The 288,358-nt window shown below is 44.0% G+C and overlaps 5 protein-coding genes and 1 non-coding gene across 16 annotated transcripts; 2 read left to right on the top strand and 4 right to left on the bottom strand.

Annotated features, from left to right (window-relative positions):
- Positions 1 to 8,530: 8,530 nt before the first annotated feature.
- Positions 8,531 to 51,554, bottom strand: CCDC50 (coiled-coil domain containing 50). 3 transcript variants are annotated; one of them, XM_065844211.2, is made up of 12 exons: positions 51,354 to 51,551; positions 34,449 to 34,511; positions 33,009 to 33,135; positions 28,406 to 28,496; positions 25,300 to 25,417; positions 21,011 to 21,715; positions 18,168 to 18,274; positions 17,531 to 17,575; positions 16,926 to 17,030; positions 15,997 to 16,076; positions 14,888 to 14,985; positions 8,531 to 13,840 (listed from the first exon to the last, which is right to left on the bottom strand). In XM_065844211.2, the coding sequence occupies exons 1-12, from the start codon at positions 51,400 to 51,402 to the stop codon at positions 13,821 to 13,823; spliced, it is 1,608 nt and encodes a 535-aa protein (XP_065700283.1). In that variant the 5' UTR covers positions 51,403 to 51,551; the 3' UTR covers positions 8,531 to 13,820. The 3 variants fall into 3 exon arrangements, 2 of the variants coding, with proteins under 2 accessions (XP_065700283.1, XP_065700282.1); XM_065844210.2 differs by lacking the exon at positions 21,011 to 21,715 and having other exon boundaries at positions 51,354 to 51,545; XR_011740546.1 differs by lacking the exons at positions 8,531 to 13,840; positions 14,888 to 14,985; positions 15,997 to 16,076; positions 16,926 to 17,030 and adding an exon at positions 20,027 to 20,168 and having other exon boundaries at positions 17,556 to 17,575; positions 51,354 to 51,554.
- Positions 51,555 to 62,803: 11,249 nt separating this feature from the next.
- On the top strand, positions 62,804 to 72,011 carry UTS2B (urotensin 2B). The gene is made up of 5 exons (XM_065845069.2): positions 62,804 to 62,952; positions 65,207 to 65,308; positions 68,249 to 68,286; positions 69,603 to 69,696; positions 71,416 to 72,011. The coding sequence occupies exons 1-5, from the start codon at positions 62,829 to 62,831 to the stop codon at positions 71,439 to 71,441; spliced, it is 384 nt and encodes a 127-aa protein (XP_065701141.1). The 5' UTR covers positions 62,804 to 62,828; the 3' UTR covers positions 71,442 to 72,011.
- A 3,437-nt stretch (positions 72,012 to 75,448) lies between these two features.
- Positions 75,449 to 176,480, bottom strand: OSTN (osteocrin). 4 transcript variants are annotated; one of them, XM_065844974.2, is made up of 6 exons: positions 126,000 to 126,184; positions 124,398 to 124,455; positions 82,348 to 82,446; positions 79,314 to 79,531; positions 76,602 to 76,698; positions 75,449 to 76,299 (listed from the first exon to the last, which is right to left on the bottom strand). In XM_065844974.2, the coding sequence occupies exons 3-5, from the start codon at positions 82,444 to 82,446 to the stop codon at positions 76,614 to 76,616; spliced, it is 402 nt and encodes a 133-aa protein (XP_065701046.1). In that variant the 5' UTR covers positions 124,398 to 124,455; positions 126,000 to 126,184; the 3' UTR covers positions 75,449 to 76,299; positions 76,602 to 76,613. The 4 variants fall into 4 exon arrangements, with proteins under 4 accessions (XP_065701046.1, XP_071668747.1, XP_065701045.1 ...); XM_071812646.1 differs by lacking the exons at positions 124,398 to 124,455; positions 126,000 to 126,184 and adding an exon at positions 176,372 to 176,480; XM_065844973.2 differs by lacking the exon at positions 124,398 to 124,455.
- Positions 100,645 to 100,718, bottom strand: TRNAN-GUU (transfer RNA asparagine (anticodon GUU)). The gene has a single exon. It is a non-coding gene; the product is annotated as a tRNA-Asn (tRNA).
- Positions 176,481 to 176,514: 34 nt separating the features above from the next.
- GMNC (geminin coiled-coil domain containing) lies at positions 176,515 to 186,332 on the top strand. The gene is made up of 5 exons (XM_071812645.1): positions 176,515 to 176,787; positions 177,710 to 177,863; positions 177,970 to 178,055; positions 179,574 to 179,690; positions 181,208 to 186,332. Exons 1-5 carry the CDS (start codon positions 176,785 to 176,787, stop codon positions 181,847 to 181,849), a joined length of 1,002 nt encoding a protein of 333 aa, XP_071668746.1. The 5' UTR covers positions 176,515 to 176,784; the 3' UTR covers positions 181,850 to 186,332.
- A 44,299-nt stretch (positions 186,333 to 230,631) lies between these two features.
- IL1RAP (interleukin 1 receptor accessory protein) lies at positions 230,632 to 278,784 on the bottom strand. Of its 6 annotated transcripts, none has more exons than XM_071812649.1 (11): positions 278,710 to 278,784; positions 262,459 to 262,526; positions 250,313 to 250,598; positions 249,371 to 249,563; positions 247,426 to 247,591; positions 246,571 to 246,642; positions 245,343 to 245,472; positions 244,243 to 244,391; positions 241,758 to 241,907; positions 240,902 to 241,045; positions 230,632 to 231,930 (listed from the first exon to the last, which is right to left on the bottom strand). In XM_071812649.1, the coding sequence occupies exons 2-11, from the start codon at positions 262,523 to 262,525 to the stop codon at positions 231,206 to 231,208; spliced, it is 2,082 nt and encodes a 693-aa protein (XP_071668750.1). In that variant the 5' UTR covers position 262,526; positions 278,710 to 278,784; the 3' UTR covers positions 230,632 to 231,205. The 6 variants fall into 6 exon arrangements, with proteins under 6 accessions (XP_071668750.1, XP_071668751.1, XP_065700940.1 ...); XM_071812650.1 differs by having other exon boundaries at positions 262,459 to 262,529; positions 278,710 to 278,773; XM_065844868.2 differs by lacking the exon at positions 278,710 to 278,784 and adding an exon at positions 278,363 to 278,598.
- Positions 278,785 to 288,358: the final 9,574 nt, after the last annotated feature.

A 288,358-nucleotide genomic window follows, 5' to 3' on the forward strand; every position in this document is an offset into this window, starting at 1 on the left:
ACTGTGTGCTTGACCCTGGGAGGTCATCTCACAGCAGCTGGAACAGTAGGGAGAGGAGAGCAGAGTCTCATCAGACTAAACTTGTGTAGCCAGCGCACTCTCCTGGCACAGCAAGGACATGGCTTTGAATCTCTCTGAACAGACAGAATAAACCACAGGTTTTCAGCTTGTTAACCACAAGAAAACTGATATGTTGCAGAAAACTGATATGTTAGTGTTGTGGATGCTGCCCAGGCAGTATCTAAGTTTCCTCAAGACAAGAAAGCAAATCTCAGTCTGAACCAGGCACACCCCCACCATGCATTTCCTGGTAAATAGCCCAAAGTGTGGCAATATACTGATCTTAAAAACCATACTTCCAAAATACCAGATTTCCGCAGGAGAGGTCTGGTGTTGGCAAGGCTTTTCATGTCCTTGCTGAGCACCAGACACCTGCTTCTGCAGAGCTTAAGTCCTCAACCCTGCCAGCATCGCACTGAGCGTTCACATTGAACTGGAAGATGGGCCCAGCTCTCCTGACTGTCAGTCTTGCATTTTCTGCCACAAATGTCCCTTGCAGTGAAGGAATCCCCAGTGTTTCAGGAGATCAGGCTGTGCAGGAACTACTTTTTACTAGCAAACGATTCTCTGAATTGATTCTCCTTTGAGTTCCTGAGTGCTCTTTATTTTCCTGTTTACACAGCTAAAGCTCATTTGATTGTAAGGATAATCCAATAAGCATCAATTAATAAAATTAACTTTGCAAGGGTTGGATTTCCCTCGTGCATGAAACAGTGAGATTCAGGGACAGGCCAAAAGGGAAACAGAGCTGACTTTTCTGTTATAAAAAGGCATTTCTGCTAAATCCTGGACATTTCCTTTTGTGAAAATGAAGGTTCAAAGAACTCCTGCTGTGCAGAGGGCCAAGTCAACACTGTACATAAGTGACTAAATCCCTCGTAGGCATGAAAACACACACTGTGAAGGTCTTGGAAAGCAAACTTTTTCCAGGCTGGTCCTGCAAGCCATGAGAAACAAGAATCTTGCTGCAAGAGTGTTTGAAGCAACACAGACATGCAAGGTCTCACTATTGCAGGCTCTGCTGTTCCCAGATTCACCTGAGACCTGTCCTGTCTGCACAGGCTGGAGCTTCTCCAGTCCAGGAACAGATAGTGATTTTCCCAGGGAATTAAAAAAGTTAAAAAATAAATAGATTGAAGACATACTCCAGAAGAAAAAGGAATAGGCATGACATGCTTGGAAGTGAGGGCAACAGTGTCTAAAAGACCTGTTGGGGTGCTTCCATACATCCTGTAATGTTTGTATTAATATTTGCATTAGCTGGCCACAGCTGGAAGAATTCATTCTCCATTACTGAAACCCAGATTAAGCTTGCTAACAGCCCTGAAAACAAAATAATGTTTAGTAAAAGCTCTCTGCTGTCTAAATATTCTGTTGAGTGGTTAGCACCAAATTATGCTCTTTCAGTCTTAACCACGGAACCATTCTCTTACCGCAGGCTGATATGCTTGTAAGAAAATTTATGTCTACATGACTAAAGCCAAAACACATCACAAGGACCTTCCTGAGCTGCAGGTTTGTTTTCTTCCTGGCATTGGAATGGGAGCGATCCATTTAGTGACCTCAATTACATTCTCAAGCACAAAACTTTCACACCTCAGCTCCTGTATCATGAAAACACCACATACGTCAAGATAAAAAAAAAAAAAAAAGAAAAATAATAATACTGTTTGTTACAAGGAAATGCCATTAACCAACAGGCTGGGGTTGCTGCAAGACACACGGCACCCCATGAAAAATTAAAGGCAACATATTCCTCTAATGCATCATGTATCAGGAGAACCATTAAGTAATCAGTCAGCATCTAGTTTTGTAGGGCATTTTGGGCATAATTCAATCCCCATTCATTTTAGATCATCTCCTTAATGAAGTAATGCACTGGACATAAATATTTCAATGCAACTCTCTAATAGCCTTTAAGCAGCAAGTAGCCTTCAGTAACACAGAACCCAATTAAGCTGTAAAACATAAATACCACAAAAAGGAAGGAGGCCAGATACAGGAATAGTGATGTGCTTAAGTCCATGGGATTCAGGCAAATAGATACAGCTGTGCTTTTGAAGCCAAGAAACTGAAAAGACAGGAACAGCAGAAAGATTGCAGTCTAAGGAGAAGAGTCCAGGGGGGAAGGTGATGTGGGGAGTCACCGTGCCTGGGGGCTGGATGTGATTGTGGGCACCGACCATGGTTGGTAGTGAGGACAGGCACCACGGGGCACAAGAGGTGGTGAAGATCCATCAACTGGCCCTACTGAAAGCTACAAACCCCATGGGACAAGAGGAAAGTATGTGCAACTGCTGCATTTGTCGAGAAACACAACACCCCATTCTTTGAGGAGTTTTGGTTTTATTTAATGATTTAATACTTTAAAATTTGTTTGGGTGGGTTTTGTGTGTGTGTGGTTGGTTGGTTTGGTTTTTTTTGTTTGTGTGTGGGGTTTTGTTTGTTTGTTTTTAACGGCCTTGTAGCTGGTGTGTTGTATTGCTAGTGAACAGCATTCCTGTGGCTGCTACCCAAAGTTTAAGATGATGGCAGCAAGCAGCACTAACCACAGCTCATCACCCAGTGAGCTTGCCCAGGGAAAAATACAGACCCTGATCTTATCTGACTTACACTGTGTAACGGCAAAGGGGCTAACTTAAATTATATCTATTACACTTCTATTATTTCCTAATTTTGGAGTGTTTGGCTTTGCCACGTAATTGACATTATTTAAATCCATGGTTTTGGTACACGATTTCTATAACGAAATTAATACAAAACACACAGTGCTATCAATAGGAAAACTGCCCAAATATTACCCTGCAAGTGGCAAACTGTTTAGATACCAGCCATGCTGACAAATGATGAAATAAAAAGAGGTGTCCAAAGACTGCTGGCCAGCCTAGAAGAGGAATCCTCTGTGCTGTTAGTTCTCACCTGCACTGTGCTGACAGCAGCAAGGCAAGGGCACAGCTCTCAAACTGTGAGATCTGCCTGTAACCAACATGATACAGCTATATTGCGAATAACTGATCCCCTCATCTAGTTGTGTAAAGTGATGCTCAGTCCATCGGGAGTTCTGACTTCTGGAGGGCTTCAAATGGCTTCACCCAGTACAGGTCCCTCGCACTGCTTCACCCTGAGGGCTTTGCAAGGCTGAAGCACCATCAATACATCTGTCTCAGATTCGATTCCTCCACTGGCACACCTCACAGGTAGGATTACAAACTGCATTTACCTGTTACTCCTGTGGCCTCATCAGTCCATGCAGGAGGCACATTTGCAAGAGAGGAGCTTCACTCCTCTCTGCTGTGGGGTGCCAGCACCCCAAAACCCAGCTCCCCTGGTGCAGTTACACGTGTCTCAAGATGCAGCTGCAGCTCACTCACCGAGCAGTCTTCTCTTTTCTATGGTTTGGCCACTAGAGGGAAGCAATGGTATAAAATGTGCTGCTCCGGTGCATCCCTGAGCCCAGGACACAGCACTGCAATTGTCATTGGGGCAAAAAAACCTCACTTATAAGGAAAACAAAGCCTTTTTTTCCACCTTTCAAGCACCCACCCCAAGATTATGATAATCTATCTTTATTAATCCAAGTTTATTTTCAAGCCTTTGTTTTTAGTTTTCTCTTCATTTCTCAAGGGAGAGCTGGGTTGGGAGGAGGAGGAGGGGTAAGCAAACTGACAAGTATTTCTCCCATCCCTTCTTAAGGATATTTGGGGGAAAAGATTTCTCACCAGAATGGACTGGATTGCACACCACAGCTGGTACCAAAACTGAGTTAACTTCACTAATGTAAGTGATGTGAAAGTTGATAATATACACACAAAGTATGGGGAAGAGGAATCGAAACACTCCCATGAGAGCTGGGGGCCCTTTTTCATAGTGCAGAGGTATCAGTGTTAGCTGTGATGGAGTTCTATCTGGAAGTAAAAGCAATTTAGCACAACACAATATTTGCATTACTCCAGCCCTGAGCCATACTTGTGCAGCTGAACTTCTTTGGGGACTAATTCGAAATCCTCATGAGCGATGCTTTGCGCATGTTAAGGTCAGAGGGTGATCAGCACTAACTTCAGTATTTGTGCTGTGTGGTACCCAGGGAATGAGATTTAAGGAATAAGCCCCCTCTGATGCTCCACCCCTTGCTCAGTCTTCATAAAAATCCCAATAATCAACTAAAAAGGTGACAATTTCTATTTAAATTATTTGTTGCTTTATTTCTTCAAGAACCTTCAGTCTTCTGATTTTTAGGGTTAGCAGCTCATTTTGAGTGTTTTCTGTTCAAAATGCAGGGGGCTTGGACTGGGTCAGAGGGTTTGGTAGCCCAGATGGTGAAATCTTTTCTTGTTCCTGGGGATTCTATCTCATTCGCTTCCAGAGAATGTGGTCTATTTGCACGCCTGCAAATCAGCAAATTGGAGGAATATTTAAAGAAAACAAAAAGCTGAGCAGAAAGTGACTTCCAAATTACAGTGATTCATCCTGGGGTCTTGTCAAGCAGCACATCCTGATTTCAAGCAGACTTCTCCCTAAGACCAGCTACTAGTGTCTGTCACACAGAGAAGAAAAGCCATCCCTTCTTGGCTTACCTGCTTCTGATGCTGTCAGCCAGGACCCACAAGAACACTGGTCTCTTCCCACCTAAAAACATAGACGAATGAGAAGAGTAGGACTAGGAGGGATCAGCTTTCATCAGCTGTTTCAGCATCCTTAGGGATGAGGTAAGCTGGCATTAACTTGCACCTTTGCACAGCTGAACTGACTCCTGGCATCAGGAGAGCTGGCTGAGATTCCCAGAGAAGCAAGCACCAGCCATCTGCTGCTCTTAGGACATTACAGTCCTCCCTGCCAAACAGACCTGCCCATCCCAGTTGCTTGTACTGCTGCTCTTGGTCCTTTTTATTATGTGGGGATGTCAAGAGGACACAGGTGATATCAGATCAGCAGTCATGGTCATACTCAGAGCAGCTGTGGGTCCTCTCTGCCTCAGGTGCTGCAATGATGGATCCCCTTCTCCTGTGGGATGCTCTGCACTGACCCTCCCAGGTTCCTTGTGGCAACAGGGGCGGTCCTGTCTCTACACAGGACTTTTTTTTCTCCAGCTGAGGACTTTTCCAGTAGGATGAGCTAGCTGGGTTTGCTAGCAAGCCAGAAAATTCACTGAGAAACCCTTGTTCTTGGTGCCTGGCTTTGTCTTTGGACAGGAGCAATCTCTCCTCCAGAGCTGCCTGTGTAGTCTATGGTTGGGATGTTCCTGGACATCAACATGCACCCTCAGGCTGGCCTTCAGTGGTTCATCAGTTGTGAGCAATTAACAAGTAAACACAGATACACAAGTGAAGTGGGGTTTGTGTGTCCCTTGAGAGGATCCTCACAACTTCTCGGGGCAGTGTGTGGTGCGGCAGGTGGCAGCCAGTGCCAGTGGTGGGAATAAAGCTTGTGTGGCCAGACATCTCATCCTCTCCCCTGACATCACCTTCCCTAAACCTTCATCTGTCATATCGGTCTCTGTTAAAACTACAAATCAACTCTCTCCCAGCCTTGCTGGGACAAAGTTCACGCTCCCCAAGTATGCTCTAGTGACACACACATGTACGGCCATGTCATGCCGCTCTGAGTGCTGCCTGTACCTGGGGAGGATGAAGAGGGGAGGAAGAGAGGATCACACTTTGGGTAAGCGCCTGTCCCAATGCCATGCTCAGCCCAGGGAAGGGGATGCTGATGTGCTTCTGCACTGCTCACATGGGCATAAACCCCATTAGTGAGACACACACACGTTCCTCTGGCTCATAATTAGGCACTGTATATGTCAACCATGTTTTAATAAAAATGAAACGCCATCCAAATCTAAAATAGCCAGGAAAAAAAACTGTCCTGTGTGTGGCATCACGCTGTTAATACATAAATAGATATCATGTGGTGGCCTGGGAGGCCCAGCACAAGCCAGGGGCTAGTTGTGTCTGTATTTGAAGCCTGGCCTCAAAAGGCCACGAGGTTTCACCGAGCTGGAGTTAGGATGCCCATTTTGGGGGAAAAGGGCAGGACAGGGGAGCTATTACTAAGCAAAAGCAGTGCCAGGGGTAAGGTGACTTTGTGAAAATGGAGATGCCCATGCTCAGAGCTGCTGCACACCATCAACAACATGAAACAGGAGCAGGTTTTGGCACAGGTGCTTGGCTTGGGCTCTCTAGGGTCAGAGAAACTCAGACATTCAACAAATACTCAGCTGCCAGACTCAAGGTCTGTGCTTATTTTAAACTTGGTTTGCAGACTGATCCTAGGTCTCATGTACTAGATCTCTGTTTTGTCATTAACTGTGTCAGGAATTCCAGCCAGGGTGAAGCAGGATAAACAGCTGGACTCAGGATAGTATTCAAGGATCACTACCTCTGAAAGAACAAATCCTGGTGATGGACAGGTGTACCTCTGACATGAGACAACTGACTGGTGCCAGGAGCTGTCACTTGTTTTCTAGCAGGATGGTGCAAAGGACTGGGATGAAGGGGCTGGTTTTGCTCAATATTGAGAAGGAATACTCAGGGCCTCACATGGCAGAGGGGATGCTCTCAACCTCCAGTCATTCTGCAACCCGTCAGGTCTCCAGAAAACTAACTGTTAATGGTACATACATACATACCACATGTGCTACATCGAGTCATTTGTATCTCAGATTCCCGAGCTTGTTTAGCCTTTGGATTGCTCCGCAGTCACAGTTTGCCTTGTGAACACTGTGAGCATCAGTCCCAGATAAGAGAATCGTATTTCCACATCAGCATCTGTTCCCAATGCAAAGCATGAGCCAGCACACAACAGCTCAGGTTAGCCCTGTCTGTCCACCTGAACATGAAGTCATTTACCTGCTGTGTGTGAGCACCCCCAGCACTGCAGGTCCTTCCACAGGCAGCCTGTAAGCACAGCTCAGCCCTCACAAGCCACGAGCTGCACACAACCAAGTCTTTGTGGGCAAGAGCCCCCAGTTACACAGCACAGACCTGGGCAGCAGATGAGCATCTGGACTTGTGCAGCTCCATCTCCTATATTCCAGCACAGAATGGAGCAACCAAGGGGGCAGTTACACTGCCAAGTACCCAATGACAGTGACTTTAAGCAGTGTCCACTGGTTTACCTTCTCTGACAGGCAGAAGATACCTGGGGAACCTCAATCCATCAGCAATGGCACAATGGATCACCACTCACATCCATCCAGTTTGAGAGCTGCATATGACTTGGAAGCCCAGAGATGAATTATTCCTCTGACAGAAAGAAAAAATTCCCCAGGGTCTCTTCAGTGTTTTTTGTGGTTGCCACATACAGTCCTCTGTGTGCACATCCCTGCAGCAGGTGAAAGATGCTACTCAGGGCTCCAGCTGGCTCCCCTCCCACCACAGCCTAATGCTTCAACAAGGGCCAAGGCTGGCAATGAATGAAGCCTTTCAGAGAAAACAGACCAACCCAGTCACTTCAGACAGGAGGCTGCAATAAATCGTAACTCAGCAGAGCTCTTGGCGCTTCCAAATGCCCTGTTTTTACAACCAGACTCTTCCACTGCTAGCCATGTCCTAGTATTTTTAATTTTCTGTTTTGCTGGTCCCTATCTCCACTCACTTATAATACCTGAGATGGAATCGGTAGGTGATGAAAACGACGTAAAGATATTTGAAAGCACTGGGGTAGTGCTGTGAGACAGTCCCTCATCAAGCCCAAAACTGAATGAGGTTGGAGTCAGAGCACTCACTCCTGCACAGACCAAAGCCCCTGGGGGAAGGAAAGTCCCCCACCCATGGAGGAACAGCCTGGTGCACCCTGTGGTGGGTGGGAAAGGGCTCTCTGCTCCCCTGTGCAATGGTTACACTTGGCAAGCAGAGGGAAATGAGTAAACAAACATTCAAGAAAGGCTTACAGTTTGGACTCAAGACCCAGAGTTTATATTTAGTATCCTCCCCTTTATTTTAGCATGTTCAGACACAAACTGAATTCATGACATGTAAATGGCTTCACGTCCCCTTGTGTTTGAGCTGCATGTGGCTGCATCCTCAGCTGATGCCTTTGAAGGCATCAGTCAGTCCCAGGGCATGGGTCATGTTTCCTTCTTGCCTTCTGTCCCACCACTGTAGGTGTGAGTTCTTCGGAAGCTTCAAGTAGGTTTTTAGCAAATGAAAAAGCTAAGTTAACCAAAGAAATAATTAACCTACCTTTGCAAATAATTACACTGCTTTATTTTTCAGTATCAGAGCCTCGGGAAATGAAACAGTCCAGATCGTTTCTAAGATATTACATGGCTTTTTTTTTCTGTCTCTCTGGCCACAAAATAATCAAATTTAACATAAATTTGTTGCTTTGCTACATCTATTACATTGGAAGAACATAATTATTGGCAGAAGCAGACGAGCTCCAGGGCCTAGGGATGTAACAAAGTGTTGTTTCCTCCTGCACTTGTATAACCCACTTCAGTGTTTCCAGAAAAGCAGAGAGAGAGAGAAGGATGTGGTGGGTAACAAAATACAGCGGTTTATTGAACAGAACGGGGCAAGGCAATGTTCCCTTTACATTCAATGAGAATTCAGGAGCATGAAGCAAAACATGCTATACACACACAGACATGATACTTTGGTTAAATGTCATTCAGAAGTTCTATAACAAACCTGGTAAAATTAGAGAGTGAACAGTCAAAAAGAAGAAAAAATATAGGCTTGCATAGACGGATTATTGTCAGTGCGCGATTTATACGTAAGGATTAGCTGTTGCAACACAGGGTACACTTCCAGCTCTGAAGAATTTAAGCCTTTTGACTAATCCATCTCATTGCACGGCTAATATTTAGATTCAACAGGCTGAAAGTTTACCCTGAAGAGCTAAACAACACAACTGCAGTTATTTCTCCGAGGCAATTAACGATATTGCAGTGCACAGATGCAGCTGGAGACACACTGTGGAGTCTACTTAAGAGTGAACACTGATACAGTGGAACTTGTTTACCGTGAAGTAGAAAAATACCTATTTGTATGTGCCACTGTCCTATCTTGGACTCTCCTGGAAGAGCCCAAACTGCAGCTTCTCAACACAAAACCTGTGTCCTGCAGCCTGTCCTGGACGTTGCAGGACACACGGCACTTGTGTGCAGCACAGCCCACGGCAGTAATTGCACTGCGGCATGTGTTTTAGAGTACAGCAAACTGGGATCTCTGCAGCTTTATGCCCTGCAGTGCCAGTGCTGCCTGGAGGGACGGCAGAAGTCTGCTCAGGGTGACAGACACCCGGGAGATCGTTCTGTGTAAGAGGCGATGCGTTTCATGGACTGGCTGTGATGGATGTCAAGAGTGTAAACTAAGTAGGGGAATCCTCACACTGTCTCCAAGTGCTCCCCTTTATATATAAATTAGCAATCCACAGTTAGTTTGCATACAGGTTAGTATGAATTAAAATAAAAACCTCGATAATAAAAATATATATAATATACACATTGATCAATAGCAATAAACGGAATGAAAACACTAGAATGTAACAGAGGCTGTAATTTGGCACAAAATAAAAATGCACAAAGGTCTAGCACTGTAAAAATAAAAATCCATTTTTTTCCCCTAAGTAAATGTTATTAATCCCAATTCAAATCCTGACAGGTGGGAATGCAGAGATATAAAAATACTGTACATACAAGATCCCTTTTACAGAGTGAAGCAGACTGCAGCATTTGTAACTTCTTCCTCCCCAAGAGGAGAAATTCAATGAGACTTCACCTATCCCCTAACAGCTGATATTTTCACACCCCACTAAGTTAAAAACCACAAAGTTCTTTAAAAAACAATATGATATTAACCTGTTGGATCTACCCGTGAGATGACAACTGCTCCTCGCTGCAGGAAGCTCTACAGTCCACGTTAAGACAGCGTTTCATAGCAAGGTGACTCAATCAGCCTGCTGCAGACATCAAGTATCCCTGCACGTAAGGCACAACCACTCCAGCTCACCCGACCTCTCTTCTGCAGATCATTGTGCTTTGGACGGAGGTGAGGATGTGGCAACAGCTCTTGCTGGTGAGATGTGCCTACTGTGGAGATTCGGAAGTGCCAGGATTTCATGGTGATGAGTTTTCCACATAGCGCCTGTTGCCTTGTTAATGCAGAGGCAGAAAGGGATGCAAGACCTGAATGACCTGGGCAGGTGACTCAGCAAGGGCTCCAACATGCTATTAAATCCAGAGCAAAACCATATGCAAAGCTACTACTTGGCAAGAGAAGACAAGGAAAAAAATAAAGTTACTTAAACATTTTTCCATGTCATAGAAAGGAAATATTGCTCTGATGGTTTCTTTTTAAGAGATCACCTTCATTATGCCTCTTCCCAGGGACACACACACAAGGTGCTGATTTTGCATCTCACCTACACAGCTGCATCTTTTTGACTCTCTGAAGAACTGTGGCTGCTGAGCCTCAAGATGAACTGGCTCCTTGTTCATCCATGATCTTAACTCCTGTTGACTTCAATGGGACTGTGAAATCTCCTTTCAAAAGTGGTTAGCAACCATGCAAGTCTGGTTACAACCTTCGCCTCAGGAAGTCTAACCTGCTGACTGCATGAAGCCCATATGGGATATCAGAAGAACTATTGTTCTGTTTATACCCCATTTATTACATGCTTTCCTCAGCTACTATTAGTAAGTAGCATTTCCAACTCTCTGGGGACAGGTGTCAGCCCTTCTAACAAAACCTCTGGGCCCTCCTTTTGACAAGGGCTACAGAAAAACAAAACAGGAGAAGAAACACCTTCAAGGGACAGCAAATGAATAAAGGCAGGGTGTAAGAATAAAAAGGTAAGCACTACAGGAGGATAAGAGGGCAAAGCAGCCCATAAAGCAATCAAAACTCCCTGAAGGCATCAAAGGAAGCAGCAGATGCTCCTGGGATCCTTCCATTGGGCTCTTGTGCCATGAATGGAGAGCTTGGCTGGCCCAAGGTGGGCATCAAAGAGATCCTGCAGTCCCACAGTAGGCACTGAGGTGTTCTTCACACTGTACACAGCTTCCAAACAAAATCAACCAAAGTTTCTGCTCACGTAATTTCCACTCACTCCCATTGAAGTCAACAACTTGAATACCCCCAAGCATCCCTCCTGAATTAACAGGTTCTTCAAATGTCAGCTGGCTCAGGACCCTCAGGACTTTTCTGATTAGAATAAGACACAAGTTACAACAGCCAACTGCAGTGCAACAAAGCCCATCACAGCCAGCTGCAGAGGCCCAGGCAGGGCTGAATTTCTGGGTGGAGATTCCCCCTTGCCTTGTGCAAAAGGTCACCATTTTCCCCCATGCACAGTGAGTACAAAGCATAACCACTTTTTGATTTGGCAGGATTTTTCCCCATTAGATTTCACAAGTGCACCAGATGATATAAGCAGCAGGGCCTGGACAGGGGTATTTGTAGAAAATATCAGTTCATAAAACCCCACTAAGCCTACATTTCCCAACAATAAATACTCTGATGGCAATGGAGGGGAAAAACCCACAGGAAAAAAAAATGGCATCTTCAGCAGTAGAAATTTTGACTGTTACATGAAATACAAAAATAAATTTTTACAAAATAAAAATCATTGCAGATGAGGTTGCCACATTGGCCCAAGTTATCAAATAAAAAGAAAAAAACCCACGGTCTATGTTGTTCCTTTTCTGGATCATTTAAAATAACGTTAACACTTCTGAATGGACAGAGATGGAACTAGAAGAGGGAACAAGGCAAGGACAGTAAAATCTAGCCACTGGCTGGGATATTTCCTGAGAAGAAGCAGGAAGCAAGGGAGAGCTTGCAAATCACTTAGGGGTTCATGCAGGTAAGGAAGCCCATGGGCTGGAACCAAGCGTATGCAGCTTACAGGATGCTGCCCATGTACAAATTCCTATGTTACATTTTTGGCCAGTGTATGCCTGGAGCAGAGGTCTACTGGGAATTAACTGGCTCTTCCCAGGTAAATAACTGCTGCCAACACACCTGTAGGGGTAGGAGATGGGTTTCTTGAGTTGTTGGTCAAGGCAAGGGCTCGTGCTGTGGTATTAAACATGCCCCTGCAACTTCAGCGAAGAAGGAGCTGCCTTGTCTTCCTAGTGATTTCCCTCAGTAACTATCCTGATCAAGTACAACAGCCAAAGGTGAAGCCTTACAGCTGCCTTGAGTCGTGCACTAGTGCAAGAGCAGAGAGCCGTGATCTTTTCCCATTTCCTATCGGTGCTCCACACAGAGCTCTACAGAGCTGCCCGACTCCTTCCCAGGCAGATCGGTGATGAAGGTGAGCACAGTCATGGCTCTGCCTTCCACCTCAGAAAAACAAAAAGCAGAATTGCAGCTGCCAGCAGAAGACGAAGAGCATGGCAGGACAGGCTCAGCGCTATGCAATAAGGAAGCCGGGCTGCAGGGGCAACACAGTCAGGCTTTGCTGCCGTGAACTAACCTGCCAAATGAATAACTAGCCTGTACTGGATGAACAGACTCCAAGCCAGTGTCCAGATGCCTGGTTTTGCAGTTTAAAAATGCACTTGAAAAAAAGAAAGAAAAAAATATTAAAAAGACAAGAGAATTGAAGTGAGAGGAGGCCAAGGGAAAAGGCTACTTGTTTGTGCAAGAGAAGAATGATTTTGCACATTTAACTTATTCTTGCAGATCCTGTTCTGTCTTAGAAATAGTTTTATCCTGAGCGGAGTTTGCCCGGGGTGCTGGACAGTGGAGGGGGGGAGTCCTAACAGTCCACAGCACAGATGTGTGGACCGTTCAGCACTCTGTCTAGCTCAAAGTTGCCCGTAACTGTCAATTTTAGGTTCAATGCTCAGTGCCCATATGGTCCACCTTCAGCCCCGTGTTTCCAAGACACAAGTTACTGTACTGAAGTGCATCAGCAACTGAGCTAGGAGTTGCAGTAGCTCCTACTCAGCTTCAGTGAAATTCCTTGGCTCCTACCACACCAAAGGTCAAAGAAGGTGACCAGAGGTCCCTTCAGACCTTTAACTCTCTTCATGTGATTCTTCCCAACTCACAGCTTCATCAGCTCCCTAGCATGTCTTGAACGTCATGCACAAAAGGTCTATTTTCAGTTGAAATTATATTTCCTCATAACTCTTTCATCCTGTATCCTGGAGGTAAATGCCTGGTTATATGCTCTACACAAATTTCTAGAAACCCTAGAAAAAAATACAACAGTTAACAAATTTTGTTCTATAGGCAATTTCCTCCTTGCTAGTCGCAGGTTCCTGCTTTTGCTGGTGTATGTTATGAAGACGCTCCCTCCTTTCTGCAAGCCAGCATGATGCTGTCAGGTTGGCTCATCTGCCTTACCCAGCACAGGAAGATACACATTTCCTCTTATAACTCCCTTTGCTAAGTCATCCTAATACAGAAAGGACTTGCACTTCTGATGTTCCGCTGCACTGCCGTAACCCAAATAGTTTCTTGGATTTTCCTCCCTGTTGTACGTGAATCTCTATATGTGAAAGCTCCAGCCAAAGCTTAAAAATAAAAGTAAAGCTTCAAAACAACATAAGAGGGAGCTGTTAAAACAGCTAGTTGATTCACACAGCTCAGTGGTGGCTAGATTATACTGCACTGCTTATGTGATCACATATGAGTAAGAAACTGATAGGAACACATGTTCCTTATTAATATGATGACACTTAAAGAGGAGATCCTGGAAGTGGAGGCTGTACCTCCTCCATTGGGTAAGGAATCGAGAAAGTTGCTTGGCAATTCCAGTAATGTTTGCTACAGAAGAGTCAGTACCAAAGCAAAGGCTAGCACAGTTTACTGCTTCCTATGGGAACCTGGAAAGCAAAACAGAAAGAAAAAATTAAGTGTAAGGATAGATCCTGGTGAAGAAAATAACTACTTGCAGTCATCTGTTACTTGTCCTGCCCTCTTGGATGTTCGTGTGACTTCCACGGTCCTGGCAAACTCAAATGCCAAAATGGGAACCACCTGTTACTTTATGCAAGCAGAAGGAAGGACAGGTCCACAAGACAAGCAGACATTGGCATTTCTTCTAGGCTGTGAATGGTACTGCAGCCACATTTCACAGTCTGATTGAAGAAAATTGAATAAATGCTGGGCTTGGAGACTATATGAAGTTCTATCAACTTTCCAGCTTGTCTGATGAAGACAGAATGCCAAAGCTTCCCAAACTTTAAAGTTTGGAAAGTAAACTGTCTACATTCAAGTCACAATCAGTGGAGCTGGAAGAAATCTGAGGAACTGAGTCAAACTCTGGCTGCCCCACTCCTCCCCCAGAGACTGTACAGATAACTCAGACAGTTGGCATTCGGATTTAAAAAACTGGGGAGGGAGATTCTTAACCACACTGCTCTTGTGCCTAGTGATTTCAGGAAACAAGCCAAAAAAGCAGTGCTAAGATGCTACAGGAACAAAACAAGCCTGTCTGCAGGACAAGCTTCTGTCTGATCATCCCATTTGCCCACCAGACAGGTGATACCGTGAGGTGTTGTCTTGTTTTGGATTATTTGAGACTAGTGAGTCACCTAAAATCCATCATGTCATTGTCTTCATGTTATTTCTCCTTCATTTGCTGCCTGGATTTACAGCCATTCATCATTAAGAGATGACAGAGGACAAGCAGAGAGCAGTTTGACAAAGTTAAGGCAAATTCATTCAGCTTTTTAGTCGCTCAGTCTGCAATGTCCTCCACAAGTACAACTCAAACAGTGAACAGTATCACCTGCCTGCTGGGGCAATAATATCCATTACTCCTCTCTATTAGCATCCCTCTTCAAAACATCCTGTCCTGCAGGCCAGTTATCTGAGGAAATCCTCCCACAATAACCCCAGTGCTGGGGCAACCAAGGGCTTGATCCTACCTCTAGGAGAGTGCTCAAGTCTAGGGGTATGGCGCAAGGGGCTGGGCTGGCTTGTGTAATACCGAGAGTGTTCAAAGTCATCGAGGAGAGGCTGCGACCTGCAAAGCACAGTGGAAAAAAAAGTGTTGGAAAATACTCAAAAGCATAACAATGTGGCAAAAGCAGCATCTCAGCTGCCTGGTCTGTCCCTGTCAGTTTGATGCAAACTGTGTCTGGCCCAGACTTCCCACATATGGTCCAGCGCCTCTGCACATAGCTTATTACTGTTTCCACGGTGAGAAATGAACAGAATTTACTGCTTCCCATGGATCATTTTCATTTAATAATGCTTTCAAGTTGTCAGAAAACAAAGAATTTCCATTACGAAGTCTGATGCAAACCTCGCTCAGAAAAGCAATATTTTCAAGTGTTCAATGCTTGTCTGGTTTTAACTCCGGAGTTTTTTAAAAAAGATCTCTCTCAGTCTCCACCTGCACACCTCATTTATTGTTTCTTTTGCAAATTCAACAAGGAATTCTAGGCTCCTATCTGGACTGGAAATCAAAGCCACCAGACTCAGTTCCAGCATTCGGTCCCTCATGAGTAGCATCAGCGATGCAGACACGGCACTGGATTACAGCACATTCCCGTCAGCTCTGGGGTGAGGAACTCCAAAGCACAACGTCCTTGCTTGCAGGGGGTTGTCCACACACAGCAGCAGGAGCAGTGTACAGGGCTTAACTGGGGCAAGAACCCAAGGGAGCAGCTGTGCAAATGATACATGATTACTCCTTCCTTCCCAGAGATGACATTTCATTTCACATCCCCAGAAGCTCCTTAACCCTCTCAGTGCTTCTCTGCCATTTAACAAATGTCACTGCACAAGCTCATCAATCTCTGTCAGAGCCAGGCAAGGAGACAGATATGGACAAATGCCACAAGCCCAGTGAGTGACGCATGTCACCAAACACCTCACGAGCTCTGTGCCCTCCATTTCTTTTCAGCGCCAAAACCTCTGATCTCTACCTTGTGGGAGGGTCAGGCTGGTCACCCCACAACTCCTCCCCAGGACTCAACTTCTGAGCAGCTTCTCAGCTGCATTTCCCCATTTTTAGCTAGTTCAATCTCACCTTGAAGACCTGTCACCTCTGTGTCGCTGAGTTTCAGGCCCTTCTCTCGACCTTGAGCGCGTGGACTCACTTGCATCATACTGATGGGAAAGAGAAAGTGAAGGAGCTCATCTACATGCCTTGCAAGGCAGCAGCCAGACATGTGCAAACAGCGGTGTCAGTAAACGAAACAGCCTTGCTGAGCCAAACAACTTTTCCTCTAAACATGAGACAGCGTTGAGGAACCTGTCCTGAAGCCGGTGTTGAACACGGTGTGTAATGACTGTGCACATGGCTGGGCTGAGCACAAGGGAACAGCTGCACGCAGCTGTGCTCCTGCAACCAGTCAAATACAGTGAGGAAGCTGAAAACATCACAGATACCTCCAACTGGCCCCAAGATTAATACACCTTTAGCACCTTACCAGTGCAGATCATTAAATCCGTTTCCTATTGCATCAGCTAGCCAAGCCTCTGTAGTATTACTCATACAAAAACCTAGGCTTGATACATTCAATACTTTCATCATAGAGCCAATTTCATTATGAACCAGAGTGACAAATGGAACAGTTGCAATGTCCTTGTACCAGCAGTGCACAAACAGAACCAAATGCTGCTTTTATTGCTACACTGAGGATTGCAGCTGAGGGAAGGTCCTGCACCAGGAGGACTGGTAGTGTCTGAGGGACGTCACAAGGTGCTGTGACACCCAGCACCGACCTTCAAGGACAAAGCCAAAAGCTTGTCTTGCTTGAGGCTGAAGCCAAAGAGCATCTCATCAAGGAGGTGGCTCCAAAAGGCTAAGGAAGCAACTGAGTAACAGGCAGCAAAACCCTTTGGACAAAAGAGTGCATAATTCCTTTTACTCTCACTGTACACCCTTGCCTCCCTCTGAAAGCAGGAATAACAATACAGCACTTCATTTCTGGCACCTCCTGAAGCCTGACATACCTTCCAGTCTTGATCATGCCTCCTCCTTTCAAAGGAAGACTTTTCTCTTTCCTTCTCTTTCCTGAGAGCCTTTTTCTCCTCAGCCATCAAGAGTCGGGCAATTTCCTAGAAGGGAAAATACAGAAAGTGTGTCAGACAGTTTTAGTGCTCGTGTGCTTCACTTATTTAAACACTCTCCTATGATCAGCTGCCAAATGGGAAGGATGAAAAGCCAGGATTCCACCCATCTGCAATCAGAAATCAAGTGACAGGGCAAAATTAAGACTGACTTCATGTAGCATGCCCAGCAGATCCCCAATTTGCCAGAACTGTGTTTGCAGAGCCTTTCTGCCTTTTATCCCTTCTCCCTTGGGGCTCAGTTACAAGAGATGCTCTTACACAGCCATGGTTTTCCTTCTTCTGCTATGGCTGCAACAGGCAGCACAACTCCCTGCTTGGCCAGCCTGAGCAGATACATGAAAACCAGCTCGGAGCAAACCCCACTGGAACCCTGAGCTTCCCCAACATGGAGGAAAAGGAACAACTAGAGGGTCAGTGCGAAGAAGTGGGGCTTCAGGAGTTTCCACAAGTAAAAGAATACCACAAAGATTTGATTTCTTTCTCACCTCATCTTGGGCTACTTGAGCTGCCTTCTGATCTGCCTCGTTATCCTGAAAGAAAAAAAAAAAAGAGGGGTGGTAAGAAAGAACAAAAGAGTAACACTTTCGAATTATTCATACTCATTAACCTACTGGGCATGGCAAGTAGATGCTCATAAAAACACAATACCACCCTCTCCAAATATACTTAGCTACCTCAATACTTACCTCACAACTCAACACCAAACTGTCATTTTAGCTTTTCAGCTGAGTTTTGCCCTCATCTGTCCACAAGGCCACACCACAAAGCATTGCTCACCCTGCTGCCCTCTCTCTCAAAGATGGGCACTGGCCTCTCACACTTCTGGGCTGACCACACTGACTTCAGGCCACCTTTAGCTGCCTTTTAGCATTCATTTAATATCACTCTGCTTCGATCATTTAATTTTAGGGTGTTTATTTCAGAAAATATGGCTCTACTGGCTGGATGCCAGCTGTCACTCCATATGTGCGTATACAGGAGACAAAGGTAATTATCAGAATGCACAGAAGCAAGACCTTAGGTCTTCAAGTCACTATCATAAATAAAAAGTTTACAAATTAAAGTTGTCATCCCTGGCTACCTTAGTTGCTTTGAGTTGACTAATGCATGTTCTCTACTTACCACGAGCTCTTCCTCCTGCAGCTTCCGAGCAATCTCTGCATCAGACAACTCCTGTTCTGTTCGGGGTGTATCATACATGGGTTGCTTCATCCCCCTCAATTTAGTGCCTACAGAATTAAGAAAGGAAACAATCAACTCAACTGTTTTTCAAATGCTTTGGTAAGGAAATCCCCACCACCTCTTCAGTCACCTGAAAAAGCCCAACTCAGGGGAACCAGAGACCACCACAGTGTACCCACCAAACAGCTGGTTTGAGAGCACCTGGAGCTGAGGTGCAGCACACACCTTAGAGAGGTTTCTCTACGCATACAGAAATATCTGATACACCACGTCTTGACAAATGACAAACGCAGCTATACAGCAGAAGAAGCCAGGTCCCTTGAAGCAGTCTTTGCTGACACAGCGATGCTAGCAAAGGAATTGTCATTTTTCACACTCTGCATTGACACAGATACACTGGCAAAATGAAGCCGCAGAGAGCAGCCCAACATCTGTTACAAGCACAGCAGAGTCTGTGAACACAACACTGGAGGAGAATGGGCTGTAAAAGTTGCCTGGGACCGACTAACATGAAGTTTCAGACAATTTCTTCCTTGGGCTGGCCCATTAATTTTACAATCCACAGTGAAAAAACAGCCAAGTAAACATTTTTGAAGTTCATACTAAGTTCAGCTCTTGCTTTGAGTACAGAGTTCTATTTGTTTATTTAAACTACCTTCAAGCGATTTAAAATGTTGCAATTTCAGTGTCTCCATAGTCTATTTGCACCAAACCAACAAGAGTCTCACTGTATCCCTCTTATAAGCTGCATGATTTCACTCACATACAACAAATGCCTTCTCCTTCCATCTGTAGTCTGAACTGTATTGTTCAGATATCTAAATGAGCTTCCTGCCTTATGTCTGCAGTATGCAAACATTCCAGATGTTTGTCTCTCTTCCACTGCAAACCCAGAAAGTTCCACCCAAAACTTCCATGCCTCCAACTACACCATTTATACATTTACTATAGATACCTGCTACACCTTACTGGGTCACCTATCAGTTTCCTTTGTATCTTGTAAGACCAGGGGATAAACATGAAATAACCAACCAACCTCAAAAAACTTCCTGTGCCTTTAACAGCAAACCACCATCACGCTCCACCAAGCATCCCGAGGAGTTGAACCTGCAGAGGGCCAGAGACCCCTTGCATCACCCCAGGATAAAACTATGGCATAGGAAATAACATCTTCCAGAGGTATTAGAGAAAGCATGTGGGGTTTTCCATTTTTGTTTTGTTTGAATCAACTGATCAATGACCCTAAACAATTAACACCGCTCTTACAAACCATCTCAGCATAATAAGAGAAGTTCAGCTCCGGCATGTTATGGCTAAACATATGATCTGGCCTTTCCCAGCAAACTTTGGTCAATCCAAACTGTGATGAGCTACATCTCCGGTCAGAACAGAAATAAAAAGCACCAGTTTGGTCACAGTTAAATTATTCAGAGTGCTTCCAATGTCAAGATAAATGCGGTTTACCATGCTGGAATGAACAACAGCATGGCCAACAGGCTCCTGTACAGCATTATCTCTATGAAGAACAAATGCAAATTTCCAGGAATTGTTTGCTGACCAGCCCGAGGTTGAGCTTTCTTCACAAACTGATTGGTGCCAGGCTTCATTTGCTCAGAAGACAACAATAAACATTACTTCCACACCACTTCTGCCCACACTCAGGGAAGCATGAAGCCCACAGGAAGAGGATATGACCTTCTGGCTATTTTGACTCAGTGTGATGGGATACTGAGTCACTCGGATACAGATCATACCAGGGCAAATCACAACCTATTGACTACATATAAAGACCAGATTACCTTCCACTTCTCTGAAGAACACTTTGGCATGAAGAAGACAAAGAATAATTCTCCCAACATCTCCAGAGACAGACAGGAATCATCATCCCCACCTTATCCAAGTGAAGACCAGTTAGACAGCTTAAAGCACACGTTTCCCACGCTGTGACAGAAATAGATCCAAGTCTACAAACAACTTTCACTAAGAGACAGGTCACCCCCACCCCCCGTGTGGTTTTAAAAGCAGAAAGATAGATCTGGATCTTTCAAGCCCAATAGTCCCCAAGTATTATTGAAACACAAGAACTACACAGGTAAACGTTTCCAAGAAAAATCCACTTTTACAGAATTTGACAAGAACCTCATTTATATATAGAGCCCAGCCAGACACCTAGTGCCACGTTTGAACTTTGCCCAAAGTGAATTATGTTGCCAGCAGAGTTTTCAGTAAGAGGTGGATGAAAATTGCTGGCTTGTTAGTGCTTAAGCAAACTTTCCTCACAGCCCTGCATCCCAAATCAACAAAATACAAGCGTAATCATAACATCTGGGCTTTTTGTTGGCAGGGGGGGGACACAGGGATGGGTGGGGGTGGTGTTTGGTTGGTTGCTTTTTTGTTCTGTTTTTTCGTCCTGTGCAAGGAGACCACAGCACAGAAGATACCGTGGAAACAAACGCTAATGGCTGGTTGGTTGGGTTTTTTGGGTATTTGTTTGTTTTCTCAAACACAGGATATCAAGGGCATCATTTCCAACAATATCTTCTTACTCATCCTCTCTGATACCATGGAACATGTCAGGAAAGGAACACAGCAGGAATATGAACAGATAAGAAGAATCTCACTAAATAAGGGAGAGACCTGAGCAGGATTGACCGTGTACACACAGTAGGTGGATACTAGAGACGAGCATCTTCAAAGGAAATAAGACAGACTTGAGACACCAGGATGGGGCACACAAAGGTCCATCCCCACACATGCATACACCTTCCCCATCGCTTGGTTACCTGCGTCTCGCTGGCAGCTTCCAGTCTTCCCTTGGGTCACAGTGTGCGGGGAGGGGGAACATCTCCCATGTCCTGCCCTTTTACAGTCTCTCTCCTCACCCCTCCTACAATCATCTCTAGACGCAGCTTCATGGAGCTTCTCATCTTGCCCCACCCTGTGTGACGAGTGACCCTGATGCCGAGATTTGTGTTTTTCAGGGCGCGCCAGCCGGCTGTCGCCGCGACGCCAGGTCTCCTGCTCAGCCTCCAGTTCCACCTCCAGAAGAGGAAGGTGTTTGTCTCTGTCTTGCCTTGTTGGTTTTCTGCTGTGCCACATCTGGTCTGGGAGTTCACGCTCTGACTCCAGGTCAAGACTGAGAGGTCTCCAAGCCTTCTCCCTGTCAGCTTCTCTCCTCTCCTGCAGCTCCCAGCTGTTGTTGCGGTCGTGGGCACCACGCTCAGCCTCTCTTTCCAGGTCAAGGCTGGGATGTCTCCTGGACCTTCCCTGGCTGGCCGATTTGCACTCCTTACGATGTCCATTGCTGGCCTCACTCAGCTGAGAAGACCTCTGATGACCTTTCGAGCTGGAATGTCCATGTTCGGAGGCAGGATCGGACAAAGGCGAGGGTGTTTCTCGGTGCTCTCTGTGCCGGTGCCTGGGCCTGTCACCACCACGTGCCCTGCCAGGCTCAGAAACCTGCTCTCGGGGGTCACCCCGGGGGTGCTCTGAACAACGGGGGGACAAACACGGAGTGGGTTAGTGGCACAGGGGTTAATGGTGGCTCAGCGAGGCCAGACTCACAGCAGGCAGGTGAGGGAGCTTGATGTAAGGAGCAGCTAGAGATGCAGGCATGGATGAGGGGATTTGAAAGACGAGGAATGCGGATACAATGCTTGCAGGATGTAATGGGGACAGAATGAAGCAGCAGACTGTCCAGCAGCAGGACAGCACAGGAGGCAATGGGGTCGGAGCACAAAACACAGGTCCAACCTGAAAGTGCATCTGAGCACCTCCTAGAACAAGGACAAGCCAACATGGAGATGAAGGACTTTTAATGATGTCATTGGGGGTGAAAAACAGCCATCAGAGTAGTTCATCTCCTGGTGACATGTCACTGCTGCAACCACCAGAGAAAGGTTTGCAAAGGAGGGTGCAAGATGCAGGTGAGATAGGAGGCAACAGGGGGGGCAGCGTAAGGCCAGGAGGGGACACGCAGAGGGTCAAGGTTGGATCCCGGTTTGTGAGCACCAATGCCTTGCTCTGGCTTCAGGCACAAGGTTTTTCATCAGAATAAACAGCCTCACCTAACGGGGAAAAGACCCACACAAAGAGAAGAGAAAGAGACAAGGGGGGGGTAGGATTTTTGTTTTTCTTTAAAGCAAGAATGAGATGATGGATCCCTGCAGCACCCAAATATCTTCCACCACAGACTGTCACGTATCTCTTGCAGACCCAGAAGTTTCAGACCCCGCACTTCTTCACTGCCTAAATAAAAGTTTAGGTTCTGACTGCAGGGAGGACTATACAAATTTAAGGGCAGGATAAAACTTTACAAAACCCAGGCTCCTGACCTCAGCAATATAGCTGGGAAAGTCGCTTACTCGGCAGCCTGGTGGGGTTGTTTCCTCTGCGCTTTCCAGAAAGCAGGTGGAAATTTTCTTTGCTTTTAGTTTCACTAATAAACCTGACACAGCTATGAGGATGCAGCAGTCTGCCTGTACACAATCTGCTGATCAATTTAGTTTCTAGTCAACCTATTGAACTTAGTCAATGATTATCTCTATAGCAGCTTTTTCAGATTGAAGGTGTATTTCTGATGAAAAAAAATTCCTGGAATCAGACGCTGATGTAAAACAGAAATATACAAAAAAAAAAAGGCAGCAGTGTTAAGACTTCCCTTCTCCACTGTTGAGCTCTTTATAGTATCTAAAAATATTTGAAATAGATTTTAGTGCACATGAACTGCATTCTGTTTTAATAAATAGCTCTGCCTTCCTTACAGTCATCCAGATTTCAGAAACAAAAACCACTCAAACTGAATGCTGCCTTCAAGTCATTTTATTCAGAAAAAACTTTTTAAGAGCCAGGAAAAATATACCCTACAGAAAATCCACCCTGAAAACAAGTCTGTGTTACTTTTATCCAGAATAGGAATATTTTTAAAAATCCAACAACTGTAAGAGTAACCACAGCAGTTCCTGTTAACTGGTAGGTTTTCTGTTCAGTTTTAGATCGTTCACATGTCTTACAGAAAACAAACATCCAATAAAACAATCTAAGTGACTTACTGAAAAACTGAGACCAGAGCCTGAAAGCAAGAATCAGCTCTTGAATGACACTAACAAGAGTGTTAGAATTAATTCAATTTTGTCATTAAGGAAAGCTCAATAAATACAGCGGCAGAGAGCAGGAGATCATGAAAGAGCAAAGTGTGGCTGCGGTGGAAAAGGATCATTGCAGGTAATGTAACCATGGCAGAGAGCCCGGGCAGCAGTTTTGCTTTTGGGGTATCTCAGGGCAATTAACTCCTCAGCAGGCACCGGTTCCTGCAGCACCTGCCGCAGGGGCTGTGTAAACACTCTTTAGGTCCTGGTGTTTCTCTCTCAAGCAACAAGTGACTGAGTGAATAAAGAAACGTTTTTGATGGCACAGACACTTCTGGGAGGAACTTGGCCTTTTTTCAGGTTTATTTTTCCACTTTTTAAGAACACAGGTTGCTCTGGACCAATAGCCCTGATCCACACTCCTCCTAGATATGGATCAACTTTTATTCAGTCTCCAGATCGACTAAAGCCCAAAAAAAGCCAGGGTTTTTTTGTTTAAGTTCACAGGTCATGAGGATGTTAGAAACTGAAGATGCCAAAGCCTAATTAAATGGTGCCCAAGTATTTAAGAGGTTCCAGACCAATGGACTAGGTGATCCCAGCATCAAAATCCACTCCAGTCCTTTCTTTTTTTTAAGGAGTGAGGACCAAGAACAGCACTACTATGGAGGGTCACGCTGTACCTCACCTCCGAGACCACAAATTATCACAGGGAGAAAAATTAGACCCACAAGATATCCTGCTCTCCAAATCCACACCAGAGTTTCAGGTTCAGAGAGTGACAGGCTTTTGTCAGCTGATTTCTGTTATAAAGATCCATGCTGTCCTACCATCTCTGCACAGTAACACTATTACCTGTATTGTATTTTTTCCAAGGACTTGTCCCATTTAAGTCTGAAAAACTGAAGTGTGGGTTGGCCATAAGACTCCATGATCAAAGTCTTTCCCGGCTCTGTACAGGTAACAGGATTTGTGGTTATAAAGTTTCCACTTTGTTACTGGTTTGCACTTTGTGTTTTGTGTTTTCTTGGCCATCCTTCACTAAAATACTTTGTGTAAGTTCAAATAAAAGACATTCAAAATCGCCAATGGCATTGATGTTAAAATGAGAAAGAGGTTTGATCCTCATCTTTACAATCTGTTAATCAAAAGCAACCCATCTCTTCCCCACCACATTCTTTTTTTGAAGAAAGAACACAAGAACCACCACCAGCACACAGCAAAGCCATCCCCAGATTGCTCCATAATTAAACACACCCCGATTCTCTCCTCCCAATTTAAAGAGGATCTGTATTCAATCACAGAAGCCAACCGAGAGAAAGCAATACAGCACCGTGGGTCATATCTTTTCCACAATGTACAGTCCCAGATGATAATCACAGCAGAGATATTCTGTGGAGATGACCTTGTTATTCAGTAAGTCATTCAAAGCGTTTGTGCTAATTTTAATGTTTGGATACATACCTGCAAGGAGTTATTTTTGAAAGGCTGTTCCATGAATCAGCATTTATTCCTTCATACACGTAGCTGTGCCAGCATCGCAGATGAGCACGTGGAACTGTTTCTCTTTGAATGCAAGCGTGGAACTGCATCTGAATTCCCCCCCGCACACTTGCGGTGTTACACAGAACTGTGGCTTATCAGTAACATCAGCTACTGCCTTTTTCCACAAACCCTTTCAAAACATGCACGCATGGGTGTGCTTACATGTGCACACCACATACCCCATATCTCTGTCCTTTAGGCCATGTTACAGGACACCATCTTACACGACATCAAAAATCATAAAATTGTTTTTCTCCACTTTTTAATTTAGTATTTCCTGATTCTAGAATAAAGTCTGATCCCGATGCTGCAAACTGATGCAATGCTACAGTGCTGAATGCAGGACTGTAGGATAAAGACAATCTCCTAAACAGTGTTGCCAGATCAATAGGTTCACCTATATTGCCATGATCTTGATCCTTTATCTAGGAGAAACGCACCTTCATTTTCTGCATAATAGTTGTCTTCAGGGGCTGTGTGTCCCTGGGATTCTGGGTACTGTTTCTTGCGCTTTTTTTCTTCCTGCAGTTCTTTCTGTTGTAGGAGACGGGCAATGTCCTGCAGAGATGGAAGAAAATAGACATTACCTTCCCCCTAAAAAAAATAATCTCCAGATCCTTTTATTCAAATTCTTTGTTCAATTATAAAACTTGATAGTGTAATTTTCCAGACAAGGCAACAACAGGGTTACTTTTGGACCCCTGGGCTGGATGGGGCTCCAAAATTAGCAGTTCACACAAGGGAACACCTCAGCAACCAGTATCCATCCTCACCCAGGTGCATCGCTGAGCTTCCAACCCCACGGCAGACTCACAGGTTCCTGTTCCATCTGTACACAAGCCTGCAAAACCCTCAAGGCCAAAGCATGGCAGAAGGGACTGAGTGTGCAACCTTGGCCTTTCAGTAAGGATTTGGAAGTCACAAAAGCACACACCCACTCGTGCAAGTGGGTTGGACTTCCCCCCTGAGCCCCGCCAAGGAAAGAAAAAACACAGAGACAAAGCCTGTCTCCAGCTGAAGGCACTTCGGACTGGAAGGACTTCCCAAAGCAAATAATGAACTCGCTTCAAACTGGATGTAATTTACAGAGACTGTAGGATGCCAGGCAGGGAAATGCATCAATTTGATAGACAGAGACTGGAAGAAAAGAAAATCGAAAGGGACATTAGGAAGAAAGGGCTACGCACAAGGCAGGAGCGCTGCAGGGACTGCAGCCGTTTATCTTCTGTCGCAGTTTTGGTAGATATGCCATCAAAGGGAACAGCACTCCACTTTCCTAATTGGTTTACCTTCAATATGACTAATGGATCAACAGGGCCTAGCAACAGCAAACAGCTCCCTGGGGCTTGCTCATTTGGGGCCCAGATGCTTGTGGTTAGTCTGAAGCTTGGAAGAGAAGCTGGAAGATACCAGCAGGGAATGCTAGCCCTTTGGACGCTATTCATTTAAGCCTCCCTAATCCTCAGGACCTTTACAGAGCCATGCATGTAAAGTGTACACTGCAGGCAGGAAAGGCATCACTGAAATGCAAACCAAGAGCCAACACCCTCCGGAGCAAAGCCAGAACTGGAGGACACTGGATGGGTGTTCAAGTACAAACTGTTATTTCAGGATTCAGATCAGATCTGCTCAGTAACCAGCTTTGTGGAGGACCTGGGGATGCCATGGGTTCTTTACAAACACACACACACAAAACCCAAAACAAACAAACAAACAACAACAACAAAAAAGTTCCTTCCTCTGACAAGGTTGACCTCTTGTAGCAAGTACAGTAAGTCTATAAATATATGGGCTTAAGCATATTATCTCCAGGACTGAGATGGCTCAGGACTTGCAAATCCACACAAACCACTTCTTGGAAACTGGACTTGTAAGCAGGTAGGCTTAGCACTTCATTTAAAAACCCTGCACACCAGACTGGATCTGCTTCAAGCACAGCACTGGTGCAACACTGATGGCCACTGGCGAACCAGAGAGCCACCATGAACACGGGACAGTTACTGCACCCTGACGTGTGACAAGTACAAGACCAGTGTGTGGCCAGTGAAATACAGAATGTCCTGCAGGGTACCTGTACAGGTGCTGTGCTGAGGGCTACAGAAGCGGCTCTGACGTTTGTCACTCTGCCAGCTGACAAACCCCACAGCACTGCGCAGGTCACTCACTTTGCTCAGGTTGGGCCTCAGCACAGGAGCCCACGTAAAAGTAGTAACACTGTGGGGAACTCTTGAAGGGAAATAGGATCAACCCAAGCTCTCCAGAACTCAAGGATGGGTGGTGCTGTCACACCCTGGTACCCAACTGCAGCCCAACAATCCACACTTACATTTCAGCCACACTTGGGAACTTCCCATGTACCAGAAAGAATAAAAAGAGTATTTACGACTTCTCCTCATTGCTTTGAGCCACTTTAATTTGAAGATTGTTCCCAGCAGCACAAGATGGTCAGCACGCTGGTGTGACAGGTTGCAGGGATCTGCTGTCAGACTGCTGACATCCCAGCAGCTCTCAACGTAAAGCAGGGAGGAAAGATGCAAATCCCACAGCCAACATGAGCTGTATTGCATCCCTTTCACCTTCCCAATAATAATGAGACAGATGATCACATTTAAAGCATAAATCCTTTGGCCAGAGTGTTCCTCCCACCCCTGTTGACACAAGCTCCACTTGGAAGCCCTTCCATGTCTGCCTGAGCAGCCTTTCAGTATTTGCTGGGATTTAATGGTATAAGAAGCAAATTGATGCATCTGTCAGGTAAGGACTGATTTTTATTTCAGGCTCTTCCAGGAAACACAGAGGAAAATGCCACCAGGTCCCTCTTGAGCATCTTAAGACTGCTCAGACTCCTCAGGAAACTATTTGCAATCAAAAATGGGGCTACAGTCCAGGCTCACACAGGTGTTCCTCCACACTGTGGCTTTCTTGAGTACCCAATCTGAAAGGCTCACACAATAAAGTGATCAACAAGCCAAGTCCTCTGGATACCATGGACAAGTCACACTGCCCACTCTCATGCAACAGTAGCAGAGCAATATTCTGAAATCAAAAAAGGCATCTGCTAGCAAGAAACTGCAACAGTGTTTAGGCTGTGAAAGACTTAAACTGATGATGAAGGAAGAGAAGCCAGAGGTGGATTGCTGGGCTGAGGGTCCTGCTGAAGTTTTTGCACCAAAGACCAAGAAATCATGACGCAGGATTTTCCCCAAAGCAGTACCTATCTTCTTGCATTTGAGAAAGTACATCTTGAACAGCAAAAGCAGCTTCACTTTCCCACACCAGGGAAATGAACACAAGACCCACCTATTGCTTGCCCTCCTCATCAGCAAGGCCACTGGCACCAACAACCCTTGTGAGCCTTCGGCATGACGACAATGACTTTATCTTACCCCTGTAACAGGACTCCCCAAAATCTCTGTGCCTACCAAGACCTGTGAGGACCAGGACTGACACCACACAAGCCAATTCACGTGGCTAATGATCCAGAAACACCTGCTCTGAAAGGGCTGCCCCAAATACCCCTGCCATCCCTGCAGCTTTAAAGGTTACCTCATCATTTTCCTCTTGCCTGCGGCGCTGCTCCGCTTCAAACACCAGTTTCACTTGGATTTCCTGAGCGATTTCGCAGTCCTGTCGTTCTCTAGAAGGCAAGGAAACAAGGATTATAGGTAGCCAAAGTCATGGGCATCAGTCAGCCTGGAGAAAGATAAAAGAGCTAAAGAACCATTTGATTTACACAGAATAATTATTACTCAGTATTAATGCAGAACCCATGAATCCTCACCAGGACCAGGACTCCCTGTACTTACTGCTGGCCAAGTTTAGAAAACGGGTCCAAAAACATGCACAGAGTATCAAGCAAGAGAAAACAGATTCACAGGCAGTTTGGTAAGAAGGGAGGTGCCATAGGACAGGACTGGTCAAAATAGAGCAGCAGAATCTCTGCAAACAGCCTAATTCTGCTGAGGAATTTTTGTACCTGTGGTGCCGAAGGAGGGGTTTAGGGGTCAGGCTAATGCAGGCATTTCAGGGCAGTGGTTTTCACATGAAAGCCAAGGACAAAGCACAGAAGTGCTGAGAGCAAAATGTGGTAGAAATGCCAAGCTGAGGCTGGACGTGACAGTTCAGTAATGAATAAAAAAATTGCTGCTGAGGTGGGATGAGATGCACAAGTAGAACTGGTGCCAAGAGGCAAGAAAGTGACAAGTATCAAAACCAGGGGTGAGGGAGTCACTGTCACCATGTCAGTGTGGATGTGGGAATAACACAAGGTTGCCTTAACTGTGGAGAGATAGATACTGGAGTAATTGAGACATGAAGTGAGAGTTTTGTCTATGTGGATAGACTGGGAAGGCTGTATTTCAGGGACATCATACAGAAATGATCTGCAAGAATTGTGGCCATACTCAGACGTGTGCTCTGATGCCCAGCAAACAGGCTGGAACGATGGCCAGAGAGGTTTCTTAGGGCAACCCAGAAAAGCACTGGGGGATTTAAGAATATAGATTCAGAGCTCTCTCTTTCAGCACTGTTGAAATGGAGCCAAAGATTAGCTCTAAAGAGGTCAGGAAAATCAATCTAAGCTATCTCTGCAACTGAGACTACTGAAAGGCAAAGCATGGAAGAAGATAAGAATGGGACCAGCAACAGGCAGAGCTGGCTTCATTAGAATGCAATCTTTTGAAGAATACACTGGCAATGATCAGATAGGTGATGAGAGGACTATCAAGAACATATCATGAAGTCAAGCAAATATTTCAAGAGAAGCAGGTTCTGCTATGTCAAAGTTGTGCCATGTGGGCTGGAGCAACTAGTTCTAGGCTTGAGCAAGGATCTGGGCATAAATGACTTAGTGAACTCGGAGGCAAAGGACTGGAGGAATGTCTAGGACATGAGCAGAGGAAACTAAAATAGTAAGTGCTGACAAACACTTTTGGTAGCAAAACAGAGAAAATTGGCATGGCTGGAGCAGTCAGTGGCACCACAGAGCCTTGGTTCATAGAAAGTGAAGAATGAGAGAAGTGGGAAGAATGGATATGTGGCTTAGGGTTGGGAGGAAGGACACTGCAATAAAAAGAGGGTTTAGACGACAAATGACACCAAGTAACAACTGATCTATCACAGGCAATGAAAAGGAACATGCAGTGGGAGGGAAAAGAAGTTTCTTTATTTCTGTCAACTCTTCCTTGGAAGCAGACCTGAAATTGGGTACTGCATGTTATTTATATCCCCTTCCCCAAACACATATGCATGCCAAGTCGGCATCACAACATGACATTTCCTTCTCTTTCCTAGACTGCCACACTTGCAAACACCTGTGCATAGCCACAAACTGATCACGTCTAGAGACAAGACACCCTGGAAAGCACTCCTGAATGACAGTGTTTGTAGGACTGGAGTTATCAATAGATCAAACATCTTCAGACATCAGTTTCTTTTATCCATGTAATAAAACTTGGCATTTTGTGTGTATGTTGTGTGCATTTCATTTGACTCCAGGGAGAGACCTGTTCAAAAGCACACGAGCTCACGTAGTAGCAAATCTAGTTCTTGAACCTGCCATATAAAATGGAACTTGGCAAACCTGGTACCAGCAGAGAACCACAGTCCCCAGCAAAACAATAGCTGAATATACAAATCCTGGGGAGCAGGGTCTAAGATAGTGGATCCCTTGTGACCCCAGTCTTGCAGGACATGAATGCAGGTAGAAAATAAAGTTAGAAAGGTCAGACATATCAAGGCATAGCACGTCTCCAGTTCCCCCAGCACCTGTGAACAGAGACAACGTGCCAAGTTCATCAGCACCAACTGACTTGCTAAATGCTTAAAATACATCTTATTGCAGACAAACAGGAGACATAAACAGCTAATCGTCTTTCAGAGCCACGGCAACAAGGTCATTGCCTCTCCATTTGCAAAGAACACTTGAAGTAACGCAACAGCAGAAGCATCTTCTTGTTCCTGATGACATGCATCTTCGAATATATCGTATCAATCTAAGAACTACTGAACAGGAAAGCATTAGATTTTAGGTTTTATTACTCAGTGGTAATTAAACACTGAGACTTGATCAGTCAAACAACATAAGATAGCGTTTCAACTTGACTGAGCATAAGAAAATAGGTTAAAGAACTTTGACAGCTCTTCTTGTCTTCAGTTTCTTTAGCATGAGTTCAAGTGCCCATCGGTCCTCAGAAATCAGCCAGAGAAACATAAAACATCACCACCCCTGAACATCACACCTATGTGCCCTATGTTCCTGGGCAGCCAGGAGGGTTAAGAGTGCCAGGGAAACTCTACATCAGTTTAGGTAAGAGGCAAAGAAAAAGGTCCGTGATCAGAAGGCTCTCACTCCTGTTGGCTGTAACAAGTATTATAATTGTTGCCACATGAGGAGTAAAAAAAAAGGGTTTAAGGGAACCATTCAAAGGAACTGTTCACATTAGTGTAACAGAACTGTCACAGTACTGGGAACAAAATGAGGAAACAGCATATTTTCATGGTTTTTCCAACAGTTATTTTAGCAACCTTGCTACTATGCTTGGCAGTTTGCAGGCTGCTCAGCTAAATGTGAGAGATGCTTTTAAAGCAGCGTGATAATAAGGCTTGATGCTTCCCTGAATTCTTAAAAACTGTTATTCCTATTCTTTATCTTCACAAATTCTTCCTGAGAGAATCTAGGATTTGAAAGACAGAAGAAAGCCCATAAATCTGAAGAGCTTTTTTATATTCCTTGCTCCTCAAGACCACCCAGTTCTGTCCCCTTGCTCCTCCATCACCTTGCAGTGTCAAACCACCCTATACAGTACAGAGAGCAACAACAGCAAAGGATCATTTTGCTGCCAGAACATGCTGATCTTGCACAAGGAAGAGACAGGGGGAACGTACATGGAATTAAGGAAGAAAAAGATCAAATTACAAAAGGATGTATCCAACTTTTTTTACTATTCTTAGAGATCTCATGCTTTCAGGAGCAGAACTGCTGCTGACACAACTCTTTGCATCAGCAGTTTTGCCTGTAACTTGGCTCACAAAGTTTGTAAATCCCATTTTACAGAGTCCTACAACAAGAAAACTGTTTGCATTTCCCAGCGAGTAACAAAAAGGAATAGTCTCTGCCATACAAAATTAATTTTTATGTTGTCATTTACATGCTCACATCTGTAATTGGTAATGAAGACCAAGCTATTGAAAGAAAGAACAGACTTGAGAGAGACACATGTAACCATCCAGTGGTGCCTGAGTATGTTTGGAACATTGAAAACAGTGGCTGATCTGTCACGCCCCAACTTCAGATCTTTTATGAGCAGCTCCTTTGAAGCCAGTCCTGTATCTCACACATCTGCAACACAGAGCTCTTCTACTCCATCGCTGTCTCTGCCAGATGAGCCACCCAGGGCTTGTGATCCACCACCAACCGTACCTGGTGGGTGGCATCACAGAACAAGACAGAAGCCTTGCAGACCCTGCATTTGCAGCGAGCCCCATCAGAAAGCCAGCTGCTGACCCTCATCATTGGGATCTGACTGAGACCTCTCACATAACCCATTTGTTACATCTCATGGACTACATCAGTTCCACAGTCTAAAAGCCACAGCATGCAGAAACCCAAATCACAGGCCAGGGGTTAGATCTGGTGTGTGGGGGCTGAGCACACCTGCAGAGCAAACTGCATCACCCCCAAAACATCCTCCCACAGCTGCTGCAGAAGTCAGTGACTGCAAGAGAAGGTGTAACCCCCAGCACCCATCTCCACCAAATGCCCCTGGGACAGCAGCTCCTCTTCACAGGTCACTTCACACTGGAGCCTCTTAGGGACATGGCTCAGTGATAGAGTTAGGTGATGGTTGGACTCGATGATCTTAAGGGTCTCTTCCAAACAAAATGATTCCATGATTCTATGGTCAGGCAACAGAATCTAAGCCAGGATGGGTCCCAGAACCACCAGCTCCCACCCTGTTCTCATTACTCTGTGCTATAGTCTAGTATCAACACTTTTACAGCAACGGATAGCCAAAGGAAAAAGGAAACAAAAGCAAAAGGCTGATCAACCTGAGTCCCATGCACTGTCAATCAACTCAAATCAAAGCAGCTGATTTCAGTGCTCTGAGCAAATGGGACTAACATTTCAACAGCTCCATCCCAAACTTACAAGTCTTTTCGGTGTTTCTGGATTTGAGCACATGCTTTCAGATCCTCTTCTTGCAGTTGCTTGGCCACCCGCAAGTCATGTTGCACCAGACGATTACGCTGAACGTTTGTTGCCAAGTGATGCTCAACTAGAAATAAGCACAGACAAGAAGCCCCAAATCAGCCTGCAGAACTTCATGGTGTGAACAAGACAAAGCAAGTGGGAGGGAGATTCCAGGCCAGAAAGGAAGACAGCTCTTGGCAGGGAAACATCATGTAATCTCTCTAAAGGTGGGGAAGTCCTGAGCTGAAATTACACTGGCAGTTTGAGATCTTGATGGAGATTGCCTTGTTTCAGCACTGAGGGGGTTGGATATGTGTGTCTGTTACCAAAACAAGATCTACACATCTTAATCGCAGCCAGATTAACAGGGAATGCTTTTTAGGCTTTGAATTTCATTTTCTGGCCATGGGAAATTACTCTAGATTAATAAAGTGTGTCTGGAAGGGACCACCAGAGGCAAGTGAGGATGAGTTGAACACTTCTGATGGACATCCCCCTAATTTGTTATCAAGAACCTCCAGAAGAAGAAACTCCGCTCACTCTCAACATAATCGGTTCCAGACTCCCACTACCTTTATATTTAGCACTGAATACGACAGTGAGTCCTTTACCATACATGGATACTGTCTGCTAAAACGATGGATACATGAGCCGCAACTGGGAGTCAGCTTTAATTTAGTGGTCTCAGGTTCCAGCCGCAAGGACACAACTACAGCACAAGCTGCATGCTTGGCGGAGTGGTTGGAATGGTATTAGCACCTAGTACTGGTAGATACCAATGGTCTTGGCACTCAGCAAAGCAGATTAGAGTGAGGCCATCACACCTGAAACTGCAAACTAACCCCAAGTAATAGATAAGAACGTAAAACAAAATCACCACTCACTTTGAAGTTCCTGGCTGTACTTTTTTCCTCCTTTTTAAACCCTACAGTGTACAACTGTCCTACCCCAAAATGTCTCAAAAGGAAGCCTCCTTTCAAAAGGCAGGTGCTAGCAATTCTGAAATAAGTAAATAAACAGACCTCTTCAGGTCAGCCTATAAAACCTGAAGCTTCCAAAATTGCTACTCATTCATAAAAACCTCGCACAGCAACCAAACCTCATGTGCAGTCCCACATGCGGTTTTATCATAAAGGGCATAAAAAAGCTCAACTCTAAAGGAAAGCACAAAATTGAAACATGAAATGGAACTTTCTCTAGGGTGACATTTAAGCTGCGGCAGAACGCAAAATAGCGTTACAGGACAGTGAAAACAGTAGTAATAATCCACATTCCATAAAAAGAATAAAAATAAAATAAAAGCAGAGAGGATTTTCCTTAGCAAATCCAAAAAAAAAAAACCCAGATGTCTGTTGGGATAAATTTGCTTCAGTTTGTTCAGAGATCATTGCTACTTACTTTCTTGCTCCTGTAAGTTATAGGCCAAGGTATGATCTTCCAGAACAGCGAAGTCTCGACACACTGGACAGAGAAACAAAGCCGAGAGAATTAGCATCACAAGGAGGGGAAAAAAAAAGCATCAAAAGAGCTATGGGGGTCGGGGAGCACACATACACAGAGACCTCTGACACTTTCTACCAGTCAAGGCCTGGACTTGTGGGTTTTTTTCCCCTCCTGCACTTGTAGCTATTTTTGCATGCACACACTTCTTTGTCCCTGTTTGCACAACAAGCCTTGTCCACCTCTGCTTCTTTATTTTAAGACCAGAATTGCCCACACTACCGCCAGATCAGACCTTGTGTACAAAACCCTGTATTCCATCCAGATTTATACAAATGCCAACTAAAACCAAGGGCAAACATCTGTGCCTATTATGACTTTCTTTACTGGGTTGAAGAGTCTGAGAACAGTACTGTCTCTGCGCAAAGGCACCGCACGCTGTCACCTTAGCAGAGCTGAGCAGACAGAGCTCCACGGCTCTTGCTGCACGGCATTGCTACCCGCTCGGGCATCACTTTACACCTGTCTCCTGTAAGCTTCATTGACTTTTTCTATTGTGAATGCTGCATTTGTATCTAGATCACAGATATGGGATCAGCCAGAGCATTACAGGCAGGGATAAGCACAGCTACCTACAAAGATGCTGAAAATGACCCAGAGGCAAGCTAAACGGGAAGGGGATGAGCTCCCTTTGGCACCAGTCTGAAAGCAGCAGATTTTTGCCAATGCCTATCGCTTTCGCACTTGAACTTTGAAAGGAATGCTCTATCCACACTGTAGAAACACACCAAGGTTTATTTTTAACTTGTAATGATAGGCAGCGGGGCATCAAAACACAAGTCGCATACATATTGGGACAGGGACATACACACAGCACCAGGTTCAGTCTTCTGGCGGTAGGTACACCTCAGCTTCTCAGAATCAAGAACAAACTGACTTGTGTCCCCAAACTGCAGGATGAGGTCCTGCTTCGCACATATGCCATGCACCAGGTTCCCATCTGCTTCAAGGGGAGTTTAAGGCATGGACACTGAAAAAATTACACTGGAGAGGTCTGTCACTTGTTTTTCCCCTCAGTGTCACAAGCTAAGCAGCTTAACAGGACCCAAAAGGGGAATTCCTCCCATTTGAAGTGTATGGCACAAAGCCAAGAACTACAAGGTCCTTCTGAAGCTGCAGAGGGGAGGTAGGAACCTCAGCTGTTGCGCTCCACAGGTGAAACCTCTGGGGAAGACCAAGGTTTCTCTTTAGCAGAGCACAGCAACAGCCTACAAGAGAAAGCGAAAATCACCCCAAAACCCCCAGAATATACCAAAACTACAAGAGGAATTTATGAGGAACCCATTCATGAAAGTGTTCAGAGTCAGAGAAGATAAAACATTTCCACCACTGCAAAGGATGGAAAATACTTCAAGGCAACAACTGCATGTTCCCAAGCCACAGTCCCACGAGCCTTCTCTCTTCTCACAGTGACACATGTGCTCTGCTGGAGATGCATGAAGATGTTCCTTCACACCCAGGTATCTTCAGAAAACATCTAGAAGAGTTTCTAGTTGTATGTGCTAAAAGGTCAGATAAATACATTATCCTTGATCTCATGCAACAGAATTTTTGGTCCAGTCTTGCTGCATGGGAGGATGTTCTACAGATGACAGAAGTTCCCAACAGCTAGAGCAGCACTTCGGGGAAGCAGAGTGACAAGCAGCAGGGTGGAGATGAGGACAAAGATTACAGTTATATGATACCATAGTGACTCATTTTAAGCATGTACAATTCTGGATGGTGCAATTAAGGTTTTGTTGTTGCTTTTTTTATTGCAACTTCTTTTAAAAAATGGAAGATGACACAAAACACTAAATAGCACTGAAACACTTCCAGTGGACATCTGTGTATAAATAAAGAAATGCTGCCTTCAGCCACAGATATGGAAAAGCTACAGCTGAGCAGGCAGCAGTGCTATTCACAGGTGACAGGTTCAGGGTATCTGCTGGTCACGATACATCTTTATGGGATTGGGCAAGGGGACCTTGCCCCCCAGAGACTTTATTTCTGTGGTCCCTAATAATACTTTGGCTTCACAGCACAATTGTGGACCACGTTCTGCTTACAACAGGCATCATCTGGCCTGCTGGAAGGGCATATCCAACTCTGAGGTTTGAACCCAACTATCAGCGCTAAGCAAAAACACTAATACAGAGCCACAAACAGCTTAACCAAATCTAGCATTATGCTTTTATCACCACGTAGTCAAGAAGCAGCACTTTCTCCTGACAGTTTAAAAAAAATAAATAGATAAATAAAAAGAAGGGGAGGGAAGTGTTATTTTTAACTGCAATAGGTCTCTGAGCAAGTGCACTGCACAGCTGCCTGAACAGCTGTACTGGCAGGACAAGACGCGCAGCACAGGAGCAAGGATGAACATTTCAGAGCTACGTATGTTTTACATAAAAATTGCTGCTGTAAGAAACGTTTATGAAATGGCATCCCAGCTCCTTTCTGCACAGGTTTATACACTGCTCCGATCCTTGTATTCGAGAGCTCTGTCTCATCGGTTATGGTGGTGATAGATCTTTGCTCCATCCTCCACAGAGGCACACGTGCAGAGGAGGACTAAGTTTTTCTTACTCCATTCTACCCACACTCAGACAAACTTCTCTGTTTTGGAAAAAAGATACTGACAGAAACACGTTTGGCATACAGTTGAGAAAGTGGGAGGGCTGTGATAGAACATTGCTGCTCTTCTATTGACAGTCTTGCGCCAGCACAAAAAAGTTTCATGTCCTCCAGTTAAGCTTCATTCCTACAATGTTTAACCCTTTTTGATTGATGAGTCATTGAAAACTTCCCAAAGAAAGCATACGCTCCTTAAAAAGGCCAAGTGCATATACTGTTGTGTTGTATAGATGGGCCTGCTTCTTCTAGCTGCTCCTCCAGAGATGTACTGGAAGTATTTAACGGGTCTCCAAAGTTAAACAGGGACAAAGCAAGTGGGGAGAATGCTCTGCGATGAACCACAAAGTTGCAGGGTCCAGACATGAATACAGGGGCTGTGACTTAAAACTGTGATGATTATCCCATCAAGATCCAGTACAGAGAGAGGGAAACTGCATGGGTATTCATAATACACTCCCAAGTGTCTGCACTCCATGGTGTTACCAGCTCACAGAGGACACAGCAGAGCAGGCTGGCAGGGCAGCAGCAAGCCTTGGGTTTGCTCACACATTTGGATTCTTTCACGCACTGCTGAAGAAGCCACTTGGCTGTGTATACACTGCATTAAGTCGCTCTTACAAACCCGCAAATGGACGGCTTGAGCACACAGCCCTTACTTTGTGCTGCTGAAGCTGCTGGCAGGGCAGATGGCACAAGACGACCTTTCGTCACCGTCAGAAACTTGGACGGGCTGGCTGCCTCTAACTCATCTGAGCACATTATTCCCAAGACCCATCAGCCTGAGAATAACAAGCAAAGAAGATGAGAACATCCCCATTATGAACACAATGAAGCACTGTCAGCCAGCCAGGTGGCAACAGACAGGGACACCTTCAACTACTTAGCAAGTCTGCGGGCAATGGCAAGTGCAGAGCACTCCCTCAAGACTAGACCCAGCACCCACGGCACTGAGTCAAACATGACCACAGCAGCAAATGAGGCCAAGGAAACCAACCCTCTGTCAAGGACATGCATCCAACAGTGAGGCAACTACAAAAAAAACCAGAATATGAACCAGCCAGGCATGGTCTGAAATTAAGCTTCATCAGCACTAGTCCTCATCCCCTGCCCAGTCTCAGCATGGCCCCAGCATGCTCGTTATGAGGCATTACATCCCCTGGGTTTGAGAAACAGAATGGCCTCAATGACAACGGAGAGACCCACAATTCCTCCTCACCAAGAGGCTTCATATTTAAGGGGGAAAGAAATCTACTTCCTTATTCCCTAACTGCATGCCTAAAAATGAAAGGTAAGATTAATGTTATGTTCACTGCTGCAAATTAACGTGACTTCCCATCTCCAGGCCCTGGCTGCGAGCCATCAGACAGTCAAACAAGCAGTATGGGTGCAATCACAGCAGCTACAACCGGCAAGTTCAGTGAGGCGTGAAACATTAACAACAGGTTTACCATAGTCTGATTAAGCCAATCTGCCTTGGCACAGCAGGGAGTGGGCCTGTGATACACGCTCCTGGCACAGCTGTCAATGAAAGAAATGCCAGCTCAGGAATCCCAGCCGCTGCCGCAGCCAGCAGCGGTGCCCACAGGGAAGGATGAGGGCAGAAACACGGCTGGGAGCATCAACCTTTGCAGCATCAGTGGGCTGCAAAATCCATGCAGCACCATGAAAGAGGGAGTTTGCTTGAAGGAGCCTCTCCGCAAGCTCCAAGCATAGGTCTTCTCCACTGACAGGAGCTCACCCCCTAAAAATGCCTTTCTAAGCATCAGTGCATCTGAGGCTCTTGCAAGCATGGTTGCAAGCCCTGCCTTTATGGCCAAGATAATAAAGTCTCTAGATACAATAATTTCACAAAATTTCACAAAATACTCTTTTCTTTTTCATATTCTGCCATCTGCCTCACCAGCTTTCTCCAGCATTATCTCAGCTTCATAGCTCAGCATTTCTAACACCACACTGCTTCAAAGCAAGTGAGGTAACCCCAGAGGAACAAAGGCAGCCTCGGATGTTGCTAGAGATACTTAGGTGTGTGACAAAGGGGTAGGTATTGTCCAGGAATGGGCAGCATGAATTTACACCAGCTCTACAAGACATCAATCCCCACAGCTACCAAAGCAAGGCTTAGAGCAAAACACACCCCACACTTCTGCCTGAAATCTTAGACTGTGTTTTGACATCTGCTGGAGAGCCCAAGGGCCCCCTTGGTTCATGTGGCCCATATGATGTGCTCCAGGATACCGGCCAGTTCAATGACCCTTGGACCACACACGCATGCTCCAAGCATTTCCTTTTGGGTCTTAAAAAACATCTCTTGCTCCTCACCCCCTTCACTCCCAACATTTTCCCCGTCAGCATCATGTGCTGGATAATTCACAAAATAAACTAGAAGGTGTGAGTCACACTTCGTTTAGAGCATCTGCAGTTTTCGAATCCTGAACTGAAGGACAGGAGGGAAAGACAAAAATGACACAGGAAAAAACAGTTTCATCAGCCAAAAATCACTTTTTGGGGCCTATAGAGTGACAAATTAAGTGGCAAGCAGCAAGCACAGCCTGTCACAAACCAGCAGTCTCCGGAAGATGCTGAGCTATGAAGATCCCTGTAGATCAGAAAGCAAGCTGGGACCTCACAGTCTCCTATCAGCAGAGACTGGCCAGGCCACTCCAAGCAGGTAAGCCCTCCAAAATCTGCAGATAGTTTGCTTGAAACAAAGCCAACATGACAGAGCAGCCACTCAGCTGGAGTCAAGAGGCTGCCCAGCAGGCAGTTCCCAGAGGAAACATGCAATTGCGATGTTCCCTTCTCACCCCTAGAAGAGCTGCTCTGCAAGGTATGTGGCCTGACCTCAGCATTTCCCATTTCCATCCTGCCTCTCCCATAGCACCAGGAGATTCCCGAGCCACTGGTGTCGGAGGCGGCCGGCCGGGACACGCCTCGGCTGCTCCAGCTGCAGTTACACACACCGCATTCCTAGGACCTTGTTCACCAGGCACTGTCAGCGCCAAGGACATCAGAAAATTCGCAAGGGAGAAGGTGGCTCCCAGGAGGAGCGCAGGGCAGCCTGGGGAAGGGAACAATTTCTGCTTCTCAGCCACAGCACCAGAGCATCTCATGTAGCTGGGACCTACAAGGAGACTTGGTAGCTGCACGGGGAACCAAGCTGAGAGGTTTTGGACTAATTCTTTAAAGCATAAACACACAATAAAAGAAAACTGCCAAAGAACCATGTCCTTTTTTTATTGGCAGTCTTGTCCTGGCAGCTAAGAACAGCTTGGGATTTGGGAAGGAGTTTATCCTCTCTGCTCTGAGCTAATGCTTTGAGGTCAAGGTCACGAGAGGTTTGTATTCTGTCTGCACCGCTCTCCAACAATAAGCTCTCACCTGCCCAACAATGCTTGAAAAAGGAAGACTACATATATTTTGGAACCAAACCCTCTAAACACTAGTCTATTTTTTTAAGCTGCCTGGAAATAGAAACGAGCAGCATTCACAAATTGCTTTCTCTGAGGCTACAAGCTTGGCATTCTCACTTCTGTAAAAGTGCCTGTAAACTGTACCATGAAGTAGTCCTCAAGCTGAGAGCACATCTGCTGAACACCTCAAAGCAGAAGGTGATGTGCTTGCACAGAAGAAAAAGGAAGCTGGAGATACCCAAGACTGCAAAAAGCAGCACCAGAACAGACCTCAAAAGGTCAGCTCCGAGCATGCCCCAGCCACTAAATGTGATAAAATTTATCATTCTGCCTTTATGACAGAAGGCTGACATCTTTTTCATCATTGGATAATTGCACCCTATCTTGCTTCATCTGCAATCTTGCTAAATAAGAACAACCCTTCTGTTCGCCCAAGCTTAAAATACAACCCGTAGGTCAAGAGCGTTAAGGACTATGTTTTTGACTTCCAGAAGAAAATATTTAGTTGAAGGACTTCAAGCTTGGACATAAAGACATACTTGAAAACAGTATTGAGCCTTAAGGAGCACTGGCACCCATGCTCTGAATATCCAGCCTTTTCAGCAAGGTCCAGCTGGTTTCCCAGATATTAAGTACTCCAAGTCGCAAGAACTTTCCAAAACCCCTCAGTCCTATAGCCAACATCACTGCCTGCTATTACAGAAATGTCTGTGCATTGAAGGGACAAATACATACAGTATTTTGCCGTTTTCAGGCAGAGAACAGATATATAAGCCACGATACGTTAATGTCTGTGAGCCATTACCTGTGAGCCTATTACCGCCATAGCTCCTTCTTGAGTGCCCATGTCCATCAGCCTACATAGGAGTGCCTAGACCCTAAAGATCACCAGCAAGCTTAGCCATCGCACTGTGGACCCATCAGTAACATCCAGGTGCACAGGTATTAAAACTTCAAGGTAGATATATTGCTCAGGGATGGCTTGGCTAGTTTGACACCACACACAAGTCAGCCAAACACATTTCACTCACAATATCTGAGACATAACCAGGTCTGTGTGTGGAGGAAGTTCATCTTAATCATCAATGAGAACAGAAGTTGCTTGCGTAGTGCATCCTCTCCAGCATCTGACACAGCTTCAGTTGACTCAGCTAACACGTGTGCAAAATGAACAACCAACAATAAAGATGGGGAGATCTAGCAGTCAACACTGCCTCCCAGCCATGGATCACAGCAAAACAAACAACATTGCCTCCAACAGCTGTGTTTTACACTCACTTTGCCCAAGGGCAAACCACCACACACATCATTGGAGAGCAGAGTAGAAGTTACTTTCACCAGGAGAAATCAAAGTCCCTGCCTCACACAGACATCCCTACGAGCACTACTGTAGCTGTAAAACATGCTTTCAGCAGTGTCCCATGGTTCATATGACATTGTCCTTTTCTGAAGGGTTTTTTGTTGCTTTTGCAGACGGGATGTCATGGCAGTTTTAGTTTTAAGCCCAACACCACTCATTTAAACTGGTATAAGGGAGTAGGAAAAGAAAAACAGTTTCCTTTCATGCACAACTCAAAACAGCCACCCACTCGGAAAATCACTCAGGCATGGAGTTTGCATCTCAAGAGGTTTGCACTATATATACTCCCTTCCCCACAAACATTTCAACAGTGATCACCATATTTTGCTTTGATCTGTTTATTTCAGCTTTTATTTCAGCATTTTAGACAATTTTACACTACACAAAACTCTTAGAAGGCCAAACTGAATTTCCCAAATATGCAAAACTTCTGCTGTCTGCTAAATGCAAGGCTAAATCCCTTGCTCACTTCAGCAGTTTCTCTGCAGAACTGGCAGGTCCACTTTGTGGTTCAGGGTGGCTTTCAGGAGCCCTGAATGGCACTCTGATCTCAGATGCTTCACTAGCATTTCTAAGCCCTCAGTTTCAGGTTGTGGTGAATAAGCTCACAAAGCAGCTCCAGAAAGGCAGGCAGGCAGTAGAGATAATTCAAAGCGTCAGCTGTCCAAGGCTTCTCCTCCAGCTTAATCCTAAAATATAATGTAGCAAAATACAAGGGAGACAGGATTCATCGGCAAGGGAGCTCTCGATGCCCCTCTGGTACAAGTTCACGCACTGACTCAGTTTGGCCGCTGTTTACGCAAGGCTGACTGCTGGAAGCCTGACACCCACACAAGAAGATGCCAAGTCCCAAAAAAAGGTTGCAGTTCCTCTCAGAACCCTGCAGTGTGGTTTTACACCACAGGGACCCAGAGTCTTTTGGAGGAACAAGCAGAAGACAAACTCCCTTACAGATGACACTTTCTCTTCAGCCTTCAGGCAACCAGCCCCAAGCCTGAGTCTGCTGAGGCTCGTAGCTAAACCAGAGCTGCAGCTGGAAGGACAGATCGCAGCATCAGCGCGCACACGAACAAACCAGGTTTTATTCATCCAGATCAGACACCAAGAGAAGCAAAGCTCCACCAGGATGGGCCCTAGGGCAGTGCCGCAGCTTTGCTGGAAACGTGGCCAGCTGCTGCACTCAAAGCTGGAGGTATCTGAACTGATCCTGCAATCAGCTTCGATTCTTGCACAGATTCCTATCAGCTTCCTTTTTCCTCAAAAGGCGGCTGTGAGGGCTCCTGTTTGCCACCCGTTCAGCTGCTGCCAGCACTGCAAATCTGCTCCGTGAGAACAACCTTCCTCTACCTAACCAACCGAGGATGCCTTGCTTTCTTTCAAGCCCCCTTTTCTTTGCTCCCTCAGCTCCTCATGGGTACTTTCTCCTCTCCCTTGCTGCTTCCTGCAATTTAAGTCCTCCAGGTTTATTAGTCAGCTTTGGGGAACACAAAGTACCAAAGCTGGCCCCAGATCAGTCAAACCTTCACATCCATCTACAAAAGAGTCACAAGTCAGTAAAGCTGCAGCACTAACAATACACGTCCCCCTTCCTGTCACGGCCTTGCATCGGCACGCTGCCCTTAAAGCGACTACAGATTAAAGACAGCGGCATAAGAGGGTAAGAACAAGTCCCTGGCCCCTGGGGCCAGATGGGCTGGGAAGCAGAACTCCCAGCATCAACCCAGAGCAAACTGCTTTGTGGCATCTGTGCCCGCAGTTCATGTACATTGCAAAGGATGAGGAAGAAGAAGGTTGGCAGCCTCTTAAATGCCTGCTCTCCGAGAGTACAAAATGAGCTCTGAGTCAGTCAGAAATAAAAATTTTTGCTTTGGGAACTAAATCACCTTTAGGTGATACTGTATCCTCACAGCTGATTAAAAAAAAAAAAAAAACAAAAAACAAAAAAACAAAATTAAGACCTAACAAGTTTGCCTGTTATGCAGCCAGAGCTGAGTGTCTATGCAATGCCAACCACCTGGAGTACCAGGTAACTGAGCACTGTAATCAGAGCAGGAGGCAAATCCGCCTTTTCCACCCTGTATCAGGGATGTGAGGAATGCAGGCAGGGCTGCGTGGCCCTAGCTAAGGAGTCAGTCCCTCCAGCGCTGCAAATAAGATCAGACAAGCCCAGCCTCCTCCCAACACCGGCTTCCTTCGGAAACCTGGCGCCGAGCGAACGGCCTGTGAACAGCACCGCTCTCTGCGTGCCACAAACACAGCCAACACCCTGGCAGTTGGGAAAATTCCCAGGTCTTTCCTTGCTGTCCTCCATTGCTTCACTCCAGCCCCGAGAAGCACTGCTGAGGGCTCTAGGCACTGGTGAATTTAGGACATAAATCCTCCCTGTCCCATCAGCTGCCACCCCAATAATAAAACTAACTTTAGAACGGAGGAAGAATTTTTTTCTTCTCACCAGAATCCCACAAGTAACATTTGACATATATATAACAGACATATATGATAAGCTTGGATGCTTTTGCACTGCAAAGCCATTCTGCCCTGCAACCATGCAGAGGGGGAGAAGCTTTCCATCCATGTCAGGGAAGGCTCCTCCACGCCAGGCCAGCGGTGACAGTCCCTCTACAAGGAACACTTCCCGCCAGGGCACACTGCAGCCTCTCATCCCGTCTCGTTACAAAGGGCCAAAGCTACATGCACTGTGTCTTTTGGAGAGGATTCTGCAGAAAGAAGAAAAATACACCTCTCACTGCCAGGAAATATTCCTGCTTGCATAAACTTCCTTCCTCCCTTTTGTCCCATTACTTCTCAGGTCAGTCCTGTTGGTGTCCTGAAGGTACACCTGTCTCTCCATGCCTTCGAATATTTGCTCATTTATGTCCTCTTCCCCTTTGTCATCAAATACTGAACACCACATATTGAGTCCACATAACATTTCCTCTTAAGCCAGTTCCTGCAGCCACCAAGTCCTGGTTCAGCAGAAGGTCTGGGAAGAGAACAAACCATACCCGTATGCACACAGGAACTTGAAGTTTTACTGCACACAGCTTTTTACACCTCCTTTGAAAAGGGAAGTGAAGAAGAGTGACTCACTTGTAAACCCACTTCAACTTTCTGTCCTGAACAGCACTCACCACAGGCAGGGCTGTCAAGAGTGCAGGGACCAAACCGCTACCAACCCAGGCCTGACTCAAAAAGATCTCACTATTTTTATTTGGCTGCCAGAGCATCACGGCAGTGGCAGCGTGGGTTGGTGTGTAATTAAAATAATCATCAGTTGAGCTTCTGGAGCCTGACACAAATTGCTTGCGCAGGGGCAGAAGGGTTGTGCCAGGCTTGTGGGCAGGCTTTCGTCCACACCTTTCTTCCTAGGGAACATTAACACTTCTGGCAAGCTTAATTCACAAAGTGCCTGGAGTTATGGGGTAGATTTGTATGAGTATCCAGGCCTAACTGATCTCCTTTGCTCAATGCAAGGTTCACAACAGCCCTGCCTTGCATCTCTTAAACATGCAGTGTGATGCTACGTTGTCCTGCTCTCTTCTCAGCCCTGCCAAAAGTCTCTCCCAGCTGCCATACAGTGCCAAGGACATATAGCACTCACTCAATGAGCTGTGTGCTATCTTTTCACGTACTGAGAAACAAACAGTGGAAAGGCTCCAATTCCTACTTTAAAAGGAAGTATAAATAAAGTGTCAAGGGACTTCCACAAGGTCCCATCACGTGTCCTGTGGAGATCCCAACACTCTAAGGTGAATGTGGAGCATCCTCAACACACCAGAGCCTCCAGGGAGACAGCAGCCCTGCTTTCCTGGTGGAAATGCCCAGCAAATGCTCTTTGCTCTCTGTAACACAACCCACCAGCAGCAGAATGGCAATATCGTTACCACTTATTTTGAAGAAAGGCAAAAGGTTAAGTCAACAGTGAGTGCCACACCAGAAACCGGACTTAAACTTCTTGAGTTTTAAGGCAGTTCCACCAACAGATCAGGCTCCTTCCGCAGCCCTTCAGCCTTCAAGCCAGCACTCCACAGAGGAGCAGCAGCGAGCGGGCAGCCAGCCAGCCGGGGACATGCTGGGAAGAGGACAAGGAAGCAGTGAGGGAAACATGTCACTTTGTCCTATATCACCACATTCACGTTTCTGAGCAAGAAAGAGAACGCTTACTCCAGCAAAACAGAGAAGTTTCACACAGCCCAAGGCATGTCCCATTGCTTCTCCAAGTGGGGTTTTCCTTGTGCCCAGAGAGAGCACAACTGGCCTCTTCTGCTCCTTGCAGCAGCCATCTCTAGCTCCCGCCTGGTGTGCACATACCCTCTGACATTAATCTTTAATTTCCTGTGGCCATGAGCAAACAGAGGCCCAGGGTGACAGCAAACACAACGCCATCTGCAACACAGCCCTCGGCTGGGATCATGACTTGGAGATCAGTGATGGGTGACAGCCAGCATCTTAGTATTAAAAACAGGGGAAAGCATCCCCCATGCCTCCCTAGGAATCAGGGCAAAATAGACTGTGCCTCCTCTTATCCCAGCCCCAAAACTTGCAAGTAACTAAGGAAACATATCTGCAGAAGGCATCAACATGAATCTGGAAGCTCTTCTCTGCCACAAACTGGTTTTTGAGCAATATTTTTACCTTAGTACAACCTCCATGGCAGCTCGCAGAGGACAGTGCTAAGGATTTAAGGATGGAAGGAGGCAGACCTGCTTCCTCAGTTGTGTTTTGGAGCCAAGGGCATGAAATATGCTAATGCTGCCCATCTCTTCTGCCAAGCGCTGCAGACCCAGAAAAACTGAATGCATAATAAAACTTTCACCCAGCTTTAACCAGAAGTGAAACGAGCACCACAGCCTCAGCTACTGATTTCATGCATGCTGGAAAAACAGACCTCCTATTACTCAGAAGAGCTGGACATGAACCAGTGACCTAGAAAGAAAAGCCTGCATCTACATCCCATCACTCTCCACCATCGCTGCCTCCAAGCCATCCAGCTTGCCTGAATTCATCAGTCCTTCTCCAAGGATGTCACAAAGCAGAAAATCATGACACCGCACATTGTGCTTCAAGGAAAAATTTCAGCTGGAGCCAAAGGGCATAGTGCAGGTGGCTCCACAGTGACCTGGCTGACCCTCAGCTGCTCTCAAAATTGTTGCCCTGATTATACTAATCCAGTTAGAAGCCAGCCCTTCCTTCACATGAGTGCAGCTGACACCTCATCCCTCAACATCAGCCCCCTGAAAAATCCCAAAGCAGAATCCCTACTCATCAGACACCATGCCAGCCATCAACACTTCTGAACGCACTTCCACCTGTGGCAGACATCGCATTTCTCTTGTCCACTGTCGTGTTGCTGGGCACACATAGGCACCAAAAGCCACAATATAAGCCAGCAACATCACTGTTCCATGAGAGCCTGAAACACCGCACCTCAGAGCTGAGACCCTTTCCTGGTCACCTAGAAAATCAGCAGCCAGGAGGTTTTTATTGCAGGAGTCTCAGTAAAGGCCACATTAAGTTGCAGAGGTTAGAGGGAAGGTGCTGTGGTTGGAAGAGGAAGACTGATGCTTACAGCAAACTTTAATTCAATTTACATTAAGGTAAAATAGAGACAGCTGGGCTGCCTGGCCCAGAGAAAACCTTGCCAAGATGGAAAATAAAGATTCAAGCCCTTCCTGTTTCCCTGAGGCCACAGTCAGGGGTGTATCTTTTCCTACCACATTCGGGAAATTGGCCTCTCTGGCAGCAGACTACAAATAGCGGCATTTGAATGTACAGCTCAGGAGCTTCAGAAAGTCAAATCAGATGCTTAATGAAGAGTAGAAACCACTGTTGCCATGTTTCTCTGAGCACAGGTGGCACAATCAGCCTTTGTCACAGCTGGAACTCAAGAGACATGGCAGGGTTGGTTCTAATGACTGGCACAGACATACAGCCCTTATACTTCTTTATAGCACTACCAGAAATAAAATTAAATAAAACCATTTAAGCCACCGCAACTTTCCACAGCTCCAAAGAGCCATACGCAGAGTTCAGGGTCCCCCTTTTCCCCCCACCTTACCCTTTTCTCTCCTCACAGAGGATTCAAACTGGCAGGAAGATCAGGAGCCTCTGCAGAGGAAGCTTGTACCTGGGTTTCATCTGCCACCGCTCACAACAGATGGCTCTCAGAGACTGCACTGGATAAGGGACTAAGCCCCAGCCTTAGCAGAGCGGCATCCCCTTTGCAAAACTGTTGCTGCAGACCTCGGCCCTTTGGCAAAGGCAGCAACAGCAGCTGGGACCACAGGTACAACCTGCAGAGAGGGACAAGGTCTGCACAGCCCCAAAACACCTCTCCAGGAACGACGCTGTGCACGTCCAAGAGGCAAAACACAGCACTTTGAGATGGCACAGGGAACTGCACCAAAGAGTTCATTTAAAACAGGCAGCCAAGGAGAGGGAGTAACCCCTTCCCAATTTCAGCTGCTAGTAATGCATCAGATCACAAGAGATGAAAGACAAAGTTAGAAATCAAGCAGAGGCCATGCCAGTTTCTTTGCTTAATAAATAACTAATTTAAATGATATTTCCAGGATGCTTTTGTCCCCAAAAACCTCACAGATGAGGCCTCTAGCAAAAAAGGTCTACATGCTATAGAGCTCAGCAAAGAAACTATCACAGACACTTGAGAGTGAAAGAGAAATACAAGCAGAGAAACTCAGCCCACAGATTGGAACTAACACCAAAACCTTCAGCAAATAACTTACAAGAGCTTTACTGACCACAGTGGTCAGAACTTCCACTTTACTGCCCATGGAAAAATGACTCTGTGACTCCAGGCTACAGCACTGAGGTCTAGTTTATACCCTAAAGAGTGTTTTGAGGGTGTATTTTACACCAGTAAACAAACCCCTGTCCACAAAATAAACTGGACCAGCTGAAGCAGTTTTCATCGGCAAAATGCCATCTATATCAGGCCTTCAGCTAATCTAAGTGCTTCTAAAGATAAAAAAAGAAAGTAAACACAAGGAGCCAAGCCTCCTGCAGCACCTAGCCACAGTTATGAGATCTTCGCATTGCACAGAAATGATCTCTCTCATAGAACATTTTTGGGACCACACCAGAAGAAGAGCGTGACGTCTCGTAGCAGCCCCAGCTACCTGTTGTCAGGGAGAACCTGGACACAACACCTCCGCTCCCAAAGGAGCGCTGGAGAAGAACGAAGTATTCAAACCAAAACAATATTCCTCATTGTTAATGACTGACTAAGCTGACCTTTACCCGGAATGAAAAAAGGGAATGTCTTTCCAGAAGGATCAACAGTGATTTCTGTATCAGGAACAATAAATATTTCCCTAGGTATGGAAGGTGATGTATTTCTTTCCTTGGTTGGCATTAACACCGAGCATGAAAAGATCTAATCCAAGGCCTAGCTCAGTTTCAACACCCTCCACAAGAAAAACAAATGATGTCACCAAAAGCATGAAACATACCCGAGGCTTTGCAGACATGGCTCAGGCCTCATCTACTTTGTAGGTAGCGGCTGCTCTGGAGCACTACTTTAATCCAATTGCTGTCAGGTAACAACAGATATTCATACCAGGGCACTCTTGAAACTTAATCCATGCTAACCGTAGGTGCAAATTTACCAAGGACTCCTTGAGCCACATTGCAACCCTTTATGTTCAGCACCTAAGCGACCTTAATTCGGTCCAGTTAGCTCACTTCAAAAATTAACCAAGCTAAATCAAATCAAGGCTACTTAAATTCTGAACAAGAGCGTCTACACAGGCATTTAATTCCCTTTAATCAACCCACCAGAAAGGTTAATTGGATTATTTTTCTTGAGTAACCATGTGTAGACAGACTCTAAGGATGAGATCTTGGCCACCCTAAAATGACCAATAACAATTTTGCTAATGACTTGATAGGACCAATGTTAACCCCTAAAACTTCAGCCCATGGATATTATTTTTTTTCTGGTAGCAATAAGAAGTGAAGCATTAAAGGTTGACAAGAGGTCAAAAGGAACCTCCAGTTCCCTGCACAGACATATGCTTTCTGCTTTTCACTAGCTGAATCATCAAATTCACCATTGTTATTTTGTAAGAATTGAAAGTAAAAAGAAAAAAAAAAATATATATATAAATAGAAAAGAAATGGCCAGTGGTAAAGAAAATAAGTGTAAGGAATTTTGGTTGTATTTAGACAAGCACAGAGTGTACAGTGTAAATCTAACATACTCTGATTTTGACAGAACTTTTACAGATCTACATCAGTGCCTGAAAGATGAGGCTCCACCTCGTACAAAGCTTTTCAAACCCAAAGCAGCTCCAGGGCACCTTTAATTAAGCTCAGAGGCACTCATGTGCAGCAGATACCCCCTGCTATGGGGGAAGCCGCGGCCAATCTGGCCCAACCGAAGGTGATTCCGTGTAGTTTGAGGCTAAACGGGCCACCACAGGCAGCCGCTGCAGCTGGACACGCAGAGAGTGGGGTCGCTTACAGCCCATCCTCCCCCAGCACTCTTGGGGTGCACAGGGATTTTACAGGGTGGAGGGGGCTGCTGGGTGCTTTGAAGCTCAACACGGGGCAAAGTCTTCACAAAACCCTCGTAGGATTAAGTAATTTTTAACCGGGACCTCAACCTCGCCGGGCCGCCTGAAACCACCAAATCTGTGGGTATTCCCAGTTCCGCTCCCATTTTTCAATGCCCCGGGCGGAGCCTCCAACCCCAGCAGAGCCACAGCCGCGAGGAACATAATTTCTTGCCTGTATCCCGCAGGGTCTCCCGGCTGTTTCACGGCAAGGTTTATCACCCGTGGGAGCGCACTCGGCCACTCTCGCAGCCCGGCCCCCTCTGCCCCGCCGAGGGCAGCGCAGAAGCGCCAGCAGCGGCCTCGGCGCAGACAAAGGGCTGCCCCCTCCCCCAGCGCCGCTCCTCGCCTTCTCCCGGGGAGAAGCGGCACCTCCCGCCGCCTCACGCCCCGGGGAACGGAGCCGTGAGCTGGGCTGCGAGAGCAGCCACGGGTCTCCGTCAAGCTAAAGAAGCTGCTTCCCCGCCAGCCCCCAGCCTGCCCTCCGCTCCCTCCGAGCCGCACAACCGCCGAAGAGAACGCAGGGGAAAGCGGGACGGCTCCCGCACACCCCGAGGAGCCCCACGCAGTCCGCCCACGCAGTCCGCCCACCCCGCGCGTCCGTGTCGCGGCCGGAGCACGGCGCCATCTCCGCCTTAACCCCCAGCTCCACGGGGAGCGCCGAGAACCGCCCCCGCAGCCAAAAAAATTTAAATGATAATATTTATTTTAAAAAAGAAGAGTTTCTCCCCTTTCTTCCCCCCAATTTCCCCCAAACCGCCACGTCCCGTCCAGCTCTCCCCACCCAGGGCTGGGCTCCGCACCCCTACACACACCCCCTCCGCACCCCCAGGGTGACCCCGACCTTCTTTGACTCCGGGCAGCTTGGAGTGGTCGATGCCGATGCCGGCCATGGTGGGGTGAGCCCGGCGGGCCGGGAGGGGTCGGCCCTCGCCCCCCGGGTCAGGGCAGAGCCGCGGCGCCCCGCGCTACAAAGTTGCCAGCGGATGGAGCCGGAGCGCCCGGCCGTACGGCGCGGGAGAGGGGACAGAAAGCGCCGGGCGGGGCGGGGCTGCCGCTTACCCCCCCGCCGAGGTGGGCGGAGGGGGCTCGGGCTTTTTCTCCCCCTCCCCTTCTCTGGCGGCGTCCAGCGGGACAGGCAGCGTGTTTATTTATAGGCAATTTTGCTTTTTTTTTTTTCTTCCCCTGCTGCTGCCGAAGCGGCGTTTCAAACCGTCGGGACAGCTCTGAACCCTCGGCGCTTTCCTGTGCTGGGTCGGGGTGCCTCTGCTTCCCCCTTCCCAAGCCATCCGACCTCAGTGCTCGCAAGTGTCTCGCCGGCCTGGGAAATGGAAACATGCCCAGGTCGAGCCTCAAACGACTCAGCTGCTCAGCGGCTCCTCCGCGGGCTGTACCGTGTGCACCTTGTCTTTCTGGGTGGGGAAGCAAGCACGATGTGACGAGTTTCTCAGTTGGGATGATCACATCTCGGGGAGAGCAGCACGAACAAGAGATCTCTGGCCAAGGAGCAACTTGAGAGGCCTTTGAACCCCAGCAATGTGCTGCCACGTACGGGTTAAAACCAGCCTTCAGCATGGGGAGGACTGCCAGCTGGGGTCCACCTTTGCCAGCAGCAAAGAACTACCATGAGATGATGCCCTCTGGGAAAAGGCAAGGAGATATAAGAAAGAGGATTTGGGATTTAGGGATGTCTCAGATCCTCCAAGCTGTGCTTGGAACAGCCAGTCACTCATGTAGACTGTCAGTGTTTTGATCAAAAAGCAGTGTGTATCTCAGGAGTATACAAGAAGCGGATGAAATCAGTATTATAATGTTTGAAATGAGTGGCCTCCAGCCTCTATGCTAATGTCCCATGGCCCCTGCATTGCTGGTGAGTATGGGGAAGCAGGTGTGAGAGGGGACCTGAGCCCCTCTCCTCCTCCCACACCCCCACAGGCTCCAGGGTGCTCTGTGCCCCAGGTAACTGGGATAGGAGCTCAGAGGGAGACACAGTGAGATGTGAGATCTCAGAAAAAAAAAACGGCAAAAGGAATAATACCTCAGTTTTATTAAAAAGTAAAAACGTTAAGAAGCTGACTATGAAAGAAGAATCTATTTCCAGAGAGTTAGCCATGTACTACTCCAGAATTTTCCAGTCCTGCTTTCTGAAATGCAGAAACTGTCTGTCCTTAATTCTCCCCCTTCCAAATGATGCTTCATCATCCCCAAAGCGTAGACTTTGTCTCTAGTCTGACTGCCTTTACCTTTCCTTCAACTGCTCAGCCTCCTTCAGAGAAAAAGTCACTGCATTGTCTGTATGATTCCTTCTCACTTCCACGCACCTGGCACACCTCTTGTGTGCTAACACATGCAGAAAGCTGAGGAGCCTTCTGACCAGAAGGCTGTTGTACTCTTCTACTGAGAGGCAAGGTGCACAGGATGACCCCCAGCTACACAGGTGCTGCATATGATCATACAGATGGAGATCAGTCAGAGAGCCTCATCCCTCCAAGGGGCAGCTCACACAGATTATCTCCTGCCACGGCCCCACCTCTAATCCTGCTGCCATTCACATGAGAAATACAACTGAACTGCTCACATAATCCTGGTGATTACAGCCAACTCCATGCTAAAGAAGGGTCTAAAGGTTTGTTTCCAGTTTCTCCTATTTTGAGTTTTTCTGGTGTCAGTATATTCCTCTAGACACCCTTCACCCTTTACTAATCAAACTTTTCCATTGTTGAATAAGCATTTATTATTGGACAAAAGGGAGGACAAAAGAAGAGGACAAGCAACCAGGAAGATACACAAGTGGCACAGAATGTACCAATCAGACTTTCCAAAACCAGAATATGTTTTTTTCCTGCCCTTCTCTCAGTATAAGGTATTCAATACAAAGCAGTAGAAGTTGAAAGCCTGAAGCATTCACATTTACACAGCAGCTTTAATGCAACAGAGCCAAATTTATGAAACAACTTTTAATGTGTCTGTCCCAGTGGTCCTGCATTTTACTCTGCACATACAGCTTTTTGCTCTAGTCTTCAGTAATGAATTTGCATCATAATATGTTGTCTGCCTTGGGCCAAAACCAGCAACATAAATTAATCATAATCTGCACTGTATTCAAGAGATACTATGTTGGACTGGTGTGACTTCTGCTGCTGTTGTATCTTCACTAAAGCAAGACTTGGTACCTGATGCTCAGAGTTACAGCAGAGTAGTCCCTGAAGTGCTTGGATTTTGGTTTCTACTACATAAATTACAGGCTCCACCTTCCTGTGGCTCCATCATGCAAATTTATTTGTTCTTGCAAGATCTACTGAAGCTCAGTGGTAGCAGTTGGATGGTGAGCTCTCCTAGGACCCAAGGAAATTTCAGGCAGTGTTAAGTGCTGCAAGCGAGAGGAACATCTCTAGGTGTCAAAAATCAGAAAGGTTGGAACAGGCTTTTGGGAGGAGTGAACAGCATTTGTCAACACCGTTCCTTAAGGCAGGGTCCTACACAACAAACAAGGAATTTTCTTTGCATTCTTGGCATTGTCCTTCCCTCCTATCTTAGCTTGATTTTTGAGGTATATTCAGATGTAATCTCTGAGACTGGAACATGGCATAAACACTTGAATACTACAGAAAGTTTCAAAGACAGCTACAAAACCATGAGACTAACTACAAAGGGACTGGAAATGAAAGGGAAATGACCTAGGAAATGAGTTACTGCAGCAGCATCACATCTTATAGTTGCAAAGGGCTTCTTGTTGTGGTGGATCTTAAATCACTCCCTGACTCTCACTTGTGTCTAAGAGCTGCTGCTTCTAGGTAAAAATTATGGAAGGTGTCAGTTCTGCTAGGCTGACCTCAGCTTTTCTTCTGCAGATTGTACGGCATCTAGCTTGACAAATGGTAAATGCTGTAGTGGGTGGATTAATCCCAGTAAAGCTGGGAAGACTAACCACTTTCTTTTATTTAAGATAATAAGAAGACACTTCAATCTTTTATAAAAGCAGGTACTTAATCTCACAGGAGCTTCTCTTGGTAGACAGCCCCATCTCACTTCCCAGGTCAAAAGCAACTGGGAAGCTGATGCAGAACTTGAGCTGAAGTGCACGGCACACACCTTTAACTCCTCTTTCATGGAGTAACTTCACACAGGACAAGTCCCACTTAAAGCAGGACTGGCTTCAAAATCTGATGAGGTTGCTCAGGGCCTTGTCCAGGTGAATTTTGATTATTTCCAAGACTGGAGATTACAGCACCTCTCTGAGCACCTGTTCCATTCTTTGCTCACTGTGATTTTTCTCCTTTTATCCAGGTGGACTTATCCTTGCAACCTGCAGCCCCAGCCCCTTGTCCTTGCGCTGTCACCTTGTTTGGCTCTGCACTTTCCAGCAGCCACTCTCCACGCAGACCCCAGGTACCAGGCACACCTTGATCAGTGAGGAGTGTGCTCCAGCAGACAGCTGTGGGCAAGGACTCAGAGATGGCATCACAGCTGGGACCATGCCACTACACAGGTCTTAACACCCCAGTGAGCACTTTCCCCACCTGCACCCAGGCATCTAATCCTGCTCCCAAAAACATCACTCCTGGGGTATACCCAGCACTGAAAAAATTCCTGAGGGGTTGTGCAAAACAGAGGCTGGAACTGTTAAAAACAGATAAAACCAACACAATATAGACTGGCCCTCAGAAAAGCCACAGTCAGGTTTTAGGGCAGGAGTTGCCAGGCAGAGCATTGGGACCAGGAGTGCCTTATGTTGCTAAGTTCTTCCTGCAGGCAGGGAGAGACAACATTATGCTTGCTCCTTAAATAAACCAGGCACATCTCCAAGTGTCCTGCTGTCATTTTAGGTCAACAGGATAACAACAACTGTGAAATAAATTAGGCCTCATCAAGATGTTCACTCTGAACAGCACAGTCTTTGTTAAAGTTTCCTTAATGATGGCAAGGCTAACTTCCAACTGATGAGGCTGCTGTGGGAATAGACTCAGAGGATAATGATTCTGCAAGAAGGAATGTGTGCATCAGATAATGGACAATGCAAAGGGATGGGAAAAAAATGGTTCTAGGTGTCTTATGATATCAGGTGCCACGCAAAACCATGTCCAAAACCTGTGGATCAGCAGTGATGGATGCCAAGGGACTGACCTTCCTATTCACCTGAGCTGGGGACATGCACTTTTCTTTTTCTCCTCTTTGACTTGCTTCAGTCATTAACCTCCCTGCATTTCTTAGCAAAGATGCACTTTAAGAGAGTCCTGTGCCAGGAGGGGCCAACGAGAGGAAGCAAACATTACAGTGTTGGCAAGGAGCACCAAGGCACAGGTGTGCAATTTCCGTAGGTAGGTGAATGGTGCCTGTGGGAATACAGGCTCCCTGAAGGATAAGGAGAGCTGAAGCCTGCAAGGATTAAGGTATTATAAAGCACACCGAGCATAATGAATGGGGTGATTGCAAAGAATGAACAAAGAGGAAACTAAACTTGTGCTGAAGTGTAATATAATGAGGGGCACCAGGAAAACAATGAGCTGTGCATTTAGGCAAGAGCTTTTACTGTCTTTCAAGTTGGAGAGATAACCCATGTAATTTGAAGTCAGGTATGGTGCTGCTCACAGCTCAGTTACACGCACAGATCAGGTGTTTGTATGAACTGCCCTGGAAACTGCAAGGTGCAAATTAGCTCTGCACCTCTGCCCACGATTTTACATACACATTTGCAAGGGTTGTAGTTTCAGTGTTAAGTTTCACATCAACAAAAGAGACTACCTTCCAAAAAGCCTCCTTTACCATTGAAAGTGAGAAGTAATACTTAAAGTAGTACATTTGCTACTTTCTTCTTCCCTCATCCACTGCACATGTTTCCTTTATTGTCAGAAGAACAGATCCACCAGAACAGGTATTTGCTGTTAATGTAGTGCTCTGCAGGGAGGTACCTGCAAGCCCACACAACAGAGACATAACAATAATAACAGTAATAATAATAATATGAAGTGGCACGTAGTGGTGAAGCACCTTATCTGGTTCTGTTATTCAGTCATTACTACCTGGATGAAGCTTCAACACACTGATGTTGCTAGAGGGAGTTTTGTAGGGGCTGAAGTTGGTGCAGTTCTCACCTAATAGTGAGTTTGCTATATTCCACTCAGAGAAAATTCTAGATCTACCTAAATATCACTTATTTTGATTTCCACCTGCCCATCCTGTGTTGTTATTTCTGTTATCAGTCTTGTTTCCCAAGCTGCAGGGCGGCCAGCAGGCCAAAAGGTGAAGGGTTGATATGTCCTATAATCTCAATTGGATCCTTCATTTCTACTCACAATCTTGTAATATGCAAGTTTACATCTACAAAGCACTGGTGTTTACTCAACAAAACACTACTTTGCATGTGCAGAAGCTATCATAGTCTCAGCAGCCCTGCGTGCAAATGAAAACCTAGGCAAGAATATAGGGTCTCAAATGTGAGAATTATGGTTGTCTGCAAATTTCCTCAAAGCAAAACAGATCTGTTTATCCTCTAAGGCCTCCCTCGGGTGACCTGTAGTGAGAGTTTTCAAAAAGATGGGTAACATTTCTCAATAAATCAAAAGCCCAGATGGTGGGAACTGAGAGGAGAAAGAGGAAGAAAGTGGAATGACAGCATGAAAGTTGGCACTGTTAGCTAAAGATTGACCTGCACAACTTTAAAAGTGCCCCAGCCAGCATTTTGAGCAGGAAATCACCCAGCCTTGTCTATATGGCCATGTTGCCCAAAGCAGTACTTAAAAAAGCTACATTCAATTTTGAATTACTGAGAGTGGCTGATTGAAAAAGGGAGTGTGCAAAATCCAGAGGAAACATTCAGAGACAGATGGATACAAACACTCATTCCCATACAATGATCATTGACCACACCAAATGATCCTTGCAGAGATCCTTGATGCAGGTAGCATTGAGCATCTTCAGCCCAACATCTGCAAGAGGAAAAAAATAAGAGGCATCTCACTCCTCTGCGGTCACACTGGATGCTGCCAAGTCCATGCCAGCCTGCACAGCAGCCAGCAAAGCTTAACAGCTGGTGGCTGCATCATGGGCAGGAGGACATGGTGCCTCACCACCAGCAGCCTTGGAAGTGCTGAGGGGCTGCAGCTTTCTGAAGACACAACACATGCAGGTAGGCAGTGCCCTGTGGAGATGTGCTAGCCCTGCAGAAACTCCGCCTAGCTGCACTTCTTACCCTCTGCTGCCTTAACCAAGAGAAACTGCTTCTCTTTAGTACAGTGCCCATCTGATGGGAGCTGGTGATGCCTCTCTCTGAGTGCTCCCTTGGTTGCTTGCAGTGAGGTGACAACTTGAGCTGCTTTATACTCTGCCTTGGACCTTTTCTCTCTCTAATCAAGGAGACAGTTAAACCATAGCAACTAATTTTATGGCAGTAACAGGCCAAGTAACAGCTGAGTCCCAAAGACAAGCACGTAGAAGGGGGAACAAATTGCATGAGTCAGACTAAAAGCTTCATAAATATTGACTGGTTTTAACATTCCCCTAAGGAACAGAGAATCTCATTTTATAACTGTATCTCCATCCCCATTATGCACTCTCCTCTCAGAGAGCTGCTCTCCTGGCTCATGTACACATTATTTTAATTCCTTTCTGCAGCCAGGCTTTGCACTACACATCAGCAGAGTATCTGAGCACCTTCCAGTGGTGCTTTAAATAACAGGACTGGAGTGGGTTTTGTTCTCTCAAGTTCACCACAGGGTAGAAGTGACACAGGTAGAGAAGAAATTACATAGTAAATGTGTAAGCAAAGAAAGCTGAAGAAGATAAGGTAGTTTTCAGTACCTTCTACTCTGACCCCCACCAGGTGAAACACAGTTGGAGTGAGGGGCAGAGAGACTCAAGAGGAATGTAGACTGAAAAGGCAAATGGTGCCAGGTCTACAATGGCAATACAGGCAAGAAAGGCAGACACTATGGAAGAGAGAGAGGGGGCATGGCTGCAGAAGATGGAGACAAGTTGGCAGGTGAATAGACAGAGGTGATATAGGCATATGGTGGAATGAAGGAAGTGCATTGCCCAGGCTGGGGAGGACAACAATTCCTGTCTTTCTGAAATTGTGTCTGAATCTCACTCCACCCCTGCTTTGAAGGGCAGCTCCCCTTTCTTGCCTGCTAAAAGTTCACCCACTCCACTCCTCTTGTTGGGGCTGTGAAACCCCCACTCTGCCTTTCCCACTAAAAAGCATGTCCCCTTCTCATTTCCAAATTTGTTTGTCATTCTCCACTCTCATTTTATTCTTAGAAACACTCTAAGCTAACAGTGAGAAACAGGTTCCCCATATGTACTACAAAGTGAAAAGATCCTGTCTCTGCCAGCTGAGACTACCTGGTCACAGCCAAGTCCCATCCTTGGTGCAGAGGCTGCAGGACAGTTCATATGCCCTTAATCCCAACCTTAAATAAAGGCTCTTCCCTGACAGGTCCACCACAGCAGGTTGTTTGCTTTGGAACCAAGCAAACCATGGTTAAGTGTAGACCATAAGACCACGGCAAAGCATGTGGATGCTGTTGAGGCTCACCTGAAATACAGGATACATGCGATGTTTCCATGTGTTCTCAGGAAGATCTGGAAAAGAAAACCATATCCTCCCTTTCCAAACCCCAAATGTACAGCATACAAAGTGGTCTGGAATCCTGCCACTCCAAGCTGGCTCCAGAAAGCAGTCCTTTCACGTTCTCCTGCTTTCAGCAGCTCAACAGTGCCTCCTGCATCTTAAAAGTTGCTCCAAACCCACACTGAATCCTAGTCTGAGGTTTTGTCTGAAACAGCAAAGGTTCCTGCTTCAGGGTTAAACTACGGTTAGGTTATTTGGGGATGGCATGTCTTCTGGAGGCAGTCCTAGCTTCATTAGAGCTAAAAGCAAAACCCAAGGAGAAAATGGGAATTTATATAACGTAACTGAAAGCCTTTACCACTCAAAGATCTACTAGTTTACTTGGCAGAGAAGAGTGAGTCAGTGCACAGAAAGAAGCTGAATATTTCGAGGAAGATGATGTCCCAGAGCAGCAAGGGCCAGCTGCTCCCTAGGGAACAGGGAGCCGAGCTGCAGTGACGCTGCCAGCAGGACACGGACCCATCCCAAGGTGTGCAAGCAGGGCGGGCCCAGAGACAGCAGCCAGGTTCAGTCAAGAGTCCCAACAATGAGCAAAGTCCACGATGATGAGGAGGATCCAGGGTCAAGCTGGATGTCAGTCCACTAGTCAGAATGAGGCTCGGTGTCAGCAACCAGGGTCAAACATCCCAGTGAACACTAGACAGGTCCACACTGCCCTGTTTTCCCAAAAATAAGCTCTACCCTGAAAATAAGCCCTAACATGATTTTTCAGGATGCTCAAAATATAAGCACTTCTCAAAAAATAAGCCCTAGTTACAGTTCATTAAAAAACAATCAATTTAAATAATACCCAGGCAGCTATACATGTAAAAAAGTAAACATCTTTTGGAGCAAAAATCAATATAAGACCCTGTCTTATTTGCGGGGAAACAGGATAATGGAACATGTCTGAGGACAAGCCAGGAAGTCAATCTGCATGTCTGGATCCAGATCGGTAAGGACCGTGGCCAGGCAAAGATACAGCTGAGCTGCAGACCAGCATTCCTCCAACTTAGCTCAGGTCAAAACAGAAGGGTTCCAAGGCTGAGCTTAAATGGGGCTCCTCAGCCTATGGACAGAGAGGGTGGGTAGATGCCCCAGCTGAGGCTGCTCAAAAGCATTAACAACCTAAAGAGCCCTGACACACGTACTCAGCTCTCACACTCAGAGCTGGTGCAGCTGAGTTTAGTGAGGTCTGCTTAGGCCAAGTCTTCTCCATTCTTGTCCACTGAACTGGTTGGCTTTGTCCTCCCTTGTCGATTTTCCAGTTTGATCATGTTTGGTTACCTGAAGTCTGCATAGCTTTACGAGGAGACTAACTTCTACATGAAGAGGCTTAGACAGACTAGGACTGTGGGAGGTAGAGATGGAGCTCCCAACTTCATCTTTTCCCTGTATTTGAGCTCTTGACACAAGTGTTCAGTGGATGATGTACATGATGTTATTACTGGGTGAAGTAACACGGAGACTGTGTTGTTTTTCTACTTAGAATAAAATATGTAAGGACAATAAAATTTAGTACTATTTCCAGCACCTAGACAAATGGGCTAAGAGCAAAGGAATTTTCCAGGTGGATGTCTTGCAGAAGCCCAGCACTGCAAATCAACTATCTCATAACTGCAACAAATGCATTAAGTCCACTAGCATCTGGCAGCAGCTGTCAGGCATCTATTCACACACACACTGAGAGTGTCCATCCCCTCACAGCATCCAGCAAACTCCCTTCTACTATGGAAATATAGAATGGCAGTCCTTCACCTTCAGTAAGGCCCTCAGCTGAAAGGACTCGCACACTCTTATATCTACCTGAGTTGCTTTCAGTTGCTGTCACCCAGAACTGCAGTTTCTCCACAGTGAAAGAGGAAATCCCAGGGAAAAGCTCATCTTCTTGAGAGAGGCTGCCAATAGCCCATGATGCCTCAAAGCCAAGGGTAGGAAAAAACAGTTCGAGATTTATAGATTCTGCACAGGCTTAGATGAGGTGGGAAAAAACACCACCTATATCAAGGCAAACATGATTCCGCAATGCATCTCAGGGCAGACTAGTAAGGAGCTGGAAAGTCCTTTAATACCAAGTAAAACCAGACCTGATCTTCCCTTAAGAATATGGTTTTCAGTCAGAGCTACTATTGTCCACCCTGGACACTTGTGCAAGGTGGTGCTCATCAAGTTATTGCCTCTCCTTCCTGAGGGCTGCTCATGACTGACCAGTTTGAAATGGGCAGCTTAGGGAAACAGAGGTGGCTGGAAAAGTTTCTTCAGCCCAAACAGAACTTTTTGAAGAAGGAAAGGTAAGTACTTCAGCTGGCTGATCACTGGTTCACAAGACTGATAGAAAAGACAAGTTTAGTTTATTTGTACATATTATGTCTGCAGGGAAAATTTTGGCATATTTCCTCAGTAGAAAAGTATTCCTTAATGGAAGTATCACATTCATTTTCATAGGCACTTTTTGCAAAAAATCTGAGCTTCTCCCACCTCAGTTTTTAGTAAATAGTAAATGTTAGAAGGGATATTAAAAGGCCAAGCTATCCAAGGTGCCCAGCAAGTTGTAGGGAGAGCTGGGGACCAGAAGCCAAAAGCCCAAACATGGAAATCTTTCAGTAAAGATGAAGTGCAAGTACCATCAGATGAAGCTGTGTCTGGCAATTGGGCATGATGTAGTGTCAAAAAAGTACACGAGGTGAGTCACTAGGAGTGTATGTACAAGTCAGAGCTTGGCCAAAGCTTAGCACAGATGATTCAGTTCTGCAGAAGCAGCAGAAGTGAAGAACAAAGTTTAGTGCGGTAACTATCACATTTTCTATTGCAAAGTTGCAATAGGAAACTAGTAGCAGGCCCCTGATCAATAGTAACGGACAGGCAATGAATAGAAGCCAAATCAAGATGTAGTCATGATCTGAGACAACATGGAATATGTGCAATGTGCCTCAGTACTTTGCTCTATACTAATTAAATATGGCTGTGCAGCCAGAACCAGCATCTGACCTTCCACTTCTTTCCTTTCCCAAGAAAAAACTGAAGACAGTTGTCCATCCTTGATGTATTCCGTATCTGCTGCCAAATCTGCACTCCCCCACTCAGACTCAATCCCAAAATAGGGTGTGATGCCTTTCCCGTTGACAAAGCCGTAAGTCACAGCGAGTGAGACACATTCAACATCCTCTGATCAGTTAAATGAAAATAACTCTCCCCGTCTGTTTTCCACCACTTCAGCACTCATTATGTCCGACATTAATTAATATAGGCACTAGGAAGTGAGATGATAAATTACAAAAACCCATTAACCTGATTCTGTCCAAACTGGTGACATACGGTAACTTGTACGTTAGGCAAATCTTCTTTGCTGATGTGGGAGTCCTCATGTCTGAACTCCATTAAAGCAGCAGCCCTGAAAAAAATATATTTATGTATGTACCTATAGAATGTACATTGACATGCATGGACAGTACATGCCTGTGGGAACATCAGAATTCATTAGATCAGTCTGATACGAGATATATTGAACAGGTTCCATCTGACGTCTGTTACTGGGTTGTTCTGTCCACTCCCAAAGGAGTGAATCATATTGACAGGTTGAATTATATCTCGAGATATTTTTCTCCCCTCCTCCAAAGGCCATTTGCAATCACGGCACATCCACTCCCTCTTAAAAGTGAGCTCATCTGACTCTGGGTTGCATTGAAGTCCTCCACTGTGCCTGAAGGAAGAATGCTTTTGGGTGGTGGGAACCTGGAGAAGATGTGGTCTGTCCAGCTGTCCCTTGGAGTGCTAACCATCTTGACCATGATTGTGTATGTCCCATCTACACATGGAGAGCCTTTTCTACTACAAGGTAAGCTGGAATACAGACTACAAGACACAGGTAGGTGGTTATCTTTTTGCTTTGCTTTGCTACTTGTCATGGCCATGCAACACTTGCTCATCCATGAAAAGAAAAAGAACCTTGAGCTATACTAAACCATCAATTAACATGGGTGTTACCTAAAGATTTGCTCATATTAGCATAAGCTAAAGCTGTTTGTCTGGTCTGCAGCTGGTTGTATGACGCATTCTGATAATCAGTAAAAATACCAGATCTGGTGAAATCTGGTAAGGGTGGCTCTTTTTCTCCCAGAAGAAAATTTCCAAGGAAAAACATTAAAATATCAGAGAGTAGCAATTCCAGTATGCACCATATGAGATGTGACAGCTCATAAATGTCAGTAGTAGGGTGCTGCTCAACTTTTTTTTCCACAAAACTTCTTTTTATATGTTCTTCTCCTATAATTTAAATTAGTCTTAGCTTGAACTTATTCTGCAAGGAAATGTCAATCATTAATCTTCTTTCTTAAAGAGACTTGGCAGTAGGAAAGAAAAAACTAAATATAGGCTTGAAAATAACATTGCTTTTCATATTATTTTTCTTCTTATATCACCTATTTATTTTTGTAATGACAACCAAAACATTCCTGAGGCCACTTTATCTAAATACTGCTTCTGTTTAGTTTTTACTAGAGTGTTTATAGGGTTTTTTTTTTCTGTAGCAAATCCCCCAAATGACTAAAAGTAGCTATTTTAAAATCATAACTGTCTTTCAGACTGAGGAACGAGGTTTATAGCACTCCACGCTAACTGCAAGTTTTACACAGCGTGTAGCTCTGCTAAGTCCCTCGAGTTTATTTCTATTATTGAGATGACAATCAGGACCAGCAGCTTCAGCCACAGCGGGAAGCAGGGTTGAGTCGCTCCAAATACTTGGAGCATCTTTTTGGCCAGGGCTCATTTGCTTCTGCAGATATACATGAATTTGGCTAATGGAGCTGGTTCCCACATACTGTTGAGCATCCTTGAGGCTCATCTGGTACAATGTTTTGTCTCCTGTGTATCAAAAATAATTGCATTCATCCCATCACAGCTATGTAGGGTTGATGGCTATACAGGACCATTTTCTCCTTTCTAAATTTCTTGAGCAGATGTCCTAAAGATACTGGAAGAAGAGAAAATAAGCCTTTCTGCATAATTTCTTCACATTTTCCATGGATTCTGTAGGCATCTTCTAGGGCTTTTTAGGGTCTGAGTTTGGGGCAGGGATGTTCGGACCAAAGATTTTGGAGAATGGCCATTCTCCCTGTAAAGTTTGGTTCCCATTCTGTCATTCTCAAAAATAGATGCAACATTAAAGTTTCAGATGATCCTGGAAATGTGTTCAGCAGAGCTGCAAGGGTCTCAGAGCCTTCAGGGCTCTGATCAGTCCCAGCCCATGTGTCCATTGGTTTCTGCTGAAGCTTTGACCTTCACAACCATTCATTTGAGGTCATAGCCACAACCACTAAAGCAAAACCACTGAGAAAGTTCCCTAAAGGGGCCTCATAGAGAGGCACAACTGCTTTAGGACAACAGCTTGGGGAGGTTTTTCCTGGAAAAAGAAATTCTGTGTGGTTTACAGCTACTCTAAGAGGCTTCCTCGGGGATAAAGAGGCTCTGCTTTAAACTCCTCCACACTTTGGCTCTGTTCAGGAAGAATCCTCTAATACCACTGACAATTAGACAGAGGAGCCCCAAGGCTGAATGAGCACAAGAATAGGCTGTGGGGCTGCAGGACTTTTCATCGATAGTATCCACACATCAGCCCTCAGGAGGAGCAAGTTCCCACCTCTGTTGGCCCTGGGAACATGGATGGGGTGGGGTGCGGAGGGAAGCAACTGCGATTTTGACAAGAGGGGGTCTCGTGCGTTGCTGTCTGCGTTTGCAGAGGCACCTGACACATCCACCTTGCAGAAGAGGTCGGGACTGTCTAAATCAAGGTGGTGTCTCCAGCTCCCTGCAACCAGCCATGCTGATGAGGCTGCAGTGAGACCGGCCAGCAGCCGGAGCTGGCAGGAAAGGCTCCTCCATCCTGCACCCTTTCACTGAGCAGCCCTCACTGTCTGGACATTTTATCTGGTGCTTATACACCTTCCTCTTCCCTGAGCTCCTTTCACTGTGACAAGGTGCTGACAAGGAGACATTTTCCTTCCACTTCTTAATTTTTGTTTTAACGTTGGGGGCTGGATGGTCCATCCTTTTTGTCATTAGAAATCAAGAGAGTTGTGTTTTATGTGCTACAGAGAACCGAGTGCTTCCAGAGAGAGGAGACACAAATCATGAGGACACCCTGCTGACTCTGCTGCTTAATAAGAAGCTTGCATGGCGGAGACCAGAAAATATCGGTAAGTGAAGGGAATAGGCAATCTCAGCTTCTTGAATCTGTGTTTGCACAGGAGCCTGCTCCTCATGTTCCTCGGAAATACCGACTGTTCAGAAAGTGGAAGTACCTGGTATGGTGCTTACACGTGATTAGTGCCAGGTGTCCTGCATCAAGGGGCTCCTGGACCTGCTTTTGCAATGTGACATAAAGCTGCTCAAAGCCATGCACCCTAGATCCTCACTTAACACTGAGCTGCCAAGGGAGCGTGTGTGTGTATATAACTGATAAGAAGAAGAGATGCTGCTAAGTCTCTGTGCCCCTGCTATCCCTGAGATGTTGTATGGGCATGGGCCAGCCTTGGGAGTCCCCTCTCCACCCACACCCCATACAGCCCCACAGGCTTTTCAGATACAGCTCAGTGTCTTGCTGGCATGCTAAAAACAGCAGCATCTTGTGAGCACAAAGGGCAGTGGGGTGGCATCGAGCTTTTGCAGAGAGCACAGGGCTGAGATTCTTTGGGGTCAGGTGTAGGTTGGGACAACAGAACTGGGAGCTCCTGAGCCTGAGCCCCTGATGTGGCTGTAAGAGGGTGAGACAATGGGCTTTTCTCACACAGCAGAGAGGCCAAAAACAGGCATCTGTGAACAGGCACCAAATTTATAGCCACCCACATGTAGCAACAGCCTCTAAACTCAGACCTGCTGAAGAGAAACGTGGGCTTTCCATGACACTACACACAGGGATCACAAGCCGTATGGATTACAGGGGTCAGCTATTCCCACGGCCATTGCAGGGGAGGGTTTGAGCCATGAGTGGTGGTCTTGGAGCAGGAAGCTGCTTTTCACTGTGAAAACAGCCAAGAACAGGGCCCAGCAACAATGTTGTCATGAAAATCCATTTGTCAAAATCACTCAGTGCTCTTCCCCAGCCACTTGTTAATGCAGTGAGGCAGTGGCTAAACAGTCCTGAGACAAATAAACAAACACAAATAAATCAAGTCCTTATTCTAACAAAGGCATTCTTCCTGCAAAGGGGATGTATTCAAGAAATAACATATTTATGATCGGTTTATGGATTATTGCACTTATTCCTCCTAGAGGAAAGGCTGCATTTTATGCCAGACAATTGAATATAATGAATCTCTGAGCAGAGCACAGACAGAGGATTTACAGCAGGCAGTTTCTCAAGGCTTCATCCATAAATTAACTTCCTCCCCCCTGCTTGAGATAATCTGTTCCAAATTTCAACCGTTGTTCATTTTCTATTCATAGCAGTCATTGGCCAAGCTTACGGTTTGCAGAAAGTCAAGCCAAAATAGGCACTTGAAACTATGAAAGAAGTAAAAATGTGAATAATAATAATAATAATCTCTTAAGTGGCACTTTTCACTTGTAGATATGCAGGTCTGGCTGCCTCTACCTTATAGATATGTAAAGACCTGCTGAAGAGGAATCTGTCTGAGGTCATTGCAGGCAGTGCCAGGAACAGATCCCCGATCTCCTGACTCCCAGCACATCCCCATCCCCAGATTGTCTCTCAAACTGAGACGTGATACAATGGATTTGCTTAGAAACTGCTGAGTTTTATGTTGGATAAATATCTGTCAGAAAATATTCAGGATTTTTCAACCAAATTGTTTTCTCCTCAAAGAAGAAACTGAGAAGGCAGTCGGCTCCTTCTTGGCACACTCCTGCTCAGCTTCAAACGTTAAAAAAAAAAAAAAGAGAGAAAAGAGAAAAAGTCCAAGTCTGGGGATGTGTCTGTGAGCTGAAGTCTCATCTGAAATCAGAGGGAATTATGTCTTAAATCCCCTTGGAGATGCAGACCAACGCCTGCTGCCACATTAGCAGCAGACAAAGGAGACAGCTCCAGGGCTGTTTTTTGGCTTTCTTGTGGGGCTCAGCAGAGAAATTCTTTAGCTCTTTCCTGGCTCTTCTGCCTTTTTTTAGTGCACTTTTCTCAAGCTGTCCCTTAAAACCAGCTGATCACTTTGCATGTCCCTTCCAGGAGAACTGCTGTAGTCCAGATACTCAGTTTTGACTGAGCTCATTTTGTCATGGTGCTTTCCTTTGTTTCAGCTATTTTATTTTTAAAAAAAATCAACTGTTTTTACATCAGTTCGAGTCTGAAATAAGGCACCTGAGTCCTCAAGAGGAGTGAGATTGAAATCTCACATCTCTTCCTGCAGCTTTTCCTGTTGCTACTTCCCTTCCCAGTTCAGCTGGATGTTTTAGGTCTTGTTCATAGGAACCTAAGTCTCCCCATCCTCTGGATGGGGTATCTCAGGGCAGATAATTCGCCCGTCTGCATAGTTTATTGACTAGTACAGTACTGCTCAGCCTTGGGATCTCTAAGTCTGATCTATGAAGCTGGTCCCCAGGTCCCTGTGCTCCCCCAACATTTAGAAGTGCAAAACCCATGCGCTCACTGTTGTTACTTTTCCTGTTGCTCCAGTCTTCCAGCCCTTATGTTTGCTGAATTATAAGTAACATAAATTATGCTAGGCTAAATCTATGTCTTCTGACTTCTGCCCACATGGGTGATGTGAGAATAAACAAGACTTACAGGAGGCAATAGGAGTTCATATGAAAGGACAGTGGCAGAAAAGCCAGTATTAGAGAATTGCTGTTATCGGGATGAAAATTAAACATCAGCAAAGAGGTTCACTTGAGCTGGGATTGCACAGCATGTGACCTTGTTGGGCCAATTCCCCTAGAGCCTGGTGAATGATAAAGAAGCCTCCCTCATAATGGAGAATTAGGATAAAGTCCCATAGAATTCAGCAGAGAAAGTCAGCTTTCCTGTCTCTGTTCCTGCTACCATGGAGTTCCTGCTAACAGGAACTAAATGATAACTAGGTCTTTTCTTGTCAGCCATTGGGGAGATTAAATAAAGAAACTGATCTGGATTTGAGCTTTGGGAAGCAATTCAAGTACTGATGTTTCTCTCTCCTTTCTTGCAGACTGGGAGCTGGCAAAAAAATTTGAAGAGCTTGAACAGGTGAGAGGAGCAAATGCACAGACACATATATGCATATTGCTGCATGAATAAACAACTGTGCATACTGTCTTTATACCCTATTCTTCCATCTTTGCATCCTGATACTCTACATTCTGCTGCTATAATATAAGCATATATTGCACAAAGAGAAAAGCAGAACCTGGGCTAAATAGCTGCACAAGCTGGAAAAGACAAAAAGAGAGCAAGGTTACAGAGTAGTGCAATAAAAGCGGAGGCAGCTCTTGCCTCTGCCACCAATGAAAGGCCAGCGAAGGCCAGGCCAGGAAAAAAAAATAAACACCAGAGGAAATCTCCATGGAAGAAAAAGGAGGGAGAAGAGGAGGTCACACTGCCTTCCTAGGCACTGTGTCAGCTGGCTGTATTAGAAAACAGGTTGAGGTTAGAGGGGTAGTCACCGCACACATCATCCAGAACGATTTACTGTTTACTAGTAAGGGAGGCTCTACCCAGGGACAGAGCCCTGCTCTGCTGAGCAATGCGCACACACCGATAGCAAGAGGACCCCCCATCCTGCACCCAGTGCCCCGGAACAGGGAAAGGTGTCCAGCAACCCTGACATGGCCCCTCTGTGCCCCAAACCCCGCAGGCAGTGGAAGCCCTTCTTCCCATTTCTCAGGCCAGGTCCAGCTGTTTGCGTGGATCCTGGAGGTCCTGCCAAGTTCCACCTGGCACTTTTCACTTCAGACTGACAAACCACAGTGCAGCATGTCAGACAGGAGACTGCCAGCTCTAACCCTAGCCTCTCACTCCAGTGCTGAGCAACATCAAGCTCTGGCTTCCTGGGAGCAACGCTGCCAGAGCAGAAGTTTAGATGATGACCATAGATGTTCTCAGTCTACCAGAAAAGAGTAGCTACAGATGGAGAAGAAATACTGTGGGCTTTCCACATTATAATAAAGGGAAGTTAGCGACAGCTGGCGTGAAAAGAGCAGAGAGACAGCTCAGAGCAATGCAGAAGCAATGCTCGCTACTGCAGTGAGTGGATGACCTGGAGACCTCCTGACCCAGCACTGAGTTGGCACTTAGTCATGCAATATCCTTCTACACAGCCTCCTCTCCACTGGGGTTTGCACCCTGGGGGGCAAACAAGCAGCTTAACAGAGGAGAACTTGAAGAGATCTGAGTGCTCCAAAGGCAAATCCTCCTGGAATGGTCCTGCTCCAGGAGGACTGCCAGCGATGTTACCAGTCGGGCTGTCTGTACCTCCTGCCTCTGAGCTGCCATGTGCTCGCCAGCACACTGCAGAGCTCCTCATGATGGGGCAACTGTTTACTGCTGTGTTTGTTCTTAAACAGCTGGAGAAGTTGAAGGATCAGCTCTCAACTGAGGAAGGGTCAGAGGTCGCCTATGCCCTGGAAAGTCTTTCAGCAACGCAGCCCAAAAAACGCGGTAGGTATTGGATTAAAGCCGTGCAGCCATCCTGTCCAGCTTTCATCTCCCGGGCTTCCTTTGTGCAACAAAGACAGTGACAGTAAACATGCCCCAAATATGCTGAAAAACAGGTTGGCAGCATTTCCAGTAGTCCTGTCTCTCTTTTGTTAGTGGCTGGCTGGTTTAGCAGCTTCTGAGAAGGACTGTGTGTCCAACACTCTCTGCTGTCAGGGTAGATACCCCAGGTCTGCACACCTAGGACCCCACTGGAGGCAGTCAGTGTTGCACCCTCTTTTCAGAGAGGAATGTGGGGTTATGTGAGCAATGAGTGCCTGTCCTGGAGGGGGTGACCTCTGTATGAACACGTCTCTGCAGTGCACCCCTCACTTTGCTCTGGGCACAAAGCTATATCTGAAGGCATAATGAGGCATGTGGACCTCATGCATTCCCTCCTGCCAAGGTCAATGCCTGCCTACTGAGAAAAAAGGAGCATTTGTCTGTGCTGTTGAAAAGCAGCTATAAAGGATGTGGAAATCAACCAAGAATGCAGGGAGCTAAGATCCAGTAGGTCCCCAAGCTTTGTCCAGTCTGTATCCATTGACTCAGGAGCATATTGCACCAGTGCTCCTGCAAGGCTGCCCCTGGCAAGCACATGGGCAATGCCATTCACTCTGGCCTTCAGTAGATTCCTCCACAAAGCAGTGGCAGCTGTAAACCAGAAGTCACTGATGACAAATGTGGCCTAAAACCAAGAGAGCTAGTTCTGCCCTTACCCCACATGCTCTGGGCATGTGCAAGCTGACAACCTGCCAGACAGCCTGAAGGAAATCCCTTTGTGCAAAGCTTGCTTAAGTGCTCAGGTGATCCTTAGACAATCTGCAATTTATAAGCAACCCTGGAGGCTGTAATTAATTTGGCTAATCAAATTCATGCCCCCACCAGTCTGGAAAGTTCAAATGTAGATAAAACTGCTTCCTCCTGCCAGGTTTAAATCAGATTCTGCCAGAAATTAAAGCAGAGAATCTTGCTTTCATCTAAAGTCCTTCCAGTCTGCAAGGAACTCATGTCTCAGCATGAGCACTGCAGATTCAATAGGAGCTTTCTCCTAAGATCCTGCTTTCAAAAACTAGGTAGAAACCCATTTTCATACTTGACAATAGGAGACTCACACAGGATTCAAAGAACAGGGCATGCTGGTGAAACAGCTGTTTTTTCCAACACCAAAATTCACATCCTTCGCTTATCCTTATTGGAAGATCCCAAAGCAATCAATGTTATTTGGAGGACGGTTACCAGCAGTGACAGAGTGACTGGGTTTTAAAAAAAAATTGTAAGGACCAGATCCAGTCTTTCCAAGTGAGTATCTTGCTCTTCTAGTCACCCACAAGTGAAAAACCCTCCACACACCTCTGAGGCAGCAAAACTGCTGGCCACTAAACAGTGAAGATTCCTGATATTGCTGAAGTAGAGTAAAAGGAAAAGGAAATCCTTATAAATCAAGTATCCTGGAAAAAACTTTTAGATCCCTTATTTACATTATAAGCATCTAAAGAAACACCTGCTAAAAGTGTTATATGAAGTCAAAGCTGGTTATTGAGATATGACCGGAAGCCACAATGCTGGCTTCGCACCCAAAGTCTCTCAAGACATGGGGCTTTTGAAACCCACTCCAGGGTTAGAGTGGGAGGCTGCAAAAGTCCCTTGAATGCTAACATCCTTTCTTATATTCCTTCTCAGCTTGCTTTTGGAAATACTGCATCTGAAGGCTTGCCAGAACTGGAGGATGAAGATGGGCCCTTCCCCAAACTGCCTTGCTGGGTATTAATGTGTTAAGAGTTTGTTCTGTTCTCTCATCGTGCTGCTAGCTCAGATGCCATCCTCCATGACCGCACCACAGCCACGTCTAACAGGGATCACGACAGGAGCTGGTAGACCACTACCGCTATCCCCTGTGCCTTCCTTCCAGGTTTAACCTACCATGACCTTCTACTTGGAAGATGCTTCCCAACTTGCCTTGCTGTCCTGTGTGCCATTCAGCCTGCTGCCACTGTACACTCTTCCCCTTCTCACCATCCTCAAAGACACCAAACGCTAACTCAACTCCCCTCAGCTTGGGCCTCTGCCCATATCTACAGACATCGCTCACAGTGGTGTCTGGGCTTCCCATCACCTCCTACGAGCAGGTCTGTGATGACCAAACACTCGCTGCTGGGACAGGAGGGCAGACTGGCTGTAATGTGAAGGGCTCAGGGATGTCTGCCTCAGCTTGCTGAGCCAGAGCTGTTCCTCCTTGTGTCCCATCAGCATACACAGTAGGTTTGGGGGAGGGCAAGCATGGAAGTCTGGATCCTTTGGATATCGTTCCAATAAAGATTTTCTGTTGCACAGAAGCACATGCTGTTTTCTTTCTCACCTCTTGCAGAGGTCCAAGGGGCAGGACATTTACCATGATGTAGGTTCCTGTTACCTTAATAGTTCATGTGAAGTATACAAGAGAAAAAAGGCTCCCATTAAATACCTAGCTGTGGCAACACAGCCCTGTTTTAATGTGCCTGAGGAAGAGGCTCTTCCTTTTAATCCCAACTGGGAATGAGAGTTGGGTCTTCCTTATGGATGTGTGTAGGCTGCTATCCCCATAGGACTGGACCAGACCCACTGATTTCTGCCTGCTCACCGCAAAGAGATGTTTTGAGAAGAGATTTGTGGCTTATCTGGCTGCTCAGTGCAGATGCTAGCTGGCTTTTTCTACTTCAAAATTATGTCTGCACCCATCCAAAATGAAGAGATCACAGTCTCTCAGTGGCTCCTATGCATATTCATCTTAAGTCACATTATCTACATTTATTAATATTTGCAAAAACAATGGATCATGCTCCCAAAGGTGTAAATTCAGAATAAATCTTAGAGCCACTGATGTTAACTTTCAGGTTTCCAGTGGTGTAAACGAGAGCAGAATCTGGTAGCCACTGTGAGCGTGTGGACTGTTTCTGGCTAGAATTAAAGTCTCTCCAGCCCTGCCGAGCCATGTTGTTTAACTGTAGCTTGCATACTACATATTCTTCAAAACTTTACCTCTCCCAAAGCTGTAATTAGCATGTTACATTCATTGCCTTGGGCTCTGGCAAGATATGCACACTTACCACAGCAGTACCTTGCATGTATTTCATTAATGGGAGATCTATTAATCTTATTGCAGGCCAAAGCATCTATGGAATAAAACCAGCTTGATTATATCAGTGAGGTCTAATAACATGCAAAATACAGTTTACCGTTAGTATTAATTTTTTTGTTATTGCCTTGGTAGTGATTCAGATCACATGTAATATTTTCTGTTGCTTTTCTGCAAGTGAAAAGGTAGGTGGGAACGTACTTTCACATACCCTCTCAACATCACCCAGTCCAGGAAAAATTCTAGCCTATTGCCCAGAGTCTCTCTTCCTTTGAGAGCTAGGTGCTCTAGCTGAAAGGCAGATGTATTACAAGAGCTGGCCTGAGTGCCCCAAGCTAGTCTTGCACTCAGATGCTTTCAGATCGCAGGAAATCCCAGTGCAAAGAAAGGCTGGAACAGCAGGCTCCATCTGTTACCTGTGAGCTGTAGCTATGCTTTCCCCACCTGGTGTGACAACTCATCAGCAAGTCACCAAAAGGAATACAGGGACCGTGGCTATTTAACAGCTTGCTGTCATTCTAGACACAGGAATTCCCTGGAGTGCTATGCACCACGCTGCCAGCAGTGATTTTTAGGCCACATGGTGTGCTACATCCTATCTGCTAAATGTGCAGAACAGAAACTCTCCTCTTACTCAGGTGTCACCTCCACATCATGGCTGCTCACACCTTGCCCGTGCTTGGGCAATCACTCTTGCTGAAGTTAATGATCCACAGGCAATAATTAAAGGGCTTTCCCTTAGACATTCTAATATGGCAGATTGATTTATTAGCAGAAAATCCTCACAGGCATCTGAATGGATTTGCAAATAGGAAGCATGGGGCAAATCTAGCATGCAACGGATGCTGTAGTAAATCTTCATTTCATATTTGTTGACCTCCATGCTATGCATGCTGACTGAGGCTATCTAATAGTGCCTATGAAAACATATTGTGGTGTTCAGCCTGTCAGACATCATCATATTTTAAAGAGTACCTGCCAATTTATGAATTTGAAAGAGTGCTTTTTGAGCCACAGGAGGACTGAATGTGCTCTGTGGTGGACGGGGCAGAGGAACAGAAAGACTGCTGCATTCTCCAAAGTAACCTACACAGTGAGGTGGGAGCTAAGAGCAGGACTAAGGCTTCCAGCTCCCTGTTCCAAACAACATGACCACAGACACCTCCGGCCTGCTTTGCCTTCATATAACCCTCCAAATGGAGGACATTCCTGCACACAACTACAGGCTTTAAAATCCCTCTTTATTTGGAAGCTCAGGCGAATACCTGCCAACTATTAAATAGTTTCCTGATCAGCAGCGCCTTTTTGAAGCCACTGTGTTAGCACGGGATTCCTCTGATCAGAGTCTCCCAAAATATGTCATACAATGACTGTCCATGCAGCATTTGACAGACAGCTGCATGAGCAGTCAGGTGTATATCACTTCCATAATTTGCCCATGCCACATATGTACGGCTGCCTTGCAAGCAGATTATCTGCAGACTGTCTGGATGAGCTCAGTGAAATAAGATCATTGTTTACAAAACTGCAGAGCAGGCTCAGGATGGGTGGTGGCAGTGCACGGCAGAGGACAGGGTCTGGGCTTGTCCGGGACTGCGTTTGCAAATTTGCTCTTAGACAGGAAATCTTGTCTCAAGTCAGCCAGTCTACATGCACACCGTGAATGCAGCTCTCAGAGCCCTCAGGTGCAAGTTTAGAAGCAGAAAAGGAGCAGCAGGACGAGGGGACAAGCAGGGAACAAAAACCCAAGATGACCACACATGGACTTCCTATGGCTTTTGAGAGATTGGTCTGGAAAGCATCTGCAGTGCTTCACTTCACACACAGGCACTGACAGCTCACCCACCACAGGAGGAATGATCACTTAACTCAGCAGAGGGGGCTCTGCTTGATGGGAAAGATGGGACCACCTCTTGATGTGTTTGTGCAGCTGCTCTCAGCAGCATCGGTCTATACTGGAGATGTCAAGAAAAGCAAACTTTCTTTCAAACTTTCTGTGGCTGGGCCAGCCCTTGTCTCAGGGCACGGCTGTCAGCAAGAGGAAAATTGGAAAGGCCCCTGCATGGCTGAGCACTGCCCCCCTCAGACATGAACTGGGTGATACCTGTGCTTCTCAGTGGGAGCCCATCTCCCACCATGGACTGAACTGGGGCAATTGCCCCAATATCCCAATCCTTGAAACAGCTTTAACTTCAAAGACTCATTGACTTCTGATTCCTTCCCTGTAGCTGACTGTATTTTTCCTCAGTTTTCTAAGTGATGGCGAAGTGCTTTGTGCCCCACATAAGATCAGGAAATTAACACTTAATTCATATCTCCGGCCTTACTCTCTGCCTAACACAGGGTGTATTGGGCAAGAATATTTTGTTTTCTTAGTCCTGCACAATCCCTTTCTCAATGGATCTTCGTTGGCAATTCTGAGGATGATTTATACCCAAGAATAACAATCCAAATAATTTAGCTGACATTGACCAAAGTCCAAGAAGGAGCATGCGAGGTTTAGAAAACGTCAGCTAAGAATCCGAGCGTTGAGATGTCAGCAAACAGCTCTTTTCAACTATATTTTATAACCTGGAAAAAAGTGAAAAGCATGAAACAGGATTTAAGATAACCTGTTTTACTCTGGAACGAAGCAAGAGGACATGTTTACATTTTGCCAGAGTGAGAAATTCTTGAACTTTTAGAGTTGGATGCCTGATTTTGCTCATCAAGAGGCTAAAATAAGGCATATTATGCAGATGGCCTAGGAAGTAGATGACTTCATATTTGGATGCCATCCTATGTTATGCAGAGGAAGGAGTGAAATGTATCCATCAGCTTAAGGAGGAAACTAGAAGTCTCACCACATTTCAGGATCTGCCATATGAAAAAAAACCAACAACATGGTGCAGAGATAAGAGAAAGACTACTAAAAACATCAGGACAAATACTAAGATTTTGTCGTAGTTCTTGATCAGACTAACTCCTGGTGAAGTCAGTAGGCATCTGCTCCCAAACAGCAGTTCAAATAAATTCTAGGTTTGTCCCATAACTGTTAAATCCTCCCTTCATCTACCAAACAAACACCCTCTTTAAAGAAATGTGCAAAGCAAACTGACTGCTTTTCATAGACTGCTGTTGGCATCTCTGGAAGTTTTATTTTCAATCCAAAAAAATCTAACAGTCCTCTGCAAGTTTAAGAAATAAATGCCATGCAATTAAACTATATACATATATTCCATTCCCTCCTCTGAGTGACACTGTGCATGACTGTGACAGCATTCTGACCCGCTAAACTAAATTTGTTATTATTTGGAAAAACAACGTTTGTAAAACACAATGTGAAACAGATTTTGCCGGAGGTCAATTCCTTGAGTGTTGAATCATTAGTCAATGACAAGACATGCTGTGATGCAGTTTCTCTAATTCTGTAATGTTCCCAAGACAGCATCAGTCATTCAGAACAGAAGCACCTGTAGGAAGAAAAGCAGTAAAGATTAGATTTTCCTGCGTCAGAAATGCAAAGAGTGGACAAACACTGCCAGGTGATCTACAGGAGGTGGAAAATATTAGAAATACTTGTTTGCTTGTAGGGGAGTACAAAGTTCTGATTTAAGGCATTCAAGCTAAACTGACAATCACAATCCATGTTATAAGAAGCCGTAACTCCCCAAGTGGCCCTTTCTAAGCCTACTTGCATGACTTGAGTACCTCTATACAACTGAGAGTAGGGGGGTTCTCTGAGCCTGCCCACCCCCAGGGTGCTTTGGCTTACTTGCAGGAACCGCTAACCCTTGGTGTTGCCGAGGCGGCTCCCTCCAATCCGATCGAGAGGAACTCCAAACCGTCTCTTAGGCAGCTCAACCACTTTCCTGCGTGGGAGAAAAAGAGCAAAGGAGGAGGGAAAGAATTGTGGAAAGACATCATAGGAATAATAAAAGTTACTACGTCTGTGATCCCTCCATTCATCCAACTAACAACTTTATTGTTGAGGCAGAACAGCTGTGCAGGAGCAGCCAGAGATGTGAGTGTCTAAAAATAAGATGCTTCACTTGTCTTACAAAAGAACAGACAAAAGTTGCACCTGTTTTACAGAACGGCTGACGTTGATCTACTATCCCTGCTTTTATTTGGTAGCAAACAAGTAATTCTCAGGTTAACTGCTATTCATAAAAGGAAGGAGACTCTCTGTCCCTTCCTCAAACACCTACGTATTGAGCACTGTTGCATGAAGCCGCAGGGAAAGAAAGCCAAGGGCAACACTCCTTCCTCCCTGGGTGTAGGCACAAGCTGGTGGGAGGCAAGCCTTGGGCTGCTGGAGTTGTACTGAGCCTGACTTGATAAAAAGGTGAATTAATTTCCCAGACTGGATTACGGAGGGGGTTCTGCATTGTTAGTTGTAACACCACCATCGTCTGTAGTTAAAAAAAGAGGGAAATCGTAACCTCATGCCCACGGGAGCAGGAGACAGGCAGAGCAGCTTCCCCTCTTGCGGCCATCCCAAGCCACAACAGCTTGGTCACCGCTCCCTCTCCAGCCACTTCCACCTTCCAAACCAGACTGTGCCTATTTCAGCATTTACTAGGGACAAAGTGATGTTGTCTATTTAAAATAGACTTCTCTAAGACTCCCAGAGCCTCTTTTTCTCTGTTTGTCTATGGATCTACCTCTTCTGAAGACTCATGTCTTCTTGCATGCTCTTCCCCTGCATTGTAAACTGATGTTGATGAGCAAGATCAGGATCTGGATCCCCCTCTAACTGGTGGGTACCACAACAATGTGTTAAGTGGACTTATATTTCAACTGCAGTTTCTCAAAAGTTTCTGTTGTGTTGCCAGGCACTACACACACTGTATTATTTCAGGTGACTGAATCTCTTTAACAGCTTTCACACTTCAAAAGTCATTATCTGGCCTCTAAAGGTCACCCTCTCAGCTGGTACAGGAATGGGCTGTTATGCTTTGTGTACAGGACAGTGACAGGGTGCTCAGTCCTCGCCTTTATTCCTCTAAGTGTAGCAGACTGCTCATTTCCACCTGAACACCCAGCCTTTCTGCTGTTTGGTAGCACTCATCTGCCCTATAGCCCATGTAGTATCTGACTATCAATGCAGCAATCAAGAGAGCTGAGATGGCTCTAATAAATGAGTCCATCCTAAACTCAAAAGCTAATCAGCTCCCCCAAAGTGATAAAGTCAACACAAAACTGAAAACTATGCTGATGATGCTGGCAAAGGAGGAATTTTGTGCAGCACATCATTCATTTGCAAGAGCTCATTATTCAGAGACAAGCTGTTAGAAAACTTGGACAATTTTCACCACAATTTCCCTTTTTCATGTGGTTTCTTTTTTTTTTTCCTTCTTCCCCCTTCCGTCCCCCCTTGTATTGCACATAGAATGAAAGCAAGATTTCCACCTAAAAAGTAAGAGGCAAATTGGGAATAGCATGTACTTCTGCAAAAAAGGCACTGCAGCTTCAAAAATGACCTTGTATTTCTTCCCCTGAAAAGGGAAAACATGCAAAAAGGCAAACAAAGAATGAGCTGATCTCTTGAGGAGATATACAGAACAGAATAGTTTTACAGGTTTTAAGAATTTTGTCTTTAATCACTTTTGGCTGCAGTCAAAAAGTCCTCGCAGCAGACTGGGTGGATAAATGGAAAAACAAGAAAATATTGCAAAACGCTGTTTGAAGAAAAATACTTGTAATGTTGACTGGTTCTTGTGAATACTTTCCACTTCCAGATTAAGCTTTAAGCATGTTATTAAATACTTTGTGGCACTGGGGATTCCATCCAAAAGAAGACAGTTACCAGAAAAAGGGAACAAGACAGTTAAGCTCTTTCAGATATAGCAAATAGCCCCTTGAGCTTTGCCCCCAACTCCCTGGCTCTCCCCAGCCATATCAAGCGTCATTGCTTAGCTCCCTTTTAAACACACTTTTCTTCAAATGCATACTGTGAAGGTATTGCTGTACCGCTGTATTGATTAAACCCCTGTTTACCATAAGTTGGCTGAGTTCTTGAAGCCCATTCTATTAACTGTCTGCCCATTTACATGGTATGTTCTTCATCTTCCAGATATGCACAGCACCATACCTTCTCTTCACCCCAGGAGTAGCTAGCCCTGCTCCTCTGCTTTTGAACCTCGGGCATATTTTTGCTTTAAATAATCTCATGATTTAAAAGGCAGTTTTAAACTGCATGTTGCTTCACAACAGTGGAAAGAAATGTGCTAAAATGCATATGGTTGAATGATCTTTGTTAGCTGCATGGCACTATGGAGGTGAATGAACTAGTGCAGCATCACAGCTGAAGGATTAGACACCATGCAACCGAGATGGTTTCTATACAGATTCTGGTCCCCTGATCAGAGGCACCTCACAACAGTAAACCTGCTGGTGGTTAAAGCTAACCCATCTGTATCCAGAACACCTACCAACAGCCTTCTTCCAACTTTATCACTGGTAGAAGCATCTAAGAATCTACCTCTTTTTGCTTTTAGCATCCACGGAGCTCGAAGAAATCCTGTCGATTGGGGAACCAAATCCTGGGAAACTTCTTTTCTTCTTCGTCTCAGTCACTTCATTCTCCAGAGACACCAGCTCATCAAGAAGGAACAGTTTGGCTGCCAGGTTGGTGGCTGACTTCTCTTCACTGGCAGTGGGATGTGCTCCCATGCCCAAAGCAGCAGAAGGCTCCAAAGGCTGCAAAAGAAAGGGAGATGTTTACTTGCTGCTCAAGTTCCAGAAAAACAAACAAACAAAAAAACCATTTGAACCAGTGTCACAGCAGCAGTCCTACAAATACATAAGCACTAGGAAACTAAACCTGGGCCAATGTTTTAAAACAAAGTTCTTTCTGTGAAACACGGCCACTTTCCACTCGGAGAAATTTGCCATAAAAGGTTGAGATTTCTTTTTTAATAGGATTGAACTTGCCTTCAGCGTTATTGCAGGAATTATAAAAATGTATTACTTCACAAAGCCTGGTTTTTGTAGGCCAGCTCACTATCCCTATCTCAGCAGTGTGATTAGCATCACTTATAGCATGAGCTGAGTAATTTCATCCTGTTTAAAAAAGCGACCACCATTGCCAGACTCTAATATCCATCCTGCTATTTTTCAGCAAACCAATTTTCATTTTTTTAAATGCATGCTAATAAATAGTAATGAAACCTTATACAGATTTTTTCATCTAAAGCTGACAAATTAATTGTTATGCAAAAATTATCCCCAGATAAACTTGCTCAGCACTGACGTTCAAATAATTTATGCAGTAGCACTATGTGGGGAAGAGGAAAGAACAGTGTTGACTCAACATAGAATTTTGAACCTTAGTTATGACATTAGGCTTAATACCTTTTCAAAACTAAACTCTACTTCGCTATCCAGAACACCTGAAAATATTGGAGTCTATCAAGAGAGAAATGAAACAAATCAAAGTGAAGTATTTGCTTTGCAAATAGCAGAAAAAAACTAGGGCAGCAGCTATTCTATGAAAGCTCAAAGGTGTCAAGCTCAAATCATTTTCTCTTTGGATGAAACGTTTGACTTCTTGTTCCACTTGATCTTCACAAAATTAGATCAGAATTTCTAACCAAAACATTAATTTTATGCATTGAAGCAGGTTTTCCTCTATGTTCAGAAGCATCCATCTTCATACACAGTGAGTTTAGTACAAATGTAAAGGAAGCCATCATATGGATGATGTAATATGCTGGTATCTGCTGCAGTCTCCACCATAGTTGTGGTGGTGACATTTCCCACTACCAATAGGTGGCCTAATCACTGATGGAGTGTATGAAACTATGATCTTTTTACACGGAGGAGCACATGACCACAATAATAACACAAACGATGTAGCACTGTTAATGCTTTTATAAAGGATTCTTTTTTTTTTTAAACTTTATTTTTTATGAGCCTCAAGTGCACTGAGGCTCATAAGAAGCATCCGTGAGGCTGAGGCTCTGTTCCTTTTCGGTGTTATACAACTTCCATAAAGGTTTGCAACAAAATTATGCCTTTAAAAAATGAACTCTCCCCTCTGGTTAGTAGGGAGAAATGTCTACAATAATGCTTGAAACTGGAAGATAAAAAACAGCCTCTGCTCTTGAGTACTTTGTACAGCCCTGCTTATTTTGTCTTAAAATTGATACAATAGAATTACAAAAAGGAAAGAAATGTCTACTTGTGATCATCATTTTAGATAACAGTTTTTCTATGGTGAACCACTGAAAAAAGCACAACTTCTCAGATAAGCAAAGGGATGAGTGTGGGGGCAGTGATACAGTGGATGGTTTATAAACTTATGAACAACAAAGAGGTGAATAAAGACTGGTAATTTTTTCCTCAAGAAAAAGAGCTCTCCAGTCCAGCCAGTGAAGTCACCAGATGGTGGATTTAAAATAAAAATAGGAAGCTACTTTTTAACCACAGCACAGAGATGGAGTAGAATGCATTGCCAGAGGACATAGCAGGTACCAAAATTTTAAACTCTTTCACAAATTAAAACTCATCAGCCTGGTGCAACACAAGTCTGTGGATCAGGAAGTCTCTGAAGATGTCCCGTTCTTATGCACTTTTCACAAAAATCTGTCATTGATAGAGACAGAATACCAGGTCTCTGTGTCATCAGAACAGCAGCTGCTGCAGCACTGGTGTGGGGAGTGGTTTCCCGAAGCCCTATTTTCTATAACAAATATTATTTTGTATAATTAGGGCATGCTTGCTTCAAGACAGAGAACAAGGTGAAGGACGCATCAGTATTCTTCAGTATGCATCAAACTTCTCAGCTGATCTTAAAAACCTGTGTAAAGACCCTACAGCCTAACAGTGCTACTTTGATTAAACTTTTAGAGCCTTGATTTTTTTACAGCATGAAACCGTTACATAAATACCTTTCCTGCCAAGTCTGTTTCATGTCAAGATGACATTAAAAAAAGAGACCGCACTGAAAGTATTTTCAGGTGCAACCTCTGCATATCGCACTGGATGAAATGTGAGACAATTCTCCCATTTCATCCTCTGCTTTCCTTCACAAGCTTAGGCAAGTTACTTTGCTCCTTCAGTCTCCTGGACTCTTCTGTGTCCTTTAATTTGTAACTTTTGTGCAGGTGGTCTTCTCTCATGGATCTCCTTTTGGCTTCTGAAAGCTGTAGACTTTTCATGCTATTATTTGTCTTTAAGAAGAAGAGTGAAACCTTCCCTTCAGTGTTAGAGGAGTTTACTCCCTGCACATCACTGGACAATGTTTTAACGCACAGAAAATCCCATGGTGTTTCAGGAGAGGTTGCACGAATCTGGATGAGACTTTCTTCTGTCTGTTCTTCCAGAACCATGCAACTTGCATTCTTCTCTTTGCTGGGGAAGTTGTCCTGCTTCTCCTTTGCCCTTGGAGAATCAATATCTATCATTCGCCTTTCAACACTGTTTGGATACTGTGGTGTCTCCCACATTCTGTGGCCAAGAACAACCCAAGGAGGAGCTGGGTTATGTGACAAGCACCAGAAACATTCACCTACCTCTGGAGCTGCTTCTGCAAGGAGCACTGAGCTAGAGTGCCACTGCAGCAGGGTAATCACAAGGGCCAAATGCACCACAACAAGCTGGAACTGCAGCATCTGTAAAGGAGAACAATCTGTTAATGGCTTCACAGCTGCATTCCTAGAGGAACCTCACTCCAAAGGTCTTTAAGAAGTGAAAGCAAAGGAAGATTCTGTTCCCATGGCTGTTAATATGTTTTCTCTTACAAAGTGACTGCATAAAATCCAGCAACCAGACAGTGCCACCTGAGTGCCCCTCCACCTTTGGGTGCAGAATCAGCTCCCTCCTTTCTGCTCCTTCTCAGCCCTGTAAATCTTGTAATTCCTTTCTGCACAATGGGCCAGTGCTTGCAGTGGCAGGAGTAATGAATGCAAATGTGTTAAAACCAGATGAACCAGACACTCATTTGTAAGCAGGGAGACTTTGGCTCATAGTCACCCAGGTTGACCCTGACCTCTCCACATACTGGATAGGTGCCTACAGCTGCTAACAGAAACCACATACATCCCCAGCAGCATTTTGAAAGCAAGGATGCATTTCACCAGTTCTCAGCATGACTTAACGGTAGCTACAAATTACAAGATTCTATTGGGATCCTTGAATAAATTAATCCAGCTCCCAGAATAAAGTTATCCAGCTCCCACACCTGGGAAAAGCTTACAAGGGAACGCATTGCTCAGACTGCTGGTGTTCTGACCACGAGCCACGGCTGCAGAGCCTTTAAGTAATGCAGGGAGGGTTAAGCATTGGGAGGCTCAGGACTGGGAAGCTGCTTGCTGCAGGAGTTTCTTTAGCCATTTCTTAGGCTGCATTGTTTAAGCCCTTGTTTGGATCTAACTCTTAAAACCTGATGTGCCTCCAACTCACCCAGGTGGGAATATTTCATCTGATGTTAATAAGAACTAGGCTGGGGCCTCTAGTGCCAAAGGTATCTGCTAATTTGCTGATTACTCTGTCTCCAGGTCCTGCCCATGAGTATAATTCAAGCCTGATTCTGCCATGCTTTGCTGACTCTCTACTTGGCAAAAGCAGGAATAGAAAGGATGTCTAAAAACATTTCTGTGATGTATGATAGTTGTTTTATCCTCTGCATAGAAAATTTGCCATTAGATCAGGCAGAAGATACATGGTAAAAATCATTTGACTTTGTACTTTTTCCCACACTACAAAAAAGAGAAGCCACAAAAGTCTTTGGGGTCCAATTTTAGAAAGTAAAGATAGAGCATTTGTACCATTGTTTTGTGAAACTATTTCTTCCTTTGTCTTTTCAATATATTTTGTGTGTGCTTCTGTTACCTGGTTACTCCATTATATATCCTTTTTTTTTATATACTGCCCCTGAGGGGTCAGTAGTGAGGAAGAAATCTGCCAGTTAATCTGTAGGGGTGAAGCAGATGGAGTTCATTGGAATCAAAGGACAAGGACAAAGCAAGAAGCCAGGTGGTACTGCTGTCTCTCAGGCCAATGACAACAACCATTAAAGTCAGACAAGGGCCTGTCTTGGGGTGTTTAAAGCTGCAGGCCTCTACAATGTATATTTTTGTATGTGGGTGTGCATTGAAATTTGAAGTACTAGTATACTACCTTCACAGGTAACCACATCCTTGTTATTTGGATACAGAGTCATAAAAATAAATGGCAAGGTTAAAAACACATGTTTATTATGGTTTAATGTCTGCTCTGGTATTCATTCAACCCAAAGACCAAAGAGCTAAAAAAAGCAACTGGTACACTAATCAAAATAAACATTAAGGCACCTGCAACACAGAAGACATTTGATTAACTGGTCAGAAGTCGATGCCAGTGAAATTAGAAGCAGAGGAAATTGTAAGGACTTAAAGCTTGGCTCTAGTTCCCATTGAAATGAGTAGCTAAGAAGCAATGTCACTGGTCTAAAAGGAGAAAAACTAGGTCCAGCAAGATCCTGTTGCGCCAGTTTTCATACAGTGTTGTGACCAAGGTGAAAGATGCAGGTTTGTTCCAGCAGAGCAGTTTAGCTCTAGAAAACCATTTGCAAAACCAAGGGTGCAATGAGGATTATGTAAACATAATTAAAATCCCACTGTCTTCTGCCAGTCTGAGACTTAGCTTTCCACCTTCAGCCATGTCATAGAATCTTATCTGTTAAAAGCAGCTGTTGCTTTTTTTCCCTTGAGCTCATCTGTTGCAACTGGGTAAGCAGAGCCCTCCTGCCAAAAGGGCCTTTCCCAGCCGTGCATGGGTTATTTCTTCACCCCACCCGTATTTCACCTTGACCTGTTCCAAGAGAGGCCTAAAGTGAGCCTGGACAGTATTTGTTACTGAAGGGGAACAACCAAAGCTCTGACAAACACAGGGACCTTTGCAAGATGCACACCCACTGGTATTGAATTTCCATCCTTCTTCTGGAAAACTCTTTACCACCAATTTCACAGAGACAGGTCAAAGGACTGGGGTATAATTCCATGTATTTCATATCTCAGGGTCTGGTCTAATCTAACATAAAATATAGTTTACCCTTCACTAAGTATAATCACAAGTCTGAAATTCAGACATATTTACGTGTTTTAGTGATATTTTAGCTTCAAATGTGTCAGGATTAAAATTCCTCATATAATTAGGTATCTTTGTTGCAGCTCCAATTAAAATAAAATTAAAGATAAAAAAGAGAACATTATTCTACCTTATCAAAGCAAGATAAACATTCAAAACTTTTTCTTAGGAATCAGTGCAGAGCCATTTTCCAAGAAAAGATCACAAAAAAAGCAAAATTCTTTACCAAACAGAAACTGTTAAGTCTCCGACATCAAACCAAAGGACTTAAAAGATGTTTTTCTTTCAAAAAAAAAAAAAAAAAACAAAAAAACAAAAAACAAAATGACATCCTGAAGATAAGTGGGCTGAACAAACCCCAGACGGCACGCAATTCATCACCAAGCTCCAAACCCATTGCCTGTCAAAAACGGTAACAGCTGTCATTGTTCTTATCCATTTGAACTATCATATTTCACATTGCTGCGGAGATTACTCCACAAGTATAAATCACAAGAGCTTTATTTTTCTTGCTGGCCTGTTAGTAAGAGAACTGAGGCAAGACATCATGCCTTGCACTGTAATATTTCACTGCGGCTGCCACTATGTATTGATGACTCTGCTGCTTGTTGTAACCCCAACAGGGGACATGATGGAGCTCACCTGCAAGTGACAGCTTTGCTCTTCCAATGAGGACATTGTTGTTGAGCCCAGAAGCCAGCGAGGTTTTGTACTGGATGCTCCCAAGCTGATCTGATGCAGAGCCAAGGCACGACTGTCCCACAGGAACTGGGAGGCTCTGGGCAGTGCCCATTGGGACTCCAGTATGAGCACTGGGATGGAGCTGGCAAGCCTCCATCACCTGCTAGCCACAAGCATCTCTCATAGCATGCAGATTCCAGCCAGCTGGGGGAAATCATGGCTGTGCCTGCAAGCCAGTTACTGATGTATTTTGTTGCTGCTTCAGTGCCACAAAATAGAAAATTAACTGCTGCTGCCTATCTTAGTCAAATGTACCACTGGCTCCTAACATTGGCCTCATTAGCTTTGGATTGGATACCTGATGGGAATCTACCTTCTGGTCAATCAAATTATGATGGATGAGTCTCTTACAAAGGGAACAACTCATAAATAACTTGTGTCAAGCCCTGAGAATAACTCTGTTCCTACTGAAAGAAATTTGCTCTACTTTTATAAGTTGTAGGATGGACCCTCTGAGCATATTCATTGCCACAAAGCCAAATATATGCCCATCCCAGCAATGCTAGTGATTTGAGAAACTCCTAAGGGACTGTATATATCTGAAGTGTAATCTCCTAGCCATGTAAATATCAAAGAAAATGGAGAAAAAAATCAAAACAAATCCCACCCTCAGAAAAAAAAAAAGCACAGTCCAAAAATAGGTTAGAGTGTTGTTTTTGTTCTCATCCCACAGATGAGATACAGAGCACTTCTTACATACTGATTTCTAAAAAGATACTGAAGCAAGACACTGAAGCATGAGACTTTGTGGCAAAATGAAGTGTAAGCCATCAGTACCAGGCACTTTACATTACTAAGAATGTGTTTTCTGGAGTAGGTTTAGACCTTTAAGCAGTGCCACACATTTTATTAGACATATGGTACAGACACTGTCAACTTCTACAATGTAGATTTCCCTCTATTTTCAGTTTCCCAACTATGTAGATAAATAGACACAGGTAGGTTTTATCTGATGTAACCAGAGAGAATTTAAAATTCATGAACTTGAGCAAGAGATGTAAGAGTAGTGATTTTGAGATAATGCTTAGGTATTTCTGTGTCCCAGATTAAACATTTTATCTGACATTATTTCAAGGCTAAAGATGTTCTTCTTTCTGAAAATGAAGAACATCTTAAAGGTTTCTCAGGTTGATTGGTTATTGCTTTTCAAAGACTTCATTTCAATAATTGCTTTCACTATAACAACATGATTTCCAGTGTAAGGAAATGTTTTCATTTCACCGTGATCGTTACCTTTGCCTTTATCTATTGTTAATGCTGACTCAGCTCTTGATAGCTGCAGTTTTGGTTGTCGCAGATGTGGCCAGAGGATGCTCAAGTATACAACTGTTTGTACCATCTGTGCTTAGATAAAACAGATTCAGCAATGGCTTAGTCCCTGCAGGGCTTGACTAGACTCTGCATCAACCCTGCCTATGGAAAGCACAACGTTTGTGGGAGCAACACACAAATCACACAGCTCATATGGAGAAAGGATGAAAATGTGGCACTCTAGTTCCCATCCTTATTAGAGAAACTGTACAAATTAGCCCAGCCCTACTGGGGTACAGTTGCTTAACAGGCACAAGCAGACAAGTTGGACATCTAGCAAAACTGGCTAAACAATGTGCAATAAATTCATTTTTAGCACCAGATTTTAGAAATTAAAAAACCCAAACTCACAGCAACACCATAAATGTGGGAGACCATGAATCACAGAATTGAAGGAGGAGAGTCATACAATGAATGAGGAGACACAAAGATAAGTGATAAAACCCACCTAGAAGCCTAGGAAATATTAAAGAAGAAGAATGATATGCAGAAAATATCTCTTCATGGAAAGATTCTATTTCACCTTTCTTAAATAAGATAATCGAGTGAGCTGCAGTATTCCTGGTATGCACAATGAAAAACAAAACATCAGACTATTCTTATTGCCAACAAACTCTCAACCGTACACTATTTACATGTGTACTGACTGAACATGCCAACTTTTCTTAACGTTTCTAACAACTTTACATTCAACTTTCCTCCTTCACCTTTAGCATGAGCAGTAAAAACTATTCATTGTTAGAGTGCCATCTTCAGCATTTAAAGTAAAAATAAGAAACCTTTCTGTCAATAAAAATGAAGAAATACATTGTGCTTTTCTGTATTACAAAAGTCATCTCCACAGCATTGGAGTGATAAATGGAAGTTCTTCATACCTCATATGAAGAGTATCTTATCAGAATATGTTACTAATATAAAAACATAGATCTTTTAAAGTCTAGTAAAAGTATCCTTCAAGATATGCCTTCAAGATAAGCTTTTAAGAGAGAAGAATGGCACTGGAATTTCTTAATGAGAATCAAACACTGATGCTGATTTGCTGGATAAACACTTAAAGGTTCTGGTCAAGGATATTACTTGAAGAAGAAAAGCCTTGGTGAAGACGCATTGCAAATGGCAATTAGACAGTAATCTGTTTCTCAGGGTTGACTGAGAAGAAAAGGAAAGCTGCAATCACTTGCAATCTTGCCAGGGTCAATGTAGAGAGCTCTTACAACTGTTATATGGTTCAAATATTTTACTTTGCTGTTTAAGAAGCCCAGAGACATACATTTGTTATTCATTCAAAGAGTGGAAATGAAGCTGTAAGCTGCTGAAATCACTGTGGTCGGTACTTATAAATATAGAACTCCAGTGCTCCAGTCAGATATATTTTGCAGTTTTCCCATCATTTACACCATAGATTTGCCTTTTTTTTTTCCCCCTGTTGTTCCTCATTATATTCAAAATATTATACAAGAAAAGTAGGCTGAGGTGCCTTTTCAATACAGGCGAGCAGAGCCAGAATAATGTAATAGTTTGTCCCAGGCTTCCCAAGTGAATCAGTGGGCAGGGGCACAAAACTTCCCCACAGCTCCTCGGCTTTCAGCTCTGCACTCCTCATGAGAGGATGGTCATTCCTAATTGAAAAGCCATGGAAATAAAGCTGAAGGCAATAAGTGCTTGCGCTTCAAAAATTAGTGGATTCTGAACTTCACTATAGCCTCTGGACATCTAAACCAAAGGTTATTCACATGTACTCACTTGTACAACTCCAGTCCGGGAGGCAAAAAACCCAGTGAAATAGTTTTGAACTCAGAATGGAGAAATTACAATGACTATCACTGAATCAGAGTCTGTCTTCATTTATAGTGGTACAAAGCTGAAGGAGTCAGATCACTGGATAATGATAATTGCTCTGTTAGTGTAGGAATGTTTTTGCAGGCTTATTCTATTATTGCAGGAATGTGGCAGAATCTGGATCCACATCTATCTATTACGGGATATAATAAAACTTTTTTGCAGATCCATAAATTAAAGAATGTCCTTAAATAATTTATTTTCTGTTTTACAATATATCACATGCAGCAAACTTGTCTACCACAGATGACATTTAGTAAAGCAAAGCAACTATTCTGTCATAGCTCTTCAGCTTATTTTAAGAAACAATATACATTTGATAATAACATACAGTTGAAAATCCATAACAACATAAACAGGCAGCAAAGCACTGAAAAAGCATGAAAGTAACTAGTCACTGTTGTAAAATGCATCACACATCTTGTTTAAATATTGGCTGGTTAACTGAAGGAAATAAGTTTCTACTGAATATTATTAGTTCAGTTTTAGTACCAAAAATTCTAGGTGATAAGCATCTTAATTTGAATCTCAGACTGGAAAAATAAGCTGTTTTTTCCCATCAGACATGGGCATGTGTATACCTCGTGCATGCCTGTTAACACAAAAAGATTGAAAAACAAATTAAAAGAAAGCACAGAAGGGAAGAAAGCTGCTGTAAACAAAGCAGAAGACACAGAAAACATCCCCAGCCCATGTCTGTCCTCACTCATCTTACCTTGCATTGAATATAAGCAATTCCAACCTTAATGGTCCTGCTATGTTCTTCCCCCTAACTTATCCCTAATGTTCAGCTTTCTTTCAGAGTTTTTATACTCTCTGCTGTAGGCTACAAACTCCAATCCCTGCCTTTGCTTTCTCTTACATCATTTCTAAAGATTTTCCACTGATCCTTGCCCTAAACCTTTCTCTGTCTCTCACTCTCACACACATTCTTGCCTCACTTCTGTTATATTTATTGCTGTGATCAAAATGATTAGGTTATAATTAAAGGTCTAGGGTTTTTGTTGTTGAGTTGGTTTTTCTTTCAGAGAATCAGCCAGCCAGCCATAGGAGTGGAAAGATTTTCAGCAGCATCACTATTCCTCTAACCTCTCACTTTCACAAATTGCAATAGAGAAACCTGATGTCCTGATTTATTTTGTTAAGAACTGTTTCTTAGAGACAACAGAAATAACTTCAGAAGGACTGCATTTACCTCGGGAAGAAATTAGTGCATTTTTAGTAGATCAACACTATTGTAAAATAAGCATTAGAAAAGGAGTGTGTTTTGTAAAGCAAGTCACAAGAACTTAAGCCTTTCAGACACTTTATTTCAGCTATTGAGATGATGGTAAAGCGTGAGCTTTGAAGCTGCCTGCCTTCCCCAGGCAGTACTAAAGGACCTATTTCTTCCCCTGTTTGCCTCACTAGAAAAAGTCTATCTCCTCCTTTGCCCCCTTTTTAAATATCAGTTTTCAATTGATCCACACACCAATTGTAGACCTGGTTTTGGGTCTAAAACTCCAACCAGTGCATACTCCTGAACAGTTAATTCATAATGACTTTATTCTCTAAACAGATAAACACAGTACTTTCAAAATAGTTTTTACTATGGCTAGCGGAAAGCTCTTCCTACAAGCAACAGGCAATAAAAGGAAATTTCAAATGCAGCTTTACAATAGGTGGGAAAAAATTGCCAGCCAGGGAGCAAAGACTTTTGATTTCATCATCTGTCTTGATCAGAGTGATTAGAAAAAGACAAGAGTTTAATCATATTGTAACACAGCTCTTTTCCCAAGTGAAGATGGCCACAGAAGTTTGCAGAGCTGCATGAAGTGCCAAACAGGAGAGTTCATTGCACAGCATGTTTTTGCTGCTCTCCCTGACTGAGGTATAAGGGGAAAAACAAGTAAATGGGGAATGAGAGGCTGGTTTTCATCACAAGCGTGACACAATGTTCAGCTCCACAAGGAGAGGCGAAGCAGGTGTTTCTACAGCATCTCCAGCACAGGCAGATATGTGAGTATGGCCTAGTGCAGCGCTGCAGAAATACACATCAGCCATGTGAGCACCCACACCAGCGCCAGGCTGGAGCAGACAGGCTGGGTCTGCTTTCCACTGCAGGGGATAACAGAACAGAGATGATCCAAATGGGCTCTGGGCATACCAGAGCAGAATCAAAAGGACACAGCCAAATAAGACCAGGCTGCTGAAACACAGCTAAAAACGCTGTCACTGGATTGTGTGCCGTTATATAGTGCTACCTACGTTTAAATGGCTTGTTGCTGTAGGTCCGAGGACACATCAATACTTGACTGATGTGCATAAAACATCTGAGCAGGATCTCAAGAAAAAAAAATATAGCCATGAGCTAACCACAAGATATTATTAGATTTATGGAGTACCTTTGCTGCATATGACCATGAGGTGTTGCTGACCAGCTGTTGCAGTCCTGGCAACTTAGTTTTGTTTCTGTCTCATTTTTTTTTCTATTGGAAAGACACAAGGAAGCACTTGCAGGCATTTATTCCTCTCAGGAGTTTTTCTAGGTCCTATTTCAAGCTCTTTCAGCAGGATCTCTGTGGGGCTTCATTCTGTTACCACAGTTGGTGTTGATGAGACTGGCAGGAGGCATGGGCTGCCATGCATGGCTGACAACAGCAAACCCAGTGCTGGTTTGCCTTTGACTCCAAGAGGATGTCTAAGACCTGGTACTAGAATTTGGTTTTAGGCTTTCCACTGATCAGTGATCCTATAACAAAACTCTAGCCACTTTTGTACTACCTGGACCTACTGTGAGGTTGTGGCTTTTCCTTTTAGAGAAGTATTACCTGCTTTTTCTATTTTAAAATGCATTTATCTCTGTGCTCTTCCTACAAAAGCATACAATCTAAAAGATTTCAGAAATGGATACTGATACACACAATTGGCATCATGTCTGACTGAGAGGTGTGAAAGACTCAGAGCTGAATAATTAACCATCTTCATGTGCTGCTACTGACCTTACAATAGTACATATGTTACCAGAACACAGTGTTTCTTTCTGACAAACAACAACAAAAAAACACAAACAAAAAACCAAACCAAGCAAAATACACCCACAAAAACCAAACAAGCCCCAAACAAACAAATGAGCACAAACAAAGACTACAGTGTTGGAGTGTTAACATTTGATTTCCTGCTCTAAATTGACTTAGACTTAGCAACAACTTGCAGATACCTTTTTGACACATAGAGAAGGCTGATAAGGAGGATTCCTAGGTTAATGAGAAAGGTATATGGTGGTTACATAGCTGGCAGAGTGCTCAAGGAACAGACGTCAACACTACTGTGGTTTAATTATTCTTACAGTATAATTCAGTTTGGGCCAACCAAGAGTTTGGAAGGAATGCTTTTTGTCTTAACCATAAATGAATAAACAAACATAATGTGATTTTCTCAACTATGAAGACAAAAAAAAAAAAAGGAAATTGGAGGAAGTAAGGCCACAAGGCATGAAGCTCTTTTTGGTACCATCCAAGACAAAGACAAACTTGCTTCCCTTCTGCAAGTAATTTCTGTAATTCTTTCAACAGTAGTTTTCAAATTGAGCTGGCTCAATATTTTCCTTAATTCCTTCAGTAGACTTGTTTTTATTCAGAAAGCAGGAGTTAGCAAGGGTTGACCTGTGTACTTGTTTGGCAATCTTGCTCTTCATCAGCCTTGCCTGTGGAAACTAAATTTGGGTTTGTCAGACCCTGTATTTGAAATCTTAACAATGACATGTGAATACACACACTTTCTAGTTTTGCTGTATTGTACTTCTAGTCTTTTTCTTCTCCCACTAAAACATACAGCAGTACTGTTAAAATCACCGTGGTCAAAGTCATGGGAGTCTCCTCCTTCTGTCATTGAGTTGTCCCATGTGAACTCTACCTTCAACCTCTACAAATTATGTCACCCTTTCCATTGACCATGGATTCCTCACACAAGATCACACACTTGTCATTTATAAATCAACATGGGTAGTGCGGGGTCCAGAAGGCATTATGGCCAAAGCAGTAGACCTGTCCTCAGGAATTTCTGATGGAGCTGGCATGGAGTAGAGGCATATGACTCCATACATTCTGATTGCTAGGACTGTTCACAGTTCCACTGAACAGTGACTGTGTCATTAGAAACAATCTACTTCTGCGTTCAGTATGGAAAATAAAGACAACTTTGAAGTTAGAAAAAGTAGAGATTTTTTTCCAGTTTTGAAAGTTTTGCCTCAAAATTCTAAGAAATCCTCCAAGAACATTTTATTTTCAAATGAAAGTTGTAATTCTTTTTTATGAAGAGTTGATCTCCACAAGTCAGGTGCTCAGCTGATACTGATTCATATGGCTCTAAGATAAACAACAATTCCAAATTAAGATGCCTTAAATCTATTTTTATTTCTTGAGCCAATAAACTGTTCTGATGAAACTGGCCCAATTCTGACAACTGTCTGAAAGTGGATTAGCATTCCACCAGATTAATCAATACCCAGCATTTTATAACCACATCACCACTTCAGGGAGAACATCCAACACTACTTTTGTTGCACTTATGTTCATATCTTGTCTAGATAAGGGAAAACATTTTAAAATAATCACCATGGATTTTTCAGTCAATATATAAGAGGGAATTTCAGAAACCAAGCTAAATTCTACCTATTTTCATGTAGATATGCAGAGTCAGAGAGCAGATGACTCACTGCCAAGACAGAACTATGGTAAAGAGACTGCATTAACAACGTGTATGCATGTTTTCCAATTAAAGATACATTCTACCTTGGAAGGAATAACTATGTTAAGGCAGCTAGTTCTAAATCTGCAAGCTATCAAAGCAGCTTTTGCTGTGTCACTTCCATTTAAGATGACTCCTTGCAGCTAGATAGATTTTGAGAAGCAAAACCCACAAAGTGAAGGCAGCATATAAAACTGAAGACTGTAACATTCTTCAGGAATGTCAGGCTTCCTACTAGCAGTTTCTATATATGTACTTTTAGAAAATTAAGTCCTTGTGATGGGTCGTGACACCTAAGAATCCACTAAAATACAGTTACAAAGAACAAATCCCAAACAAGGGCAGTTTACTGAAATGCAAGTTTTTTCTGTAACCATTATTCTATGATGCAGAAGGATTTTTTGGAAATAAAAAAGACAGTTTATCTTTTGTGTCCATGCCATTGGCTCCCAGCCCAAGATGGCCATGAAGATGGCCCAGAGTGACAGGGCCTTTTGTGCAATGGACACAGTGGCCCATAGGCAACAAAACCATATGAAGAGGTCACAAAGAACCAAGTAAATAGTAATAATTCTAGGCCAGGATCAGCCTGGTCCTAATTCAAACTGGCAACACAGAAATGAAAATTACTATACTGTGTTTCCATCCCCTCTAGCTATGATAGTGGAGTCCATGCTAAATATAAAGATGACAAACTGAGAACGAGCCCTATCTTTCTGTGCTAAGAGGGAAGAAAGGGAGGGGTGATGATGTTCTGTTTCGGTGGGGTTTTTTTGGGTTTGTTTGTTTTTACACTGCCTCCTTTGTTAAAGATGTGCGCCGATGTCACCTGTCACTGAAATAAAGTCTTTTTCACCCATGAACCTTGTGGCATGGTAAACAAAGCACTGAGTAGCAAAGCGCATCTTGGCTACGGAGGACACACTTCAGCTCCAGAACCAATTACAAATGTGACAACGTGGCAAAGCACTGGGTGCACAACAGCAGCTTTAATTCAAAGACATGCTCATGAGAATCAAAAATATGTCTGTCTGAAACTCTGTCCCGGCCTCACACTGCTTTTTCATACAACTGGTCACCATTTTGTGTGCAGAGCTAGGAAGTAAAGTGGAGTTCGATTCATTGACAGCAGAAGAAAGGATACAGCAGAATTAAAGTAGCTAAGCAGCAAAAGGATGGCAATGGTCTGGAGGAAAAAGGGAAGGTGAGTGATATTCTTCAGACAGAAACAAGTGGTGTGGGAGCTGGGCAGGGCCACACAGGGACCGGTCAGAACAACACAGGATGCTGCAGGAAATGCTGCCACTAGTTTCTTACCTGACATGCAGGTAAAGGAAGATGAAGCCATATGAAAGCTGGGGCTGGGCAGCTGTTTCTCCCTGGAAGCAATTCCTGCCTCAAATGATGTTAATAAGGCAGGTACTGTGCTCCCATTCCTCGTAAGCCCATCCCTGGGATGGTGTCTGCACAGTAGGACCATTCTGTGCTGGGAGCCAGCCAGAGAGAGCTCTGACTGTAAACCTGGGAGTTCAGGGCAAATGATGCTGACTGATTTGATTTCATTCTGTGTTTTGCTCTGGTTTAAATGTTCTTATGTATTGGTTCCTGCAAGGGACAGCACAAACAAATGCTGTTCTAGAAGTGGAGGTCTGGTATTTTTTAAGAATTAAAGATCTGATGGCAGTTTGTAAACTCATCCTAATGTTTGGGCCAAATTCTGCTGCATTACTTGGCCACATTTCCTCTATCACTTCGACTAGACAGAGACCTTTCCTTGTCAGACGCTGCACCTTTCTATAGTGAAACTGTAATTTGCTAAACAGCTGCAGCATCGCAACTGGATTAATCTAGGATAAGCCAGTAATCATCTTCAATTACAGCACAAACATTAATCAGTCAATCACCGCCCTCTAGAGGTGGCCGTATCGCGGTTAGAGCTGATGTGGGTTTGTTGGAAATGAGTTATCTGACAGACGAAGCAGTTCTATATGCAGCAGGAGGAAGGTATTTGCTGATCAGAGTAGATCCATTTACCGTTACGTGAACAAATTACTAAGCGCTGATTGCCAGCTCCTCGATTATCCCTTCCCTCTCTTCCCTGGGAGGTCACCCAACTTGCAGCATTTTGCATTCATATATTTTGTAGACATGGTGCTACAGATAGACAGATAGATATATAACTATATGGCACATCTATAATAAAAAGCAGTAAAAATAACACCCAGATGAAACTCTCTTTTGTTACAGCTTATTTTTCACAAGCAACGTGTATAAATGAAACCAGTGGCACAACTGCATGAGTTAACAGTGTCCACACAGGTTGGATGTGTTGGTGTGACAAAAGCAGCAAGCCTTTATGTACAAACACAACTACATATTCTCATTTCTTTCCCTTGACTGGAGTAGCCAAGAAGTTTTAAATGGAAGAACGTAAAGAGTGATGAATAGCAAGTAACCCACCATATAATCAAATTATGAATATACTGTTTTGGTGTGCAAAGACCTGGTTTGAGTAGGTGAGTATTTATTTAAGGAGAAACTGTTCTGTGCAGAGACTTAGCGCAAGATCATGGAGGCAGGAATTGCTCATGGCCAGGTTTCCCCAGACACATCCTCTTTTTTTCCAGCTGGAAATTCTGTCTAGGTGGAATTCAGTAATTTTTCACATTTTCTTCTGGCAGGCTGGCAGGATGCACTGGCTTGCCTGTTATAGAGGGATTCTCCAGCTATCCACACATAGGCACAGACCATCTGCACATGTGCAGCACATGCCTGAACATACATTTCTTTTGGCAACTTTTAATCAAAAAAGAGCAGGTATCCAGTATCCCAGTAACCATTTCATTGCAAACATTACCCTGGGATTCAGGAGAGCTGTATTTTGTCATAGAATTGCAGCACAATATGGGTTGGAATGGACCTCTGGAAACTGCCTGGTCAAGTTTTGAATACCTCCAAGGATGGAGACGACACAACCTCTCTAGGCAGCCTGTTCATTGTCCAGCCACGGCCATGGTTAAAACAAACAAACAAAACCAAAAACCCCCAACAAACAACAACAAACAAACCAACCCCAACTGAGGTTTAGATGAATTTCCTCTTGTACTTTTACTGGATTCAGCTTTCTGGGACTTACTGTCCACAGTGTTGATACTACTGGCTTCCTTTGCATAGAGATTTCAAACTTCGGTGGTCTAAGGTAGGTGTAATTTTTATTTGTTCTTCATAGGTAACTATCTTATCATCCTCTGACAAGGTGATGCCACTCATATTGACAACATTCACTTCCACGTGGGCTTTCGTAGCACTCACTGTCCTGCTGCCTCAGATATTATTTAATTTACTTTTCTCTGCTTCAGTGTCCTTTCTTCAGGGGCTTACATACACATACACACACACATTATTCTGCTACACTACAGGTCCAGAAACTGGGACAGAATACTGAGCACTGTACAGTATCCTATAGCCAGAGGCTACAAAGTCCTCTTCAGAATATAATGACATGGAAAATGTCTTTTGATCTTACCAGCTGCTTTTGCCCCTGGCTGCTGTATCCTAGCCCAGCCAAGATGCCAGGAGAAACCTCTGATTTTGTTCCCATAGGCACAGGACAGTGAACATTATCTAGTCCCTTCTACATGGAACTGAACAATTTGTGCTTGATTGAAGCTGAGACACTACCAACTTCAGAAAAATCAAGGTGCTAACACTGCCTGCTTGTCCTTGCTGTGTGTTTCTCTGTCCTTCTCTGTACCACACCAGATGCATGGCCGGATCCTTCCTCTCTGCAGGTCAAGGTTTGTCTTTCATGAGCATTTTCATGAGGATCTCTGCTCTGAAGCAAACTGGATTCCTTCATGTTTTTTTTTCCATCCCATTTGAAGTTATAGTGTCCAAGCAATTTGAAAATAAACAATGATTCATATATTTTCACAACACCTTCAGGGGCAAAGCAGTACAATTATCCCCTGCCAAATTTCAAAGCCTAGCTGTAAAAGTGCAGGTTTGTCACAGCTTCTCCATATAACTCTATCCCTGGTCATATGCAGTAGGAAGCAGGCTTCTATCATGCACAGCATTAAGTCACTATAACTATAGGCATTGCTGTTGGCACACTAATGAAACTGTAAAAGTCATTATTGATTCATGCGAGCAATGTAATCCTCTGGGCTTCAGTTACTCACACCAAGCTGGGTTGTGTCCCAAACCCACGTATGGCACTCTCTGAGATGGGGCTGCTCAATACCTCTCCCTACCTATCCGCTTGTGTCCACCACTGCAAAGGGCCACCACATCTTACACCAGGACCTTAGAAGAAGGGACAAAACCACCTTCCTTACACTTTGCTGGCCTGTTTATCCCAGGTGCGAATCAACTGGACCACATGTGGGAGGAGCTTGGCCCTCTACCTCTGTAAGGGCAGACATATGGGATTTGTGCTTACTTTACAATTAGACTTGGAACTCAGGAGCGAGAACATAATATAGTTTCTTATGTAACCATATATTTATTTTGGTTACGTGCGGCTTCAAGACAAATCTAAAATGGTGCTGGACTGTGCTGCTGCCCTCAAAAGAAGTTTGTCAGCAGAGTAACAATAATGTTCTGCTTCTGAAAATGATGTGCTGGGCTTTCTGGTCAGCTTTAGGTTTGAATGCTTTCTTTCCACTTTGATATTTGAGCCCTCCCCTCAGAGCAAATCCTTCGAGTGTGTACATGGCTCTCCAAGCAATGGTCACCGGAGGACATAGACAAGCGCAAAAAATAATGCTGACGGCATCTGAAAATGATTTGCAATCTCTTTGCCGCATGAGCTCAGTCGCATTAACATAGTGATTTAAATACTGTGGATAGCTTTTCTGATGTTCTTCTAGAAATTTCTTATTGGAATTATTAGGCATCCAAAATATATTTAAAACCAAACAACCAGTGGAATGAAACAGAGCAGATAATACTGACTAAGCACTCTAAGCCCCATCTTGCAGCCCCAAATCAAGCACATTGCCACTAAACACACAACTCCAGGGACCAGATGGGAAAGGATGTGGAACTGGGCTACTGAACTGCATCATGTTGCAGAACCTGGGAAGCTGCATCCTTCACAGGTTTGTAGGATCTACACTCCCCACAGATCAGCCTTGCCATAGCAAAGCCTAGGTGTCTTAGAGGAAAAAATGACATTGTGAGGTTTTCATCACCTTGCACACGAAACATGCATAGAAGGAGTGGCTGACATTTTAGTAAGTAGTGCAATAAAACTCGAAATAATAACAGTACACGCTAAATAACACAAGTAACATTGAATGCGCACAAGAAAAAGAGGTGGACTACTAAGGCTGCTACTAAAAAAGGCACAAGCTGTGCAAACTGACACGGACACCTCGGCTCTGTGCATCCTGGTGCGCACACATGCCATGGCATGGCTGCGTAGTGCTGGGGATGCCAGGCTGCCCAGGTGTATGGGACTGGTCGCACACAGACATTCCTGGGCACATAACGATGCCACTGCTATAAGCCCTGCTCAAACAAAATGCTCAGAGACCTCCAATGCTGTCAGGAGCAGGGAGTGCCCGCTTCACTGGGAGATGAATTTGGTTCTCACTGGATCAAACAGAGAGCCAACAACTGGAAAATACAGCCAGCTGCCAGTCAGCTCTTGTCTCCCCATGCCAGAAACAGGACTGGCTTCTATTCAGCCAGGTCATAAGTGGAATAACTGCTTTCAAGTCAATAGCCCTGATAGCAGAGAATGCTGTCATTGCACTCAAGTCAATGGAGCTATCTGTGATTTATGCAAGTATGAATTAAACCCAAAGTCTGGCTGCACAGACTGAACAAAGAGAAAAATTGGACCCTCATTCTTCAAGGTATTTATCACACATCACCACTACCTGAAGCCCCTCAATCCTGCCCTTCTTCTCTCCCTTCTTTCTACCTGGTCCTGTAAGTGCCTCAGAACAAAGCCTGTCTTTTATTATTCAATGATTTCTTTTCCCTTCCCATCCATATCAAGCAGGTCCCTCACTCTCCTGCCACACAAATCACACAATCTCACCAGCATCCCCCTCAGGGGGCAGCCAGGGTTAATGAACAGCATTTGACACTGAACTGCAAACCTTTCCCTCTGCCCGCTGTCTGCCCAGGCTCCCAAGGCTTCAGGCAGCTGGGCACACCAACCAGAGATGCTCCAGGTTGTTTCCTGGGGGCTACGGGGAATACCTGGTGTCAGAAACAGGAGTCTAAGCTAAGCATACAGCCACATGGTTAGAAAGCAGAGAAACCTCAGCCCGGAGCTGACAGTGAGTGATGATGGTAGGTGCTGTGACTGTTCGCTGCTCCTCATGTTACCCAAATGTCAGGGTTTTAAAGTGATGTTATTAAAGCACCACAGGAGCGCAAAGATCTGTGTAAACTGAGAGGATAATCACCATGCAAGCGGAGCACGAGCTGTTTGACTGTGTTGAAATTATGTTATTTGGTATCCCTCTAATTTGTCACATGATTTGATACACTGAAAAACCCTGTATCATGTTTTTATGCTCTGGGTCCATGACAATTGCTTTTCTTGCAGTAGACAATGATTTGTAAAGTGACTTTTCTTATTCCCAAACCACCCCAAATTTTGCAAATTGGTTTCCACGAATTAGAAGTGGTTTAGACATAACTTTGGCTCCGGGACTGGCTCTGTTATAGGGCTTTTGCTGCCATGACAGCTAGCTAGGGGAAGAAAGTTATTTCTAAATTACTCTATTTTTGCATTAATACTACTTTTATACCAAAACAGCATTAGAAGCAGTATTATTTCTGTTGCATGCTCTGAAGTAGAACTGTTCCTAGGAACCACAACTTTTTATCATCTGATCATAGGCATCCCCGGTCATTTCATATGGAAGTATATCCACTGCCTTCCCAGTCTCAAGCCCTGGGACCACTGTGGGGGTGCAGGGAACAACCTCTCTTCTCCTCTGTGCTCAGAACTGCCAGCAGAAATATGTTGCACTTTATGACAGCCTTGCATGGCCAAAACTCTACAGCCCAATATCACAGAAAGGTTGGGTGGAAGTGGATCATAAAAATCACCTAATTCCAACCCCCCTGCCACAGGCAGAGGAAAGGAGAGAACCCGTCCCTGGGTGGGCTCGAACCACCAACCTTTCGGTTAACAGCCGAACGCGCTAACCGATTGCGCCACAGAGACTCCCTGGGTGCAAATATTTTCATAATAAAAAATAATTTTCCTTCCTTAGATAAAATTACTTTCTTAAAAACACTGGTTCCAAGTAGCAGAGACATCACATAGACCAAGGTGGCCTTTTTCACAACATTAACAATGGTTCAAAGAGACAAGGCTGGGAGTTCTCATTTCCCAGGAACTTATCAGCTGGGTATGAAATGGTGATCACTGCTGTTCACTGTGGCTCTGGGCTAGACTTGAATCCACAATGCAGAATTTCAAACTGCAATACTTGACTCACATACCCAAGTCAGGAGCAGTGATACTCAAAACCACAGGTGTTCAAGCTCAGAGGTGTCGAAGAGCATTTTTGTGTGAAGTTCCAGAGCTGTCCTGTCCCTGTCCAGTTCTGTTCAGCCACATTCTGTTTTAAAGGGTACAGAAACCTGGAATAGAGATGACTGAAGAAAAGCCCTCTCTGCCACTATTATGACCCCTTTGGTCCTGTTTTTACCTTTTGACTGCTCATTGCCTCCTACAATCCTGGCTTGGTTTTGCAGCACATTAAAGGTGGCAGTAACAGAAAAAGCAGGGAGGTGCTACCCATCCTATACTGATACAGGGCAAGATATTGCACAATATACTGAGCATTTCTCCATTTGCAAACAGACTAGTTTACACCGACAGCTATGATACCTCTGGATTAAGGTTTGTATCTGATATTTTCAAAGCTCTTGTAAAATTTGGTGTCTTCTGAGTGCTCTGAGGACCCAAGCACTGATATGTCCTGGTCATTTCACTGGGCTCTTCGCAATTCAGGAGATTAAAAGTGCAATTTTAAGCCTTTCAGAGAAATTGCAAAAGTGATTTAAATATTTTAACATTTTTAAGTGAGTTATTATCATGAAAAGAGGAATCCAACAGCTTACTGGGGGGCAGCAGGAAGAGGGGAAAGGAAAAAGTAAACAAATCAGGAGAGGCACAAGACCAAACTGTTTTCCAAGCACACAGTGGAAAATGCAGGCCGGTGCCAGCAGCCTGATAATCCACATTCTCTTTCTATGCACCAACCTCTTTCTGAGAAAAGGAAAGAATTTAAAGGAGCATAAACGATAACTGTACTCATTCTGGAAGCAAACCTGAAAGCGCTGCCAGGAAAAATCACCCTTCTCGTTACAGAGCCATTAACACATTCCCTTCCCCATCCATCCAAGCTGCAGAGCTCACACCAACAGAGGGAGCGGGGAGAGGGAACACTTCTTGCCCTGAAAATACACAGCAGAAAGATGGACATTAAATCTGAGTGGCAGGATAAATGCACATTACTGGGAAAAGCCAATGTAGCATACTGAACGTTGGCTGCCAGGTAGGCACAGAGCACATGAACAGAGCATCACACCCATGGGAGTTCCCAGTGGACAAGGTGCAGGTCACTTGCTCCTTTCCCTCCCACAGTGAATGACAACACTGCCTTAGCTCCTGCCATCCAAAGAGCTCAAACCAAGAAAGTTGTCCTTGCAGCTTTTTTAAAAATCACAAGCTTCCCCCCTTTTGCACGCTACAAATGGCTGTAGCAACGAGTTCAACAAGATACCAGCAGCTAGACCCACAGACAATACAAATCTGTGCAGCATTCATTTTTCCTTGCTCTTCACACAGTTATAGCTCCGTACAGGTGTTCTGCATTATACTTCACCTTGCATGCTGTTCCATATCCTTCCGCCCGGCCCTCAGCCCCTCTGAAATGTAAGTCGTATTCATTTTGCACACCTATTTTATGCCAGCTCCGTTTAGACACCTTTTCTAGCCAGCTTACACATTGATTAGTCTGCTTTGCACAGATAATCAGGACTGCAAAATCCATCCCCACAATTTCCAGTGGAGGATATTCTTGTCTACCCCTACTTTATATTTGGCCCATTTACTGTAGTCCTTGCAAGGCTGAGGTAGTGTCAGTATTTTGAGCAATGAACGAAATGTTCTTTTACTGCTTATGAAAACCCTGAGAAAAATCACTAAAATGAATGGAGATATTCCAGATGAGAGAGGTATATGGCTCAACAAAAACAACAGAACAAAAAACACAGATGCAGAAGATGATGTTGTCCAGATGGTTACGCTATCCTGGTGTCTGTCACGAACACATCCCTTAACACCCATGCAAAAACCTTTTGCACTCAGGCTTTAGCCCATGACTCTTATCTCCCTGTCACTGGCCCAAAACCGCTGACTTTGTTGGCTCGTGTTGACTTTCACTGCGTGAAAGCTTAACGACTGATAGTAGCTAAAGAACACGTTTGGGGTGATGTTCAGCAGGGGTACCCGAGGACCATGGCTGGTGAGCTCCAGAGCGAACCCCTTGGCAGGGTCAGGGCTGTGACTGCAGGAGAGGAGCAGGGCAAGAAAGCTGGGGCTGATCCCACTGCACTGGGACAGGTCGAGGGACACATGAGGAGACAAACACATGGTGAAAGGATAAGATAGAAAAATAAGTAACAGGATTTTTTACAGTACTATATTTGTGTTATAGCTTCTCTGTTCTCAGTAGCATTTCTTTTGGTGTAACTGAAAATAAGATGTGATCCAGGAGAACTGGAGGACTCCAGGTCCAGCTGAAATCAGAGGAAACGCACCTTTACTCCACCAGTTTACGCAAGTTTCCAGTGGGGCAAGTCAGCACAAACAACCTGAAAGTGGAAACAAATCACTGTACAGAGCTGCACAGATTTTCACAACGCCTTTAAATCAACTAAACGTTCCAGCAGCTGAGAATTTGGCCAACAACCTTGGCTGGATATGAGCTGACCTACGTCAGGCTGGGGTCCTACCTTACAACAAGTCCTCTGCAAGTCCTGAACAGATCGCTAGACCCACCTGTGCCAAGTGTGACAGGTAAGCTGCTGATGGAATGGAGTCTGAAGTTAAGCCAATAGCTCCAAACAGAAAATAGAATTTTGGCTGCGGCTGCAAAAGGAAGGATACACCAAGTCAGTCCTTTCACCATCAGCCCTTTTTGGACAAGCACACCTGGACTAGAGAGGTTCCCTCGTGGGCTTTCACATTTCCTTGGGGAACAAACGTCTGCATTTAATGTACACACTTTACTCAGATTTGTCTATCAGAACATTAATCTAGCACAACAAAAAAATGAAAAGCCCAAGTCACCAGCCACGGGGCTGCTGAAACCAGGTCCTTTGGCTGCTTCAGGGAATTTATTAGGTGGGTATAAATAAACATGGAAAACTCCAATACTGCAGCACTTTAACAAAGTGCTAGAATCCCTTCTGAAATGTTTATGAGGTGAAAATAAATAAGCAACCCCTGCAAAACCAACTGACATTTTTCAATTCATGAGGCTTCCCATCTCGCAACATCTATTATTTTGCATGAAGATTTTAATTTAAAAGCTGCCTTTCTGAGCTATGCTGAGACGGGAAGGCCACTGGGATTCTGGGCTGACATCCCAGGAACCACAGTAGATTGCCTGGTATTCAGAGTCAAATTTTCTAATAAGGCGGTGCACATTTCCAAAATGTCACTGCACAAGTGGCTATTGGTGGAGTTATTTTAAGGCACTCGCTCAGGAAGGCATTTAGACTTGTTGTGCCTCTTCTTGAATTGACAGACGTGCATTCCTTGAACTTTCTTAAGACCCTGCTGTGAAGAGAGACTTGAGCGGTAAAGACAGCTCCAGGATTTCTTACTGGAAGAGATTTTTATCACTTGATTTTCTCCTCTTTGTACTGGTGCAAATAAGAAGAAAAAAAAAAAATTCAAGGAGTTAGTCCTGGATAAAAACAGACTGAGGCCTGAAATGAAGCATACAAAGCAGCTTCTGCCTTACAGTAGTGGTATTTTCCACTGACGATCTGCCCTAGAATAAAGGGAAAATAAAGGGAAACACCAAGTTGGTCAATCTGTGAAAGCTCCTTCGTCTCCCTTTCAAACATCACATACTCATGGACAGCTTTGAGGCAGGTGCATTACCAATGTGAGCAGCCAGGCTGGTGGGTGTCCTGAACAGTGTTTATATTTTCAGGCAATAGTCTGAAAGGTATTTCCAAAGAATCTCTTCTGCTCCTTGCTTCAAAGCTCTGGAAGGCACATATCTTAATTCTACCATCCCTCAGCTCCTCTCTCCGGGAATCCAGTTCATTTCCTTGTTTTTTTGCCTACATGTCTCTTCCCTGAGCACTTTAAAACCAGGCTTAACACTCACGGAAGGCATTACTGTGGGTGATTCATTCCCTTTTCCCTACCAGGGCTGTGCAAGATCTTTCACCCACTGCTGCTAATTCTTTGACAAAGAGGCTCGTGAAAGTCAAAAGGTTTATGTTCCCTATGTGTGAGGTAGAAAGTTCGAGAAACCTCCTTTTATCTCTATATCTCTGGCTAAATAGATGGTCACGCTGTTGCTACCTGCACTACTTTATGTCCCAAATTGATACTAATCCTGAGCAACCCAGAAACAAGAATGGCATGTCCTCGGTCACACATAGCTTTGTGATTTGAGGGACAGCTAAAGCCCCAGGGGTTAAGTAAGCATCACCCAGGTCATGGAGTCTGCAGGCAGGAGTCACACGCATTGAGGCACTGAAGAAAGGAAAATCCCCTAATGGGCATAACCAAGGGATGTTTAGAGCATACTCAGTACAGAAGGCAAAAAAACCCACCGACCAAACAAAAAATGTTTCTGAAAGGAGCATGCCCACAGCCTTCACTGGCAGAAGGTTTCATTCACTTTGGACAGTGACATGAGCATGCTCTGGACCTGGGTTGTGGTGTTCCAAATGGTATTTCTGCATCTCCTGAGCACCACAGCTCCTACACACAGGGTGGCTGTGCAAGGAATGTGCACAGTCCCAGCACACACCTGCCTGTCAGGTGCATTGCAGTCCTTGCAAAAGGGATTTCTTGGACCTCAGAGGGCTCTATGAAGAAAGTTTAATCTTCTGAGACTCATATTACTAAGCAACTTAAGAAAACAGTGCCTTAGAACAACTGTGTCCAGCAAAGATACTCATGAGATATGGACACATGTAGAAACTACCTATGCAAAGCAGATTAATTTCTTTTTTCACCCAACTAAATCTTCTCCAACTATTTCTACTGCCTATTTTGCGTTACCTTTGTACTTCAGAAACTTGTCTGTGAACTGAGACCCTATTGATTCTGACCCCTCTAAAATTAGTCATAGTTTTCCCCAGCCATCACTAATCCCTAATAAAGTTAAATCTGAAAAAGCTTGCAAGCTTCTTATTTGTCCAGTCTTCTAAGAAATTAACATGATAAACCTTAGTACTGAACCTCAACATATCTGCTGTTGTCCCTTAAGACACATAGGAAATAATTTGATTTCTTTTTTTTGTCTGTTACTCAGTATTTTTTCATTCCTTCCTGACTACTCAACTTCTGTAAGAACATTTTGTGGCTGAATTTGTCATAAGACCAAGGGTGCTGTAAACAAATCAGATCAGCCTCATTTAATTACTGTTTTCCAACAAAGGCAATTAATTGTCATTTATGGAAGAAAGTATTTTAGAGTTTGCTCTGGTGCCTTTCTCATCTGTGTAAACGTAAACATGGCCTCTACTATTGAAAACAAAAAGCCAGAAACACTGGAGCTCTTCGCACTGATGGAAATGACTACAGGAGACAAATGCTTTGGAGAATCAAGAACTGCATCACAGCCATACTCAAATACTATGTGTGCAGAGCTGCAATTGGTGTTGAAAGGATGCAGCAGCAGTAGAGGAGCAGAATCCCTTCAGAATCTCCCTCACACCCCCTGCCCGTGCCTTGCAACCCTACACATTTCTTCTTGGATAATTTATATTCTATTTTTTTTTAAATTCCATGTAAAATGAGGTTCCCATCTTCCCTTAGCCCTGTTTCTGCCATGCTTCAGTGAAATTTGTCTTTCTTCTATTCTCCCAAGAAGTTTAACAGAAAGCAACTGAAGACTGGACAGTAAAAATAACACACCGAAAGACAAAACAATAGCTTCAGAGACCATGTAAAGGGAGATATTAGGACTATTTTCATTCCCTTGCTACTAACTGAAATCTCCTTTTTTTTTCTGTTTGGGAAAAGCCATCATCTGAAGGAACAATGCCTCCTGGCACACTACAAAATTCCCTCTTACTGGCCCACTAAGATTGAAATGTCCCGGTGAAAGCTGCTGAAAGCTGACAGCTGCCTTTTAGGAACTTCCAAGAATCCCATCTCTAACAAAGGTATCTGCTACCTTCATAGATGGAAAGGTTAAACCGGCTCACCAAAGGAGCTATTATTTTGGGACAGATTTAACAAAGGATCAGACAAGATGAGGCTCAGAAGCCCCCAGTTATCAGTGCTCGGATAGAAGGTGCTTTACCTCGTGGCCAGGTGTTGGGTGTGCTGCCCTATAGTCCCCTCCTCTTCCATTCAGGTGTTGCTACATCTGCCTTGCAATCCTACATAGGCAAGGCACGCACCATAGAAGCCACTGGGACCCTTTTGTGAAGAACTATCTGGAAAAAGGAATTTCTGATCTGTGAGAAATTCCAACATTTTGAAATTTGTTTTTCTTCCAAATATAAAGGAGAAGCCAAAATTCCATGGGCTGTGTGGAACAGATCTCCCAGAGAGGAACAGAGGGAAGGAATGGAGATTAAGAAACTTTATTTTGAAAGAAAAATAAAAAAGAAAAAAACTTCCTGCTGACACTTTTTTATGAACTTGGCCACTTACCAACTTCAGTGAGGACCAAACAGACAACAGAGAAGACCCATGAAGTCTGCAGCTCACTGGCAATTTGGGAGCGATGTGTGAAAAAGAAGAAAACAACTAATGAGCAGTCAAGGTTGACAGTCAGAAGCATGGTGATAAAGAGATTATTTTCAAACTGGTCATGCACTTCAAACATTTCACATATATTCAATATTTACAGACATCTATACAACTCCTCAGGGGTCCAGCGAGGCATTTAAGTATAGTTTTCAATTCAAGAATATGTATCCCCGCTGAAAATATTTACTCAAGCATGTACAGTTAGACATTCACTTAGTTGCTTTCCTGGACTATTTCCTATTCATTCTTAACCCAGGAACATTATATTTACATCTGATACAACACCCTGCTGATTTCCAAGCAAGTCTCATTCTCAATTTCAGTCAGTGTTGGGTCTGCTATTAAATTATTTAGCAAAAATCTGTTGTATCTAAACTCAGACCTCTAAAGATACATAAGTAAAAGGTTTTTATCTTTTAGTGAAACAGAATATCTCCAGTTTCCTTAATCATTGCTGTTGAGCATATGCTGCATTCCCTTTTACATGACCCTTGCAATTTTGGGATGCTCATGGGCATAGCAATATGAATGTTCCCAACAAGCCTGACTCCCACTTCCTCTTTTCTATCATATGAGGTGGTTAGAGCTGCTCAAAGAAAACTGTTGACATTTTTAACTTGAGAAAAATAAGCTTTATACAATGATGTAGAAAAAACAGGCAACAGTTAGAAAACAACTTGCTACCGATAATCAGATATTTTCAGGTGTTGAGGAATGATTATGGAAAATTTCAAGTGAAGGTGACAAGAGAGGACATCTGGCCAGAAAAAAAAAGGGCAGATGGCATTGAGTGTCAAAACATGTGAAGTGATGCACATGGGAAGAAACAATCTTAAATACTTCCACTTTGCCTACATAGCAAAGGACTCTGAGCTGACTGTTCCAGAAAGAGGACCAAGAAGGGGTTTGGCAAAGGCTGGTCCTCAAAATTATTACTTCCAATATAACAGCTTGAAATCTTCAATTGAAAATGACAGGAAACAGGCAAAAACATCAAAAAGGACCTCTTTTCAACCAGTGGGTATTTAAACAGTAGAACGCCTCACCAAATTATATTCTAGATGCCAAAAGCTTACACAGATTCAAAAACAAAGTCACCAAAGGAAAATCCCTCAAGGACTATTAAGTAGAAAATATTGTGTCTGGTTCTAAAATCCCTCAGCCACAAATTGTTGGAGGCTGGTAGAATATTTGAAGGAAGTGTCAAATATGTTTGCAGTACTGGCCAGTGTCAGAGTGAGTATCCTGCACTAGACAGACATCTGGTCTGACCTGGTATGACTGTTCTTGCACTTTTATATCACATTTTCCTGTTTTCTTGTTCTCAGAAAAGCCTAAAAAATGTAAATGAAATGACCATAACATTTACATACATATACCATATTTCGTTCAACAGAGTTGGCAAAGGAAATCTCAACCCAAAGACTTTTAAAGTTTAGTAAATTTATAAGCAACCAAAGATGGGTAAATTCTAAATGTTCACAACTTAAATAAGAGACAGAACTATCATCTCTACCTTTAATTCAAAGGTTATATTTGGAGTTCAAGTAGAAAGTACGTATCAGTAATTTAGGGTAATATGCAATACAGCAGTTATAAAAGTACTCCTGAAGTGAGCTTTGTATATTCAAGAAATTCAGAGCTAATCTCAAAGTTCATAGGAGCCCAAATATGCTGAGATACAAAAACATATACATTATCCAGGCATAGTGTGGTAACATTTGCAATGTTTCGCGTAGCCTAAAATAATCTAGTAGTTTTAGAGATATTCTTTACAGTTAAAAGACAGCATCCTAGTAAACCTGATCATATATATCAGTTTGGTTGGAATTTCTTACGTGCACACATACATGGAATATCTTTCTTTGAGAGGCTGGCATCAATTAAATTTAACTGCTTCCCCTGGGGGTTTAAATCAAGGCTGAATACTAAATTAATATAATACTATATATAGTCTGTTTATAAGTCATTCTTGTTTAGCAGTTGCACCTTTTCCATGTGGTTAGAATAGAAGCTGTCCTTGTTCTCTAGCACAACTTCTACCATGAAAGCATCAGAAGAAAGTAATTATATTTAACAGGCACCACCCTTGTTTAACAGAGTATAAATATCCTGGTGCCAGTCCTATACTTGGCATACAAGGAAAGGTTAAATACATTAAACATCTGCAGCTCAACTAAACACCAGTTAAATGCAGGAGGGGATATGATAACCATAGACAAGTACAGAAGAAATGGAAACACTAATGATGGAAGAGTATTGTTCAGGATAATATCTAGTCATAGAACAGTGCCTTAAAAGTATCCAGAAGGAAAATTAGGTTGGAAACATCTCCTAACAGGGACACCTAATAGTCTGTGGAATAATCACCCAAGGGAGATGGAGGAAGGCCTCCTGACCGAGTCATTTCTTTCTGGACTGAGCAAAGTGTTAAACACACTACAGGGAAAAAAATACTGGCAGATGGAAAGACTACCAGGTCTACTTCTCAGAAGCCTGAGACATTTCTGTTCTCAACAGTAGCACTTTTGTTCAAAACAAACCCAAACTCATCACAAACCTTTTTAATTGTGCATGAAGAGATGAGTGACTTCTGTAATCTCTCTCATCACTTTCTCAAATTTAATATATTTACGTGTATTTACCACTCCTTCTTACATTACATTTCCAGAACAGGTTTTTCCCCCTTGCATATTCCCAGATCTGCAGTCGTATGTTGCCTCTGTCCATTTGATGCTGTGTGGCAAGAATGGATGCAGCATTATAGAAAATTTGTCCTGATCATGCTCTTGTGAAGCATGACTAGTTTAATGTGACAGATTATAGAATGAAAGGAGAGTGAAAAGGGAGGAATAACAAGTGCCAGGGATAGATTGGATTCTCCACACATTTCTGCATTTACTGACCTTTTCTTCTTTGATATACCACTAGTTACCCAGATTTACAGCTTGAGATGGCAGGCAAGCTGTCAGGTGCACTGTTTAGGTCACTGATGATGTTATGAACTCTGCTGGAAACTGATTTCATTAACCAAAGAGTGTACAACTTGACATTTGATATAGCAAATATCTAACTGACATTTTTAATTGCTCCTTGTACAATTCCTTCATAATTACTGAGGTCTTTTAAATAACTTCTTAGGGACTTAAAAATTAAAACACCTCTGAGAAAATTGCATATGGGATGCCAGTAGCTAGTATATAGCATCCATGATGAAAAGTCATTATTTGTGAGTGCAGTTTGGCATCAATGTACACAAATCTATAGATCAGTCAGCAGAAAAGCGATGTTTTATCCTGAAGTTTCATGAAGGCTTATTTGGTTTTCTTTCAGTAACCTCTACATCAAGTTTTTAGTCATAAATGGAACTTCAGTTGTAGTTTATTCGTGAACAAAATATCACTACTGCTGGTCAGTAGAAACATAGTTCAACACACAGGACACCAGTCTGAGCAGAATTCTGCTTTGGGCTCCAATCAGTTCATAAACAGTATGAACTGATGCAATTGCCTACAACGGTGCAAGCAAGATTTGGTAACCTTCAGACCCTACATTTCTGAAAGCAAAAGCTATAATTAAAAAAGTGGAGCAATGGAGGTCTGCATCTTTATTCTAAAGTCTGAACCCAGGTTGTCACTGTGGATTCACACTACTCCTTACATTAGTTGAAGCAATGTCATTCCAATGATGCACAAGCATCATTGGAACTGGGGTAATAGATAGATCACAGTTCAGCTGTAGCATGTGGAGCCATCAAAGCATTTATCTTGTTAAAACACTTTCAGGCTACAGCAGCTGTCTCCTAAGAAACTCCTTTTGCCACCTGGTTGTATTTTACAAACACAAGCACTTGGAGTAAAATAATTGTCATGCCTGATCATTACATAAATCCAGTGTGCAGTGTTCTGACCTCAGGGCAAACAGGGAATAACATCATGAAAATCAATACAGCAAGTTTGAGGTGAAGCTGATCTGAATGAAGTTGGACTGGCTTCGTTTATCTCCCTTCTGTCAGCTGGACGGAAAGACTTTGGTAGGCATAAAATCCAGCCTGGTACCTGACTCAAGAGAAACAGGGATTCATCTTAAGAGAAAGCAGGTTGTGGGAGGCTGTCCCTCTTGGCACTGATTTAGCAGCTCACTGCAGCTACGGCTGTACAGGAGAACCTCACCCGCCAGAGCTGCAAAAGGGACCGTCTGCACCAGCCACACCTGTGCCTGGAAGAAATTCCTTGTTGGTATCTTCTAGACTCTAGTAAGAAGGGTGCAAGTGTCATTTGAGATCTTCAAGGAGTTTCACGCAATGACCGGCCACTAGCTATGCACTCAAGCGTGTTGAACTCTAATCTCTGTGGCTGTGTAATGTGGCATGTCATCTGTTTTAGTGCAGTGAGAAGAGCTGAGTCTAAACTCTCAGATTCTCATTGCTGATGACAGTTCCATGCAGCTCTTGTTTTCCTCACACTGCAAGACCTGAGTGGCTTTGGCACATCCTGCCTAACTGCTGCTGAGTGATGAGGAAATATTTGCCTTGAGCTGGAACACTAAACACCTCTGTGGTTAGGAGAGATGTAGCTTTCTCCACGGTGGGGTGGTGATTAGATTGAACCGTTAACTCCATTTTCCACCTTTGCTGCAGTAATTGCTTTCCCTTGTGCCCCTCACTGGACAAATGAGCTAAGGAAATATTCTGGAAACAGCAAGGACTTCTGAACACCATGTAACGTGAGCACTCTGGCTTTTGGAGAAGGGGTTGGCTCTGTATATGTCTGAGTGGAAGTCTGCTATTCCACCCTGAGGCAAGAAATTAATTGCTATGACATGCCCCCTCTTTGCCATGTATACAGCTGGCCAGCTCTAGCCAATGGCCACCATGTAGGGTTAACATCTGATTCTGAGCTTTTTTTTTTTTTTGTGCCCCATACTATACAGTAGACCTCCTAAACTCCACAGGGATTCTACTTGCAGGGCAATATAGGTCACTCTGCCTCCACTAAAGGACAAGGGCTTTAATGGGCAGTACACATTTAACTTCTCTGTGCAGAAACCTGAAGGTGACAAGCCAATTTTGCTTCCATGACAGATGCAGAAGAGGAGTATGGTGCTCTTTAGAAGCTAAGCTCTGTCCCACCTGCATGGCAGGGGAATTGAGACGGTTTGTTGCAACCTGTCTGCTGTTCTGTGTTTGCCCATGGCCACCTGCACCATGGGAAGGCATTAATAACTGAAGTGATGCAGCAGCAAGGCAGGAAGCCCCATGTAGTCAGGCTTGCAAAGACTAATGAAATCCAAGCTCGACCAAGAGATATTTTATTACCCCTAGTTTCTGAGACTCAGATAATTATTGCACTTGAGCTGAGATGGGCTGCAGTCCTAAGCAAAACACAGGATTAATTTGTCAGTCACCATGGTCCCAAACACAAGTCACAGCCTGCCATGTCAGAAGCTGTGTAAACAAACAGAAAGACCCTCTCCTGTCCGACAGCTTTAGAATCAAAGGATTTGGGCACAGTCAAGTTAACTTAACCCTACATTAGGCTGACATCGGTATTTCTTGTTTGCGTGCTCTTAGCTTGCAACAGGATAACCAGATTCACTTTAACCTTCCCCCGCCACAGACTAAGCTGAGCTGTGTTACACCCCTGCAGCCCCAGGCTTGAGTCCACTGGGCAGACAGCATGTGGGAATGTGCTAAATTCTGGAAGGCAAATGAACGTCTGGGTACCTACGTGTACAGACAGACAATAATACATACAGGATGCGAGTGTTACATTAGAGACATCGCCCATGTGGCAGAAAGCAAGCAGAAAGCCAAGGAAGTGTCTGAAATGGGCACGCTGGCTGCCACCTCATTCAGGAGCAGCAAGGCATGACTTACGCTTCCTGGTTTACCAGAGCCTGAGCCTTGCCAGTTCCAGGTCTGGTTCCAGGGTGAGAAGCCGATGTAGTGACTTGCCTTTTCTGCCTAGCAGAAGGACAGTATTTCCTTATTGATGACGAGGGAGACAAGGTCTCTGAAGAAAGGAAGGAAACATTACCTTCTCTTTCTTTAGGGACAGAAACAGCCAGTTTGCACAACTCATCTGGATCCAGAAGACCTAGCATGGCATTCAAGTAGGAGTTCTGCCAACTACAGCACCCACGAGATGATACGATACTGCCTTCCAATGGATAACCCTCTTTCCACACCCACGTGTTACAGATGGAGAAGACCTCTGATTTAAGGTTCCTGCTCCAACTCTGAATGCCACATGACTTCGAATTTTCTCAGATCTTCAGCCAGTGTGAATCAGCATAGGTCTACTGAAGCCTGACTCATCAACACTGGCTCTGCTACCTTCACAGAAGAAAGTTGACACTTAGTCCATAATGACATCAGCAGCAGAAAAAGGAGTACTTTTTAATGTTTTGAACAAAGTTAAATAAGTTAAAGAGTGATACTACATATCTTAGCTGGCACAAATATTTCAAGTAAGACACTCCCTCAGTAATGCACTCCAAAGTGTTTAAATGATGTCATACAAAGAAATACTGCTATCTCGGAATAAACTGGGGTTGATATGAAAATTAAGTCTGAGAGAATTAATCTGAGAATGAAGAAAAGCTTAAAGCAACTGCAGGAAAAAAAGTAAGTTGGAACTTACAGTCCGAATCTGTTGTGGCAGGCAAATATCCCTATCACTGAAAAGGCTCACCAAATTTTTAGTAGCCCAATAATTTTGATAACTTCCTCACAATGTGATTATTTTTGATGGAAAAGACAGACAAGTTCCAAATTTTGGAAATAACACAAAGATTTCTGCAGCAATTTAAAATACCCTTTCCCTTCCTCCGTGAAAACAAACTTACTTATTTTCACATTAATCAGCTTTAAGATTTGAAAAACTTAATCTAGTTCCTGCTGTTTTTATTTTTCATATACCACTCAAAAAAAGAACCAGACAAAACCAAATAAGTTACTTCTATGGAAACCTCACAACAGCATCTTCTTGGATGTCAATAGGAAACTGCTTGTACATTACTTAAGGTGGAAAGAAACTTCTGAAGACTTAATAGACTTACAGAGCATCAGACCATCAGATCCCAAGTTGATGTCCACAGATAATGTTTGCATTTTGGTAATGTATCCTTTAACTTATGTTAGGATAAAGCAGAGGTATCAATCTTGAATATGTAAACATAAATACAGAGAATCCAGCACTTCTCTTGCTAGGAAACTGAGGAAATGCTAAGAAATACACTTTGTGCAGCTGCAATATCAATCTCACATGAGTCAATTATTCTGCAATTTACATGACTTGCACATTTGCTTTTTTATAACCAGATGGCAAGAAAGAGCTTATTTTCCAGCAACCTGCAGTGGAAGACAGAAACTTTAGTTTCTGTTTTTCAGTGTTCCTTCCTTCCCTGTGAGCAGTCTGACCCAAAGAATGGGTTTGTACTGGACTCTCCATGACTTCAGATGGCCCATAGATGGAAAAACCTTCATCTCGATTAACATTAGCTCTCTAGTCTAAGCTTGTCCAGGTTCTGAGGGAAGCTCACTCCAATTGGACACTGGAGTGCACATTGCACATCACCGATGATGAGCAACAAATCCACACTGTGGAAAATCCTCACCCTGTTTTGGAGCAGATGGGGAAAAGAGAGCAGGAGACAGCATATTCACATTTTCAGAGGGAGTTAATACAGGGAAGAGGGAGCATAAACTGCCCTAGGACTTGACCAACATCATCAGGTAGCTACCTGCTTATTTGGAGAAAGAGAGGTGCTGCCGAGAGGGAAGAAGGTGTAGATGGCACAAACTGCAGAGATATTCGGAAGCAGAGACACTTCTGAGTGTCAAGGCTGGGCAGAAGCAGTGGTTAATAGCCATGGTGCTATTAACCATGATTATGATTTTGTTAGCCTTTATCATCTGGCCACATTCAGTGTCTCTTTCCCAGACTAAAGATTCCCAGTGTATCCCACTAGCCCTCATAAAGGAACCAGTCTATCCATCTGGTCATCTTCAGTATTCTTCTCTAAAGCTTACAGTGGCTGTGAGCAGGACTCATACACACCAGACTCTGGAGTCACAGGGAAGCCTGGAAAAGGCCACTGAGAAGTGACACAACTGTTTTACTGCTTCGTTGTTGCTGTCAGGCACATGGGAAGGGTCTGCAGGAGAGGTGGTGTCCACAAGGATGCACTGTGAATGCAATGGAGGCACCATGAAGACCTCGAACACGGAGACAGATGGAGTGTGCTAGCCCACATGGTAGCTGAGCTATGCGTACAAGTGCCCCGTTTACCTGGGGAGATCTTTAGAGCAGAAATATCTCCTTACTAAAATGGCTGCAGCACACTTCTTGAATGGGGATGGAGGAGAGGAATGTAACACCTCCTGCCACATACACACATTAAAAAAAGCCTTCAATCATCAAAACATTCTGTTAGAATTAGAGGGAGGAAGCTACAAACATAGGTAACATCAGGATTTCTTTCTAGGCAGAGTTCAGGTTTGTTCAAGATAGTTTTTGCCTGGATATCACTGAACTTTCAAGAAATCTGCCAAAGCTGTAAAAGAAAAATACAGCTTATAGTACCAGAGAAGTATCATTGTCCATGTTGTCTTCCAGAAGTTGAAGGGCTGTGATTTTATTAGAACACTGCTGTTGCAAGACCACAAAGTAATATGCTGACATTTTGAGCTGCATCTAAACCTGATATGTATTTTTAAATCTACATTTATATTCCATCATAAACTGACATTGGACAGAAGTTACTTTTGCCACTGTGACTGCACTTGAATTTAGAACGGAAAAGGCTCTACTATGCAGAATGTTGCAAAAAGCCTTTTTTCTATGTCAGGGTCTATCTAGAATATTGCAACAGTGCCAGTCTCTCTAGTTTCTGAACACCTCCCTCTAAATTAGACTACAAAGCAAGTTGCCAGTAGGGCTTCTGGAATCTTCAGCTTCTTTCCTTTCTCCAGTTACAGGGACTAGTGAATTCTCCAGCTACAGAGAGAGGACACACAACATTAAGGACTGCAGTGCAGGGAGAAACCTGGCCCTTGTTCAGATACCTTGTCAAAAAAAGAAGGTCTTGATGCATTTCATAAGGATGGTCAGACTCTCTATTGACGTTGTATAGCAGTTCTCCTGCTCTGGGAGTAATTTATCTCTGTTTTCTTCGCTCTGTCTCATCTGCTCTGTCTACAGCTGCCCAGGTAGTCCAGTGGTGTGGGACCCAATGAGATCTCACATGGTCAGAATAGGAAGAAAGAAAGCAAAACATAATTGTTAGAAATGAGATTGTGCAGAACTGAGAAGACATTATGTTTCTGGTACTGAACAGCCACAAAGAGATGTTTTTTTTTTCTTTACTGAATATTTCAGAGTGCCCTCTACACACTCCCTTACACATGGATTTCAACGTGCATATTCTTAGAGATGTTACTTATTCATCCTACATTAAACGAATGAGAATTAAGCCAGGAATCACGCTCACTCTCCTAAGCTTTCTGCAGATACATGCCAAGAAATCGATTGATGTGCAGAGCAGTCTGTACTATTGCACACACTCACTTTGGGGAACTACAAAGTTCAGGCTGCTACAAGTCCGCCCGCCCTCCATGTAGAGTCAAGCAGGTACATGATCTCCTGGATCAGAATGTGTCTTCTGGTTGTGCAACTGTGCAATGAGACCTTGCCTGACAAGTAGGGTTTTGAGGCAATACAGCAATTTAAGTACAACAATAAAGACATACTAGATGCTCAACCACTGTAAACAATTGTGCATGCAATTAAAAAGTGCTTATCATCTTGTAAGGCTTCCTATGTCTTATTGCTTAGTCATTCATCCTGAAACAATAAAGTAGATGCTCCTAATTGAGACATAAAAGTAATATAAAATGCAACAACACGGCCACTTTCATTATATGCAGAAAGGAACACCACCACAGATACACAAAAAGGCTGAAAATAGATCCAAGGCTATTTCTAAAGAGACGTTCTCAGGATTGCTGTCATTCCTGTTAATATTTTCTGACATTTATACTTTGGTACTCCCAACAATTTCAGCCAAGGAACAGGATTGCACTGAACAATGTGTACACACACCTATCAAAGCAATATAGTCCCTGGACAGAGTACTTATTGCTGCTAATTGCTTCCTCACTTTACCTGCCAAATGAGACCATTGATCATATTGTCTATTACAAAGTCAAAAAGACGACAAGGAAAATGCTTTTAAAATATCAATACCTTATAGCATAAACCTGGAAAAAGAAGAAACTTCACAAATGACAAAAGAACCATAGAGTATATACATGACCTAACAGAAGAACAGATTTGTCACATGAATAAATGTGGCGTGTTCCAAAAATCCCCAATCTAATACTTCAGAGAAAAAGCAATATCCTCTTCATGGCTCACTGGTACTCCCTGAGGAATGTTGGAAAACATTCTAGTAAGACATGCCTTGGCTGATAATATCATCGCGTTGCTGGGATTTGATTTGATGTTTTCATTCTTTTTTCTTTTTGGTTTCTTGTTGATTTGATTTGTGAGAATGAACACTTGTCTCAAAAACAGGATCTCGGTTACTGAGGAATCTGTTTATTTCAGGCCCTTTTTCCTAACTTGGTATCAGTTGGAACCACTTATTGCTCTTGGTATTTTAGAGGTCTAATTTTAGACCCCATTTTTTCAGATTTTGGTCAGAAGCCCCACTTAGTGTCTCAAAGTAGAAAAAGTGTATTGGACGATTTGCTTTTATCTCTGGTGAGGATCCACAGCTTCTGAAAACATATAGACTTTTTTCCATTGAGTTCAATAGCTTTAGCTCTGGACTTCTGGTTATGACACCAGATTTAGCATCTGTGAAGGACATGAGATGGACATTTGATCCTGGGTTGACTTCACTTACAGCACTTGTTACATGAAGCCTCTGGTTGATTGCTATAAGTCAAGTGTTCATGGCTGCACCAGCTGGGACAAGGCAATTCCACTGCCACCAGTACACAGCATCCCAGCACCTATACAATGCAAAGAAGAGCCAACATAACAGAAATAAAAGAGACTGAACCCCACCTTCTCCTGACACTTGGCTCAAAGTCCATGTAAGTCCACCAAATCCTGACTTAGCTCCATACCACCAAGACAACAAGCACAGCAAGAAACCTTCTAGGGACTAGCTTTGCATAAAAGTGTCTGTTTTTTGACAAGAAAAGCAAAAACTTTCCCGTAATAAGGAGATGCCATCTTAGATATCAGTGGCAAGTCTTACCCTCAGGAAAAAGGTACCAGGGCTTGCTTCTCATTCGAAAACCAGATCTTTAAACCACCATAGTTCCCAAGGCACTGATACTATGCTGGGTTCTCTGCTGCTTCATTCTCCACACTGTCCCTCAAGCTGCAGAGCAGCATGGGCCAGTGCCCCAGGACATGGCTCTGCTTTTTCCTCTCACCAGAACACCTGAACATTTCACAAGCTGGAAGTTGGGAGTCTCTCAGGGGCTTTCCCATGCACCAGCAGCACTCACTGGTGAGGGCTGGGCTTGGTTTGTGTTTGCCACACAAAAGGCAAGAGCTGTTGACAAGCATAATAGCCTCCTCAGGGGTGCTTGCTAAGAAGCGTGCATATGCTAAAGATGGCATTACACTAAGGCAGGAAGAAAAGTCCAGTTTGGAGTACAACTGTGTTTTAACTAATTTACCTGCTGCTATTTTCCTTTGTTATTGCAACTATCATGTCTCTGAGGCATCATCTGTTGGGTTGCTTATATGCCACAGGTACCTTTTCCCCTCCCAAGAGGGGAGGGCAAATGGACCACTGAGAACTAACAAGTGCTGGGAAGGAAAACACTGAAGGCCCCATTTATAACCAGAGGAGAAGGGGTGGTAGAGAGGATTACTTGCATGGAATTCAGCTTGGGTTTTCAAATCTGTATTTATAGGTTTGGAAAGAGACAAGAACAAAAACTTTAAAATAGTTATTAGGGGTTTTATGGAAACTGGATGAATGGATGATTTAAATGGGAAGCCAAATAAATATATATATTTAAAAAAAAAAAAAAAAAAGGAAGATAATTTAAGCCTGGCAGGAGACCTTAGGATCTTGAAATAATAAAGCTAAAAAATATTAAAATAAAGCTTTTGAAAAGTGACACAAAGCCTCTGTAGCCTAGTGACTCTTCCATCTTATCAGTAGAGATGATGTCCTTGAATCAAGGGACAACAATTGCAGCTGTACTGCCCTCATATTAATCATTATTAACACAAACTATGCTGTCCTATGCATTGCACTCTAACCACAGCAATACAGTCAAATAAACCATCTACTAAGCACAAAGATGGCATTTGAAAGAGAAGATTAAATCATCCGAAAATAACACCAAGTTATATTCACCGAGTGGCTTCTCCCACTTTGCTTTATCTAGTAAGCCATGCATATGCATTTAAGTCCTTAGATGGTCACAACGGTGCCTGTACTAACCACAGAAATATCCCTGCAGTGGTGACCCAATGTTATTTGGAGCTGTGTCTGCAGAGCTTCTGTAGCTGGACACCTCTCAAAACCAACCTACAATCCATGGGGGAAATGGAAAGTTCCTTGCTCTCATCCCTTTTCTAGAAAAATCAGACACCTACTCAAAGCAGTGACTGGGGCTTCTTTGTATCGGAACACCTGCAGTTTGAATGATGCCACTGTCTTTCTGTAAAAAATAATAATAATAAAAAAATTTTTTAAAAAAGTGTTGGCAATGAGCAGAGAGCCAGACTGATAGACAAAGCTGATAATCCTTTTGATGCAAACAGGTTTGATGCCAGCAAAAGTGAACCCCTAGTGAAGTTTCAAAAACATCTTACAAAAACAGCAGTAGCTGTAAGGTGAGATTTATTAATTCAAGTAACTAAATAATGTAGACATCCTCAGTCTGTCATGCACTGATAAATAGGGGAAACTGAGGCAAAGGCCAGTGAAGAAATTTGTCAAACAGCAGGAACAAACCCAGAACATCTGACTCACATGCTTGTTCTCATTTGGCTAATGCTCCTTCACATGAGCCAAATCCTGGTTCTGGTCTCATTGAAGCCAATGGTAAAACTTTCATATATGTGAATGGAGCAAAGATTTGAGACTTCAGCCTATCATCTGCACTTTATAGGTTGGTGTCTTTATAGATGTGGCAGATATTTCATTCTGCTCTGTGGTTCAGCCATCTGAACAGTGCTATGTATATTTAGGACACAATGAGAAAAACAAATAGCAATTAAAACAAAAAAAAAAAAAAAGAAAAACCACCTCTTTCTTCCATATGGAAGATTTTAGTATTTTGAATAGCAAAATTACTCTTCTTCATTTATGGCACTTCCACAGAGAGATCAGTTGCTTGTAACCATTAGCAGCAACAAAGGCTGAATTCATTCTCCCAGAAGTTTGCTACAGCAGCAGAGCAGCTCCTCACAGCCACAGGAGACAACAGCTCCTGCCCATCCGTTCCACCCACAAGAGACACTGCTGTGCTTGGTTCTCTCTTCGGTCACAACACCCTTTTCACATGAGACACAAAACTCTAATCCTGTCCATTCAGTAGGGTGCTGGCTGACTACCAGTCTGTACTCCTGGGGTCCCATTGTATATCTTTGCTGCTTGCTCCACAACCTACTCCAAGATTAATCCAGATGTCAGGGGCCAGTGCTCTGTCACATCAGAGGCAATGGTCTCCATTCAGAGTGGGCTGTTTGCTATCCCTCAGTGGAGCAGGGAGCACAGCCTCACCCTCCTCCCTGCCCTTTGACATCTGAGCATTGGTCCCAGAGAACGTGACAGTGGCTTTGGCCATCTCCTCTTAATGGAGCAGAGAAATGGGGAGCTCAGACTCTGGCCATGTTCCCTGAGACCTAGCCTTACTTAGGTTTTTGTCAGCCATTACATGCTGTAAGGCTTTTCTAAACTATCAGCAGGTGTCTGCTATTGTCTTTGAAAAGAAAGCAGCAAGAAAGCTTTAAAGCTTATCCAGGCAAAAAGATGGAAGATTTGAAGATCTGGTCCCATCTGTGCACCACCTGCAATGGAGGAAAGAAGGAGGAAATGCATATTCTGTAAAGCTTGCCTCTTCTCCAGTCCCCTCATGCCATCAGTGGCAGAAACACTGATGGTTCAGTCAGGGGTTTGCTCCAAAACGCTCTACCTTCCCAACAAATGCTCAACTATTTTGTTCCAGCCTATACACCAGTGAGCAACACCACCACTTGGCTATGGAACATGGAGAAAAAAAAGAGTTTATTGTGAACAAACCCTGGTAAGATTGAAAAATCATTGTCTGTTGTAATAATCGCGCTTTTTGATGCTCATTTCCTAAACTTTCCTTTTTAAGGTAGAAGTTTTCCGTACCTTGTCCCTCCTCATAGATGTCTTCTGTCTCCTTTCTTTTGAAAAGGCTCCTTTGAAAAAATCTCATTAGTCAGTTTTGGGAGGATGAACAAAGCACGAGGCTTCCTCCAGTGATAAGAAAGCAATTGTTACAAAGTTGGGAGAAAACAATCATAAATGATACATTTTAAGAAAACTGAACTCTGACACTTCTTAATTAGTTATCTGTAAATAGTCAGATACCTTGAATCTATGTCAGCATCTATGCCAGTTGAATTAGTTCAAAAGAGTTAGCTCTATCTGCCATACTCTCAATACTTTTCCAAAGAAGCCAAAAAGATAACTGCTGAACTAGGCATATTCTTCCTGAATAAGGGATGCAGAGGAGGGCTGGCAGGCTGCTGCCACAGAAGACCACGTTTTGAATAGTTTGTTTGAAGTCAACACTAGACAAGTCTAAAGGGAGTTCTCTCCCTGACACAGGAGGAAGGGGAAGTATGTCCTGCATCATAATTTTAATTTTTGCATACATAATTTGCACCATCCTAAACTCTAATCAGCTAAGATAATAATAAGCAGCCTTCAGCTCAACCATTTTGGAGTCACTTTTCGTGAAATAAATACAACAATCACAACAGCATCACATCTTACTGTTTTGGGCTGTCCCACACCTCCCACAGAGAAGGGACGCATCAGCTACTTGGTTGGACAGTCCCTTCTAGGCACCTTCTGAAAACTCAAAAGCAAGAGCGGATTCAGTGTAACTACTTGCCTCAACCAGTCTGGAAAGGATGGGCAGGCAGGGGCAAGATTGCTTTACTTATAATGGATTAAAATAGAACTGAGAGGGAACAGATCCTTACTGAGGATGAGGCTTGATCACCAAGAGTTCACATCAACAATCTCGTTGTACATGGTGTCTCCTGTTCTTATAGGTGAGGATCCAGTAAGCACATTGCCTAGGTTTAGTCCCAAAATGAAGACGCATACAGACACAACTTTTCCTGTTACCTCTCTGTTCCTATATACAGAATACCTGAGGCAACCACCAGTAGCTTCACTTGAGTCAAACTATGTCATAACGTGATGCTGAACACAGTCCGTGTTTCATTCAGCCCTTCAAAGGAACCTTGACCTTGCAGGTCAGCAAGGTAGAGCTGGCACAAAGCAAGGGAAGGGAACTTCCACCTCAACTGTTCTCCCACCAAAAGCCCCATTTCATCCCACCAGTTCCCATATTCTCAGAGTGAGGAGATGTAGGTGAGAATACTCTTCATCTGCCCCAGGATAGATGGTTTCAGTCACTGAAAAGTTCAGACTCAAACAAAACAGTATGCCTATGTGCAAACACCCTCACAAAACACTCCAAATACTCCCAAACCCAAATGACATCAAGAGTTTCTTTAATTATTATATTTTTAAATCCTTGATTTTCTTGTGGTGGGGGCCTCAGAACCACTGGAGACCTTGGGGGTGGAGGAGTGCCAAAGACAATTGTGGCCTGGGAATATTTGCCAGCTGGACTATAAGATTTATTTTTGGTTCTCAGTTCTTTTCTTTCTGTTCTCCTTGCAGATACTGCTTTCTGGCTCGCTAGGATCTGCAAATGCAGATCCCTACAAACTGCAGACCCAGACTGTTCTAGGGTGTCTGTCCCTGAAACTGAGCGGGCTAATGCAACAGTGAGCAGCAATTTCATATATCAGGAAACCTGTCTTTTTGCAAACTGCTCTCGCTAGCCACAATTCCTATCTAACTTCAAAGGCTCAGTTTTGCTCTTGTTTATACCCATTCAGCTTTAACAGCTACTGCTGATTTATATGAGGAACACTGTTTGAAATCTGGGATTCATTTCCGATTCTAAAGAAAAAAAAAAAAAAAAAAACAAAAGCAACACACACTTTGAATCCAGCTGTCTTGCAGGCTTAAATTCTGGTCCGCATTTTTTCCTTTCAATGCCACAGCCTTCTCTTATCTTTCTGTCTACTTCCAATTTTCAGAAAACTACTGAAATTCTAACTATGTGAATATACATCATATAAAACAATCACAAAGACTGTGTTGGTTCAATAGCTTCCTACCTATCCTTCCTACTTTGAAGGAAAATCCTCCGATTGTGTGACACAGCAAAGAATACCTTGCAAGCGTGACCAGAATTCTGCCCACAAGTGGGTAAGTGCTGCAGGAGCTGATCCCCAAGGCTGCTGCTCCCCATGAAGATGCGCACGAGTGTCTTAAACTCAATCCCTAGCTGAAGTGCCAGCACAAAGCACCAAGAACCATCTTTTGAAAACAGCTAATAATATGGGGTGTGATGTGCAAGGTGTTGATAGATTCAGGAGAAACTGTGGCTGAAGGAGATGAGCTCCTACACAAACTACCTCACAAGGAACTCAGCCCTCATGCTCTCAGAACAAGATATGAGATAGCATAGGAGGACAACCTGAAAATACCCATACACTGCAACTCTTGCAAAAGACGCTCTATGGCCATTTGGAAATCAATTACCTGCCATGTCCTTTCTTAACTCTCTCATCTTTTCCTCATGAGTCAGCTCCTGCAGTACCTGAAGCAAAATAGATCCACAGTTCAGTTAAGAGATATCTTGTCCTATACACTGGTTTTATCTTTGGTAACCAGAGCTGGCTAGCTAGCTAAAAAAACAGATGAGTTTCAGAAAAGCAAAGACTTGCTGGAAGGCAAAGTCTAGATGAGCATTCCATAGCACAGCATATGCATCTTACCTCCACCCCAATTTTTCCCCAATGACTTGATCTATTTCCCCAACGGCTTGATCTATTAACAGGACACAGTATGCAAAACACTGGGAACCCATGGTCTTCTTTTGAGACTTTGTCTTATTCTTCATCTAAATCAGGGTGTTCTTCTGTAACCTTACTGGAAGTGCCTCAGTTTCACAATACTTCAGTCACTCCTTTCAGACAAAATGAAAATACTCTGTCATCTGGGTATACCAGAAACATCAAATGAAGCAAACAGCTTGCATGAACAAAAGCAGAAGAATACTACATATGTGCTGTCCAAATTATTTGGCAAACAACAATTGTACTAGGAAAGAACAGATCAATGAGGGGAAAAAAAATATATATATATAGTTATTTCCTCATTAATATTGTTCTTACTAACTTGACTGACTTTGCTAAGAATAATTTGACTGGAACATGGCACTTAAACTGTTCAAAACTTCCAGTTTTGAGTTGCTCTTCAAACAAGGCTTTTGTCAAAATTGATTTGTTTTGCTGGATTGGGGAACCAGAACTATACTTTAGCATTGTACTTGTAAGAAGCAAACTTCCTATTTGCTCACTGCTCATCTTGTGTTCCTTCTCTTTGTTTTAGACTTCTTCCCTGGTATTTCTGTCCACCCTGAAATCCTAAAGTGCAATGACAGGGTAAGATACCAAGTGTCCTACATGGATAATCAGAACACAAACAATTACAGCAGAAGTTGCTTGCTAACCTCCTGCCACTCAACAAGAGAACTAAACTCTAAAGAAGGCTTCCCCTCATTTTTCCTTTTCCTCTACTCCGTACAGCATCAACATGCATTGTTTGACTTGCAGAAGCTCTTCCATCTGGGTCACATATCTATGGGTGATACCAGAACAGGATTAAATACCTTAGCAAGAATCAGGGGGGTTGCACTGCATGCTTCTTCAGAGCAAAGCACCTAATGGCAATGCAGGATCCTTAAGCAGGATTTGCACACACAGGCTACATCAGCAGCCACTACACCCTCTGTACTGTTGCTGCTTAGACAGCAGACTTCCCTACCATCTTCTTTGGTCTTTTTCTTTTCCTTCCCAAGATCTGTTGTCAGAAGAAGGGAGTTCAGAGCTTCTTTCTCTCTACCAGTGGGTCAGTTTCACTCTGTTGCATTAATGGGAATTGCAGGTGTACTTCAGCTCAAACACTAATTTCTTCAAACAGCAGAGAAAAGGCTACATGCACTTGGGGAGGAAGAACATACATCCGTTTGTGCAATCTTAGCTTTCAAGGGGAAATGTGCAGTGGAAAAAGAAGGAATGATAGAGGAAATTAAATTAAAATGCAGGAAAAAGAATATTAGTAACAGAAGGGAACTTTTACCTGTGGTGCTGGCCAAAATGCTTTCAAGATGCTCTGTGAGAATGCACGGGTGGACAGGAAGGCCAGCAGACTATCTAAATACGATGCTGAGTTGGAGGGTTCTGGAGAAATTGTCCTATTTCTACAGTCTAAGAGAACTTAGCACCTCAGTCCAGCTCTGACCTTGGCGAGGGGTCTCTTGTCCCTTGTTTGGGCTGGCAGGAGCTCAGCCCAGAGCCTGGCAGGACAGCCCTTAAGGCATTCTCGCAGTATCTCTCTGCTCTCCTGCCAAATGGTCTGGGGCACGTTGAAAGGCACCGCAAGTGAAGAGCACTCTGAACAATGTGGCATGAGTGTGTTCTGGTAAGATTTTCCTAGGTACTGTGTGATAAAGAACATGGAAGGTTGTTTCCACTTACAGACCAAGCTGTTTGCTCAGACCTACAGAACTGACCTCCCCAAGCTCAAGCAGACCTCACAAGGGCACTCACTGTGTACAAGCTGTCATCTCCACAGCAAGCTGGCTGGAAACCGCACCTCTCCTGGTTTTGTTCTCATCTTCTCATGCTTCTTGACGCATTCCAGGCTGACTTTCCATTTTGATCAAGACAATAGTGTTTATCACACCACCATAAAGAACATAGGACCAAGAGACCCAGCCTGGCAAATCCCTTTTAGCATTGACAGAATTATTAATCACCAACAATTTACACCACAAGGATCTCAAACAAGCTTCCAGTCCTTCTGGCCCTCTAATGATGCTCTTCTCTGCCCTCTGAGAGTCTTGCCTTTACCTTGGCTCTGGCTCAATCCCTGTTCCCCAAGCTTTTCACCACATGGTCAGCCTGCTTCTCACCCAGCCTGCTCTGCCCTTCTCTCCACTCTGGTTAGTTGGTACCTCGCGAGGATTGATTAGATCACATTGAAGTAGCTCTTGTCCCAGCTGGCTCTTTACCCCAGTGTACCTAGACAGCACCAGTTCTCTCTCTGCCTTGGGTTCCTTTTGGGATCTGTTTTCCTTCATTATGCTTTCCTGTCCCATTAACTCCCAAATGCTACCAGCCTGCACTCAATTTCCAGAGCCTTTCTGCTGTGCACAGCAGCTCCATTTCCAGGTATCTTACCAGTACCTTGTACAGTGGCATTAAAACATCCCTATCGCCGCAGGTCACTTGCCTAATACACCTGGGCTGCATCTGGACTGGTAGATTTTTGCCCCTCTACGACCACCGAAGTTTGAACATCCAAAGCTGCACCACTGATGTTTCAGTTTGTTTTAAAAATGAGAAATTGCTAAAACCCCAACCACACATAACTGATTGTATGAAAACTATTTTCCTAACCCTTTTTCATTTCTTCCCGTAAGTTCACTGGGGGTGGCAAGGTTTCTTATATGGACACCAGCCCTGTCAATAAAACTTGGCAGGTTTCACACCACTTATTGCTCTTAGGCCAGCACAAGGCTTCATGACATCAGTAGCTTCCACCCATATCAATGAGATGAGGAAAATAATTTCTTCTGTTAGCAATGACCTTCCAAGTTAGTGTGCTTGCAAAGCATACTAAGTGCTAAGAGTCTTTTTTTACTTCATTGATTTTACCAAATCATTGTCAGGATTTCTGGTAATAGGTTCATTAGTCTCACAACAAGGAGATGACGAACATATCCACCAAGAAGAAACCACGAGGAACTGCAAAGAACTCAGAGGACATGAGAGTGGTGTGATTTAAATGACAGATCAGCTTGGGGCACAGGTGTGCTGCACAGCATTCCTCTCCCCTCTGCACTGTTATAAATTGGGATGCAATTAGGACTACTTCGATCTGACATAACTGACCAGCCCCCAGCCTGATCATGGACACTGCCCATTTCTGGGCTCCGTGCACAGAATTCATTCTTGACGATCACACTGTTTTGTCCCTTAGCTCTCTGTAGTTCAGCTCACCACATGCTGTTGACTTTCACCTAAACAAGCTCAGTTACTTCTATTGTCCACTCTCATCTCTGCTGATCAGTATCGCCTTTAGCACCACTCATTCATATCAGAGAGAAAAAAGTTTAAGATGTAGAGGGGATGCCCACATGGGGCTAACACAGTCCTGCAGTAGATGCCCCTGAATCTGGAATGACACATCAGTGCTCTGTTCTACTTGGGTAATTTAGTACTGCTGCAAGACACAGAGAAGCAGCCCAATGCAGGGCCACGCTCATGTGTGGAGCTACAGGCTCCATGGGACACTGTGCTGTATGGTACAGGTACAAGCGTTTGTTCAGAGCTGGTTCAGCTCTCTCTAACCTGGCGCTGCTTCAGCTGGTACACACCAGCCCACCCAGCTGCTCTGTAGTATCCTCCAGAACTGGGGGTGTTTTAATAGGTAAGTTTTATGGGAATGATCTGTTTTGTCCTGAATTCTCTATATGGCTAAGTTGTTTCTCTCTTTGTCTTTCTGGGCGATCACCATGAAATGGATAAAAAGCCAACTGAAAACTCGCCAGCCTTTGCATTATCTGAGGTCACTATTTTATAATTTTTGTCAATTTCATGTCATTCCCACCATCTGCAAGTGGCTATACTAGCAGAAAAGACATGTCCCTTGATCAAGACACCTGATTATAATGCAAAACAGTAAAAACACATGTTCATAGAAATTATGCCTTACATTCTCAAGTAAAGAGAGGAAACTTTGACTACAGTTTACTGTCAACAAGAAAACCAATAAAAATAGTACCGCAATAACTATTGCTCATATCACTGTATTGTAACCTCTTTAAGACGTAGATTGTTTAATACTTGGAATTCATATGGCAACAACCACATTTAGCCGTGTTTTATTTCTTGCATAGTTCATGTTTCACTCACCCATATCTACATCCTACTGGAACATTTCAAAAGTATTAGCTATTCATTTCTTGTATGTAGTACTAGCAAATGCAAATCACAACAAACTCCGCTGCTTATCTTAAAATCCAGAAGAGACCGGAATATGGCTAGAGAAAGAGGCCCCAAGTTCAGGGGATTCAGCTAGACCATCTGTGCTGTTCTCTTCCCATGGTCATGCCTAATGTTTTTCTGAAACTACACCTGCATGCCAAACTGGACAGATTCACATCCTCATGACCGGAGAGAAGCACAGTTTTAACACTCTCATGCAATCTTCTCTGGCTTGCTTTTGCTATTTGTAGTATCACTAAGGAAACAAAACCTAAGACTGGTGATCTCTATTCAACATGCGCCTGCCCCAGATGTGATCTCAGCTAACTTGGGTATCACTTAACTCTAGCCCATTCTTTCCTATACAAATACCCATGAAATAGGTTTAATTGGAAGGTAAGCAATGATAGCTGTGACTCTGAGTAGCTTTTTATATCCTGTACATAAAGAGCTACTGTGACCTCTAATGGCAGCCTGCCAAGCCTTTGGAACTACAGTACCTGCAACGCTAAGCAAAGTGCATCGTATATTTGCTGTAAAAACAACAAATCACACCTAGCACTTGCTAGAAGGTCTCACAGCACTTTACAACAGTGGGATGTAATTATCCACTGGACATGGAGGCAGAAGGATATGATGTGACTCACTTAAGATCATGCACCTGGTCTGGAACAGCCACCAAGGATGCAGCTCAGGGCTGCTGAGCCCCAATTCAAGGTTTCTCCAAGTGAACCTGACAATAAGGCAGACTAGACTAGATATGAATACTGCCAATTCTGTCCTAAATCTATGTTCTGCTCTACCCTTCCATGGCAGCTGTCACTCTCTTTTCAAATCATTCACCTTCATTTCTGAATAATATTATCACTGTGTGCCAATGCCTATGAGTTGACAAGGATTTTGGATAAATTTTTCATGGCAATATCAACAGATCACAATTAGCAGTTCTCTGATCTTGACCTTTTTATGCACTTATCCTCATAATTCAGCTGTTTATTAGGGATATGTGACCTTAACTAATTTAGAGGTGGAAAACTGAGGGAAGGATTCACACTCAAGGACAAGCTCCATGATCACCTTCACAGATACAAGTTCACTCACACTCTGGATGCGGATTGAAATTCAACTGATTCACATAGGCAAAGAAACACAAGGCATGCAGGGCAAAACTTCGGTTTATACTCAGAGAGACCAGAGGCACAAGTAAGCTACCATGCACCAGCTGATCTGGGCAAGCCATCTCTAAAGACTCTCAGCAAATGGGAAGTAGTAAGACTGAGGTTAGTATGCAATAAAGGAAGTTTCACTAAGGCAGCATGACCTTCCGTGACGAGAGAGCTGAGCACCTGCGTTGAGACAATTACCATGACTCAGATGCCATGCCACAGCAATGCAAGCATTGATCCAAATCCAAGTATTTTTCTTATAGTCACAAAAGAAGCTCAGAGCACAACGTGCAGAACTGATGTTTCCCAGAACCTCAATTACTAAGCCTGCATTCCCCTTCTTCACTTGATAATGAAAAATGACATTCAGGTGCATTGTTTTATCAGAAAACCAGTATTTCTCTAGTTGCTCCAACATGGCAGTTTTTAAAGTTTCATTCTTTTAAACAACTTGTGAAAGGATCAAATCTGTACTAATACAGATTTGCAATAATGAACCTTGGAAAGGATGCTTTTTAGAAATTAACTTGCCAAAAAAAAAAAATCAGCTATGTATAACTAAATCCCCTGTTTTTCACTGCACAGTTTCTTGGACTTCAGAAGTAAATATATTGTAGGCCATGTTGTACAGACTAGACAGAACTTCAATCTAGTTACTCCTATGCCAGACAAAACTTCTTGTCATAGGATTTTCCATCGTACCAAAGCACTTATGCAATGTCTTGAATGGGAAATATAGAAGAGCTTCAGACAACTGAGAACCATTATTACACCTTGCAGTATAAAGCTGTTCTGCCCAGGTAAGTAACCAGTTGGAAGAAAGCAAGCCTGAGATTTCTGGTGACATTTGGGTTCATAATGCGTATTCCATAGCATGTGCACATCTAAGCAGGGCTCAGACTCACAGTCTCCTGTGTCAAACACTAAGAGAACTGTGATTTATATCAGTCAGAAGTCAGATGCTTTTGTCACAACACTAAGCTATATGAGGCCATAAATTGTCTGATGCCATGAATTGTCTAGTACCAGTATATAAAGCATATGCTAAATGGTATTATACACTTCATTATTTACATATATTCCTTAGTGTTTGGGGGAACTTAACACCCAAGAGCTCGCTGTGAAATCTACCCTTACTACAGAGAATGTACGTGCCCTTCCTATGAGTCAATTCCCTGGTCAAAGTTGAATTTTAGACAAGGTTTTCTCAACCAAAATACAGCCATTACTGTTGAATCTTCCAGAAATCCAAACCTGGAAGTTTCCATAGATATTGCAAGAAAGTAAACAGAATGATGGTAGCAATTCCAGCAGTTGCCAGTTCCAACATCCATCCATACTGCTCTCCAGTCTGCTCTAGCCCAGCAAATAGGCACACAGGGCAGTCTGGTTTGAGACAGACCTCAGGCTTTGCCAGGAACGTGCAGTAATCCCAACAAATTAAAATTCTTCAGGCCCCATCAGAAACATGCTTTAGTTAAAGATTCAAACTTACTTCGAGCATACAAAAACTGGCAGGTCTTGTAGCAAACTTACCCTGAGCGGCAGGCAGTGAGTGGCCGGCAGGACAGGGTGAAATTAGTGCAAGTTTCTATAGAACATGTGTCTGTTGATATAGGTTTCGGTGTGCCTAGGTATGGAATAATTTAATTCCCAGAAAGCTCTGCCACACAGTTTCAGGCAGGGAACCCCTACATTGGTGAGAAAGGACCTGTGACATCAAAAGCCCAGGAACATTAGCTCTACAGAAATGGGACAAGCAACTTTAGTTCAACAGCAACACAACGGAATGGGGCAACTTGGACAAGTATCTATTAAAATTCTATTTTGCACTGCATGCCCAGAGCAGCTAGTGCATACAATCAGGTGGCCACATAGTGAAAGAAAGCTTAGAAAAGCTCAGAAAAGCTTACCTTTGGGTTTCAGGTGTGCTCTAGCTGCAGAGATCCTCCACAATGCAACACCTGCCCAGTTGACATTAACCGTTTCAGGTATTCTGCCCAAGACACACAGGTACAAATTATGGGACACAGCCTGAAAAAGCAAAGAACCCCTAGGCATCAAAGGTGAAAGCTGATTTCCCTCTGTCTCTCTTGTTACAGATGACATCTCCACCCAATTTCTCCCACATCTTGTTCTTGGTCTGGCTGACATTTGCATCACTTGGCACATACCTGAAGCCAAAGTGGTGCATCAAATGTATATTCTTCAATGGTTATCAACAGGCTTTTTCACAACAGTGACGTTGAATAAATGCCCTCAATAGCTTCTGGTTTACATGTGAGTTGACGGCACTATGACACTTCCAGGCAGTATTAAATACCTCATAGAACTGGACCAATAGCCAGGGCACAGATCTGGCACACAGAAAATAATAAGTGGAATATCTCCTCGTTACCACAGCAACTTGAAAAACACAAGTGAAAACAGTGCATATCCCCACAGAATTGCTGAGGATGAACAGACATACACTTTTGAAATATTGAAACAAATACTATAATGATGCTTCGGAATTGCAGAATAAATCCTACTTCATGCAGACGTGAATGTCAGAAAGCCAGATGTTGTCTATTGATACGGAAACTTCCTATAATCCCCTAAAATCTGTTGGATACCATACAGGGAACTGATTGTACCAAAGCTTAAAGGAACAAGAACAGCACACACGGTTACACAACTAAACATGGGGAAATACTGATTGCATTACACAACTTAATCAAGCCTTTGCACATTTTAAAATTATTAATTTACTTTTACGGATTGTGTAGTAGAGACTTCACCCTACTATCTTAGCGGGCTTGATCCAGAGATCACTGAAGTCAAGAGAAAGAACTCCACTAACTCTGGTGAGCTTTGGCTCAAGGCTTCAGGCAAGACCGTGGTTGCCCCAAGGGAGTTAATGAATCACTTCTAGCTGAAGTAAGAGGAGGCTTAAAGACAGTAGTTTGATAATCTCTTTGAGTGCACCGATTCAGACTTGACAATACTCTTGGTGGAAGACCAGAGTTTTGCAGATATTACACAAACCCATCTAGGACCTAGGGGGTTTTCTGATGTTGATATCTGTCTTTTACTATATTTCAGAAGTAATTTGTTTATGTATAAAATGAGCTTTCCCCAAATAAAAATGCTTTTCATGCCTATTGAAACTTTATGATAAAACAAACATTCCTGGCTAGTATTGTGGACCTCCCTCTGATACATACAAGCATCTAGACTCTTAATTAATAATGCTTTTTAGCTTTCTCTTCGGTCTTGTAGTACCAGCCCTAATACTTGGAATTTAGCAACAATCAGAAAAGACTATTTAATAAGGAAACATATTCCTCAGTTTCAAAATAAACTAAGGATAATTATGTATAGAGAAAACCTCTTAAAACTAGAGATGCATTTTATTAATATTGACACAGTATCAGATTAGATACCTCTGTAGTACCTCTGCATTACAGAGGCGCTACAAGAAAATATCTGAAGACTATAACAAACACGTTATGTTCATACAGCTCCATATTATTATGTATGAAACAAAGCTCCTAATCTCTTGGTGCAATTATGTTATTATCCACATTCCAAACATATATCCCTTCTTATTCACATTACTAGAGTTTGCATCAAGATAGAAAAGGCTTTGTAATATAATACCAAGACAGAAAGGGAGTTGAGTGTCTAACACAGAAAATCTTAATTTAATATGCACTCTGGCAAGTTCATTGCAATGACTGCAAAGCAGAAACTATAAATAAAAATGATAAAAAAGGTAATCATAGTAAAAAATACAATCAGAACAAGAATGCCTATGGTCGGACCCAAAGTGACAATGGATAGTGCAAGACCCTGCTCAGTCTTGCTGAGCTACAGCCTTCTTGTGTTGTCTCCACCTAGTGATGAAGCCAACTTTAATTATTTTCTGGATCAATCAGATACTACAGCAATAATGAATTTAGTCTACCAAAAATTCTCCACTGAGACTGATTATTATGTCACAGTCAGGGTGGGGACACATTCAATTAGGAGATGATGGAGCTGAATCATTATCCAAAACTTGAACCAACCTTGCAGGAGCTCATGGACTGTTCATTAATATTTTCTTCCATAATGGCTAAGATTGCTGTTTGTATTTCACTGACTTCAGGTATTATTGTTATTAAAGGTAGACGTTACCCAAATATGAATAATATCAAGCTGTGAAGATGTTTGTATCAGAGTTCTTAAAACTGTGGCTATCGCTAGTGATTGAAAGGAGTCTCAAATAAGCATAAAAAACTAATGATAACCTGTGGTGGGTTCAGTTTACAAGAAGAAAACCTGGTTTTCCAAGGCAATCCATTTACAAACTGTTTCATGGTAACACTAAGAGAACCCGAGGACATGGCATCAATGTGCTTATCACTATTTGTTTTGGTTTCACAGAATCCAAGATTAAAGAAGGGCCAGGAGGAATCCTTGGAGGTCAACCCCGTCCAGACAAATGTCTCTAGTGCTGCAGATCCCAGACCCTTCTTGGTTAATCCACACCTGGCTTTTGCTGCCTTTCTGTAAGAAATCTTCACTGGGAATTGCAGTTAGACACAAGACAGGTAATTGCACATACTTTTTTGTATCTCACGCTGGTGAATCCACTCCAACCTCCCCAGATACTTCCCAGAGGCTGACAAAAGAGGACAGAGATCCCTGCTTTATGGGAAGTGAACCACTGAGCCATCAAGATGCCCAAAAGCAAACACAGTCTGCAGCAGAGCCAGAGAGAGTCATTGACAATAAGTGTTGTCAGGCGCATATTGAAAAACTGCAGTTGTGTTTCCCGCTGGAGAGCTTCTGATCACAAACCAGTGATCTAAGAGGAACATAAATGCCACACAGTGTTAACAAGGTCTGTTCCCATTATAAACACGCATTTATCTAATCACATTCACTCTCAGACCTAGATTTTTTTCACTGTAAGTCACTAACATGTCATAACAATTACCTGAACCGATGCCAAAGAAAGTGTTGCTTGTGATTGGTTTGAATAACTCAAGGCTTTGCCTTGCCTTTTCTTTTTGTTTGTTTTTTTAAAATATTCTTTACCTGGGAGCTTTTGCCTTAGACTTCAGTAAGAAAATACACTCAAAAGAGTTTCCTCTAAGATATGAAATTAAAGTCCTTTTTAATTGTAATATAGGCATTCTTTAAGCAAAATAGCCGAGAAAAAAAGAAAAATCTTTCATTTGTTTTTGTCATAGATGAAAAGTGTGGTGACAGTCACACATCTCAGGGGAGTAACTGTGAGACAGGTCTTGTTTTCTGTAGAAATGTCTCTGCTGGGAATGGGGAGTGCTTGGTACAAAACATCTTTTTTCCACCTGCATGAGAAGAAACCCAGGTTCCACTCCAGACTTCTAACAAGACTCCACTTGTTCCCATTGGTGTTGAAGAAAGTTCTGAGCCTCCAAGATACTGACCGTGCTGCATCCAAGGATCTTAGGAGCACAGCATCAGCCCCACCTCAGATCATCAGAGCTTCCTCACCAGTACAGATCTATCAGTAAAGCTCACTGCCACGAGTTAATCCGAGAGCGTGACAGCACAGGAAATGCTCAACACATCAGTCTCTCCTACAGCAAAACAAAAATAAAGCAGAGATCAAGAAGGGACTGCTGTGACCAACAGAAAGTTCAAGTCAGCACAACAGGCACAAGGAGCAGCTTCATGCAATGGAGAATAACTGAGTTTTGCCAAAAACTGATAAGTGAGCAGCTCCTGAAGCCAGACCCAGCCAAGCCACAGTCTCAAAGTGAAGACCCTTGAACTCCTTGCTAAGAAAGAGGATGTCAAACTTCAGGCTTCACATCACAAGAATAAGATCAGGTCACAGATCAGCTCAGGCCAGCACTAACTGCACCTCCTGAGCTCCACCATACAGTGCAGAAACGTGCAAAATGAAGAAAGGGACCCAGTGAACACAGTAAAAGGACTCGGAGCCAATAGTTGAATCAACAGAGCTGTAGCCAAATGCAGTCAGAGGACATCACACAGTGGTTTACATACATGGATCTCACAATGTTTTGCAAATGTTTGTGAACTCTTTATGCTGCTGGGATCCCCACTTGCAGATACTCATTCCCTATGAAATTCAGGGGTAAGGAACCTGCTTTGGGTAGTGCAAAAAAACAATTTAAAAAATTGCAAGCAGAGCCCAGGAGGTAAAACAGCAATTCAGTTCTGTGCTGACCTGACATATTGACACATTTTACCTTTCATCATATCATGGAGCAGAATGCAGCTTTCTGTCAGCCTGGAAAAAGATGCAAGAAAGGTTTCCAGTGCCTCTGCTGTCTTGAAACAAGTGAATGCAAAGAGTTGGCAGATGCAACCTGCACCAGGCATTGGGCAGGTGTAGTTAATAGCAAAAAACCATCCCTCCATATGGAGACAGGCCTGAGTGTGCTCCTTCCCGAGAAGCAGCCAAAAACGGCCTTCGAGTATTTCGGGAACAGTTAACAGAGTTTGTTTCAATTTTCTTTTCTTTTTTTTTTCCTGGCTTATCTTCTTTTAAACTGTAAACTTGTGAGGCAAGAACCAAATAAGGTCTAACTGAGCAACCCGGTTTACTAGGGGGATATAGGACCCGACAAATAAGGTCATGCCACACAACAGCTCATTTATATTCTAGGCAAAGTGATACTATGAACTAAGTAATGATTACCCAGTAATTTAGAATAAAATACAGAGAGACATAGTAATTGTCATCTAACCAGGTGCTAAAGCAGCAGGAGAAAAAGACAGACTGTAGTGATGCAACTGAACAATAATGCTAATGTACAAAAAGCTGAAAATGTGTAGGTTAGAGGGAAATGCCCCTAAACATACCTTTCATCCCACATAAGATTAATTAGCAACAGAATTGTCATTTTTCCTTTTACTGATGCTGTCCTTGAAAAAGCTTGTGGATTAAAGGGGAACTGACTAGTCAAATTTTGGAAGCAAAATTAGGTTGAGGCAAGTAGACCAGAGAGATGGCAAATAGTCAGTGAGGCTTAAAGAAATAAAAAGCAGAGTTCTAGTAATACAGATTCAGGATGTTAATAGAGATACATATCTCCAAACTAATATACATAATGATTTTTTATGTTGACAGCATCTGCTTAAATTCATGGCTGTTAGCCAAAGGTTTGGAGAAGCGTTGTTTGGCCCTGTAAGTCACTATTATGGAAACAAACCACAGTTTGGGGTTATTTGGTGTACCTGACAGCACAGATGCAATTTTTGCAAGGCTGGTTCTGTCTTTCTAATTAACTCTGCTCCATCCAATGCAGAGTCAGTACCTACCAGTGCCAGCCTTCCTTCATTTTGGTCAAATCCCTTTCAGAGTTGATGCTGGCAAGCAGCAAATTCTCATCTTGCTGCTCCCCCCTTAAAGCATTTATTTCCTCTGCCTTTCACTCATGAGCAAAAGGGGAAACCTAAGCCTTTCAGCTGCCTTAATCTTGCTGATCTGGTGAAGTGCTCCATCACTCTCAAGCATCAGCAGATCCAATGAGCAAAGCAACGCCAACACTTGGGTGTGATAATTACCCTTTCCACATAAACATTTTCCAAGACTGATTTTTCCATTAGGTTCTTGATACCTTTGGCACGAATTGTTCCGACTTACAGGACATGAAATCTGAAGCACACTGCCCCTTAAGGAAGAAGATTTTGCATACAATACAAAGTATTGTTGTTGCAAAATGGTGTTGTCTGTCCATGTGTGTACCTGTATGCATGTGCACCATTGCCTTTTGTCAGACTGTAGCAGGAGCATCCAGCAAGAAGCAATATAGCAGAGATCCCAAAGTAGAAAAGAGAAACATCTAAGCTATCTAGACACTTTCTGCAGCTAAAGAACCTGCATTTTACTCTTGCCATTCCTTTGAAGTTTCAGGTGTTATATCTGTGCACATAGAAGTGCAGAAGCAAAGGTACCTTCTGGAGCCTGAGTAGCAGCTTTGAGAGGAAGATCACGCCAGACCGTCCCAGCTTTCTGCAGGGTGTGACAGGGTGGTGATGTGGGAACTCTGAAGTGTACCCCTGCTATCTGGGTATGGCACGGACAGGGTTGCAACCAGACCTGAGAGCACAAGGGCAACTAATTCTGTTGTGCTGGCACCTTCTGGTAAGGACAGCAGGAGTTGCCAGATCTGATCAGTACAATGGGTAATTTCAGCCGCAACCGGCAGGCTGCGTCAGGGGCCTCCATTGTGCACAATGAATCACTAACCAGCCCAGAAATATTTCCTTCCATTAGTCAGAGGAAAGCCTCAAGAACAAGAGATTAGTCCCCTTCTGGTTTTCATTTTCTCTTTGTGGTTAGCCTTGAAAAAACTCATAAACATTTAGTGTGTCTACCATGTAATTCTATGTTTGCCTGCACATCCAGAAGCTGTAGGGAGCAAACGCTATCACTCACAACAACAGACCTTAAATCAAAGAAACTGTCCTTTCTTTACACTAAAGACATACATTTCTTTTCTCTGCTGACAGTTTTCAAGTCCTTATAAATTAGAAATCAATCATAAAAACCCAGAACAGAACAGAAAAATATATGTTTGCTAAAATGTGTGTGCTTATGTATGCAGATTCAAGACAGAGTGAAGACAAATCTTCCCACAATTAATGCATTCTAGATGTTTTCCAGTTTTTAACAATGCCCCAAATCCTCCTGCAATCAGTCCAATCATTCAGTGGAAGGCTCCTGGAACTACATCAGCCTATTTCTGGTCACTTTACACATTTTGAGACTGATATTCTCTGAAATTATTAAGATGCTGCTATTTCTAAGTCACCTACAGGTCTAACATGAGCCTAACAGCCTGCCATTCAAAAGATCTGTCCTTAAGCCCATTACCAGCCAAATGTCCAGGACGTGGTTTCCCTTGGCTTAATACCTTTTCTCATTTCCAGAACTTCCCTTCCTCCATCATGAAGCCTAAATAATACATGACAGTTCACATTATGCTGCCTTTGAGTGACAGTCCCAAGATGATTTGTCAAAGAGCTGCAATTCCCTTTGTGCAGGAGGTTCTTAACGAGCTTTAGGAAGGGCTTTGTAACCTCTCCAAATCAATCTGAGCCCTTATAAACACTCTTTGGTGCCCTGCTTTTCAAATAAATACTTGTGTTTTTTGGCTAGGAAGATATGGGGCTGTGATCATTATTTAAGCAGAGAGGAGGCACAAAAATCACTGCCCCAGCCTGAGCCGGCAGCTACGCTTCCCAAAAAGAGCCCCAGGCAAACCATGAAGCCTGGTACACAGGGCTCTGTACAGTACAGAAGACTGAACAAGGACAGACCCAGTGCATGAGCTCAGGAAGGGGTGTCACCAGGCCAAGATGTTGATGTTATCTGCAGTTTCTAGCAAAGATGTGCTGTGTATGCACGGGTTGCAGAATATCCCGAGGTTCTGTGGTGAGAGGGGCTGGCGCAGGAGGCATGTAACGAGATACAGAACAGTTTGTTCTAGAGTCCTGGTTTGTGTCCATTGCATCTCGTTAGGGGCCTGGTGAAACTACTGCTTTGCTGACGTCAATGGCAAAACTCCTGGTATTGTTAGCCTGAGCCAGGATTCCCCCATGAGTGTTTCTGGCACACGAGAAAGACTTGATAACCACACAGGTGGGTCTACCCTCTGATTTGCAGCAGACAGTTCACTGTCACACCCAGTGTGACATAACCCTTTGCTAGCTCCTGCACATGTGAGAGGCTGCAGTGTGAGGCTAAATTACATGATGGTGCAGAGGGGACAGACCCTGCTGTTGTGGGGATGGCATTCTCTAGAGCCAGTGAGGGCAGAAATCTGAAAAAAGTCCAGTGCCTGCTGAAGGATAAACAAAACAAAAATCACACCAAAAGCAGCTTAGTTGACTAAATATTAAATGAGCATCAGAATTTCACTAAGCATGTAGGAAAGATTTTGGTTTTTTTAAAAAAATACAAACAATAACAAAAGCCACACCACAAACACACAAAGCCAAACTGTATTCTTTGTGTTTTATGCACTTGGAAGAACTAGCATTAGCATGCAAACCTTTCCCCTATAAATGAGCTGACCCCCTCCACTCTGCTGAGCAATGCTAACCTTCCAAAGCACCTAAGGGCATACATGCTTTCATCTGATTTTGGGCACTCCTGCAAACATCAAGAACATAGACGGCAGCAAACGAACCTGTGTGGTCCTATGCTGTTCAGTGTTGCACTGCTGTCTTCCCAGGGGAAAATTAACTGATTCCTGGCCAGATAAGTAGTACTGAACCTAAATACCCATGCTTCAGTATCTTAAGTTTTGGCTTACTGAAAGAGCACTACCAAAAAACCAACCCACTAAAGAAACCACAGCAACAAACCAACCAACCACACAACACCACCACTATTAGGTCAAGTTGCTCTTCTTTCTGTAGCAAGCGGCACAGCGATGCTGCACAAAAGCTGAGACATGGAGCCGAGATGTCTGAGCCAAGACAGTTTCCATCACCACCACAAACAAAGCAGAAGCGCGTCAGTAGAGGAACACCGGGTCTTAATTGCCCCCGCACAGCACCGTGACAGCACGGCCGTTCTTTCAGACTTTGGCTGCATCTCTGCGCATTGCTGGGCATGTGCTGGTTTGGGGTGGCTTAAGATGCTAACCTGGGTGTTTCTATTCCACAAGCTAAGGTAGAGTGTAGACCACTTTTGAAAGTGAGACTGACAAACCAAAACCACCAAGCAATCTTGAAGACAAACCTGTTGTAATATTAACAGCATTTGTCCGCTATGTGTTTCAAAATCCAAGATCTCGATCGAAAAGCAACATGAACGCTAACATCCATTTGCAATACTTGAGCAGGCTTATAGTAAGTGACTGTAACAACTTGAATATATAATAATTACAGCAACAGAAAACAATGGCTGCAATAAAGCATCTGCACCCAGTTGCAGTGTGGATACTGGAGCTGGGCAGAGACAAAGTCTTAATTACCATGTTAGATTAGAAGGTCTGCAGGTGCCTAACTTGCCAAGAAAACATTATGCTTTGTGTTACTGGAACTGATAAAAGTGACACGCATTAAAATAGCCTATTCCATGCAGAGAAAATACCAAGTTACTCACAGATATAACTACCGTTCCATTCTGGAGCAGGCTGCCTAGAAGGGCAGCAGGAAAATAGTCCTGGATATTTAACCGGTCCCTAGTTTTTATTGTATTTACAAGATAAAACATCCAAAATGTTGCTTACAGTGTTAAATCCACAGTGTCCTTCCCACAGCTCAAATGCTGACTGTTGCTGTGCTTTAATGTACAACAGATATATGCCCCTGCCTCGGTTTCCCTCATGTCAGATGGCTACTAATAATGAAACTTGTTATAGACAAGAGTGTATGTATCAAGTTATTGCCTTATTTTCGTGCAGGATTTCACACTATGTATAGAGGTTGCATCTCAAATTGGTCCCCAAAACAAACCTGTGAGTTTATGCTGCAGTTGATTCCTCAGTGCCTGGAATTTTGCTTTAGCAGCTATATGGATGCAAAATGAGGACAAATCAAGGACATAGTTTGGGAAAGGCTATAAAACTCTGGCAAAGTTTGATCCATATTTTACATAACTGCAAAACTAACTAATGTTAAATGTAAAGCAAAGTGATCCCTGAAGTATGTTTTTCCTATGGAAGATACATAACGATGGTTCAAGTTTGAGTACCAATCCCATTTTAGGGTAAATGTAGGTTTAAATTGTGTAGGCAGCTCTCCACAGACAGACACATAGTATTCTCTCTCCACCCTTTTCACACACACATACTCTTTACCATGAAACTGCACAGCAAATTTCACCCCCTGGTTTTCTGCTTTCAGAGTTATAATCTGGGATCACTTTAGAAAGTATACAGAGGAATTAAATTCTAGACTTGGTGGGCTGCTCCAGGAATATTTCTTTCCTGACAGCTTCCTGTGAAGTAATTGAAAACCCAGGATAACTGTCTCGTATTGTCACCCTAGGATGTGCCAGATTTAAGTGTTACTGCACATGGTCCCATTGGCTGGGGGATGGTGAATCCTGGGGCTCTTAATTTGGATTCTGATGGGCAAGTGCACCTGAACTTGTTTGTTAGCAGCAACCTTACAACCTCTTTGGGTTTACATGGCTCCTGCCCTCCTGATTCCCAAATGACATCAAATGGAAATGGAGACCTCAGTACTCCGCTGCCAGTGAAGAGTAAGCCCCAGGAGAGACACTGCAAGGGCAATTGTCAGGGGCTGGGCAGAGCAGTGGGACTCTTCCCCCTTCCATCAGATAGTTCTCCCACTAATTAGATATCTTATTCCACTGCAGCTCTGCCATTCTCAGAGAGCCCTGGTGATGTGTTAAAAAGTAGTCAAAAGTAATTTAAAAGAACAGGCAAAAATTAATGCAATAAGCATGCTTGATAGATAGTACACTGAGGTGAGAACAGCAGGAAACAGTGCTTATACCACTTAGACTTCCAGCTTCCAAATTCATTTATTCTGCCACACTAGATTAAACAATTACATTTTGTAGCACTCCATCAAGGCAGCTTCAGTTTTCCACAATTGTTACCATGTCCACTAGCAGTCACATGTGGTATTTCAGTCATTTCTGTTGATACTTAATGATCCAGCATCACACAGGCTGCTTCCAGGAAACATGTGTTTCTATCTCTCTAACTGTCCGCAAATTAAAATGGAGTCCCAGAACAAAAGAAACATGATCTGTGAGGAAACTCCGATCCGGATTTTGAATTTGGGTCCAAATATCACATCTGGTTTAAAAAAAAAAAAAAAAAGTAAAATAAAAACACATTACACAAAGAGAGATATGCACTCCCCCAGGGTTCCACATCAGTGGCTAGAATGTGTTTTACTTTTACCCCAATAGACTTCCTGGATAATACATTTTCTGCTAATCCCTTTCTTTAGTCACACTGTTTTCAAATAAAATGGGATGTGTGTTACTGGGGGAAACAGGAAAAAGCCATGGGAGACGTTATACGCTATAGAAAGGACTTCCCTGTGCAGCTGGGGTGCACGGCTGTGCCTTCCCAGCTCTTGAAGGGGTTTCTTCCCCAGGACTGCCAGGTTTGATCATTCCTCCTAAGGCCACGTAATATAAGAGTGTTGTCCTCTGGAAACTTCCTCGCTGCTGGAAATGACCCCGGGATGTGGCCGCGGGCTCTGTGCGGGGCGAGCCCGGGCGGTGCCGCAAGATGGGGCTCTCGGTGCGCCGAGCGGGAACCCCGCGGGGAGCGCGGAGCCTTCGCAGGGGACACAGGGATGCTGGCGACAAGACACAGCAGCCCTGAGGCACACATCCCATGCATATAGACAGACTTACCCTGAGCACCTAGGGAATTGCCTGAGGAAGCAAAGAGAAGGCATTGCTTTCTGCATGCCAACCGCCAGGTCTCGCTGCCCAAGAAATAAGAATCCAGGATTAGAGCTGCAGCTGGAGCAAATGCCAGTTTTAGTGCTGAAGTTGTAACCTGGAAGGGAAGATTCACCTAGGAGGGGGAGATAGGAGCTGGCTACTCATGCTGAGACCTTCCAGGTGACTCCCTGGCAGAAGACAGGATGATGAGCAGCCGCCTGCAAGCAGAGGTGTCTGAGATGTGTGCTTCAATCAGTGAGCCACAGCATGAAGCGAAGGATGAACCTTGGCTGGGTGTGTTTGGAAGCAACAAAGAGCTTCTCACTTTAGAAACAGAAAAGCACATTCACCAGCTCTGAACCCTGGAGACAGAACCTCTGGCTGGGTCAGCCACAGTGGAGAGAGACAGGACATGAGACTTGCTTGGGCAAGGGGATCTGTGGCCCCTGCCAGGCTGGGGCTCTACAGTGATGCATGCCAGGTAAAGCAGTCCTATATAAAAGCTGCTTTTTGCATATAAAAGGGAACAGGAGGTATATATATATATATATAATGCTCTTTTCTATTTTAAAAGGACTTGAAGTAGCTGGAAAGATGCATAAAGTGGAAAAATAAAACACTGGTAATTCCAAAAGGTTACAGATGCACTTTCCTTGGGTGTCAAGAGGAGTTTGTGTAGATAACAACCCCTCCGTCTTTCTGCAAAAAAAGGAAATATGAGTAAAATGCATGGTAAATAGCTCCACTCCACAACAGATGCAAGACAAGAGGAGATGCTTCCTGGCTCTTAAAACAGGTTCCTGCAGCAGAAGCAGGGCCACAAGATACCCCCTTGTAAAGCAGCCCCAGACTCCCTCCAAAGTCTGCTGTGGATAGCACCAGTTCCCTGCAACATGCTTTCTTCTTAGTGCACCACTGGCTTTTCTCTTGATGGTTGGTCACATTCAAGGTATCTGTAGAGGAAGGCAGAGCTGAGCTCAGACAACTACCAGACCAAACCATCGTGCAACCAGCCCAGCACAGGTCCCTGCCCTGTTGATCTTCTGGAGCAAGTGTGGGTCTTCCAGACAGCACTCAGCCCAAGCATTTGCAGGCACACAATGCAGGTTTGTGGTTTACCAACCATGTAGACATCCAAACACCCCAGACACCCAGGACTGCTCACAGAATGTGGAATCCCATCTGGATTTGGATCCTATGCATTGGTGATTTTATGTAAGGGGTGTGGTCTATGCCAGGGGTGTCAAACTCCTTTTCACCCAGAGCCACATCAGCCTTACAGTAGCCTTCAAAGGGCCAAATGTAATTTTAGGACTGTATAAACGTAGGTGTAGTTAGATTTATACAGTCTATGCAAAACAGCTCCACATTGACAGCAATGCACAGAGGAGGCATTAGAAGGCATCTTCCCTCATCTAAGCAGACTGGAGAAGCTGCCCTTAGCAATCTCAAGAGTTGCCTACAGATGTATACATGCACATTAGGAAGCCAGTGAGGGTAGGGGTGGAGTAAAAGGAGACAGATCAAAGAGCCCTGCAAGAAACAAGAGCGCAAAATAAACTTCAGCAGGGAAGAGACAGTATTTTCTCTCGCACCAAGGTTGAGTCAGTCAGTGCCTCTCAAGGAGAGAGGGGAGGACTGTTCAGGGTGCTCCTTTTCCCTTGGCAGCAGAGCAAGTGCATCTGCTAATGAATAGGACCCTTAGAAAAGGCAAGGAATTTTTGTCTCCTTACATATATTCAGAGAAGCAGAGCAGTTTTTTTTGTTGTTTTTCCTTCTCCCCCCTCTTCAGGATTCTTTCAATTGTGATTTCTAATCATCATTCCACTCTTCTTTTTCCCCCCTTTTTTTTCAGTCCCCATTCGTGAGCCACCCCCTGGGCTTGGCACCACTCCAGACCCCATGAACTCCAGGAAGGTTTTTTTTCTCTCCTTTCCCCACCACCACCACCTTCTCCTCCCTATTGAAACTGAACTTGTGGACAAAATAAACGCTGGCACTAGGTCATTGTCTTTCCCCTCCCCATGAGAGGATTAAACTAATCTCACACATTGACTCACTCCCGGGTGCTGGCCTGGACTCCTGCCATGCAACGAGATGGCATAAAGTGCCATGTCCCGGCAACATGTTTCTGCAGTAACTTCCTATGCAAAGGCAGCGAAAGGACCCAATACAGGAGAGGGTGGTTCTATATTGTGCAATATCAACACAGTCACCACATTTAACACACTGTCTTGATTTAAAAGGGGAAAAAAAAGACCCTAGAAGCCTCAAAAGAAAGGACAGTCTACCCAAGCCAACCATTTATGTGCTTCTGGATTGGCTCATTTGTTAATTAATACTTAAGCAAAGAGTACTGGAAGTCATGCTGTGATGGGAGGGGAGGTTATGGGGAGCAGGACTGCCTGGTATTTCTTGGACTCTCCTCCCATCTCCGATGTACACAGAGGATCAGTACCTGCAGTAGCCTCCTGGGAGCCAGCAGCACCTGTCAGCAGGGAGCCTAGCATCAGCCGGTTTCTGAAGGCTTCACAAAGCAAGAAAACCTTCACTGCTGCCATTTGGCAGGTGGGGAAACTGAGGCACTGAAAGATGCAGTGACTCCTGTAAGCCCACACTAGTAAACAAACGAGTCCAGCCTCCGCCAATCCAACTTTGGTGCTTCAGTTGCTGAAAATGCCAGCCCACCACTGACATCTCAAAGGATATTGCTGAGGCTCATCTGTTCAGAGTGCTGAAACATACCTTTGAGTACTATGAGACAACTTAACTTGACTTCGGTGTATCTTGAGCACGCTTTTAAGTGCTGGTTGTTTTTAATCTGTAAAATTAAGTCAACCTCCAAAATTCTGAAGAAGCAAGTAAGAATTAAAGACAGAAATACACAGACGACTGAGGATTGTACTTTGCCATCAACAGCGAATACATACAACATACTTCTGCCATGCAGTGATTTTCATTCAAGGCTTGGAACACCATCACAGAGCTACAGTGGATGTGGTAACAGCATAATGTGTAGGGGCACAGATTGCAAGCCAGGTGCAGAGCCCTGGCAGGCCGGTCCTGCTGCAAAGCCAGCTGGTGTCAAGCTCATCTGCAAAACCACATCATCCTGGTGGCTCCGAGTTAGGAACTACAGCTATTCTGAATTTTGTCACAGATTATCTCATCCTTCAGCAAGACATTTCACCTCTCTGTGCTACAGTTTCTCATTTCTAGGTGAAGCTAATACAGCCAAATCCATCTTCATATCTCATTCACCTCCACCCTTTGTGAGCGAGCAGGCAAAAGGGAAAAGGTTGCTGGGAAGAAATAACTGAAGAAAAACAGAAGAGGCAAGATATGACCAGAGGGTAAAACCCTTCCTGACCCATCTCAGACAGCAAGTGCTAAGGGGACAAATTCTCATTCCTGCCTCAGACTCTCAGCTGATGACTGAACAGCTCAAACAATGCACAGATAGCAAACAATTCCAGTCACAAACACCCAGGCACAAACATCTAGGTGGTTTGTCAGTGAGCAATCAAATCCTGTGTTAAATAAAAATGTTAAAAATGCATCACATTGTGGCTTTAAATAGCCTCTTGTTGGAGAGATTGGCCTCTCTGCCAACTTGCGCTTGGGTAAACTCTGTTTTTGCTGCTGCTGGGGTTCTCTGAATGTCCATCAGGCAGTTGCATCACACACTGAATAATTTGGCATTACCTCATGCCTTAAGGGAAAGGCAGAAGAAAATGAACTAGCAGCCTGTTTTCTCTGTCTACTTATTTATTTACTTTGGTGAGGGGATTTTTTTATTTGCTTTTGTTTTGGGAGGGGGTATTTTTTTGTCCTTTTTCTTCCTGAGCTAAGGGTAACTTGAGTGCACAATAATAAAAACAGGTGGTGAGGAAAGTACTTTGGGAAGTGCAAGTGGGGATATGGGAGGCAGGGGAGTGAAGGAAAAACGTGAGTCAAAGGATTAAATCCAAATTCCAGTCTGGGACTTTTTAACGAAGATGGAATACTGACTAGTTGAGAAAATTAAGCTTTTTCAAGGGGGTCTGGGGAAGCGATTGGTTTCTATCCAAGCAGAAAATGTCACTCTTCCCCATCAGTACCAGTGAAAATAAGAAAAAAGAGACAAAACACTCCCAACCCTGCTCTGAGAAATCTGAAAGGATGGGAGAGCAGACAAGGACAAACAAGCAATTAAAAAGAAATTGCTTCTCCCTCCCCCCCAGCCTTTTATTTCTTCCCAAATGAAAGTGGAAAGAATTGATTAGGGGGTCAAAAAGAGGAAGGACTGAAGAACTGCATCATGTGCGGAACCATGTGAAATGGCTGTTGTGTTTACCAGGGTTGGGGCAAAAATATGCTGCTGAGACAGAGCCAAGTACCTGCAGGAATAGACAAAAAAAAAAAATCACTTCTTGACCTGTTTCAATTGAACCTTCTTTGTGCCTCTGAACCTTACTTAGACAGTTACAGTTTCTCTGCCTAAATCAACCACATGAAGTCACTGAAAACTTAAAATATTTTCAAATGTTGTTACCATCTCATCAAGCCACCAGGCCAACATTTTATTCTTCCTCTACCATCCTTCTTGCTGTGGTTTCCCAGAGGACAGCTGCGCAAACCGACCAGCAGCTACTCAGATCTTCTGCTGGAAGCCACTGCCTGTGTAGGAGGTCAGCAAAGGGGAAACGTGCCACCATCCCTGTCACTGCAATAAGTAGTCAGGTATCCTACTCAAATCTGGGCTTAATCAGTGGATTATTTAATATTAGGCTGGCAAAGCAGCTAAAAGAAATGCTCAACATCTGTTATGTGCTGCCCTTCTAAGGCACAGAGCTGTGGACAGTAACTTCATTAACTCCTGCTGTAGGATTCACACGGGGACTTCCCTTAGAGCCTAAAGCGTAGAGGTCACACAGGAGAGGGGCATAATTCATGGCACATTAAGTACAAACGTTTTTCACACTAGTACAGTACTTCTTAAGGAAGCAAAAACTTTGCATCCAATCTATATTCACTTGTGTGGCCAGTGGTCTGCAGCTTCCAAGCATTCATTCAGTTCTGGATGGAGACATCACAAGCCACATCCAAATCATCTGAGAATTCAGTATTCACTAAAACTAGAATATAAAATTACAAGAAAAATAGGTTTATATAAAAACATAATAGTGTTTGTTGCATTGGGTCAGAGCGAATACCTACCTAAGCAAGAATCCCAGGCTCAACAGCGACCACAACAGCTAGACAGAGCACGGAGATGTGCAATACTTCGCTCTTAAATTTTTCCAGTCTCCAACTATTTTCAGCCCAGGAACTTCCCAAGTCAGAGGGGAATTTTCTATGGTTAGTAACCCTGGCTGGATTCCTCTTTCCTGAATTTACACAGTCTTCCCTTGAACACATGTAAAAGCTTAGCCTCTAGAACATCTTTTGGCAAGGAGACCCTCGGTCTGTACTATGTAGGTCTTTCAGGTGTTATTTCTAATACCAGGTAGTGATGTACATAATCATTTGGCAGTTTGTAAGGCCAGCAAGATTCTCAGCTCATCTCTGTTGAAAACAGTCCTTAACACTTTATATGTGGGGAAATTGGTACCATCTGTCCTGCAAAAGTGGCAATGCATATTAGGCAGCTCAGCTAAGCAAAATACAATATCAGAGTTCATAGAGGATATTTTGCCCAAGGAGCTGGAAACCCTCTCCAGACACCCACTAATTCTGCCTTACTCTAGAATACATACTTATGCAGAGCTTGGACAATGATATCTATACAGCCAACATAACTGTGAAACTTTCAGCCAAACACTATGAGAAATCATATCAAACCCGCCAGATTTCTTGAGAAGCTTGAAATCAGCAGATTTGTAAGCCCTTGCTAGAGGTTGGCACATTTCCAAGGAAACCTGAGAGAAAATACAACCACTCTGGATTTTGATGAAAGTGAGAAACTTAAGACATTTTGTCAAACTCCACTTCAATATTTCAAACTCATGTGTGAATCCAAAAATAAAGCGATAAGTCTGTTCTGAGAAACACATGGGTAACGCAAATGGAAAAGCAGGATGAATTTCTATAAAGTGTGAATGATGTTTCCAGTATCTCTCCTGTTTGACACACATAACTAGGAAAGCCTTCTATAGTAATTTACTATAGCCAGAAGACCCACAGCCAGCAGCAGGACCCCATCCTTCTGACCCTTGCTTCACTGCACTCTCTCTACACACTCTGGTGCTGGGAGATTTATCCTAGGAAATTCCTCAGACATAAGACATTACTGACACCAAATGTTTAGAGTAGTTCTTGCACATAGTAAAATGAGAATGTATTTTTATATTAGACAAAGCAAGCACTTAAAAAGACCTGACTGCCTGTGTATCAGAGGAATGGGCTGAGCACTCATTACCTCCAACTGAAACTTCCCTTGAGGTTGTTCGAGACCATATTATTTGCTCCTGCATTCTTAACTAAAGCGTTTGTTATTGATCTTTGCTGGACATAATGCACTTATCCAACTGAGAAATTCACCCTCTACATTATTGATTCACACAATTAATTGATGTCATTATATACAAGTGGCTTCTTAATCCATTTGCAACTGCCATGCAGACATTCCTGGGCAGGTCTGAGGAGAGGTAGGGCAGTCTGCACTTGGCTTTCATTTTGCCCTGTGAGCCTTCCACTCAAAAGGGCCAGTTTCAGTAAACCAGAGGTCCTGGGTAACCCAAAACAATAATGCCTCACTCGTATGTCCCAGGCTTTGACTGATACTACGGCAACAGCTAAGCCTGGCTGGGACATTTTCATTATACTCTCAGTGCTTGAAAAACAAACAAATTTGTACAACGCACACAAACAGCCTTTTCTAATCTCTTTTAATGGCACGCTGAAGACCAGACTGTCAATTGTCCACTGTGTTCTCAACAATTTACTGATGATAATTAAAGATGCCCAAATTCTGCCAACTATTTCAGCACTCTATTTAACCAAGGAGATAAGGGTTCAGGAGGAAAGCAAATGAAATGAACTTGATCCAAAAAGGAGGTGTTACCAATGGAGGAGCCCATAGCAGGCATAAAGATAGCAAAGGCAGAGTAAAATGTTCTCTAAACTGCACAACAGATACACAGAGAGGTGATGCCAAAACCCTGGAATGTGATTACAAAAGCAGGAGAATGAGTGAATTCTTTTTTCCTTTCTCTCCATAGGATTCCATCCCAAAGAAGTTGCTTAGACAATGGCAACCCCCTACCATGCAATCTGTGTACAAGGAAAAACAAATCCGTGCTGTGGTAAAACTAGAAGATCTCAACTTCCCCCTCTACCCCCACCAGCTGAGAGAAATGAAGTACCTCTTGAATGCCCATTTCTGCAGAAAAGGACCATATTTCCTCCACAGGCTGTGATATATCAGGCATGCAACACGCAGGACACAGAGAGGAACAGAAAAGGAAGAGCAGGCAACTGGAACTGGAAGCACAACTTCTGCTGGTCTGATATTCTGCTGAGTCTTGCATGAAGTCTTGATTCCAGAGAATCATGCAAGATCATTAAGTTGACCACAAAAGCTATGATTTTGAATAGTTATTTTTAAGAAGTTCTATTGTGGCAATATATTAAAAAAAATTGACAACTGCCAATCTACGGTGCATTTTCCCCTGTGTTGACATGGGTAGCAGGTAACTGAGTGCACACCTGTCCCATTGTGTGACTGGAAGGTCACTGTCTCTTGCAGAAGTTCCTTTGCCATTTCCAGTGCCCTTTTCCATTTCACATGTCTGCTCCCAAGTTTCACAGGGTTTCAAATTCATACTTTCTGCAAGCTCCATACATGCAAAATCGTAGCTGGGACCTGTTGGTGCCCTTCAGTATCAAGTTTTTTGTATTTCTATTGTCTTGTTGCAATATTTTTGAAACCTGTTTATTATCTGAGTGCACCTGAGGTTGCTTAGAACAGCATAACAACATCCCCAACAGAAAAATTAATAATATGGAGAACAACTTTATTGGGAAGAACAGTCTTGCCTCATACTTTAAGGAGCTTTATCTGTCCATCCATTTTCCAAGCACCTCACATTCGACTTTGGTTTGTTTCACCAAGCTCCAATGACTTCAGCACCACCCACTCGGCAGGTTTATGTCCCCTTTTTGTGAGCAAAACAGTAACTGGTCTTTCGGCAGATTGCCATCTACATCATTCTCAACTATAAACTCAGGGAAAACATTGTGTTGATTTTCTGCCATTCTTCACTCAGTGAATGGCCAACATCAGCCAAACAAACAACTGCATCTGAGAAGTTTCTCAAGTCTATAATAAAATAACATGCAAGCAGAAAGGCTTCTCTGTACAGCAAGAACCAATAAAGCAAATCTGTTCTCACAAGTTAGAGTCCCTCCTACATAAATAGGTGCATTTTTTGCTTATCTTATGTTTCACTTGTGCTCTGAACTGTAAGACTGATTGCTCAGTAAAGAAAGAGAAGGCCAAAAAACCTCACATCTGAGTGTGCATCTATGCGCACTATCAGGGACACATTAGATAACTTCAACAAACACAAAAAAAAAAGTAGGAAGGGGGAAAAATGATCCGTGAGAAGGAGGGGAAAAAAAAAGGGCACAAAACACAAACAACAAAACCACCAAACACGGTGAATGTCTGCAGCTGGGAAAGGAAGGGCATGGCTGCCCTCCTTCCTAGTCACCACTTAAGTCAGATTCAAAGCCTCTTTGAATCTGTTGGCACTTCCACCTCTTTGGTATGGATAGAGTTATAGACCAATTTGGCACCCACACATCTCCAAACCCATTTCAACCAGGTGAAAACAACACACCTTTAGAGAAATACTATAAAAGTGTATTCCAATCTTAGAAGGGAGCAGCCACTAAGATCACTGACTGCATGTTTGTAAGCCCAAGCTATATAGATATGTTTACCTAAATTACATTAGTTTACAATGTGATCACTTCTTTATTCTAAAGAAGAAGTCTGGTAGATCCAGAATATTTACTAATTTTGTTTTATTGCTTCACTTCAGAGCCAATCAGATAAATTGGAATCTGACCTGTGTTTAGAAACAAAAAAGAGCTAAAACTAACTGTCATACTGGCAGAATAAAGTAACAAAACATGATGTGCACATGGAAGTGCACACACAAAGACTTGAATTATATTCCTTAGTTCTTAAATCACCCTTTTTTCTCTCCGAATGATTCGGACTATAAACCAATAATCAGAGACTCTTTTAAAGTGTTAATTTTAAATCTGGCTACATTAATGCTCAGTTAACTCCTGCTACCTGAACTACTTCTATAAAATACATGCCTGCAAAATTTCAAACAACAACTATATTCTCTAAAAAAACCCAAATTATTGTAGAAAACACCAATCAAATAGCAGAAATACGAAGCAATAGTCAAAAGCAAGGGGAAGTCTACTGCCTGTAAATGTACCTTTCCAATGCAGTTCCACTTCTAGTGTCATTTATTTTAAAAACCTTTAACACTTTTTGTGTGTATTTTCAAACCAGCAACACTTTCTAAAGCTGTTTTGCATTTATAAGCTTTATCTCATCTACTAATAAGCCCAGAAGTGTTTCATGTAAATATTCACAGGTTTGAAGACTTGCAATAACACATTCACAGGGTTTGATGTCAGCGCTTTGGGGCTGAATCGTCCTTTTTCTTTTTTGCCTTGGTGTTGCCAAACCTCTACCAACACACCAAGCATTTCAGTCATCTCATATTCTTTCTGACCACATAGAAATAACTCCAGAAAGCAAGGGGAACTCAGTCCACAGCACTCTCGGCTCATTAAGCATTTGACTTCAACCAAATAACAGGCTTAGCAGTGACAAATCAGGACATAAGGTGGCATTATTTCCCTTCTTTAACTGTCTACAGGGCGGGAGTCCAGAGCTGTATATCAATAGTGCTACAACTTTGCTACAAACGAGCTGTTTAGTATTCCAGAAACAAAACTAAAAACCAAACCAAAACAAACAAAAAAGCAAGAGAAAGAGAGAAAAAACAAGTCTGTACCAAGATGCATTCAGAATAGTACAGAAAACTAAACCCTGACTCCTCCCCAGCTCAATTTTTTTTCCCTGAATACTGTGTGTATAAAGCATCTGAAAGCATCACTATTAGGCTTATAGTGCATTAACTGTAGAGGACTTCTAAAATAACAGTTTTCAAATCTGGACTTCATTTATATCCTTGACTCAGTGTTCAGCTGTGATTGCCCACAGCAGGAACACCTATCAGATTTATACAGGTGCTTGGAAAAAATAAATGAGTTGCAAACTCGGTTTGCATGTTCATCTACTTTCAGTTCACAGACACACAGAGGATTTGAAACTTCTTGGGGTTTTTTGCTTCTAGGGTTTTTTTGTTTGTTTGTCCAACAGAGAATATAGGTGTACATTTCAGGTACAGACTTGAAATTAAAGAACAGGGAACCAACTTTTCCCCTTCTCACCCAACATTCGTCATGTATATGGATTGAGAACCAGCTTTTTTGTCTAATATCAGACTCGTAGTGTGGCTTGATTTAGTTCAAACCTAGAAACTAGAGGAACAAGCCCAGAAGAGATACAAGAAGGCAAAAGGCAGTTCAAGTGCTGACTGCTAGATTTGCAAAGAATGCACCATCCCAAGACCTGGCAATGTACACTGACTTAAGAATATCCTAGCATCTTGCAAAGCTCAGTATTGGTCCAACGCTTCTCAGCGTTTTAATCAATAACCTAGTAATAAACATAAAAGTTCTGATAACAAAAAGTACAAATCTCTCTGAGTAATAAACTTTAGGAAGTGGTCTAAAGCCCCCTGAGAGCTGGGCCCATTAAAACAGAATTCATTTTACTATGTGCACATGCAAAACTGAGGGAGAGTACAATACTCTGGACAGCACTGGTACTTAGAATGAACTGGAATACTCACTAGGTAAGAAACTCATCATAAATTCCTCCTACACTCTTAGGACAAAAAGGGAAAAAAGTTAATGTTAGGGAGGTGGGGAGAGAACGAGGGCACTCTGTGTAAAAACGTGGGATGTGGCTTGGGGAGACACGGGTAAGTTAACTATAGAAATACCAACTGGTTAAAGACACAGGGGACTGTGACCTGGCAGAAGTGAAGAGACATCAGTCTGTTCAGTCTACCACAAAAAGAAAACTGGGATGAGTCCACTAACTGCCTGTGAGCACGTTTCCAACTCCAGGCACATACAGAATGTCTCATTCAATGCTTGGATGGTACTGCTCACAATAGGAAGAAGGTGAAAACCTTAAGTAATGACAATGGCTAAACACTGGAACTATCTCTCACAGCAATCCCCTCCCTAAGTAACTCAAAACCAGGACAGGTGCCTTTTGGGAGAGGATGTTTTAATCACATATAAAACCTCAGTGTAGAGAGAACTAAGAAGAAAACTGACAGAGCTATAAGGTATCAGAGGCAAGGTGGTCCCTTTTGGGTTTAAAGCTCTGTAAACACACAACACAAAACACAAAATTCATCACAATATCACCAAATATCCAGATTCATTAATTCATTTCTCCTGATAAAATACTCATGTTTAATTTTTTTTGTTATGTATGTGGCATGAAACTCACAAATGTAAGGTCCACATCTGTATGAATACAGGCTTAAAGAGGAAAAGCTTGCCAGGTGTAACACAGTGTTCTTCACTGCAGACCTTGTGCCACTTGAACACTGAGCCATTGGGTCCAAAAAAAGCAAAAGTGGGAAGCACCTAGTGAAAAAACATCAGAAGTTCAAGACAGCTCTGAAAAGGGTTTGCTTGCACTTGGTTATGGTGGTGGTGGCAGTTGGGGAAAGCTCTAATTGCATCCCACCCATTTCACAACTTCACTAAAAAGGGGCTCATCACAGTCCAAGAGATGCCAAGCACAAAGGCAAATTTAAATAAACATCTATTTCTGGTTCCATTAATCATGAGATACTGACAACTTTTGGATCTCATTCTCCACTTCCCCCAACTTGCTGCAGCTTTGAAGGGCCTCTTTTATCAGGTCCATTCAGCCAGAACCACCATCTCCATGAAAGCACCATGTGTGGCACTGTCTCACTGTCAGACATGGCTCCATTTAGTTTCATTCCATCACCAGAAGTCCCCTGACGTGGTTATTAATCATGGCCTCACTGACAGGGCGCTGAACTGTCTGGAGACAAAACGTCACATTTCCATCCAGGGCACCCCAGGTAGGACGTGGAATTTGTTTCATCTTTGTGGAATCAAGAAATGGAGCACATTAGGGGAGTGAATTAACCCCAACTTCAGGTTCATAAAGGTGTCCCTGCTCTGTTTAATTAAATCTGTCTTAAAACCTCCTAATCCCAAACTAAAGACTTAATAATGTTCAGGAACCTCTTTTTCCTTACAATATATTGCTATAATCTGCTGACAACTTAATATTGAAATAAACATGCTGCTCCCTTACCTGACCTGGCCAGTACAAAGACCAAACACCACATGACTAAGACCAGCTTCTCCTAGGATGGCAAGCACACAGTGCACCATGGCTGTTGCAGGCCATTAGTCAAAAACCTTTTAATTTAATGCCACAAAGTGCCAAAAATTGTCCAAAACAGAAAAAATAAAAATCAGGAGTGGAAGCAAAACCAGGGTGTGAAGGTTTGTTTCTTTCTCTGAACATGCAGAGACCTGTCCTTCTGGTCTAAAGATGGCAAACCCCTACCCATGGGTTTGGGGTACGACACATTCCTTTGGGAGAGTCTTGAGACACTGAATATCACCACAGGTCTGTGTTTCAAAGTGGCCAGCGAGCAGCTCTACTCAGGCTCTTCAAATTTGGTGGGAAATCTGATTTTGTAATTACTTCTTAAAAAGAAAAACAAACCTGAAGAAGATTGGTTTCAGATTATGATTAGCAAAATTCAGACCTAGATCAGAGCTTTCTTCTCTCTGCTAAAACACAAGTGGCTGGATTTAGGATTTTGGTACCACAACTGAAGTATCCTGGAATATTGATCTCAGCATCCATTTAGTCCCAAGAGGTATGAAACCATCATCAGAACTTTAGAAGACAGCTTGTGGAAAGCAGAGTGACTTTATATGAAATCTTTAAGGAGTCAATCATACCAAGAGAAAAGCAGCGTGATCCAGCATTGGAGAAGGAAGACAGGAGGAATAAAGCACAGATGTACGGAGGGAGCAAGTCAGGCTGCAGGGACCGCCAGCCTGTGCCCAAAGTGCTTCATGGGGAGGCAGACCAATTCCTATTGCTCTCCTTCCCATACCCATGGTTACATCCAGGTCCAAATGTAGAAGGCTCCAACTTCCTCACTTCCTAAGATCTCTTGCTGTGCCTCAGAGACAGAACACAGGGAGACATGTAGAAGACTTGGATACAGGAAATGCTGCATCCAAAGAGAACGTGAAGCAGATGGAAACGCTTTCTACTCTTTCTTTCTCTAAGAGGATTATTTCAGCAGGGCCTGGCAGGCGTCTGCACCAGAGCTAAGTACCAGTGACCACGGCAGCCAGTCTTACCCTCCTGTCAAAGCGTTTCATTAAGACTTTGGTTCCCTGTTGCTCTCATGGTGGCTTGCACGTGCTCACTAAATATCTTGCATCCACTTCCAAGGTATTTGCTGATGCAGAAATCTCTTCCTCCCCCGTTGCCCCTCCTCCCAAGGACCTGAGGCCACAGCACAAGTCACCATCCTGCTGAGAAATTCTCATTACACGAGGATGGGACAGAGGACTCAAGCTGAATGTGTATTACCAGAGACGCAAAGACCTCACGACTGTACATCGTGTCTACTCATCATGTCCTTCTACAAGCCATCAGTCAGCTATGAGTGCATCTGAAGAACAAATGCCTTTTCCTCATACACTGCTCGTGTTGTGGAATAACCAGATGAATCTCTGCTCTTGAGCATCTCTGGGTGCTACTGCATCAGCTGCAGAAACACACCAAGGGTGTGGGTTTCCCTCATTGCTGAAGGAGTATTTAAAACCTTGGAATTAAATAAAAATTCCCATATCCCAAAGACTAAAGACAGACATTTGTATTCCCTCTTTCACTACCAGTCTTGCCCTCAGGTCTGTCTCTGCCCTGCTTCCTCAGACCAGAACATCCATGTCGACCCAAGGGGGTGAAATCCTTTTGGCTCAAGACAGGGAAACAGGTAAGTCCCACTCGTTTTAAATAATACCACAAATGTTTACTCTAGTTTTGAGACAAAAGTGATTGATTTTCATCAGGCTTAGAAGAAGAAAAGTCAGGATCCTTCTCTTCAATCACACAAGTGAATCCATCCAGTTGCAGAGAATGACATACTGTGGTCACAGAGCCTGCAAGTGGGAAGGATGGATGTCCCAAGACCTTTATGTGTCTGGCATCCCAGGAATGAGAAATAACTCCACCCATCTCTATTCAGGTAAGACTAAACATCAATACTTACAGCAGAGTCACTCAATTAGTCTACCTTGGAACCAGGTAATTATTTTAATCTCATTTCTTTGTTACCAGTTTGCAGAAAACCAGGTGACAGACTTGTCTTTGATTGTACAGGTAACTTAAAGGCACTTACAATACAAAATGTAGCATACAAAAATGCATACACCTTTTCAGAATAATCATCACTTCTCAAAAATCACTTATAAATCCCACTCTTTTAAAAACATGGATTCTGGCTTCAATTTTTCGGTTACTAGTTTCTGTGGTAGCAACTACAGCTTGAGGCAGGAACCAAAGCATCAGACAAGTTGAATACACCATCTGACATGAAAATCTCAACATTTTTTTCAGTATTTCCCACACATGATGCCTGCCTCTTCTATACATGTTCAGTCAGAGAGCTCAAAAGGTAATCATAACCTTTGTTATTTGGAAAGATTTTTTTATTTTTTCTAAAAATAAACACTAGAAATCTTTTGATGAAAACCCCTCAATCATTTGGAAAACAAGGACTATCTATACCTTAGTGTCTTCCTTTTATTCTATCCCAATTTGCATTCTGTCACTGGAGAAGCCATATGGATTGCCCTGTATTTTGATGACTCTCTTTTTTCTCTTTCCAAAGGTTGAAAAATTTGGACAACCCAAAAATCATTAGCAAAACTGTTATTTTTGGGGAGGGATGAGAAAAAAGCAGTAGCCTGTAAAGTGTTGGATCAGCTCCAATAAGATACCTTTGAATTTCTATGGCAAAGTCAAAGAGACTGTAGAACACATTTATATCTCTTATGTATTATAAAGGATAATATTAAAAAACAAAACAAACAAACTCCTCTATTTCCATTCTAAACAGTCTGTATTATATTGCATTTTTTGCTTGATTCTTCCTAAAGCTTTAGATTTCTTATTCAACAAAATGTTCAAACAAACCCCATCAGAAGCATTTAGGAAAGCAGAGATTCGTAAACCCAGCACTGCTGGAACTGTCACAGCAGTTACGCCAATTACATTACTGTTGCGTATCAATGGGCCAACTTAAGTCCTCCTCGTTTCTATAACTGTTTAGTCCTCTAACAAAGGAACACAAAGACTACATAAGCCAATGTTTGCAAGCTAGGATGCAAAGTAAATCTTAACTCTAGGATTAAGCTAAGGATCCAACTTTTGCAAAGAAAAAAAAATCCAAGCAACAATAATAAATATGGCAATCTGATGTACTTACATGTATCAGATTACCTGTATGAGAACGCACATACTGCAGATAAACATATGCTACAAACTGGTGATATAAACTATAATTCACAGTGACTGGATGCAAAGTGCCTGTAATCTAAGTCTTAAATACAAAATATGTGTATTTTGTGAGTAGCAATTGCCTGAGGTGGCCTAAGGCACGTTTCGTTTAAATCTCAGAGAGCATGACACATTTTTGAGAGCACAGACTAATGCTACCGTCCCTTTCGGATGTCCTTGTCTGCCCCAGACACGGCAAGAAGCCCAAGACATGGCAAGAGTCAGTCAGGACTTGGTCTCGATGGGGACTCAGTCTGGACAGGACCTGTAAGCACAACAGGTCCAGCCACAGGCTGGCCCTGAGCACTTCTGAGACTCAGCCCAGTAACTGCTGAGCATCCTGGCTCCCCGCCTCTAAAACACAGATAGTAAACAAAATTCAGAAAGGCCACCCTAAAGTCAGCACTTTGAGTTAAAGAGTTCAGTTTTCTGATAAAATCTTGAGATGCAACACTAGTAATGTAACCTTCTTCTAGCCCTCGCCTTATTTATATCACATTTTAACCTCCTGAAAAAAAACGAGTTTTTCCGGCTCCACATCCACCCCTCCCCAAATATTTATCTTGTAAACCCACTATGAAACATGGTCTGCCAGTCTAATAACATTTAACATGATGTAGCTTTCAAGCATCAGAGCCCAGGCCAGAGAAGGCAGCAGAGAAAGCAACCAATGACAACATGAGAGTCACTACTAATTAAAGTCTTGAGGGATTTTTTAAGAATATAAAGTTGTATATGGTTATGTGTGTGCAATTTATGCATAAAGCCTTTGCCTAATTCCACTGTATTGTAAACAAGGACATATGCCATAATGGAAAGTCACCAATGCGAACACCACATTCTGCTTTATGTGCACAAATCCCAGTGCAAAGGCAGATGGAGGGGCCAGTTGTGTTAAGCCCAGGTGATTATGTCACAGGTTTGGGGTTTTGTTTTACGTTTTCTTTACCAGCAAACTGTCCATTAACTTCTCTGAGAGCAGAAAGCAAAAGGAGAGGAATTTGTGAAGTCGGTAGTCCATATGGCTGGTAGTGAGTTAATCTGCGTCTAAGCAGCAGGTAGCATGAGCCAGGCTGTCTGTTGGGGTTGTTAGTAACCTAGGGGCAGATCATGGAACAGCAGGGAAGAGGATAAACTCAGCCTACAAATACAGCCAGGAATGTGGCAGGAAATTATTTTTGAAAACATACTCTGAAGCATAATAGCAACAATCAGACAGTCAGACCATGTGTATGAAATCTATCTGGACTCAGGGCACACAACAGGAGTGCACACAAGCGTGTCATAAAACAGATTTGATATATACTCCTGTGACCATATATATATATTAAAAACATGCACCATTCAAACAAAAAGTACATGTGTTTCAAAGTATATCTAGACAAATATTGCTTTCCCCTACAATTCTAAGCAAAACAATAATAATGTTTTTCTTTATGCTTCATGCAAACCATCTGCCAAATAGCTTTATAAATGTATTAATTATGTCAACACCAAGAAACAAAAGGTAGAATAGCAAAACCTGAGATGTTCAGGCAACAAGACAATTTTTTAAAGGGAAAAATTAATGAGGAATCAAGCCACAGGTCACAAGAACAGCAGAGGATAAAGTCTTTGAACCCCCAGTACAAACTGTGACATTGGGCAGGGAGTAACATGTGACAGCCAAGAACCAGGTGGCACAGAGGGACACCACCTCAGACAACCTGGACCAGACTTGTAGGGCAGATCAAAATAAGAACCAACACTGTTACATTTTCTAATTTAATTTTTAAAACATCACTCAATAAGAATTTTGATGTTTTAAGTTTTTCACCATTCAGGATGATAAAACAACAAACAATTGTCTAGGCTGAAACACTTTATTTCAGTCATCTTTTCTAAGTCACCACTGGCAAAACCCCAGATAACATTATCCCTCCAGCTATCACCACCTTTAGGATGAGAACTGGCACACTGGACAAATTAAGCAACATGACACCACACAGCTGGTCTTATTTTGAGGAGAAGAGGTGAAAGTTAACAATTAATCTTCATGAATATGTGGATAAAACAGTACCAATGGACCATTTAGTTCTATAACCTGTGATCTTCTACATCCAGTACAGGAAGCCCAGGAAAGAACAGAAGAGCAGGGCAACACTTCAGCCATATACTTTCCTAGTCATGAGGAATTTGCAGCTCAGGAACTTCTGGAAGCATTGCCTTTGTATCTAGTACTAGCAATTAGTGCATTAGTAGAACTTCTATATTAGCCTCAGCAAAGAGCAGCCCTCTTAACTGACCATAACAAATTGCAAAACAGTTCAACACAGGGGGAGATACTCAAGACTTCCCATCACAAGTGAGAGCTATTCTTCCCCATACTTAAGCACCAGAACAAATCAAACATGACAGATGTCATTTGTATTACATGTTGGTGCACTACAGGAAAGCCAGAGCCGCTAGTAATGTGTGTTTTATAAAAACCTCCAGCACAGACTGCTTAGTTAATAGAAAAGAAAGGAAGCAATAAGGAATTATTTCCATTCAGTGATTCTGATTTTCTGTGTAGCCACTTGGAAATACAGAATTTTTCTGCAAGTGGTAAAATTTTGAAACATGGGTGCAAAAATAAGACTTTGAAATAAGAAAAGTAGTGTCACTTTATCTACAAGGCACCTGACCCCTGAAAGCAGATGCCTGGTAAGGTGAGTACTAGAACACTTTTCAGGTCTACACACAAAGTAACGCAGCAGGGAAGTTTTGACAGAAATAACACTCCTCAGGATTAATGTCTGCCCCCAAAATTGCAGGATGACAGCAAAAAAGGACTCCTTTCAGGCCCTGCAACAGGTCAAAATATTCCTCTGCACCGAGATACACTTGTTTCAGTGGAGTAAGGAGAAGAAGAAAGGAGAGGCAGCTCTTGAGAGGGCTGGTTGTAACTCTGTGCTGATCCTGGTATCACTCAGGCATGAACAGCGTGGGGGCAGAGCTCAACCTCATAGCTCAATTATTTTGTTGGTATCTCAGTTGGCCCTACCCAAGCTGCCCAAGGACAGACAAGGTGGACACTTCCACACTAACTGCTCAGATCCCTTCTCTGATGGGCTGAGAGTGCTTTGGACTGCTGGATTCTTTAAAGAACAAACGGAAAACTCAAGTTAATTGAGAGGGTTTTTGTGTGCTAATTATAGCACACAAAACCTCATTGTCTGTGCCCAAGGCTGGGTCACACTCTGTTGTTACAAAGCTTTTGTAACTCTACTAATGCCTTTAATATAAGCTCCTAATAATTGTATATTCAACTTAATTCCTAAGCTCAGTGCTACTGGACTGCACTAGCCAGGCAGCTCAGTGTAATTACAGCATGCTTATAGTGTGCTTAACCCACATTTACAAAGCATGTTAATTCTCATGATTCTGTTTTAATTTGGTGCAGGATTGACAGCCTGTTGAGATCTTGCCCCACAGATCAGATCTAGCACGAGCGGCAGCCAGGTAAACACACTGTGCTACCCAGTGACTCTCTTGCTCTGCCAGGAGGTGAAACAGTGCTTCATCCTTCCTTGGGGAACTAGAACTACACTATCCCTCCAGCTCTCCACAAGCTTTTTCCTTGTATGCACTGTCTCGTTCAGAAATCTTTATCTCCAGAACAGCCACCCTGTTAGAAGGCATAATCAGGAATCCAGGGCAAACAGGAATTCCTACAACTGCCACAGCTGCTGAGATATCCACAGCCTTCAAAACAGTTTCTCTGTCCATGAAGCCCCATAGTTCCAGGTTACTATGCAATACTTCAACAATTCTAGAAACTAGATGAATTATTTCCTCACCTCTTTCAGAACACTTTTGGACTGTATCTACAGATGACTGTAAATCATGGGAAACACCACCTTGTCTATTTGCTTTTCCACCTATACTAAAAACCTCAGAGACGCACAGATAAAATCCAGCATGCTGCATAATGTAGAGAGAAGCCAATACTTCATTTACTCGGTTGGCTGTCAGCCGTATGAATTGCCATTTTTGAATTACTTAGGAGCACTGAGGCATAGAGGTCTTCCTGGTGCTATTGCACGAGTTACAATCGGATCGGGGTGGACACTATATATGTGCTATAGAGGACAAGATGAGGGTGGGCCACGCAGAACTGAGGTATGTTGAAACTTTAGGATGACAATTGCAGCTTGGCTGTATCCAGCACCATCTCCACTTCCCAAACACTCCAATTCACAGGTACCTCCTACCTACAATAGTTCTCCCCCTATCCCCATGTACTGCTTCTCTTGGTTGCTGAGGAAATAACAAAAAGCAAATAAAGTCCTGTAGGGAAACACCAGAAAGATCAGTGACCTTGCTAACACAAAAGAAGAAGAAAATAACGTGGTGTTTGCTCTGAAGAAGATTTAAGGAAGGTATCAAATATGGAAAAAGCTGCTGAAAGAGAAAAGGGAATTAATTTTATCTTCAAGGAGCACAGGACATGAAGCAATGGATGTAAATTGCAACCAAGAAACATCAAGAAAAATCTTTGCAGGTAAGAACAGTGGCATGCTGGAATTGCTTGGCAAGGGATCTTCCATTCTTCTCTATATTAAGCACTGGGAAACACCCATCAAGCACAGCTTAGGTAAAGAGCAACTCATTTGAGGGCATACAGACAGGCCTAATAACTTCCCAGGATTTCTTACAACCATCTTTTCTATGATTCTTTTAAGCTTTATATTACCTTTCTTCGTGTGTTTGACTGTTTCTCTCTTATTAGCTCTTCCTTTTGCAAAAATAGTTTTAAATGTTAACATACACTCTTATTATACAACTTACTGCCAATATCCAATCTTTCTCTCATTTGTGTTTTCCATCTTGAAAAAAGATATAAATAAAAATCCTTCTATTTATTCATGTAACCACAGGGATAGGTATTTTCAATCACAATGTTATTTGAAATAAAACAAATTTATGCACGTGTAATTTTTTTTAGTGTTAGGTTATCAATGAAAAACACATAATTTTAGAAAGCAGTTTTCAGCAAAAGGGATTTAATCTTTGACTTATCTTTTCACAAGAAAAAAGTAACTTCCTAACTTGGAGTAGTGATTACAAATTCCCTTTATTATTCCTTTTTGCCATTTCCTGCATTAAACTCTCCATTAATGTATCATTTGATTTCTTTACTTTTGAAAGACAGTTATGTATTATTCAAGAAACAAAGGCAACCAAAATATATGTACTTAAAATGTGTTTCTGTTGTATACTACACCATTGCCCATGCATATGAGCATGTTTAAACACACACACCAGCAGGAATATTTCAACTTTACAAATTCAGAACCTGCTTAATCTCTGTTTAACGAAATCCAAACAGGGAAGCCCCCTCTGTCCCCAAATGCTGCTCTGCCTTTATCCCAACAGGCGGGCTCTGGGTTTCTCTGTCGATGTGATTATTGCTGTCCAATTCCTTGCCTTTCTCTCGGAGCCATTCTCTTTATGCTGGATGACTCATTAGCCCCCAGCCCCAGCAGGGAGCTGACATCCAATTAACTACCTGACAGTCCTCCAGTGGCTCCCAGTGCTCCTCTAAAGCTCTGTTTACAAACACAGGCTGTTGCGCCCATAAGGGAGGGGAAGTTGAAAGTCCCCCTGCCAGGCCAGTTTGTTCAAAATCTTCAGAGCCCTTCAAACACCAGCTTTGTAGGGTAGAGCTCGGACATATTGCTTGCAGCAGGATGCAAGTCATCCTAATGGCTACATCTGCGTTGGGCGGGAAAGGGAGCAGCGATTGGTATCGAAACAGGAACGTCGAGACACGGATCTGGGTTTCAGCTGAGAAATTAACAGAAAGGGAAATATCATTCCATTCCATATGGAAATGCACCAAAAGAGCATGTCCATAGTGACATAAAGCTCTCTCAGACAAATAAATAGGCGTTTGAGTATAAAATCAGAGATGGAGCAACATTTGTGCAACGTCTGCACCAGTAGACAAGTCATTTTATTAATTTACATAATAAAGAATTTCCAAGTCCCCCACACACTCGAGCAGGAACACAGTGTTACTTGCAGAGAACACAGGTTTTCCCTTTGCAGGGACTCACTACAGAGCGTCTCTGCCTTGGATCTGTATGTCCTGGTCTCAATCATTGGCACTAATGGTTCTGCTTAAAGTTTTTCCCTTTAAAGCCAACAACTCAAGAGAAAATAAGGTGCCCAGAAAACTTATCACTGCCACTCAGTTTCCATTTGGCATTAGCTAAAGCAAGTAACGGCTCCCACTCAGGCACAGGTCTGCCCTGAAAAGACAACTTCAAACTTTTTTTGCTGTGAGGAATGCTGAAACTGTCTTGAGGTCTCCACTGTCTGTTCCTGCTTCCCTGGGTAAAGAAAATAGAGAAGGTGAATCCCTAGGGAAACATGGAAGCACCAAATCCTGGTTCTTATTTTGTCTGAAGCTGCTCTGCACCATGCAGACACGCTAATAAGATGTTATATTGGGCTTAAGTGCTGCTTTCATTCAGATCTCTCCCTCCTACTGTTAGAGTGATACAAATAAATATTTATTGATAATTTAAGCCTGAACATTCAGTCTCAGTACTTTGTCTAATGTATATACCATAATAAAGATGCTCACACAGGGATCTCAATAAGTAACTGTTCCTATTCAGTTACATAGCAGGCAAAAATTTCAGCCATAGAAGGTCCCCACAGGCAAACACAAAGCAAGACTTTGGTCAGAAATCCTCTCTAACAGCAGCTCTAATAGCCTGAGAATTTATCCCTCCACCTCCTCTAGATGACTGTTAACTACAGATTAAGATCTTAATATCTGAATCTGTAGTACCTCAGTGCTTCCAGCCTGCAGCAGAGCAGTCAGCCAGGTGAGCTCAAACCACCTCCAGCAGCAGCATGAGCTCTCACAGCGGCCTCCCATGTTTTGGTCCCCAACTCACTCACAGCTGCAGCATCCTCTCACAGGAAGTGACAAGAAATAGCTGTGGGACAAGCACTTAGCCCCAAAAATCATTTCTACTGTAACCATCTAACCACAGCTTAAAGGACAGCCTCTGCTAGGAAAGCTTTTGCTGTATCTGGGCAAATTATATTCCAAACTTGTGTACAAATCTACTCTACCCACTAATTGACTGTTCTACCTCATTGCACTATAGGAGTAACAATGATAATTGCCATGTGCATCACGGTCAGACACCAGAGCCATGAGCCAGCCAGCACAGCAGTGGATGCCAGAATATGAGCTGTGTCACCCTGTCCCAGGCCCTTGGCTGCGCTCCACCTGCAGCCTGGTCGGAAAAAAAATCAAGGGTCATTTTCAAATTTAGATCATGCTGCCCAGGAAAGTTATGAAAACCTCCAGGAACAGCAACTGCCTAACCTCTCTAGCTTATCACATGTTGGGGTTTTTAGTTGTTGCTTTTTTGTTTGTTTGTGGGGAGAAAACACTGGATATCTAGTTGGAATACCGCTTGTCCCAGCTTTTGACCACTCCAAGTCCTTTCACTGTGAATGTCTAAGAAGAGTTGGCTTCTGTCTTCTCTATACTTCCCCATGGCAGTGAGAGACTGCAGTCAGAATCCCTGAATCCTCTTCTCGAAGCTGAGCAATCCCAGCTCCCTCACCCTTGTGTGCTCCAGCCTCCTGGCCCTACTGCTGCAGTCTCCAGCTTGTCAACATGTTTCTTTAACTGTTAAGACCAAACCTAGATGCAGTTCTTCAGGTGCAGCTTCACCGTGCCTGGTAGAGGTCACTAACCATTCCCCTCAGCCTGCTGACTGTGGTCTTGCTAACGCATCCCAGTACTGACAGCCTTCTCTGCCCACTTCATCTGGATAGTTATAAAATAACCTGTTTGCTGGCTGTATCAAATAATTCACTGAGTTCTTTCTGCCACCTGTTATTAAAATTGCTACCTTAACTTCCAGTTAAGCAAATTATGACAACCCTAAAATTGTTTTAAGCTCATAAATGTCCAGACAGCAATAAGCCCACTCTGCCTGGAGACCATGTACGCCCATGAAAAAGAAAACACTGTTTTGAATCCTGTGGCATAGCCCAATTCACTTGTGAAAGACCAACAGATGGACAGAAAGAGACACCCTCCTCCCCCCTTTAGCTGGTATCAATTCCCATTAAATACTCTCCTGTGTCCAGACAATGCATGCTGACCATTCAATGTACACAAAATTGCAATCCACCTTGATGAACTTCCTAACAAGTTCTGTGTCCTTCCTTGTTTCTCTACCAGTCACACTCTCTCACTAAATTTCCCTCTAATTAATTCCATATTAAGCACTGAAATCTGCAGGGACCTCTCAGACACCCCTTGTCCCTTTCTGTACGGACCCTCTGGGTCCCCAGTGGTAAGCCCACCGGTAAAAAGCCGACATCTGTGCAGCAGCTCACAGGCTGCAGTTTCAGGTATAGCATGTGTTGCACCTTGAACTACCCTCTCATTTCAGACCCCACCATCGAGACCAATTAAGTACAGAGCACGCAAGGAGCCGACCAAGTGTCGCGTGCTGACTATAACCGCAAGGACTTAGAGGCCACAAATCTGTTATTACCAAGCTGTTCCTGACAGCAGCCTGCTGCCTCAGACAAAAATAATAGATTAAGATCAAACAAGTCTCCCTCTGGCTTGTCAGTGGGACTTTGGACCACACCTTCCACCCAAAACTTTCCTCTTCTCTTGCTTCTGAGCACCTAACCAGCTCCATGCTAACAAGGTGGCTGCTGAGTCAAGCATGAGCTGAACCATATGTTCATAATTAGTTAACTTCTTGCTTTGTCGATAGAGGCACTACCAATAAATCAGCAACAGCCCGTAGTGGCCTTAGGAGATGCAACAAGCCGCCCCCAGCCAGCACGGAGCCCTCCCCTCCACACGGGCAACTGGCCGTATTTCATTCCAGCTGTGGCATTGTGCAGTGAATTAACTTTATCCTCAATTTAAAAAGCCAGCATGAAATCAAAAGAGACTTGAGAAAAAGAATAAAGAGTAGGAAAGAAAGAGAAGAGGAAGGGGTAGGAGGAGAGGGAATAATCCTAACAGGTCAACTAAAAAAACCAGTCTGATGAGTGACAGTCTATGGGGATGGACCCACTTAACCCATTGCTGCAAGGCTGGTTGTTGGCAGCACATGAACTTTCAAAGACATTTTGTCTCTTATTGCCCAGCACTGTGGTCAAAGGTTTCTTATTATATGCTGAAGGAGGAACCCAGGGATAGAACCGTTTTTAAATCAAACACATTGTTAAGTAACAACATAGACAGGGGAGACAGGCCAGCTGGAGATGAGAATGATGCACATCTCTGCACTGCATTGAGCAAATAGTGGCATGACCAGGGTGTATCTCGCAAACAACGCAATTTCCAGCAGAGTACATGGGGATCACCTGTGCTCGCTGCTCCACTCTGAACCACAGGGATGCAGTTATATAAGAAAGTATACCCAGTTGGGGTTTCTTTCGGTGGTGTGGGTGGGGTTTTGTGTGTGAGGGGTGTTGGTTTTTGTTGTTGGTTTGGTTTTTTGCATGTTTTTCTTGTTGTTTTTCTGGCTTATGTGGGTTTGTTTCTTTTTTGTGTGGGGAGCATTTGTTCTTGGTTTGTTTTTAAACATGAATGAAGAAAGTAAGCTACAATAGCTCCAGCGACAGTCCAGACCTGTCACTCCATAAAAAGCTCCTGTTTTTTCAGTTTTTTGATACCAGACTGAGATTAGATATTCCCCATGATTTAGGAAAGCACAAGGCAATAGTCACACCACATGGCAATAGAGAGTGATGGAGACTTCTAGAAAGCGATCCACAAGACCCAAATCCAGAGCCTGCCTGCTCTAAGGTCCTCACACCTCCATGTACTACAGAGTTACTCAGGTAACCTGATTATCACCTACAACCAAGTACTGAAATGCTTGTAGTTAACTGCCAGTGCAACCATTCTGCCCACAAGTTAACGGAGACAAAGTCTATTTTGTTAGAGATGCACTTGAAAAGGTTGGTGCTCTAAGGTGAAGGAAGTGCTATTGTCCTTCCCAGGGCTGATGGAGCCAGTGAAGATGCAGCCATGAAATAATTCCCTTCCTGTGTTTCTACTCTTTTCACACCAGCCCCTGGGCTCTGCCAGCCCTAGCCATTCACCATCCATCATTTTGCCTCCTCCTCTGCAACAGAGCTGCTCAGATTCATCCACATCCCTACTGTGTGTGTGCACACACACGAACTGGAAAACAAAACATCCCTATGGGGTAACTGAGGCTCAGGAAAACCCCAGGGAAGTCTGTGTGAAAGACGTGACAACAGGTACAGCCTGTACTTCTGAAAAGTCTTGGAAGCTGCTGACTAATCTTGGAAATACTCAACTCCACAACCACCTTTCAGGATTCAGGAGTGCTCCTCGCCACAAAGCCACAGACATGCCTCAAACCTCTTGCAGAAGGTACAAAGAAAGGAATTTGAGAGTCTTTACACCAAAAAGAAAGCAAGAATAACTTCATAGCCTAGTGGTGAGGATAGTTGCGTAGTTCTCAGGGTAGGAAAACAAACGAACAAAAACTCACGTGTCCTGCTTCCAGTGCTGTTTTGGATTTTATAGTAAACTTTTCTGGATAACACCCATGAACTGCTGCCAGTGCAGAAAGACAGCCCAGTCCATCTCCTCTCACCCAAACAGGTGCCTTAACTGATAGGCTGGAGTCCTGGTCTTGTTTGAGTTTTGCCTCTTTACTAGGAGATTCTTCTGCTTCATTTTTATGCATTGAAGAGCCAAAAAACCACCCCAAATCTATGGATGTCTCCTACATAATTTTAGCAGAACTTTTCTAAGTTTTAGATCATCTGTCAAATCCATCAACTAAAATTTCCAGTTCAAATGGAAGCTGAGATCCTGTCACCCCGCAATCTAAACCCTCGACAACATCATTAAACAAGATTAACCACTCCTTCTGGATTTGGAAAACGCTGTTTGATCTAGTTCAAGATGTCCCTGCTCATTGCAGGAGAGGTGGACTAGATGACTTTTGATGGTCATTCTATGATTTTATGAACAAAATCCAAGAGTACCATCCCAGATTAAATTAGTTCACTTTGGATGAACCTGCTGCTGTTCAAACAACAGGACACACCTTTCTACCGCTAAGAGGGAAGTCAGTGAATATTGACCTGGGCCAGCAAGGGTCCCAACATCATGTCAGGAGGCTGCTGAGCTTCAGTGCTCGACATGGACAACAGACCAGTCATTGGGGGTTCTGTGGATGGCATGAGGTCTCATTTCTGACCAGAAAGATGAAACAGAATCCATGGGAGCTTCTGGGCAGCTCAATAGCTGCCATTTAAGTTTTGGTTCCTTCCAGTCACATCAGGTCTAGGACACAACAACTCCGAGCCACAAAAACACTTGTTCTCTCTGAAGCTGCTCTGTTGCACCACACTAACCTCTGCTTGCTTCCTCAGCTGCACTTCTACAGTTTGCAATGGAATTGTAAAATTACAGTAAGGCATCGATGAATCCTGCTCTCTCATCCAGGGGCACTTAGAACCCAAAGACTTCTCATTTCTTATTCACTCTGAGGCCTTTTTACACTGCTTTGGCACAATACAAGGCTGCCAAGTAGATGCAAACCTCCCCCCGCCTTTCACCTCCAGCATAGCATAAAGTATAACTGGACAAAACAAAACAAAATCCTGTTTGTAGTTACTGTCCACTGCACATCATTGCTGCAAGGGAACACACACTGCCATTGAAGAGTGTAAACTTTTTCTTAAAATGAAATTTCAGCAAAAATTCAAGGGAGAAAACAGCTCTGATGTGTTTTGAATGGAATTCTTCTTTTAAAAGGCTTTGGGACTTGGAAGACATTTACTCTTTTAATCCATTATATCAAAATCATTGACAAAATCACAATGAAACATTTTGTTCCTTCCTAAAAACAAAAACCAAAGAGGGGGAAAAAAAATCTCTCACAGAGAATTAAAAAGCATTCAGGTTTCATTCCAACGAGCTGGGCGTCAGGACCTCAGCATTCTTCGAGAAAAGAGATTATTGTCTCCAGCTAGCTCTAGTGTAAGCCTGTAAAATCCTCTGCCAATCTTTTAGATGAATTACCAGCCAACTAATTCCTTTTCATCACCAGTTCATCGAACACTACCTGCATGGACTAGGAGCTGGAAATTTTATGTATACAGACAGGGCTGTTTTGGTAAAGTATCTCCCTAGTGACATACTGTTCTAATGCAGCCTTTGAATAGTGTGCACAAAAACACTGACATCTTTCTCAGCTCGTGACAACAACATCCTTCACCTTCTGACCCCTGACACATTTCCACACATGCTAGGATCTTTCTTTCATTATTGATTAAGGAAGGCAATGCCATACAGCTCTGCAATGAAGAGATGCCCTCACACATATTTACTCAGATCAGCGATCTCTGCCAAACCTCCCAACTGCCAGCCAAGAATGGAAAGTGCCCAGCTCTACACCCAAGGAGAGATGGAGCAGAGCCAGGCTGCCAACTCCTGAGCACCAGCCAAGAGGAAAAGCACTATTAAATAGGTGAAACCCAGCACATAGGTACTGGCAGCACAGTGCACGCTGGAGGTGCTCACAGGCCAGGTTCCGAAGCAGGCAGATGCCTTGCATCAGTGGTTAATTAGACATGGGCCCGTTTGGCTCTGCATCTGGTCCCATGAAAATTCATCCTCATTTGGATGAAACTCGTGAGCTAAGCTTTTCTGGCAGGTCTCCCTACAAAATAGTTTGACTTCAATAGAAAACACCATGGAGAAAAAAATGGCTTTTCAGTCCACCGGTCTTTCTCTCATAGATTCAGCAACTTCCCCCAAGCCATGATGGTCAACACTCATAACATAGTCAAAAGAAACTGTTTCCATCATCTCATCCAGCATGTACCAGGAAACATAAAAAGAAAAATGCATATTTCTGTGTGCCTTCATTTCAAACCAGAAGCAGCAAAGCCACCATGAGAATTGCAGCCAGGTAGGACATTAACTCACCATTCTTGCTGTGAGAAACTGCAGGTAAACCCAAAAAGGTCTATTACAGCTTTCCATCTTGAAGTCATCCTTTTAAATTTTTGCTCCTAAATAGCTGGGAAACTCCACAGTACTAGACAGTATCAGCACAGGAGAGCTGGAGCCCAACAGCACTAAAGACTTGGGTTGACTAACAGCATTTGTACAACAAATAAAGCCCACAGGTGTATTTATTGCCAGCTGACAATGATTTCAAAACTAGTAACTGGTGTGAGAGAATGATGGAAAAGGTAAAAATTGCCCTAAAATATCCCAGGAAGAAATAAAAGAGATAAAGATCTGCCAATAATTCTCTCTAAAACATTGGTATGTTACACAGCAGACTGAGTAATTTTGGTCATCCATCTAAAAACCAGGTTAACATCAGCTGGAATATTCTCTGAGTTCCTGCGGTGGGAAGACTGTAAAAGAACCTGCCTTATTTGACCTAAAAAGCAAAGACCATATGTGACAGTGCTCTGCAAAGACATCAACGCTAAACACTACAGAGGGAGAAGTGTCTAAACTAAAGCAAGAGCTTGGCACAAGGACAAAAGGGATTATACCTGCTATGAATACATTCAGACTGGAAACTAGAAAGTGTCCAGCCATCAGAGCTCAGAGTACGGTGTAGCCTCACAGTGGGAATAACGTAAGGAAAATAACCTAATTAGTTTTAAGAGGGAGATTGAAAAGTTTAAGAATGTCTCAACAGCAGGGGACTGGATTTGGGAAGTGCCTTTTAGTCCTGCGTTCAAGGAGGAAGACTGATCAGAGCACAACCAGAACTTGTATCTGCAGAAATTTTCATTCAGAATAATTCTTGCAAATCAGCCTCATTGGGCTTAACTAATCACACCTTTAGTCACAAACATCATCAGAGATTCATCCAAGTGCCAGATACCTACAGGTTAATGTCTGGGGTAATAACAGTAATAACGTGAGCCTCTATTTTGCTGCTAATACACCAACCATTCTTAAGAGGGACCAGAAGCACCATAGCAGCAATACAGCAAAATAAGTGAAGAGCATTTGGGGTGGGTCCGGACACTTGTGGTGTTCGCATGAAAAGTAACACGCACTCTAGGAAGTCTGGTATAAAAGTTGAATTAAACTATTTGTAAATATGATGATTTTTCTTCTCTGTGCCATCTCTTCTGAGAACCAGTTCACAATGGTCCAAACATCATCTTAGGGTCATGGCTACACACACACACAAAAGTTAAACCAGAAAAATCCAAGCTTTTTGTTTGTTTTTAATCTGAAGGATTAGCTTCACCATTGTCATTTAAACAACAAAAAAACATTGAAATTACAGAACAAATTGTAAGTACCAAGAACACATGTGAATAGACACACTGCAATACATTAGTGTATTCTCAAAAGTTCAGGAAAGACCCGTTATGACACTCAAAGTGAAATTTGATCTCCATTGAAGCAACACTGTAGCCTTGATAAACATTTCAAACCAAACTTTATTTTCGATTGAAGTACATCATTAAGCATAAGCAGTAATATCTCTGAGAGGGGCTGTCTCAGATGAACAGGAAAATAATCAGCAGATGATTGTTACTTGGTTTGTTTTACACTATACATTGATGTGTAATTGCTACCCTGCCTTGAACCTCTTCTACCACCATGTGTGACATCCACAAACAATTTTGCAAAATTAGTTCTTTCTCTCTTATACCAACAGCTTTTGTCTTTCCTTGTCTCCCAAAAGTTATCTCCCCAAACTTATAGAGGCAATCTGATTCTGTCGTCTTTTTCCCATGTACCATCTTTCACTCCCCAGCATTGGTACTGTGAGTTGACATGAAGTCCTTGAGCTCAGAAAGCAAGGCACTTGCAAAGCCCAAACCAACATGTGTGGAAGCAACAATGGAGTGAGCAGAGGTTTTCTTCATACTTGCTTTTCACTCCAAGATTGTGCCTATACACCTCCCACCACTTTCTACTGAGGCAAACTGCATGCCTGAGCATAGAGAGCTCTGCCAAGAGGAAGCGGAAACAGAGCCACCAGCATTGTGCCAGGCAAATGGTCCCGTTCAGGAGCAGCTGTGAGTTCACGGCGCTTCTCTCTGTGCTGGTTTGACTGAAAATGGGCTCATTTTCTTCCTGCAGTTAGAAACCTTTCTTCTTCATAGCTAGCACTATCATTATTTGGACTTAGTTTGAGAACAAGAGATAAGACCCCAGCACAGAGTTAATGCTTTTAATTGCTCTGGTCTGAGCCAAGGACATTCTGAGTGCTCAGGGACATGGATGTGCCAGAGCTTGACTACCATCCAGGCTCATCAATGAGAGTATTCTGCCCCACATCCACATGAAGCGAGAACAAAACTTTGCCCACTCGTCATCCCTCCCCAGACACGCTTTTGGACACACAACTCTCCTCCTTCAGTGCCCCCTGAGGGCTGAGATATAAGGTGACCCAGGGGCAGCCCCACACCCCCTGCACGGGGATCCCTTCACCCACCGGGCCTCCCCTCTGCAAGCTCCTCTCCACCTGACCCCACCCCACGCAGGGCCGGGCAGGCATCTCCCCAGGCTGCCTGAAGACGCCAGGAGAAGGGCCTTGTGCCCAGGACAGCGGGCAGAGGGCAGCTCCAGCCCAACGCTCCAGTCCTCGCCTCCGCCGCCACCATGTCTCCCCCTGCGGCGGGCGCGGGGTGATGACGTCGCGGGGGGCGCTGGCCTCCTCCAATGGCCGGGCCCGGAGCTCCCGCGCCTCGCAGGCAGCCCCAAGATGGCCGCTGTCCCGAGCGGGCCCAGGCCGAGGCCGCGGTGTTCGGAGGGGCTGCTGGGCTCTGTGGAGCCCTTGCGCCTGTCACGGGTTTGCTCCGGGCGCTGAGAGCTCTTCCAGCCTGTACCGGGGCTGCCTTCCTCGCCGCCCAGCCATGCGGAGGCGTCCCGGCCCACAGCTTCCCCTGCCAGGTGTTGGCGGCCTCAGGGCTGCGGCTTGTCCCGGCTTTACCTGCCTCCCCCGGGCCCTTCCCGGGCGTGTTAGTGCCTAACAGCCCCAGGGTGGCAGTCCTTGCCTGGGGTGAGGGAGCCACTGCCGCCACAGCACCGGGAGGCAGCCCAGTAGAGGGCGAAGGGACTAAACCGAACCAGTGCGGGCTGTGCTGAGCCTTGGTGCTCACTGAAAATGTTTCGTAGAGCTGCTGTTTCTAGTTAGTCAAGACATGCACCCCCTACACACAGCCATGCAGGAGAAGAGTTGGCACCTGAAGAGTGTGGGTTACTGCACCAGTGATCAAATGGATTGTGCAGAGCTGAGGTTTGGGAAAGCTAAAAGGTGACCAAGGCTAGGTGTGTAAACACTTTTAAAAAACATCTCTGTTGGAAAAAACATAAGGCAGGAGATGACAGTGGTTTAATTTGACATAGCTGCCAGTTTACCTTGGGCAGCAAAAGAGGAAAATACACCAGTAATAAAAGAACAGGAGGCAAACAGCACTCTTGGTGTGTATTGTCCTTGAGCCTTGCTAACGGGGTAACCACTGAGCTTCCTCCAGGGCAGAAATGAAAGGTTGTGCCATATGCCAGCCCGGCCTTTGGCCCAGTCACACCCTTCATGGGCCACAGATTGTGTCTGTGGGAAGGTCAGGTCACCCCCCCAAACAGCCCTTGCCATGGCAGGGGGCAGGAACCTGACTGAATAGCTGCTCTGCTTTATTCCTACCATCCCCTACACTATTCAAAGACAGACCCTCAGTGAAGAGATGTTTGTTTTGATTTATTTTCTGGGGAAATCTGATGTGAATTAGAGGTGACTATAGGCAGAGAATCTCTGCCTTTCACGGACCTGCATATAGCTTTTGCAACGTTAAACTGTATGACAGTAAATCTTATACCACCATCACAGCATTTATATCCTGAGATCTCCTGGAAGCCTGGGGATTGACAAGAAACTAATTCCCAGTACATTTGCAGGAGGTTGTCACTGCAGACCATATTGCTCTATACTTTCTTCCTCGGAACTGTCCACAGAAGTGCCCCAAATCTTATTTGCTTCTACACACCCCTGGGAAGCTGTGGAAAACCCATTCCCTCAGGCAGGCATGTGGGACAACTTGCTTCTTCCTGCTGCATTTTACAACTGCAAACAAGACTTGAAAGCAAAACAAAACAAAAAACTCACCAACAACACCAGCAGCCCTGCTCTGAACATGTGGGATGCTTCGCTGGATCCCTGCTTATTTCCTGGAGTGAAACTCAGACACACCAGTTCAGTGCTGTCCTGAAGTGTGTGGAGGCTTTTTTTTTCCTCCCTCTCCTTCTTTTCTTTTCCCTCCTTCCTTGTGTTGATTTGTGGGGCCAGAATGACTTTGATTTCAGCAAGTTTGCTGTTTATTCACGTCACAAGTTTGACAGCTTTACACCAAATCAGATTGCTGGGTTTCAGGAGAGCTCTGAGGCGTCACTGGGAGCTCCTTTAGATTAAACTCGCCTCCCCGGTCTCCCCCCTCTCCCCCTTCTTCAGAGCCATTTAAACCTCGCTGGGGCTTTAACAGAAACGTGCTCCCAAGACCTGAATTTCGTTCTGCCACTAATATGGTAAGTGCTCTTTGCATTTCTCTCGACCTGGAGGCAGAAAAGGAGAAGCTGGTCTCTTTGCCTTGGGGGCTTGCAGTAGATTTTGTGCCCTCTTTAAGATGGGTAAGGAAGAGGGCTCTTCTCCACCTGCAAGAGCAGCCTCTGCTGCTGTGCCTGCCCGTGGGGGAGGAGATTCCCCGCTTGAGGCTCCAGGCTCTGCCGTTGCCTTACAGAGATTTAGACCTGCTGTAAATGGGGCTTATTTGGAGGCGGGAAAAGAGGTGAATTCAGAGACAACCTCAGGCTTTGCTACTGTGCGGTCTGGGACTCCTGCAGAACTGCAGGGGCAGAAGAGAGGTGCGAGCAGCCTGGAGGTGACTCTGCTGTCTCTGTGCAGCTTTAGAGCTGAATCAGGCCCCCAAGGTGGGAGGAACGGACCGGCCAAGAACAGCCTGGGTCCTCCCTTCACCTTAAACCCACTCAGATCCTAGTATTTCCCATGGGTTTGCAGGAAACTCAGCCACCTTCCTGGCGTTCCTCTGCCCGGAGCCCCTCTGCTGCGGGGGGCTGCGACGGGGTCGGCACTGCCCGGAGTCCAGCGGAGGCAGCGGGGTGGTGCGGGGCCACCCGGTGCGTGGGGGAGCGGGCACTCGGGTCAGGGCTGGGAGCTCCCACGGGGGCAGGTGGCGCCTGGTAGGGGCGGCCGGGGCTGCGGGGCTCCTCTGAGGCAGGTACCTGAGCAAAGCCCGGCTGGGACAGGAGCGAGAGGGGAGCGTTTCCCCGCGGAGCAGGGACCAACCCCTGGGATGCCTCTCGCCGGGATGCGGCGGGGCCGGAGCGGCGCTGACACCGCCTCCTCTCGGTGACCACCGCAGCACCGGGGAGGGGAAGGAGGGAACCGTCCTCCGGGACTCCCCATCGCAATGGCCCTTTCTCTCCGCAGAGCACCGGCCGGCCGTGCCCGGAGCCGGACTTCTCCGGGGGCCCGGGCTGCGCTTACCCCTGGGCCGGGGTTTCCAAGGAGACTTGGGCTGCCTTGTGCTCCGCGGAGCCACCGCCGCAGCCCGGGCCGGGCCGGCGGGAGCCTCGGCCGCCGGGTAAGTGTGCACCCCGCGCCGGGGAAGGGGGGATCCCGGCCGCGGCCCTGGAGCCGGGCTGCGCGGGGGAGCGGGTGCGGACTAACCCTCGGGTCTGCTTCCCCAGGGCAGGTCTGCAGCCCGCAGCTCAGTGCCCAGGAGGCGGCGTGGCAGGGAGACCAGTTGTCCTCCCAGCTCTACAGAAACAAGCAGGTAAAGGCTCCGCACCCTCAGCGGCCTCGGTTTCTTCCCGCGAGGTTCCCGAACTTTGTATCATGTATCGCACCGTCTCAGTTGGTTTATGGCACATCTCCCTCTTACTGTCACGAATGTGGGAAACGATGGAATACCACTTTAGTTAGGTGGGTTTTGTTCCTTGCTTGAAGTATTTGCCTGCCCTATGTTGTCCCATGAAGCTGAAACAACTGTTGTGGGTTTCCCTATTCATCCATTCCCTCTTACAGCACATTGCACCAGCTGCCTTGGTGCTGGAGAAGAGCAGGGAGTCCCACAGGCTCTGGTAATGATGCTGAGCTTCATGCTGTTGACTAAAAATACATAGAATTTGTCCTCCAGAGTCCACCAGGATTATCTTCATGAAAAATGATTCCACCAGAATTATCTACTTATATGGAGGATGAACCATTTTGACCAACCAGCATTTCCATGTTACATTTTGTTTTTTCTTTCATTTTTTGTAACTGCCGTCAAGGGACAGGGGAAACTCTGAACAGTGCTAGATGAAGAAACCTCAGAGAAATCATGTTGATCAAATACTTGGAATGATATTTTGGTACAGTGAAGTTGATAGAAATTCATTTACCAACTTCAAGGTCCATGAAATCAAACCCCAGGCTCCATAAATCTGTGTATTTCTTTCTTTGGATCTACCTCAATCATTTAAATCTGTGCTTTTCAGCCTGCGGTCAGCAGATGCCCAAGATCCTTGGCAGAAGACTCCTTGTCTTCCTAAAGAAGCTTCCTGAGCTATAACCACAAAGCAAAAATCTCACTGCAAACATGTAGACTTCCTATGGAAAAGTGTCAGACCTCTGCAAATCAAAACATACCTGTTCAGTTCTTGAGACCAGGGATTATCTCAGCTCTGTCTGTGTGCTGGGACTGGCACAGTAGTGTTCAGGAACGAAGGGATCACTGAGTACTACTGTATGAAAAAGAAGCAGCTGTATCTTCCTTCTGTGCTCTACCGCCATAAATTGTGTCTGCAGCTCCTGCTTCTCCTTTTCCCCACCAACTAACCATAAATGGGAATGACAGGGGTGCAAAAGGACGCTTACTGCTGCTCAGGACGAGATCTGGCACCTGCTGTCAGGCCTGTGATAGGTTCTGGCTGTTCACAGGGTTACCTGCAATTCTTCTCTGTTATTGTTCCATGGTTAAAGGAGTTTGTTTGTTTGTTTGTTGTTGGTTTGGGGTTGGTGGGGTTCTTTTTGTTTGTTTCTGGTTTTGGTTTTTTTTTTTTTTTTTGTTTGTTTGTTTGGTTTTTTTTTCAGAGTAATCTTCTCAAACACTTGCTAAAGAATAAAAGAAGTCAAAAGTGAAAACTAAACAGTCATGCCACTTGGATTTACAGAGAAGAGAGGCTGGAGGGGATGGGTTGAGTTCACAAAGCAAACACCCAGATCATCAAATCCAAGCAGCCTGTACCATAGGGCAATTGCTATTAAGTTACAGAGTCAACATCTATTCATCAATATCTCTATTCCACAGCTTCAAGATACCTTGCTTCAGAAGGAAGAGGAACTTGCTAGGTTACAAGAAGAAAATAATAACCTCCGACAATACCTGAATTCTGCGCTGATTAGGTGTTTAGAAGAAAAAGCCAAGGTATTGTGTTCAAACCTGTTGTATAGACGTGTGCAGAAGAAATGGGCTGAATAGGTACATGCCATTAAAATGTGTGGAAAGTCAAAGAGTGTAGACAACCTGGAGTGTGAAATCTATTTAACGTCACAGAGTTACCAAATTACTGGTCATGGGCCTGAGGTGACAATTTCCCCCAGGAATGACATCCTATCAGGCTCTGACTGTGGAGACAGTATAGTCCATGGCATAATTTAGTTTAATTTATAAGTTAGATGTAAGTAAATTAAGTTCATAAGAAAGGTTAAATTATTCCATCTAAAACTTTTTGCAGTGAAAAGTTCAAACTTGAACATATATATTTAATGAATGTGTCTGTTTTGTCAATTATCCATTTTGATAAGGATTAATTTTACTTTTTTTACATTTTGGGTGTTCCCATTTTATGCGTGTGGTTTTTGTTGTTTTGTTGTTGTTGGTTTGTGTTTTGTTTTTTGGTTTTTTTTGTTTGTGTAATTTTCCAATGGTGTGTTTTATTCCTTTACACTAGAATACTAATATTCTATTTTTTTCCAAATTCATTAATTAACAAGCTGTGGGGTTTTTTTAAGGTAAAATACAAAATTAAACACTTCAGGTTGGATAAAACATTCTGTTAAACTGTTAAGGGTTTTTTAAACGACATACTTTGATTCACTGTCTCTCTTCCAAAAGAAAGATAATTGTTTCTGGTCAACTTAAACACATTTTGTACTGTTCCAGACTTCCTCCTGAAACCAAACTATTAATTATTTGCTCAACTCTGTGGATTGGGCATGAGGTAAAAAGGCCTGTAAAAACCAGCAGACTTTCCTTTTACATTCTATTCTGAGTTGACAGGGTGTCCCTGCTCCCAGGCCAAGACCTGGCACCTAACAGCAGCAAAGATCTCCTTTGTTCGACGCAGACGTGGCCACCGACCCATGTCCCATGGAGGAGAGACCATGGGGACCATGGGAAGTGGCTTAGCAGTGAATATGTGACACATCGGGGAGCTTCTCTGTTATTCCTGCCTTTCTTAGACCATCCCAGGCTACCTGAAGGGCCCTTGTCCTGGGATAATGACAGATGCGGTTGATTAATGAGCTCAGAGCTGCTCTGATCACTCCCTGGCCAGGATCACACCTGGCCCAGTGTGACTTGCCATCCCATCCTCCCTCTTTGTCAATCTGCCACATCCCCTCCATACCCCGCTCACCTGCCAAACGCTGTTGGCAGCAACAGCGCAGAGGAGCTGCCGGACAGCCAGGCGGGAGCTCTCATTTCACACCGTACTGAATGAGAATGCGATCAAAGCACAGACCTTATTGACATGGTTAAATTCTTCTCTTTCAGGGACTGGGTTGTTGCAGAACCTGTAAAGACACAGAATAGTCATATTCATATGTTTAAGCACAGGGTAGAAGAAAAAGTATCTCTTGTAAGGAGTATCCCTTGTAAATCTTATCTTGCCCATCTAAGGTGTGAGTTCAGAAACATCTATTTTTTTTTGTTTTTTATAGAAACTGCTGTCCTGCCATGGCCAAAAAACCTGTGCTATTCTCAGAAGCACCAAGAGGAGATTAAAAGAGGACCACTGTTTTGTTCCTCAAGAAACTCCTCATGCTTCCAAAGCTAGAAGGAACCTCTTTAACGAATTCGCTGCCTGTGAAGAGCAAGACAGCCCTGCCGTGGACAGCTGGGTCTTACAGACTTTAGGATTAAAAGATGTCGACACTATTGATGAAACTTCAGCTAACTACAGTGCCCTGTCCTCAGACCTTGGAAAAGACACGTACTGCCTGAACCCTGGTGAAGCAATAGACTATGACCACAGTGAAGGAGCAGCAGTGTATAGCTGCACCTACATGCCTCCAGCTAACAGCAGCACCCATCCATGCAGTGAGGACTCTCCCTTCCTTCCACAGTTTTCTTCAGCACCATGTGTCTCCTCACCAGTGCCAAGCATTTCTTCCCTCCCAGCTTATGGCTTGCCTTATTTGACTGGTGATTTGTCACCCAACAAAACAGAAGTGGCCTTCACAACATCTTTAAGTCCTCACCGCAACGTGAGAACGCACACCTTCCACCAAGGACAAGCCTTTGTGCGCAGGGATGATGACGGAGGATGGAGATTCACCTGGGTGCCCAAGCAGGCTGAATAATGTGACTGCTCTGAGGGTCAGCTGTAGGGGATATGGGGGACAGACACTTCATCTTGTGCTTGAGACAGGTTCAGGCATCAAAAATGAGCCCTACTGGCCTCCCTTAAATGCTACTTTGTTACCTACCAACTCCTCCTTCCCTGCCAGATTTTCACAGGCATAACACCAGATTGCACTTGGGCAATTACCAGGCCAGATGAACAAATTGGATCCACTTCTCTTGTGCCTGCTTTTACTTTCTTCATGTTTTTTTCTATCATCAGCTATTCCTTGTTAACTGGTAGTTTCCAGGCTGGAGTGCATTTTGGGAATACAGTTTGGAAATATCACCTCTCACAGATATCCACAGATGACAAAGGAGACATAGGTTGGAAGCTGAGGATCAGCAGTGTCTAGGTGGTTTGTTTCTCTCTTGGCTACACAGCTTGCCTTAGATTAAGGCAACCATGGGTATTTGTTAACATGCTACACTAAGCTGACCTACCTGCAGTCACATAGTGCTGTCATATTCCTGATGATGCCTCTGTTACCTGGAGGCTACTTAATTACAAGTGATTCAGCAAGTTCAGGGGATTAAGAGACTAATGTGTTTACTGCATTGTGTTTTAAAGGTATTCTGTTCTGTCAGATAAAAAGAGTTTTCAAAGTTTGAGCCCTGGAGCAGTAACTAGAATTGGAGATGCTGTAGAGTAACAACACTGCCATTACCAGCCAAGGCCCTGGCCCAGTGTATTAGTGGCAGAAATTTTCTCATCTCTGGGTAATGTGCACTCAAAGCACTTATTTTTCCTGCAAAGGATGCATCCCACTAGTCTTTTGATGGATTTTCTTCCATGTTTACCTGCCTGATGTTAAAAACCCTTATAAAAGGGAGCCACTCCTGGCTTCATAAACAATTTCTGCGGCTTCATTGGAGCTTTTATTTTTTTCTGCAACAGGAAGAGCTATGCTTGTGGAACTGGAGGTTTTCTTTCTGCAGAACAACTACTTGACCTCTTTGTCCTGATTTCTGAGAGCACAGAGAGATTTACCTGCAGTCAACATCAACCCAGAGTCAGGGCTCCTTCCTCCTCCTGTAACCCCACGCTTGCTGTCAGAAGTGTTTCTCCTGGTTTGGGGAGGCAGTATCAGTGGTTAGAGAGAGACTTTGTGAACCACAGCCCTCAACACCAGCTCTTGCCTCTCTGTGTCTCTGCCTGAAGCCAAGACCACCACCACACCTTGAGAATGCTTTAAAATCTGTGGAGAGAAGGTGCTCTGACACTGCACAGGACTCTTAATAACACTGCCAATGATATGGAGTCAACTCACATGAAGTAAACTCACCAGTAGTGTTTTGTGTTACCTTTATTTTCTGCTTTACAGCAGTTTGATGTCTAAGTATTGGAAATAGAGTGGTTTTGTTATTCTTGCTTTCAGAATGGTCCCAGTGACGTTAAGGAAGTACTTAAGTAAAAATAATTATAATTGAGGATTTCCTACCAGTGGCCTATTTTCCAAGAGAAAACTGAATATTCCTTTATTTTTAGAGGATAAAAATAGCTCCTAAATAGCCTCTTGTGCCTTAGAATTGCAATATTTGGGATTCTCCGTCAGGAGCAGTAGTGATTTCCCAATAGATTTCTAAATAAGCTCTATATTTCTAGGTAATTACTTTAAAGACAGTCATGGGGCAGACTTCCAGAATAGGCAGTTTGAAAGCATTGATTGTAGGCATTATTGGACTAGATTTGGAGAAGAGAAAACAAAACCAAAGAAACACCACATACAGCAAATGATGCAAATACAAGTACTTGTTTGAGGTTTTTTTATAGTCAGTAAAAATGTGGCCAGCTGATGAAGACTAGTCAGACAAGACCACCGTTTCTCTAGCACTTTTCTGCCTTTCAGTGAAAGCAGAAGAAAAACAGTGTCCTACAAACAACTCATTCCTATTAATCTCCTCCTGCCCTACTATATAAGGTAGCATTGAAGAAAATACTCCTGTCACTGAAGTTTTTATTGGTGTATGTGGTAGTGTAGAAAATGCCTGACCTTAGCATTAATATGTGATGGGAAACCCTGATATGTGTAGTGTGGGGGATGAACAGCCCACAGGGCACAGACACTGTGGCCAGAGGATTACATGCAAAGTAGCTACAAGATGCCACATCTTCTGAAGCAGCTGTAAAACAGAGAAATATCTGTATTTTCTAACACTATTGAAGGCTATTACTTATGTATTTCAATGCTATGGAGTCAGCAGCAGTAATAAGTACATTTGTCCTGTAAGCAAATGTTAAATCCTGTTGTTTTTTCCTGAAGAGAGAGAAAACCTTCCACCTGTTTGACATTTCCTTTCCACATTTTTATATCGCTGCATTTGACAACTTTTCCTGCAGAGAGCAAGAACAGAAGTGTCAGATCTTCGGTACAACCTCCAAGTCGGGCTTCAGTAGGAGCGAACTGATGCTTGAACCTTTGCCAGCCTTTTGTAAAGGGCTGACTGGCCCATTGTCTTATAGTAAATAAGTTATAAATTTAAGTGGATAGCTCTCTAACTAATTTATCTGAATAAATCCCCTTCTTTTTCTCTGCATTCCTGAATTTACTCAACATGAAGGTGTTGGGCCCTGTGACAAGGATTTCTGTCTGAGCCTGGCTAACTGAGTTCATTTGGGTAGAGGGCCCCGTGGTGCTGCTCCTGTCAGCTGATGGGTGCTCCTAACCTGCACGTGTAAACTTATAATTCTGGTTTACACAACTGCTTGAGTGAAGGTCTCTGTTAACAATGCTGCTGATAGCTCTAGTGGAGGGAGCACACTGGAAAGGAAACAGAAAAATCTCCAAAGCAAATAACCAAGAGCAATTTATTTTTCCCCAACAGCATTATTTGAACTAGTATTCTCTGAGTTATCACAAAGAACAGTAGAAACAAGCTACTTTGTGTTTAACACCAATCTACATCAAGCAAGTCAGTCCCGAGGTGAGGAATGAGACTCATCTGTTTCTTTGTTTCTCTGTAACACTCCTATCGAGTTCAGTGGTGCAATTCTCATTGAGGACCAGTACCAGTGATTGAACTGCTGCTTTAGATAAATTTTACCCCTACTGCCCAAAGAAAGCCTTTGCTCAGCATACCTCATTCTAAAGTGCCTGGTTCTTTTGAAAATCTTGCGTTCATGCAGGTATAATAGATGTGGAAAATGAATAAAAGGTTGAAGACATGACAGATTACTGTCGAATGGCAGGATATGGAGCATGGTTTGAGATGTTGATTTCACCTACTGTGTCCTCATGACTTCTTTGGACCTGAAAGCAGTCAAGCTGCATTAATGTGATGCAGCTTCCAGGTTATTTGCTTTTACCTCTGGACAAGGCTCATGACCTTAGTTGCAGGCTGGGGATGCAGCAGCAAAACTGCTGCTAACTTGAAACTAGTGAGTCTGGATCTAGCTCCTTAGCATGTGAGTGCACAGTGCAGATGTACCCTAGATTGAACTTGTAAGAATCAGCCATAGAATGGAGTCTAACACACCATCTTATCCTTCATGAGACAAAATTCTGGAGACGTTTATTTGCCTTTAATTTTTTGTCTAGTTTGCATCACAGTTCTTATGCCTGCAAAGACATAGGAAAGAAGGTCTTGCCTGTACAAAGCCTGGACTGGGCTTTGAGATGGGGGCTCAGTCCTGGTTTGTGGCTGATGCTGCCTGTTTGTCTTTTTGTAGCCATTTCCAGTAGGTGAAACAGCCAAAGCCACCCTGCTGCTCACAAAAAATGCAAGGTAAAGCCCAGGGAAGCCTGTGACACATTCCTGTACCGCAGAGGTAGCTAGAGATCAATAGGAATAAACGCAAAAAGTGGAAACAAAATCCAGATCTTCACACAACCATCACAACTAGGTAGCCAGGAGCTAGAGTTGAAGAGTTCAAGCTTGGTACTGTACTTGTAACTTCTAAAACAAATCAGGTAGCTGGGATAAAGGAGCGGGAGGCAGAAGCTGTGGGTATTGCCTCTGGTATTACACTTTGTTTCTGTGCTTTAGTTTCTATGGAATCCCCTATGGACCAGTTCATGGCAATTTAACAAGAAAAAACAATTCTTGCTGCTGCAAACTCTGTGAAAAGTTCCCTCTTCCCAAGGATCAGTACCAGGCACATACACCTCTGGGATGGGGAAGTATGACTTGCATGGCCCAGGGGCCCTGGGAGGTTCTATGGGCAGTGGCGAACTTCATTGTCTGTAAATATCCATTTTGTATTAACATACGGTTTATTTTTTTATTTGAAGTTTGTTTACTTTGTTATGTGAATGTAATATGTGCAGCTGCACACTTTAAAACAATCCATATTTTTAGAAAAGTATGCTAATAGAAGTGGAAGATAATTTAACACTTAACATGTTGATGTTCATGATGTGTGATTGAAAAAGGCCATGATTATATGTAAATGTCAATTTTACCAGTATCACTAAGTTATGTCTAATAAAACTTAAAGTCTAATTCGTGCAATCCTTTCCACCCACTTCAGCATCTAATAAACAATGCAGCTGTTTCTTATACTGCATAGCACCACACCTGGCACCTCCACACATCTCCAGAGTCTGAAAAGGACCTTTATTCCCTGCAAGCACCAGCATCCACACAAGGAGATGCAATTTTTTATCATAATATAACAGACATAAAGATGTATTGTATGGTGATTTTCTTCTGTTGTTTTTGCAGCTCTCTTAGTTAATAGACTTGCACCTTCTTTCTTTGGCAGCTGAGCATCCTGATCAAGGGCAACCTGATTCAACATAGTACTTTGAGTACTCCTGGTTTTGGCCCTGAAATAATGAACTGTAAAATGACACTGAGGTGTCATGTAAAGAGAGTTGAGATGAGAGAGAAAAACATGAGTAAGGAATTAAAACCTCTGTTCAGTCAGGTACACTTGACCACAAGAGTAAAGCTGCATTACCTATTAACTTTCCTTTCTGATCATGGGCAGGTTTATTAGTAACCATGCACCAGCTGGGAGCAGAGATCTATTTTTCATTGGAATGTGAGTTTATTGGTTATGAAAAGATACAAAGTGAGCCCTCCTTAATCTCTTTTGCACTCCTCTAGGAGCCACAATAAGTCTGTTAGATGATTCATAAGTACTGTGGTTCGTTGCCAGGTAGCTGACATCCTATCATAAAAGAGAGCAATCTATAAATAATTTGTGGAATGAGCTGTGATTCACCTAAAATGCCATCTCTCCAGTCATTTCTCTGCTTCATTAGTTTTGCATCATAGAATTATTTCAAGGCTAAATATTTACATGCAGTGCAGCCTAAGGAAATCATTATAACAATGGTGCACAAGCAACAGATTCTAAAAATCAATAGGAGTATGAAAATCTGGGAGATCTGAGCTCCCTATTTTCCTTGATTTATTCAAAAATCCCACTCACAAATTGTAGCTGTGATACTGGCATTTTTAGCTGAAACTCCCAACAACCGCATCAGAAACTATTATTAGAAAAAGAACACTCTAAATATTCATTTACTAAACAATGTTTGCGTGTATAACATCTTCCAATACCACATTATTCCCTGTTAATCATGACAGAACACGGGGTCAGGAATTGGGAGGCCTATGACACTTCCAGAGGCACAAAATATGTCATTAGATAGGGTGGAATGCAGGCCAGGAATGCGAGCCTCCAGCTGTGCAGAATTAAGGCCTTACAGCACCCACATATTCAGTCAACATCCCAGATGTGCCACCAAAGCCCCAGCTGTGCAGATACCAGCAGCCAGGCACCCGACACCCTGGCGGTGCAGTTGCACACCCAGATGTGCAAGCGCGGGCTGTTAGTTGCTACTTTTGTGGCTAAGCCCCAAACTTTCACAGCTGTGGGCTTTCCGCTGGGGGTGTTTCATCCCAGGGCTGAGCAGCTCCGGTGCCACCGAGCAGGGACGGACCCGCCGGGCGCCCCGACCCCCCCGGTCCCGCCCGCAGCCCCGGCGCGCGGTGGCTCTGGCCAAGGTGCTGAAACGGCCGCGCCGCTCCCGCGGCCGCTGTGCCCGGCCCGGTTGGCGCGGAGGTGCGAGAGCATCGGGACAAACGAGAAATCGCTCCTCATCGGAAACACACCGCATGACCGGACCCGAACATTGTGCAATCCACACGAGGCGAGGCAGGAGGGACACCCTTGCCTGGTTACTAGTGCTTGAAGGACCCATGGTGGGCTTTGGTTAGAAGAATGACCTTTCTTTAATCTCGCAGTAATGTCTGCCTGATGACATGACTGGGGTTAAGGGACCAGGGAGAAATACTGTGTGCACAGGGCTACATCCTTGGTAAACATAACTGACACAGTTAACAGGTACAAACAGTGCTGGGCTCCTCTGCTGCTCCTTCTCTCTCCTCTCGTTCCAGAGACTGTATGCATGGCCGAATACCCTACTACGTATACCACTGAATGTAGAGAAAGTGTCAACTGGAAAGATTCTCTTACCAGTGTTATCGATAGCAGTTTATCCCAGATACAGAAGGAACACATTATCAACTGCCTCCCAGCTAGGACAGAGAAACCAAGAAATCTCTACAATCTTTGAGAAGTAGCATCCTTTTTCATCTTCGAAGCATTACATGTTTTTATTGAGTATCAAGCTCCATATATTAAGCTTGATACTACAGAAACATTTGTTACTAGGGAATGTAAATCATCCTTACTTTATGTTACAGGATTATGTAAAAAATCCAGGAAGCAAGATAGGTTCCATTATGTTGGAAATTGTATTCAAAAATCTGAACTGCTCTGTAGTGAAGTCTATCCTCATTTCCACTGACTAGAATCCCAAATATAAGTGAAACATATGAAGTGTTTCTCTGCTCATTGCAGAATTTACTCTGGAATTATAGGACAGACAGCTGATTTTCTTAATCAAGAGAGGGAAAATATTAACTACCTTGCTGCTGCTCTCCTATTCTTTGCCTGTTTAGTCTCATTTGAAATCCAGCGGCACAAAATCATCTGTTAATTTCAAACAATGGTGTAAAAAAAAAAAAAAAAAAGCTTGTAGGCAGATTTGGGTTTTAAGAAAAGTTGAAGACCTCTTTTGGTTATAAACCCACATAATTCCAAGACACAAATAACTCCACTTTCTGAGAAATACACACTCCTGGCCGGGCCTAGGCAAAATCCTACCCTGACAATAGTGAAACCCAGGTCAGCTCAGTTACAACCTCTGAATATTACTTTTTAAAAAAGAATTCAGCTCAGCAGTATTCATGCTCAGTTATAACTGTTGCACCTACTTTGAATTCCAGTTACCTCACTCAGACAGTTAAATAGAATACGTAGGAATGACAGGATTCCTTCTTGACTGAGGAAGCAGGGCTAATTCTGATTACCTATGGGCCATGAAATATTTAATGATTCCTTTCTGCAAGTGAATGAACAAGTCCTGATTTAATACTGGTAGGTATTGTTTAAACCTGCCAGCTTCAGTTTCCTTCAAAGACTGGTGTTTAGCCTGGTATTTTTTCCTTCTTTCTCACCTGAACTAATCACCAGTGCTGCTGTGTGAAAGATGCCATGTTCCTCTACAAAAACTGCTTTATTTCACAAAAATATTTTGCTGAAAAAAAAAAAAAGGCTCATTTTTGCAATCTGTAAAAATTGAACTAACCCACTGAAATCAGCATGAGTTAGTACTACCCCTGAGAACAAAATGGAGCTGAAAGAGCTTCAAGTTTCTTCTTACTACAATACCTTTATCAGAATGAAATATCATTACCTCAATGGCCCCGTGGCCATTTCAGAGGTATATAAGCATTTGCTACCTATCTGTTAGCCATTCAATTACTCAGATCTTGATACTGTGTAAATATTTAACTACAAAAGAGAATATAAATCAGGGAAAGTGATTCTGTTTCATTCCACTGGTGGCAGTAAATCACAGGCTATTCAGACTACTAGGCTACACCCAAAGAACTGACTGAGCTGTGAACACAGGCAGACATTATCTAAAATTTCCTGTAAAGTCAATCCTAATTCAATTCAGAATTCGCAAGGGGGGAAACTGGTAATATATCACAACTCCAGAAACCAGGAGCACTTACTACATCAGCCAGAAAGGGAGAAGATACTATTACCCAACTTTTGGACTAGTTCTCCAGCAGATGTGACCAGAACACAAAAATAAAAGCTGGGAGAGCAGGTGCAATTGAGTGAGCCCCTGGATGCTAATGACACAGGGAGCAGAGAAAAGGAGTGACCAGTGAATTCTGATCTCATTCATCTTCTGGAATAAGCAACCAGATCAGTCTGAGCATAATTGGAGGCAGCAGCGTGATGGGACACGACCAGTCAGCCCTTGTGATCCAAGTTTGTGTGTTCTGTGCTATAACAAAGGTCCAGGAGCTGCCACAGGAGCAGCTATTCCATGAGCTACTACTCCAGAGATGCAACACTGTGTTCCTCATCACAACAGGGACGTGAGTTTTGTTGCATCTTATTCCCTAAATGCACTGCATATTGAAAGCTGAAGTCTTCAAGGACATGGCTTTTTCTATAACAACTGCAAATGAATGGGCTTTACCAATTGCTCAGCTTTACCAACAGCCACCAGGGACTGAATCACTGTCGCCATTCTCCAGTGAGCTGCCGCTGCAATTCCCTCTCTTTGGCTGACATACAATCTTGGTGCCAGCCCTCGGGCCAGGATGATGGGCCACACTTCCCCAGTTCTAAGAGACAGCTAATACCACTGCTGGCTGGTGTTTTCTGTCATGACTTGTTTATTCTCACATCCTTATTTCTGCCTGTGCCATCCTCTGCCATCAAAACACTTCAGCCAGAAGAGCTGGTGTCACTCCAGCAGCTCACAGAGCCCTGCTGCATTCTCAAAAGGGAGTCAATAAACCAGCCATCTTCAGAAAACAAAGTAGGAGTGGGATGCTCCTACCATAAAAAGGTGTGTCCAGCCCTACCAACAACGTATCATTGCCCTGGGATGCCTCACTCCAGGCCTCTGCTTGCCCTTTGCTTTGGAATGAGCATTTTAGCAGAGAGGAAATCAAGGCTTGCTCATTAAAAAAATTTTAAAAATCCATCATTTTGTGGTTTGGGGTTCATCCTCCCTGCTTGCAGGAGACTTCGTGTCGCCAGTGCCACCTGGTGGGCCCCAGCTCTACAGACCCCGCTCCCATGGGGAGGAAGAGGAGGGCGCAGCCAGAGGGCCTGAACAGTCAAAATCTTCTGCAAGAGAGCACGACTGCAGAGAAGGCAGGCATAACCCCCCCACTTTTCTCAAAACCTTTTCCAAGCTGCATGGCCTCACTTGGGGCTGCTGACAGTGGAAGTTAATCTGTCTCCACACAGGCTGATTAGAAAGAAAATTCCTTTTGCCTGCCCTCCTTTTCCACTTGGCCCACGTGCAGGTACAAGTTTAGCAAGTGTCTGCAAGCCCCAGTGCATACAAACAAGCCTTGTGCAGCATTATATTTTGGTTTTCTCTACCCCCCCTTATGGCCTCCTCTGGCTAAAGTCAAAGAAACACTGAAGCATCCAAGTAAATCAGCCTATTGCATTTTCTCATCAGCTTAAAATGCTGTCCTCGGTGCCAAAAAAATGACAATTTGCTGCAGAATCAGGCTTGCAGGATGGTTTTATTGAAGCTATTTCTTTTTTGCCTTGCATTCTTGAAAAGCATTGTTGGCAGTGGAACACTTCTCCAGACTCTCAAGTCCAGTGCACTGTACTGAGCACACAGAAGTATATGCATGGCTCTGACAGAGCGCAGAGGGTGTCCCAGCAAGAATCTGCTCCATGCGCACTTGCCTCCTACCATGGCCATCATAGGACAGGTCTAATTATTTGTGCCATAACTGACAGCTGCTAAATAAAACCCTGTCAGAAGACAGTAGCCCAAATGTGCCTGTGTGTTAGCCAGCCTGAGGGACAGGGCTGACCACCATTAGCCACCCTGAGCAGAGGAGCTTCAGGGCTGAGTGAGTCACAGCAGCCAGAGCCCTGGGCTGACAGCAGTGACAGCCCTCTTGTGTGGCTTGAGCAGACAGGAGAGGTGGACAGAGATGCTGGGGTTGGCTGTGGGCTGGTTGGGGCAGGAGGAGCTCCTAGGATGGCACAGCAGCTCTTTATTAATAAATCACCTGCATTTTTGCTAAAGAAGCAAACCTGGCATCTCCAACAGCCATGCTCTGCAACACCACACAGTCCTCTGTCCTGCATCTGAGCAGTTAAAACCTTCACAACTATTTCTGTCACTAGAAAAGCTCAGGTTGTCCATGACTAACCGCAGAACTTCACCCTGTTCTCCTCTTCCACAGCAACATGTACACATTCAGGAACAGGGAGGAGAGACACAGAGCCCCAAAGACAAAAGGATGGCAAGAAAAGTGAGTTGTACAGTGATAAAAACGAACATTTACCATAATCATTATTTGTAATATATTACTTGAACAGGTCAAAGACCTCCTGTTAAAAGCAAAAAGCAGGGGATGAACATCAACTCAGAGGAAGACATTAACTGGGAAGTTGCTCAGTAATAGTTCAGAAACACCCGCTTAACAGCAGTTCGTGGAAGTTTTAGAAGGACAGAACAGAAATAAAAGCATAACCTTGTTTTGGCTGTTGCTTGAGTCCAAGTCAGGAGAGATAACAGGTGCAAAGGGAAGCAGCAGTCAAAGCTGGAATAAAGGGAAGCAATATTTGTGTGTATATTTTATTGTTTTAATTTTCAGCCCACTCTGAAATTGGCAGTTCGTTTCAGCATGGATGCACTCAGCAGTTTGTGACACACTGTGCTGTTTTGCTCTGCCAGCTGTGTTGTGCCTGCCAACATTTGTTGAGAAATAACAGGAGGTCACACATGGTGTCAAAAAAAAAAATACCCCTGGCACGGCACATAGAAAAAGGCATTGTATTAGTGGCAATGAATTCAGACCTACTGATGGTGGAATTAATGAAATCTGTGGCTGGCACTTTCTTTGCATCCCAACAGAGGCTACAACAAACAAAGCAAACCTACTGGCCACTAGCCCATAGGATCGACAAACCATGCTTGTCCAAGGCAGCTGGAAGCCCATTACCTTCCCTGTCAGGCCCTGAAGTGGAGAGGGGAATTGCACTGCTTACTTGAGACTCTGACTCTAAGGCAACAGGAAACCTAGGAGGTAAGTAATGTTCATGGAGGAAAAAGGGCAATGAATGGTGATGAGCACTTGATGATTATTTTTCTTTGGCTTTCTTGATTTCTTAAGCTCTTTCTGATCTAGCTACAAGGGAGGAACATCTTTCCCTTTAGTTCTTATATGCCCTGAAGCCAAAGCCTATTTCCTGAGAACCAACATTCACTCAGTCTTCTTTCCACTCCTGAGTGGTTACCAGTGTGGTTTAGGAAACCCTCAGAGGTATTTTTGCTGGCCTTTTTCTTTCCATTATCGTTATGTTAAGCAGAGACAACTAAGGACATACATATATTTCTAGATAAGGACAAAACTCCTCACAATAAAAAACAAACACTATAGCAAGGATTCAGGTAGGTGATGTCCATCCTTGGAGATAGAAGGCAGCTGAATAAGGCCTTGAGCAACTTGATTCAGCTTTGAAGTTATGTCTGCTTTTGGCTGGAAGCTTTACCAGAAATCTGCCTCAGATTTTCAATATTTCAGCGATTCGAAACCATACTTGACCAGCCATCTCCATGTACTATCTACCTGCCATGGACTAGTCATCATTAGCTAGAGCATGATGCATCACTTTCCTTTCCCCCTAAAATATAGGGTTATGGATTTTTAACCTCACCCTTTCTTCCTTCTGTCCAAACAGATCTGGGAGTGGGATCCAGAAATTACAGATTTCCACACTAACCTTTCTCTATGGCATCTAAAATGACAGCCATTTGTGGTGTTTTTTATATTAGCCACAGCTGTGTGTTCATTCCCTTTCAAAAGGACAATTCAGCCCCTGTTGTTTAAAATATAACTGGATGCACCAAGTCAGACACATGCCAGGGTCAAATCTTCTAGAAGAAATACCCAGAGATCAAAAAGACTCAATTAATTCCTTTCTCCTAGGACATTTTAATGCAACTCTTTCATGTTTAATGTTTAATACGAGTAGAATAATGGTTCGTCTCTTGCTATCCACCATTAACACAGATCAGAGGCACCAGCTGCTTAGATCCCACTTAATAATTCCTAGCTGGTCACCCAACCAATAGGTCCAGGCTGGAAAAAGCCTGTACCAGTGGAAGCATCTCCTATCACACCTTTTCTAACAGGCCACTAGCTAAGCAGAAAATGGTTCAGAGTCCCAGGGCGGGATTTTGCTCTCTTTTGGGCAGTGGCCGTCCCTGCGTAAAAAGTTTGTATAAAAAAATCTATATTGCAGCAACTTTTACAACAACACGGGATGCCATTTTGCCCAGACCACATACTGGGTTTTTGCTCTGGAGCACAAGTCCCCTCAGGATGTTATGCCTAAGTCCATCATGATTTTAAACCATTGCATTTCAGAGGAGAAATTCAATGTGAAATCCTAATGAGAGAAACAGCTCAGCACTGGGGCTCAGCTGCATGGTCACAAGCACCACTTTGGACACAAGCATCCATCTTTCCCAGAGCTGCAGACTTGAGGAGATGGCGCTCAGATCACTGCAGCAGCAGAGGTGGTAAGATTTCCTTAGCAGAAAATGAAATGAGAGGGAGACAAGTCACAACCAGCATTTCTCACACCATCTTTCATTCATTACAGTAATAGCATCAAGCTGTTATTAATACTGGCAAATAATATTCCCTTCAGTCACTCCTACCCTCACACACCCCTACATGAGCAGAACAAGATCTGGGAGACCAACTCCAGCTCTTTACTCAGAAGTGGAGAACGGTCTTCAGGCTGACTAAAAGCAGTTTTACATCCTAACTTGAAATCTGATTTTTTAAAAAAAATCAGCTGTAAGCGATTCCTGTGCTACTCCACTGTACTTCATTCCTTATATCAACCAGAGAAGTTTGATAATAATCTTTACTAATACAGTTTGACTGATTCCCCCTAAAACAAGATGAAAACTGGTAATTCCATTTTGTTGAGCACTGACTTTATAGCCTCTGTTTTCATATTGAAAAAAAAAAAAAACACTGGACAAAGAAAATAAAGAAGTTTTATATCAAGGACTTTGAAGTAGAACATATTTGAGATGAATCTCCTACCTGAAGCTGAAATCTCAAGATCAGTAGTATTTCTTGAAGTATTTTCATTTTTGAGAACTGCATTTTCTGGCGGAAGACAGTTCTGCTGAAATTTTTGTAGAACACTTTAAGCTTTGAAGTCCAAGATGGAATAGGGAAAACAGGACCATCAATTGCAAACTCACTCACATGGGAGATTGAGCTGCCCACAGAGGCCCTGGAGGAATTGGTTTTGCACCAGAACTAACCTTTAGCTAAACAAGAAGGTAGACAGGGTGATATATTGATGTTCAGCTGTTCCTTTATGCTCATAACCAGGTTGCGGAAGGGAAGCATTACTGATCACCTCTAAGCAGGGCAGTTGTCTATGACTGGCAGATGAAGAAGGATTTGCCAGATAGTACCAACAATCTGGTCTTGGGGTTGCAACAGCTTTTTGAATGTGGAGGAGGCAACCAAAACGTGTGCTGATAAAGCCAACAAACTTGGGACCAAGGTCTTTTGCTTTTTTTTACCTCTGATGCCAAGGAGAGGAGCGTGCCTGGGTCTGCACAGAGTGTTCCCGCTGAACAATGTCAGACACACGCCAGTTTGGAGGTCTGCCAGTCTAGGGCCACCTCAGTGAACTCATACTGTGAGGCAGAAGGAACACACAAAGACCAGACCTAGGTTATCACAGTCTTCCTGGAGAAGGCCAAAGCAACCATTTGTCATCATTATGTTCATTCTCTATTCTTATTTCTGTGCTCCCTAGAAAATAAAGTCATGCTTACCAAGAAATAAAAGGAGGGAAAGAACAGCTTGAATACCTGAGACTGGCTAAACTGATGGAGAAGATGATGAATAACCAGCATGGCCGGCATAACTCCTATTCTTCCTTTAAGAATGTTGCACAACCTACTACTTAAAATATCAGAGCCTTGATTTATTACTTGACATGGTGTAAAAAGGTTTTGATTGCCTGGCATCTCTCTTCCATAAAAGAAAAATTGAAGACAGCTTCCACCCATGATGCTTCTCTGTGCGTGTTGACATTCACTGTTGCAGATTCGACTTTAAGCAGCCCAGCAGTCCCAACAAGTACCCTGTTAGACTGAGACTAATGTCAAACTGTAGTGCCTTTGCCTACTGCCAAAACACATTTTGCACATGAAAAGCTGGAATGAGGTACATAAGCAGTAAATAAGCAGAGACTAGAGAAAACCAGACAAAAACCACAAAAAGATGAGGAGGCAGAACCAATATTATTTTACCTTTCTACAGTATTTTCCTATTGAATAACCTTTGCATGCTGCATTCTGCATGTGTCTCTGGTTTTGCTTACTTCTCTTTAGCAGGTGAATTCCCTGATCAGATTCGCCTCATCACTGTGAGCTAGGAAAGTAAGAGCCCACTGGTACACAGCCTATAGCTAAAATGTGTCAATAAGGTCAAAGATCAGGGACAATCCTTGTCTGTGCAGAAGGACACAGGATCTGGAACACACATTAAAACACATATGCCCCTGATTTTACATTCTTATCCAACTGTTACCTACACTCCCACCACAGAGCTCCATGGTGCCCAGGGACAGGCAGGGGTGATGGTTGTCCTTGTCCCTTATACACGGGGCCCAGGTATTGCAGCAAACGTTCATCTTCTGCTCTGCATCCACCATCCTGCTGGCTGAGCTCTCACCACCATCAATGATTTTTAGTTAGCTCCACAGTTCTGGTCCTGTAATCTTAGCACACACTAAGCAATCACCGAGAGAAACAATAATTCCAAAAAATCAGGGTTCAATATGTAGTGCCACAGGAGAACAATCACATTCATGCTACATCCTGCCTCATGTCACTGCAGTCAGACTCACATGAGCATGAATCAGGATGTCAGAATATGTCCTACAAAAGAAACAAACCAACTTGGACTATTTAACCAAAGTTTTCCCTCTGGGGACATAGCCTCTGCAGACTGTCCCTAACAAAAGCTGATTCACAGCTCTGGCAAATGACAAGAGCAAGCAGAGAAAGTGATGCAGAATCACAGAATGCACCCAGATACTTCCATGTATGCAGTCCCATAAAATGATAGAGTTGTGATCATCAGCCCATAGAAGAGGAGGATGGCAGTGCCAGGTTAATGCAAAACCAATGAAAGACAAACAGAGTGGGCAAGTGGCACTTGTGGAGGCACGTACATTAATTGTCTTACCTTGGATCTGAACATTTACGCTAGCAGCCTTTGATTAGCTGCTTCCTTGTTGACACTAGGTTTGGTTGAGTTGTTAAAGAATAGATGATACTGGAGATTCTTCATTATAACAGCTGAAATGGGTACAAACAAGGAAGCTAAAATAAATCACTGGCACAGAAATTGCTATCACTATGCACAACTTACGCCACAGACTCATACTCCCTACAGGGAGAGCCTCAAATACTATCCTCTCCCAAAAAGAAGATGCAGAGTAGCAGGTCCAGGAGCTACAGTCAGCTTGTGTAGGTGAGGAAGAATCAAAGAACAGCTTCAGCAAGACCATGAAATGGTTGATAATGAGCCCCTTATCTCAAGAGACATCACCTGAGGAATTCAGCATGGGTTAGGTAATGAAGCAAACTTCTCAGCCTGGCTCTGACACCAACTTCTGACCTCCCCTTGGTGGCTTTACTTCTACTGTCTGATCTCTTCAGTGTTCAGGCTGTCTCCTGCTGTCCATTTTCCTACTGGAAACAGATCTCCGTTTCTGGTGATCAGCAAAGGAAACTCTGCAAAGATTCCAAATGCCTTATTTTTATTATCTTTGCTTCCTATTTGAGGGGGAAGTTTGAAAGCACTAATAATTCACTTCGGTCAGAGGAACTGCTCAGTTTTAAGTTTCTGCCCACGAGTAAACCCGTACGGCATATTTATGCATAGGATAGATGCTGTTTGCAGTCAAGCACAGAAATACTAAAGGAGGCAAGAGATTTCCTCTTCTGTCACTGTGATTATGCCTCTGTCAACTCCACTGTGCTACTCCTGATGTATATCAGGAGTAGGTGTGATAAAAACAGTAACAAGAGCTTATTTGGAAACAGTTGAAGATTTCCAGAAGTTTCCCATCCTGAGTCAAGTATGAGAGGCTTTCCAGAGGTGAGAGTAAAAACTAAAGAAATGCAGCACAGAGTGATCTAGGAGTTACATTCAGTGTTGGAATCAGAGAGGCCACACAGGGAACAACCCTCACGTCCCTGGGGCCGGTGAGCAATCAGTCTCCCATGCATACAGCTCCTAAAGGGTGACCACACAGCCCTGTTTTCAGTTGTGCTGAAGAACCTGTGGCAATGAACCTTGTGTTAAAATTGCTATGTTTCTACCAAATGTGAGAAACTTAAATATCAAAAATTTCTAACAATTTCCCCCTGCTCCATTAAAAACTCCAGTAAACATTGGGGAAACCAGCCAGCTCAAGTCCTGAGGGAGTACCCAGTGCTCAGGTGAAGCTTCACCTGGCAGTTCTTCCTAACATCCTTAAAATTCAGCTGCTGAACATTTCCTTGCTTTTCAGCCACCATGCAGTTCATAGAAACCAGCTATGAAAAAGCAATTCTAGGAAAATAGATTTTAAGCTGCCACCTATATTCCCTACTGCTGGAAATCCTCAAACACAGCCCACTGGTAGCACATCTATGTAGAGGTAAAACTGCTTTTTTTTTTAATTATTAAAAAAAAAAATCTGTCTGAAGGCTTTAACATATAAACTGTGATAAGCTTGAAGCATCACTATACAATGCTTGGTAAAGAAATAAAGTTAACTATAAAGTTTAAAACCTCATTTCTCATTGCCATCTTCTGGCCAGAATGGTGTAGTGTATTTTCTTACTAAAGCTGCAATACAGGGCACAGAGATGCAAGGTAGGTCATAAGTGCAACTCTAGTTTGGCTGCAGTGCTGTGCTAGTGTGAAGGAAAGGTATGAAAGCAGCTATTTGGGATTCCAATAGTAACAAATGCTCAAAGCGTGTTTTTGTGAAAGATAATAGATTTGAAATTATGTGAAAGCAAAGCTCACTGAAACCTTGCTCTTAAATGGCATTTACACTCCAAGGTCTTTCCTCTACTTTAATTATACTAAAATGGTTATCAATTAAAATGGTTCTCAGTCATTTCAGCACTTTCACCGTGCTTAAAGGAAAAATAGCCTTTAAAAAAAGAAGTCACTCTGTAGTTGGAATCCAATCTCTTCCAGACCAGTATCCTCAAGAAATTTTAATCTTTGGGGCCAAGCTAATACACACTGAAAAATCCATGTTTAAAATCAAAATCAATACAATACTTGCATTACCATACCATATATTTCTGATCCAGATGCAAAATAGGCATGCCATATATGCACTGCACAGCTTGTGGTGATCTGACTGTATCTATTGCCTCAGTATTCAGAGTTACATTCCTGGTCAGCCTGGAAAGTTGTATTTATGCACCAAATAGGCAAAGACAGGAGAACTTGTGTTCACTGTCAATCTGACCCTGACAGCTGGATGAGAAGCGACTCTCCATTTCCTTGGTCCTTTCTGCTTTTTAGAGCCATCTGCACAAAGCAAGGCTTCTTTGCCTAAGCTGAGAACAATTTTCTCTGCATCACTGTGGAAGATCACTGCTCAAAACCAACTTTCCCACTATTTTGCCATCTTGAACACAGTATCCCAAGCAGCTTCACCTGCATCTTATTTAAACATACACAAAAATTCCTCCAGATTTTCAGAAAATGAGTCAGTTCGCAGAGTTTTTGCCCAGTTCTCCCTGCAGACTGGTGGACAAAGGAGAAGTCTGGATGCCCCATGCTTGCTTAGACCCTTGCTGGGGAGCACCTGCCCTGTGGCTGTGAGTCACACCACAATGGGGAAGCAGTTGAATATTTACACATCACACCTCTTGAACCTATGGTAATTTAGACAACTTTTGGCCAATCCCCAAGATCTGCTCTCTTTAGCCTTTGGTTAAACAAGCTGGAGGGTTTAACTGTGAATTTAAAACAGAACAACAAGAAAAGAGCAACGAACACAAATAAGTTTAACCAAAGAGAATAAAATATCATAGGATAAAGAAGGAAAACCACAATCATCATAGCAATGGGTGTTTGCAATAACAGAGTTGGCTGCTCCTCTTGCAAAAATACACCTGAGTCAAGGAGGGGCACAGTGCCAAAGCTGCTCCAGGTGCCCTGGGATGGTCTGTAATTCCTCCCCAGAGCAGCACAACATGGACATTTTGCTCATGCTGTCCCACACACTCTCCACACACTGCCCTATTTGCCCTGTGCTCTCTAGAGATGGTTCAAAAGAGTCCTTCCTCTGAAGCACTGCTGTATGCACTCAGCAAGGGGGCTACTCACATAGGTCTTCTCCAGCCCCTGGGTTATTCATCACGTGTTACTGTGACAGTGCTGATAGTCCTTCATAGTCTCAGCCTGGCTTCTCTTTTCCCAGTTCTGTTGGTAATCTCAACTGCAGAGTATTTCTCTTCAGCTCTTGTTTGCAATAGCATCAGCATGTAACTTAGTTAAAATCAGGATTACAAGGTCTTCTACCATGACATATTTTCAAAGACTCATCTGTTTTCTGAACCTTGGATCTGAGCAATATCCAATTGTATATTCCTGCTTTACAAGCAAGCAGCTCATAAATCCCTACTCCCTTTGGATCCTCTCAATTGTGTAAATTGTTTAGTAGACAAAGAGTTGGATTATCCAAATATATAGTTATATCTCTTTATAGATGCTATGTTTTTCACTCAACAACTATTTCAGAATACCATTATGGTGCTGAAATCAGGTTGCAGCCACAATGAGAACAGGCTTGTCTCTGTATATGTTTATGCAGACATGCATCTTCAGTTAAACTTCTTTTTACCCACTACTGGCCCTACTTTTCTGGATAAGCATTGATGTCCAAGTCTCACAAAACAATACTTATGATGAGATCCATGCTGTTAAAACTCACTTCTGCAAAGGGTGCAAATAAGCAGCAACCCCTTCACAATATCTCAAGAAAAGGCTGTGTCCAGATTTGATTGAAAGCAACACCACCTTCCAAGTGGATCAGATCTGTTATGGCTGATGCCATAGTTTAAGTCTCAGAGCCAGTGCTACTGGTTAAAGCATTCAAGGCACATCTTGGTCACCACTGTAATATGCTTTTACATCTAGCAAAAGCTGGTTTGGTTTTGTTCCCCCCCCCCCCCAAATTAAAAATCTTAGACTTTGGATCCCTTGCACTAGAGAGAAGGAACAGAACGTATCACCTGCATGCTCCTTTTATGAGCTGTACAGCCCACTGAGCCTGAAAGCTAAGAAATACTGTTAAGAAACATGTCTGAAGAGAGCAAGTAGCAGCGAGAGACTCAGACAAGAGTTATTCTGGCTTCTTTCTACTGATTTCCTGAACAAGTGAAATACATTTTCATGTTCAACTCTGCTGTGGTAAGCCAGTTAATGGATCACTCATAATGAAAACATAATTAGTGACATTTAATAAAGGGGAATTGTCTTACATAACAGCATACACAGGAGGATATCTTGCCAGGAGACTGCTTATGAAACACCACTTATTTGCACTATAACTATCTGTTACTTCCATTCTATTTGCAGATTTAGGCTCCACTGCGTAGGTTGTGTACAAAAATACTGTAAGACCAACTTCGAAGCACTTGATAAATAGGCCTAAAATTTTTGGATCTGTCCCACTAGTAACATTTTGCACCGTTGGGTGCTACTGCACATGCAAGGTGAAGAACAACATATAGAACCAAAGAGCTGTGCCTTACAGACAGGGGTGGGTTGCCAGCAAAATCACAGCACAAAACAGAGCAAGTTCAGGTGCTTGAGATGAATCCAGTGAAACTGCTTTGAGGAAGTCCAGGAGGTTCCTCTGAATTTATGCAAGTAAGCAACATTTGCAGGGAGGAAAGTAATTGCACGTAACAGTTTAGGGTTTTCACCTCAGCAGCAGCCTGACCCTCATCTCTGCAGATTGCAGTTGCAGAGCATTTTTACACTGAGGCCGTCAAGCACACAATTCATGGACTGTGTATAGGCCACTGGCCTTGTGCAGGTAGCCTGTATTAAGTATTTATAGGCTGCACAATTTTGGTTTTCAGGTAGTAAAAATGTTCAAGCAAAAATCGAGGATTAGGCAGGGAGTGGGGAGGGAAAAAAACAGAAGTCAGAGGAAGAGGAAACAGGAGGAAATCAGGAAAGGAAGAGAGGTAAGGCAGCAGCTCATGAAAAAGTGGCTTCCCTTACCAAGCAACTTGTTCAGACACTACAGATTTAGCTATTAGGCTGTTTGATGCTGAATCAAAGACTGCAATCCCATGGGATATCTAAGCAAGCACTGCCTGAAGGAGCACAGTAAAGACTGCTATGATCCCCACATGTGAACTGTTACCAAAGCCAACGGGACACACTAAACTACAGCATTCATCCGTCTCCCTTGAGGACTGCAGTCCTCAGCCTTGTTCTCTGATCCCAGACCATTTTAGCTAGCTTATCCTGAGCACTCAGACATGAGGGTTCAGATTTGAGTCAAGCAGCATAAGCAGTGCAGGGAGTACTGCAGCTGAGGCAAGGGAGATGTTGGCACAGCAGCTTCTACTTTTTGTAAAGCAAAAGCTCTGGTTCTGTCTCAAAACACAACAGGCTGGTTCACAGGAATTTTCCCATGAAATAACTCATCTAAATAATATGAAAAAATAGACCTAAACAAAAACAAGTTTTTCAAAATCCACAGCTCTTCCAAGAAGTAGAAACTTGGCCAGCATGTCCTGCAATCCACTGGTTTCTGTTCCTACTCCGTCACTGTAATTTTTCCTACTGGAATTAATGAAAATGCTAAAACCTTCTTCAAATAAGATACAAAGTCTACTTCTGCTGGGATTTCTGAAGGAAGGCTTGTGTGGGCTGGTTTAGAAGTGTCATAGGTAGGTTTTGGACTCAGAACTCCGTAAAGCATTGCTCAGGCACAGCTCGTAATACTGACAGGCTATGATCAACACCATGACAGTTTCTCTTCCCTGTACCACAAGAGTTGTTCTTTTATCAGAGAAAGTTCTTGACCCCTATACTTCTGATTGAGACCGATAGCAAAAGCTTATACATACATGTATGTGTACACATATACACACACATATAGGATGTGGTCCCTACTGGTGGCCTTGCCCTGTATAAATTCACTGAATGTGGGTGTCCTTAAATGATTTTCTGGGGAGTTGTGGTTTGCTTCAAATTCAGCAGCTCCCTTCATCCTTTCAGCACTAGTCATGAAAACAGATTCCTCAAACCCACAAAATATATATTTTTCAAACCTAGCCTTTACCTGGCTAGATTGAAAAATAGTAATGATAACAGCAAAGAGACAAAGTTCCTCCTGAACTAACAATTAGTTTTAAGTATTTTTAGAAAACAGGAGACATACTTGGGGTTAAACTATTCTCAAGGCATTCACAGAAGCAGTCCTTGCTATTTATTCCCAAAAGCAACCATGTCTGCTCTCTGCCAACATACCTCACCCACCTTTACACACTGCCAGTGACAACAGCATCACCTTTAGAATAAGGTCTATTAGTGGTAACTCCTGAATTCCATCTCTTTCTGGTATGTGAGCTTATGAAAAGAAAAACAAAAGCATATGGAGCTTGGATATTACTCTACTAATAGTAAGTATTTACATTACAACAGCACCTGGAAACATGACCAAGACCACACAAAAGTAGGTACTTCACACACACTAAAAAGATACTCCTTGCCAAAAAGTGTTTACAATCTTGGCATAGTGTGAGGTCTTGGTTAAGCCTATTAATGTACGACTAACAGTTGCAAGGATCACAAACCTGATCATCCCTCTGCCAAGGTTGGCTTCAGTGAATGCAGAGTCCTGTCAAGGGCCAGATTCCTGCAGCACACCTAGCCAAGGGACATATGGGGGAGGTAGTTACTGAGGACAGGTTGCTGCAACTATTCCTTCTCAAAGCAATGCCTGCATGGGGTGCAGAAATGATATATGCCTTAACCCACTTTCATCACAATAGAGAGCAAACCTTGAAAGTAAAGGCATATCTTTAATACACTTACCCAGTTTGAAGATTTCCCAGACAATTCTATGGCTAAAACAGTAGATGTAAAAGCTTCAGTTACTGCGTAGAGATCTTCTACATCCAAGGTATCAAATATATTTGCAAGGATTGACTGGCAACATAGGGTCCTCACTATCCAGGACCCCATTCACAGCACTCAAGCAAGGCAGGCCACAGAAAACAGCCAGGTTCAGCTGAAAATCCAGATCACTGGAGAAATCCACAGTGATGAGACAGCTTTGAAGTCAAGAATCCAGTCCACAGGCCAGATCCAGCAATGGCCAGGCAAGGTCCAGAGTAGCAAGGCATAGCGATGGTCAGGTTAGCAAGTCAGTCTGTGCATTGAGGTCTGGATCAATGAGATAGGTAAGATCAAGAGCACAGCCCAGCTGCAGACCAGCACCATCCTAAAGCATAGGTCAAACCAGAACACAAAGGCCCAGTCTGAGCTTAAATAGGATCACTGGGCCAATGAGAAAGAGCTGTGGTTCTAGGTGAGGTTGATCAAGGCAGTTAAGAGCTATAAGTGCCATCAGGGCCCCAACTCATGTGTAGAAGCACCATCTTAAAGGATGTGATTGCATGTTTGGCAGTAGTGTCATTAGCTACAAGAAGAAAGTGAGTAAATTACTTGGATCCTTGAGAGCTTCTGCAACCTCCTGCTTGCTTGTTGCCCAGCCCTTAGCATATTAATCCATCCCAGAGAGAGACTTATGCAGCTGTGGCTTGAACAAGTAAGCAGTTGCCTCTGTAAGACAAATAGAAAACTCCAAGAAATAAATAGAAATCTCATTTCCTGTGATTTGAGTGGACTTTGAATCATAATGTAACAGCACATCCACACGTATTGTGCTGAGAGCTACAGGGACACTGTGTACTGAAGAAATCATTCCCACCACTCATCTGGCTGCTGGGTTAAAAGTTTATTTTGCCACTGCTTTCCTCTCCAGAGACCCCATTTGAGTAGTTACACCCATGTTGCCCATTAGCCCCATCACTGGCACTGTTCCAGCTGCCTCTCAGTTGGTGACATATGGGAAAGCAGCTCTGGCTAATTTTATTTCCAAATTGTTTACCCAAAATTACGGATATTGTTCTGGTTGATTTCAACTGGAATTTATTCATATTTTGCAATGCAAAATGAGATTAGAGGTCAATCCTCTGACTTGTTGATGAAGTGCCACATGGAGATGCACTGGGTACAATGGTCACTCTGTCTACATTCCAGCAGTGAAATCTGAGTTTAGGTGAAGGCAAGACAAGTTTGTTTTGAAATAAACAAGTGCTATTGATTATGAAAATTAAACGAAATGTTGGAACCTGAGGGAAGAATCTTTATGATGGCACTGCCAGAGCAAAACAAAACTGACTCTGCAAGCCAAGAAGAAATGTTCAGCAATACCATCAGCTTTTGGGAAATCTACTCCACAGGTCAGCTTTCAAGGGGGACAGGATCTGCACCTCCACCAGCTTGAGACATATAGGGACAGCAATGAAAATTGCTGGTGTGTTGGCATGGACATCAGTGTGTGTGTGTGTGTATACAACAATGCAGACTTCCATGACATTCTCAATTGTGCTCCCTTTTCCTCTGGTGAAATATCTCTCTCTCACATATCCCAAAAGGACTTAAAAAGTGGAAAAGGAGGAAGAAATGCCTGACAAAGCAATCAAAAGCTATTTCATCTCAAAGATACAGGGCAGAATATGGACCTGACTTGCAGAGGATGATTTGCATTGTTTAATTTTTATTTTCTTATTAAAAGAATCACTGAGAATTTTTAGTGTCTCTTGTTTCCTCTTGGTGAAAGAGTTTTTCTTCTCCTTCAGTGTACTTATACCACTGTTTTTTTAAATGTTCTAAAGCCCAGGATCACTACTTTACTTGACCTCCTATTTTATAAGCCAGAAAGCCAAGTCAGAACCCTGTTGTATTTCATGAAATATAAACAGTGAACACACTCCAAGATGTGTAAAAGCTAAAAGAGGTGAACTACATAAACAAATAGCTTATATGAGAAGTCAGAGGGAAGATGCTGTGCATTTTATTTCCTATTGGTAAATGTGAGTATGGTATCCAGCAGCCTGAGGGCTGACGGCTGAACTGCTGGGACCATTTTGTCTCAGAGAGACTGATCCTATTTAATGATATTCCTTTTTCTTGCTGTTTTGTTTGTATTCATCTTCCCAGGGCTTCTCCAGTGTGTGTCTCTTTGTTATGAGTACAGAGAGCTCTTACCAGAGTGGGACTGAGTTTCTCAGGGAGGCTTCAGTCTGCTTGATCAACCACTCTCATACTAATAGTCTCCATTTCTGCTCATTAGCAAGATAAAATGTGTGTGAGAAATGCCATGGAGCGCCTAGATCAGAGTAGGAAAGCAATACTAGAAGCATTTGCAGAACAAGGACTGGAAAATAGCCATGAACAATTTCCAGAAATGTCCTAAGAGATCATTGCCCGATTCAATGCCTCTCATTTCTGCCAGCCTATTTTTGTCTCAGCCCTGAATGTGTCCACCTCAGTGTATGCAGCTAACTTGGTAATTTTTAACCCATGGCACTAATTGAATTGTTATTGAATGTGATTAATTAGAACTGGAACAAGACTTTAACAAAGAATTTATCAGATCCTTTTCTGCTCCCTCCACTGACTCACTGACTCCCAATGGCTTAGTAACTTGCAATTTGGACATGCTCATAACAATCCTTGGCAGCTCCCAGGTATCTGAACTCCCCTGGAACCTGCTGCCTTGTGGACATGATGCCAGAGCAGGTAGCCTGGCCCTCTTCTGCCCAAATATGAGCCACTGGGTGGGCCAGGTTTTTTGATGACATATTTTCATCTCCAAGAGCGCCCAGGCTGGCTCAGCAGACCACTGCTTGGAGCTGCAGCACCCAGGTCAGATTGAGCTGGAATAATGCACACAGCATAAGCAGGACAACAGAAGGATTTGGAAACCAGCCTATCTAGGCTCCCAGATTTCATTGGGAACTTAGATGCTAAGTACCAACTAGGGTCTAAACATCTTTGTGGCAAAAACAGTAGCAGAAGGTTGAATATTACATGCAAATGTATTAGAATGACTTATGGCGAGTCTGGAGATACATGGAGATACACACAGAGATACAAATATATTAATCTCAAGTCCAAGAATTTTTATGCATCTTATGATATTCTGGACCACAGTAACATCAAGTAACACTGAATTCCCAGCCTGATTTTACCTGGAATGGAAAATTTACTTTTAATTTGTTTTGAACTTGGCATTTTTTATTTCATTGACCGTCTCTTCTTTTATTTATTTTTCATGGAAACAAGCAGTGAATACCTTACCTCAGAGGTCCATGGGCAGAAAAACTGCTATGCTTGTGTCAGCTGGCAGGTCTTGGCAATAGATGCCAAAGAAAGGGGCAATCTGATGCCAGGAGCTGCACATCTTTCAAACTAGGGGCCCAGAATACAGAGTCTGTGTGCCCAGATCAAGATGATGGTTTTGATCTTGTTCCTGTAACTTCTGCTCAGCGTGTCTTGTGCAGGAGAGGAGCACGAAGACAGCTGGAAGGGAGATATTAACTGAACCACTTGTCAACCAAAACATTGTTTTCATCTAAATGAAAAAGCAGTGTAGTAAAGCCAAAAATAGAATGGTGTTTTTCTAAACCCTTTAAACACCTTTTAAATTCAGTGCTTCTATTTTTTTATTCCCAAGTGATCTTTCAAAATGGAATAATAAATGGGTTTTTTACCTGTTTCAAGGTAACAAGTCACATTTGGTTTTAGTCTGGAATTCAAAATATGCTGAAATTATGACGACTTCTGAAATGTTCAGTTCTGCTGTGGGACTGCTTCAGGCCAAAATCCGTCAAAATGGAGAACTTTCAGAACTGTTCTATGCTGAAAGCCACGCAAATAGTGAGAGATTAGCATTCCCGAGAAATTATTGTAAGTGCTGAAGTACCTATTTTGCATGTATAAAGTTGAACAACTTTTAGAGGTTGCATGAAACTGAGCTTTTAAATAAACTTAGTTAGGGAAAATCTTATGTCTTCTCTGAATGTATATAGAATAATTCAAGTTCTGTCTCAAGAAAAAACGTATTTATTAAGCTATCTTCTAAATATACCCAGGCAGTTGCTAACTCACAGAGAATTATGGTAGTTTTGAAATTAAAACAAACACACACACACACAAAAAAGCCCAAACACAAAAGCACAGCAAAGCTTTCCTGTTAATCTGTTTAGCTCCCAAACAAGACACTAAATCCAGATACGTTTCACCCCGGCCCAGCTGTGAAGTGGCAGAGTGCTGGGTGAGTGGCAGGCACATCGAAGCTTTAGACAACACCAGACGTAAGTGCCCATCCTGTTTTCTTTAGCTGAGTACATGCTGCTTAGGTATCTTGAGAGAAGAGAGATGCAGCTTGGCATCAGCTCAGCTCAAGTATTATTTTAAAACATGAGGCACAGCATGCTTAGACAATTGGACTGAAAACCAAACAGAAGTAGGTTTGATAGCTGTTTACACTAGACTTAGAGTTCTCTTTTATACAATGTCTCAACTTACAAAAAACACACATATTTACTTCTAATTTTCCAAGACCTTCATATATTCATCATCATGGTAACGTGCTTTGGCACATGAGACCACATTAAAATAAACGAGGACAGAACAAATATATAAATATATACGAAGTAAGCTCAATCCTACCCACTTATTTGAGCTAATCGTCTCATCTGTACAATGCTCAGCAAACAAAAGGCAATCCAAATCAGCTCTCCTCCCTGATTTACCTGGGGAATGTAGAGCAGGTAGAACGTGTCACCTGGGGGGTGAGTTCATCTCTATTTCTCATCCAGCCCACCAGAAGTCCCTTTTTGGAAGCATTGGACTCAAGTCTGGAATGAAGGGGGCAAAAAAATAAAAAGAAAAAAAAAAAAGAAAAAGAAAAAAACCACACAATATAAAGTTGCCAAGTTTAGAATGAAAAAAAACCGCCTCTTTTTTCATCAGTGGCAACTTCAGTGGATGTTGTAGAGCAACTTGTAACACAAACTGTCAGCAATATTTGATGGGTCTTGGGTCCCCATCTGTACACATGCGATACTAACGTTTTTCTGACTCACGGAAGTTTTGAGAGGATGAAGAGGTCACAGCAGGGGGAACAGGAAGGGGATGTTGTCGGATAAGATATTTTTGCTGCTGTTCCATGTGTAGATTCAGCACACTTCAAACTAGCGGTACAACTGTGCCACAGGGAGCTCAGGACCCTGCCCAAGGCTGGGTACCGGCGCTGAGGCAGCCAGTCCTCACCATCATCTCTGTGGCATTGTCAGACTCACAAACGTGAAAATACCCATCTCTGGATGTGTGCCTGACAGGGTCTGGGGGTGTTTGATTTTGTAGTGCCCTGTCAAGAGCTCCAACTCTCTTCTAAGGTCACAACATACAACTCCTGTCCAGCGTGGTCAAGACCTGTCCTTACTTTCAATGTGTTTTGACCAGGCAGTAATGGAACGTTTGCTTACTACCAGCTACTTAAATCCCTTTTTTCCTTTCCACCCAGCAAATATTTCTCTGAGGCAAACACAAATAGCTGTATTGTACACAGTCTTTGAAATGTACACTTAATTTTCAAGCAGGCTGCTTCAAGGAGGGCAGCATACTTGTAGGTATTTTGAACTAGCAAAAGAAAAGGAAAAATATAATGCAACAGTGAAGAATTGAAGCATGACTATTCTGATGTTTGTTTTCTTCCTGTGCCAGCAAAGATTCAATAGTGTGGAGGATTCGTCTGAAAAGTCATTCTTTGCCCTCCCTTCCTTTTTTTTCCATTTCACCCTCCCTCAGCTGTAGTTCATGAAATGTCACATTTGCAAAATAAAGTATCACCAGCACCTCTTAGGTGAAGGAAATCATGGCCAGTATGTTGCTGTAACCTCTCTGCAAGATAAAAACAAATCACTGAGATGCTCAGGTGGGAAACCCCATTTGGAAACTACCCAGGCTACAGAAGCTGCTGGGTGTTGCAAAATGTATTTTGCCTCTCAATCAATTATAAGCCACTGTGTTTACAGAAGTGGTATGTAAGCTGCAAAACAGACGCTGTGTCTATTCGTATTTACTGAGTCACTTATTTTTGCTATGTTCAAATATGCCCTTAATCCCAAGGATGTATGTTGAGTTTCAAGGTCTGTATTTGTAAGGAATTCCCACATGCAGATCTCATGTCTGTAAGAAAGGTTGGCTGATTAATCCCCTTTGTATCAGTTTTTCTTCCATGGAATCTGGAAAAGACCTGGGAAAATAATAGCCAAGAAGAGGGTAAGGCTTCTACCCAGATTGTCTGGAAAAGGTTAGATCACCAAAGTTAGATGCCAAAAAAGTAACTGCAGTTACATGCATCAGCCTCTGCAGATAATGGGTTTCTTGGGTGCTAATAGCACAGCACTTCAGAATATCAGGCCTCACAGATTTAAAAAATGAAATAGAACAAAGTAGATCCAGTAGGTTATTATTTTGTCAGAGTTGTTATCAACCATTTACAATTTAATTGCCCGTAATTTCCTTGAAAGTCCTGCAAAAAGAACATTTAGAACTTTGGGTTATTGAAGAATTAACATATCTTAATTGAAGGCAAACTTCCAGCAGCCAAAGAGATTTTGGCAAAAGGTCAGAACTATTGACCTTTTCCAGAACCTACATTTTCTTTTTTTTCTTTTTATTTTCTTTTTCTTCTTTCTGGTAATTATAAAATATTTTAACAAAAATATATAGCAAAGCAAGAAACCAAATTTTGTTCCAATTTTTAGTACCGTCATGAACCTCATTCTTAGTATTCATGGTGACTGGGTTGCTTGTGAGTAAAAAATTGAGGATAAAGTGATTCATCACTGAAATTTTGGTTGACACCAGGTGGGGTGTTAACACCTGTGTGTATGTGTCTGAGAGAGAGAGAAAAAGAAGTTTGCATTCAGTAGTTTTATGGAAAGTCCCAAGGAATAAACCATGAAACCTTTCACAATCTGCCACTGCAAACTCAGAGATCTTGCTAAATCTTGACCAAATGATGCCCCAGCTCCCTTCTGGAGGATATCTAATCCTTGTGGGCAGTGAGGTGGCAGAGGTAGCATCTGCTTTTTCACCTCCACATCCTCTGATGCAGCCTGGAGCAGGACATGCTGCTTGGCAGTTGCAGCCTGTCCACCAGCCTGCACAGCAACTTTGCAAGGATCAGACACATGTCAGTCCACCTCACTCGCTCTGTCTTCTCTCTCTCCCCAAATAATCTGTTTCAGTTGATTTGACTTGATTTCTTTGTCACTGTAAAAAAGCAAAGTGTGCACACTCAGGTCAAAGAGTGGGGCTGGTGCACAGACATCCAGGTGCAATGGTGAGGAACACTTAATCTCGCTCCCAACGGCACAGCCTCCCTTGCCTGCTCCCCACTGCCCCCGTAACGCTACAGTTACTGTACCCTTGGCAGCCCTGATGAATGAAGGATTTAATTACAGTCACCTGAAGCGGCAGCGGAGGTGAAGGTTGTGGGAGGTGTGGAGACGTGGGGGTTTACACTTGCGTGATGCTTGGTGGGTTGTTGTCCCCAAGGTTGAATGACAAGCCATCAGTAGTGCTGGGATGCTGGTGCTGCAGGTGGGCAGGATTGCACCCCAAAGCATAAATGCCTTCATGATAAATGGTTTTCCAGATGTACAAAAAGTGTTTTGGCATGGAATTTCTTCCCAGTGGAAAATGTTTTGGCATTAAAGTTTGTACAACGCGAAGCTGCTCTTGAAGTCCTGTGGAATAAACAGGTCCATCAGAGGAAACCCAGGTTTGCTCCCTTTCCAAGGAGGGTTTCCCAGACACAAACCATTTATCATATTGTACAAATAAGAATTTTATTTGCATGGAAATTAAAAAAAAAAAAAAAGACCACTCATATTTTAAATAATTCCTATCTGTCACAACAGCAGAAGTTTAATTTCACATGTGTTGCGCACAGACAGACGACACACAACACACCCGACCTCTGACTCATTTAATTTCTTTCTGTTACTTTGTGGTTTATGCTGGAGTTGCTTAGCCATGAAACCTTCAAATTCACTGATGGTCAGCTGTGGATTTTCTAAGACCATCTGCATTAGCAAGCAGGGGGGACTAAAAGGAATAAAAGGAACATAGCCATGGATCAGGAAAATTTTTGTTGAGAGCTCGACCTCCACAGCAAATGCATTTCATAGCTGTATTGGTTTTGTTTGTTTGTTTGTTTTCCCATGTGTTCCAATGTTCTTTTTTAATTCATGCCATCCACAGTCTGGTCCAAGGGACTGATTTCCTGGTAGTGACTGGGATGGATTAAGGCAGCACATATTCCAGATAAATTTCCTCCAAAGGGACAATAATTCAAGCATCCTTAAGATGGCACCACAATGCAAACCAATCTACTTCCAAAGTGAGCTCCTGATCTAAACTGAAACACTGATGCATATGCAAACCTGGGTCTTCACAATGATTTTAATTAATGAATTGATAATCTCCAACCAGATTTAGAAAGAAAACCACAATCAGCGGTGTTAGGAGAGCAAAAAAAAAAAAAAAAGAATCAGTATTCCTCAAGTATTTATATTCTCTAGGATCACACCAGATGAGCCATTAAGGTTACTAAGGATATGAAATGAACAAGTTTTGCTCTGCCTTCATCTCCAAGGTTGTTGATTTATGGGTTTTATCAACCCTCCAGCTGCATATAAACCCAATGTAAGAAATTTCCCATCTTGTTGAATAAGAAATGGGCCTATTTCTCTTTCTGTAAATCTCATCTGACCTCAGAGGGAGTAGAAGAAAAGGTTAGGGAGGAGGGTGGGAAGGCGAGGACTAAGAAAAAAATAAACATGAAATTAGGCATGGGATAAGATCAACACTACTATTCATTTGTCCTAAGAGTGTGAGATAAATTAAAGAACAGAGATCTCTATCTGGGCAAAACGTGCATCCAGTACCCTTCTTCGCCTCCACTGAAGTAGGAAATATGTAGTTTATGACCAGCTGGGACAACCTCTACTGAATGGCTTTGAGGCAATAAATCACAGAAGCTGGTTTGTCCACATTTCTTTCTTTTCTTCAGACTGTTTGGCTAAATCTCCCACAGAGAAAGTTACGCCATCCAGGGATTCAGCAAAATGCATGAAAAATGTACTCAGGTCACCTACAAATTCTTCAACTCTGGCCAAGGTCCAGTTGTGGCTTTAATACGAGACAATGCCTTAGTGCTCTCCTTCCCCAAATCCTACAAGGGCAGCTGTTTAAACATTTATCATTCAATGTTTCAAAAAAGAGCTCACTGTAGTACAACGATGCTATATGAGCTCTCATTTTTGCTTCCGGGACCTACAGAACACATGTGGGTTTGGGTGGGGTCATCCCATAGTCCCACAGTTGGCTTAATTTGCTCACGTTCATGCTAAATACCTTACTAATATATTTTTTTTCTGTGTGTTCTTGATTCTTCACAAACTGGTTGAGCAAATCCAAAACTGTAGCAAAGACTCAGCGTGTTTGGAAAAGGTCTCCTTACGGCTGCACCAAGGAGAAATTGAGCCAGAAGAGAGGTGGTTTGCTTTCTTATGCTACTTCAAACTGTGCCTCATATCCATTCTCTCTAATTCACTTCTCAGTTTCATTTAGCCTATTCCCATCTAAGGATGCTCTGGATGCTACAAGTCCCAGGAGGACAAAGAAACTACCTGAAGGAGAGATGCATCGAGTTACTAAAGTCAGAGAAACTGCTTCTGTCTCTGGAAGTTCTTGAGCAGCAAATAGTTGCATTTGGGAGAGTCATATGCCCTGGCTAAGTTCTTACATGTTTTCCTGTGGCTTGCTTTTGTTACTGCTGGAGGCAGCACTTCAGGATAGAAGGACCTTTGGATTGATGTGGTACAGCCCTTTTCATGTTCGTGGGAGGCCACTTATCTGGGGCACCAGGGTTCTTCTTCTGTGGACAGATAGGCTCCAAAATGGACAACAGCTCACTTCACAGCAGGTTACCAAGAGCCACCATTTGAATGACCTTCCAGCCTGAACTAGGCATGAGCCAGTGTAAAACTCTGATTACCACTTCCAGAGGTCCTGTAGATCTCCTCTGTGTTCTGAAAACAGAGTTTCAGGAAAGGTTTGATTTCCCGAGGAGGTGGATTATTAAATGCCAATGTAGACTTCATGGCTTGTGTTTGAAGGCCCCCAGGCTGCCTGTGCTGTCAGGGTGCAGCAGGAAACAACAGCAGGGCCAAGCAGTCTGCACCCAGTGCTATTCTGTGCCTCTGTTTGCCTTTCAACAGCCAAATTTCTTCAGCCTAGGTGGCTGAAATGAGGCAGTTAATGCTATACTTAATGACCTATTTAATGACCCGTTTTCCAGAAGGGATGAGAACTTACAATTATCCCTGTGCTCAGTGTGAGCTGTGGCTGCTTCGCAATTAAATAGTCCAGACTAGGCATTCAGGTGCCTCATTTTATAATGGGTAAAAGTAAAAAAAATGTAGCCTTAGATCCCTGTTCTTCCTGCAGTAAGGTCAAATGTAGATACATCAAAATAAGAGAGATCCTCCAATTGACTTCTGAGGGTCTCTTAGTGTGAGGTGGGAGAGTTGCTTTTTCCCAAAAGCAGAGTAGCTCCAGCTAGTGGCTCAGCAACTGCTCTATGTTCTGACTCTGCTGAAACTACAAATTCAAGCTAGATGCCTGCTGGTATAAATCCATGATCCCACTGAGTGGAAAGTCCTGGCCTTTCCAACCTCCTCTGGGTTGCTACAGACCTCCCTGACCATTACATGCACCCTGCTCATTTCAGAGATTTCAAGGTAACGAAAGACCTCAGCTAAATGTCTCTATGTGGGGCATTTGCACAACTCAAAAAGCAATTATCATTTCTCAGTAGCAAGGCCGGAGCACAGGCTTTGTTGATTTTGGCTCAGGGTTGGGTTTACTGACTCGCCTGAGGTGCTATTTATGAGCTGGCTCAACATCTCAGGGTAAAGCCTTACGGCCTGAAAAGCCTTTCCCAAGCAGGAAAAAAAAACCTGCTGGCACCCTGGAAAGGGAGACCTTGCTGCTCCTATGAAATCCTTTGTCAGCCCAGTGTAGGTCCTTTCCATCTGGAGCTCAATCCACCTCCGTGGCACCAGGTACACCTGCCAACAGCCAAACTGATCCTGTTGTGAAAGCTGGCCCGTAGTGACCTCCAGTCCCCATGTGAGTAGGACTTAGTAAGTGACAGAGTATGGAGTGATGGAACAGACATTGATTTGAATCTTGGTACTCAAAAATTCCTAGCAGAGTTGGTTGAAAAGTGAGTTTTCAGGTCTGCAAAGGACAGTAGGTTTTCGTTTGTTTGTTTCACCCAATATTAAACACTTTAAATCAAAGTATCTTTCAGTCAGCAGATCTTCTGTTTATTTTGGAAACTGAAATATTTCTGCTCTTTGTTTTGGGAACCTTAATATTTACCAAGATGCTGAAAACTGGGAACTTCAGCAGTACAAGTCTCAAGTTTAGAGAGTCAGGACTTCTTGCTGCCTAAGCACTCCCCGAAGCGTTTTATTCCACAACAACATGAAAATAGCTTACTTCAGGGACAGTATCAACAAAATATACTCCTACATGTGTGATACTTCTGGTTTAATTGACAGCTTTTATTATCCTGGCTGAGGTGGGTTCTCAATATGTTGAGGATGCAGTCATGCCAAGAAAAATACTGTATTGCCGCGGAGTTGTCATCTCCAGATTTCACTCTCCCAGTGTCCTCCTCTGCTTTCTCAGGTGACTTTTCCCTGGTTAGCTTCACACTGACTTCAAGTGGTGGTTCCTGATCTGTCAAACAGGATGAAGGACTGTGTCCAAACCACTGCATATATTAGGAATTTTAATCCCAGAAGAGATTTCAACTCACAAATGGCTTGCTGAGGATAAGAAGGTGGCTTCAGCTTGCTTCCTCTAATATCAACAAGAGGGAATATGGTATGAAGCAACCAGGAACCATGTTCAGGAGAGATAAAAGGAGGAGCACTGTAGATGCCAAGGGGCTACTGGGATGCAAAGAGCTATCAGAGAAATTCAAGAAAAAAAACTACGTGGTATCAGCAAAGGTCCCAGCTCTGCCTCTTGTATTATCTGAGCTTCAGGCCACAGCTGGCCAGGCGGATATTCTGAGGAAAACAGCTCAGTGTGTTTCTCCCCTTGGCATCTCCTGTTAGCGAGATGCATGTCTGGATGGTCATCTGGGCTACAAGGACCCTTGCTCTGACTTTATAAGATGCTCTTACATAAGCAAAACAAGAACAAAGATGACAAAACTCCATTCCAAACCCAGAAATACACAAGAACTGCTGTCTCTGGGCAAAGCTGACTACATCCCCAAACAGGTAAACCTGCAGCAACTCAGCAGTTCCCTGAGCCAAGCCAAGTTCAGCAGTCAGGATGGGACAGTCTAGGTCTGCCCTTGGAGACAGGACCCCATTCCAGAAACTCATGAGCCAAAGGCAAGAGCCAGGTAACCTCCCTTTGGGCTGCAGGATTGCTTTACAGAGACCTGCTTTGCCCTCTAGTGACTACTAAGCATAAAACAGGGAATTTTGCACCGAATAGTCCAGTTGATAAAAATCAGTTCCTGCTACATCTGCTGGCTGGCAGACAAGCACTGGGGTTGTTCTGACTTTGACCTGAGAAGATCCCTCTCCCAAGGCAGCCTGGCCACCACTCTCTCTGGGAGGCAAGCAGCAGGGAGCAAGGGAAGGAGATGCTATTCTGAAAAGTTGAGAACAGGCACCCTAAATTGAGGAATGAATGTCCAAGTGAATTCTAGAGGGAAATCCTCCAGGGCTGATGCTATTTCTAGTCCACACATGCCTTGGAACTGAAAAGAGGCTATTTGGGGGAAAAAAGAATGGTTGAATAATGGAAGCAAAAATAGTCGCTCCACATTCCTTTCCAAACCCGTGTTGCCTGAAAACCCTTTGGAAACAATTGACGATTCATCAGAACATGAGCTCATATTTTGTGATCTATAGGGCCATAGACTTTGTGATCTATGGTCTGTGTAAGTGACTATTAAAAGAGCTCTTAGTTGGACAAATAATAACACTGATCTTTGTTTAAACAGCAGCAAGGGAAGAGAGGGATTGGAGTATGCATCTAGATAGCTGCAGTAGCTGAGCTCTATGGAAAGCAAGACCTAAAAACACTGTATAGAAACAAGTTCTTCTCCTTTAAGCCTGAGAATAAATAGTACTATTTTAGATTTTGAAAGTGTTACTCTGTCTTTTTGCTTTCTTGGATTATCTGTAGCAAAAGTCCCTCTAAATTAGCAAGTGTAGTTAGATTGCTTCAGATCACAGAAATGGAAAGAAATCAAATTTCCACTGGGAAGTTCTCATACAAACTCTTGTGGTCAAAAAAGAGGATTATGATCATGTGATAGAAAAATACTTTTTTTTTTTTTTGGTGGTTTTACATATGAGGTTAGCAATTTTAAGGAAACTTACACTGAAAAGGTTTTTTTTTTTTCAGTAAATATTAGTATTTTCTCAAATACTCAGACAAGAACATTTAAAAAGGCACTTTGAATACTAATATTCACTAAACAAACAAAAAAACCCCACTTGGTTTAGTGGCCATAAATGAGTTTTAATGAAGAAATTAAGTCCAGAAATAGTCTTGAGCTTTGTGCAAAGACTAGCAGGGATATTCCAGGCAGGCTAGAGGCCATGCTCTCACACCACTGACTAGACTCAGTAAAAATCAAAGTCCATCTCGACTAATTCATGAATAAAAGAAGACAGGTTGCATTAGATGACTTGCTCAGTTGTCTATTACAAAGCATTTTTTATTTGGGTATTACAGCATCTAAAATGGCATCTAAGAAACTAGTTAGAATTTTCTGCAAATCAGTGTCATCCACTGGATGAATACTCTTGGTAGGAGGAATGTCTGGCTCCAGTTGTTAAATCACTCAGACCTACTGCAGAAGGATTTGGGAAAAAAAACCCAGACTCACACGATGTCCTTAACCATTTTTGAAACTGCTGCCTGACTGTTGGCTCCATATCTGTGCTGGATACCAAGATGGCACTTCATATCAGGATTTTTAAATTATTTTTAAAGAATGCTCCTCTTCTGTGTTTTTCTACACAGAATTCACTTTCACAAATTGTTTTCTGCAAAGCTTTTTTGGGCTACAACTGGCTTAACTCTGCTGATCCATGTCTGTGTGGGGCTCTGCCATGGATTTGGTGGCTTGATTAATGCCATCAGATGACTGGGAGAGGGCTGATTTGATTTCTAACTTTATGACTCTAAGAATACCATTACTTGCAATGCCCACATCCCAAAAAGATGGGCAGTTGTATAAATTCTGTGTTCTTGTCTAAAAGCTCCTGGCCCCCAGCAGCCACTAGACAGCATCAAGCAGAGCAGCTAGGAGGGGGCTCAGTTTGAGCACAGACCTGCTCCTGCTAAATTAGTTTTTAAAAAGGGTAGATACACCCAGAAAGTATCTGTAAGACATGGGCTGGTCTTACACGGACAAACTCCATTTACCTGCATTTACTGACAACCAGAGCACATGCAGATGCCTATTGATGCTTAGCTTTGGCATTGCCAAGGACTATAAGATAATGCAGACAGTCCTTCCAAAAGTCAAATCAGCCTGAAAATACTGACTGGCTAGAACAATGATTTTGAGGCTTTTAAAACTTCATTTGTTTTGTTGTTGGTTTTTTGTGTTTTGGTTTTTTTGGGGGGGTTTGTTTTTTTCCCTCCCCCCTCAACCTTTTGGAGACTTAGGAGTGGCTGTTTCATAACCAAGTTTTCAAGATCTTGCTGCTGATAATAACCAAGTGCTTCACAGGAAGGAAAACCACAGCAGCAGATATTTTATAGTCTCTCACATGTTCATTATTTAGTGCACATTAGTTTGCTACTGGTCTTAGTAGCTCAGCTGATTTAGACCTGACAATCTAGAACTGAATCACTTGATTTTTATGGCCATGGTCCTTAGCCCTTCTTGACAGCTGCAAGGGGTAGAAAAGCATCAGGAAAATAAATTTGTAGTGCTTTTCTGAACAGTGCCAGCTAATAGCCATCCTGCAGAACAACTCAGGAATGCCAGGAAGAAATAGAAAGGATTAATCATGAGCAGCTGTCCTCTGAGTTCCCATATATGTATCTAAAACCAGTTACATGCCCATTTCATGTAGGGATGTGTCCTCAGTGGCAAAAACATGGGTATTGCTGGGCAGTTCCAGCTTTACAGAGCTGCAGGGTAGGCTTAGACACAGCTGAGGCAGCATGAGGCTTCTCTGGCTCCTTGTTAGGAGCTCCAAATGTGCTGTTCTCCTCAGCCTGGGAAAACTGGATAACACGGAAACAGGTCAGGTTGAACACTGCTGAAATCTTCCCAAGGCAGATCTAACCACACTAAAATTAGCAAACGCATAAGAGTGCACAAACTCCCTTCAGAGTTGTCCACCTGCACCCAAGTGCTGCTGACAAAGTCCCACAGTCCCACAAAGTTTTTCCCCAAGAGCAAACAGGTGTTATTAGAGAATCAGATGGGATGTCCATGCTATCTCAAGGTTTCTTTGTGTCTCTTTCTATGAAGAGTCCTGAAAAGGCAGCATTTTGGCCTGACCATCAACAAGGGAGGTGGAGGTGCAAGAGAGAGGAACAGACCACAATAAAAGATGCTCCTGGCCCACTACTTAGTGGCAAAAAAGAGCAAATAGGTTAAAAAAGCATGTCAAAGCTAAAGTACTCAAAATAAATTGTTTTATTTTCCACAAACAAGTAAATTTTGACCAAGCAATTAAGATGATGAATTGTATTAAGGGAATATATTACCCTGAAGGAGTATAGTGGAAGAATGATTTAAAGAAATATCTAGACTTTAAAAAACCCCAAACATCTATTCAAGCTGGCAAGAGCTGCTGAGATTCCACCTAGAGTTCCTAAAGAATTAGCTGAACTAAACCTATGAACCATTAGTGATTGCATTCAAGGAAGCAAAGATGACAGCAGAGGTCCCAAAGGAGTGGAAAAGAGCAAGTGTAATACTTACCTTAAAAAGAGGGCAGAGGGGAACTCTGGGGGTTAGACTTTCCAGGAGTCATGACATGCAAGTGATTACTGAGCATCTCATCATTTGTACCAAACAGATAATAAAATAATGAAGACTTGCCACCAGGGATTTGATGAAAACAAGTGCATCAAAGCAATCTGAGTTCCTTGAGAAGGTGAGTGACCTGGTACAGAAAAGAAATCCAATGTGTGTGATCCTAGCTTGATAACAGTAAAGCTTTCCAATGCTTTTTCCCCTCTGCCACCTCATAAGTAAACTGAGGAATTATGCTGTAACCACTGCTGACTCACAGGCACCAGTACTGAGCAGTTCAGCAGGGAAGTGCTAATATTCCTGTCATTCCTCAAGTACATTTGCATCTCACCGGTGCCATTATATCAAGAATATCTTCTACTTCCTTACCTGCAGGAGCTCACTTCTCATGGCCTCACCACAACAGATGAGGCTGGAAGTTTTACTACAGACCTTTAAAGATCAGCACCCATGGGGCCACTGCAGACCATAAATGTAATCAGAGAAGCTATATGAAGGGGGAGACAGTCCAGAGCAAAAGGCTGGATTTCTCTTTCACTGAATTTTGGGTAACTTTGTTTTTCAAATAAGGGTTTTATAAACTCTTCATACCTTAATTAGAGCTTGAGCCAAAAGCCACCTAGCCTAGATATGCTCTCCAGCAGTGAAGTCCAGTTGTGGGCCAGATCCAACTTCTGTGCACAGCCCTGTGGATACATACCCAGTGTCAGCCAAGGGGCAAGTCTCCTTTCCCCCTCCATAGGCTATTGTGATGCTTTCTACAACATGGAGAGCACAAAAATAATCCTAATCTTGAGCTAAATTCCAGCTAGGGAGACCTGTTTTGCCTCTAGCTTTTTTTTGGGGAAAGGTACTGTTCCTTGGAGTGGTGCAGCGTTTTCTTATCCTGTCTACCAGAAGCCCCCTTTGAATTGAAAGGCATGAGAAAGCAGCTTGGCAGAGCCTGCCTGACAAGATTTGACATCTAAATTGAATATCCAAGCCTCAAATTCCTAGAGTTTGATTGAAAAGTCAGTAGGATTGCTTCTTGGTAACTTGTGGGGTATAAAACTGTCTGTGTGCTCCTCCAGATAAGGGCTTCTTTGTGCAGTGTTGTGTAACAGCTGCCACAGGGTTGATGTGGGCCAGGCCACAAATAACTTCTGCATAAATATTTTTAGCAAATACTTTCTGCTCTCTTGAGATACACTGGACAGCTTGAAGTGTGTGTATCAGCATGTGAAGTAGGTGGGGGAAGCAAGAAGAGCTCCCATCCTGAGCACAGAGCAAACATCACAGCACTCCCGAGATGCACATTAATGCAATAGGAGCTGACGCCTCTACACGAGAGTGTTCAGATCAAGTAAGATGTCTCAAAATAGACGCCTTATCAGACTGGCAAGGTGTGTTGTCCTGTGGTAGAAATGTGAATGAAGCCAATGCCCATGAGAGGTGAATGCCAGCAAATTGCTCTGAGCAGGATGATCCATGGCCAAGCCCCGTGCTGCCATCCTCTCCGAAGGAACCCCTCCAGACATCTACTGACCTTTCTGCTGTGTGTTTAATGCAGGGGGAACTGCAAGCTGCTGGTTGCATCTCCTATGAGGATAACCTGCTTTTTAGGCTCCACCTGAGGGGCACTGTCTGAGTCCATCTATAGAAAACAGCACTAATCTCTGTAGAAGATTGTCTGACCCTGGAAACATAGCAAGGGCTAACAGCACAGCTGCTAGAAGGCTGCAGCTACAAGGAAAAAAAATGAACCCTTCACCCCTATACATGGAACTGTATATTTGGAGCCCAAACATCTCTGAAGAGGCAGAAAAGGACAAAATAACCTGCTCATATTTACCCCCCCACACACAGGCACTTCAGAAAGGTGTGATGTACTCCCAGTGTGCTAATCAGTCTGTACAAGCTACAGCTGATGGCACAGTGGGAAGGTACAAACTAGTCATGGATTTCACATGTATTTATCATCCATGATTACCTGACTGCTTCTGTGCAGAGCATATCATGAACACATTGTCATGCTTTTACTAGATTCTGCACATACCTCTTCAAAAGCAGATGGGCCAGCAGATAGCAGCAGTAAATAGTCAGGACAGGAGAGGAAAAAGAAAAAAACTGGTTTGAGTTGATCCAGCCTAGCATTGTCAGATGGTCTGTGCACTACAACAGCTAATCTAGAGGAGCTTCATAAAAAGGGTTAACTGCACAAAAACATGGAGAGAGAGCGAGAACACTAAAGACCATTAGGCTCACTAGTTAAAACATCCCTTTGGCTTGCAACATGATATGAGGATACACAAAAGAGGGCAATCTTGTCAAGTGAGCTCTGAAAGTACTGGGAGTCTGGACACCCAAAACTTCAAAAGAGCTCATTTTGAAAGCAAAACACCAGCACATTTGCGTTCAATTTTTCCATAGAGACAATGTAGAAATTGCATTGCACCTGAACAAACTGAGCTTAATACATACAATATTTCTTGTCACTTATTTATATTTATTGTTGTCTTATTAAACTGTTCTTATCTCAACCCATTAATTTCTTCCATCCCTTTCAGTTCTCTCCCCATCCCACTTCGGGGGCAAGGGGAAAGCCAGCAAGCAGCTATCCTGGTCTTGGTCACTATCTGGGATTAAACCACAGCACAAAAGGAATTACCTGGAGCAAAGGGTCTGGAAGTACTCAGATATTCACCCCTCAGTACTCTCTCTTAAAGGAAAAAGTAAGCCATACTTTACCATAGTGATCCACAGAAAAGCAATCTCTAGTGATCTTCACTTCCACCACCTACTTGCAAAACATCCCAACACTGCTTCCCAGTCATTACTGTGAGGGCTTGCCTAACTATATTCCTCAGACACAGCTGTTGTAATTAATAATAATTGTCTGATTAGTTAATGGGGTGACCCTTAAGGGAGTTGTTTGAGTCAGTTAAGGAGTTGCTGCAGGTGGGACTTTTTGCAAAGATTCTCCCTGTCACCTGCTAACCATGCTACTTAATTATTTGGAGCTTTCTATCTTCAAAAAAAAGAAGGAAAATATTAGTGTAACTACTGTGTAGTATTAATATCAATCCTGTCTGTTCTGCTTCTGCAGCCAGGGATGGATGCAGCAAGAGGTTCTAACTATCCCTAGTTATAAGGGGAGGGAAGTTACAGCATATGATATTTAAAAAGAAAGGTCAAATGCCAACCTGAGAGGAAAGAAATAAAAATCAAATAATGCAGTAGTTATTCCAATTGAGCTATAAAGGTGACAGCAGCTAATGGGGAATACTGCTAAGGTGCCAGCCAGGCAGCTGTGAATTCTCAACAATAGTCCTAAAGCTTGCTTTCGGACAAGTTTCTCTTATTCCAGTGTTTCCATAAAAGCATTGACTAAACAGGGAGTAAAAAGGGTTAGCTTTGGTCTATAAAGTGAGTGGCTGCAGTTTCTCTTTGTAGTACTGTAATGGAGAGTTGCTATTTTGCTGCCAAGTGCTGAATTTAAACAAACAAAAAAACACAACAAAAAAACCCAAGCCAACTCTACCATAAATAAAACTCAAACTGAAAATGCCAGGATTAACAATTATTTTAAACTGGAATGATGTGATCTATTTTCTCTGCCATGTCTTTCCTTGTTCCATCTCCTTTCATAACGTCACCTGCAAGAGACTAAATATAAGGAGCCGGTGACAGGAGGTGACACCCTGCAGGCTGCTCGGATCTGGATGCATTACGCTGGTAACTGGCAGACAGGCGTCTGCACACAGATTTGGACCATGCTTGCTATGAAGTCATTGCTCAAAAGCATCTGTTGTGTTGACTTCTTCACTGTATGCAGGGCCAAACTGGGGAGACTTACGTACCTTCAGGAAGTTTACTGTCAGGCTGTGTGTGGCAACTGGGGTGGCACAAAATAAAAGTAGAGCAGAAGATGTCTCCTGACATGTGTACCACCTGGCACATGCTTCCCTACTCATGGAGGAGATAGAGATTGAATTGTCCAGATACTGCTATAGCAGAGGGGTATGAGGGCAGGAGGCAAGCTGCTATATTTCAGTGAGGAATAAATAAGAGAAAGAAAGCAAATGGGTAGGCTGGAGGACAGCCAGATGGTGAGTCCCATCCACCTGCTAAGTTTGCCTCCCTCTAATAGTCAGGCTGGTGGGTAGAGCAGCTGGAAATATGTGGACTCTGCTTATTTTCATGACAATAGTTATCAGGAAGCTTCAGATACAGACAGATAAGAAAGAGAGGTGGCTAAATTAGAAAAGAAGATGGGAAGCAAAATCATCTTGATCTAGTTTACAAGGTAGTGGCCTTGGGTCTCCCCTTGGCATAAAATAAATGTAAGAAGAGTTGCAAGCAGTTGAGCCAGACTGAGCAAAGCGTTAGGTTTGGAGTCATCTTCCCAATGGTGTCTGTGTGTAGGAGCTTGGCAGGAGAGAAGGCACGTGGGAGAGGTCTGGCTCAGGGATAAGAACAAAGCAAAACAGAGGTGCAAGGTGTCCCCAGGGAAACAGGTAACTTAGCCCAGTTACTTGGGTCTATTTCCATATGTCCCAAAAGAGGCAATAATAAATACTTAAAATTAGAGTGATATATATGGATTCTGCTGACACTACTGGCATTTATTAAACTGTATCCTTGAAGACCTCAACAGAAAAGGAAGCATCAAGCCAAGCAAGCAGAAAACTAGCACCCAGCATTAATAGAACAGCCCTATATGGGATACTTACGTGAGGAGTGGGGTAGTAACCAGGTGTTGACATAGCCCAGATACCCTCACTTTTCTTCATTCAGATCCAGCTTCATGCCAAATGCTGGGCAAAAGTAGACCAACTGAGCATTTACTGATGTTTGGGTGAACCAGGACTCTGGCAGGATTGTGCTGCCAAACCAGCCAAAACAGATGCAGACATTAGGGGACAATAGCCAGATATTCGTTGCTCTTTTTTTTTATGTGTGCAAATCTGAAGGGTATGGTGAGTGAGTTTGAAATGCTGCCTGACTCTGTCAGGATGTTAAATGCAGGTGAATGAACATGTGCCAGTGAGGCTGACACTGAATGGGAGAAGCAGCTTACTTTCTTGTGCATCACCACAAGTGGAGCAGATGCTTTTGAGGCAGAGATGTGAAACAAAATGATGGATGTTACTCTTGCCTGCCTCCAGAAAGGAGCGTGCAATTAAAATGTGAGCATGAATGGAGCAAAATTTTCTTTCACTGGCAACAGTGTGCATTGAAAGAGAGTGAGCAAAGCAGAAGGCATGAATTACTGTCTTCAGAGACATCTCCATTTGTGTTGGCAATATATGGGAGGAAAGAGGTGGTAAGGCATTATCCATAGCCAAGTTCTTGGACCTGATACACAAACATGAGTGAGATTTGAGGAGCTAATATGATCTGATATGCAAACATGTTGATTTTTTTTCCAGTTAGCTGTAAGAATACAGTTGGAGGCTTTTCAATTGCTAGAGGGTTGGTTGAGGAGCTCATGGCATCACTGACCTAATTCTTTAATAAATCTTAGAAGACTGAGAAACTGCAAATACTGAAAACTGAGAATGCTGGGCCAGTATGCAGAAAAGGGCAAGTGTGATAACTGATACAGGTCTGATGGTGTTTTTATAATGGTAGCTGTTTTTCAAAGAAAAATGCTGTTTTCATTGAAGTTGAAATGTTTTAAAAGGGACTAGTCTTAACACAACATGCTGTACGCAAAACAGAAGTGGAATACCAACATGTTTCAGACACTCTTGGTATACCGCATTCGGAGCTTTGTTTAAAAAACTTTTCAAAACATGTTGATGTTAAAGAAAATAGAAGCCCAAATCAGAACTGAATATTTTCCATCTGCTATGGATATAGATTGCTAAGAAAACTTCATGGAAAATGTTGATATCATCGTGTGCTATTTGTGCCGTCTTTGATGACAAGAGAGGAGGTAAAAAAAAATCAAACCAAAAACCAACAAACCAAACAATGGGATTTCCTATTAATGGTAAACTCAAGTTCTTTGTGAATCTGTATGAGTTATATGAGTCACTGCAGGCTCATTCACAGAGTAATCAATATGGAATTGCCCACATAAGGAATTTCAAGGTGTTGGTGTCGTAAAATACTAGCCAGTGAACATTGCTCGATGGGAGCAGATATTCCCAAATGACCTTTTCCCATCAATAGTATTTCCAGCTTGGCTGGTAACTGTAGGTGCATAGATGTGGTCGTGTTTTGTAAACATCACCCTATGCACATTCACAGCAGGTTTTTGGTTCTTCATCCATTGACCTATAGATCTCAAAAGATGAGAACTTGTCATTGAACATGTTTCTAATGGGAGTTGGTATCTTCATGCCTGATCTGGAGATAAATAAAACATCATTTGCTAATAACCGTGGCAGATGGCACAAAGATTATCTGTCATCACTATTTCCCGCTTCATCGAGCATGCAACGTGATCTGGGTTGCCTGATGAACTGGCCCCAAGCAGATATAGTGCAGCATAACAAAAAAATTTGTCTAAGATCATGCCAATGGAGCGCTGGGGGACACTTCAGCCATAACACCTCCTTGGAAAAGGTGTTGGAATGGATGAGCAATGAAATCTGGTTTCCCACTGAGATGTGGTGGCATGAAGGAAAGAGTCAGTGGGAAGCAATGAATAGCTATGGATCAGGGACTTCAGCTCCCTGTGCAGCCCAGGCAACAGGAGAGACGTTTCTGCCACTCGCAGTCTGAAAATGATTAAACACCATAGAAAAGGAAGAAAACCTTTTGGAAAACTTGCAAATAAATCTTTCATGGACAGTGGATTGCCAGACGAGTTGGCAACAGCTTGTAAATACCCCCATGGACAGAAAAATCCCTGAAAAGTCTCTTTGCTGCAGCAGGGGAAGGTAGAACGAGAACCCTGTCTAGAAGCAAAAAAACCAGGCAAAACAACAATCAGGTATGATATTAAGGGTGAGGCTGATTATTCACTTAAACAAATACTGATGAGTTGGAAAACTCTTTGATGTTTTCAAGCCAAATGGCTTTGTGGCACATAGTTTTAGCAAAGTACAAATCATTAGCCTGATTACAGATATACCAGTGTAAATGTTGTGCCACCTGTGTCTGACCATTACCTTATCTGGTATTATGCAGAATTAAAGTCATATTCTTCTACAAACTGTTCTGCAACATTTATGTGTCTCATTAACATCTTTACAATGGGGTCTGAGTGGTGTATTTATTGTCTTTTTAGAACCACAGCCTCTCCACAGCACAACCAGTAATGGTGCGTACCATGAATACCCACATGAACAAGAGTCCAGCCTTGCCTCTTTCACATGGATTTGGGCAGGCTGCAATGGGGTCATTCATTAGTGTTGCTGCCTGCTCTTGCCACAGTGTTTTAATTCATACATTTCTAGAACAGCATTGCATCTTCCTGGGTGCCAGATGGGGCTGAGTGCCTGGGTGGTGAGCAGGGAGCACGTCCCCCAAGTGTGGCTCCATGCAATAGGTGCACAGTCTTGCATACCCTCCTATGGTCTTCTCTTGCCTGCTTGATGTGGCTCTGGGATATGCTCTTACACTGGGTATTGTCACACTGGGCAGACACCATCCCAGAGCTGGGTGCCATAACAGAGATTTGTGGTAGACCAACAGCAGGAAAAAAAAATAGAGCAAGGATTAAGGCTTTGAAGCATCTTTTCCCTATTTCTGGCATCTGTCTGTTTCTTCACAGTCCTGTCATCATTTGGGAAAATGTCTGCTATAAATACACTTAGATCAGATGCTCTGAGATCAGCATCTAGTGTAATAGATGAGAACAAAACTCTTGTTGTTGTGAAGAAGAGTATTTGTAGAAGTTCTTGCAGGTTGTTGAGTCATTCAGCATTTCAGATGTGAGGAGCAGCCCGTTATTGGCATGTCCAGGGGAACTTGCCAGGGAGAGACCTCCTGGGTAGCAGAGATTTGCAGTCACTGAAGTGAACACAAGTTGGTGTTGCGATAGACTAAATGACTGGCTTGTGTTCCCCAACTGCCTAGCTAGCTCTGCTTGGTGTCTTCATGACACCACCAGACTTCCATAGTTTAAAAACCTCTGGGTAACACTGCACATTATGATCTGGTAGCCTTGTACAATTGCATGCTATAGGTAGGACATACAAGGTTATATAGGAGTTTTTATTTTAGGATATGGTGGAAATTTTCCATATGTACTAACTCTACTCCCCTCTGAACCATTTTCTTGTGAGGATTGGGTGGGCAAAGGGGATGACAGCATTGTGCTGATCGTTAACTTTGGAAACAACTGTATTTTTGTATACAACTGACAAATACATGTATACTGGAGAAGAGAGCAGTGACTACAGTCCACCTGCACCAGTCAGCATCAGATAGGACATAAACAGATTTGCACTTATTTTCGGAGAGCAGATTTCAAACCCTGTGCAAACAGTCGCATCTAGTTTTAAAGCAGGACCTTGTGCTGATGCTCGGGGGTTATTTCCAAGCAACATGCTTAGGAAGTTGCTTGGAAATGCCCTCAAATACAACTGACATTTGTTCTAGGGTTTAGTCCCTGTGTCCTTGCTGAGACACCCTGTCCAGCACAGGAAGGCTTCAGGCTCTGTGGGCCTGGCCTCTGGGGGCAAAGGCTCTGCACACACTCAAACCCGCTGTGCCTCAGTATTTGTTGTGAGAGCAACCAAAACCCTGGGTCAGTTTGGTGGGTAGTAAAAGGGGTAGTAAAATCATGCTAGCTCTGTTGAAACAACAGGAGAAGCAATGGTTTTTACCAGTTTGCATTTGTTCTTTCATGAAGAGATGACAGTTTACCCAAAAAGGCTGGGTTTGGCCATTTTATATATCTGTTACAAGGTCCAGCTGTTGTTTCCTGCATCTTTGGATTACTGTAGTCAACCGAGACAACACCATGGTCAAATAAGGGCAAAGTCTGTAAATAAAAGCTGTTTAAATACCAAAAAATAACAAATGCGCTCACTATGGAGGTTGACTGATTGAAAATTATTTGTGTTTTATAGCTCATGTTTTCAGCTCTACCAGACTCATTGACAGTACCATTCCACATCTAGTTGTAAGCAACTGGAACCATTAAACATTTAGGGGTATTGTGATTACTTCTCACCAAGCATTTGGCAATTTATCAGCTAATTTTCCAAATATCTCATTCCTGCTGCTCCTCTTTGATCACAGAGAATGACCATGTATGGATAAAACTTTTCTAAGCCATTTAAAATGCATCTACTTGAAATGACGAAGAAAACCATGCCTGGAGAATTCTCTGGAGTCTGAATTTCTAACTCCTATGAGCTGGTAGGGGTTTTTTTTGCCCTTATTTTATTTAGATTGACTCAGCACCAGTTTTTTTCCAGTTCTGTGTTCTCGGTCTGTTGCAGCAGGGCTGTTAGGATTCAGCTCACGGAGACTTGTAACGGGAGAGCCATCAGCTGTGCTTGATCTCAGAAAGAAAGGGTGGAAAAAGTGGGAACAATACTGGGGAAGAGGGGCTGCTGAGGGAAGGAAGGCAGAGTGTGAATCATAATTGGGCTTCAGCGCTAATAAAATGGGCAAGACAAGGCCCCTTCCTTCCTCACAGCTCCAGCAATTTCTCTGAGGCTGCACCTGAGGACATCAGATAAGGGTCTGTCCCAGACGCCACAGACACCGTACCCCAAGGGCTCGGTTCGTATTTCCAAGGCAGAAGAAAAATTATTACTTGCCAACCTGAGAGGCAGCAACCAGACTGACCAGAGCAGTGAAGGAGACTCTTATTTTTGTCTCAGGGAAAGAAAACAAATGCAGTATATCACCTGGTCTGGCATCAGCTGAAGCTGGGCAGCTGACCCCCAGGATTAGCACCCTTCCTCAGTGAGGAGAGAAGTCACTATACAAAGCAGAATGAGACAAATGAAGTTTTCATTGCAGATGAAGAGTGGGAAATGCTGCTGACAGCCAGCTCAATGGGCTGATGAAACTTCAGCCCCAGGGAGACTGTTCAAAGGCTCTTTCAATTATTTAATGAAGTGTGGTTGAGTTTTGACCCCTCAGCGCCATTGCCTGAGGTTTTCTGTGAGTGTTTTAGGTCTTGTTCCTATCCCTGAGCTCATTGACTACTCGGAGAATTTTCAAAATCATATTTCTCTAGATTTGTAATGGTTTTCTTTCGTGTTGCATGAAAGGCCACACAACTGACAGAACAAATTCATCATACAGGGAAACCAGGAGAGGAACTAAGCCCAGGAGCCCACTGGCAGCACTGGGAATGGGAGGGGACCTCAGCCAGCTTGGGCACACCACCCTCCCAGGCACCAGCTGCTGAACAAGGCTCCAGCATTTACCAGTTCCCACGGCACTTTTAACAACAGCAGGTTAAAGAAATCAGTTTTATTTAGAGAGACGGGACTTGTCTTAAAATTTTTGACCAAGTTCTTTTAAACCACAGTGAATAATGCACAATACCGCATGGTGTATTCCTGCACTGGCTGGGGCTCCCATTGCCCTCATTTGCAAAGTCTTATCCTTTGCAAAATGCAGCCTTGCTCCCCCTCCTCCAGAAGTTACCACCAGGAGCATGGCTTCTTCCCCATCCCTCCATCCTGACCCCCAGCTGTCCTCCTGCATCCAATCCCAGCAGCAGCCCTGCGGCAAACATGACCACAGCTGGGGAAAAGCAACGCCAGAGAAACACATTTTCAGCTCCACTTTGCAATTTAAATTAAGTAGAAGGAGCTGTGCGTGCAGCCCCCAGCCGCTGCTCTGTGTGCAGCTGCAGGTCAGTGGCTCACATCACCAGCACCGGTGATATTGCTGCAGTCCTCTGTGCTGGCAAGGGACTGATGGTAATGGCACCACGTCAGCCTGCAGTATCATTTAAATATCCTAGCTGAGGCTGCAGTGAGTTTCTTTTGCAGGCCCAGCACCTGCGATGCCCTCAGCCTCTTGGCTAGAGTACGTAGAAGTCATTGTTGTTTGACAGGTCACTGTAATGGCAGAGGGCAAGAGCGGGACCCTGTACCGGCGGGGGATCAGGTCGACTTCTGCCCTGAACACCCTGTGCCGTGGGCCTGGCTGAGCCTGGCTTGCAGAGATGAGTGTCCCACTTGGGCTCAGCCACAGCCCGATGTTTGCGCTTGAGTCTGCTGCCACCATTGCAATAGGTCCCACAACACCGGCACGTCAAGAAGTGCTTGGCTCGATGTTTGGCCATTGACTCGGGGGCTGGGGCTGTTCCTCCAGGAACGAGAGTCCCTGTCATGGTGCCCCGTGGGTCAGGCTGCCCTTTCAACCGGCTCCTTCTCCTCTGGACAGTATCCAAGCTTATGTCCGACTGCGAGGAGCAGCTCTCGTTCCAGCCGGCGCCGGCGCTCAGGCTGCGCAATGGCAGGGCGAGCCGCAGCGCCTTCCAGAACTGGGAGCCGGAGCGCTTGGACTTCTCCCCCTTCCAGGTGACGAAGGAGACGGACTCCTTCAGCTGGAGGATGCTGGGGTGGGTGCACTGCAGTGGCCTGTACTCCACCACGATGAGCTTGGTGGCGATGGCGTTCTGGCACATGATGCCCAGCTTGAACTCCAGGAGGCTGATGCTCTTCTCTGTCAAGTAATCAGGACTCAGGACCACGATCATCCTGCGGCTCCTCTGGATGAAGTCAAACACGGCTTCAGTGGTATCTAAGAGTGCAAGGGCAGAGGAATTGGGGTGTACAAGGGGGAGGGAGCAGGGAGAGAAAAGCTGAAGGAAGCTGGTGGCATGCCTGCACAGATCCCACCATCCCACAGAGGAAAACCTGGCACGAGCCCAGTCAGTGACTCTGGACTTCCCCACACTCCTGCCGGCAGGGACTGCAGAAGCAGCAGCAGCATTTTAGCTTTGCAGTGGGTTTTTGAGAAGGCTGAAATGGTGAACGAGAAGACAGGATGGCAGGATAAGCCAGGACCATACTCTGACTTCTGCCCTGCACGGCATCACTGCTGCCCAGGGAAGTGCAGGTGTCTGATAAAGGGCAGATCTTGTTTGGGAACCACCTGCCTATAGCTCTGACAGCCCTTTGCACAGAGGGGAACAAAGTGAAGCAAGCATGTAATTGTGGCACAGCTTGCACTGCCAAGGTTGAGACCCACCGCCCCCTCTCTCGTGCTCTCTCATCTAGAAAAGGAAGCCTCCAAACTTAGAAAGCAAAAAATTCAGCCTTAAACATCTCCATCCATTCCTCTAGCTGTGATGGGAGGTGAAAATACTGTCCTTCAAAGCATTTATTGGGATTAATTGCAGTTTGTAAAGCTCAGCAAGATGCTGAGCTGGAATGGTGCCAGGCAAGGGTAGCATCTTTTCTATTATGAGTGTTGAAAAGCAGCAAACCTGAAGGATGTCCTTGGAATTCTATCTATGGCTTGGGATGCAGCAAGCATATTGAAGGTGTCTAATACGTGAGCAGTGGAAAGGATGGGAATTAATAGGGCCATGGCATTTAGCAAATTAACCCAAGCTGATTAACAGAACTGTAAAAACTTCAAAACCCATCCACGTTCTGAGTGCTGGTGCCTGATATGGACCTGAGGACAAGGTGGTGTTCAAGCAGGACAGAGAACATTAGAGTAAGAGCTCTTGCACAAACAGAAAGAAAAACCACGTAGGAATGTCTTGCAAAGAGCTGATCTGAGGACAAGAGCTACCTGCTGCTTCCATCACCCTTCACACTGCTAAAGCCATGATTCCTCAGTCTGCAGACTCCCCTCCCTCCCTGCCAGTGGAACACTGGTCTTTTATATAAATAAAAATAACTCCCTTTCCCTGCAATGGCAATGCCTCTTATAATTCCAGCTCTTGGCTGCTTCTTTCCTTATCTCACAGCAGAAGTTGCACCATGTTGCACCTGGATGCATCTTATTTCAAGACTGTCCAGAGCAATACCTTTTTTTCAAAGATATATGACTAGCTTTAAAACTCGTCACCAGATTATGTTGGGACCAAGAACTTGGAACAGGAAAAATGATTGAACAATAATATCATAATGGAGAAAATAAAGCACTGTTTGGCTCATTAACATAATACCGGAATTTAAATCAAAGTATTTGGAGTATTTTTCTCTTGTGTACAACGTTTGGGGGGATTTTCTTCCCTGACACACACAGGAAAACACCAATTCATTGAAACCGAAAGTAGATTATAAAGTCAGTTCTGTCAGAATCGTCACTTAATGCTGTGAAACGTTCTTACCACCCTATTTCAAAGGCACAAAGAATTGGCAGCAATCTCTCAATTTACTGAGTCCAGTCCTCATACAAATCTTTCTGTAACTGGTTGAGATCTATTTTGAAATCGGTGAAGCTTCAACACGTTTTGAAAGAAAAAGCTTCTTTGCTGGTTTGAAAGGACTTTCTTTTTGAAACTGGAATTGTAGAATCACAGCAAAACATAGGCAGGAGCAGCCCCTGGGAGGTCACCTATTCTACCTGCCTGCTCAAAAAGCAAAGGTTCAATTAATGTGAAGGATTCCAACACTGCCAAACCAAAATGTTTTGATTGAGCTGACAGTGTCAGTTTTCTTTTATCAATCTTGAATTTGCAACACTTTTTGAGACTCAGCATTTTTTTGGCACTGAAAATGCTCAAATTCCCGAAGATAGATTTCATTTGTGAGAATGGGGTGCATTTAGACCTGACTGAGCAGGGTACCTTGGGATGTCCAGTTTACAAAATCCTGAGTGGCCATTTCACAGTGGCCAGATAGGATGGTTCCTCCCAGTGATACCAACAGCACAGGATGGGACAGGCAGCAAGAATGCTGTGGGGGTTTGGGTACCAACAGAGCTGGAAATAAGATACTCCTGGAGATCTGCTTTATACTAAAAAATTCCACCTTTACTAAATAGTTACAAAGGACACCATGTATTTTTGTTGGTTACTTGTGTCTCCCCTAATTCACCCCAGAAATGTGACAAGAAGAGCCACACATTTGTCCCAGATCAATAAAAACTGTGGGGTCATAGATCCCATACTCATACCCCATAGACCCCAAATCCATAGACTGGCACAATAATCCATTTTGCTCATGTTATGGAAGTGCTAGGCTCTCTCTCAACTTACCTGTTAGCATGCAAACAAGGGAAAACGCCAAGAAAGCGGCTTGGATGAGAAAACATGATGCTGAATGAACCTTTTCTACCCAACTACCTGGAGAGTGATGAGCAAAGCAGCTTAAGAGGCAGTTTGATTTCTGTGGTTAGGGCAGATTTCCAAGATTTCTGTTCAACACCCTGGCTTGGTCTCTCAAGCAGAGATTGTGTTTCCTTCCCATCTTTCTATCCTGTGATTACCGAATGAGTACTCTTCAGGTCAGAGACTCTCCATGTGTGCGTATCCACTCCTCGGTGACATCTGAATGTTGCATGTCACTGTGTTTCTGCCTGAATGGCCCTGGCAGCAGCAGTGGTGTCTCAGGATCTCTGCAGGCACACCATGAAACAACCAGGAAAATGCCCCCCTCTAAGAAGGTGTCCCCAGATGATCTTGATACTTGGAATACACACAGTCATCTTTCTTTAACAGCCTTTTGCAGACATAATGGGGGGGGAAATGATACTTATGAGAAATGCACAAGGACTGAAATGCAAAAGTGAAAATGTTTTATTGAACAGCAAAATAAAATAATACTGACACTTCACAGACCAAATAACACAAAGGCAAAAAAAAACATACAGAAAAGAGAAGGGAAAACTCTGGAACAGCTGTACAACATCAAATGGCACAGGGAGGGAAGATTTTTTTTTCCAATTTGTGCCACACTGTTTCCCCATGAAATAACAATGAGGAACTTTGTATGAGCTGCATATTGATAAATGTTAGGTTAGAGCACAGAAACCCAAATGAATCAACTGAACTAGACAGATGCTGTGACAGAATCCCATGATGGAAACCACATGTGGCATAGGATGAAATGGCAGGTGTGTTTGAGCTGCTTTGCAGATCTGTGCTACAGCTGGGACTGGGGTTCACCCCTGGCCTGACAGCTCCCAGCAAAGCCAGTGGTAAAGCTCCCAGGGGAGCAAAGCCCGTTCCAGCGCTATTCCTTCCACATTGCTCTCTCTGGACCTCTCGAGCCCCCTTGAAACCATCACGCCTTTTTTGGGTGCTCTGCTGTTGTCTCTCCGCAATCCTGTTCTGGGGTTGCAATGGCACCAATGGCCACTGCAATGTATGCCAGAGAAGGTCCTGGTCCATTGTCTGTTTGGAAAACTCATCAAATAAAATCAGCAAAATAAATACGGTAGATTTAACTCCCTAAAATAATCAGACTAACTAAAGCATCAGCAGAAGTTCTCTTGGTACCTCAGCCAAAAGTGAGATGTGTTGTGGTGAGGTCTGGGATGTTAATTGAATTTATGCGTATTTTCGAGTCAATTTTTAAAAAATTAAATTGGAGTCTAACACAATTCTGCTTTGGCCTCAGGGCCTTCCCTCTGCCTGCAGATCTGGCAGCTGATTACAAGAATGCTGAAAACACAAACGAAAAGGTGAAGCTGGGCAAAATGACACAGCTGTGATGGCTTCACAAAGCTGAACATGGTTTTGGGAACTATCTCATACAAATGAAGCTTTCTGGAGTAATGGAAGCAGCTCTGCTCCTCCACAGCCAGCCACAGTAGAAAACCTCGTAACAGCAAAGGTTTTGAGCACCTCTGAGCAGATGAAGAGCTCCTCTGCTTTCAGCAAAGATGTCTGCAATTTTACCGGCTTAGAGCACGGCTTACTTGGGGCCGGAGGATTAAGAAGGTGGTGAGAAAGCAGCTTTTTTTGTTCCACATTTGTACAGTACCTATCCAACGGCATGGGTAGCTGTGGCTCCCCACTGCCATGGAATAATGTTATTAATCACACTATACTAAGAGCAAGAGGTTTTGCTGATGCCAGGATTCAACCCCACACCTTTAAAGCTGGGCTGTTTACTGGGATGCCCTTGAACCTTCCGGCTCAGCTGGGGGAATAGTGCAGAGATTCCAATTTGTAGTGCCTTTTTAATGCCATTATGAATGGTTATGCTTTACCCACTTGACACTAACAGAGCGAAAGCATGCGTCAGAGGTGACTCAGGAGCATGCACTTAGTGTGCGTAATACTAAACTCCACAATGAAGGAGGCAGGCCCTTGCATTGGGAGCTACAGGAATATGGAGACACCTCCAGAGCTTGTAATTTTATGTGAAAACATTGTGAACAACAGTACTGGTCAATGCCAGAATCCTGCTATGCTTTGGTCTGTGCTACAAGGGAATGGACACTCCCCTCCTTGGTCTGAAAAGCCTGTTTGCAAAAGTTTAACTCACCAGATCCTCTCCTACGCCTGCTGCCTCCATTAAATCTAGGACTGGTACTCAGTGTTTTTGTAATTTCCATTTTGTGCAAAGGTTGCAGAAGCTGAGATACAACCTCTGCTCTGCAGGTCTGGGCTGGAAACAGCATGGCCAAGGCTAGTTTAAACCTGAGCCCTGAACTACCCCTTGTCCTATCACAACAGGCCCTACAAAAAAGTCTGTCCCTATCTTTCTTATAAGCCCTCTTTTAGTACTGAAAGTTCAAAATAAGGTCTCTTCAGAGCCTTTTCTTTGGTAGGCTGAACAGCCCCAACTCTCTCATCTTTTCTTCATAGTCTTACCCAGCTGGACAGAGCTAGTAGTTTTTAATAAGTTCAAATAAGTTTGTTGGGTCATCTGGGGAGCTGGACATACATCCAGTGTCATTCCAGAGGCCTTGGCAGCACCTTGCATGGTGCTTTCCCCCACCCAGCAGCACAGAGAAAGTAGGCAGGTTCAGTAGTAAATTGGGGTTCTTTGCAGTGCTTGTGAAGTCCCTGAGTTTGCATTACAAAGAAACATCTCTCAGACATGCTCCATGGCCTGTACTAATGAGATATTTTCCTTGGATTACGAGCATTACAGCCCTGAAGGGTCTGGGGTACTTGGGAGACTGCAGAGTCCCAAGGACTCACCACTTATTAGTAGAAATGCTACAATACAAATAACAGCCATTTCACATTGCCAAACTATCAGAATGTACTTGATTCTACAGAAATGTGGAGAGCAAAGATGAGAAGCCTCAAGAGTCTATGCTACCCCCACTGAAGCAGAAACCTAAATGATAAGGACTACATAGCTGGGACAGGTATGAAAGGCTCTATACTGGAGCCACCTTTCAAACTGTTCCACAGCCTCTGTGACTGGGACCAACAACCAGGAAGGAGTGGAGCCATTTAGGAGAGGAAAGGCGCTCTGTCCCAGATGCTAACAAAGGTCCCATAGGAATTAGGGCTACTGGCCTATACAGACACCACGCTATCATAAGGTGCTGGCTGCATCTCACCAGGATAGCCCAGATTAGATAGACCCTGAACCCAGGGCTTGTGCGGTTGATGACAAGGATGTGCATTTGCAGAGAGGAGGTGTATGCATCTTTGGTCTCTCTGCTACCAGGGCAGTAGAAAAGCTGCAGGGAGGCACGACTGTCCTCTGAAATGCTTGGGACACAGTCCTTCATGGCAAAAACCCTGAGTTCCTTCCCACTCCCTGGCCTAACTTGTGGATTTGGGGGGTTTGTTTTGTTTTGGTGTTAAACATTTTTCAGGCATATGTATGAGCCCATCAAGGCTCAAACTCCTGCTTTTTTTTTTCACTGGCATTTCCACCTGCAGCTGCTTCCAGAAACTGCTGTTTGGGAACTTGGATTTCTCGCCTTTCCATTTAATGACAGTCAAGGCCGCTTTGGCCTGCTTCAGCTCCTTCACTTCGCTCTTCTTGATGGCTTTGTACTGCACTAGAATGACTTTGATGTTGCCCTTGGAGGCCATATTCTCTAGACCAGCCTTGAGCTCCAGCAGGGCTTGTGTCCCCTGCAAGACGTAGTTGGGGCTCAGGACAACAAGCAGACGTCGGCTTTTCTGGATGAAGCTCAGGGTTTCGTCTGTGACAACTGGGAGAAAGAAACATTAAGGCAGTTAGTGATGGCCAAGAACGTATTGGTGAGCTGCTGCCATGACACCATGTGTCTCTTGAAAAGGACGATAAAGTCTCTTGGAGGCCCTCTCTAGAGACCATACTGGTGCTTCCTAACCCTGAAACTGACTCCACACAGGGCCTCCTACACCACAGCTGGTACCCACCGCCCCATACAATGACATCTTCTACTCACAGCCCCAGGCTGCCTACAGATGTTTCATCCTCCCATGATGCCTGAGGTAGCTACATCTAAAAGGCACTGTACTACGAGGCAAAGACACCACCCAAGGCTGTGAGGATGCCAAATAGCCAAGAGGGATGCTCTGATAGGCTGCGATTTAGCTTCCTTCTGGTGAGAGTGAAAAAAGAGGCTCTTTGGAGCTAAGCAGGAAAATTGCCAGGCGGACAACACATGACCTCAAGGAAAAGACTCAGCCTGAAAAGGCGCTGGGAAGTCTGAATGCCTATACTTACATCCTCCTCTGGCAGATGTCCAGAATGACTCTGGGTCATTCCTTCACTCCTCTCGCCTCAGTTTCCCCACACCAAACACACACAATAAGTATCTACATCCTCCCTGAGCATCCTCATGGGTTAATTTGCTTTGGAAATATTACCATCCCAACTCCTGTTACTCATCCTGTTGATGTCATCAATGAAAGTAGATTTGAGTGTTTCCAGAAATGACAAGTAAACTGCTCTGAGGACTTGTAATGAAGTGTCCCAAAAGTGACACCCTTTGAGCTGGAGACATGTCATAGCAACTGTGGATCCTCTTTAATTTTCTAACATCTACAGGTAGACTGTCCTTAGGTACCTTTCCGTAATTAATGTGAAAATTCCTTGTAAGTGTGAATCCCAGCGCTTGCACTCTCTGCTGCAGGATCTCCCACCCTTCATTGACAAGGCAACGCTCTTGACTGGCCAGAAAATGCAATGGAGAACAAAATAACGCTGACAGGAAACTTCATTTAGCTGTCAAGCACATTTGGTTAGTTCCTGTCAGCAAACTCAGAGGATAATCCATCTCTCACTGTTTCTTCATCAAGGACAACATAACTCTCTACCTGTAACACAGATGCACACTCTGGAGGCATGACACCAGCTGCCAAAAGCTGTTCCCTATACCCGCTGTGCTTCCCCAAGAAGGACATTAGTCAAATCCCAAGCTAAGCAGCAATGGGGAAGCCCCAGAAGTGTTGCAAAGGGCTGTGCAATGACAAGCCACCCAGGCAGTGCTCTGGAAGGCTGGTGCTGGGTTGAGGCTGGCAGTGATGGCCACGGTGAGTGGGGATGGGTGAAGGGCAGGGAGCCCAGGAGAGCTGTGCTGGAAGGAAAATGAGGGGAAGGATGGCAAGAAGCAGCAGAGAGAACAGGAGTGAGATGTTTGTCTTGAGGAACAACTGGTGAGAAAAGCTCACAGCAAACCTCCTACGAGCCTGGTGCTGGCATCAAGCAAAGAGAGGCTGGAGGGTGCCCTGCCATGTCATTCAGGCTCTCCCTAAAAGGAACAGCACCAGAACTGCAGCTGTAACCCTGTCCCCTGAGGCACATGTATTTATTTGCCCTCAAACTTACATGTGCTGTGTCCTAGCAACAATCTAGGAGACAGAAACAGATGACCCCAGACTGATTCTGCTCCCTCTGTCACGCAGCTGGACTGGGACTCCAACAGTCCCTCTTGTCCTACCCAAAAGAGACCCCAATGGACTTTATCAGCCCAGGTTCTGTCATCAATGGCATCCTGACCCAAAGCCTGTGAATTCAAAGTGGGGTGGTATGCATGGGCAGAAGTTCCGGTTTTGAACTTTCAGTAGGCATCAGGGATCATACAGCCCACTCACCCCCAGGACACAGGAGTGTTGGCTAGATTTGTGCCCTTGCTGTGGCACCTCTGTGACCATATGCATATCTGGAGAGTTTCCATTCTTAGTGATTCCCTGCATCCCTCCAGCAGACACTGTGGCCAGAACCTTGTATGTTTTAGCTTGAAACCATGAAAAAAAAATTACATTTTAGTGAAGAGTCTCGCTACCTACAACAGAGTACTCTTAATCGTAGCAACTTAATTGTATGGTATGTTAGACACAGACACTATAATAAATTAGGGTGAGTGGGAGGCCTTCTGGGAGGGCATGTGATCTTCTCAGTGATGTTGGCACAGTGCTCTCCACACCTCCATGCAGCAGACACTCCTGGGTTTTAGACACTCACAATTACCTTGCTGTGAACTATCAGTCTGGTCCAGGATCACACTCACTCCCCCTGCCTCTTTTCTTTCTAGCCTTGCCTTTATCCCCTTTCTTAAGGCAGCTCAGAGGGTTTGCATGAAGGTCAGTGGTCCAGTTCCCTCATGTTGATACATCAATCACTTCTGCACCTCACTCCTGTGGGGAGCAACTCAAATGACCAACCACCACCACTTGCCCACCGCAGCCTTTTTGGTGGTCTGGAGCATCTGTGACGTCGTCACATGAAGCAAAACCATCAGAAGATACCAACAAGAATGTGTTTATGCAAATGAGAAAAAAAAACAAAAACAAAAACAAAGGATAAAGTTAATCTGGATAGGTCAGTTCCTATCAATTATCAGTACCTCAAAGAACAACAAAGAGAGGTTGCACATGGAACGCAGCCCTCTGTGAAATACTCACTTCCCCCAGGGAGGCTGTCTCTGTCAAAGATACACAGTTTGTACCCAAACTCATTCTCCAAGACTCCCCGCAGTGTCAGCAGCACAAATTCCTCCTCCTCCGCGTTGCGTGCGTAGGACACGTACACATCGTACTCCTTCCCGTCTGAGCATTGGGAGCACAGAGAAACACAAATGGCAGAAGAGACAATTGTGATACTGCACATGCTGAGCCTTCGACTTGCTTCCCGGGAAAAGCAGATACGAGGGCTCGCTTTGAGCCCAGGCACCGCAGGTTGAGACGCATTGATTTCTATAGTTACAAGACAGAAGCACTGCCTCTTTGACTACCCAGCCTGAACATGAAGGTACCGAGACCCTGCTGGCTCTCTGAAGGCATGAGATCACAGCAAGATGGTCAAGCCATTCTGTCCAGTGTCCTTTTGTCTTTTGACATCTCTGACATTGCTTCTCCTCATTGCTGTCTATCCACATGAGCAGTCCCACCAGACAGAGACTTGTACCCTGCCTACACCTTCCAAGAGCCACCACAGTCCCTTGGCAGGTTCACACCACAAACTGTGAGAGCTCAAACACCCTCCTCATGCTACAGAGGAAGAAATCTCAGCTCAGAGTCCCAAGAGATGAACTCCCAGTAACATGGAAGCTGTGAAAGAACTGAGGACAAAAGAGTGACTTCCATATCCATCCTTTTGGATGCCTTCCCACATGTTAAAGCAAACCACCCTGGATTTGTAAATCCTTACACAGAGTCACTAGAGAAATCAGGGACTTACTGAAACTCGATGACTTATCTTGCCCATGAAAGGTCTGGCCTGTAGCAGGATAAAATAAATATAAGTCCTTTAAGTCCTTACCTAGGATGGTTTCATCTGTTCCAAAATGAGCCCGATAGAAGAGGACCATTTCAAGCCAATAAGCGTGATAGATGACTATCAGCACCACAACGAGCAGGATGGTTGCCCCCAGTCCACAGGCCAGCTCCACGGTGTACTTCGGTGCTACAACTGGGTTCAAAAAGAAAGAGGGGATCTGGTTTACCAAACAGGTTGAGCTTTCAGCTAAGCAGAAACAAGCTTGTGTCACATGCAGCCAAACATAACAGAGGAACAGCCAGGAGCCAAGCTGGCCCTTCAGAGGAGGGTGGCCAAGCCAAGGCTTTTCTGGCAGGACACGTGATGGTTGGCCAACCTGGAGTCCCCATTCTGGGTTACTAGGTCTGGCTGGGCTGGCAGAGCAACTCAAAGCACAGGCTTGACTTCTGTCTCTAAGCAAGACCCTGGGAGCAGCCAGATGGTAGAATAACCTATTGATGGGAACCACCCGCACAGTCCAAAGCCAGCTCATGAATGTGACCTTCTCAGCAGTATATGTAAACTCTTAGGGCAACACAACAGCATTTACTTCTAGGATAGCCAACCAAAGCTCACCTGCAACAAAATAAAGGCAATGGCCATTTTCCCTCCCTAAACACACATAGTTCTTGTGGTTTGCCCCAGACTGACAGCAAGGATATAACTGGCCATGGCCTGATTGTTTTCTACCAGGAAAGAAGAATCATAGTTCCTTACAGAAAAGCTGAAATGCTTGCAAACAAATAGAACAACCTATCAACATCAAGCCAGAACATCACAGCCCCATCCCCCTCCAACTCATACAGTGTCTGTCACACCACTGCTGCTTCTTTGTATTAAGGACAGAAAATAACTCTTCTAACTGTATCCCTGGGCAACTCTCTTTTTGTGGCGATTCAGGTAACAGCTGACATGCACACTGGCAAACTGCATGATGAAAGAACAACAGTGAGTAGAAATATCAGCAAATTCCAAGATTTTACTAGAAACTGAATTACAAAAAAAAAGAAAATTGAAACAATTTAACAACTTTCATTAGGTAATGAGCAGCAGAAGTACATGAAAAGGAGAGGGAAATCATCCAGAAAAAGCAGGAAATGTATATAACCTAATGTAATGAAAGAGTTGGAGCCAACATATATAGATACTTGCTAAAAACTGGAAGATAAGTGCTGAGGGGTTAGGTTCTGGCATATTTGATGTTCCTATGCACAGTGGGATGGTCTGCAGTGAGCTTAGTTGAAGGTTGCTCTGCCAGCAGTGGTTGCGGAGGGTTCTTGGATTTTGCTATGAAGAGAGCATGAAAGAGGGGTGATGAGTAATCAGATCTGCTCTGAGCAAACCCACTCAACTGTCCAAGAGCCAATGAGGGAGGGAGAGAGAAGATAATACAGATCAGTCTACTAAAAACCAGCATTTAGGTGGTACTGCTGTATAGAGAAAGAACCTGAAGATTTTAGATTCGCTTCTGCTACATGTACAAACGTTATCATCCCTGAAGAATTATGTATGTAGGATGAACACACTGGCAGATGGTTCCAGCCTTTGTCAGTTGTGTGTTTGGTCTATCGATCCTTCCCAGTGATCTAGAAAAGGTTTGTCTCAATGGAATGGGACTAAGAAGGCAGGAGGATAAGTACCAAGAAGGAAGAGAAAGAGCTCGTCCAGGAAAGGACTCTGCGATCCTTCCCATTTTAAGAGGGCAGAGTGGGGGGAAAGAGGTGTCTGGCATGGGCTACACAAGGTAGGGCAGCATTCCTCATGGGAGAGGGAAGGTCTGACCTACAGCAAGCAGGTATTGAAGCTCTAGATGAGGTTGACAAGAGAAATATCCACCTCAATCAGGAAACATCACATATGTATAGTGAAGGCTCAGTTCTTATTACTGAGAGGTGGGTCTGAGAAATGTGAGCAAAATCTTTGACGCAAGAAAGATGTAGGAAAAAAACTCAACGGGACTGGATCAGTCCATACCTCCATGCTGAGGTGGCTGTATCTAGACTGGAGTGTCATGGCAGCAAGGAATAAAACGACTGAGAGTTGTGGTTAGACTGTCTCACTCCTTGAGCAACGTCAGCAAGTTCAGTCTGCCTTCTGGAGAATGACAACCAGTGGCTGCTGCATCACGCAAAACCCTCACACAATCGAGTAACCTAACATCATTTCAAGCACCCTGTCCCCTCGGGTCTGCTTCAGTTGTGGTACACAGATGGGATGAGAACAAGAGGTCTATCTACCCGTTTCTCTCCTCAGGCACTTCACCACGGTTAGGGTGCCTATGACTCACATCCTTTGCTCTCTGTCTCCAAGTAGTGGTGCAGTATGACAGCAATAATACAGCAGTGTAGAGAGAATAGTGTGTGTTGGGGAAAAAGGCCTGACGGAATTATTTGTTCCTGTACTGTTTTTCAGGGCAAGGCTAAAAGCAGGACCGACAGCCACGTTTAAGCAAGCCTCATCTCACATCCATGCTCTGCAAGTCTTTTACCTTTCATGTGCACTACGGCCTGGCTATGGTCCTCGCCTCTGGCATTTCTGGCATAGCAAGTATAATTCCGTTTCAAGTCCTCTGGTGTGGCTTTTGCAACTGTTAGAGTTCTTATGATAGTTTTGTCTTCAAAAGCTCTAGTAATTTCACTGTAAAAGAAAAACTAGGGCATTACATATGTGAAACGATATGCAGCAGGTTCTTAGTGACAAATAGTCCTTTCCCTGATATAACCTGACTCTCTAAACAAAAACCCCAAAAAACACCTAAGCTGATATTTATAAATCAATAAGACTTCAGATTTTAATACAGCTGCAGCTGTTTCTTTATCTGTTTTTTCTTAGTATTTATTTTGCCATTCATAATTTTCTCATACTGCAGCTGTGTCACATTGCATTTTACAGATAAAGGAAGTTTTTGCCTACAAAGCAACAAGATCTCAGTAACTCAGACTTCAGAGGCCAAGTCACATTCCCTGGGCAATCCTGGATGAGTCACTTTGTCTCTCGCTGCTTGAATTGATCATCTGCAAAATGGGGATAATAGTATTTCCTTTTTCTACATAGGTTTGCAAACTGATTGGGGTAGCGACTGCCCTTGACACTCAGCAAATGGGACTCTGAACCTCATTTGGGTTTCTTCATCTAATTGAATGTCTATTCCTTCTAATCAATACTAAATATAATATTACATTTTTCTTTTCAGCCTCTGTTTTTTCAAACATTTTTATCACTTATGCTATTTGGGAACACTTCTCTAAATAAAACTGTGTCTGCCCCTGGTTTAGAAGTCTGACAAGAGCACCAGCCACTGGCACCACTGCCAGAACCTAAACAAGTGACGATGTGAACTGGTAAACAAAGCTCCCTCAAAAACTTCTGTAAGATGAGATGCTGTTGAGGTCTGGAGGCCTCCTCCCTAGAGCTCCTGGTGTTCAACACGGCATGGTGCAGACACAGGAATTTCTGATTAACGGGGACACAGGAGACTCCACACTCCCTTGCAAAGGAAAACAGAACTATCGCATGTCTGTGCTCACACCCATTTGCAGGACCCAAACGAGAGTCAGATACAAACGAAGGTTCACATTAGTATGTTACCTTTGTGTGACTTTTATCTTGGGGTCCATGATGTCATCTGTGCTTTTCCCATCTATGGTCCACCACACCTCAGTCCGCGAATCCTTGAGAAAGGTGAAGAAGACCTCACAGGGCAGAACAAGGTCCTCTCCTGGGAAGAAAGGACCATAGTGAGGTATCGCAAAGCAGGAACAGAATCACCCTGGCTTTTGTGCTTTCCAGTGATCTTACCAGCCTGAGCTCTGCCTCCCTTCAGCAGGGAATAAGGCCAACATCCATCTTCAGACATCTGATAACAGTTTAGCACACCAGACATGTTGATTTATGACAGAAAAATAAATAGAAAAAAATATCCTGCCTTTTCAAATATGTTAAAAGCTCCTTGACTGCACCAAGTCACCCACCCAAAGGGAGATGCTCCATGCCAACCACTTCCCTGTGTTTATCATCCCCACTGCACAAGCCATAGATGCCATAAAGCGAAAGATCCAGCTCCAAAAAACATTTTTGTGTGGGAACACTTGTTCAGGCATTTAGCTTCCCCTCAAGGTTAGGCTTAGGAGTGTGAATATCTTTGTGATCAGCCTGTGTTTTTATCTTATAGAGTGGCTATGGAAGAAGTCTGACTTTCTGAGCCAAAAAAGCTGTGCTTTAAAGTGAAAACTCTACTGCTAATCATCATCATTGGCACCACATTTATTACAGCAATGTAACGGGGATTCAAGATAGGGAATTGCTTCAAAGAGCCATCAGTCTAAACAGATGGGGTGGGGGAAGGGGTGTGGTTCCCCAGCCCACAGTGATGTGAGGCCAGCAAAAGGAGAGCTCTCATTAATTAGGAAGCAATCGGCCAAAAAGTGGCCAGAAGGCTGAAGCCATTGAGAGACTGAACAAGGGAGGGTTGGAGCAAAGCACAGCCAGGGACTGAGACAAGGTCCTACAGGAACTTCTCCAAACAGTCGAGGGTCCCTGTTTCATCTGCTTCTGCAGTCCTGCATGTCCGTCCCTGAGTATCTATCTTTATCTGTGCTTGCAAAAATAAACTTCGAAAGCTGTGCTGTCGTATCCCGGCATAAAGAACTGGCACTCAATGCTGTCTGCCAGGCAACTTGTAGCAACTCATGTGCTCTGCAAGGGAAAGCACCAGGGATGCAGTGGAAGGGGAGAGCTGCTGTGCCTGGCTGGTCCCCATGTCCCCACAGGCTGGCTGCCTGGGCAGCAACAGCAGGCGGAGAGCATTGCACTTTACCTGCTTCGAGTTCGTAGACAACTTTCTCATTTGGAGAAGAGAACTGTGGTGGCAAGGCCTTTTTTGGAGATCCTGTGGGAAAGAACAGAGAGCCCCCCATGGAGACCCAGACTCCATGAGGACCTGGGGTCCTTGCAGCCTCGCTCATGATGCCCTCACACCCCACTGCACATGTCCCAATCTAACTTGTGATACAATCCTGCTGCAGAGTTCCATGCAAAGAGAAATCTAATCCTAGTCCCCAAACTCAGGGCCAGACCCAGATTTTGAGGCTCCTCCAAATTAGGTAACTCTAGAAACAAGTTTTTGGGCCTTTCACGTCAGAAGAGCTCCACACCCCTCTGATCTCCCAAAAGACACAACCTGTACCGGTTTGTTTTTATTGCTGCTTCTGAAAAACAAGATACAAACATCATTTCCTGTCACAAGTATTTAATTCAGCTCTTAAAGCAGCCATTGCCATGGGACTCAGAATGGCTGTAATGGGACAACCCCACAAACAACATCAATCAAAGGGCACAGGAGTCAAAAATTATCAAGAATGTCAGGGTTATGCACTCACATGCCAGCAGAGGGTACCCCTGGCCATGTCATGGGCTGCACCTCACCAGCCTAAGCCTGGTCACCCTCCGTAGTGCTTGGGACATTTGACATGGTAGTGGGTAGAACCTTCAGAGCAACATGTCCTGGACAGACACACAAGGCTGACCCCAGCAAGCAAAAGTATACTACATCAGTTGGGTAATGCATATCGAGCACAACCACAAATGGATCCTATAAACAGCCTCTTCTAGCTGTTTTCACCACTTCTACAGTTATCCACATGCATTTTACAAATTTTAAAGTCATTCTTACCCACCACCTTCATCTTTATGGTTCTGGTGAGATTATAGGTTCTTCCATGGTCCTTGAATGTCACAATACAAGTGTAATTCCCTTCATATATGCTGCGGACAATGCCGATGACAAACTTGGGCCCTCGGGGGTATCGTTCATTGAAGTTATGCACCAAGTTGCAGTTCTGGAGTCAGGCAGAAAAACAGTTGAGTTTTAGGACTCAAAAGTAAAGATATTTGTTTAAATGCTACTACAAAGATCTGTTTTTAAACTATGGCTATGATACTTGGGATTGTGATGCAGGTCAGACCTAAATACCATGAACTTTGAGCGTGTTGGAATAAAAAAACTGGCATGTTCACCTTGAAAATGAGGTGATGAAGCAGATAACCCTAATAGTTTTACCCCACCTTAAATACAGACAATTTTATAAAAGAGACATCTCTGATCCAGAAGTACATTTGCAGTCAAGGTGAGCACCTCTAGCAAAGAGGGAATGTAAAAAGAGAGAGGAAGAAAATAATGATGTATTCACAAATTGATACTATGGCTAAAGGACATGTCCCCCATTGATGTCAGCATATCTAACTCTTTCAGGACTAATCAAGCTACCCTGAGTGACTTCAGTTGAGATTGAGGCCCCAAAATTGGCAACTGGCTAACGAAAATCTATAGTACAGAAACCTTAATAATTCTTCTCTTTCTGTCAGGCAAGGCAGGAAACTTCTGCTAAGTATCAACCTAGAGATCCCTTTTCAGAAAGGGGTTATGCAGATAACACCGTGATTGTCATAAAACCCAAAGATGTGCACGCTTTCTAAGAGATTATTTCTGAATGGCGCATTTCCAAATCAGATACATCCTCACAGGCAGTTTAAGGCAGGGGTCATATACCATTTTTAATGATTTTTATTAGGCATGAGATGACTTGCTGCCTGAAAAATTACTTCCATGGGGCTTTTTGTTTCATTCTGCTAATTGATTGTTGAGATGTGAATTTCAATTAATGGTACAAGTAAAACATTTCAACTACTAGAGTGAAACTGCTCCTCTTCGATAAAAGCATAAGCTTTTCCTGAAGGGTTTTAGATTTTTGTTGTTGTTTTTTCTTTTGGGGTAGTATTTTCATTTATCTATTTTTAAATCAGATATATTTGTTGCCAACTTTCTTTATTATTAAGTTCACTGATATAGAACCTTCTATTTAGAAATCAAAAAGCACTTCGTAAGCAGTTAGAGAATTCAGTCCCATAAGCCTCTGGCTGCACGCCCCCTGAGAATTCTTATTCTCTCTTGACTAAAGGCATCCACCTAGAGAAAAACCCTGAGGTCAAAATTTAATAAAATTGAGTAGTAATTCTGTAGGAAAGAGCTTAAGGATGGCTGGAAATAGCCCAATTATCAGAGCAGGCAGGGAAGGGGTGTCTCCATCTTCATGAAAGAGGTTTGCTGGTTTGTGTCAAACAGAACATCCATGGTCCTTGCAGAGGCCTGATATACAACTTCATTTCCTGACCTCAAAGGATTTTGGAAAGGATGCCATTTTCATTAGCAACTGGTGTTTGGTTTTGTTTGTTTGTTTTGGGTTGTGGTGTTTGTTTTTTGTTTGTTTGTTTTTACAGAAAAGGGAATATGAATCACGGTTTCCTTTGCAGGGAGATAATGCCTTGCTTACGTTGCAGGTCAGGTGTACCACCAGCAGCTAAACTGAAGCTCCTAAATCCCTGCTAGAGCATTCTCCACTCATGCATGCTGCTAAAAAATAATCTAGTGTTAGCTCTCAATTTTATTCAAGTTCCTCCAAGGGTAGTCTTATCCTTGAACTCAGTGGAAACAAAGCTCTTCGAATTAGTAAAGCTGCATTAACAGCTTAATTGCTGTGGAGACACTGAAGTATAACTCCACGATTCTCATGCCAACCATTGTTTTTTTGGATACAACAAAGACAAAAAGTCCTTCTTACGAAGTACCACTTGACAGTTGGTGTTACACTAGCAGGGTAAAACCCATCAATATCTGGACAGATGATCTTCTCATCGGCCTCCTCCAAGTAGAACATCTGCTCAGTAGGTTTTATTGAATGGCTCACACAAGAGTGCGGGTCTTTTGCAACAACCTCCAAGGGAAATGCAACTTTGCTGCAGTAAGTGGTATTTCTAAGGAGAGAGGAGGATAGGGCTGATTAGTTGAAACTTGTTTTCTCCTGTTACAGTGGAATGAAATAAAAATCACATCTGCAATAATGAGCATCATAGCACTGATGAGGCATATACAGCCTTAGCTGACTCATTTATAAATAGGAAAGAAAACACCAGAGATGGCCACACAAGCTCAGAAAAGCCTATAAAGATGACTAACAGGCAAGATCCACTCCCCTGCTGGTAAAGCAGATAATAGGGTCAAAGACACAATAAAGAGACAACGTGAGGAAGATCAAAAAGAGCTCTTGCACTCGGTGCATAGCAGATGCTATGTTCATTTTGTACTACACTTAGAGACACTTTTAATTTCCTAGAAGTCTGAATCTCATGAATCTTTGCCAAATTAGCATGCAGTCAAAACATTACCCCTGCATCTGTAGCTGTTTTTACTGTAGACATACAGACCACTTCTTAATAGTGTCTGTGGATTTTGCCATGGGCTCAGCAATAACATTTTCATGGACACTTGCAGCTAGAAAAGAGAGGCATGTTCATTAATGTTTGCAAGGCTCCAAGCATTATTACGATGTAAATTGGCTCAGTACTGAGCGGTCTTATAATTGCAACATTCTTTTCCCTTTAATGCTTATGTAAATGGTCTTCTCCCTACAGAAAGATCTGGTGCTAGCAGTGTAATTTTACCACTTCCATGAAAGTCCTTTGATTATGCTGAAGACATGCAGAAGCTGCACTGCACAACCTACCTGAGCATGCAAGTATAATTCCCTGTATCATTGAGAAGAGCAGGCCAGAACCAAAGGGTGTCTTTCTCCTTACTGATGTGATTGTCTGGGAGACGAAAATTAATGGGCTCCTCCAGATCCCGGTCCTGCCCGATCCTGTACCAGATCAGGGTTAAGCCAGCAGAATGGGCTGTGCTATAGTTGTATTTCAAGAAGGTCTCAAAAAGTGGGCATTTGATCTTGGCAGGTTCCCCATCATAAATCTGGATCTGCTTCATGGTGTCCACACCCCAGTCATCACAGCGTTCTGCGAACAGGAAGAACAAAGTATATTAACTTGCAAGTCCGCGGGAGAAGAACAGTCCTGCCCATGTTCCCCACAGCCCTCAGTCCTGTCCCCATTAGAATCAGAGGCAAATATGTGGTGTTTTCAGTGGAAGCAAACTGGGCTTTTATAAAGCAGAGCAAGAATACTGTCTTCATTTCTAGAGAATCTGCAAACCTCTACTTTCCTTCATACACCTCCTTCCAAGTTATTTATCCCCCATCAGGAAAACATGATAGGATATTGCTGTAAAACACCAGGCTTTGAAAGGAGCTCCAGGAAAATTCAACCTTAAAAATATCCAGTGTAGGAAGATGAAATCTGGGTGAAAACAATGCTAGAGGTGTGTGTGCATCCAGGCACAGTGACAGGGAGGATGGAAATAGAGGTGTTGGAAGAAGAGAAACAATATGAACATCAACCCTCCCTTGGAGCTATGGGCCATTGTCCCTGCCAGAAGAAGCTGGATCGTGGGTACTGGGAACAAGGGCTGTCGTTCCTGTGATGAATTCATGCAACACCAGCCATGGTAGCACAAAGAGTACAAGTGACATGTAGCAACTGGTTATAGTGAAGTTTGGGAAGGGAGGCTGAGGGGCAGAAGAGACAGTATGGAGGTAGCAGCAGGTTCCCTTGGGGATCCCCAAGCAGGCCCCAGGTGCATTCCCCAAGCTCAGTTCTGTAGGCTCAGCATAGCTCACTGACTCAGGCTGACATAGAAACAGGGCAGCATGAGAAAAAGTTGTACGGTGCCTTTATTTTTAATTTATTCTTGTCATTAGTGAATAGTTTCAGGCCAAACAGCACAAGTCAAAATCGATTTCTTTTCCAAGAGCTCCTTTCCACTCCATTCCTCCTACCCATCAGGATGCCCAGTCACAGAGGGACTCTGCACAAGCAGAGCATGGTACCAGGGTGTCAGCAAACCTGAGGGCAACCTGTGCTGCCAGCACCAGCTGAGACACACGTAGAGGCTGCTGTCACTGCATCCCCCATCTCCCTGCCCTGACAAGGCAGAGCGTGGCAGGGCAGAATCCAGCACACCTCCTGCAGCTGCTGGGACGCATTAACTGGGGCAGCCTGACGTCTGAGAGCCCAAAATGAGCTGAATAGGAGAGGGGTATGCTGCCCGCAGTGGTCTCCAGGAAAGGTGTCTCAGCGTATCACAGGCACACCGCAGACAACACTGCAAAGCCTCTCCAGTTTGCAGATATTACTGTAGAAGAATTCAGACCAAGAGGAAAAACAGAATACAATACACTCTTTGAGCCCTGTTCTTCTGAACTGACTTCACAAGCCCAAAGCAGGATTCTGGCATTTTATCTTCCTTAAATAGACAGTGGGATGTAGCTTGGCCCCAAATTCATACTTAATTAAAAAAGCAAAGAGATAAACCTCTGAGAAGATGGGCGCACAGTGCTTTAAGGCATCAACACTGACTCCTGGGGCTCAGCAATGGTTAGTCACAGCAAGGAGGAAATCTGGGCCAGTAAGAACAGAAATGTTTTCTGGCAGGTTTACACATAAACGTAAACGCAAACTGCACTGCTCCTGCTGTGGAAAGCCAAACACCCATACGACAGAGGGCTGCTTCTGGAAGAAGAAAGTGAATTGGACTACAAAGAGGCAGTGAAACCACCCAGGGTACAAGTATTTGCTAGTAGGAACCCCAAACCCAAATGGCTGGAGGGTGCCATCGCTCGTCATCTAAAAAACATATAGATGTTTCTTTTAGAACTGCACAGCATCATCCAGTACATTTGCTACCACAGCCAGTGCCAAGGCTCATTTTGAAAGACAAACCACTACTGGAAGTTTTATACCACGGGAAGGTGCATAGTCACCAATTGCCATGAGGGTCAAGACCAGCCAGAACCAGTACACTGCTTTATGCTGGTGGGGTCAAGCTACTGGATTAGGCATGGTCAAGTTTCCATAGAGTGGTAAATGAGACAAATGGGCCTGCCATAGACTGCCTGCTAATTGCATTATAAAGTACTGCTTACTATTCATGGAGCGGGGGGCATTTGTTTTCAGAAAGAAAAGCTTTCCCTTTGTAAGGGGCAGACCTGGGTGTGTAAATCAGGACACCTGAGTTCTCTTCCCAGCACCTGACTCTGCTGTCTCCTCTTGGCTGCAAAGAGGCAAATTGTCCGTATTACTTCAAAGGGCAGAACTGAAGAGGAAGAAAACTATATAAAACATTACAGTACTGAAATTCTTGGAGTCAAGATCAATGAAATTTGCAATCATGAACAGCTCTTGCATTTTGCAACAGCTCATAAATCAGCACTGTAAAACTAGTTACCTGTTCCACCTGAATGAGTTACTGAAAATAAATACAACTATTTTATTTTTTTTCCTTTCCAGATTACTCAAAAGCCATGTATGGGTCTTGTCTTGGCTCGGGAAGGGGTCACTGTTGTTATTCTTTACTGTAAGAGCAGTACTTGGAGATTTTGTCTCAGACCTGACTTCAGGAACACTGTCACACCAAACAGCTAGTCCTGAGGTTCCCCACACGTGTCCTGCCTTGTGGTGCTGCATGCTCTGAGCTGAACCCCAAACATAGCTCATAACTGTGCTGGTAACAAGCGGTTACACCACGCGGCAGGTGCAGCCGCACAGCTTGAGATCAGAGGCTGTGCCTGTCACCCTGTTGACAAGGTCTCCTCTCACTGCCAGGGCAAAGCCAGCCCAGCACAGCCCCAAAGGCTCAGGGAGCAAAGCCTTGATCCACCGCTCACAGCAGAGGTGGCAGAAACACCATGCACTGGGGAGAGAGCTCCTTCACACATGAAACACTGACAACAGGAGCTGTGGTGCTTTGCACAACTTCCCTCCTCCCCATGTCATGCTGACAGCAGTACTACTATGATTTTTGGGGTGTTTTATACCAGAGATAGCTGGGCTCAGCCTGACAAGGTATGTGAGGGACCACAGGGCATCCTTCATACACACACCTTTGCGAACCTCTTCCTCCTCAGCTGTTATGTGGCTCTTCTCCCTGTGCCAACATCGTCCTTTGCTGTGGTGGCACCTTTGCAGCAAACGGGTTTAGCCCAGACAACCGGCTGCACTCCTCATACACACATGAAACAGAGGGGATGCTCACATTATTATTGCTATAATTTAATTTGTAACAGCTCCCTGTGATGTTTTGTGTCCTCTCCACTCTTTTTAACCTTCATTGGAGTTTCAGAGCCTATTTGCTGCTAACACCAGCATGCAGCTGCTTGGATGTCAGTCTGAACTGGAACAGTCTGAACAAATTTCATTACTTCACACTGAACCCCATTGGCACAGAGCAGCTCCAGTAACAATATTCAAGAGGGCACTGCAGAAAGAAGATGCAAGAAGCCACTCTACTTGTGAGAAACTTCACTAACTACTATGACGTTGTGACTGTTTGGAGCAACTCACACTCGTTTTCACTCGCTAAGCCTAGGAAATGAGTTTCTGCTCTCTTGAAATGTTTCCCACACAAAACAGCTGCTGCGGTTAAAAGCAGCTCCTGATTAAATCATTGATGCTGTGACTTCAAGGGTTCGCTGACAAATGGAAACCAGTGAAGAGATGGGGGAGCTATATGTAACTCCATGGTCCCTTCCACACTGCACAGAGTGGAGCACTACACACACACAGAGGGACACAACAAAATCATCTAAAAATCCACCGTCCCACAAATGCATCTTCCTAGAAATGTCTCTGCAAAATACTTTTGAAAGAAACCACCCTTCTCTCATTACCAACGAGGTGCAGATGCTTCAACTGACCCCTCTCACCACCAGGTGCTCCGTAGTCACACAGCAGGGCAGTCTGTGACCCATAATACCTACCCCTGACAGATGACGCAGGAAAAAGCTAAGAAGTGGTCCTGTTGCCACAGCCCTCCTTGGGAAAAGGGATAAGGGTTATGCAGGCTGGAGGGAGGTTGCACAGCAGAGGGAAAAACCCACCACTAGCACAGGAAGAGAAAGTGCAGGCAGAAAAATCAGGATGAGGATGCTCATTCTGATTTCATGTGCCTTGAGATAAAGATATGAGCAGGCTGCTGCGCTGCTGTTCCTCCTGATGTGCACCAGGAACAGGGTGAACTGGCAAAGATAACTCCAAATGTCTTCCTTGCTTGTACTGTAAGTCACAATCTGTGTTCACAGGGGTATCTACTACTCGTACAAGGGACAGAAACTTATTCTGTTACAGAAATAGTCAGATCTTTCCCATTTCTGAAGCTGGTGCTACAACACGCTTAAACATCAGGCATCCTAAACCAGACTCCTCAGAAGCCAAATGAAGCTGAATAAAGTGTGTCCTCCAGATGCAAAGCAAAAAATCAAAAGAGAGGGGGGAAAAAAAAAAGAAGTAATGATGCTGCTCAGCTCTATAAAGGTGAAACCAGACATTTCTGGAAACCTTTCCCAACCTTTCACTTATTGCACTGATTTACCCCCTTGGGAACAGAACTCCGAATATACACAGCTGAAACACTCCTTTTTGAAATGCATTGGCAGCACCCATTACAAGCACCCACACAGTCAAAACAGAGATGAAATTGGTGCAATTGTTTAGATTTTTCAAGAAAAGACAAACTGCTTAACCCATGGATCAAAAAAAGAAAGCTAGAGTAAGACTACATCAAGAAATGCTGTCCCATTTTGTCCACAGATTGGCATTTCTATGCAGTCATTTTAAGTATCACCATTTCAAAAAAAAATTCTCAGCCACCAGAACTCTACCAGCTCCACACCACCTCCACCCCTTCCCTCCCAGAGGCTACAAAAACAAAGGCTTCCCCTAGTTAAAAGCACTGTGAGATAAATAACAAAGAATCATCCTTATGAGAGGCCATCTATCGTGCTGGCACAAACTACCCTGCATTTGCCAAATTGATGCACCCTCCTTAATTGTCTCAATTTTGGGAGGGGGCCTGCTTTGCACACAGACAGGACCAAGCCACAGCAGCAGAACACGACGCCATCGATGCTGCTGGTTGAATGACCCTGCAGACCCCTTTTCCTCTCGCCATTTCAGCAGTAGCATCAGATGGGGCTGCACTATCTCAACAGCTTCCTATTTACTCCAGCTGCCCCTGCTGGCATTATCTGAAGGCAAAGCTGATATGAGTCAGCCTTCTCCCAGGGAGCACAGTCAGGCCAGCAGTTAGCTTGATGAAAGAATCAGGATCAACAGGCAGAAAAAGTTTGTCAGGCAAAGCAATTAAGTAAGGATTAATCATTACTACCTTGATTTTTTTTTTCCCTCCACCCTCTTTTGAGCTCAGAGCAGTCAGTGAGAAGGCAGCAGAGGAACTTGGGCTGAATGGAGGAGCGGTGCTGTGAGCACAGAGGGTACCAGCTGTAGTCAGCTGCCAGACGTGGGTGCACCTTCCACTTACACCGGTGCCCATAGCACCCACTCTTCCATTGCATCTGTGTTGTTCTTCTCACACGTGTATCCTGCACAAGAACACCCCACAGCATCACACTCCCCCCATGTGCTTTGCTCAGCAGCTGAGCAATGAGGCAGCGTGGCCAGGCAGCATTCCCCATGCTGTCTGTACCCCATCTGACTGCAACGTGATGGAAGGAGGATGGCATGGAGAAAAAAAACAAATGAGAATATCTTCCCTGGACTACAAAAGGGGGCACAGGCCCTGACGTACTGAAATCAGTGGGAATGACAAAGAACTTGGGTTAGCCCTAGCCAAGATCAGCTACTTCTCACTTTTTGTTCCTACCACCTCTGCAGTGGCAATGGTGGTTAGAGAATGCCTAAAAAGTGATTGGAGCTCAGCACTGCCTTGGACGCTCAGCCTGGAAGCTGCATGAACTCTGCAGGAATTTATAATCTGACTTTCAGCTGGAATACATCAAAAAAGGGCCTGTCATAACCTCACTGCCTTCTTTCTACAGCCTCTCCAAGAAAGCAAATGGAAATGGTCCTGGCAAACACCTCCCTGTGAGCAGCTCAGACACAACCTGGCTCTGTCCCTGTGGTTCTGCTGCAATGGCACCAGCAATGTGGATTTATGCTTCTCCTAAGTCTCACTGTATTCATGCTGTGTTGCTGCTGAGCTGTGATGCCCTTGTGGAAGCAGATCCACTGGATGCTGCACATGAGTATGGAATCTCTCTGCCTCCCCAGCTGCTTTTATAATTTAAATAGATACAAATGAGAAAGGAAGAAGGAAAAGGACTTCCTGTGCAGAACAGCTCACCATTTCCAAAAGCACTTCCTGTTGCAGAATGGCTCACCATTTCCAAAAGCACTTCTGTTATACATTGTGGTTACCTCTTGATTCTGAGAGTCTAGTTTAAACAGGTGTGATGGTCTGCCTCTCTGCCAGCTTCACAAAAACAAGCTGACTGCATAAACTTCTGTTGACTTCAGCACAGCCAGAACTTCAGAAGGAGCAGCCAAGGCACAACATCCAAAAAACTATGATTCTATAATGGAGTTCATAGCTCATGACTCCCAATTTCCTTATCTAATCAAGCACAGCCTGTAACATGGGGAGGGGTAGTTGTTTGTGTCTTTTAAAACTCCTCCACAGGGAGCTCCATGCCTCCACTCGGTATCTGTGCATAAAGCTGTGTTTACTGCACGTGGCAGAGTATTTTGGTTACCTCCAGCAATTGGGTCAAAAAGAAAAAAATTCAGTCTTCTCTAGCAAGCTAGACATGTTTTCCTGGAGGCCTTTCTTAAAATTGAGATCAAAACGATAAAGGTAGGGCTATGAACTGCTTCAGAGCCTGAAGGAGAAAAGGAGCAAATAGCTACTTTCCATCCCGCTTCATTGAGGAAATTGCTGCACCAAGCAAAGCAGAGCAGCACGGGAGGAGGAGAGACAGAGGAAATGGAACAGTCTGTTGCAAAATCATCTGTAGGAAAGGCAGCATGAAAAGGAGGTTTACCTGATTAGCATCACTCTAGAGCTGTGCTCAAGCTGGCAGGGGCTCTCCTGTGTGCCTGGGACATCAGACCGGGACTTGAAAAGATCGAGGCTCAACTCCTGGCCCTGCCACAGGCTTGCTTAGTTAAACCCATGGAACCTAATTATTGCACTTAGAATCTCTGTTGCCTCCCATTCTGCTTGAAGATACAGTCAAGAATTCTGCACTGCCCACCAGACAACACGGATGTCTGCATAAAAACCCACTGTAGTGGTTGGCCTCAGAAAATGCAGAAGACAGTAAAAGGCACTGTAAGGGTGTATGAGGCTGGCAGGAGCCACTTGTGTTGCAATAAGGTGTAGGAGACTGAGTGCACAACTGTGCAGCTGCAGAGAGGGACCTGATGGATAAGGAGGGTAGCAGACAGGTCCCCAATGTCCCCTGATGCTCTATTTGATACACACAGAGGAGCAAAAGTGACCATCCAATATCACATCAGCAACACCCACAAAATGGGCCACTTTCTTCCACACATTGCTGCACTTCAACACAGATGGGTCACATCATGTTGATGCCTGCACAAAACTCACCCCTCACCACCTCTTTCCTCAGCTGACAAGAAGCAGACGTGAGGTCTTATCTCCTCGGCGGGCACGAGTCTGGCTGGTGCAGAGGGGGGCTGGCGGCTGCAGTCGCACATCTGCACCCAGGCCAGCTCTGCTCTGCAGGTTTTATCTCCAGGGTTATGCACCTGTCAACACTCTAGGTGTAGAATAACTTCATGCCCCCAAGCGCCATAAACTTCTACAACTGCAATAACTCACAGATGGGCATGAACGCTTATAAAATCATGTCCTAAATCAGGACAGCAAGAAGCTGAGATTGGAAGAGTAGGAGGAAGTCAGGAAATCCCAGGAGAAGATGACGGGGGAGGGATTTAGTCTCTTTAGAAAACAATAATGCAGTTTAATCTATTTTTCTTTTGACTTTACACACTAAAATAAGCTTCTCAGCTTCTGGGGCTGTCACAAATCATAAGGAAAATAAGGCCACTAGAACCCCATCAGTAGAATAAGAACTATATAGTAATAATCCTGAGGAGCCGCGCAAGGCTTTCCATCTTCAAAGTGTTTTACAGACAGTAATTTATTAATCTGCAAATTTCCCCTGGCCATAAGTAGCTGCTCTGCCTCTCTGCTAAGCACAAGAGAGACACACAGTGCAGATCGGCATTCAGGAGAGATGGTGCAGGCGGCAGCTCTGACCTCTGGGGCTGGATCTCGGTTTTTGGCTTGCTGCAGTCAGACCTTCAGTGCTCCAGCCACCACCTGAATCCAGAAGCACTGGTGATGTTGGGTACTTTGGAATCGACTTCAGAGAGGACAAAACTGGTGCCTGAGAGCCTCTGGTATGGGGAAGTGCAAGAGACATGCTCACAATCCAGCAAATAACAGCAAAGCCCAAAATAAAACTCCCAAAATGAGGCTCCTGGCTGCCTTACAGCCACTGCCTGCCATGTCAGGGTGTCACTTGGGGCAGAAGATGGCCCCAGTCCTGGGCTCAGCCTACCATACAGCCGGTCTGATAGCCCCCGAGGGACCTGTCAGAGGAGTTTTCCATGTAAACACAATGCTTACTTCCACCAAAGGACTATTTATGCCCAGCAGTTACCTGCTCACACTAGGTGGGTCCTTTAGATAATCAGCATGAGGCTGCTCCTCCTCTCCTGGCAGCAATATTCTTCTGCTTTTCTAATTCCCTAAAACAGTACTCCTAACTGTGATCCCCTTCCCAGCCCTCACCTTGCAAAAGCTGGGAGCTCCTGGAGAATGAGAGAGTGGCCTGGTTAGGAGAGAGAGAGAAATGGAACAAAGAGTACAACTACAGCTACATCTCCTAAATAAACTGGTACCTAACATGGGCCAGCTTTGTCTGCAAACAAGATAACATTATTCCATATTCATAATGACTTATGTTCTTTATATGACTGTTTTTTTGTCACTTTTAAGCCAGTGTATATTTATATGACTTTGGGAGTGCCAAAGAAATCACTGTAGGACCAAAACCGGGTTCACTGGTTTTTGCCGTGCTTCTCTGGATATCTGAACATCTAGGTTCATTAAGCATCCTACAACACAAGCACAGAGATCTAGGCTTTATTTCCATCTTAAGGATGTCTTAACTGAGGAAAGCAGAAGGCCCTGAGTACCATTGCAAACAATGTCCCAAAGGTCACAAGTAAGGAATTCAGACCCAGGCACTGCAGATCATATATATTCTCAAGATCAGAAGAGATTTGCCCACACGTACAGCATGAGTGAGTAGCAGACTCAGGCACAAATTCAGTCTCAGACTCCAAGTCTTTTACTCTACACTACTCAGATCACATTTCTTTCCTCTTCCAGCTTGCAGCTCTTTCAGCAAATGACTTTGTTTCAGCACCAGCCTCCATACACAGTAGAAACAGCCAAGCCCAAAGAACAGATGTTTAAAGCCAAAGTGCTGTTGACAAAATTGGGAGGGGAAATAAAATGTATGGATTTGTCTCTCCAGTAAGAAGTAGGGTAAAGTACAATGCTGAAGGTTTCTGACACACTGGCTGAACTGGATGGAAAGGCTGTCTGCATTATAGCCAGAGCAGTGCTGGTGTTTTACAGCTGAAATTAGAAACCGGTAGCTCTTCATCCACTCTGCAAACCTGAAGAGCTCAGGACTCAGCAGAGCTGGTACCCCTGGCCTGGGCATTCCTGGGCTCCTGCCCCTGCCTCCAGCCAGCCTGGGCTGGAGAGAGAGCTGGTCCCAACAATACAGCATTACATGACTGTTATAGTAAAGCACAGAAAAAGATCCCTTACCAAGTTACACATCCTAAATATCCCAGGAGCCAGGTTCTCTGGTGACAGCAACCCATCTCCATGGCCTCACTTGGTGTTAGACCACTGGACAGATGCAAACTGTGCACAGCTCATCTGCATTCACTCCAGATAACCTCTGCTTTGCTCCCTCCACCTACACTCCCCTCTCTGAGAAGAAAAAACAAGCCCAAATGCTGTAGCATTATCAGAGCATGTCCAGTCTCCCACGCTGCTCTGTATTTATGACTTTGCAAGGGTGAAATGAGCTCCAGTTGCCTTCTGGTGCCAGTTCCAGGAAACCCCACAGTGTAACAGAGGGCTGCACAGACGGCTGCCCCTCCATCCAAGTACAAGCAGTCATGCAAGCCTGTTATGAATAACAAAAGATGTTTTGACAGCCCAAAGTAGTTTATGATGTCCATGGAACAAAAAGGGAGCTCTGAACCAAAGAGTGGGTCTGTCGCCCACAGACCTGCAGAAAATTAAATGCACACACTACAGTGTATTTGCAGAAGAAATGTATTTTAACTGATCATGTATCCCATGCATCACCCTTCGACAAATGTTCTTGCAGCATTCCACAAGGGCTCTACCCATCCTGTATAGAAAACCCCTGCTAAAGGAGAAATATTTTAAAATCACTAAATACCTCACAGAAATAGATGGAGGGTTCTGCCAGATCAATTGGCACAAGCCTGCGTGACCCAAACACGAGGGTGCTCATTTCACAGCTCCCAGCTGACAGTCTCAGCTTTTAGAATTGCTCTAACATTTCCTGGGCAGCCCTGGTTCAATTGCACCTACCTCCCATTTCTGAAAAAGCCCAAGATGACTGCACATGGGGTGTCGTAACGCTGCCTCAGCAGGAGAACGATATTGCGTTGGTGGAGAGCAGAACAGCACGTTCAGAAGCACATGCAAAGCTGGGATTTTCCCAGCGAGCAGCAGCAATCTGCGTCTCTGGGTCCGTCCTTCCCCAAGAACTCTACCACTTAGGGCTTAGCGGAGGAGATCTGGGCCATATATTCTTTCTCCTTTGCTGCTTCCCCATTGCTCACCACTTCCACTAGGTCCCTGTCAGCCAGGATGGGACGTGTCCTGCTGAAGACTACAGCCCACTATGAGAGCAACCCAAGGAGAAAAAGCCTCCCAGCCTTCAGCCTCTGCAATGAGCCCTACACTGAGATGAACCTTGCTGAGAAGCGTGTTGTGATTCTGGCCCCGGTAACTCAGCATGGTCCAAGAGATAATGATACAAGAGCTGTTCATCTGCTCAGAATATTATAACTGCTTGTTTGCCAGCACTGCAGAGGGGCAAGGGCTCATGGGGGGACTTGCCAATCTCCTGCACAGCCCTTATTTCTGAACATTTCCCCTAATAAAGCCAGCGTCTGTTCTTTCCTCCCTCCCCCTTTCCACTTGCCTCCTGCAAATCATGCTGTCTCCTTCCACCCCCAAATAGGAAGTCCAGAGCCGAGACACACACAATCTGCCTCTTCACAAGAGCCGGGCTGAACGTGTGCCAGAGGAGCTGCGAGCATTACAACATATTTCCTGTCAGGAAAGTGACTCAGTGAGATGGGTATGAGAACTCCTCTCACTCAAGAAGTTCCCCTCTCCCCTTGCGTTGCTGAGGCATGAGTCAGAATCTGAGAGCCGGAATTTCAACCCCTTCCGGATCTAACCAGGAATAGCAGAGTTCAGGTTCAAGCCCAGGTCCTGCGTGCAACTCAATGACAAGTCAGCGCCATGTGCCGAGCCCTGGTTTCACCCCTCATAGAAGGGGATTAACAATACTGACCAAGTAGGCAGCTTGAATTTACAAAACACTTTTAGTTTGAGACGGTGCTTGTTGCTATTTACTTATGCCCCCATTCCACCATGTTCTCAGCCTCTACACATGAGCATTATAAAATACCCACACAGAACTAACAGCACACATGCATTTTGCTAAAGTACTTTACACACGACCATTTCATCCAGGAATACTGTAAATGCTTAAAATCACTGCAGCCAGTTTTCTTTCTCCAGTTTCAGATCACCTCTTCCCACGATAAGCGAGCAGAGACCCATCGCATGCCACATCCTTACCAGAGCCACTGCCAAGGGTGACCACGCACAGCCAGAGCGTAACAGGCAGGACACTGACCATCTTCATCCTGCTGAGACAAAGCACACACAGAGCTTCTGGTTAGTTTACAATATTTCATCATTGCAGACAATTTTTTAACTCTGAGTGTATGTGTTTATTCCTCTGCTCACCCGATGATCCTTTAATTCTGGTATGTTCTTTTTTTATTTCATTAGGATTCCTTAGGAAAAGCATCTGTATGGCAGCATTGTCCAGCCTACAGGCAGCTGCATGAGCTTGCCAGCCCTGGGAGGTGCTGGCTCAGAAGAGGACAGCTGAGCTCACTGACTTCAGTCACTAGAATAGTCTATGCCTATGAGCACGAGAAGTAAGGTAGATGCTTGCAGGCTAGAAATCCCAAACTTTGACTCCCAAGCCACTAAAATGCTTTGCTGAGACTTCACTCTGCCAGAGTACATGCTCGTTTCTAAGAACAAGCACAGAAAGCATTTGCGAGCAGTGGCTGAAGCACATTCGCACTGAACACACATCCAATAGTTTGGAGTGACAACTGCACCAGTGCAGCCTGAATTTGCAAGGTCTGCCTGCTGGTGACCCGAGAAAAGGCCACTGCCAGAGTCCTGATTGCTTCACCCTGTTCCTGCAGGTCAAGGCAGTACAAAGCTCCATCAGCAATTTCCAGCCAAACCCTCCTTGGAACGGCCACCTTGCAGGAAAAAACAAGTGCCAGGTTTGTATGCTTTTTGGAAATTACCTGAACAAAGGTTTAGACTTTCAACGCAGCACTAATAGGCAAAAAACAATCCCAGACTTCTCCATTCCTGCTAAGGAGCACAATTTCCTGTAATTTGAGATAAATGTGTGCTGCCAGAGTTTCACTTGTCACCTGCTCCAGTATCTGGCATTCGGCTCTCAGAGCTGTTCACTCACTGGAATTAAATTTCCCTGTGTTTCCAGGTTTTCCAGGGTGCAACTTATAAGCTGGTAGTCACAGAAGCTGACATTTATTAGATGCTCTAATTAATAGGGTGAAGGTTGCACTTGGTGTTCCCAGGTACTGTCAGATCACAAAGGGAGAAGAGATGGTTAACAGGCTCAGCTTCATCAAAGCATCTCAGGTCCGCCAGGCAGATGCAGTAATGAGCATGGTGATACTGTCAGGAACACGTTCATGAGATGACAGGGAAATCTGCTCCATCAGAGTGGGCTAAAAGGGTGGAGAGAGAAATCACAGAGCTCCCTTAAATGTGTCTCTCATAAACTTGTCCATAATATATGCATTACGCAGGAGGACTTTAAGCATAAGCAGAGAGCACCTAAAATTGCACAGATTGCAGAGATTAACAAGAATGGGATGTGTGAACTGTACTACTCAACATCCAGCAGCGGATATTGAATCCTTCCTTTTCAATGCTGGCATCTGAAAAGCCTTTGTATGATGCTTTCCCTCTGCTGGATTCATCTCAAAGAGACAAAGGAAATCTGGAGCAAGCGGGTTCTTCCCCGCACAGTCCATGCAAAAGGCTGCAGGCTGCCTCAGAAGCCATAATGCCTTCAGAAACAGACAAGAAGCTGGGAAAAAGGCGAGCCTTCTTCCTTGGGGTCCAGCTGAAAGGGCTGGTTGATGCCTACCCCCTTCTTCCAAACTGAAATGCTAGCTGCTACTCAAACCCTTCTCTATTGCTATCTACAACCAGCTCCCAACACCACTTAAGATGATTCTATATGGAGGAAACAAACTGAGGTACTCCTACCCTCTGGAAATGCTGCAGAAAGATGGATCATTTTTATGCCATCAGATCAGAGAAAACCAACACGCTGCTTTTTTTGCTAGAATTTAAAAACTTCTAGTAATTCAGATGCTGGAAGAGAGGGAGTGTAATCAGCGGGAGGATCGTTCCCATAATAAAGATCCCTCATGTGTTCCCTCTCTGTTCGTTACTAGATAAATGCACAGAGCATCCTAACTCACCCTTATTTTCCAGTGATTCTCTCCTGCATTTTGCACGAATCAGACTGAATTCAGCCCTGAAGCAAGGAGGGACAACTACTGACTTTGGATGAGTTTCTCTCATTTACAGCAAGGCCATTTACATGGCCTGGGGCCAAAATAAACTACTACGTTTCACTCAGTGATACATGAACTCTGCGGCAAGCCAATATTTACATCCACTAACTATGCTCACAGGAACATGCTCCTTTTGACTGTCTCGAAGAGCCAACAGGTCTCTGTTCCCACAAGTAAGGTATGTAAGTGTTCTACACTCTGCCTGCTAGTAGGAAAATTCTGATTTTATAGCTGGGTAGAGCAAGAAACAAGAAGTCTGCACAGTGTGATATGCTTCTGGTTCATTCCAGACTCTCCAGAGATCTTATCAGTGGAGACAGACAGACACAGAGCCTGTCAGATAACAGCAATTTTGCCATTATGGGAATGGGACTCAGCTGACCACAGCCCTGGCTGCTCTCACTCTATGCAAAATACAAAGGGCCATGGAGGGCATGTGCACAGAGTCAAGGGGTGGTCAAGGCGGGTCATCGCAACCTCCTGGATGCCCTCACCACATCAGCTTTTCCCAGCTGAGATGAAGGAAGAGGTTTCTCCCACTTTGCTGAAGAAATTAAGAGCTTGCACGTACAATGAACTGGAAAAAGAAAGGACTGTAGGGCAAGATGGCTTCTGCAGTCCAGCTCCTTTCCTGTGGCATATGATGATTATTCAAAAAAAAAAAAATCAAATTAATGCCACAGAATCTGGTGGCTTGTACTACTAACACAGCACATGGACCAACTCTTACATACTAGTGCTGCTAGCACTGTGATGCTTTGCTTTAAATGGCACAAAATCTGTGATATACCCCAAAACAGAAAGGTATTTCCACAGTAGTCCTGTGGTCACACAATGTCATCATTTCTTCCCAGGGAGGATAACGTGATTCTGCCAGCGACACCAGGAAAAGAGCATTGGACCACCCGTTGAGCCGCAGAGAGAGGGTGGGTTTTGCAATGCTGTAAGAACCTGACGCCACAAGACTACAACCCACCCCGGTCTTGCCAGGAACCACAGAGTTCTCTTAGCCTTTTCCAGCAACCTGCTGCTTCATTTTGTGTCATCAGAAAGCATGTTGCCATTTTGCCTGTATATGATGCAATTGCAGCGGTGTCTGATTAACTTATTGCACAATTTGGTATCGCTGCACGGAAACACCAGCATCTCTGGCTGCATTCAGAGGAGCCAGAAGTCAGAGAGTGCAAAGCTCTGGCTGAAGCAGAGGGGTTCCCCCAGCTGCATCCATCCAGAAAGGTCACAGACTTCACTTCTAGTATATAGAAAAGTAAAATAAAAATCAAATGCTAAAGGAAGCCAGGGATAAAATCAGCGAGCAGGAGTGCATACCAGTCAGAAATCACACCACAGATCAAAAGCAGGCCAGCAGAGCTGCCAGAAGGCAGCTGGAAAGCTTTGGTACATCCTCAGCACTCCAGGAACTTCTCATGAGACCAATATACTCAGGGGTGTTCTTAATCTCTCCTGAAATTAACATTTTAATAATAATAATTAACAGAGCAGTTGGGGAAAACAATCCATCACTGCAGTTGCTCATACTTTTTTTTAAGGAATTTACTTGAAATGTTCATTTTGTTCCAAATCAGGAATTGTTTACTTTTCATTCCTGAGCATTTTCTTCTTCAAACTTCCACCTTCTGCCTACTAAGAAGCCAAGGAAAGCAGGGTGGGAAAACAAGATCACAGAAGTGTCTCCTGTTCTTAAAAGCAGAGGTGGTGGAAAGGTTTGTTTTTTCATTGTATACTGGCCAGCAGTGGCCTTTATGTCAGGAAAAAAACATTAATATTTTCATATAAAATACCTCTTAATAAAACACCCTTCCCAAACAGATCTAGGCAGAGAATTTTTCACTCCTGTCCTTAGCAGCATGGACCTTGCAAAGCCTACGCGCTTTCCAAACAATTATAAAACCCAAGACAGGTGTCAAATAATTAACAAAGAGTGCGGCACTCTAAGTGACTACTGTACACCTATTCTCAAAGACACCGTACCAATTCTACAGAACAATGCTGCATTTCCCAAGAAAATGCCTTTGTCCCTCCTAACCACAGGCACCTAGGGAGAGCTGACAGGTTTTTTTGCTTTTCACTGAGAAGTCACACCCCAGCACGCAGAACAAAAGCACCCTTCAAAACCTCGCCACTAAGTGCTCCGGCTGAAAGGGCATTTAAAATAAATCCGTTTCAGAAAGAAGAAAAAAATAATACCGGCCAGAGCAGGTCTTACATATTATTTTCTTTCTGTAATTCTGTCCCAAGCCCCTCAGAGTCAAAAGCATTTGAGAGTGCAGGACTGGCCCCAGGAAAAGGGATGCAGACACAGGAAGGCTAACAAAACCCAGGGTGGGCTAGCTTAGGAAATACTTTGCTTCCACACCATGTGGACTTGGGGCTGAAGGGCTGCAGCGTGGGGCTGGCGCTCAGGAGAGGGGCACAGCTCCACAGCTCCAACATCATAGAATCATTTAGGTTGGAAAAGACCCTCAGGATGACCACATGCCCACGACCCTGCATCATCACCCAGCAGCACTGGAGGCAGCTTCTTGGTGAGTCTGCTGAGTTTTCTTATGGGGAAAATAGATGTAAAGTCCACGTAAATGTAAAGGATCCAAAAGGCAGACAAAGGGCAGTATGCAAAAGCAGCTGCAGAAAAGTAATAGCACAAACACTAATGGAAAGTGGGAAAAGGCCCTTCAGCCCTCCAGGAAACACTTTCGCTTTTCAGTATGTGCAGGAGTAAGTCAGACAAAGGGAGGAATTACTGTAGCATAAACCATCTTGGTGCCACTTAGCTGGGATTTGCGCAGCGCCTCTGACATTGCCTCTCCTCCAGAGGCCCTTTGGGCACCGCACAGCACCGCTCTTTGCTGCGGCACCAGCGTGTCCACTCGTGTCCCTGTCTGAAGCAGAGCCACTCCTGCAGACAGCCCTCCCGAACAACCCAACATTACACCGAAATCTCTGAAGACACAGGTAGAAAGACAGGTGACAGGTTTTGGAAGCCCAGCTTTTTCTCTCCAGGAGGAAATCACACATTAAAGTTTTCCTTCCCAGGCAGCTTCCAGAAATGAAGGGGGAGGAAACGAACAGCAATTTGATGGCTAACGCCATAAGCGGCTCAGAACACTTTCCCTGATCTCGTGCATGCTTCACCACACTCATCGCTTCAAACACAGGCACACTGACCAGCACAAGGCCCCTGACACTGTCCTTGGAAAACATTCACATCTCTCCTAAGGGCAGAGAGCCCAATTTGTCTTGGCAGCAGCTCCCTAACAGTCAGGCACATTTCAGCAGGAATCAGCCAGGGCTGAATCCCGGCCCACAGTCAGGGATGCTGTGGAGCAGTCAGTGCGACCCATTCAGCACATCCAATAGTGACACATCCAAGTCAGGGACTTGCAAGATCAACGCTGAAGTCTCACTTTTCTCAGGGTAGCTGCACTTAGCAAGCTATCACATGCCTAACAGAGTGGGTTGAAAGGATTTTGTTCTGGGATGTTTCTATTATAAAAGTAATTTGTATCATTAAAACCAAAGGAAACACTTAGATTTGAGCAGACTGAAACTGTAATCACAACAAATATCAAACACTAGCTTTTGCAGAGGTGAGGGGGGGAAAAAGAATTAGACTAACAGGAGGGAGTTGGATGGAAAGCTGCCCTAGTCTCCCCCATTACTAACACAAATCATTTGCTATCTTCCTTGTCCAGAGCTGGCTCTTAGCACTGGGGAACTACGGTGCTCATACACACCTTTACACCCACGTCTACTGGTACCCAGAAGAGGGGAAAACCAAAAAACAAACAAGACAAACCAACCAAACCAAACGCAAACCAAAACACAACTAACCACATACACACACACACACAAACACACACAAAAAGACCAAACAAGAAAACCTGGAAACAATCTTCTCAGCCAGTGGCTCAGCCAGGTCCTTGCCAGTTGAGGACATGGCACCAGGCATCTGAGGTGGCTCCACTGCCCGTCACCCACTGCTGCCTCTTCCCGGCCTCCTGCGCTGCACATTCAGGTAAAGGGCTGCAGTCTGCCACCTTTTTACTAATCACTTTTTATTAAATCACCAACACGGGAATGAACCAAGCCAGCAGTGTGTCACTCCAAGGGTTACCCTGGGAGGTGGTCCCAAGCTATTTCTCCTCCAATGGAGCTGTGCAAACCAAAGCAGCAAGGCTGACCTTCAAAGAGCACCAAGAGCTCCTGTGGGCAGAGCAGGCAGCGGCCCCTCCTCGAGCTCAGAGGCTCAGGGAGACGGTCATCAACAGTGACTCATTTCTGGGAGCTCCCTTGGTAGTGGAAGATTCGCTTCTGTCAGTGCCAGTATTTGGGACAGAGGTGAATGCCAGGCAGGCAATTTGTGGTCTGCTGTTGGCATCTAGATACCATCTCCTGGTGTCCTTTTGGCTCAACAGATTTTACACTAATCATCAATATTCAAGGGAAGAAGCTATTTTTCCCCCCTCTCAAGAGAAAAGAAAAAGTGCAACCTAGACATGCGGAGAGAAGTGCAGGGGGCTTGAAAATAAATCTGAAGAAAGCCAGTATCCCCTCTTTTCTGTTTCAGTTCTCCTGGGGTCCTTCTAGGGCTTGGCAAAGCAGAAATGCTACGGATCCCACACGCTGCTCTGCTTGAGCCCAGGGTGCTGCTGAGGATAATTTGGCAGCTGTTTAGCAGGCAGAGCATGCTACCTTTCATACATTTAAAATAAACCAGCTCAATCTGTCACCTCTCTGAAATATACGCACACCTGGACAAGACAAATAAACAGCTGGGACTCTCACCAAGAGATCTGTGGAGTGAGCTGAAGAGGGGCAGGTCGAGCCACAGCTATGAAATCAAACAGCATGGATTACAAATGCATACACACTGGCTACCGAGCAGTTCAAACACCAATCTACAAGAGCACTTCTGTGCTCAAGCAAAAGGTATCCAGCCAAGTTAGTCTCTTTTTTAAGCCTGAATAGCCAGGGAATGAAAAGCTTCCAACAGAGCTTCAAAGAGTGCTGGGGCCTTCTATGAAGCCAGACACAATGCTTCTATTTTGGACAGCAATGTTATAGCAAAAGGACAGCCCTGATAAATACCCACATATTGTGCTACAGGAAAATAAACTGACAAACTAATCTTTGGGCAGAAAAAAAGAAATCTGCAACCAACATGGCTCAAACACCTGAGGATACTTAAGGAATCCAGAGTGAGATTCCTTCCTCACTGTAAGAGTCCCCATTAGCTCTTATGGAGCCCCTGGAGACATCTGAGAAGCATTTAATTTACACATTCTGCTTCCTAACCTTTATAATGGCTTTTAGATGTAAGCACCTGCACTGCCTTCCCCAAGAGGTTATTCTACTGTCCTCGTGAACATAACACATCCACATTGTGCAACAGATTGCACAGCAGCAACCCCAAGCTAGCCCAGCCCAAGTCTCTAAATCCAGAGAATACAATGCAGACTCATTCATGCAGGTTTATCAGCTGGGCTTACTGCCTTTTGCATGACCAGCCTTGAACCCCTGAATGGCTTTCCCGGGAGAGACAAGCCCAGCCCGGCACAGCAAGAGCTCTGCAGCCCCACTGTACATCCCACTGTCACAACAGGGGCTTCACCCAGCTCTGCTGAGCACTAGCTGTAATGGGCTCTCAGTCTCAAAAAATACTGCAAGAGTTTCTTAATTTCAAGCCCTTGCTGCCAGCTACATACCTGCACTTTAACTCCATCTCCTCCCCCTATAGCCCTCAGCACTTGCAGATCAGATTCCCAGGATGGCTGCTCTATATTCAGCCAACATCTTCCCCTTCTTGTTCCCTCAGAGAGGGACACAGCGGGCAAAAAGCCTCCAAGCACCACCATGCTCCAGAGCACACCACCACTGTGCTTCACTCCCCTTTGCAAGCATCTCTTTTCCTGTGCCGTTGCCACAAAATCCCCAGGCAGACTGCGATGTCTCCAGCACCGCTAGCTGGTTTACCCACGCTGCTGTGAGTGGTGAAGACCTGATCTCCAACTCTCCCTGCAGCGCAAGAGGAGGATTTCCTCAAGTGACTCCAGGTATCCTGAAGCAACACATTCATGGGTAAAAGCAAGTCAGCTGAGCATTTCTGTTTCAAGTTTGAGCCACACAGTCTTTCCACACCTGGCACTTATATTAATCATGTTAATTTAATCAGATTTACAAGAAAAAGCAAACAAGAACAGGACGTGGAGATGCTTTGTTCCCTCTCCCCTAGCTCAGGTAGGCTGCTCTGTAAGTGTGCAAAACTTAAAGCAATAGTAAAAGGAAGAGCAAAGGCATTGAAGCCCAGGAGATACCTGCCCCCCCCGCAGGGCAACACCCCACTTGGAAGCAGTTCTTCCAGCCCTCCCACAGGCCTCCATCTTCCCATTCCACCCACTTGATCCTCCTGGTGACTATCACAGCAACTTTATTATGTGTGCCTGCCCCATCCTGGTCAGCACAGTACAGGTGCACCCTGCAAAGGGGACTAGAAAAATCTGGGTACAGACAGAAACAAAGGAGCAAGAGGGAAACAGAACAAGACGGTCCTTCCCATGCCACATGTATCACATTTGCTCCCCATGTCTCTAGCATTTCCTTCCGCAAATATTTGGTTATGACCTCATAGGACACTTGCTTGGGCTCTGCCTGCACTGACCTCATCAGTGCAACTCTAAATTCAACCTTCAGACAATGGCACCCTGAATTTTCAAGTACAGGAGCCCCCTGTGAGGTCTGCTCTGTGACCCACAGCACCTACACAGTGGGAAGGCTGAGGGGAAGCTGCAGGCAGCAGTATGCTGTGATTGGCATCAATATTAGTTATTTGGGGAGCATATGATTGATCTCATAAGAGCAATGAATTCATTTCTCCAGCTGAATGACAAACAAAAGGCAATATATGCGCTGCTGACATTTGCAAAGGCTACCAGGAGCAGCGACAGGAGGAAATACTGCCATGTGTTAAAAATCCTGCTGTGAAGGGCCAAAAATCTGAAAGGTCTCCAAAATTTTCATTCCTGAGGACTTTCAATGCCAGGAAGTGGATGCCTTCATATTCTCAAATCTGCATGGACCTCAGCTCTGGGCTGACACCTCCTTGCACTGGGAGGCCAGCAATCACTGAGTGTCTTTGGAAAGCTGGGTTAAGCTTCTCTTTTGCTCTTTGACACTTCTTGGCAACAACTAGAGAGCCATTGCACCTGGCAGAAAATAAATCTGGAGAAAAGCATTTCCACCTCTCTGTGGCCTGGGTCAGGGTGTCTGTGCACATGCAACCTCCCAAGGACCCAGAATTAAACAGCCACCCTACTGTCCATGTGGCAACATGAGAAAGAACAAGGAAGATGGAGAAAGGTAAATGCACTGAGGCTGTGGCTATTTTTGCAGGAGAACAGATGACAGGGAAAGACGACCCAGACCATGGGGATGTTACTCTAGTGGAGTCTGAGCTTTGCCACGTCCTTCAGCCACTCCGTCTCATCAGCCTGGTCCAGCTCAACTGCAACTAGCGCAATTTGCTAGAGCAATGGGATGCAACAGCATATCTGTGCTCATTCACAGAGGCTGGGTGCCCTACAAGCCCTTCACAGCCTGCCCATGTTATCAGACTGGTGAGCAACACATACATCCTCCTCCCGTTATGTGGATCCCTACTTATAAACACGGGCTGGGAGGTGTCTGCGCCTGAAGGAAGAGCAGGGATGCAGCTATTTCTCAACAGAACAAATCCAATTATTTGTATTAGAGGGAATTTGTACGGCTCTTACTGTCAGAATAAGTATTTTCTACAGATCTCAGAGCTTTGAATCAACAGATTGCTCATAAACTTATGTAGGCGGGGCACTGGATGTTACTATAGTAGGATGGAGGTGAATGTATTTTACTTTTCGTTCCTGGTGAGATTTGCTGTTTGGTATAGGGCTAACCTGGGGGGGGTGGGTGGGCGGGAAACACACCTAAAAATTTGTGCTACTGCCACTGCCATTTACAATGCTCCTCTAAGTCTCTAAGGCTGAAGATTTTAAAACAGTTCACTAGTTTAGGGTAGCAATATGAGTTTCTCATTAATCTACATGAAACCTACAGAGGCATCAATCACCAACTGTGGTGCACAGAAAATTGTAGTGCCTCCCTAGTAATCAGGCATCAGAGAGCTAATAAATGGCTGTCCCCTGAACTGAGCACATTAGTAGAGGCTCCTGAAATCTGTGCCTCCGTTTCCCCAGCCACATTTATAACAGCCTCTCCTCACCCTGCACCACAGCTGTGCATCTTAATGTCTCTAAAGTGCTCAGAGATGCTGAGATGAAAGATGAAAGATAACATATGAGTGCAAAGTATAGATTAATTCCCTGAGCTCAGCACTCACTAGAGCTGATGGGGCTAAATGCACCAGATACCCACCACACAAAACTTGGGTTCTGAGTCCATCTTAAATGGTAACTACGTAAGCAGCAGTTCCCTTGGAACAAGCTGTTTTGGGGCTGGTTGGCTGGGCACATGGAGCCCCCGTAGGCAGAAAACACAGAAACGCAATATACTACTATGAAAAATCAATGCATTTCCAGAATAATGTCTCACACCTGTTCCTATAGAACCTGGTAGTAGGATTTCAGCTCATCTTGATAGGAATATGACAGAGCTGTTCAGGTTTTAGCAACCAGCATGTTAAGAACACAGCCAAACATAATCTGAAAAGCTATTTCCAGTTCTGTTTGTTTTTCGAATGATTAAAAATCCAGTTTAAATATTGCAAGGAAAACTTTAAATTGAGCAAGATAAGTTTTGGCTTCCTTCCGAGTAGAAGGCAAACCTCAAAACGCTACCGCAAATCTAACAGATGGGAGTTATTTTGCACTCTAAAAATTTCATTACTTTGCACTGAGATTAACTGTAATTAGCTCTTTATTTACATCTAGAACAAAAGGTAAAATGATAAAGAAAGGCAACTATAATCACAAATCACAGGCAGAAAAAGGCAAAAAAAAAAGGCAAAAATTCCCTCTGAGAAGAATATGTCACGTCTTTCTCGCCAAGCAGCATAATTGTTATAAATATATAGTTAAACAGCTCCCCAGCATCCTATCAGCACTAAGGATAAACATTTAGGTCACAGTTTTGCAAGCTTTTACAGACAAGTTGATCAAATGTATAAGAATCATGCTCTGAACATCTGAAAACATTACATCCCTACAAGTGCACAGCATCAAGCCTAGGAGAGTCAATATTCCATTACACTTTTATTTCAGTCACGCAAGGGATTAAGCAAAACTGAGAAAAAAAAAAAAAAGAAGAACCAAACACCACCACACAGCAGCTTTTCTAGTTAGAGAGGTATTAAAACTTATCTTTCTTTTTTTTTTTTAAAGTCCTTCTCTAATTCTGATAACACCTCAGCTTAGTAAAGAGGCTTCCTACATATTTGCGCAAGTCCATGATTCATGTTGCATCTTTGCCTTTCAGCCACACAAGAAAACTGTCCAAGGAGCTTCATGCAAAGCCAACAACCAGCCTCTTCTGGTACTTCCAGGCTGCAGCACAGACCTCCCAGCTCACATCCAGACAAGTCCCTGACCCACGGCCACATCTAAAGCCACAAGGGTTAAACACTAAAGCTTGGCCAGAAACACCTAAGCCAGCTGCTAGCAATAAAGAAGAGTAAAGGGGCTTGATGGCAGTCTCAAATGCTTCTGAATTAACTGGACACTCTCCCACACCAGCTCAGGGATCCCAATACCCATGATGGGCATGGGATGGGCACACATGACCATCCAGTTCTCCTTCCAGGCATATTATGGTCTGCTGTGGACACCTAGAGAGAGCTGGCAGTTCTTGATGACCCTGCTCTGGGTGGGATTTCCAAAGTAATAGCTCTCTGGGACCTCCCTGGTGTTCCCAGGAAAAGGAACCACTTACCACCCTCTGATTCTGCCCAGGCTTCACAGCAATCTCTTATTCTCTGACCCAAACAGAGCTTCTAAGTTAACGATCTCCTTCTGTTAACACACCTAAATCTAAAAAGACTTCATAAGAATCAATGTAGCTTTTTTCATAAAAATACAGAGTTGGCACATAATAGAAAAGAAATAAGTAGAAGGAAAGAAAGAAGGAAAGCAAGAACATCCAAACCAAACACTAGGGATGCCACCCACTGCAAAAGTTAAGGACCAGTATAATTCTCCTCATCTTACACAAGAAAGTAAAGCTCTCACTCTCTCACACTCTCTCCTTCTCTTTCCCTAACGTTCTCAGAGACTTCTATCTTTAGCCAGTTATCCTTGCTGCAGTTTTCTTAAAATTGAAATTGGATAATCATCCAGACTCAGGGGAAACCTATGTCAGAGGAATTCCTGGGGATGTAGCCCCCATTTGATGAGAGTTGCAAAATTAACAAAGGACTGACTAAAGATACAATTCTTCGGTTCCAGTAAAAATCTTGTTTTACCAGCAACTATTTTTAAGAAACCCTATAAAAAAATGTACAGGTGTATATTCATATTCTTGTATTTTATTTTCTATCAAATACGACTCTGAATTTATGAATATCATGATCTGTGCTTGTGTCTCATTGGGATATCTGAGGTTGAAGGTAGCAAGCATGCTGGGTAGGATCAAAATTCCCAAAAGCATAGGTACTGTTTGAACTCATTTCCCCAAATCAGTGTCCTTTCTGCACTCTCTCTGAGCGTACATGTGGCTCAGTCACATGCAAAAGCCCTACACACAACAACACTGTGCCTCAGAAACTCAAGATTAGCCTTCTGCTTTGAGAAAACATTTTGGGGTGGAAAGAAATCCTAAAATAACTCCCCAAAAAAGAAGCTGTTTTGTTCTAGTTTAGCAGTGACCAAATCTCAGCCATACATTTTGCTGATGGCAAAGCAGAAAAAGGCAGTTATAAACCATGGAGGGAAAGAAACCCACCTGCACGTGGGCCTCTGTGCTACACCCAGGCTGCAGAGCTTGTGCAAGAGAGGGGGGTCAGCTCAAGGGTTGCAAACACGACAGCTTTGCCTTCCTTCTGCATCTGTTCCACCTCGCACAGCTGGACAAACACCAGCTCCTACCCACTAGGTACAGAGATGCTACTGGACCTGCTGGATCAGCCCAGTAGCACAGAGGAGACAGCTCTTGGCTCTGCCGACAGGGACAGTAAAATCCATGAGCTGTGTCGAGAGAAAGGCAGGGGAGGAAGGAGGAGAACAGGCCATGTCTGAACTGTGAGCTCCACTGTAGAAAGTATTTCAGTTCCCAGATAACGTGGCGCTGTTCACAGATTTCAGCTTATATAGGCTTTTCCATATATCTATTTTTATTCCCAAAGCATTTCCCATTGCTGTATGATGAAAAGAAAGACCAGGCAGTGTGGATGCTCACAGATATGCAAACACATTCACATGCTGGTCATAATCTTCCTAATTGTCTGCCTTGCTAATGCAATCTCTGAGGGCCAAGTTGGGACACCTCTTCTCACACACCACCAGCTGCAAAGGTTATATTTGTGGCACGTTGTTGCGAGTCAGAGTCTTACTGAAATGGGAGGACATTTGACAGTAGTACAGGACTCAGGACAAATAGAGAAAAGAATATGTATCATGTGCCTGCCAAAACAGGCAACATAAGAAAAGGAAGAAACATTCTGGCCTCTCCTTCTGAAGGAGTAAAATGCTTCTTCCCTGGTGCTGGCACCAGGCACACGCAGATGTTGAAGGAATAAAACTGTGACAAGCTCTCTCTGCCTCCTCCTTCCTATATGTGTGTTTCAGAGTATAAAATTACAGCATCAGTGCCAGCAAGGAGGCATTTCCCATACCTCCATGTGTCCAGGTACCATCCCACCTCACCACTCTCCCAGCCCTTTCAAGTCTCTCTTACCTACGTGCTCCTCACAGACATTTCATCATAGTACTACCTGGCCCAGGGTACAAGCCTACTCAAGCCCAGACCAGCACAGTCCTCATCCCTGCTGCATACTAACTAACGCTCAGATGCAGGATACCTGCACAGAACCCCAGAGGTCTGGAAAGAGAGAGCCCATAAGTGTTCAGACACCAGCTTTCATCACAGACTCTGGAGGGACCAGACACGGGCAGACTTGAGCAAGCACAGCTCTTCCTATGTAATACATAGAGACTTTGAACTCAAGCTACATCCAGAGGGACGGAAAGAAAGTCACCAGGCTCTGTGTGTGTAGACTTCTCTGCCTTACAACAGAGGCACTGGGCTAGAAACTTAACCTCTCACCCCACGGCTCTCTGCTTCACCTCCACGCAGCATCTCCCATCTTCCCAGCTTAATGTTACCTGATCATTTCAATGACCTGCATGCTTCCACCACCCCAATTCCTCACAGCCTTATTCTCCACATCCCACATTATTCTGCATCCTTAACTGCTCCTCCAGAGAAAGTGTTCACAGTGGCAGGAACAATTTTGCACCTGCTTCAAGAGCTTAATCCTCTCCACTTGCCCTTCCCGGCTCACCACAGCCAGGCAGGCAATGAGGGCAGAAAGCCGGACCCTTCCCAGCGCCAAACCCTCCCACCAGAAAGTGCTTGCGCTGGGGTGATGCTCTCCACGCAAAGAGGAGAGGTTTTTCCTGCAAGGAACACAAGACAGCAAGTAAATCTTCCCAAGCTGCCAAAAGCCACCTGTTATAAATGGCCCTCTAAGTTATGAGATATGGACTCTCCACAGCACAGTTAATAAATAATACCCCACAATCCTTCTGTGTATGGAATTGTAAGTTCAGTGACAGTTCTGCTTACCCAAGAGGGGCCACAGTTAAAAATGGAGCATCAGGAAAATAGTACTTTATTAATTACATTGCAAATATTTTTTTTTTTCAAAAAAGATAAGGAGTTCACTGCAATCTTCCAAATTCAGAAGAAAAAGCCTTTCTTGGGACAACAAAGCTAAATGCACAGAACAAAAGCCATCATTTTATAAGAAAAGAAGATCTGCTAAAGAAAACAGAATTTTATCTGAGCATTATGACCAGCTATTCACAAAGCAGAAGCTAGGACAGAGAGCGTACATGTGAGAGTGTATTTATAGTCCAGTTTACAGTAACTTCCTAAGGCCCTCAAATCAGGGTCCCCTTGTGCCAAGCACTGTACAGACAGCCTGAGGAACAAGCACTGCCACTGTAACGAAGGGAACTGACACTGGCACAGAAAAGGGCCACCTGAAGCACTGGAGCCCTAACCGTCTCTTTCCCACTCCCCCTTCCTTTTCAGGAAAACATTCCCAACATCCAGTTTCCATCCAGACACCCCCTCAAAATACTTCGCAGAAGGGGGCAGCTGACCTCAACAAACACACGTCAAAAGACATCTTGCTGCCAACATCTAATCACTTTCAGGCTGTTCTCTTGGACGTGACTGTTCCACTTTCCTGCTGCGGTTTAAGCCTGACCCCTTCCTCTCGCCCCTTCCATTTCAAGGCTCTATTTGACAGAAGAACAGGTATCAGAGGTTCACACATTTGAAATACGGATGAAAATGAAGTTGCATTTGTCAGTGCATGTAGCACTTCACCTAAGAATATCCAAATTTCCCTGGCCCGAAGTAGGAAATTGAAGCAAACCGCTCCGCATTTCGGGTACCGGGGACACGGCCAGAGACACGGATCCGCGGTCCTGCAGCTCGGCTCCGACTTGCCTCCACACCGACTGCGTCCGTTACCGAGGGACAGCGGCAGGTCCCCCGGCTCCGGTAGTGGCACAGCCGCCACAGCTCCCGCTCGCCTCCTCCCTCCCTCCCGCTACCCCAGCCCAACGGGGCTGGACGCGGCCGCGCACGTTCGCTCTCACCGTGCAGAGGCGGCTCCGGCCGTGGGATGCTGGGCGCTGCTGCCGCGGCACCGCGAAGGCTCCTTGGGCTCTCCCGAGCGTCTCTTCGTCTTCCTCCCCCTTTTTTTTTTCCCCGCCGGCCGACGAGCGGCGGCTGCTGCCGGCTGCGCACCGCCAGCGCCCGCCTCACTCCGCACAGCACCCGGGCTGGAAACCGCCTCCCCCACCAACAACTTTCCCTCCCGACTGCCGGGAAGTTCACAGCCGCGACGGGCCGGTCCCCGCCCTGCCCCCGCCTCCCTCCCTCCCACCGCCCACGCCTGCACAAACACGCGTGTGCCCGCCCGCCCCCACGCTCCGGGGCTCACCTGAGAACGCGAAGGGCGCGCTGCCACGTCCCGCGCGCCGTGTTCTCCTTCTCTTGCTGCTTCTTCCCCCTCCTCCCCAGTCCGCACCTCCCTCCTCCCCCGTCTCCGCCCCACGCTCACCGGCCGCCCCTTTCCCCGCCGGCCGCGCTCCTTGCGCGCATGGGGACGGTTCCCGCGCCCGTAGCGCAGCCCCGTGCAGCGCGGGGGGGGATGTCACCCCGGGGAACGGGCAGCAGCCGGGATGGGGGGAGCAAAAGCGGGTTTGTAACGCGGAAGGTGCCGCGCCGTCCCTCTCGCACTTTGCAGGGTATCGCTGGGAGGAGGCGGGTTACGCGGCCGTGCGCGGGCCAGGGCTCCCTCTCCTGGTCGGAGCTGAACGGGAGGCTGCTGGCGCGGGAGGGGCGCGCAGGCAGCCCTAAAGTCAGTGCCCTGTCACCCCGAGCCACCAAGTGACATTTGGAGCCAGCTCTTTGCCTATTTCTTGAAAGCCAGATGGCGTGCGCAGCCCTAATGCTGCTGCAGCTTGTCTACGCTCTCTGCAGGTCACTTGCCCCCTGTAAAGCAAAGTTTGTCCTTCTCCCCTCCTTGGTGTGCTGGGAGGGAAGGACTCGTTGGCGAGAGCCGTGGCACTGCACAGCACCCTGGGTGCTGCCATGCCTCCTCGTCTCAGAGAAGCTACACCTTTTTGCTGTATCACTGCCACGGAGGCAGACCAGGTGAGGCTGAATTTGTTGCTGGACAATTAGCGGACACCTGAAATGGACTCTAAGGGAAATAATAGTGAGTCTCAGGAATGGCGGAAGAATCTACAGAAATTTGGGCTGGCACCTTCTCATGGAGAATGTGGCCAGTGCTAATCAAGCATGTTAGAAACAGTATCGTGTAAACTACTTCAGTAGTTAGAAACGGTATCGTGTAAACTACTTCATCCAGCGTAAAATGTCCTGAGTTGGAAGGGACCCACGAGGATTATCGAGTCCAACTCCTGTCCCTGCATATGACAACCCCACAGTTCATGCCATGTGTCTGAGGGCATTGTCCAGTCTCTTCTTAAACACTGTCAGGCTTGGGGCTGTGACACCTCCCTGGGGAGTGCAGCCCCTCGTGCAGGAGTGCCCTTGCCCCCGGCAGGGAGGAGAGCTTGATCTCCCTTCAGGCTGGCCAGGAGGCTCTTCCACCCTGACAGCAAGTGACCCGGCATTATTCATGCTTTTGTCACCTCTTGGCAGCCTGACAGTGAAGCTGTATGTCTGGACATGAAGCCTTTTGCGCTAAGGGAACTCCTATGAGTCCAAAGTGCTGCAGCACTTTTCAGCTCTATTGGCTGTAATACTACATCCATGTTGAACTGATTTCAGTCATTATCCCCAGAAGGTGGCTCCAGGTTATCTAGGAGACCAAATTTCACTCCACCCTGTGAAGCTCCTCTGCAACAAACCTGTCCTGGAGAGCAGGTCCAGTTGTACATGGTGCAATTGCTCACAGCTACCACTAGCACGTATCTCCACATCTTCTCCACAAGGCTGTGTGCAGTGGTACTGCACACACACCTGCTGCTGTGAAAGGAGGTCCCTGGCCTCACCAGCCTACCCCAGCCCATCAAGGGGGCACCTGAAGTTCTTCCCCACCCCAAGGAAGAGCAGCTGTGGTCTGGCTGTGCCACAGGGTGTGAAGGAGCTGTGACGGGAGGCCAGCCCTGCTCCAGCAGGAATAGCTCTTCCTCCTGTACCTCTTTCCTCTTCCCAAGGCTCTGGCACGGCAAAATTAGGCAGAAAGTTTCTTATCTCAGCAGCTTTCTTGTGAATGCCCTTGAAAATCTGCCTACTTGGCATGTGCTTAGAGTCAGCTCTAATCAAGCCATGTCTAACCCAAACCCATCCAAGTATTGAAGTAACTCGATGAGACAGAGTTCTGTGTAGACTAATTTACCCCACTCTTAGGACAGGTTAGTCTGTGTTTTTCTCCATACTACCTGCACAGCCCCAGGATCCAAGATACCTTGTCTGAAGCTGCTTTAGGTGTTTACACACTCAGCTGCATTATTGAATATAGGCAAAACTGGAATAGCAAGGAGCATTTTGTGAGCTGTATTTTCCAATATACTTACAGCAAAATATGTGCTTGAAATCTTCTGTTGAAACACGACAGTCCACTTTTCTCATAGAAGATGAAATAAAAAAAGGATTGCATATTTTAGTTGTGATATTTAATGCAGCTGTGGGAGTAGCTCAGCTGCTCCAGTGACTGTTACAATAATTAAATAATAATAATAATAATGATACCTTGTTCTTTGTAATATCTGCCATCCATAGATACACATCTGGGATAGCACATGTCGTTATGTTTGGGAGGATCCAGGCTGTGTTGCAATACTGGTCATGCAGGTTAACAGTCATCGACACATACACCCTGGGAAATTCATATCGTTCCAAAATTCTAGCCTATCAGTGTAAATTAGGGTCTTTAGACCAACATAATTAATTTTCTCTGATTTTGACAGAAAGCCAGAATACAACTTTGAGCTTCATTTAAAGGCTCATGAATTAAGGTTCAAGACTAAGTTTCCAGGATTGTTTTAAGGCTATAGCTGATTGCAAAATCCCAAACCACACCTGCTTATTGTGTTTTCATGGGAAAGGCTTCAAACTCTTTGCTTATAGATGAAAAGAATTGGCAATCCCCTACTGTAAAATAAGGGTAATATTGCTCATTTGGGCTCAATGCTGTCATAAGGATTATTTTTATATTGCTATTTTTTTCTCCCATCCTCTCTCCACACTTGCACATGCTATTTCTGTGCAGGTTAAAATGCAACACAGTTACACACTAGAGTGAATTATACTACAGTTTGGAGAGCAGTTCAGTAAGTAGATAATATTTGTTAAGCACAAAAAATCAGCATTGTGGCACAATTTTTGGGCAAGGAGCAAAGAGTAGCATTACTAAGTGAAACCACAGGGGGGACTTAAATAGCAGAGGAATGTTTGGTGTTTAGCCAGGACACTGGAGCTGCTGGGATTGCAACTGCTGAGAAAATATTCCACAGATCTCCAGTAACAAGTGGTCAAAAGCCTTGGTTTGCTGCTGCTCTGTTCCCATTAGGCAATTTAGAGTAAGAAGCACAGGAGGAACTCGGATCATACAGCTCAGTTCTCTGCCATGTCAGGCACAATGTCGTTCATGGTCTTTTTAACAAAAGGACTGTGCTCCAACTTAAAACAAATTGGTGTTTTCTACCCATTACTCCTTCTAGGAGATTCTCCCAGGCTGTCCATGTCCCTGATGGTCAGGAGCCCTGGTGTTGTTTCCATCACCAGTTTAGTCCCATATATTCTGTCACCAGCACAGGTTCTCATTTCAGTAGCTGTTTTGCTCACCGCTCCTTACTCAGGTATTTTTATGGAGATGGTTCTTGCCTCCTTTCCCTGCCCTCCCCACCCCAGCTACACAGAACTGCCTTTTCAATCTTCTTTCCTAAATGACTCTCAATTCACCTCAGACCTCCATCTGCTCTGGTTTCAGTTAATCTTAAAGTGCATATGGATGACCAAAAGCAGTTACAGTATTAAATGGGAAGAAGTCTCACTGATTCTTCATACAATGACATTAAAGTCCCCGCTTCTCATTGAAATATCTCACTTGGTAATTCCAAAATTACATTTGTGTTTCCGCGAATGAGCTGCAGTGGTGAGCTCATATTTCTCCACCATTTCTGCTTGCAATGCTAAGTTCCCAGGCTGGATCAGAAACTTGTTACTATTCCCTTGTCATTTCCCAATTCTCTTGCATTTTTCCCAAGTCCCAGCCTGCACGCATTTTTCTGATTATTGTTTTTTTTAGCCAGCATTTCTGATACTGGGAGATCAATGTAGTTTTATAACCTCTAAAAGACATGTTCTCGCTTGTTACTTTACTCACACCCACCTAACCTATTTTTCCTTCTTCCTAGTTCAGGAAACAAGCCCTAGACTACATATAATTATAGTCTGTGTAGTTATAAATGAACGTGCCTTCTGTGTTTTACACCTACGTTTTAACTGGCATTGAGAAGAACACGCCTGATAACCTAAGATACAGGACCTAGAAGAAATGGGAGAATTACAGACATTTCTAACATTGCAGCACATGGACCTCCCATCTGCTTCTGTCAAGGAAGCTGAGGTTACCCACACATGGGTGTAAGGGCTGAATATTTTCTGCTGAGACCATTTTCTAGTAAGAAACCCGTGCCTGGCTGTGCAGGTACACATGACTTTCAGACAGGTATGTGCTGTGCATTCACCGAAGTGTACGAGGAGCTGCAATTCTATCTGCATCATGTAAGCTTGACTAACACAGATTGTGTATTTGCCATATTGACTAAGCCCAAACTAGATCTCCCCAGCGAGGTATGTGCATGAACCTCTATAAAAACCCTGCACAATGAGGAGAGACTGGAAGCACAGCTCCATTATGAGTACATCTATGTTTATTCCTGCGGATGTAGCAAATAGCTGTTGTCCATGTTCATGTGCTAAATATCATTAGTGTCTCTTCTTCCGTGTTACCGTGGTGGTAGGACTGCTAATGCAAATGCTTCTCAAACGGAAACTTGACCTTAGGTGACTTGCACCTAAGTCCATTCATATTTCTGTCACAAATGTTTTGATGCAGCCTAAGGCCGGAGATATTTTCCAGTCCTATGAGTCCATGTTTCATATAAGCTAAAACTATTTCAAGTCAGCAATGGACTTCTCATCCTGCCAAAGACTTCATTTTTTGATAGGTATCTGACTCACAAGTACACATAAGTTGGACACGGTTTGTGTTTAGGATGCCTGAACATTCTTCTGCACAATACATTCCAACATACCAAATTTGTGTAAATTGCCTGAATGTGGAATTTGCAGGAACACTTAAACTGAGCTGGTGCTTCAGTTGGGCAAGACCAGCATCTGTCTCAAACAGTCTTTGAGGAAAGCATCTAGCCTGGGCATTAATTAGCTGCAGCTTACCTCATTTGCCCACTGATGCCACTGAGAAGCATCAGGCTGTCAGCAGACTAATAAAGCTGGATGGTTTGAGTACAGCCTTGGTCATCTAAGCAATTCCCTACTGCTGGGTGTTTCTGCACGGAGAGGTCTCTGGAGCTGTTTTCAGACACCTTGCTTCTCTGGCTGACGGTTTGCTGACACCCTTTGCAAAAGGGAAAAGGCACTGAAGTAACACACTGTCTTTCCTCAGTAAATGGAGCCAATTAAAAGATCTTAAGAAAGCGAAAAAAGTATTAATACATCATGTTATTATCCCACCTCATTGTAAATGCTCTTCGTGTCTTGACATAAGTTTATACAGGTGTTTTGATGGTTTAACAGTTTTTCAAGTCTTTTCTTTCTGAACAAAGCCCAGCCTTTCTGAAAAACTGTCCAGTGATGAACTGCAATGGTTATGGAAAAAAAGAGAGCATCATGCTTGGTGAATGAAAAAAATCCATTAGCACATTCCAAAATCTTATTATTATAATCAATAACAGTTTACTTTTTCCCCTAAAAATGCAAGACCATTCTGCAGAATGGCCTTTTAAATCTTTGATTTCACTTCAGCAGTGATGAAGCAACATTAACCTTTAGACTCTCGGTTTATCTGTGCATAAGTTAAGGATTTCTTAAGGAAAACAAGCCTTTTGTGTAACTCTTAGAAAGGTTACACAAGCAACAGAAGATTTTAGGAGCAAACTCAAGTAACTGCAAAAAAACCTTACACAATTCCTGGGAAGGGCAGCTGCAGGTTAGCAAGACCTTGATGTCTTACTTGTCAAAATTGAGAATTCCTCCATAACAGTGTTTTGACCAAAGGGCAGGACCCTCTGCTCCTGTTAAGCAGTGCTGCGCTAATGGAGCTGTAGCAGTTCACGCTGCTGGAGGCTTTTGGCAATGTCGAGCACTGTGGTTAGGCAGAATCTGCACAGGGAATGATTCCTGGCATCCTTGCACCTCATGTCCCTGGTTCTTGTATTTCCAGGCATTTGAAAGCTTCTTTCCCTCAATAGCTGCTATCTATCATTATAAAAATGAGTGTAATAGACAAAGCAGAATGGCCAGTTTTGCCCTAATTCCATCGACCTCACTGGATTTACATTAGAGAAGACTTTGGAGTAATAAATTTGCATTTGCACAATAATTAGGAATGTGCTGTAATTCCTTCCACCCTGGCTGCTATTGGTTTCCCAGGTGCAGGCTCAGCGCAGTGCAGCCCTGCACAGCTGCATGGTCCAGCTGGGTGGCAGGAGCAGGGGGATGTGCTGGCCTAGCTGTCACTGTCACAGCAAAGATGGTGCTTGGAAGTGGGTGCCTTCTGCTAAAGGTGCACCCCACCCCTCCATCATTTCCTCCTGAAGCACCAGGGAGGAAAGATTCTGGAGCAGGCTGCTGGCAGATGCAGGAAAGGTAAAATAGCCTAACAGATCGATTGGTTTTTAAATTAAAATCTGTATGATTATAAATGTGCTCAGGAGCTCTGTGGAAGCAAAGGGCAGGACTCAGGGATGCTCCTGGTAACTTCTAGTCCTGGGTTTCCATGTCTGTCTTCAAGGGAAGGTCAGAAGCCCTTAAGACTATTTTCTTTCCTGCAGCAGGAAGAGGGATTGAGCCAAAATTTGCAAAGGTGCAATAAATATTGTTAGCTTCCAAGAGCATAACAAGTTTGGACAAAGGTTTTTGAAGAAACGGGTAAGCCACAGAAATATTTCCTTAATTGCGGATGGTATCCGGAGAACAGCTATAAAGATCAGCAGAGGAAGTGTTCAATTTGTAGGAAGAATGATGAAAGGGTGCTGCCTGTGTGTGTGGGTGCAACAACCTACAGCTCTCACAGGAATGTGGGCACCTTGAGGAAAACGCTTTGGTTAGGGCAGCTAATTACCACTCTGTAATTTGACAAAAAAAAAAGACTGAATTAATTCAACCAAAATTGGGTAGATGTATAGGCAGCCTTAAGACACAAGCCGTGCTTACGGAAACATTTTTTTTTGTTTTTTTTAAGCAGATCACCCACTTGCCTCTTCCTTATGAAATAGATCTTAAAGATCACTGAAGAGGAGGGAATCAAGAGCAACGCATTTGTTAGCAAGTCATAAATTTGCAGGGAGAAAGCGAGGGGAGCAGTAAAAGAGTGAACTTGAATTTCACAAGGGCGAGCGGCACCCTCGAACCCCGGCAGTTGCTCGGCTCATGGCAGAGAGCCATCAACCACGAGATGCAAAGTCACAGAGCAGCATCTGACAATTAAGTTCACAAGTCGTTAACCAGCGATGTAAAGATGTGCTCGACAGGCTGCAAGTTAAACAACCTCCCAGGTTTAACACTGAGGATTCATAACATGCCAGAGAAACTTCTGAAGAGAGTAACTGGCCAAAAGGAAAGGAACAATAAACCCTATGATGGAAGTCAATGCTCCTGGGAACTTATATTATTTTTCCAATTAAATTTCTCTGTGTTGCTATTTCTCTGTGTATAGCACGGATGAAAGATCCTGGGTGAACTGAAGCCCTCTGCGCATGCTCAGAAGGCTGAAATTAGAGGACGTTTCAAAGCAAGGTTGCTCACCCTAGTAAACATAATATCTTCATCTGACCTGATATGAAAGGTGTCCTTTCATGTTTGAGCCACTCAACTCTTTTGAAAACAATTTAAAATACTTAAAATTTGCATTTTTTTTCTTTAAGAATTGACTTCTATTTCAAGCACATTAAAATTCTTCCCTCCACTCCTTTTTAGTCAAAACTCTTCACTGAATTTTTCTTCAGTTTATAAATAGTTTTGGTCCCTCTAAACCATCATTTTTATGACTTTCATATTTCTGGAAAAAAAAAAAGGCACTTCTATTATTAGTCACCTACAGTCTTCAAGATATTACCCAAAGTATTGTCAAACAACTTCTGTTCCACTGTTACTGGGAGGACACCCTATTAAAAGGATGTTTTTTCTTTGACCAGTCACTTCAGACAGGTTTCTCAACCCACAGTTGTGCAATCAGTTAGCACATTATTTTGAGGTTGAAAACACCCTTAGAGGAAATTTGCAGTTTGTTCTCACGTGGTTGTGTGCTCCCAGCTGCCTTTCTCTTGGCCGAGCCCACATCACCCTGTTCAGCTTCACCAAGAATGACACCTGTCCATAGGACGGGAGATAGATGTGAGATCCCATCCCAATGGACAAGTGCATCGTCTTGGGCCATATTGAGTCAGGAAAAAGTTGTGTACCTGATGCTACAGTATAACACGGGGAATTTAGTGTTTCTGATTCAAGCCTGAGTTTATGGGGAGGGAGCTGTTTGGACAGGAGTTGTGACTCCCTATCACTTTCCAGATGTATTAATATCTGTTCTGTGTCTGGCTGATGCCTCCCCTTAGCTCCACGCTCCTGGTCTTGCCACATCTGAGATATAAAGACAACCTATGTCTCCTAGAAAGCCAGTTAAATAACTTGTAATGCGGACTTCCTCGTGAGGATAAATGTGGGGCTGCAACTCTTGCCTTCCCCATGAATGCTCTGATCTGCTGGTGAAAAAGATATTTCCTTAAGCTTTTTATCTGGTGAAATCACCTAACCTATCATTTTCAGGGATGGAATTTTTCTGCTCACACATGCTGTCAGTTGTTCTGTGGGGTTATTTCTCATGCAAACCAAAATAGTTCCTGATTTAAAATGTTCCTCAACCTGACTGTTCACATGATAAATGACATAATGGAGTTGCATTCGTTAGCACCAGAAGCAAACTCCAAAATAGAACCAGACAATTACTAAACAAACATTCTGTAATTATCTTTTCTTTCCTGACCAGCTAAACGATGAAGAAAGCGGCAATGTGTGGAGCTCATGATTAGAGATGGTCATTTAGGCAAGAAAAAAGATCACATTCAAGTGTATTTCATCAATCAGAGTGTGGAGGGAGCTGGTTTCGACTGATGGGACCAATATTGTGGCGAATGTTGATTGTTTTCCTGGTGTTGACTCCCACTGACTTCCCTTTTTCTACTTTTAATGTCTCCTACATCACTTCATGCAGTCTTCTCTGGCTTATTTTCTTCTGTCTTGCAATAATAATTAATTCTATTACCTTTGGCATGGCCTTGACCTTCAGCCATTACCAACAGCTTGATAGAAATCTTTGGACACATCGCACTATATATTACATTATACATGTTTGAATACTTCATGGAGGTATTTCCAGGTAGGCATGTCCTCATAAGAACTGCACGAGTCTTTTACAGGCCTTCGTTAGTCCTTCTTTGGAGCTCATTAGTCCATTATCTGGCAACATAATAGTCTTCTTCTGAAGCACACCATTATTTCAATTGCAGAATGATCATAATTAGACTCTCTGCTCATTAGGACTTCATCGCTTAGTCTACAGATTGGAACCTGTATAAATCTTAATTAAAAGAAAAAAAAATCGCTTGTTGTTAAACATGATTTTAGCTTTAAATACTATCCTGCAAATTAAGGACAAACTTAGGTGCTCTTTTACATACAGTGAGGGTATCACCTATTTGATTACTTGTCCAATCAAAATAAATGTTCCAGGTGTTTGGGGCAAAACGACTCAGAGATGTTGCATCTGTTTGGGAAAGAACTCATGTGGTTTGGACTCTAAATGACTCTGGGCTGAC

This window comes from Patagioenas fasciata, chromosome 9, assembly GCF_037038585.1.
Source record: "Patagioenas fasciata isolate bPatFas1 chromosome 9, bPatFas1.hap1, whole genome shotgun sequence".
NCBI classification, from domain to species: domain Eukaryota; kingdom Metazoa; phylum Chordata; class Aves; order Columbiformes; family Columbidae; genus Patagioenas; species Patagioenas fasciata.

Bases quoted from the DNA above. Each gene is read 5' to 3' on its own strand.
- CCDC50 (XM_065844211.2), bottom strand. From the start codon at position 51,402: ATGGCCGGCATCGGCATCGACCACTCCAAGCTGCCCGGAGTCAAAGAA. The intron at 33,136-34,448 runs GTAAGTAGCAAT...GCTTATTTCTAG, and splicing joins TAACTTACAGGAGCAAGAAA to TTGAGCATCACTTGGCAACA. The intron at 13,841-14,887 runs GTAGGATCAAGC...TTTGCTTTCCAG, and splicing joins ACTTGAGCACTCTCCTAGAG to GTTCCCATAGGAAGCAGTAA.
- UTS2B (XM_065845069.2), top strand. From the start codon at position 62,829: ATGCTTTTGGGTGGTGGGAACCTGGAGAAGATGTGGTCTGTCCAGCTG. The intron at 62,953-65,206 runs GTAAGCTGGAAT...TATGTGCTACAG, and splicing joins AGAGCCTTTTCTACTACAAG to AGAACCGAGTGCTTCCAGAG. The intron at 69,697-71,415 runs GTAGGTATTGGA...ATTCCTTCTCAG, and splicing joins AACGCAGCCCAAAAAACGCG to CTTGCTTTTGGAAATACTGC.
- OSTN (XM_071812646.1), bottom strand. From the start codon at position 176,401: ATGTTCAGAGCAGGGCTGCTGGTGTTGTTG. The intron at 82,447-176,371 runs GTGAGTTTTTTG...TCTCCTTTACAG, and splicing joins CAGGGCTGCTGGTGTTGTTG to ATGCTGCAGTTCCAGCTTGT. The intron at 76,699-79,313 runs GTAGATTCTTAG...TCTCCCACGCAG, and splicing joins GATGCTAAAAGCAAAAAGAG to GAAAGTGGTTGAGCTGCCTA.
- GMNC (XM_071812645.1), top strand. The intron at 177,864-177,969 runs GTAAGTGTGCAC...CTGCTTCCCCAG, and splicing joins GCGGGAGCCTCGGCCGCCGG to GGCAGGTCTGCAGCCCGCAG. The intron at 178,056-179,573 runs GTAAAGGCTCCG...TCTATTCCACAG, and splicing joins AGCTCTACAGAAACAAGCAG to CTTCAAGATACCTTGCTTCA.
- IL1RAP (XM_071812649.1), bottom strand. From the start codon at position 262,525: ATGAAGATGGTCAGTGTCCTGCCTGTTACGCTCTGGCTGTGCGTGGTC. The intron at 245,473-246,570 runs GTAAAGTGCAAT...CTTTCTTCCCAG, and splicing joins TGTCTACGAACTCGAAGCAG to GAGAGGACCTTGTTCTGCCC. The intron at 241,046-241,757 runs GTAAGGACTTAA...CCCAATGCTCAG, and splicing joins AACAGATGAAACCATCCTAG to ACGGGAAGGAGTACGATGTG.